The following is a 281132-nucleotide window of genomic DNA, read 5'->3' on the forward strand; positions in this document are numbered from 1 at the left end:
ACAGGAAGCATGGTTACCAACCTGGAGGGGGTGGAGTGTGAAGTGGCTCATTTGCATTTAAAGGGCCAGTGCTCAAAATGACCTTTCTGGTGTCATTACTCAGAAATAGGGTTGAAGATGGACCTGTGGAGTTGAATTAAGGAAGAATTCAGACCCAAGCAGAGCATTTACAGTTTATGTAGACCACAGGGAAATGTTTAAAAATGCATAATTCCATTTTAAAAAGACAAAATATCACTCCTTTAAAACATCTGACTCATTCTGTGCTGTTTCTATTCATTACAGTTTAGTATTTTACTTCATTCATGCGTCTTTCACTTTTAATTTTAAGTGTAATCTTTAACCTGGGTTTATTTCAGTTTAAGTGTAATGTGTTGTTCAGATTAATCCTGTTTTAGTGTGTTTTTCTAAACCATGACATTAAACGTGAACAGATTGGTGGCACAGATGTGCAACGCTTCCACCTGCTGGTAGAAAACAGACAGATAAAAATACAATGATATGAAAACTACCCTGCTAAAGAAATATACAGTACTGGGCAAAAGTTTTAGGCAGCGTTTCGTTTTGTTGTTTTTGCAGCAACTGTACATGCTTTACTGTAGTATGTACGGCAGTAAAAACAAAAGTTTCAGTGAAAAAAAAAAAAAACAGCTTCTATAAACCAAAGCGGTCGTGTTTAGTGTGACCTTCCATTTACACTTGACATGTCTTTAATCCTTTTATTCAGACAATATGAATTTTTTTGCATTCTTTTTCTGATTTTTTATTCTAGGTTTCATTCAGCACATGCCACATGTTTCGAACAGTTTTTGCTCCTTCTTGTCATGGGGTCAGGGGTCACACTAAATACTAGCTTTAACCTTTAGAACCCATTTAGTTCTGTTTTTTGTGTGTCTTTTAAGGCTGTGCACATATTTTCTGTATTTTCTTCATTTCAACACTGCAAAAACAACAAATCTAAAGGCTGCCTAAAACTTTTGCACAGTATCATATATGTATGTATTAAAAGATTCTGAAACACAAATGAAATCCTTTCAAGTAGAAAAGGGGCAGGATTAGAAAAATGAAATGTCAAGTTGGGGTAAAACTTAATGTCCTTAATGACAGTATCATTATTATATTAAATACACCGAAAATAGTTTATTAAACTAATTCTGTCGACATTTAAGTGAATTAACTTCACATAATTTGATTTTTTCCATCTCTGTCATTGTTTTTTGTAAACTTACATAAGTTTCAGTTCTTGTTATTCCTGGTGTAACGCCTTGTTTTTATTTTATTTCAGTTTAGTTTTAGTGTTTTTTTTCCACATTTGGTTTCATTAGTTTTTATTTTTAGAACATAATTCAGACTTTAATCACAAAACAGCATCAGTGACTTTGAAATCCTCCTTTTTTATAAACCTGAGAATGAACCAGTGAAGGACTCGGATCGATATTGTCTTGAATCCATAAAGTCTGAGTTCATGGTTTCATCTTTGAGCTCTGCCAAATGGCAGAAACAGAGGACACACTTTGTTCACTGCTGTGGATTTTTCTCAGATCCCTCCTGCTCTGAAGACGCCTTTTCTTCTGCAGAGAAACGCCATCGACCGAACACAACGGACCATTTGTTCAGCGTCTGAGGGTTGAGTTTAGATCCACTGAGAAACGTCTTTTATTCACTTTAACATGAACAGAAAAACAGGAAGGGGAAACGTTTAATAATCATGACATGGATATGATATTTTTAATAGTATGGACAGTTATGGACACGTAGAAATGTATTTTTGTAATTAAAACACCAAAGTTTTCAACTGTTTAATCATTTACTGTGTTGACTGTGATGTATTTTTATTGTGACATGAAACATTGAATTAAAGATCATAGTTTTTCATTTCATTCGCTGAAACTCTTTTTTGTGTTGAAACAAACCAATAACAGCTCATTTGTACACATGGAAATAGTGTTTACATATTTATATAACCTGCAATTGAATAATTTTTTTTTTAGGATTTTCCTTCAAACAGCTAAAAATAAAATTGTATTTTAATATAAAATAAGTCACATTTAATTAATTGAATTAATGTTTGCACACTTTAATTCTAGTGCAAATGATTATGCTTTATTTTATGATTTTATGGAAACTTTGCAGCTCTTACCCTGTTTTAAATGCACCAAAGCTAAAGAACTGTGTGACAGAATAAAAAAATGTATAAAATCATTTGAAAAATGACCAAAATAATGAATAAGATAAACAAGAAAATGAACAAATTAAAATTTTCAACAAGATGAAAAAATAACCAACTAGAAGCACTCGGAGAGCGCAGGCCTCCGCCAAGGCTGATCAGTGCCCGCCCCCCCCCCCCCCCCCCCCCCCCCGCCAAGGAGGTTATGTTTTTGCCAGGGTTTGTCTCTCTGTCTGTCTGTCTGTCCGTTAGTGTGCAACATAACTCAAAAAGTTATGGACAGATTTTGATTAAATTTTCTGGTCTGCCCCCCCCCGTGGGCCCCCCCACCCCCGATCACCACCAAAATTTAATCATTTCTTCCTTATCCCATTTCCAACAAACCCTGAAAATTTCATCCAAATCTGTCCATAACTTTTTGAGTTACGTTGCACACTAACGGACAGACAAACAAACAAACAGACAGACAAACAAACAGACAGACAGACAGACAAACAAATAAACCCTGGCAAAAACATAACCTCCTTGGCCGAGGTAACAAAATGAGCAAAAAATGATTAGGATAATTAACCAAATGAATAAATTAATCAACAAAATGAGCAAAAAATGTGTAAAAATCAAAATGACATCAAACACAAAATGAACATTATTAACAGCATATTTGAGACTATTTGGATGAATTGGTGTTTTTATATTTATTTAAATGTACTTTATGTTGTCACATTCAGCTTGAAATACAACAAGATCCATTTATTCAGTTTGTCCAGATCTGTATCCAGAGTATTTAAATGTGGGACCATAAAATGTATTATACCAATACTTTGTCATTACATTACATTTTGCAGAAGTAAATCTACATCATTTGCTTTGATTTCAGCCAAAGCTGGGATAAAAATGATTTTGTAAAGTGTGTGTATTTAAGGAAATATTTGATGACAAAACAGGCATATTTATTTATTTGATCATATTTTTTTCTTTGTTGTTCTTAGTCAGACTCTTTTCAGACTAAAGTCAAACCACATGTTTTCTCAGACAACGGACTCTGTTTTTAGAGTAACTATGTATCTGCAAACATAGCTCAGAAACACTCTTCTGTCCTCTCCAGACCTTGACCTTTGACCTCTGTCCTCGTGTCAGTGAAGGTCGAGCAGGTACAGAGAGAAATCCCCCCCAGTTAATTAATAAATTATCTTAGTTTTAATCAGGATTCTATATTTAACTCAGGAAGTTCTTTTTGTTGCGGTGTCTAATCTCCACCAGCAGAGGGCGCTCCCTTACTTTGTATGGCCACCCAAAGCTTTTGTGTATTTAACAGATGTCTCACTCTGTGTCCAACCTGATGCACAGATGCAGGTTGTGTTCCTGAGAGTGGGCGTTTCACTTCGCCTATACGCTGTGCGACTGTTTGTGAACACACTTGAAACAGACACACTCTATAACAGGTGATTTTATCCGTTTAATTTTTATTTTTTTATTTTTTTTTACATGTAGTTTAAAGCTAAGGCGATACTGATTTTGAACATTTTTGTCAGGTTAAACCTTCAATTTTATTTTTTAATTTCTAACACTAAATTATATTAAATGACAGTTTAGTCAGAGTAACACATCATAAATAAATTGAAAAATATGTAACCCTGAGCCGTTTTTGATCTATAAATGTATGTGTCTGTCTATTTACAGCCATTTTGTCACAATAGAAGACACAGATCATGCATAATATTAATTTGCTTTGGGTTTTGTTTTTGTTTTTTTGTTTTTTTTATCTAAAACACATCTAATACAACACATTGACAGAAAGGTAATTGGATTTCTTGTCTTTTCAATAATTAACAAATCATATAATGTACTATATAATTAAAACAATTAACAAAAATGAACCAAAACTGAACAGAATATCCCAAATTGAACAAAACATGAAAGAAAATTAACTAAAAATTAAATAAACAGAATGAACAAAAATGAATGAAAAATTAACTCAACAAAAAGGTTTTCCCATTATAATTTTTAAGATGCAACTTTTTTCACTTTTTTATTATTGAGTAAAACACAAATCTTCATCCTATTTTAGAAAGACATTGATAAATAAATGGTTACTTACTTTAATTAATGAGGATTTTTCCAGCATGAAGGAGCTGCCAGATCTTCATCAATCTTTGACAAAGCCTTGAGTTGTTCTACTTTGAGGTGCATCGTATCCTCCAACCAAGTTTAGAGGAAGGTGAGGTCTGTTTACATCTGAGCAGGATGTGCTGCTGCTGCTGTAGAAGAAAAGAGGAGGAAGGAGAAGACAAAGCCATTGCTACAAACATCACTATTTCTTTACAGCTTACAGGAGGATTTTTGGTCTGAAATGAGTGAAAGTTAAGAAATCAAGTATTTTTTCTATTGAAAGATCTACTGAAAGAACAGGACTCTGTTGATTGCACTATTTTCAGAATTTTTACAAACAAAACAATCAGTCCATTAATATACAGCAATCAGCAGATTAATCCACATCAGAAACTTTGAATCATCAGCCACAGTCTTGTACAAAACAGTATCAAATGAAAAACAAATACAACAGTAAAATGTGGCTTTTATATTAATGCCTAAGTAATAATCTAATGAAATAGATGGCTTTAATCTGGTTTAACTGTGTGCACTTCAGTATTTAAATATAGGACACTGTCTCCATAAGTGGGATGTGGGACAGTCTCTCATGAAGTGGGACACCTGGTCAGACTAAGGCTGTTCACACTGCTGGTCTTAATGCTCAATTTTGCTGAAATTATTTTTTTCTTTGTTTGTTTGGTTGGTTGTTCATGTCATAATTGAAATGCAACTGGCATCAGACTCATGTGTGAACAGTCTGCGGTCGTGAAGTGACCCACAATTGCAGAAGGTGGGATGTCATACGCTGTACACTGTGTTTACAGAGGTTAATATGGATCTCTGTTTGCATGCAGGAGTAAATCAACTTTCAATCGCATTATCTAGGTGTGTTAATCCAACTAGTAAAACTTTGATTTCAGGTGAGCTAACACATTTATTGCACTTTTAAAGTGCAGTTTTAGTTGGACTAAGGCAATAATTCATTTTTTAAGTGTCATGTAAATGACATGTCCTCTTTTTTTGTAGGAAGGCGACAATATAAAAGAGGCCTGGGTCTGACTTGAAAAAAATTATAAGTCATAAAAATTTGGATATGGGTCACATAGGCTGTGTTCAGACTGCAGGCAAATGTGGCCTAAATCGGATTTTTTTGCCCATATGTGACCTCTATCCGATCTGTTAAAGACATACAAAGCACAACACAAATCTGATCTTTTCAAATCCAACCCAGGCCACTTCCATATGTGGTCCTAAATCCAATATGTATCTGATACTTTGCAATGCGGCTTCAGTGTGAATGGCCAGATCACATTTATCCGATCTTTATGTCGTTGAAATGCAACAAACGTCACAATTCTGCATCCCAGGAGGAGGAGTGGTAGGAAAAATGTATTTCCTTCTGTAATCACAGTGCGCGCTTGCATGGCCACATATTACATCAGGACCTCTTTTGTGCATGTGGGTCACTTCAGGGTCGCATTCAGTTCATACTCAAACCTGATAGAAGTCGCATTTAAGATAAGATATACTTTACTGATCCCCCAAGGGGGAAATTCAAGTGTGAACAGCAGCACAAGACAGTACGCATCATACAATAGAAAAATAAAGAGATAAAAAAATATAAACAAATTTGTTAAAGTGACAAAAAAAATAGCAATAAAAACAGCAATTAAATGTATAATCTGAACAAGCACAAAAAATTGGATTTCACAATAAAAACATGAATTGTGCATTAAGACCTGCTGTCTGAACATAGTCATATTGGCAAAAAAAAAAAAAAAAAAAAAAAAAAAAACTGGATATGGGTCACTTTTGCCTGCAGTGTGAACGTTGCAGTAGTGTTTGGTACACATGGGCTCATTTGGTGACAGATCACACGGGCTGACGTCTGCAGAAACCCGGGCAGAGTGGGCGCTCTTGCTTTACCGCCCCTCTGTGGTGAAAATCATTCCACTACGTCAAGTCGTCCCGTCCGCTCGGTGAAGATGTCTGCGACGGGTACAGGCGGCTGTGGACCCGGACCCGGACCAGGACCCGGACCCTCCCCGGGCGCCGGGTCTGGGGCCTCTAACCCCCGAAAGTTCAGCGAGAAGATAGCGCTGCACACACAGCGGCAGGCCGAGGAGACAGCCGCCTTCCAGGAGGTTATGATGGACATCACCTCAACCAGGGTGAGTCTGAGACGGAGGCTGGAGGAGGAGAGCTGCCTGGAGGAGCGCAGGCCTTGCCCGGGCTTGTCAGGCTCCGAGATAACGTTATCTGCGGCCTCTATATGGCGCCCTACTCGGGAGTTTTATAGCTAATAACACCGTATCACAATTAAGTCTGTATTTTTTGTTTGATACGTAGTGACAACCAGACATGTTGTTGCTTCTTGCTGTCCATTTCCGATACGTCGTTAGCCGTTAGCAGCTAACTTGGCTTGTTTACTATGTTACGTCGCTGTCATCTCGCGAGAACTACCCGCTGATCTCCCTTAAAAAATTGTCAATTTAACATGTCACTGCCTTTTTCCACACAAATAGTTTTACAACAAAAGTAATCGAAGGCGCTTCCCATCCCAATATATTCTTGTGGTAAATTCGGCTTCAAATTAGAGATCAAAATCAGCTAGTGTTTACAGAAGCACACTCATTTTGAAGCTGGTCCTGTCTGTTCCAGGATCAGTTAACTGATAACTAAAATCAGCAAAATAAACAAGCTCACAGTTTATGGAAATACGTTTTTATTAAAGGTAGATAATGTTGGACAAAGCAGCAAAACGATGCACCGCAATATATAAAAGCCATGATGTATCTATCGTCCATCCTTCAAAACAATGCTAACAGTAAATCAGTAATTTTTACACGGACTTCGGCGCGAGTGTCGAATACGCCAAGTAAAGCAGGGACTGTCGTGGATTTTAACGTTTTTGATTATTTTACACGAAGTATATTCACTCAACAGGCACTATATTGTAAGATATGATTGTAAATGTTAGCTTTTTAAACGATTTCTGGGTGGCATTATACTGGCGCGATGCTAGTTGGGTGTTAGCAAAAGTCGTTAGCATGTTGTAGCTGTAGTTTTCCACCTGTAGCGTCTGCAGAAGCTGTCAGAAAGAAACACGATTAATCATGGATTTTTATCTCCATTTACTGATATAAGTCATTAATTTAGGAACGTTGACTGTAACTTAAGCGGCTGTGAGGGTGTCGTTGGTTTTATTTAGTCATTAATGTTGTTGAAATGTACAAAAATGGCGATTACAGCTGCAGAGTATATTTTTGTCAAATCTGAGTTTTTTCGCAGATGATGCTTGTGATATTTGTGCACATTATCATTATATTTTACAAAATAAGACTCGTGCCAACAGTTTTTTGTTTTCACGTGGTAGAATTAAATATTTTCAGTATTTTGTACAAAACACGCTTCAGATTTTATGTATTATTTTCAATTTTTTGCAGGCTTTTACATATTTATTTATTTATGGTGTAGAATTGCTTTGCCTCAGTGGAAATGTTTATGTTAAAGTATTGCAGCAGAGGTAAAGTTTTAATTTTGGGGGAAATTATTGCACGTAACTCATAACCAAGACATTTAAGTGGTGAAGGTATAGTCTTCACCGGTAGATTACTGTATTCACTGTAAAATACTTGCAATTAATAGTTAATAAAGATGATGTTAGTTATACTCAGATGTGCTTTAGAGTAACACTCAACATTACAACACGCCTGATTGACTGGAAAGATATCATGTCAGGGGAGATATGTTTGCAGATGTATAATCCATACTATACTGTCCTGATCATGTTGGGGAAAATAAATTTAACTGATGCCAAACACTAGTGCATATTGTTTCATGAACAACTGAATGGTGATGAAACACTACTGATGATAATACACATAATTTAAAAAGTCATTTTTTAGGTCAGAATGGCGTAACATCCAGAGTTTATTGTGCCTTCATCAAGGTTCTTGTCTCTGTGTATAGATATATTTAAGTATTTTATCTCCTCATCCATTTACTTTTTAAACATAAGCAATTCGACTTGGAAAGCTGATTGTATTTTGCTGCTTACTGTTTTCTCTGGCTGGATGAGGACTGGATGATTTGATAACAGCAACAGATGTCAGTCTATGTACTGTGTATTTGTGTTAAATTAGGTATTCAGGTATGTTGTAATTGTGTAGTCTATTCCATATCCTGAGGTTCTGGGCCAATTTCAATATTTAAAATGACTGCTTGACTGATGATAATACCATTGTTATTTTCTGTTTGTTCATTTTGTTTTTGTTGTTCAGTCTTTCTTTTGCATCAGAAATCTTCAGTACACATAAAGAAAAGTTGTTGTATAAATTCTGTCAGTTCTTCATCACCTTGTTATTGAATTAGCACAAATTAAATCATACACATTTATGAAACAACCTTTAACCTAACACAATAGGTAAATATCATCCGCAAAAATTAGTGAAATTGCACTTAATATGCTAATATGAATATCAGCTGGTAAAGCAGTGTAATTGTCTTTTTTTAGTGACCACTGTCCCCCTCAGAGACGTCAATGTTTTACTCTACATCTTGCCACTTCCTGTTTTTAAAACATCTTGATACTTCCCACTCTTTTGCTAATGTGGAGTCAGCTGTTTGGGATCAGTCCACGTCTTGAAATTTGTGTTAAAAAATCAGTTTTTCTGTCATCATAGGAGTTCAGTCCACATCTCTGTCATTCACAGTGTGACAAACCTAATTCACTCTGCCACAGTTTTTTTTTTTTTTTTTTTTTTTTTTTTTTGTTTGTTTAAACCATATTTGTACACCTTTTACTGCTGCCTTGATTGGTTAGTCTGTTACTTTGGATGTGAACTCATGTGTTAAAAAGATGAAGTTACACAGTGACATGTTTAGGAGACACAGAATCATTGTTATTGTTGGTGGGTCTGGTTGGCTTGGGCTTTAGTGCCATGTAGGAAAGAACTTTACAATATAATATATAATTTATAGTCAGACTGATATCAGAGGCTTCTCCCTTGGTTTTTCCCGTTGTTGTTTGGGCTCTAATGCTGTCCTTAAGTTTGTGCGAGACTTGGGCACATGGTTGTGGAGTGTGGAGGCCCTTCCTCAAGAAATTTTAGCACTTTTCAATAGAAAATATACATAATTAAGGATCATTTTGGACCATTTTTAATATCATATTTGTGAATAGGATAAAAAATGTATTAAGCTGAAAATGATGTTAACTATATAAAAGACATACAAGATAAAAACACATCTAAATTCTGCTAATTTAAAAAAAAAAAAATTTAAAATTGCATCAGTATACAGTGAGTCTGAAATGAGTTTTTTCAGGGTTCCTGTGGGGTCGTAAAATGTCTTAAAACTCTTGAATTTGCAAATCTGCATTTAATACCTTAAAAAAGTCTTTAAAAGGTATGACATTTGATATGGTAGATCTTAAGTTATGTTGCCACAAACTTATTTGCTGCATTGTGTTTAAATGTGTCCAATCTACAAAAATTGGCCTTCGAACAATGTTTGGTTGTACCCCAACCCTAAAAGCAGAGGTTTTGTGGACTCTAAATACTGTAGCAGTACAATAGAATTTGCCGAGTAAATGCATGTTCCCTGATTCAGCTATAGCTCGCGCGTTTATGTGTGGTGCTGATAAAATAGCTTGCATAGCTACATTTGGATTAGCATTGTACATCAAGATAGAGCTTGTTTTGAAAGTGAACAACAAGCCTTTCGTTCTTATGTTCTCCATTTTCTTCATCTACTGTTTATTTGACTGTTGTTTGTTCTCATATCCAACTAATTCTTTAAAGCCCTGTGAGGCAACCTTGTTGTGATATAGGGCTCTACCAATAAAATTGAATTGAATTGTGTTTGGCTGTGAAATGGGTATTAAATTCTTTTCTAAATTTAATTTAGAAAAGTTTCACGTTTCTTTTGAAACGTGTAGGAACTGTGTCTTATTGAATCTGATGAAAACACAAAAAATGCTGTGTTTTAGCGTAGAACGTGAGCATATTACACCATAAATATAATCATCACGATATGAAAATGTGTCATTGCCCAACTCTAGCCTCAGGATGTGATTTCATTGCAATGTCTAAGTCATGATGCATATTTAAAGAAATATCCATACCTTTGGTTTATGCCATTCTCTGAACCTGATAGCACTTGTATTCACATCAGTGGAATGTTGGAGGACATATACAGACAGATACAGTTTACATGTGAAATCGTGTCTCATACGATGATTGTGCATCTCGCAGCGCTGCTTTATACTGAGCCCTAAAGGGTTAAATTGATTGTCAGAGTCAGTAAAATATGGCTAGACCACTGTCATCTGTGATCTACAGACTGGGGCTGTGTACCTTTACTCCACCCATTCTGCTTCATCCTGTTCTGGGAATCACTGTAGAAAGACATGCTCATCTGCAACAGTGTGTGCGTGTGTGTGTGGTCCAATCAGCTAATAGCATCAGGGTGTGTGTGTGTCGGTCACAGCAGCAGCTTCACGTCAGTGATATAGCATTTCTCTCATACTGACAGGTTTTATTTTCTACGGTAAAGACACACAAATCAGACACAAGCTCACCTCCTCAGCTGAGTCACCTTAACAGTCAGATCAACATGAAAAATCTAGTTAAACATATGGTAAAACTTGAATGTTCAGTGACGTCAGCAGCATTATATTTATAGTTAGGGCTGCAGCTGACTGGTCCTTTCATTACAGCTGGGAGATATGGCAGAAAAAAAATTGAACTAAAAATGTGTAATTTATTTATTTTCTGATTTTAATCAATTGTCTTCTGGCTAAATGAACTGAAGACAAAATTTGAAGCAAAAATACTACTCTTTCAGTAAATTATAATTCGTATATGACTGAAAAAACACTTTCACAATTAATGTATGACACAAAACAGTTTCAGTTTTTGCAATTTAGGCATTTTCTGAAAACCTCACTTGATTAAAATAATTTGATACATTACCCAGTCCAATCTGTTCATTTTTCTCGAATGTATTTATTTTATTTTAATTTATCTTATTTCAAATTTTTTTCCAGTAGCTGTTTGGTCCATAAAGCATCCATGCATGAGTCGTGATTCACTGGTCACAGGGATGTTAATTAAATTCACTAACTAAAATAACGTTTTAGGAATTTAAGACACATGTTTAATGGTATTTTTTTGCATACTGTTTCAGATATTCTACTATGTAAACTTCTGTTTTGTTTCACTAGTTTTGGTTTTTCATGGTCTGTAGAATAAATGAGGCCTGTTGTGAACTGAGACATAGTGGTTTGTCCTTTTTAGAAAGTGGACTCAGAGAAAGGAAGTCTAGGAAATGATATAATGAAATTTCCGAAAATGGTGAAAAATGTCAGTGTGTGATTTCTTTTGGCACCAACTGACAGATACTCAATTTAGTGTCACAGAGTAGGAAATAAATGAGAAATACTCACACAAAGTGTATTTGCTGTTCATCACATTTAATACACATCTGACATATTTACAGAGAGTTGCAAAATTTGGCACAAATGTTTTCTGCTGCACAAAGATGAACTGAGAGAATTTTGGCACCTAAAGTTTAAGGTTGCTCTGAACTCATGTCTCTCCATTTTTATGGTTGCAATATCTCAGGGACTTTTGTTACTTTCACTTGGGCTCGATGATGGACTAATCAGTCTGGATGATAGTTGTAGTGTTTTGAGAAAAATACCACTAAATCTCTTACTATTAATTAATTACATGTCAAAGTATTTCAGGTAAATGTGAGGTGTTGGTCTTGTGGAATATTTCATAGCAACTCACCCATATTTCTCAAAAACGTTAATGTGAAATAATCTACTCTAAATACAATTTGACATGGTGTATATATTATGATAATGTGTTATTTATTTGTGCACAGATTATTGCATTAATTTCATACAGAATGACCCTTAAGGTAGTTGCAGACATCAGTTATGTGTAAATGAGGAATTAATTTTGATCCTTCATTGTTACTTTAAGCTGTTTGTTTAAGCTTGATGTTGTCTAACCTAAATCACTTATTTAGGTTGACTGATACGGGTTTTTCTAAGGCCAGTGCCGATTTTTACAAAAAAAAAAAAAAAAAAATTTCGTCAGCCGATGACCAATATCCACAGCCAATTTTTGAGGCCGAAATTTAAGGCCAAATTTAAAAAAATATATATATATTTTTTTGAAAGCACATTGACCGTAAAATACAGTTGAAACACTCAGATAATTAAGATTTGTATGCAGCAGTATAAATGAAATTATTAATACACGTACACATTATACTCTTATAACATTTATTGAACGCCAAGTATTAAAAAATTGATATTGAAAAATATCAAAATATTGGCAGGCTGATATATTGGTCTACCTCTACTTATCTGTAAAGTAACTGTTAGTTACAGTTCTCATAATGATAAGTCTAATCATCCTCAGATTGGCAGTTGATTATTGATGTATTTACACATACTTACAAATATTGGTTTTTACTTCTGCAGCTGCAACAAAATATTTTCACCCTATTTTCACCTGAACATCTTTATTAGAAAATAGCAACATGTTAATACTTTCCCACAGTTTTTTCTTTTCAACCAGCAATTTAAAAAAAACCTCTAGTTATTTCCCAGTTTTTGTGTTTGTTGGTTTAACAGGACACCACAAAACTACAAGTCTTCTCAAGTCCTGAAACTGTTGTGGTCATTTGTCACCATTGTCCATTGTTTTATCATCCAAACATTGAATCTTTTAGTTTCAAATTTTGCCGTAATAATAAAAATAGGACTAAATATAACAATTAAATTGTAGCCTTCCTGCTCCTCCTCTGTGTTGTCGTCTTGTTCAGAGCTCCCGTGTTCTTTCTGCAACTGAATAATCAGTCATTTCATGTTGTAAGTGTTGTGTTTTGGCTTGTTACAGGAGATGCAAACAGTGGTTACTGTCTCTGACTCATGAGACGTATGTTTTTTGAAGGAACATCTCACCTGTGACTTTGTTTCTTCCTCTAATTTTAAATGCTTTTAGTGATGATGTTGCCATGGTGATGGGAGTTATGTAACAAGTAGATTTAGCTGTATTTACAGGATAATTGACAGACTTTTTTGTGAAGTTTAAGTTACAGTGAAAGGCTTGGTTTAAAAAATTGATAGCCAAATGAATGATCTGATATCGATTAATAAGGTCAAAAGATACATTTTCAAGATATAGCTATACCTTATGCTGTGGTTATGCGTTATGTGTATTGCCTCCTCACTAATGAAAACTCTTACTAGCATCTGTTGGCAGTGTTAAGCAGAAGTACATTGATGTAACTGCTTCAGGATACATTTCTCATACAAATGTCAATATATTTATTAGCTAATGCATCAGGCTAGAGCAGTGTTTCTCAACCTTTTTTGAACAAAGCCCCAGTAATGGTATCATGAGCCTCCTGCTGCCCCCCTATCCTCGAAAAAAAAAATTGGGACCGGAGGGGTTCATTATTTCAAAAGTAACACAATGTCGGTTACATAGCTCTGTAGATAAAGCTCCCCCCAGTTGAGAACCACTGGGGTAGAGAGTTCCGTTCCCAAATTACAATGTATTTTCTGTGCGATCCCTCTCACTTTCATGTGGAAATGTCATTATAATAGAGATATTCCTAAGTAAACTTATATTTAGGCATAGTTAACTTCACAGTTGGAGATTGTGATTGATTTTAATTTATCATATCATATGATCTCCTTTTCTAAAGGATGTTCACATCATGTCAATAAATAATATTACTACACAGTTGTGATTCATTGTAAATGGTGCGAATATCAGCGTGTTGCAGTATTTTATAGATTGTTTTTTTTTTTTTACTTGTATATTTACCTGTGTAAGCATGATGTTTTTTCCTCAATGTATGACTTTCTTTGATTTATTAGCTTTGTTTTGACTTTGTCATTCTGATTTTAAATTTTGCCGCTTTATTTTTAGAATATCGCAAGTTTTTTTTCTAGGTGTTGTGACTTAATTCTCATAATATTTTGACATTCGATATCATGAGTTTCTTCTGGGGATATCACATTTTTTTATGTCCTCAGTTTTGCCCCAATAGCTTACTCCTATTGTATTGTATCAGCTGGAGCTGAATTTGAAGATGTTTCACTAAATCTCTGGAAAGTAAAATGGGATTATTGGACAAATCACCACGTTTTAGAATCAAATGATTGTCATTTTTCAGAATATCCTGAAACAGTTTTCAGAATAATAGCAGATTATTGTGTTGCCAGTTGTTTTTGTAGGTCTAATATTGAAAGTGAAAAGCAGCAGTCTGTCTTTAAAGAGTTAACTGTAAACCTGACCCTCAACAGCCGTCTGTCAGGCATCTTTGAAATGATTGTCCTTTGTGGACAATCATTAGTCTAGAGGAGAAACACTGACGCCATCCTGGCATCAAGGGTGGTCATTAAATGTGACTGAGTTCAATAAGTTTCTTTATTATAAGTGTTAAACGGGCTAAATTGTGCAGAGATGAAGAAGACAAAAAAAGAAGAAGCAAGGACACAAAGCAGATAAAGAACAAGGACAAGAGAGAGCAGATTAAACCAGTTCATGAAATGCGGTCACATATGTCCTCTATGTTCAAATAAAATTCAGTTACTTTGTCAGACAACAGGAATCTGGTTTAAGCAAACCTCAAAGTATGAAATCTTCTGTTTACACACAGTATTGAGTCATTAAAAACAAACAGATCTGTATGTTGTGCTGTTTGACTGGATTCTTTCTGATTGCTTTTTGCTCAAACAAGTCCAGCTTAGGTAGTGAATGTCGCTGCTGTTCTGCAGAGCCAAATTAGGGCCATCAATGCTTTTGGTCAGGATTTGGCTCCATCTCATTACTTTTATAGGCAGACTAAAGAAAGATACACAAATGTGTGCAATAGTTTCAGACCAGGTCATGTGAGGCAGCTTGTGTTATATGGATAATGGATGTAATTTTTAATATGTCATCTAGGACTGGGCCACATGTTGCAATAATTTTTTGCAGAATGTACTAACATGGTTATGCAGTCTAGCATAACTATGGCTGGGATTCAGCCTTCATGGAGAAAATATTGCATTTTTCAATTAGGGCTGCATGATTTTGGCAAAAAAAAAAAATCCTAATTTTTTTTTTCCTCTAAAAACTTGATTTTCGATTTCAATTTATGGGTAAAACTACAAAAGACAACAGAAGTCAGCCTGTCATTTTCATGAGCAGCCCACAATCCAAGGCACTACTCTGACCTCAAATCTGTGATGGTATCATGTGATGAACCCACAGAAATTTATTTTTTCTTCATTAAATCTTTATTGAATGAAGTAGAAAATAACATAAGTTTGCCAGGGGGAAGACACTATGATACAATGTCCAAATCAGAGCAAATACTTATGTTTTTTATAGCCTTTTTGTTTCCGGAATTATCATGCAGCTTTAAATAAAGTTCAACATCTTTCAAAAAATAAACAATATTTGTTTTTGTGTTACAGAACTTACCTTTGTGAATGAAAAATTTAGCAAGTAAGAGGACTAAATTAATTATTTAAAAAAATGTTTTTTTTTCTTTTTGGGGTATCTGGGCCCACAGAAGTGATACCAATGTAAGTCAGTGACAGGCATCAGTCGTGCGTGGACCACGTTAATATGAGTGATCCCCATGTAGTTCTATTTAAACTGGGGGATCTGTGCATGGAACAGACCGACCCAGGACACGCTGGAGGGATTCTATCTCTGGAGCTGGTGGATGTGTGTGGGTACAGGGCTGTCTGGGCTCCTCTGCTGAGGCTGCTGACCCCGAGACCCGGACCCGGTTCGGAAGAAGACAGTATGGTACGGATCCGGGACAACGTAAGATGAATGATCCACATGCAGTTATATTTCAGTTGCAGGATCCGTGCGTGAAGCCACGGCTTATAGTGCTATAAGTACTGCGGGCTCATTAACACATTTAAAGTCTGGTCATTACACGGACTTCTGTGACAGACTGCTGTCACTGATAGGAGGAAGAGCCTACGGTAGCCCGCAGGCGTGCAGCCCGGAGGCACGAGAAAGATGAAATCAATTTTACGATTTCTCTTTTTTAAAAATCGTCTTAATTAAAAAATCCAATTTTGATTAAAAATTGATTAATCGTGCAGCCCTATTTTCAATATAGAATGTATAATTTCACATAACTGTGGTCTGACCTGATGATGAATGAACATCACCCAAAAAGCTCATTTTACTTTTGCATTGTAAAGGTTCAGATGTCAGAGGATTTTGAGTGATCTAACCTCTGTTTTCTGGTGAGATTTTGGATTCAGTGACACTGAACAGAGAGAGATGCTGTGTAAAATGAGCAAAATGAAAGGCATTACTGTTTATATTTTATGTTTTTGTGTTTTTTGTAGTTTTTATCCTAGTTTCAGTCTTAGTTTTTTCTAAATTAGTACCCTGTGCATCTTCCTTGACAACTTCCTTGGCAAGTCAACTTCAATTGGAATTGCCAGTATTCATTGTACTATGACTTTTTCATCAAAATGTGCAGCTTTAATGCATAGCATCAGCTTCCATGTTGCCAGGACTGTTTCTTCATTATATACAGTCACAGTAAATGTCTAACAATTGATTAATTACACGTATATTGTGGAGCTACTGAAATGACTGAATTGACATTAAACACTGAAGCGTCTGAATGAAAGGGACATTTCTACTCAGTCTTTTGTCATTATATAAAAAAAAAGAAGAAATGGGACAGATTTGGCAGCAACCGTCAAGGTAATTAATGGAAACACTGTATCTGTATGCACAGGAAAATGTGACTGGTATTTAAAATTGTTTTAAGATTAAAAATTATCACACAAGCTTAAATCTCCAGAAATCAAAGGAAAAATAGAGGATAACTTATAGCTTAGGTGTAACTCAACCTCCTTTAATAAGAGGTGAGAAATATGAGATTCAGATCATGGATCATATTTCTAAGATCCTCACAAGATCTTTTGGGCAGATTGTCCAGACCCATACTGTATTATATGTTTTGTGATCTGTTGTGTGTTGCATGTTGTGTGTCCTGTGACCCATGTGTCCAATCATTCTCCTGGAGCCAACAATCCCTGAGGCAAAGCATTGGGTTCTTCTTGCATGACCTCCATGCTCGTCACTCTGATGACAGCAGAGTGAATGATTACAGGAGAACTGTTTACATGACAGTTTGGGTGCACCATGGGAATTTGCCCCAAAGATGTTAGGATGTTGTGGTCGGAGTCTGAATCATGTTGTGTTATTGGTTCAACTTCTGATTGATTGACTGACGTTATCATCTCCCAATGGATTTGTATTGTGAATCATTTCAGTGTGGAGGAAAAAGTCAACCTACACAACTGTTTGATTATCCCTGAGTGTGAAGCAAGGTGTGAAAAGCCTCACTGTATAACACTGTTTGATTTGAAATCGACTGTCACCCCATTTCCAGCATAACTCCCACTTTTTGACAGTTTTCTGCACTATAAACACATGCGTTTGGTGTCAAACTGTTGGCACTGATGAGAGGCACAAATAAAAGGTATTGTTATAGCGTAACTAAATCCCAAATACACGTTAGAAAATGAAATTCATGAAATTCCTCTAGAACATCAAAACATCGTCAAAACAACACGTCTGGTCACACACAAAAACAAACACCTACACAGATTCATGAGCTGATGTAATATTGATATGTTAACTATGAAGTACTATGATTGGAATCCTATAGAAAAATTGAATATGTTACAAGAATAAAAAAGCTAATTATAAAGTCACTCCATTTACAAAGAATAAAGCCACTATTTAAGATGGCAAACAAATGACACAACTGATATTGTTAAATTAAATAATTTCTGACAGAGAAGAAGGTTAGTTCAGAATGTGAGACTCACAACTTGTGTGTTAATTGCCCTTTTCCATGGCGGTATTTGTGGTGTTGACAGTAGGGGGCACCACTATGGGGCCATTATTGTAGCAATATTATTTGCAAATGCATGTGGAGAGTTGAGTGTCCGCATCTCAATCTGTCTGTGCGCAGTCGGATTTGCAAATGTGTAAATGAATCTGTAAATGCGTGATGAGATTTGTGTGTCCGCATTTCAATCTGTGTGCATGGAGAGTTGCATGTCCGTATCTCAATCTGTCTGTGCGCAGTCGGAGTTGCGTGTCCGCATCTCAATCTGTCTGTGCACAGTCGGATTTGCAAATGTGTAAATGAATCTGTAAATGCGTGATGAGGCCAGCATTTCTGGGTGGCCCATAGAGCAGTGGAGGGTTTCCAGTAGCTACAGGTTAGAAGTTGTGAAAATTTCGTGTAAGGTCCACTTTATAATAGAGGTATAGAAGCCTGGAATCGGACATTGAAAGTGTGATAAGTTTCACTTTCGCTTCATGCCAGTGTTAGTTAAGTTAGTTATGGACTGCACCCCCACGTATAAAATTGCTGCCTCTACCCCACGTACATACCCCCCTCAATCTCGCTCCATCATGTCAGGTAGTGATACAAAGTCAGAAATGCCCATTTCTTCCAAACTGCCCCACTTCACATCCATTTATTTTATTGAATTTCTCTGCAGAATTTATTTAGTTCTACTACTAAATGTCATTGCCTGTACAATAATGGTTCAATAAATCAATCATTAAGGAATATGACATGCTTTTTTCATGAAGTATATAAACAATATTTAGCTTTTATTCTTATAGACCTTATTGAAAGAGAAATTCGGATTCTTAGGAAAATCGCCACTTATCAATTAATCGTTAATTGATCGACAAGGTCAACCAACTAATGATCAATGAATTAATCAGTAATTTGCATTCCTAGTAGTGATGCTATAGTACTGATATTATAAGGTGGATTAAGTCATGTAGAACACCACTGAAGGCATAAGTGTGAAATACACGGGCCACCACTGATGTTTAGCAGTTAAATCTAGTATGAAAGGCTGGTAGACGCTCTAGTTGTGAGAGGAAAAAACTGTCACTTACATGTGAATGCACTTATTTGGTCTCTTTTAAAATATGTCATGTGCATATGATTGTAATGACACGGATAAAACAAACTTGTGATTCATCAAATGTGTTTCATTTTTGAATGGCATCTTTAATTATTTACCAGTCATTGATAATGAGGTGAGAATATTTACTCTTCTTCTTATTATGGATGTGGAGACAAATAGACCACAAGTTATTATGATGACACTTACACCACATTGTCATTTAATCAAATTTTTTTTGTTTGTTATAAATTGGATCTGCACAAATCAATGGAGATTGTCTCTATGATTGTCAGGAGGTCTGTTTTTCCTTAAACATATTTAATATACATTTCGAAGTTTCACATCAGAGTATACTTTTGGAGATGGCAAAATGAAAGTAAAACCAACAGAATTTCACTCATTTGAAATTTTTTTTGGCTTTTCTGAAAAAGAGGTAATATGTTTAAGGGGAAATGAAAATTCTGAAGTAGTGGGTCTGAATTACTCCTATGTCTCATCAGTGAGGAAAAAAACAATACAGCCATTTTACATGAAAACAGTGCCAGAATGCTCTGCTTACACTATTTATTAAAACCATGTGTAGGATAACTCCCAGCGCCATCTACTGACCACATGATTCAAAAAAGGCTGTCATGATGATGATAGTTTTGATCAGTTGGCTGACATCATCCCCTGTCCCTCCCCCACATAATTTTGAAATCGATGTCTGAAATTATCTTAAGTGCTATCTATCAGTGGATAAGACGACATCAAACCAAACCATCCAGACAGCAGCTGAGCCCTCTGAAAACCAAGAAAAACCTGCAGTAACTTGAAAAACATGCTACTCCTCTGTTTAAGTTACATTGTAATTTGTACATCATTTAAAAAATTCCGTTCGAAGTCATTTAATGCTATTTTCAGATTAATCATGCAATTCCATTCAGTATTGTGTTAACAGACATCTTGTCATCTCTTTGTTTCATCAGCTTCAGGCCCAGAAGCTCCGACTGGCCCGGAGTCAGGGTCCATACTACAGTGGATCACTGCCCAATGTCAACCAGATCGGCAGGAACCCTCAGGAATTCCAGGTGACTCATCACTGCTGATTTAATTTCATCTTCTCCGTTATGACTATTTTTAAACTGTGATTTCCACTCACATTGGATTCCTCTTCTTTTAGCCCTTCTCTTTACTCTGACTGTAGTGTTTTGATCCTGTGGTGTGATGACTTCATTTCCTCTGGTATTGGTTATTTTGTTGTGATTCAGCACAATGATCAGAATTTATGAGGCTGATCTTATTATAATGTAGAACAGAAGGTATTTGCTGTGTCATGTTTCAGCTCTTCACTGCTGACTCATCAGACGTGCAGAGCCAAACTCATTTTGTAATGGAAGTTTTCATCCTCCCTCCTCCTCTTCTTTGTCTCTGAGGTCAGACACAGATGAAGTTCATTTGGCTACAGAGATGTTTTTGTCTGCTCAGCCTCGAGCTTATCTGTAGAGGAATCTGGGAGGTTGAGATTTTGATGTGTATCATTTCTTTTTCTCCAGGAAAAGAGGTTGATGAAACTTGGCAACATTGTCTGGAGAGTGGGTTGGGGAGAAGGGGCTGGATGTCAGGTTTAGGGAACTGCATATAAGCAGTGGACCTAACTGTAGGTAGTCATGAGGAGTGTCTTTGGACCAAATTGCAGCAAGAATTGTCAAAGTTTAAGGAATACTGCTTAAGAATGGACATTAATCCTTTATTTGATATTAATAGACTCTAGAAATACTTTCAGAGTAGGGTTCACTATTATTTTAAATCTATGGATTCAACGTTTTGATTTGGCCTCGCTGGTCTAAAACAAGAACTGAAAGTCCAACAGTGAATCCACTGTCCTTGCATCACCTAATAACGTTCTGTTCCTTCTTCCGTGATTGCTGTTGTTCTTCTACTTCTTCTTTTTTTTGCTCCTTTTTCTATCTCTTCTATTACTTCTTCTGTTTTTTCTTCTACATCTTCCTTTGTTGTTGTTGTCTTAACTGTTGTTTTGGCTTTTTTTCTCCTTGTTTTTTTTTTTTTTTAAAAATCAGTAACGTAGCCAGATGCGTAAATGTATCTACCCAGAAACTGAAAATGTCTGTATCATCTGTACCAGGATTAACCTCCAAATAAGTTAGAAATCACCCTGATGCGAAGAAGCTGAGAAAATTTATTTTAATACAATAAGTGCCAAACATCCTAACATGTCAACTTTAAGTATGTGAAACATTTATGGTCACATAAATGTCATATAAACAGAATATGCACAAGAATTTCCGACCTACTGTATTTCAAACTGATTTAGCAGTTTGACTGCTAAATCAGTGTTTGTGAGTGAATAATGGATTAAACATCTTAATGCATCCATTAGTAAGTCTATTTCATGGTAATATATTTACAGAAGCTCCATGTAAGCATCATCTTAATTATAAGCCTCTGCTCCTCCACAATTAGGGGACCCAGGCCTTGATTAATTGCAGAAAATGAATGGAAGGCTTGTCTTACAAAGTTTCGCATCAGCTCGACTTGAAATAGCCGAGAAAATTTATTTTAAAATTAATGAAGACCAGCTAACCAGCAGACGTTCTTAAAGAGGTCAAATACTTGTGTGGCGAAAATTTCAGGGTATTTATCTTTTTGTGACTTTTAACTAAATATCTCTCCATGTACATTCAAAGTAAAATTTTTAATACATACCTAGAACATGCCATTTTAGATTCTTTTATCGTTTGAAAGTGAGTTTGGTTTTTCTAGCCCAGTTAAGCACTTTCACTTGTGTCTCCTCACACCCGGGGAAACGAATACATTTTATGTTTTTATTTATCCCAGTTTTTTTGAAAAGTAGATGGCTCATTTTTAATATCTTATTTCCAGAAAATAATTGCCTTATATTCAAGCTACAGAGTCATTTCTCTCCAGAGCAGTAGAACAATCTCAGGTTGTCTGTTCATTTGACTCAGATGGCGCCTTTGGAGAAACTTTGGCCGAGAAGGTGACAAAACCACCCAAAATGTCCTAAAAGGCAGTAAAAATATGAATGTCCTCTATTTGCAGTATGAACTGTTTTACCAGCCCTCTTGGTTAATTTCTCTCCCTGCAGCAGCTGGCAGCTGAAATTAGTGCTGAGTTCAGGGATGGGATATTAATCATGAGAGCAGCAGCTGCTTTTCTGAACTTTCCAAAAACTCAGTTTGGAGAAACCTGCCCATTTATAGATCTGGGCTAATTTGTCTACAGAAGGTTTTGTTGTTGTTGTTGGGGTTTTTTTTGTTTGTTTTTTTGAAGGACTGGGTTAAATTAATTTTTATACTTTTCCCTCTTGAAGATTTCTCTGCAAAGTGGCATGAGAAATGTTATACAAAATTAGCTTAAAAATAATGAATCTTCATTTTCTTCCTGTGTTTTTAACCTTTCAGGGCACTTTCCCCTCCACTCTGGAGTCAAATCGGTCGACTCGGCATCATGGTCTGGTGGAGCGAGTTCAGAGGGACCGGCGATTCATGTCACCAGTCCGACCGTACCGCAATCGACAAGTATCCTTTCACAGACTCAAAGCAACTGGTTCACACTGAACTCATGGATAAACAATGCATTTGGAAGGTTTTTATACACTTTATGTTAACATGGACAATAAGATGAAAATGTTGCATCAGGAAGAAAAACAATATAAAAAGAAGACAAAAACGATGCATCATTTGACTTAGATCTTCATTGTAAGAGTTATTTACTTATGAAATAAAAAATGGTAAATTCCATTTTTCGTCCTCAGAAGTGGCGATATCGGTCAGTAAAGCAGCTTTTTCCTCTTAGTGACTATTATTAGCCCATATCAGCCTTTACAAACCCAATGACCTCTACTTACCAACTTCATCCAGCTGAAAATTCTTGTTTTAGATGGTTTGAATATTTGTGCAAGTATTTAAATCTTTTATTTCAGTAAATTAACAAAATATTTGTTGTTGCATATAATTATGGATTATTGCGTGTAAAGAAAGATGAGAGAATGGATTGAGCCCATTTAAAGTCTGAAACATAACGTTCAGAGTATTTTGCCAGTGCAGCATTTGGTTGTACCTTTTTATTGAGCAAAGATTAGGAAATGTGTTGAGACTGTTTTCATCAGTGAATGAATCCCCCGTTGATGCTGTAGTGAGTCTTCGTAGCAGATTGATGGTATATGTTTATGTTTCAGAGGGCAGATAGAGACAGATACTGATGTTCAGGGTCAGTTCACTGACTTCATATCATCTGTTGACATTAGTTTGGAAATTTCAGTTTTGTGTACATTTATGTGTACACTCAAGGTGTTCTCTTCCACATTTACCATATATTAACCTCAACAGGAAGTGGATTTGCACATAATTCAGCCCCAAACCACCAGCGGATGACAGTTAAGTGTATTTTTTTCCACAGTCTGTAAATTCCTGTCATGCCCATCTAACACATCAGTCATTGCTGTGAAACGTTTTAACAGAGACAGTTGCCTTTATCTGGCGTGCAGTTTGAGCATGTCATCTTGTCATTTATTATCTGCTTGGAGCTCACAACAGCAACACAAGATGCTTTTGTTCCCTCACTCCTCTGCAGCTTTTATCTAGACTTATTTTCTGTGTCAGGCAGACCAGAGGTAGCACAACCACTGAATACAAGATTATTTCGGCCTTTAAGCAAAGAAGTACATGTGAGAGCATGTTGGAAAATGATTTGTTTTCAAATTGCTGCTGTAAAACCGTTATTATGCTTTACATTTCTCCTTTTTTTTATTTTCCCCATAATAGAGGTATTTGTAGTTATTCTACTAACTTGACGATCAGAAGGTAGGAGTTAATTTTCTGAAATCATTGAATTTAGTTCAAATTAGCTGCCAGAGCTGAATGAATCTTCAACAATCAGAACAGTCAGAAACTCCTAAACACCAAAGACATTGGTAGTAAAACATGTACCTTTGAAACATAGCAGAAAATGCTGAGCTTCAACCCACTTGAACCCCATTTAACAAAAATACACACAAAAGATGAACAGGTGTGTAAAGGCTCCTTCAGACTGTACATTTTACAGGCGTTTTGGTTTTTGCAGCCACACTGTGATGTTAAAACTTACTGAGTTAAAGGAAACAAAGCGAATCCATGTAGAAGTGTTTATCTTCTTCTTCTTCTGTTGGATTTCTGTAAATTGACTTAGAGTCTGGTTTTGACCAACTCTATATATAAAATGTCAAGAGATAACTTTCTTGTGATCTGGCGCTATATAAATAAAATTTGATTGATTGAGTGATTTAATTGGTTTTCCCCTGTAAGTCGCTTTGGAAAAAAGCGTCTGCCAAATGCGTAAACATCTGTGCTACTGTAGTTGTAAAAAATAAAGCTAAACTATTGATCATTCTATTTGAAATCGTAGCATTTATGCGATGGGTAGGAAAATGTGGACCTGATCATGTGTTGGGGGAAAGACACCAATTTAGGATGCAAATTTTGCAAAGAATGTTTAAGGATTAAGGTTTGGTTAGCTACGTAGACTTGTGTCTCAGGTTGATCAGAGCATCATTAAATACTTGAATCTTATTGGTTGACACTTGCAACCAGCTTTAGACCGCAGCCCCTAGGTACATTTGACAACCAACAAAATCCCAGAGCCTCACTTTGAAGTTCATTCTTATTGCTTTATTCTGTCAGAATGTCTTACTGAGCTTTAGATCTCATTTGCAAGACACCCAAGTACAACATACATATTTACATACATGCATACATAACAAGGATCCTTCATACAGCACAGCAATCACACACACACAGACTGTTTCTCTTGTTGTTTCCTTAACCGGTCATCTCCTCAGGTGGACAACTCCCCGTATAACCCCGCCTACCTGTCCCCGCCCCCAGACCCCAGCTGGAGAAGGTACCTTCTGTCTCTTAACACTTCCCACCTACTGTATTTCACCGTCTCTGTCTGTGGAGACGTGGCTGTCCATGGAGATGCCTGTTTGTTATTTCCAAAGCATCATGTCTGCTCCCACTGCTCTTTCTGAAGCTTTTCTGAAGCCTTATTGACACTTCATAACTAACTTCAGTATAACACAATCCTAAGAGAGTAAAAGCAAAAGATGGGGTGTGTAAGATTTAAATATTGAATATATACATAAGTGAAACTGAATTAACCTTTATTTACCAGATAATAATTTGTAGTAGTATCAAACCTTTTTTTTATTTTGGTAAATGCCTGTATCAGTAAGTACCTATTATTATGTTTTATTTTTTATAATAAATATGGATGCAAATGCCTGAAAAGCTATGATGTGATCATCTAAAATATATTAATATTTTAATATTCAAGGATACGGAGAGTTCTTTAGTCTTACATAACATTTCATGTGTTTTCCAATGCCAACCATTAATTTGCATTGATTTCCATTGACAATTAGGTATCTTATTATACAGATCGTTTGTTTGAAATAACAGTGATAGATGAGTTCAGGTTGGTATAAATGTTTTTAAGCTGACAGAAGAAAATGTTGTTTTTTGCATTTCTACCATTTTAAAAATTTAAAAGGGTCATTACTAAGTTCTGTTGTCATGATGGGTAGGAAAAAAGAGTAAAAGCTTAAAATTACACAGTTATTAGGATGATAGTAAAAACAAACCCAGTATATCTTTAGTATAATATAGTGTCGGTTACATGACACTCAGAGCTTCATAATACAAAACATGCAAGACAATAAAGTGAGAAATTTTAATCTTTAATAGAAATGTAGGCTACATTATCAGACACTAAACCGAAGCACAGACAAGAAAACCTGCATGGAATAAATGATTCCATCTGGTGCAAGAAAATCAGAATAAATGATAAAGCATGAAAACATCCACAAATGACTCAAAGGTTTATCTGACTAATTGTTCCAGCCCTAAGTGGACTCATTTTCCAGGAAAACATACCAAGGTTCACATGACCAGTTTGGTTTTGAACAGTAAAAATTGTTTGACCCTGTTCTAATGCACATTCATCTTTAAAACAATAACCTTTAAGACTCCAGCTAACAGTTGTTTTTATAACTGGATTTGGTTTTGATAAAATGTCCCTAAGTAGTGAAGAAAATGTTATTTACTTAGGTGTTCAAACAGCAATCACATCATGTATTATCAGATAAGATAAAGAAAAGCTTAAAAATGAGTTAATCTACCCTAAAATACAACCACAATAATAATTCTACCAAGAATAAAAGAGCTGATGCTAAAATATGAGTATTTTATACTGCATTGTGCTGTATTACAATGTACTAGTACTTTAGGAAAGGATAATGAGAAGATAATATTATGAGTTTTAGTGATAGGTAATAACCAAAAATAATAGCCGAAATGAATTTAAAAAAGGCCAAGGGAAAATTCAGGTAAAATCTGTAACAACTTTCAGAAATTGGAAACAGATGCAGGATTTAAAAGATTTCCTCTGCAGTTAATTTCCTAAATCATGCATCTAAAAGCCAGATATTCTCACAGACTTTTGCTTCTTGGCAGCTAAACGGAAAACAAAACCCTGCTGCTGAAGTGTCCTTGAGCCAGACGCTGATTATGTTTTATGTGGCTCATACGAGGCTTCACAAAGGTTTTCATGGTCCTCCTGAGCTTCACTAACCTGCAGTGAAACTAACATAAAGCAGAGTTTATTTTAGCCGGCGTCTCTTCAGACCTGAGCTGTTTCTCGAGGGCTCTCATTCGTTCTTACTTTGTCCTTCTGGGAATCTTTTTGGCTTCTTCTTCTGTTCCAGTTCTCCCAGCTCGTTTCATTTCCGCTTGCCTGCCTTCCTGCTCACTCACTCTCGCCTGCCTGCGTTCGTTCTGGTTTTCCTCTAACAAGACAACAACTACCTTCAGAGAGAGACTGGCCACACATCAAAACGCTGAACTCCTCCAGCTGTCACTTTGTCAGCCCGCCAGTTGAAGTCAAGTCTTTGTAAACATCAAGTTTCCCAGTAAAACAGTACAGTTCTCCAGCAGCTCCGCCTGCTCTTTGTCTATGTGTTATTTTAAAAAAGTTCAAGTTTTTGGTTCTGCTTCGTCTAGGCTCTTTCTGCCTCATTTCAAGAGGAGTTTATAGGGGGAAAAAAGCAGCCTTCATTCAGCAGAGATTTGATAAATGATCCTTTAAATTAAATGTCAGTCCATTCATTGTAAATGGAGTTTGTCTCTGTTTTTCTTCTATGATGAGGAGGCGTATGCATTTGGTTGATTTCTTTTCATGCTTGATGAGCAGTATCCTTTTTTGTTTTTTTAAAGAAAGGCTAGATTTGAAGTTTGAGGTTTTTTGATGCAGTTACTCAAAGTTTTGAAGGCATCAGTCTGACCTGTGTAAACCAAATGTTGAGAAAAGTTTAGTTGTTTAGTGCACGCAAAAATACACTTTATAAACAGATACAAATTCAGAAAATTAAATACATAAAATACCATAAACCTAGTCAAGTACTGATTTGTGCTGTAATGTCGGTGTTGGAATTTAAGATTATTTTCATCATAGATTTAGTTGCTGATTATTTTCTTGGTTAAACACCACCCAACACTTTCCTGTTACTGGTATAAAAGAACACACTACTGAAGCTAAAACTAGGAACATTTTGGCACAGACATTAAGCACCTATTATAAAATGTGCCTAAAAAGTTTAATAGAGAATAGAATGAAAATAATATGTCTGAACTGCTGTATATCATTCACCCAGCAAATGAAAAGATATTCACTTAATTGTCAGGTGTCAGTTACTCATATTCAAATGCTGTAACCTGAAATATGATAAAAGTGTTATATGTTAGAGCCATACCTATATGTGTGCTCGTGAAGTTTGTGTCTGATTTATGTTGGGAACAGGTTGCCCAACAAAAGCAGCACCTGTTCTGTCCAAATATGAGCTTGAAAGTTCAGCTGTTGGAGTAAAACCTTGGTGGTTTTCTGAAATACATAGAGGCATTGAGGTATTGAGTCTGATACCAACTCAAAGAGCTGAGTTGGGTCTTGGTGGCACTGTTTCCATAGGTCCATCCGTTTAACAGTAGTTGATCCATGGCACATGGTTTTAAATAATGAATAATTCCCCAAATGTATATATGTTTTTATGTGTTGTGAAGCTGGATGTGGCTTAACACAGTCTCGTTGCATCTCATTCTTCTTGGGCTATGAATTCAATGCCGAACTAGCGTCGTAGTGGTTTATTTAGATTTTGTGGTGGAATATTTCAGCAATGGCCTTATCATTCCTGACATTTTCAATTTTTATTTACAAAAGGAAAACAGAAATATAATTAGTTCTAAAGCCAATGCATTCCCACTTCTTCATAAGGCCTATATGTATAATGAAGTTCTTGTTAGGTTTATACTGTTGTGGCATAAAGTTAATAACATAATAACCTTTCCAATTATTTGTGTGACACTTAATTGTCATCTCACATTGCAATATCATGCTAACCCTAGTATTACACCGGTATTTGATGCATCCCCAGAGGAAACTGTAGTTTTGAATGATACCTACTCCAGTTATCTTGTAGACAATAATGATCTGTCAGCCTTTGTTCAGTATTATAAAGAATGACAGTATAATAGTGTTGTGGACTTGAGGTTTGGTGTGGCGTCTAGGTGAAGTCACGTTGATCTGGGCACAGGAATTATCCTAATCTCAAGCCTTGTCCACACTAATAAAAATATTTTATAAAAACCTTAGTGTGTAATGTATGTTGTTGTTGCCATTCGGCTTCATCGGCATCTTCTGTGTCCAATATTATTTGAAGGTCCATTTTTGTCTTCTCATGTGTATTGGAAAAAAGGTTATATGGACAGATTTTTTTTAATCAGAGGGGGAAACCATCTCTATTAGTGTGGACAGAACATAAGTCTCGTTTCTCTCTCATTATTCCAGTTATTGGTTTATTTTCAAAGAGGATTTCCTTAGGTGTCTGGTAGATTTAGGTGCTTGAGTGGTTGTTCAGGGATTGTAGTGTTTAGGGGTCCTGACTAAAAACTGTGACTTCCAATTCCACTTATGTTACAAATATGAGAGAAGTTAAGATGGTTAGTTTGGATGCTTTTCTTATCAATTTAAGCTTAATTTGGTTTTAGCTGGTGCCCAAAGTGGCTGCATGTAATAAGTCCTGTTATAGCTGAGATTTTTGGATGAGGTCTGGGTTCTATGCAGGATGCTTTACAAATGTGTCTTGGTGAACAGAGGCACTAACTGTTGAACTAAAGTGTTGTCAGTGTAACATCAGACTTCACTTAAATGAAACCTAGTGAACAAAGAAGAAAAAACAGCCAAACACCAAAGATACAACTGGACGTCCACATACTTTTGGACATACAGAGTGTGATTTCAGAGCCAGACTCCCTCTGTCCATCTTCCTCCTTCCTCTGCTTGCTTCAGAGCCCACTCTTGTTCTCCTTCTTATTTTTTTTCCTCTTTTTGATGCCCTTGCTCGGTGGAGGAAAATAACATTTTGTTCTTGTCGATCATGAAAAGGAACTGGTCCGGAAACTTCCCCGGGGATAAAAGCCAGTTGTTTCGTCTCCCCACTACAGCACTTAACAGGTGAATCCTCTTCATCATCCTCTGTTTTCTTCTTTTTTTCTTTCTTACTTTCTGCTGGTCATCCTCCAGCGCTTTTCCACTTTAAACATGGAACAAAGTCCTGCACGCAAATGAAATTATTTGGGTGAAATAAACGAGAATGTGTCAGATCAGACTTTACTTTGGATGAACAGTTTTTTTCTTCTTTTTTGGCTGCCTTTACTCCGAACCTTTTCTGCCTTTTGTTCATGTGTTTTACCTCTCCTTTCCACCTACATCTCATTACTCACTTATTCTGTTGTGTTATTTGTGCTTGTTTATTCCACCCTGTATTATTTTCCCTGTTAAGTAAATACATGTGTAAAATTCAGGACAACATGACAGGGCAGGTATCCTTTCATTTCAGGGCATTTTCCTCTACAGGATCCAACCAGAAACGGCACAAGATTTTATTTTTTTGAGCTGGAGATGAAGGCAGTTTGAAGTCAATTTCTGACCTCATACAGTGCTTGTCATATACTGGAATAATTTAGTTGTTTTATTGTGTCTTTTGTTGTTTCCTGGAGGTGCACCTGGCCTCCTTTTTCCTCGGAATCATCATTCTACTTTTTTTCTTTCCTCTAAATGTTTCTCCTCTCTCACCGCTCAGGACCAACTCCGACTCAGCCCTCCACACCAGTGTGATGAACCCACCCACAGGAGACCCCTTCACCACAGGAGGACCCACACTCATCCCCCAGAGCACCAGACGTACCGGTGAGACACAAAACTCACCACAACAACAGGCTGCTACAAGACAGATACAGAAATTAGGACACACTGTACTCAGATAATATATAAATCATTGATCAACTAAATAAAGCTTATGTTTCAGCTCTGTGATATCATCAAAATGCTCATTTCATATCTGCATAACTTTACGTATCACAATTAGGTGCTTATTTTTTGTAAATTCAACCTCTTATTTCTAATGACATTTTGAAGCAGATACTGGGCAAACAAAAGGGACTTTCCGTCATTAAAATAAAAATTAAATCTTTTTCTCCTTTTACCAAAAGGAGCGTATGACTTTCACCACAAATTTTTTTTTCAAGTTTGTAAAACCCCAGTGATAGCCTAATTATCACTAATACATTAGTCTTTCCGTGCTTGTGCACCTGAATCACTCCCTCCCTTCCTTCCCTTTCAGAAATTTTGTAGCAAAGTGCATTGTGGGAATGGGAATTTCACGCAGCAGCAGTTTCGCTGTTTGTTTGAGAGTGCTGAACCCAAATGTCGTCTTTACCTCCATTCACTGGCTATACTCATTCTTTAAAACAACCCTGGTGGACTGTATAATTTTATGTTGAAATGATCTGGCTTGTTTTCTTGCCTAATCTGTGAGAAACCGCTTTTACTTCCCACAATGCACTTTGTAATAAAATGTCCGAAAAGGCCCAAGTGATGTTTCGGTTTGTTATGTAAACAAGTGGACTGTGTTTATGATGAAGTCATCTTCAAAGTTGTTCACTGTGAGGGAAGAGATTCTGGTGCATAAGTATGGAAAAACTAATCGATTAGTGGTAATAATTAGGCCATCACTGGGGTTTTACAAATTTGAAAAAAAATTGTGATAGTCATAGATTTTAAACATTTGTGGAAATTTTCAGTTAAAGCTGCAGTTTGTTGGCATCACTCAAAAAAAAATGAAGAAACAATAATTCATTCAAGCAGAGGTCTCATTTTTAGATGTTTGCAGGATTTCCCTAGGTTTGGTTGGACAGCTTCAGTAAAAATTTTACTTATTTGACTAAAAATGGTCCTTCATCTTGACATATGTTACAATTGTGAGAAAAGTTGATAAGTTTGGATGAAGAAGAGGAAACAATAATTCTGCCCCTTCTCTCGACTCTGCTTTCAGACAGTAGAAAATCTTCCCTGTGACGTAGACTTTCACAGGTGTTTTCTTTAGAGCATGTATCTTATCTCTTCCACAGTGATGTCAAGCAGCATATCCAGTTTGTTGATATGTAGTCTTCTGATTTTAACCAAGAGTAAGGATTTCTAGAAGGAAGGTATTTATTTCCAATTTACTGTATTTTTTTTTCATCTGATTTTAGCTCCTGCAGCTCTGAGCATGTTACAAAAATAAACTATGATCGTGTCAAATATCAAGAGAAGATCTTTTTTTATGCTCTCGCTGAATGCGAACAGGTTGTGTGTTGCAACCTGTAGACAAGACAAAACAAGCAAATTAGAATCATTCTCCAAATGCACTATAAACATGTTCAAACAATCCTCATAAAACCAAAATAATAATGGCATATTCAACATGTTTTTGAATTCACAATATCCAAACAAACTATGCTGTTTATATGATACCTGTCATATTCATAGTGGGAAAAAAGTCATAGTGGAATATTAGTTTGCATGTAAACAATAGATATTTTGTGACTATCTTGACGCAGTTGTAACACAACAGCGTTACTGTACCCTGTCTCACCCAGAACTCAGAACTGGTCCCATTTTGTGTACTTGGTTTTGTCAAAAAAATCTGTGTAAATTTTTATAAAGTTGAAGGGACCTTATAAAGTCTTACAGCTCTTGTGAATGTTTGTAGTTTGTCTCTTTTGGATCTAAACCTCATCATTAGTCATTAACATTTTGCGCATCACCAGATGCTTATTTTTCACAGGTTCTCTTTTGCTTCTCTTCAGTAGATCCTTATTTTTGTAATGAATGAATGAATGAGCTGTGCAACAATAGTGTTACTCGGAAATAATATCATCAAAATTAACCCCAGTTCTAAGAGTGTATCTGCATTGATGCTACTGAGGGGAGTATAATTAGTGTAATAAAACCTCAGAATATTGCTTTGATGACAGTTTAATGGCAGACGTAAACATTGTGTAATGTCTCTTCCTTTTTACTTTTTCTGGTGTAACCTGCTCATTGTTGAAGTGATTCTCTTGCTATGACCTGCCAAAACGATAAAGATCCATACTGCTTTTCCTCAGCAACAGGATGTTCATAATAAGAAGTATAAACTCCAGATGGCATTTCCAGTTCAGTAAAACCTCTTGTTTCTGTCTACGCAGGTCAGAGTGATGGAGAAAGCAGAAGAAGTGAGTTTTACAAATCATTGATTCATTTCCACAAAATTATCAAAAAAGGTCCAAACACTCACACATCAACAGAATTTTCTTGCATTTTTATTAGTCACAAAAGTCATACATGACTTTTAGATTTTATTTTGTTGGGAAAAAGTACTTCATCAGGGATTATTCAGAATTAATTTTAAGATCACAGGATGGTTCAAGACTATAACTACAGATTGTTTTCATTCTTAATTACTGTGTAGATTTTTTCTGGATGGTGTCCAGTGTAAAAGTGAAATGATCCAGTTACGCCCCCAGACAGTCCAGAACCTAAACATGTTTAACTGACTCATTATTGAGAAGCAAACTTTGTCATTTTTACTTTAAAAAAAAAAAATCAAGTAAACTATTCATCTATTATCAGAATAGATTTCAGTTATTTTTTCCTCTGATAATAATAGTGAATTGTTGCATTCCAATGTGGGTCTGATTAAAAACTCTGCTAGATATATTTTTAGTCAAAAATTTGTATTTGCTAAGAAACAGGTTAAATGTTCATTATTGTTGATACTGAGAATACATGGCTCCAGATGAAATTTAAAAAAAAAAACATTTAGCAGGACAAGCTGTAAGTACGTGAAATTTACAGGAACATTTACATTTTTCACGACCACAAACTTAAGTTCTCCCGAACAGCTCTTTGAAATGTATTTCAAATAGGTTAACATTGATTTTCCCTCTGAAACACAGAGAACTGCTTTATAAGTTTGCTCTTTTTGTTCTTCAGTGTTTCCGTACCCAGTACCCCCGATCGAAGAAAACGTGTTAAGTGAGGGGAAACTGCTCAAACCCTGGGACACCAAGAAGGTAAAGACACTAATGCTTCCTCCAGAGAAAGAGGACAGGATGTAACAGAATCCATGTAGGATCTGGAAGAACCGATGTTTATTCTTCTCTCTTTAGTTGCCTCTGCTGTCGTCCCGACCGAAATCCTGCGAAGTCCCCGACATAAAGTAAGTTGCCCCTTCGTGAAACACACACCTCCTTCCTCCTCTGTCACACACACTGCATTATGCTGTAATGGCTTTTGTGCATCTATTTGGTGTGGCCTGTAATTTGATTAGACTGTAGCAGGGTTTTCTCTCAAAGATGTTTAGTTTTTTCTCCCTTCAGGCTGAAATAGTTTTCTCTGTTCCTTCTCATGCTTTTGTCTCCTTCATCTTCAAACAGAATCAAATGTCAAATGTTCTCATCAGCTTTTAACCCAGAAGAAAAAGACAACATGCTGCAGAAAGCTAAATATTTAGAAGAGGATAGTCATTTAATTGCAAAGTCAATAGCCTGAAGAGGACTGTGTCATTCTTGTTAGTTTGACAGCTTTTGAGCCGCAAAAGGTTTTATGTCATGTAAAGCATCCCAGTATCCACAGCATCCCATCGTTTCTATAAAGATAAATAACACACAATATGATAATGTACCCAGGGAACGTTACAACAAAAAATATCTTAATATGACAAAATTTGCAGTTTTGAAGTTCAGAAGTTGTCGATGCATTAACTGACTTCTCCAGATTCACCACAAGGCCAGAAGTCTGCAGCTTAACATGATCTGAACACAATTTAAGCCCAACAACATATTTGTAAATGGCAACAAAACACATTATACAAAGTCCTGCAGGTTAAAGTAGCCACAACGGAACACTTTCAAGCTCTAAAAATACAACAGTAACTGTAAAAAACTGCAATAATACATGATGACTTAAGTACGTTGTCTCCACACAGAAAAAATTTCATTCTGAAAATGTAAAATACTGATGATTATTAAGTCATATAAAAAGATGTTTTAGTGTGCTGTTCCGGTTTAGATAATTAATTTAAGAAGGTGTAAATGTTTGTTTCATGTAGCCAGAACCTAATAGCCTTATGACCCCACGTAAGGTCCATGATGACACAGCAAGAGGAAAACATTTTAAAAGATGCAGCATCTGTGTGACTCGTTTGGAATTAAATAGATGATGTCTGTGTATGGTCATCAAAGGTCTATCTAAAGGCCTAATACGTGTACTTTTGCGGAACTATTTACTGTGCTGGTGCACAGTTTTCTTCAATGGTCGTAGCATTTTATTTTCTTTATTCTTTCAGAGCTTAGGAAACATGCTGGAGCCCAGAAATCCTACCCACCTAAACCTATAGAAAACTTCAGAAAACCCTTTATATGTTTACAAAATAAATATGAAATGCATAGACAACGATGTACGAAAAAATGTTTTAAAAAATATGAAAGTACGAAAAGCTAATATGGAAGAAATATGAAAAAGTAAGAGAAAAAAAATGTAAAACTTAGAGGCACTCTATTAATCTCTCTTTGCCTTCTCTCCTGTCTCAGTATCTTCACGTCTCCGGAGCAGCCGTCCACCCCGGCCCACAGCGTCCCTTCAGCTCTTAACACCGGCGGCTCTCTGCCCGACCTCTCAAGCCTCCACTTCCCCTCGCCACTGCCCACACCACTGGATCAGGATGAACCCGGCTACCCAGGATCCTCCTCTCTGAGTGGGGGCAACAGCACAGGGAACCTAGCCTCCACGCTTACCCAGCTGGGTATCAATGCCGCCAACGCACCAGGAGGAAACGGCAACTTCCACCACCACTCACCTGGTGAGTACAGACTGCAACAGAGAGTGTGTTTGATAAAGACACAAGTAGGTCTGGGCAAATTGATTCACAACAGGTGAAAACAAGGTGAAAACAACATAGAAGATGTTGTTGCAACTAGATGAAAACACGCTGATTTCACACTTATTTTGTTGACTTTCTTTATTGACATATTTATTTATTTATTGAAACGCCAGCTGATCAGTCTGTGTGACTGAAGCTCGTGCCATCTGTGCAGCAGTGAATTCTCTGTCAGTGCCTTTAGAGGTTTCCTGTTGATCCAAAATCCGAAGGATCTGGGCCTGCTTTGCATTTTTACTCATGATGCTACAGAGCGTGATGTGACATTAACTGTTCAGTTGTACAGTGCACCTGAGGAAAGCATCTGCAGTCATTTCTCCCTTCACGTAACATTTTCACTTTAAATTTGACTATCCACACAGCTGGCACATTAAAACACATTTATTTATAGAGCATATTTCAAAGCAACATTTAAGCTCGAGAGATCTGCGAGTAGAAACTCGGATGCGTTTAATCCCTGCAGGAGCTCCTGAAGTGTCATCACTGCTCAGTTGTTTGAAACGTGTCTGGATAAAAGCTTTTGACTCACTGGCTAATATGAAGTTGAACAGAGGAAGTGTATGCGTGAGATGAAACGCAGGGGCATGTTCGACGGGGCGCCAGTCTAAATTTAGCCTCACAGAAAAGAGAGAGCGAGTGGGTTGAAGTGCAGTTGGAAAATGTGTCTTATCATTTGTGAGGTGACTGTACTAACCACAGACAGGAAGCTGAAGTGAGCTCAACTTGACACAGTCTGAAAATGTGATGTGTAGAGAAGGGGAAGACCAAGCTTTAAACCTCACATGTGAAAGAGTGAAATAGGTTTTGTACAGCTTGTACATCTCTTCAAACACATTTTACAACTTTAATATCAGAAAAACTAAGCCAATTTCATTCTCTAGTGTGAAATGTACTGCAAAGCTCCAAAATCCCTTTAAATCCAATGAAACTGATTTTAGATTCTGTTCAAAATAACCATTTTCAAGGATACATTGGCTTGAGTGTTCTCAATCAGTGTCTATGTATTACTTCCCTCAATAAGTGATCATGTTGCCACAAATCTCGACTTCTTGTATCCAACATTTCAAGTTAAAAGCCTCTACACAGTTGACTCAAGCAATGGTGGTAACAATCTTCAATAGAATGTATATAAAGGAAACCCTGCTATTATTTCCATAAGCCAGCGTTTCCCCCATTTTCTTAGTAGTTTAATAATTCTGTTAATGTACAAATTAGGAGCATCTTATGTCTTTTGAGTTGTATTCCTCTTAGAAAGGAGCTGGATGGAAAATAACCAGACTGCAATTAGACCTGCAGCCTCAGCAGTCTGTAAGTTACCTGTGATTTAAATTAGGGTAAACTGCTGAATCCCTCAGCGACTTCACTGAGGCCAAATAAGTAAAAGACAAACAGTGAGCAGAAATGAGCACAGACTGTGGTCTAATGAAGGTGTTTTCATATTCCGAGACGCAGCAGGAGGGAGTTTTGGACCCTGTGGTAATAAACCAGGTCAGAAAATAGACAGAAGTGCTGATTGTGGACGAGTCTGACCTACTGAGTGGATATAAAAAGCAGCAGGGATGGATAGAGCAGGGGGATGTTTTCACCTGCTGCCATCACCTGGGGACGAGCTCAGGTGAAAACAGGTCGTCTGTCTGTCTGTCTCCACGGGGCCCGGTCCCTAAACTGAAGGTTATTTTAAACGGAGACTAAAAGTCTGCAAGCAGGAACATAAAGGAGCATTAGTCCAGGTTTTATACATGTATTAATGTTTAATCACAGTCAAGGGTTAGACCTAAATATTTTACATTTATCAGCAAATACAGGCCACTTTTTACACCTGCAGACTCCAGACCAGACAGCCGCCATTAGACTGTGGAGGATGAATTCGTTCCTGGTGTTGGTCTTTCTGGGCTCAGAAACTGTGTTTCTCCTTGGGCGATGGACTTTCTTCTCAAGCTCTAATTCAATCAGTGCAATATTCTCTCTTCTTGAGCCTAATGTGATTTCAGGAACCTTAGCCTTTTAAGACTTTTCTAATTCTTGTATGATTTTAGGATGTTGGTACGTGTAGTACTGCTGAACTATTTGTTTATCAGTCCAGTGACAAAGAATCCATTCCTCTTTCCTTCCATCCTTCCATCCACCTTTTCAATAAAGTAAAGAAATTACAAAAGAAAATCACCAGACTTTGTGGAAGCATTCCTGTAGCATTCAGTTAAATTCAAAATGCATTCAGTCTGAATCAATTAACGTTCAGCCTTTTGTTTTGTGGATAGTTAGTGAAAATGAACATTGTCATTCTGTATCTCCACTCTGTCTATTTGCGTTGGTAAAGTCTGATCATAAGTGTGTTAATAAGGTGTTGAAGATATCACTTTCAGACACTGTTCTATTGAAACAGTTGCCACTTGATCAGTCTGTGACTGAGGCTCCATCTGTGCAGCAACAACCAACACTTTTTCATCTGAGTCTTTAAGTCTTTTTTTCCTCTTAATCCAAAATCAGCAAAATTAAAACATTGTGTAAAACTAATGTTTCTGTGTGTCAATACCTATTTATTTACTAGGAACATAACAATAGCATAACCGTTTAATTTAGATATCAGACTGTTTGAGAATCAAATTAAAACAGCATTTTTACAATACTGATTTGGTCTCAGGTGTTTGTCATTATGTAGGCTATGTATTCACTGATTTATTTCCAGACTGGCTGTTTTTTTTAACAGCCTATGCCATCTCTTGTTTATGCATTGATGCAAATTGTATTTACATTGTGTACTGTTTCCTTGACGGTTGCACCTTGGTAAAATAGTCTTTTGTGGGGGATATTGTAATTTCACTCACTTTGCTCGGTTATTAAGGAAAAAGCACAGATGCACATACAAGCTTCACTAGTATAAAAAATACAAAAACATATTAAAAATTGTTGTGACTTAATTTTGCATGATTTATACATTCCCTTTCTCTGCTCACTATCCCTAAATCCAAAACATCATCTGACAGCTGAGGTTGTGTTTATTTTTTCCATTTCCTCTATTGGTTCGCCGTAAATCCTCCCAAATCTGAATCTCCAACTGATTATGTAAATACACAAAATGATATTACAATTGATTTAATTTTGCAGCACTTATTTCTTTTACTTTAATGTGGTTGTATCCTGTAAAGCACTTTTGTAACCTTTTCCTGTAAAATCCTATTTAATAAAAATCTAAATTACTCATAGTAGCCAACAAATACCTACATAGTTAATAGCAGCTGCACGTAGCTCACTAAAACAGCCTACTATCTTTAAACATTGTGTGGTCATGTAAGATTTTATGTTTTGTGTGTTATTTACAGTTTGATGTTGGGATAGAAGTACAATAATTGTCTTTTGTATAACTTCAGGGTTTATTTTGTTCCAATGGCAAATGACATTAGTGTGTGCCCTCTATTTGAACATGTCTTAGTTGCTTTAAATAATTGTATTCATTTTGACTCTTTCTTTTTTGCACATCAGTCCATGTAAACTTTTCTGTACTGTTTTCTATTTGTTCTCCTCAGGTCTCCTTGCATCTCTACAGAACGCGCTCAGTAACCCCTCCCTGCAGTCATCACTAAGTAACCCCAACATCCAGTCGTCTCTCAGCAGCCACTCCTTCTCCAACTCACTGAGCTCCGCCTCCCTGCACTCGTCGCTCAGCAACCCGTCTCTGCAGTCATCGCTCAGCTCCTCCCCTTCCCTGCCATCCTCCCTCAGCAGCCAATCGCTGCACTCGTCCCTCAGTAACTCCTCCCTCCAGTCGGCCTCCAGCAGTAACCCTGGCTACAGCAGTGGAGTGGGCGGGTCTAGCTCCTGCTCTTCATCCTATTCGCCGCTGCTCAGTGGGCAGGGTCAGCCTGCACTCAGCACGTCACCGCGGAGACGGGCTCAACTCTCACCGCTCATCCTCCCCATGGGAGGGGAGACAAGGAGGCATCACTCCAAACAGTTCTCCCCCACCATCTCCCCCACACTGTCCTCCATCACACAGGTGAGATGCATGCACATACAGGTAACATGTAAACATACACATACAGGTAATGTATAGATACACATACAATATACAACACAAGCACGTGCTGTCCTATGTCATAGAAGCAATATATAAAGACTCACACATACAGATAACACACATTTATTTATGCAGACTGAAAATTCACATAAAAACACTGGATGGAAACCCACCTACACATAAACAAACACAGTTTCCTTCATCATACAGGTGTAAATTTATATATGAGGTGAGACTGATAGAGACTAAAACCTCTGTCATGAACAGGCCAAGAGAGCCACTTCAATTACTATCAACTACAATAACTGAAAAAATACAGTACAAAGTAACAACTCATATTAACAAGTTTTTCAATTAAAAATCAAGAAGGTGAAAATTTTGCAAAATATGAGGATGGAACCTGAATGGTTGAGGATTAAAAATTTGGTCTAAAATATTCACATAACTGATCTGAAATACACAGAAGGCTTGGTCACTGGAAAAAATACTCACAAATATGTAGATGAATATTTAAAATATCGAAGTGGCTATTGCCACAGTACTGTGGGACTACTTTCTCATTTGTCTATTACCACACAGCCAATCAGTGCCCTCATTATATCATGTGTAGACTGGTAACCTGTAACCTGTCACTTTGCTGCCACAGTACTGTGGAAATAAGCATTGTACATCCCATGGGCCTATCCAGTTACAGGAAGAGGCTATGGTACCAGTTACCGGAAACTGGTTTGTGTGCCTATTCTCACTTTCAGTTTCAGCATGCAGGCAAACAACATGAAACGTGGCGACTGTTTCGCCTCATACGAGGAATTTGCTTGGGTTTTTGATGAATATAAATCAGCCACTGGGACAGCATTCAGAGAGCAGAATTCAAATCCTTTGGCTCTCTGGCAATAGACAAACTGATATTTTGTGCCACAGTACTGTGGCAGTAGCCATTGCCTTAAAATATACATTGAGTTTTGTTCTACAGTTTCATCTTCTTTTTCTAGCTCTTGCATTTTTCCACATAATTACTTAAGTAAACCTTTACTGCTTCTTAAAAGCCTTTGGAAACTGACTGAATTGAATGGATGAGTTTGTATCGTTGGAATAAGCTGTCCCCAAAGCCTTAGTCCACTTCCATCTCCACCTCGTTAGAGTGGGACTTTCAGACTTTCCAGTTTGATCTGGAGCTAATGTACAGGTGTGAAACCTCCCCTGGATCACACACTGGACCAAACAGCCGGTCTGTGGACTAACCAGGAGAGGTCATCTCAGTCCAGTCAAATGTTTGTTTACCGTGTCAAAAAACATTCTGGATGTGTGAGCCGAGTACTGATGTAGGGCTGCTGTTACCAAAATCAAAAGAAGAATGCCCTAACCCTTTAAATACTTTTTTATATATATATATATATATATATATATATATATAGTTTATTATTCTGTTATTGTAATATTTTACACATGTATATCTGCATTTTCCTTTTAAGCATTCACATGCAGTTTCTAGGCAATAGACAGATGTTTGAGCCACATGTAAAATTCAACAGAAAAAACCCAAAACATTATGAAATGCACACTTATCTATAAACCAGTTAATATTAAAAACATGGAAATGCAGCATGTAGGTGACGACAGCATGACATAATAGTTGTTACAAAAATCATATTGTAAAAGCAAAACCAAACAACTGAATGTAGACCATGTTTCATACCTTTGGCTGTAAAAATGCTCTAAGACCGGTAGACATGCTTATTATAATGACTATGCACCTTCAGAGACTTCCTTACTGGTCTCAGCCTCCACAGTGGTTGATGTTCTTCTTGTACTAACACCTCCCTCTGCTTCACCTGCAGGGCGTCCCTCTGGACACCAGTAAACTCCCCCTGGACCAGAGGCTGCCCCCATATCCCCTAAGCCAGTCCCACCAGCACCAGCCTGGCTCCCATCAGCCCCTCTCCGGTCTGTCCAGCTCCCAGCAGAGCCAGCACCACCACCAACAGCTGCACCGTCTCCAGCAGCCGCAGCAACAACAACAGATGCAGTCACTGCAGCAGCTGCACCTGCAGAACCTACGGAACTCACACAACCAGCACATGCAGCAGCACTTTGGAACGGTACGAATGACATGACGGCTATGGTTACACGGACACAATTCCTTCATATTAAATCTATATATTTCCAACAATATATTTGTAACTGAGGTCTCTCCTCAGCTATAAAATTGGTTGGGTGAGGCCAGCATTTACAAAATGAATTCACTCACAGGATTGTTATGTATGGTACTCAGCCAGTTGGTGATAAAACAGATCCCATATGGGAAGTGCAATTATAACATAAATGAATCATTCACTGTGAGTCTGATGCGTTTCAGAGGCCAATGGGGCCGCAGGTGAACACAGCAAACTCACCACTGATTAAAAGTGAGGGTTCATTGGATCAGTGTGGTCAGAGTCCCTCGTCATCCTCCTCGTCTTCGTCACAGTGCCAGGTCAAACAGGAGGTGGAGCAGCAGGCGGAGCAGCAGAGGGTCAGAACCTTACCACAGCTCCAACAGATCAGCCACAACCTGGCCACCGACCTGGGCCTCTACAACGTGAGTAACCATGGCAACCACTGAAAATCCACCTCTCAAATTCCCTTAAAAACACCCCAAAACAAATACAGTGGAAACCACACTGGGTTGGTTCATTTCTCTTTTTATCTGCTAGACATTCCACTATGTTTAGCAGCTGTTCTGACTGTCGTTCTGCTGTTTGCTACTGGACTCTCTTTATAGGGCTTTTATTTTGAAATTCATTGTCAGTCGCTGAAAACCAAAACAATTTATTTATTTTTCAAGTGCTTGACATCAATTAAGCATTTAACATTGTTTTTAAACCATGTTTTCTTTTATTTTATGTACAATATTTTTCACAAAGCATGTTCTATCATTATGTACATTTTTTCTTTTTTGGTTCTTTTAGCATTCATTAATTATCTTAATGTCTTTGCCTTTTAACATTCATTAATCAAAGTTTTTCATTGTTTATAAAGCATCTTTTAACATTTGTTAGATATATTTCCATTCAGATCTTTGAGGATTTCAGTGTCTTGCCATTCATCATTAAGTTTTCATCGACATTCAAAGTATCTGTTTTTGATTAAGCAACCTTAAACATTTATTTAGTGGCTTTTACATGTATGTTAGTGTTCATTAAATGTCTTTTATCATTAGTCAATGTACACAGAGCATCTTAATTCATTCAGTATGTTTCTTTAAGTGTCTACCCTTAAGGATTTGCTAATTATCAATCATGAAATATGGACTGGGGAGGTTGACAGGTCAATCGGAAGATAATGTAGTGTTTTATTGTTTTGTTACTATTTTCATCATTCCACTTTTTTTTTTTTTTTTTTTTTTAACATTACTCACTGATTTAATTTAAATAAGATTTGTGACCAATAGAAATTCTTCACACTACTGAAAGAGTACATCTACACCACTACATTAGTGAGTCATTTATGGATTTTATGACCTTTTTCTAACCCTCAGGCTGCATATAACCATCATAATTATGTGTAGTTATCAAGCTAATGGTTGTATAATAGTGTTGGTGAGTCTCTGAGATGTTTTGTCCAGTTCTTTATTGAACACAACCCCCTCTAGTGGACTCATGGAGCTTTAAGCTGCTCTCTGTCTTTATTCCTAGTCTTTATGTCATCATACTCTACTGCAGTCCAGTATTTACACAGTGGATTTTTGAAACTGACACTTATTTGTACAAAACCCTGAACTAACCTGATGACTCTGACTCATGATAACAACAAAATGAAATGTTTTCACTCAGCTTTAAGAGACACTCATTACCAGATGTAGGTTTGGAAGGTCGTCCGTGTTTGTGTGAGGATTAGATGTCCGGTGTCATGTTCAGGGTCTGATGTAATGCTGAGGTGAAACTGCATCTGATTCTATTTATGGAGCTCATTGTGTGTGAGACGATGTGACATGTGATCAGCATGAAAACACAGACGTCAGGAGGCGTCTTTGACTCTGCATCGGAGGGGATTTACCTGAAATTAAAGCTGAGCTCAACCTTGACAGCAGGACTCGATGCTTATACTTTTTTCTTAAATAGCACCTATGCTTTACTTTTAAGAGTTTCAGTGTTTTTCCTACGTTGATGAGGTTTGGTTTTAGCATCACCTAAACTAATGTCAGATGTCAAAACTAAGATCTAATCGTTTCAGTGCAGTATGTTTTTGCATGCCTTTCCCATTGTCAGACATATAAAGCATGATCTTATCCTATTTAATCTCAGTAAAATTGGTCCAAAATTATGCTTTTTTAAATTAAAACAAACAAAAAACCCCTCCAGATTCCACAACAGTGTACTCAAGTCTTGAACAAAATACGTGAACTCAAGCAACATGATCCTCTGAAAAACCAAGTGTTTTCTGGTGAGCGCGTAGAACCTAAGGGGCCCAATATAGATATTAACATTTTTTTTAATAAAGGAACACTTGGAGATATTTACAAGCAAAATGTGTTATTTGAAAAAAGTTTTAATGGTGAACTGGGCCATGGGGCTAGGCACTTTCAATCAGGATAAAATATGTTTGAATTGTGCATTTATACATTCACATTCCAAACCACTTAATCCTCAACAGGGTCAGGGGGATGCTGGAGCCTATTCCAGCTTAAAATGTACTTCTTGAAATAAAATTGGACATTGTTTAAACACAACTCAACAAAGAGCAGCACTTCTGAGATGTGATGATATAAACTAAAGAACAGAAAACTGATCCTTTGATATTTTTCTAAGAGTGTTTGTTTTTTCATGATGTGTTTGTGATGTTTTGCAGGATGCCTTGTTCAATTCTCTTCTGGATGACCCCTACCTGAATGTCCAGCTCAAATCCAACCAGCAGGTAAAACTGAGAGTCTGCTGTGGAGCTGTTTCAATGTTTATTGCAGTTAAAGAAATGTAAACATTTAGATTGATCTGTGTCTCTTGGGTCCGTTACAGTTCACCACAGACCCCCAGAGCGACGGCCTCTCTCTGAACCACAGTGGTCTGACCTGTGGCAGCTCTGATAAGAACCAGTTCCCGTCCAACACACAGGGTCCCCTGGAGCTGCAGGACTGTGGAGACCAGCAGCTCCTTAACAATCAGAACCAGAACTACAGCGGAGGGGAAGGACGCCATAACGTCCCCAACATCATCCTCACAGGTGAGATGACAGAGCAGATACGACCACATTCATTCAGAAATATAGCTTATCATTATCTCTTCATCTACTAAACATGACTAAAGTGCCCAAAACAATGACAGTTAATTGGGTGATATTTTGCTTTTTTAAATGAAATTATGCATTTTTAAATGTTTCCCTGCGGTCTACATAAATTGTAAATGCTCTGCTTGGGTCTGAATTCTTCATTAATTAAACTCCACAGGTCCATCTTCCACCCTATTTCTGAGTAATGACACCAGAAAGGTTGTTTTGAGCACTGGCCCTTTAAATGCAAATGAGCAACTTCACACCCTACCCCCTCCAGGTTGTTGGCTGTGCTGTTCTGTCCCGTTCAACCAACAACTGAACATTTTAGGTAATCGGCTCAAAGTTTGGACATATTTTCAGTATGAACTACAACCGCTGCTGCTGACAAACAATTATGGTGTACGCAGAGAAATGTTTCTTAAATGTTTCTTAAAACAGGTTGTAGAAATCCGCTCGATTTTTGCCAAAATGAATATAGAGATAGCTTTGTAGAACCTGGAGGGTTCAAATTCAAACTTTTTGAACTATTAGGGTCCAAGTACACAAATAAATATACCAAAGACAATAAAAGTGTGTTTAGCAAAATATGAGCCCTTTAAATAAAAACTACATTTTGATGTAAGACTAATCAAACAGGGCAGAAATGTTAGGAAGGAGCAATTGGCGAAGTGATCCAGTCAGAGTTTGTCTCTTAGAAAAATGATTTAATAATGCATTAAACTGAATCTGTTATACTTGAATCTATATAAACTAGAATCTATACAAAACATTTAGACATTTAGATGACTAAATCTGTGTCTACAACTAATGAGGATTAGCCCTAACATATGATGCAGAGACAAAAAGTCTTAACAGATAAAGCAGAACGTTCCTACTTATCAGACCTACAGTAGTGGAAAAAAACATTTTCGGACTTCCTGAAAATTTTACACAATCTCAAATATTATCATGAAATATTTGCAGAAAAATCTTTTTTGTGTTTCACAAGGTGTGGCTGCATCAAACTGACAAAAACAAATGCAAATTTTTAGTAAATTTTTTTTTGTTTATTAAGAAAAAGAACAAAACTAAATTCTTGACAGTTTCAACATGTCATGCCCTGGATGTGTTTCATTATCTTGCTGAAACATCCAGTTTTGACCTCGGTGGAACAGACCACGTGCAGAAGGGAGCATGTGGGTTTGGAGAATGGAACAATACTCAGCAGAGTTCAATGACTTGAGAGTGATTCTAAATGTAGTACATTCCAAATGTATGGGCTGTTGTAAAACTTTTTTCCACCACTGTAGATGAAACAACTAAGCTGAAGAAACAAAAAAATGATTGAGATTTCTTTACCACTGTAGACAGAAAAAATATAACCCCAGTCCGATGTTGCAGAAACAGCAGAAATAAAAACAAATCACCAGAATTATTAACAGTAAACAAAATTAATTCAAAATGTACAACAAATGACAAATAAACAGCAAAACATAGTAAAATACATTTGTAAAATAAGCAATAAAATGAACAAGTATCAATTATTTGAAGATTTTGTTGTACATGTGGATGTTTCCTTTCCGTGCAGCTGGTTTAAGTGTTAAAGCCATGTCGTTTCCTGTCTCCAGGGGACTCTCCTCCCGGTCTGTCTAAAGAGATCGCCAGCGCTCTGTCCCACGTCCCCGGCTTTGAGATGGACCCGTTCTCCCTAGATGACCCGCTCCGTATGGACCCTCTGGCGTTGGACATGTTGGACGGAGACCTGATGTTGGCCGACCCGGCGGTGGAGGAGACGTTCAGATCGGACCGTCTCAAGTGACCCCCATCTCCCCCTTTGCTCCAAGAGCTCAGCGGGACTGGCGAGGAGACGACCTCTGTGACGGATGCGAAGAAGAACCTGCCCACTCACCGCTTCCCCCAATCAGACGGTCTGCAAAGAGAGAGGAAGCTCCGCCCACCAACAGGAGGCAGCAACGTCTGGCGGACAGGGAGCTTTTCTTTCGAAGGCACTTAACTCAAAATTTTAAAAAAAAGAAAAAAAATGCTCTTGCAAAGCTTGAAGTCAAGAAAAACCCAAGATGCTTTTCCTTTTAGGCATTAGCTTGTACGAGTCTTATCTGCATGTGAATGAAAAATGCAAACACACAGCGCAGGAAAACTTCGCTGATGTGATGTCAGCTACGTTTAACAAACCAGCAAACAGAGCTTTATGCACCCGGGCCTTTCCGACTGTTTCCTGTCTGCTGATTAGCTCCGCAGGGATGATCTGACCCCTTTTATCTGCCATCAGGTTAGAAATAACCACCAGTGTGAGGCCAACTCTGCTTCATCAGCCACTTTGAAAAGGAACAGAGCCATGACAGAAACGACAAGATGATTTAATGAGACTTTCTCTGACTTTCACAACCCTCCATGTGCTGCTTCTGTGCAGGTCACTTATCAAAGGTGTTGATAATATCCTCAAAATCAGGTGAAACACACTGAGCTGTGTTTGGGAGCCACTAAGTCAACTAAACCTGCCACTTGGCTTCAAAAAACCCTATGACATAAATGAAAAATCTCACAGTTCTGAGTAAAATACAAATTTGACAACAGTGGTGACATGAAAGAAATATTGAAAATGTCGCTTTTTTTCTGTATTCTCTGACCTGGCAGTTCAGAAGGGAGTCTACACCACTGAACCTAACAATGAAAGATATTTAAAAATCACAAATGAAGATGGGGATCATTTCATCTTCCCCATTTTTTTGAAATCCCCAAAACCCAACCTGTTAAAATGCACCTTTACCGACAGAAACATCACTGCCTTGATGACAGAGAAAGTGATGCATTAGAAGTTTAAGAAGTAATCAGTCCTAAAAGATGTTTTTTATAAAGAATTATGTATTTTGTGAATGAATCTGATATGTGAAGGTGCAGATGCAGATTAAAGGATCAGTTTACTCGCATAAAACACATGAAACTTGCATCAGAAACAAGTCTGACTGAGGTCAATGTACCTCACATTAGAGATGGGAATCATTACAAATCGTTCCTCTTTTTCTTCTTTGACATCTTTTTCTGACAGTTTAACTTCATTTTCATGGTCGGCCACAAAGCTACTGGTATCTTTTTCAGTGGCCGATGCCTGATATGTAATGAAAACTGTTGTAATAATTACTCAAACATGAAGCTAAGAATAAGAAAAACAAGAATCTCTCCTCTAGGAGTCATCTCAAAAAGCAGACAATCATAAAAAAAAATTGGATAAAAAGCTTTAAAATCCCAATTTTCATGATGATTTGTAAGTTAAAAAGGTTATATACTTTTTTGTATAAATTTAGCTGTCACTTTAAAACTGTTCACTTTGTTATACTGAAAATATTTGTTTCCATGGCACAAAAGGAAAAAAAAATAGGGACAACAGTGAGAATTTCTCAACCTATTAATTTGTGTTTATTTACACTGTTGTGTATCGGCATTGTCTCCATTTTGTTCAGTAGATCTGTTGACTGTACTGATGTGAAATCAAACTGTAGAGAGTAATTGATGTCAATGGAACAAATTAATGATCACTGGAAAATATTAGCTAAAATAATAGCTAAAAAATAATAATCAGCCAGTTTTTCATGGTTGGTTTTATTTTATTAATTCCTTTGAGCTTGAGGTTACAGATGCAATCATTTATTTATTGAAGTATTTATTACTTGGACTCCATTTACACAGTGATATTGATCAATTGATAATCAGCTTTTTCCTGCACTAAACTATCAGTTATATCAGTTTTTTAAAAATCCACAATCAGTTCACATCTTTTAAAAAAGTAAATGTCCAAAAAATTGTTTTAGTACATCTCCATGTTTTCTGAGAGAGAATATGCAGAGATGTCTACATTTATTATTTGTTCACTGGCCTGAAATAGATCAATGCCAGTTTATGCTGCTTCTTTTTACTGAAAATAAAACCCAAAAATGACTATTCTAACTAAAATCTTGACATGATTTTAGTTTGACCAATCAGTCAAATAATTACAGTATGTTTTTTTGCTCATTAGGTAAAGAAAACCTAAATAAAAACAAATCTTCTCATTTCATCCTGAACTAAATTTTACACTCTTGTTCAAGGTAGATAACAACTAGTAAGAGAAAATGACATATATAGTAGAGAATTTGCTGGAGAAAACATCCTATGACTCTAATCAATTCCCATCTCTGTGTCACATCCAGGGAAATTTGTTATTTGAGGCGTGTTTTGTGGAGGAAACTGAGGACAAACATCTGCACCTTTTAGCTTTTTAACTGTTAACCCTCAGGCTTCGAGTTTTATCACCCTTCAGGTCAATGTTCTAAAGGGCAATTCCACCAAAAACTGTAAAACCTTCCCTTAAAAATGACCCTCTTCTTAAACCAGCAACTTTGCACGAAAACAAATCACACAAAATCAAGATGAAAAATACCTTTGATTTCAGTTTTTGAGCATCTCCAATAGTGTGGTTTGATACTTTAGCCCTAAATGCGCCATTTGGTAGCATTGCCCTTTAACCCCAGTCACTGTGATTGACAGCCCTAAGCCCCGCCCCTTTGCTGCACCTGCGTTTTTGCCGCCGCGGAGCTTCTACGTACGTATTTTTCTGTGACGCAAGCAATGACGAATATTCCAAAAAGTTTATTTTTAAACTCAAAGTGGTTGAAAACATGTCTGTACATAATGCGTCAGATCATATGTTTTGAAGAAAAGTTGAGTATATTTAAGAGGAGGAGCGGGAAGGAAAGAAGCATCTGAACAAGCACTGAGTGTTTGTCACGTGTTTGAAACATGTTGAAAAATGAAGATACAGTCGAAATGAACCTGTGTGAATAAGTTTAAAAGGGCAGTTTGTGTTGAAATGCAGTGAGAAGATGGATGTGGGGACTATCTTCAGATGGCGTATCCATCCGCAGAGTGTTTCTGTTGTGAGTTCTGTTTGTTTTTGTCGCTCACTTTAGTCAAAAACCTTTATTTTTACTTTTCTGTATTGAAAATAATCATATTAATAACGTTAAGGTCAAACCCAAAATAACACTTGACGAATAAAAACACAAACTTCACATTAGCGTTTGGAAGTAGAATTGAAATGTTGGTACATTTTGCTGTTAATATACAAGTACAGTTTGTTTAAAGCTCTGGCAATTTAAACAAAAAGGTTTAGAAAATATGCTGCAGCTGTCTTCATCCTGGATTTGTCCCTTTTTTTAAGCAAAAATATTTTACAGGTGGCAGCTTCTGAAATGAGATAATTTGATGCTTTTACTTGTCACATTTGTTAATTTTCTATTAAATATTTTTAAGTTTTGTGAAGAAGGTTGTAGAAAAAGAAGCGCCAACTGTCAGATTTTATCTATCATTCACTATTTTAATTTGTCAGAAAATAGACTTTGTTGGTGAAGTGACTAGACAAGTTTTAGTAATGATATTGTGGTTGAAGTTGGATGTCTGGAGGTTTATTTGTAGGTCAGAGCATTGGCGCTGGCAGCCGATGGGATGTTGGGAAACAGAGGTGTTTGGAGGTGAAACGTTACTGATGTTAAAGTTTGATTCTGTCAGATGGTTTTTGGTGAATTTTGAGCAGTGATTTCAGACATTGTTTTCAGGACAGTGACTCGATGGACAGTTTTTAAGTTATAATCTTGCAAAAATTCCCTGTTACTCATCAATTCTTCACTCTTTTAGTGCTGAAATGGTATTTCTGAAACAAAAACAAGAGAAAAAAGGAGCTTTAGGTGGCTTTTGGATGTTAAATCTCCTTTTCATCATCTCTTACCATTTTCAGTAAAGTTATGAGACTCCAAATAGAAAGCAGCAGATCCCACAAAACTAACAGTATAAAGTACTACATTTCCCATAATGCACCTCCTTGTCTGATAATCAGCCATATATATGTCAGGGTAGAGACTGCGATCTGGTAGGATCGGCGATTCTACCAGTAGAGACTCCGATCGTAGTCTCTACCAGTAGAAACTCCAATCAGAGTCTCTGACCCTAACCCTAACCCTAACCCGATCGGAGTTTCTACTGGCAGGATCGGAGTTTCTTCCAGTAGAGACTCTGATTGGAGTTTCTACTGGTAGAGACTACGATCGGAGTCTCAACTGGTAGAATCGCTGATCCTACTAGATCGCAGTCTCTACCCTGATATATACATTCATGCAGCATCAGTCCTTGAATTTCACCTTTTAATAATAGACTTTATTAAACCAAAATAAATGCTTTCACTTGGTTTGTTTTAATTTCCCTCTGATGCTATTCTGACATTTCATAAACCCATTAACTAATCGACTGATTAATCAGTAATGAAAGATGATAGTTAATTGCAACTCCTGCATTCACCAGTGTTAAAAGAAATCAAATCCACAAAGTAACAAGAAATAGAATAAATCCAGAGGGGAAACTTTAGAATAAAACAAACGTTTAACATGTTGCAGACGCTGGAAAATGAAGGGGTTTTATGTAATCTCCTTTAAAGTCAAGTATAATCTTAAAAGCTGCTCAGTTTTAGAGAAGTCAAAATGTCTGATTTCATGATACGACACTGCTCAAACTAGAACTAGACAAAATTAATGAGGAAATTCCAAGAAAATTAGCTTTAAATTAAGTTTTAGTGAGACTAGCAGCACAGTTTAAAAGTGAAAAGGTCAAAAAATCGCTAAAAGGAACCACAACTTCATGCAAATAGAAAAATATGAGCAACATCCACTGGGAAATACAGTGTTTTATCTGTTCTTATCCGTTTTTTTACTTTTAAAAGCAGATCAATTCTATTTAAACAGAATTGACCTTTTTTCAAGAACTCAGTCAAAATGTGATTCTAATTTTATTTGAATATTCTTTGTTCAACTGTTCTACTTGTTCAGCTGGTTGAACTAGTAAAACATTGGAAGTAATATTCAAGAAAATTAGTTGGAAAAACAACTTTGAATGGGACTTTTTCCAGTTAAATATGAACACAGACACTTATCGAACCGTCTTATTTGAGGAAACAAACATTTTGTTGTATCTTTTAAAAATTTGGGTGTTTCTTTATGTTTCTGATACTTTATAGAACAAGCTACTTATAGATATATCGAGAAAATAATGAACGGATGAATCGATAATGAAAATAAAGCAGTGCCGTTAGAACTTTTCTGTCCTGAATTTATTCTAGTCATTAACAGCTGAAACTGTGCTTTTTACCAGCTTTGAATTAGCTGGAAAATTTAAGTTTTACTGGGAGTTTTTCCCTCAGAATCAGGTTAAATTATTTTTTATTCAGATGCAATTGAGAATTCAGAGTCAAAACATCTGATTTGATTGAACGACACACTTCAATATTTGTTGAAAATTCATGCAAAGTTCACCCGCATTGTGTGTTTTCTTTTGTTTCTGACACTGACTTCATCCTGTGTGAGTGTGTGTCTGTGTGTTTCGCATTTTGCCGTTATGCAACAAAACCCAGTTGTGAGTTAAACCTGCAGTTCCAGACTCTGCCAGTAGGGGGAGCTGTTGACCAGCAAGGCAGCGAGAGTGTGTTTGTGTGACCTAGGGATCAGTTAAAGGCCATATTTCATATTTTTTCATATTTTTTATTGTATAATAATAACTGCTCTCATATTATTAATGTTATTATTTTTTTTTAGCTCCAGAGAATAAATAAAATGAGCGTTTGTGCGTCTTTTGCTTTGTATTTGAATAATAATTAAATTGACATTGTCGTTGTGGTTGTACTCAGATGTTTATTTGTAATAACCAGGGAATGTGGCATGTGTTGTACATATTCATGTATTTTCAAAACCAGAGGTGCTTCTGAAGCGAAACAGGAGAGATTTTTAAAGAGAGTGTCGCATTATTTTCCACAAAATAAAGAAATGAAACCTGGAACACTGATTTGTTTGTGTGTGTTTATGAGCTGAAGTCATAGAAAAGGACATCCTCATTGGGCTGAAGTGTCTCTGTGTACAAATACAACAGTGCAGTTTGTTTACCTCCGCCAAGGAGGTTATGTTTTTGCCAGGGTTTGTTTGTTTGTTTGTTTGTCTGTCCGTTAGTGTGCAACATGACTCAAAAAGTTATGGACAGATTTGGATGAAATTTTCAGGGTTTGTTGGAAATGGGATAAGGAAGAAATGATTAAATTTTGGTGGTGATCGGGGGTGGGGGGGCCCACGGGGGGGGGCCACTGATCAGCCTTGGCGGAGGTCTGCGCTCTCCGAGTGCTTCTAGTTTTTACTTAAATGCACAGCGATGACTCAATATAAATCACAAAAATTACACTTAACACTGGATTTATTATTTCTTGGTTAATGGCACAATATACATTTTTAATGTTTTTGTGGTTTAGTTACATTTAGAGCAGTTAAAGTTTGAAAATAAACCTATTCATATGGTCTTTCTACTGATTTAAATTTTGACAGAATATTAGGGACAGCTGTAAAAATGTCAGTGTGATGTAAATATAACATTTAACCCATAAAGGCCCAGTGCTACTTTTGTGGCAGTTCCCAAATGAATTTTTCTACATATTTAACTATACTTTAGTGATTTATCAGCATTTATTGTAATATTATCATCAGCATTTTGCATTTTTTCGGTGTAAATCATGTATTTTCCTACCTTCAATTCACTGATCATGTTCAATAAAGCTCAGAGTAAATTCACAGGTTATTATATTAGAAACAGAGAAAACTGAAGAAAAAGGTACTTTTTCAGCAAAGATATCAATGACTGAATGCAAAAACAAGCGTCTCCATCCACTGTCATTGATCCAACTCCATGGGTTTTACTGGTGAATCAATGTTGCAGAAGATGACGGTGTTTCCATGTTCACTGTGGAGCATCTGAACGTCCAAATGGGTCATATCTGATGACCATGAAAAGATGACAAACTGCATTTCCATGTATTGATAGGATTAGTGGATTAGGTATTAAACAGTTTAGATCAGTAGATGCTTTGGTTGCCAATTGCTGTTTGGGTCTTTATGGGTTAAACAACTACTTTGATTGAACTACATTCACTATTTAACTTTTACTATTTAATAACTATCTGGTAGGTTATTTTTAATTTGTGGATTTGTCATTCTTTTGCAGTTTCACTCTGACATTTTCAGACACATTCAATCTTAATTTGGTTAAAACATGGTGCAAAAGACATTTGAAATTCCATTAAATCAATTTAACATACTTTAAAATAATCTTATATAACAGCATTACATGTAATATTCGAAGTTGTGTTAGAAACAGCAAATTGGTCAAGAGTAGGGAGTTTTTGTCTGTTTTGATGATTATTTTGTTCATTTTTTTCCATTTATTCTTTCATTTTCGTCCATTTTGTTGACCATCTTCTTTTTATTTAATTTTGCTGATTATTTTTGCTCATTTTTGTCAACATTTTGTATTATTTTCCTCATCCTTGCCTTGTGTTGAATATATAGTTCATTTTATTATTTAGATTATTTAGATTTTGTCCATGTTGCTGACTATTTCTTCATTTTGTTGTTTAGTTGGGTTTGTTAAAAGTTTCTTTATTTTAGTCTCTATTAGTTTTTTTTTTGTTTGTTTTTTCATTTTTTTAATTACTTTGTTCAATTTTGCTACTTTTTTGTTAATTGTTTCTACTTTTTTGTTCTGTTTGTCGGTTATTTTCCACATTTTGTGGATTATTTTGCTTGTTTTTGTTTGTTGTCGAGGTATAAATAGTCCTGAACATCAAGTCACAGCTTTTAATGTTGGATGTAAGTTGAGGAAGTGATTTCAGACAAATCAGAACACATGAATATGTGCTCATGGTAAATATGTGTATTTATTATCTGAGACATTATGAAGTTACTGGTATTAAGTGTAGTGGAGTCCTGTGTTGTGGTGAAGGAGCAGAGTAATAGCAAAAGTACAGTTACATTCCACCGGTTGAAAACATACAGCACCATACTCAGAGCAGGGTTTGTCTCATTTTGAAGGTGCACACCCTCCTGATGCTGCTTCAAAGTGAAAGTAAACGTCTGCTGAACATTTAACCAAATTAAACTAAACTATTGTGAACATAATTATTTTATTTTATTCAGATATTTTTGTTGTTATAAAGATTCAGTCTGTCTTCATATATGATCATCTAATTAATAATAACAGCACTAATATTTCAGCCAGGTCAGTTTGTCTGACAGCTGCAGCTGCACTAAGATGTAAACAATAACACAGGAAATGGAGAGGAAGGTGTTTTTAAAATAAAATACCTTTAAAGAAAGAGATTGGAGACATCCGTGAAGTCTGTCGTCACAATCCCAAACATTCAGTCATTGTTTTACTATTGGCTGCAGGAATAAAAATACATTTATGTATTTCATTCTGCACTGTACTAGGCATAACTGTACATGATACAAATAAACCTATCTTATATAAAGCTAGAAGCACTCGGAGAGCGCAGACCTCCGCCAAGGCTGATCAGTGGCGCCCCCCGTGGGCCCCCCCACCCCCGATCACCACCAAAATTTAATCATTTCTTACTTATCCCATTTCCAACAAACCCTGAAAATTTCATCCAAATCTGTCCATAACTTTTTGAGTTATGTTGCACACTAACGGACAGACAAACAAACAGACAAACAAACAAACAAACCCTGGCAAAAACATAACCTCCTTGGCGGAGGTAATAAAATAAAATAAAATAAAATAAAATATAGACTACACTTCTAGTAAATCAATTAATGCAAAATTCGTCTTTTATTTTGAAGGCCGTGAGAGGAAGTACCACGTGACGTTGTTGTAGTTTGACAGCGCTGCGGCTCCTCGGAGCAGCAAACATGGACGTCACATGTGAGAGAATGACCTAAACATGATCCTTCCAGCTCGTAGAGGGATAAACCAGCACAGACAACAAGGTAGGACTTAAACCGTGCCAGTCCTGTTTCGGTTTTGCACCCGAAAAACGGACCCGGTGCCGTTTTGGAGCTAACCGCCTGGTTAGCTAGCTAACAGAGGAGCTACCGAACGGCAAAAGGCAGGTCGTTTAACGGGTTTCTGTGTTTCTATTATCGGACACGCCTCCGAGAGAAGCGCTTCTTACGTTTTCTATGTGATATTTGAAGCTTAAGCATCAACACGCTTCAAACATATCGTGTTATTAGGAACTGTACTGCTGGCATAAATAATAACCTCGTTAGCTACAGTCTTGCTCATTTTACTGAGTTTCCATACTGTGCGTGTTTCTCACCGGTTGTTCGCTGCAAACGCATGTCGAAAACCGCTTTTCCTGGTGGTTTTCACTTAATAAAGTGATATCAAATCAGTTCTCGCATGATCAACACAAAGCACATAGTGTTCACAGAGGCAGGCTGCGTCCGATAATGGAACCACCCTTGTTTTTGACTCCTGGACCTCAAATCGCGTTGCGGCGACAGCGGCATCGTGTGTCACTCGACAAACTGGCGCAAGTTGTAGCACACACCCGACGTATTTTGTCGCTTTTTCAAGGGCCGGTCGTTTGAGGCTGAGTCCAGTAGGTAAACGTGCCGGAACGAGTCGCGCAAAGCTTGTCCGATAATGGAACCCATGTTATGTGAGGGTTAAATGACCAGCAGCTGGCGGCCTGTTGGTGTTGCAGTGCAGATCCGTCCATCAGCTGTGGAGGATTCCTGCAGACTCAGAGGGGTTTCAGTGGATGGTTCCTGCAGACTCAGAGGGGTTTCAGTGGATGGTTCATGCAGACTCAGAGGGGTTTCAGTGGATGGTTCATGCAGACTCAGAGGGGTTTCAGTGGATGGTTCCTGCAGACTCAGAGGGGTTTCAGTGGATGGTTCATGCAGACTCAGAGGAGTTTCAGTGGATGGTTCATGCAGACTCAGAGAGGTTTCAGTGGATGGTTCATGCAGAATCAAAGAGGTTTCAGTGGATGGTTCATGCAGACTCAGAGAGGTTTCAGTGGAGGGTTCATGCAGACTCAGAGGGGTTTCAGTGGAGGTCACAGGACCAGCTGTCTGAGGGAATACCACCAACACCATGAGGATGTACACACAGCGGGTTTGAGCAGCTCAGGGCCAGTTTACACAAAATAAACAAACATATGTAGAGGATGTCATGTCAGAAATTCTAATCCCGACTTTAATTAAGCCCAGTTGTCCTCATTGCCCACAGTTCCATCTGTGTTGCCATGGCAAATCTATAATGCAGCAATATACACATTCTATACATTCACTTAAAGCTGCAGGAGACTTTCATCTCCAATTTTTCATCAAATCTGTAAACATATATATATGTATGTATTGTGGGAAGCAGAACTCCAGTCGTTTCTACATTGTGTTTGCTGCAGCTGCTGCTGCCAGGTGGCTGTGTGAACCTCTGCTTACCACAGTGCATGTCGCGACAAAATTCCAAAGATGCCCGAGTGACCTACCGGCTCTGTTTGTAAACAAATGGATTGTTTATGGTGGAGTACACTTCGAAGTTGTTCACCGTGAGGGAAGAGAGTCAGGTGAGTAATCACAGAAAGACTTACGGATTTGTGATACTTAGGCTATGACTCGGGTTTTACAGATTTGATGAAAAATTGGTGACGAAAGTCTCCTGCAGCTTTAACTAGAACATCAGCTAACCAAATGATGGGCAAATGTCTAAAACAAGCCAACAGTCTGCTAACACTAAGCAGATCCAACAGTACGAGTATTATTTCTCTACCACAAAAACTCACTGAATGAGACAAAGAACAGCAAAAACAAACTGTTGCATCTTGAAGCGATGATTATGAATGTGGTCTTACCTTTGCTATTTTTTGAGAATATCTTGGTTTTATATGAATAGAGCTTCTGCTATCGGCTAATCCATTGTTTTGTGTTGCATTGAAATGATCAACACTGGAAACAAATGGCCCAGAGTTTAACAGGTTACCTGAATGTAAATCAAATGATCGGTGAATACCCAGATTACATATTTCACAGAAAGAGTACTTCACTGTAAATACTTACACCTTTTATTTGAATCACAATATAAAAATACTGCATTCCAAACCTTACAGAAGTAAAAGAACTGTATTCATGTTTAATGTTTTGGTTCATTCATGATGGGGTTCAATGTAATGACTGTATATAGATCTGTTAATATGAATCTGAGAGGTAATTAAGTTAATCGTATTAAATGTAGTTGAGTAAAAAGTCCTGTATTTACCTGTGAGTTGTAGTGAAGGGACAGAGTAATTTCATTTTGTAATAGCACATCCTGCTGATGTTGCTTTAAAGTGAAAGTAAACTTTGTTGAATATTTAACTGATTTATTTGACTGGTTTTTCTTAGTTGTACAGAGCTTGGCATTTTGCATCTCCAGAGTGGGATATTCGCTTGTCAATTTCCAATTTGTTTTCTAGCGTGTTAGGATAGTTGTCTTTAAACTGATCATAATTGAGAGAAGGCATTGTTGTTGTTGCTGTTGATTTCTATTTCTGTGTACACCTACGTCGCTGACTTCTTTACGCCCACAGTCTTCACTATCTGTGTTTCCATGGTCCCTAATATTCAGCTATTAATGTGAATAACAGTCAAATCAGAAGCTTCAGTTTTCAAAGTCTAGTATGATCAGGAGAAGTTTCTAATCAGGTCCAGAGTGGTGGTGTAAATGTTTGATGATCCTTTCTGTCAGAAAATAATAACACCTATACCCATCTAAACCAGGGATGTCTCACATATGGGCCATGGGCTAAAATAACCTATAAATAATGACAACTCCAAATTTCAATATTTAAAATTTTAACAATATTCTGCCTGTTACTAAATGTTTTGTGCCTTTGTAGATAAACTGACCCATAAGTTGTAATGCACATATGTAAATTATAAGTTTAAGCATAATATTGTTAAAATTGCAGTTATTTTTCTTAAGAAATTTCAGGTTGTTCATGTTATTCCCATTTTTAAAGTCTAGTTTGTGGATGTAAACATTTTCATAATGTAATGTTATTTTCTTCACTCAAAAACATTGAGAATACTTTGGAGTTGCCGTTATTTAGAAGCTATTTTTCTAGTATTTAACTGTCTGGCCCACGTGAGATCATATTGGGGTGTGGCCTCTGAACTAAAATGACTTTGACACTCCTGATGTAAACACATAAACTGATTATTTTTCTCTGGTTGGAATAAATGTGTTCTTGTTGCTTATGTTTGGGGTAACATTACATGACAAGTTTCCGGAAGGACGTAAACATGGAGAAGGAAAGACTAAGCTGTTGTGTGGATGGTATTAGAGCCTTTACTGTTGGAGACTTGAAGTTCAACAGTTGTAAAACAAAGAGTTGAACAAATCCAGAAGATTTGGTGGGGAAAAACATTTTCCTTTTATGGAGTAAGTCTGTAGCTGGGTTTCCATTACAGTTTTCAGTAAAATAAAAGCAATATTTATACAATTTTGACAAAGTACGTGTAGGTGTTTCCGTTGAAGAGTGTTTGGCTTCTGATGCCTGATTCTAGTAAAGTCCTGTCTATTCATCTCACGATATGTTATAGCGTACCTCACAACTTCACTCTGCAGGCGCACCTGATCATCCCAAGGCAAAATCCTTATTTATGGCAGTGGCCACGCAAAATGGATTTCTGGGAGAAAATTGTACAGAATTCTCCAAGGAGTTGTGGATCCAGGATTTCTGAATGACCCAGGCAACATTTAATGAACTGTTATGTTATTGAACCACTCATGGCACCAGACTTGTCATGCCTGTGACTTGTGAAAATGTGAAAAATGTGTTTCCATTACACTTTTGCGCAATACTTCTGTATTGAAATGTCTCAAAAACTGCCTCATGGTAGGGTAAAAACGTTTTTGTGATCTTTGACAGTTTTTGCGACCTTTCTTGTTTCCATTACCAGTTTTTTGTTGTGCAATTTACATTTGGCCCATTTCTGAGGGTAATGGAAACCCACCAAGGAGATCAGAATCTTCAAAACAGGTGGAACCACCAGCTCATAGCTCATGTCAGTAAATGTTTATTTCAGCAAAATATGTTTAAAACATATCTTAAGGAGTTGATCAGTAATGGCTGTGGTCAACATAATCAATATAAATGTAATAAAGACATAAATGAGCAAATACATCTTTGATTAAGCATTAAATTAGCCCTAAAAAATCAAGGCAATTCTAGGTATAATTTTTAGTTTTGTGAAACTCTTTACCCCCAAAGCCAGTTGAAGATACTAATATTATCCATCAGGCACTATTAGAGCCAAGTTCTGCTGATACCATTCAGAAAGATTCAGTAAACAAATGAATCAGTATATTGTCTTTCATCCTTTATTTAGCACCCAGAAAGGGACAATTTAAAATCTGAAATCAGAATGAAGTCAGGTTAAAGATTTTTCTGATGACCCTAAGCATTAATGTTGCGTTGTTGAATTAAAAAAAAAAAAAAAATCTACTGCCTTGTAGTTTTTTAGTTTAATATGATATTTTGTAAGATGGCAGATGCAAATGCAGCTTGTGTGTTCTGTCTGTAGAACGTGTAGATGTTGAATAAAGAGAAGCCGGCTGTGAAAGTACAGCTGTGTCATCCTACAACAGGAAGGTTGTACGTTACAGTCTGACGTCATTCGCGTAAAAAGATGAGTGAATGTTTGTTTTTACTCATCTCCAGGGTGTTACTGTGCACAAAATCTAATTTTTTTCTTGATAGTGCAACCTTTGTATTATTTCAAGTTCTGAGCATCATTTTCAACAATTTGCCTTTTTTCTGACCAATCAAGCACTGCTGCTGTGAAGAAGAAGCCAATCAGAGCTATGAAGATTTATAAATATCACTACATTGTTGCAGTTGAGAATCAAAGCAGTCACCATGGTTACTGAGGTAGAATTTCAACTTGCTGATTGTATTTTCTCTATGTTGTATTCTTTATTTGAAGCTTTGGGATTGGTTGTATGTTGGTGAAATGCACCTTGGAGTTGTACTTAACTTCTCTCCTTATTCCTATAGGCTTGTACCTTTTGACTTTTTGCAAAGGAGCAGATATTCCCACACTGTAGCGCTATGTTTCATCAATTTAACTGTAAGGAATACTCGATAAATGTGTGTTGTTGCTGTATTTCAAGTTTACCTAGCTGTTAAAACCACAGCCCCCTGATCTGTACTGCTGTGAAACCTTCAAAGTTACAAAAACAAAACAGAGCGGAGGCTGGTGTGGATGTTTTTTCAGACTCGACAGTTCAAAAGTAGTTTTCCACCGAGGACGACTGACTTTATCAACAGGCTGAAAGCTGCTCAAACTGTCAGAAGATAAACTGCTTCACTCCTCAAACGGTTCGGCTGCTGTTGTTTTTCAGTGTCAGCGAGTCATCAAAATCTTTTTTTTTTTTATCTCTTGGAAAGATGTTTTCATTTACAGTCTGTGGAAGAAACATCAGAAAATAATTTTTATTTGTTGTATTTTCCAGGATGTTGCATAGAACTAGTGCCTCTATTTTAGCCTCTAGTATGATTTCTTATTTATTTACCAGATGGGAAACAACAAAACAAACTCACTCATACAGCACATTTTAGATTAGTATTCAAAAGATATGTCTCAGTGTCGTCTTAAAACAAACAAGACCATTGTGTATGTGTCTTCCATGGCATATTTGCAATGCTCAGTCTTTTGTTTATACAGGGTAATATTACAGAAGTTAATAAGGTGTATTTGTATAAAGTTACTGTAATTTTGGAATGGCAGTTATTTGTATGACAGTCATCAGCTGAAATTTCAGTATTGTGACAGTTGTAGTGGTTGCTTGTGATAAGATCTGACTCCCGTGAAATAAAGAAACTCAACTATAGCCTAACATGACGTTTGCTCGAGCCATATTTCTCATGTGACCAGCTATATTATATTTTACCTGTGGATAATGTTTAAGAGTCCAGATGATGACAGAAGGCAGCCATTAGACAAAGTGAAACTGAGTGAAAGGTGAATTAATGAATGAGAAGTAAAAGTATAGAAACAGATGAATGAATAAGGAGGTCAGTGTTTCCCTCATCTCAGTCTGTCTGAGCTCTGCCTCTATGAATTATGGGCTGTCTGTTGGCAGAAACAGGCAGTTTATTATCCTCCGGAGGCCTTTTAGCAGTGGACAAGTTTAACACATCAAACAGCAGGATATTTCTACCAACAGCGCACCTGTCAGACACTCAGTTAAAGTAGTACAAATTGGGAAAGTAGACAAAATCCTGCAGTATTTGATTCATTGCTATAGCTCTTCTCTTTGGCTGTGAAATACTAGCTAAACTTTGCATGTGGTCCTCTGCTGTTGACCTCTGACCTCTGTGATTGCTCATGGAGGTGACTGGTTTCACTTTGGATTATTCGGATAATTTGGGACAGTAACTTTGCTGCAGGCTTCTTTCCACATGCAGACCTACTTTACTCTCCTGCTAAATATAAAACCTGCTCTGAGCTTCACAACTACAGTCATTTTAAAGGATCAGTCCACAGATTTTCTGAACTTTAGTTACTGTTAGTGAATCCTGAGGAAACACTAACCCCAGTGTATGTGTAACCTATCTTATCTTATTCATAAAGCTCTACAGTTGTGTGAAAGCCATGAAAACTCCATCACTGAGCTTTAGTGTTGAGCTGTACATGATTCGTCTGTAGGAAACAGAAGGGAGCAGGTGTTACATAACACTGAGTCTCCTGGGATAATATAACATCATATATGTTTATGTTCTGACACTGACAGGCCCCATTACATAATGTCTTTATGTGGATTATTTGAGCTGCCTGTGATCATTTCACATGTAGAGACAGCTAGATGAAACTAACATAAATCACATGTTGGTAATATGTCATCACTATTTCCAGGTTGTTTTCACCTTTGACTGGTTTTAATGATGTCATCAGGTTGTGTTAATTTCCTCTACAGTGAATTAACGCCACAATTTTTTCTTGCTTATGATATTTTCATTTTGTTGACTCTTTAATGTTGGGTTCTTGTTGCTTCTTTTAGATAGTTCTCATCATTTTTGTCTTTGGTCTTTTACAGTGTCTTCTTGTTTTCTCTTTTACATAATTTTTGTGTTGTTGCTTCTCTTACAACATTCTCATCTCGTTGCAGTTTTTATCATGTCTTTCACATCCTTTTCATCAGCCTTCAAACTGAAAAGAAATTGTGATCTGAAGTTTATTGTGATGATTATTTACATTGGCTGGACATTTTTATTGCACTAACATTTTTGGCTGTATTGGTCAGCCCTATTACATCAAAATATATAATCTCTCCTCTCCACTCTTTCTCTTCTGTTATTGAAATCATAAATGTGTCATAGCTTGATGACGAGGCTCAGTGATGACTTTTTCTCCATTAAACCCTGTTGGTCACATGATGCTCCACTTGGTCACTTTCTCCTCTTTTATTGGTTTGTGCTTTATTCATCTTCAGTACTTTCTGTGCAAACATCAGGCAGTGACACAGCTTTTTGCAGTATTAGTTTTGTCTGCTTGCAGAAACCGGAGACGGGTCCATCAGGACGAGTCACCTCTTGTAAAGAATGTGTCGCTGCAGAACAGAGTCGTTTAGGAGGAGGGTCTGTGAAAGTCTCGGTGAAAAACTTGCTCAAACCAGACATACTGTACAAGAAACACAAACCAGATCCACGGTCAGATCAGGAGACACTGTGGAAGTTATTTCTTTTAGGGCAGCAAAACACATGACAACCTGCAGTGTTCACAAGAACATGTCACCTCAGGTATCTAGTGATGGAGTTGTGATCACTGAATGTGAGTTTTGGTACATCACTTCAGACCTGTTTGTGTGTTTTATCAGCATGTTACCAACAAGGATCTTTATTGTTATTCCATAAAGCCCTAATTTTACAGCACAAAGCTGCATAAAATACTTGTAATTGCAGGCTTTGTTGAGAAAATATGGTGCCAGTCTAAAAGTGAAGAGAAGTTATTTATGTAAGAAGAAAGTAAACAGTTATTTTTCTGTATCTAGACCACTAAAAGCCAGTTTTCCACAACCTATTGTCTCAGAAAGGGTCTGTTTAGTTGTTTCCGTGCAGAAAGGGGAGCATTTTAGTTGATTCATAATGATGTACAGCTCTATAAACGCACAGTATCCAATGTCAGTTATGTGGCTTGTAAATGTTTGAGTTTCATTTTAGGGTTGATTTGTAGTGTTTTTGTGTATATGTCTAATTTCTTTTGAGACCCTGATTTGTGAGCACAATATGCTTAAATCTGAAAATATTCTGTACCACACCCAAACATTCTGTCATAACCCTATAAAGTATTTCCTGTTATTTTTCTGTAATGTCTTAAAGAGAATAGTTCTGTCATATTCAGTGCTGAGGTATAAATGTGGTTACATGATCTGTTCAATGGCTTTCAAGTTTCTAATAAAATCTAAAGCAGTTCTTTTTTCCTGTTAAAACTGTTGTCATGTTATCAGCTTCTGCTATGGGTTGACCCTTTTGTCAGACTGACATAACACAAAACCCCTCTTATAAAATTATTATAACAAAATGTTTGCTCAATCTTAAAATATACACAAGTCAATTGAAATAAAATGACAAATATTGAAACATTTGTGTTTTTGACTGAGCATGTGAACAAAATAAGCCCAAAAGACAAAAGAAGAATGTATATTATGGTGAATATTGTTACCATGGTATAAAAATATATCAAAATAGTTTTGTCATTACTGTTCACCCACCTCTGTTTTCCACTAAATCCAAATATCACCAGCCACACAGTGCACCTTTAAATTACAGGCTTTTGTGATCATATAAATGTGCAACTCTAGTTTATCTCATATGTCGTTAATACATATAGGCTACAGTTAAAATGATGCTTCATATACAGCTGTCTTTTATTGATTCTTAAATGCTCAAATATATGTACTCATAACTTATTTTATTTGACAAATATGATCACTTAAACTCAAACCACTTGTTTTTCTTTTGTCAAAACAAAGTCGAAGTCCTTAAATAGAAACGTATGACAATTTGGGCAGTGACTGTAGATGTTTCATAACAACTGGCTACTTAAATGACCGCTGGCTTTGTTTTCTGCAGAACAGACACTTAAATGCTGTACATTTTAGATTAACTCAGTCCTATTGTTTTATGTATCAAACTGCAAAATGTCCAGTTCACTGTTTGTGCTGTGAAAGAAAGTGACATATTTCATGGTGTGATGCGTTGCAACAGAAAACCCATCTCGTCGGTGGAGCAGCTGATCCTGTTTGGGGGTGGCAAGGGGGCTGTAGCGTGTCCCAGCATGCACTGGGCAGTTCAGAGTTTCCAGTTGAGCTGCTCTGCATGTCTGCGAACATACAGATAAAACACAACACAAAGAAAAACAAAGTGTTCAGTGAGTGCTTTGCGGCTGCAGACTGGATCCTCAGCATTCCTCCTGTGCTGCGTTCACTGACTCCTCTCCCCTTATGTAACATTCTCTGCTCGGACACATAAGGGTTATGACTCCCAGAGGACAACGACCCACCCTCTGGAAACATTCAACAATTTAATATCATGAATATTTGTGTGCACACAGTTATGTAACTATATCTTCAATTTGAGGAATGACAGACTTGTTTTGTTTTTAAATGAGGAAAAGAACTGTCTGATACTACATTTTTCAGTTAAAAGATTTGATATAACTCTTGGTCTCATCTGTGCTTTCTGACATCTCTGTCAAGTTATCTAAAACAGTTGTTTGCTATATAGCTGTACTGCTTCAGACAAACAGTATAGAATTTGTTGGATATTTTTTACTCAAGGATTAATCCACAATCAGAGTTGTTATTGAATTTCTGTGTTCAATATGAGTCCAAAAAACTGCACCCACTGCACTGGGGTGGCTCATACAACAGACAAATGATTTAAAAAGATATAAAACCTAAAAGAATCAAAGCTAGACATTTAAATATTCTTCAATCCTGTGTTTATGGCAATGAATGAAGCCACTGCTTTAGTATGTTAAAGTGTAGTACCGGTGACAGCCACTAGATGTTACATTAAAAAGCCTTGGCTCCCACAGAATTACACTGAAAAGTCAATGATTGTTTTCACGCAGTCATTCTGGTCTCATTTGTTTTATTTGGACCTTTTATCAAATGATTAGGTCAATACTTCTTTATGAAGCTCTATTAATCAGATCTTAGGTTGAACAGACAACTATATGTCTACCGTGCCAGGCTTTGATTGGCTGATGTGATTGACAGCTCACTTGCCTGCATAGTCAGACTTTCAGAGTTTGACAACGTGTTGACTGTTAACGATGACTTGTTCTGGTTAATAACTTACAAGTAGGGATGTAACGATTACTGGTATAACGATAAACCTTGGTAAAATTCTTGACGGTTAGTATTACCGTTTAAATTCTAATTATCATGATAACCGTGTTTGATTACTGCATTTTGAAAGAGAAAGAGAGACAAACTATCTATCTATGAAAAAGAAACTAAAACGAGGCAAGGCAAGTTTGTTTGTATAGCACATTTCAGCAACCAGGCAATTCAAGGTGCTTCACACAGGACATTGAAATACAACGACAGGGAAAAAGAAACATTTAAAACATTATAAAAGAAACATGTAAAAGGTGATTAAAAACAGCAAGTAAGAAAACAACACATAAAACCCAAAAATATAAAAACACACACATATTAAAGTAAGAGTTGCAGTGCAGAGTTTCGAAAGAGAATATAAAATTTAAAAAGTAAAAAGCCTTTTAAAACAACTCAATCTTGATATGGAAAATGGTCAAACAATGAATATAAGGTGCCATCTTTAGTGCACATTTGTTTGTTTGATGTTTACATGTTAATATTTGAATGTTTTTGCCAACAGAAAGTACATTGTGCCTTTTTTATTTGTTTTTTTTTTTTTTTTTCAAAATACAACTTGGTTAAATTATTTCAGTGTGTATAAGTGCTTTTTGAACATTTTGAGCACAATTCAACCATACCGTGATAATAATGGTAACCATGATAATTTTGGTCACAATAACCGTGATCTGAAATTTTCATATCGTTACATCCCTACTTACAAGACTACAAAACAACTTTGTTACATGATGCTGGATGAAGTTTACTGTTGTACTGAGTTGCTAAACCAGCTTTTAGCGTTAGTTCGCAGATGCCTCTTGCAGATGTTCTGATCCCTCCCCCTTCCACTGCTCGACCCCTGTTGTCCAAAAATGGTCACTTCTGGCTCCAAAAAGCCAACATGGTAACAGCATGGTAACACAAACTCCAGTTCAGAAACAATGGGTTCCATCACTTCCTTTAGACAGAAATCTTTGGAGTGGGCGTATCGGGACGTTGCATGGCGTGTGTAGCCACCTGACTGGTTGGATTGGATTCAGGTCCGTAATTGGTCTTCACAGCTGTCAGTCACCTATTTTTGTAACATAAAATACCTTATTAGAACACTATTTGAGTCAGTGAGTGCGTAGAAAAACACTTGGTTACTGATGATAGTGACTACACATTCCTATAAACAGTAATGTGACTGAAATGTGTCACCGCCTTCTGCAGATTTTTATTTTAAATTTTTTTTGATCAGGTGAACATGGATTCAACCTGTGAAAAAGGGAATTTTGAGATTAACACACAAAATGTATTGAAGTAGATTTGGTGCTTTCTAAGACTCATGGGAGATGTAGTTGTTAAATACTGTCATTATAGTTAAAGATTTGAAAGATTGAAATATTTCCGCTGTAGATACTAAATGTTTCTAGTTTGTGGTCTGATGTGATGCCAGTGTGGTTTGGCTGTCTTTTGTCATTTGTCACAGTGCTGTGACCTCTGACCTCTGACGTATTTTGCTGCGGTAACATGTGCTATTCATGAGCAGGACCTCAGTGTGTTGAGGTCTTTGTGTATCGCTCTGGGTGAGATAATTTGCAAAATGACTTGAAAAAGTTGTGTGTGTTTCTATGTGTCCAGTGTGAGTGTTAGTGTGTTCAGTGTTTGTGGGTGTGTGTTTGTGTGCGCGCGCTCAGGGTGTGCATGTGTGAGTGCTCGGTCGCCCTTAGTCATATTGGCTCGTATCCGGCTCCATCCTCATTCACCATCTGTGATAGAAAACCACTCTGTGTTCTTCAGCCACACATGAATATAAACCATCTCTTTATTTTTGCAGGATTATTTTGAGAGCCTCCCTTTAAAGTTTAAAGCTGCAACTATTGGTTATATTTATTGTTGATTAATCTAAAAAAATAAAACACATGAAAGCCCACTGTAACAGAATTCTGTTGATAATGGACCTTTAAAGGTTGATATAATAATAGTTTGAAGCAGGGGAAATCCACATTGATATTATTTCTGCACTTACACAAAGACTTAAGTTCAAATGCCAGTTTTCTTTCAGGGATCATATTGATTAATTACCTTTTTTGTGCTCCAAACTGTATCAGCCTTGAAAAATTAACTCTGCATTGAACGCTGTTTAGAGGGAAATGATGGACATTTTTGCTGAAAAATCACTGAAACCATTAAGAGCTGTAACATTTGGCTATGGTTGTCTACTGCCATGAAGCCTGTGTTTGTTTGTGTTACTGTTGTCAGTCGTTTATTCTGTTTCTAAAATGACTGGATCTATGGTTAATGGACTTGTGCTTATATAGCATCATTCTACCTTAATGATTGCAATACACTGCTTTCACACATAGTCACACAGGTTTTATGAGACAAAATATCTGCTAGAGCGATAAATAGGCTTCAGTTCAGCCCATGGTCAAATGAATGAGGTTCAGCAGAATGTGACTTAAGGACAGGTGAACTGAAAACCTCTGATTTGAGATGGTAACATTCATTTTTACAGGGGGAAAATACTATGAAAGTAATAAAACAAAGCTCAGAAGAACAACTCTGCATCATGGAATGGGAAGGCTGAGGTGGAATTGGTGAATAGACCTGCATTATCACCAGCTTTGATGTGCTTTACTACAATTGAGTCATATGATTGTGTTTAGGGCTCGACAATCATCTTGGGGTGCAGTCAGGGGGACAATGAACATGTTGGGTGAAAAGAAAACTTTAAGATAGACTTATTTTGTCATTTGGAGCTGATACATAGCTGTTTGGGAGTACGAAAACCAACTTTACTATTTCTAAATGATGTCTATAAAAAATGAGAGCAGATTGATTTTCATTGTTTTAACAGACTATATTTGACGTCTGCATTTACATTTTTTTGTCTAATACTTTACTTGCCCAAGAGAGTACTGGTTTATATCTCAACCTTAATGATTATAGGTTTTAAATATTATTTATACTTATTCACTCTAAGCATGATATTGGGATAATATTAAATCATTTGTGCTTGACAGATAATTTTGATTACCAGCCTCGAGGACTTAAGAATTTACCCTACATAACAAAAATCACTTTACCCTGTGTAACCAGACTTCCCTTGATATTGATATCCCCCAATCCTAGACCGATTAATTCTTTTGAGTTGCAGTCAACAATATACCTGACACTATGGTAATGTTAATTTTGGAATCTTCAAGTGAAAACAGCAACTTTTAATATGCTGAAAAATTTGGCAATTTTTTTATGTAGTTTTTTTACCCTATGTAACTGAGATGTTTTTACACAAAGATTTCAGTGAAAATGGCTGAAATTGACAAATGTCTTTGCATGGCCCCAAAGTACTGGGAATACCTTTTCCATCCATGTATTACACTTATAGGTCAGATAAATATAGGACGATTCATTATCATCTGAACAATTTTTTGTACCCTATGTAACCGCTTGACCATGCCCCTTTTAGTGTTTTGCATCACTAAGTTGTGGCAAAGCTCACTTCACTAAAAAGATGCTCACTTTCCAACACTTTGCGTAACTCCTAATGAATAAGAAAAGGGGGAAAATGAGCTTAAGATTTTGAGTAAATCCTAGGGGAAGAAGCAGTGTTGTCATGACTCTGGTCTGAAGCTGAAACGACTAAACCTGCTGATCTTTATTAATGCCACTGTGAAAGAAATGCGCTTCTTTCAGTTTCATTATGTGTTATTGTTTCCATTGTTGTTTAGGCGTTTGCTCCTGGAGCATCTCCAATATTTTAAACCACAAAGTGGCTGTGATGTTAAACTCCACACAGATGAATGAAGTCTAGACTTTGATGCCTTTATTCATTTAGACAGCGCTTTACTTCTAATAAATGTCTTTTTTAGTTTTCAGTTTCCTCTTCACGCTTCCCTTCAGTCTTTTCACTTTGTGTGACAGTAAAATCCCTCCAGAGGTACAAAACAAACTCAGAGGATTTCACCTGGAGGCATTTGTCTGTGGTACTTTTACATGCAAATGTAATGTTCTACATGTTCTATGCAAATATAAAAACAGGGAGGAACTTGTCCTTTTTAACGTTCTGGCTTGTTTTTTACATGTTAGCTTTAAAACAAAGGAATCATATTAAAGTCAACAAAGTAAAAAAAAAAAAAAATTAGAGGATATTTTGTTCTTTTTAAATAAGACGGGTGTAAATAATAGAAGCATGTTTTACTAAATGAAGGTCTGAGTTGAAGTGACATTGGGACAGGATTTTCTCCCTTCATCCAATAAAAAAACCACACAAAAGGCTTTTCAGTTCTGCTTTAACAGCTCAGCGTCTAGAGGCCTCATGCTGCAACAAGTTATCAATTACTTTACAACTATTAAATTCATCTGTAAGTAATTTGATAAATGATTAGAGTTGGTTGTAGAGTGATGTTTTGGAAATAAGAAATCTGAATTCTTTGATTGCATCATCTAGCCTATAATATGAATCTATAATAGTTTCTTTCCTCCTCTATAACAGTAACCTGAGGCCATGTGAACATGTAGCCGGGTATTTATAGAAACTGATATTTCCTCACATCTGTTTTCAAAAATAATGTTGTAAACACCAGATTGTTTTCAATAAGTTTGTTTTCTACAGGAACCTGCACAAATTTGCCATAGAGTGCTATCATGGCGTTAAGGTTAGGATAAACAAAGATCGCATACATGACGATGCATTTTTTTGTTTCATACTGTGACATTCAGGATGCAAAAATTCACATTTCCCCTTGAAAACACACATAAAAATGGAGTTTTCAGAAATAATCATTTTCAGTGCCCTAAACCAGAGTTTCCATGTGGATGAAAGGCAAAAACTCATGAGGAAATATCCATTTTTCCGGCTACCCAGTGTATATGCTACATGGCATGAGTATCCTTTGGTTGTGTATTAAGGATGTCTAGGAACCACTGAAAGAATTGATTATAACAACACGTTTAGTCATAGCCCTATATTCCACTAAGACTCAGTCATAAAAATGGAAATTGTCCATAATTTTTATCCTCAGACCACAGGCCAGGGGTCAAACTTGATTTTGAGGTTTAACTTTTAGTTTTAGACATTGAGGTTGGCTAGTAGTGGATTTTTTAGAAGCTCATTTGATATATTTTAGTTTTTAACAGGGAAAGAGCCCCTGATAAAAAAAAATCAAACGGCTCGAAATGTATGATTTTGACTTCATTAATAACCACATAACAAAAGAAGTGAAGATCTATGTTAAAGTAATTAATACCTGAATAAATCTGGAACTGAACTTAAAACTAATCATCAAAAATGTGTCGTTGTAGGTGCAAATTTTATATTTTGAGCTATTATTTCCAACTCAAAGTCAGTGTTTCCAGCTGCAAAAACCTGATATTAACCATCAGAGCCAGGTTCTACTGATACCAACGGTTTGTAAAATGTCTTATTGGTGCAGGTTAATCAGTCTGTCTCTTTTATGTGAGCAGATAAAGTAAAATCAATGCACTATCCTGAGGAATTGATAGTTTTCTCACTAAAATGGATTTACTCGCAGCATTTTATTTAGTAGGATTTACAAATGCAGGGTTTTCTTACCATAATAACATTTAGGTACAGCATCACCTGAGGCAATTTAATGGTAAAATCAATGTGAATATCATTAAAGCTAAATAATTAAGTTTTTCCAGATCTAGTAATTGCAGTTGGTTTCAGTTGGACTTCCTCAGCTTTTTGGGTGTTTTTTTTTGTAGTCTAGTTTTTCCAACCCCCCCCCCCCCCCAACCACATCTCTAAATCCTCCATGATCTTAAGGAAAACACCGACAGATAATGAATGCAGTTTTTACTCAAATAATGTCAACATTTCTTTGTTGAGGATCCATAAATCCTCTGACTACAGCACCTTAAACTGTCGTTCCCCATTTTTTTCATATCCAATGTACAAAAAGCAAATTGTTATTTGTATTTTTAGAATCAGATTCATGAAGAAATAATGGAATATATGGATTTTGTGAGTTTTTCTACTAATTTCAGATTTTCTATCAAAAGGAACAGATGAAACATGCTTCTTCCTCTGTTTTATAAATATTAACACCAGGCAGTTCTATTTAAGGCGTTGTCAGAAAACACAGACTAGTTTGCATAGTTTGTGTATTTGTGTATTAGTCTGCAGCCGGAGCTCATGGGAACCGAACACTTGTGTCTGAGCAGTAAACAGTAATTATCAGTCGAGTCTGAGAGGACTCGTCTGCAGCAGCTGAAAGTAGAGGAGACTCCTGAAGAGATTTAAATATCCACCGTCTAAATTTAGTCCGTCCACAGAAGCATCAGGACACGCAGCACTTTCCAAAATTATTCCCATGTGACGATGCAGCTTTTTAACCAGAGGCATAAAACGCCTAATCTGGGTGGTTCTTTCACATGTGTTATCATCACAATTTACAACAAGACAAGTTTCATGTAAAACCTGCTTTTGAAATAAGATTCTGTCCTGTCCTGTAGCCTAAATCTGTCCTCATCATGGTTATTTTTCCCCTTTTGTATGTTCAAGTCAAAAATAATAAGGCTGTAATTTGTCATAACTGTATGCATTTACACAGTTATATTTTCACATCTGTCAAAATTACACTGAACTAATGAGTTGAATTAATGTGATAAGGCACAGAACACAATTTTTATGAATTTTTTTTATCATATTAGGAGATTTCCTAGAGTATTTTAGGTACTTATCTAGGCCTACTGAATATCATAATAGAAATGAAATAAATTCTGTTACTCCTCATTTTTAAGTAAAAATTCATCAATCGTGTAGAAATTTAGCAAGATTTTTGCTTGTGGATGTTAGTTTATAAATCGCACGTTAAGTAAATATGTTAAGATAATGAATGCTGTGTGTCAAGGGAAATTATCCTGTTACTTTATTCCCTCAAATCTTCATCTTTAACATTAAAGTGGAGAAGTGTTATGTCAAAATGAACATATTGACTTCTGTAAACAATTTGAGATTCTTAATACTTTTTAAAAAATTTGTATTCATTGGTAGTGAAGCTGTTTGATGAATGAGTAGTGGAAGTGATTGAACAGTGTTTAAACTCTTATGATTAATGACATAATTTAACAGTAGTGAAATTGATCAATGATAGGGACGTACTTATTCATAGTTGTTGGAGTTCACACATCAATTTTATAGTGAAGTTAATAGATTGTTCTCCAGTGAAACTCTGATGGATCAGTTAGCAAAGCTGTTTGTTCAATCAGTAATGGAGGACTTTCGTCAAGAAATAGTGCAGGTTCTCGGTGTAGTTTACAGGACTGTGTTCAGAGTTAAAGCATGTTTTGCATATGTACTCCCTTTAACCCTATTTGCATGGGACTAGTATAAGATGGGGGGTTTAGCCTGGGCGATATATTGAACAAACACAAATAATCAAAGTTTTCCTCTCTGAAATCATGAAAAAATGCACAATTAAATGGCATGAACAGGATTATTCTTCTAGAAACATTTCTTGCAAAAATTTGCTGCATTGACTGCAAGCTGTTGGTTTGTTGTTATTTATGAACTGTGGATGTGACATATAGTTTGAGTAAAAAAAAAAAAAGACTGTTTGAGGAGTATTTCCGAATTAGGATTTGTCTTCGGTCCATAAAGCCACCAGATAATCAATGATTCATTCATTCATTATCTGACCCCGCTTTATCCTCACTAGGGTCACGGGGAGCGTATCCCAGCTACTTACAGGCGAGGGCAGGGTACACCCTGGACATTTCGCCAGTTCCTCACAGGGCTGACATATAGAGACAAACAATCACTCTCACATTCACACCTACGGGCAATTTAGATTAACCAATTAACCCATCAGTGCACGTTTTTGGATTGTGGGAGGAAGCTGGAGTACCCGGAGAGAACCCACACAGACATGGGGAGAACATCCAAACTCAACACAGAAAGGTTGTGCCCCCCCCCCGCCGGTCGACTGGTGTTGGAATTGAACCCAGGACCTTCTTGCTGTGAGGTACAAGTGCTATCCACTGCACCACTGTTTCGCCCCAGATAATCAGTGAAAGTATTAATTGTCCATAACATTGATAAAATCAAGCTTCATTTTTTTCATCCATATGGCCCAGCTTTACTGTGAACCTCTGGTCATTTGTAATAATTGCAGACATTGTCTGTGATCCTGATACTGTTCCCATCTGCCATGTCTGTAATTTGTGAAGTATAAATTACCCTGTCCTATTTCAAGTCCTGTAATAATGTTAATCACATCCAACATCTGTGATTTGGGGGGGTTGCAGCATTGTTTGTTTCTGTCATGCATTGTTTCTGTCTATTTCCTGGTTGAGGACTGTGGAGGCTGCACTGGTAATGACAATTTAATGTTTTAAAAGCATTTTGGATGGAAATTCAGGAGGTTCATGTCCCAATATTGCATGAAGGTTCACTGAAAGAACCACCTTAAATCCTTCCAAATATGATGAGATTTTATGGCTTTCAGGACAGCGCTTGTAAGGGACATTTGTCAACCGTTATCTTGCAAGTGTCAATCTCCAAACCACTTGAGGTCCCCAGTTCATACTAGTCCTGTGAAAATAGAACTTTTGTATTAACTCTTCTGTGATTTAACTTCAGCCTTAAGAACAAAAAGCGATTAATTATGATTAATCAGTCTAATTTGAGTCATTACTTTATCTTGATCGATTGCTGGTGTTAGTGCAAAGTGTAGGAGCTGGAACTTGGAGCCTGAGGAGAAAAAAGCCGGTGTTGTCTTTACAATCGGCTCATTGAGGTCATTGAGAGATGATGAACCAGAGGAAACAAAGAGGCTTTGTTGATCTTAGTGAACCGTGATGCTTCGTACCCGACACACACAGCTCTGACACACGCGCACACACACACACACACACACAGAGGTTGTTGTGCAGACATGTTAAACACTTTCACACCTTTTTCCCTCCTCATGCTCAGCTCACTCTGCTTCATTTTTCATGTTGCAGATAAACCAGAAATGAAAGCGTTGTTTTTCTTCTTCGCTACATTGCTCATTTCCTGTGGCAGGTTTTCAGTGAAATGAAAACCGCCGTGTATCCTGACGTGATGTACAAAGCAGGTGCAAAAAGACGACAAGATATTTATGTAAGAGGAGGAAGTCATGTGTGTGCAGCTCAGTGAGGCACTGATACCAGTTCTATAATCATCCCTCACGTTCGTACCAGCCATTATCTGTCCCAAAAGAATGTGGACTCCCCTGTTTGTATCTTCAGTATTTGGCTTTTTTCAGTGAAGTTCCGGTCTGAATCCTGCACCTATAATGATCTTATGTGCCTCTAATTCTGTCAAAAACTATGTAAAAGATGCAATAAGATGAAAATGAAAAAATTGCACCTAGACTATATGAAAAAGACATGACAAAAACAACATAAAAGATGTAACAAGATGAAAATAATGTAAAGAACACAAGATGAAAAAGATATAACAAAACAAGAAACAACATAAAAGATGTATGATAAGATAGACTTATTAAGACTTTATTGATCCCACCATGGGGAAATTGCAGTGTTTACAACAGCAAAATACAAAAAACTAAAAACATACATACATACATACATACATACATACATACACAGCCTATTATTTACATATTTACAGTATAGATGTGCATAATGTTGGTATAGATGTGATATGGTGGGATTTACTTTGAACCATTATATATTCTGATGGCTGTGGGAAGGAATGACTGGTGGTATCATTCCTAAAAACATGAAAATAATGTGAAAAAAAACAAAACAAAAAAAAAACACAAGATGATTAAGTTGTAACTAGCCAAAAAAAGACGACATAAAAGATGTAAAAACATGAAAATAATGTAAAAAAAAAAAAAAAAAAGATGAAAAAGATGTAACAAGACAAGAAAGAACATAAAATGTAAAAATATGAAAAAAATAACAAAAATGAAGTATAACAACAAACTACCGTAAAAGACAACAATGAAAATAATGGAAAAGATGCGATGACAAAAATGTCATAAAACATGTAGGATGAAAAAGACGTAAGACAAAAACGATGTAAAAGTTTAACAACATTAAAACATTTAAATATGTAACAAGACAAAATCATACCTGTAGTCTCAGATTTTGCAACCAGAGTTCTTATTTAAGAAAATGATATGAAGGCAGATTATTTATCATAGTAACCTGTTCCTTCTCACGTTAATTTGTATTTTTGCTTGTTTACCGTGTTCTAAAGCTCATAACCGAAGAACAAGAAATTAATCAATTACACCTCCTTTGAAACTTAATAACCTCTAGTTTCAGAAAATTTCTTAGTTTTCAATTTTTTTTTAGTATGTGACTAAAATACAAGCTGAACTACATACACTAGTCCCATTAGCTTTGATTGTTATGTGGTGATTTTTTTTTTTTTTTCTTTAATTATGTTTTGGTGCTCAGGAATACAGTAAAATAAATGTGACTCAGTTGTGGAAAATCTAAACTTTCTAACAAGGCGTAGCATTTTTACATTGACAAAAGGTTAATTGTTGAAACTTTAATGTATTTAGTACAAAATGGCGACTGGATCACAGATGATGCAGTGGGAATGGAGACAAACTATTCAGAAAAGATGCAATAATGTCAGATTCACACTAAGACAGAGATGATGTAAATATAAAAGCAACATAGGAGGTGATGTGTGGTTTTATGTTCAAAACATTTTGCAAATCATTAAAAATATTTGTTCAACATAAAACATACAAGAGTAAAATTATGTGAAACAACAAAACACAGTTATTTTGTGTTTTATTTGACAGTGTAAACAAAATAAATCCCAAAGACTAAAAGCTTTACATCACAATAACAATAATTATCACATATATAATTAGGATTGGAGTCTATGAAACCTTTCCAACAGATAAATGTAGGAAACAAATTCTACAAACTCTACAACATAAACCACAATATTTAGATGTGAGTAGTTTAAAAGTAACCTCATTTTAGCTTTTAGCAAAGAAAACATGGCTGCACTTTGAGATAACGTGAAGGACCTGAACGTTGGCGATTGAAAGTCCAGTGAGCAGATATTTGACTCGGCTTTTAGCGTTTCGTCCTCTGTGGGCGTCTTTGTTTTAATGAGGCTGCACCTGGAAAGTCTTTGACCTCGTTTCCACATTTAACTGTGTGTTGCATTCACACACACACACTTTATCTGCAGCATCACTGGTCAAATCACTTCCTCAAAACACTAACCATTCAGAGGAAGGCATTTATTTGGCCATGTTTTACTTTATTTCTATCGTAACCTGCAGACAAACAGGTGGGAGGTGCAGAAAGAAACAGGTGCAGAAAGTTAAGAACCAGAAGTGGTTTTTAGGGGAAACACAGTACAAAGCTGCTGGGGTTAGCCTAATAATAATACTGTCATTTAATCAAATTGAGAAATACTTCCTCTCAGGCTTCTCACTTCCTCTTGGTTGCAGCCCTGACTCAAAAAAAAGATCTTTTAAGGTACTTCCGCTTTGTTTTTAGGAGTTAAAAAAAAAACACAGAAGAACAAATTGAGTAGCTGAATTTAGTCCTGTAGATGAAGCCACAGTTTGAGAAACAAAATGTGAGTGAATTTTGAAGATTTCTGAGGGATTTATCGTAACCAAAGCTGCTGACAGAAGACAGGAAATGATGGGGGAGATGAGGTATGGCATACATCATCACTCTAGTCCTATATTTATGTCGGTCACCTGAACGCACCATCGTACCACTGTAACATCTACATGTAGGAAATGCTGTTTTGAATGTGAAATATTAGCTGTAATATGTTTTAAATGTATATATATCTAAGGGATCTGACTCATGAAACTCTTTTAACGTGTGGTAAATATTTGCCCTTGAATGTACCACCGAAACCACAGGATGCAGCTATGGCATGTTTACTCACAGTGAAACATAAATGCGTCTTTCTGTCAACCACTAAACATGTGATGTCCAATACAGCTAAGCGGAATGTTAAAATAGTAGAATGGTTAATTAGAATATATCCAAGTCAGAGCAGGGAAGCTGCCATCACTGCATATTGGAGAAACCAGTACAGTACTGGGTGTCTACTGGATGAACAGGATATTGGCTGATAGGTAAATTCACTGTTTATGGATCCGTAACAATGTTCGATCAAACGCTGAGCTCGAGAACAGACGTTTTGTTTTGTCTTTCAACTCATTTCTAGGTTGTTAAGTCACTGTTGTTGCATCTTTTGCATTATTTTCATCTCGTGTCTTTTGTATTGTTTTTGTCTTCTGTGTTGTTTTTTTAGATTTTCATCTATATTTTGTTTACATCTTTTTGGTCACGTCTTTTTTTGTCATTTTCAGCTTGTTTCTACTTTTACAACATTTTCATGTTGTTGTTTCTGCTTTTGCAAATAATTTAAAGCCACAGATAACCATCTGACTTCTCCATTATCTTACATACTTACAGTATCTTTCCCTCCTTATGTTTTATTGACGCTTTTCTCTTTCTGCCATGAAAAAAACCCGTGCTGATACTCAGATAACTGTGATGCCATGCGCCATCCTCTGTCATAGAAGACACGTGTCGCTGTATTTCCCTGGGTTTTCCAGTATGTATCACAGTCGTGTGTTTCCATCGTTGCACGTTGTCCACCTTAAAAAGGGAAGTAACTGTGATGAAACAGCGGTTTCAGCCAAATCTGCTGCAGCAGCAGACACTCCCCAAATGAACCTCAGTGACCGACGTATTCTCAGAATAGATGAGTGGAGTTGAGATGCTTTTACAGGGGAAACATACTGATTGACAGGGAAGAAAGTGGATTATGCATTAAGTTATGACAGAGGTTCCACCTTTGACCTTTCACACAGATTCTGCCTCTCCTGTCATTATTTTTCAATTTTTCGCATCCAGAAGTCAGTATCAATTGTCAAATGTGATTTGAATCAGAAAAACCTTAAGCTTCAGTTCCCTTAAAGCTGCTTGTGATTTTCATTACCAAAGTTGAATAAAGTTGAGATTTTGTGTCTGTATATCCTACCTGTGGTTGTACTTGGGTGTTTTAGTCATCCAAATGAATTTTTGTCAACATCTAACTTTGATCTAAGTAACTACTGTAATTTCTAAACACCTTTTATTGTACTTTTAAGACCTTTAACTTGCCCAACATAGCTCTTGGAACGTAATTCTTAATATAGTCTCATGTTACTAATTTACTGTATGACTGGTTTTCTTAGTATGTATTTTTTTTTTTTTTTTACAAAGGAGCATCTGAATGAACAAATAAGACAAAAAAGGTGATTTTTTTTAATTATTTTTTTAAAAATTTGTATAAGTATGTGGACAGAATTAAAAATGTACAAATCCTGGAAGAGATAGTTCAGATTTTTTATGCTATTTTTTTTTTTTTATATAGAAGTTTTTGGAGATTTTTTTTTTTTTTTGGTAATGAGATAAAAAAGATTTTTTTAGGAGGGTTGTAGTCTGGCTCATAGGATGTATGTGCAGAATAAGGGTCAGGATCATCATTCTCTTTCCTTCCTCCATCTGTGTGTTACCATTTCCAGAGTCATCCTCTCTCTGCTTGAAAAACTGCAACCTTCAATCTGCAAATACACACTGAAAATGATAAGGTTGGATTTACAATGGATTATAGCATGTTTATAACCATCCTGTAGATTTATACTGTTCCTTATTATATACCGCTGTTCTTTGTTGTTTATTTAAATTGTTGCTAAATTGAGTTCAGCAATTACTTAAGTAATCAAAATTACAAAACACATTAAGCCACGGGTGATACAGAGCATATTTAATGAAATTTACAGAATCTTTTCCTGATTTTAGCTTTTATTTTGAAGGACACAACTTCTTTACAATGAACTGAGATCATTTATGTCTAAACAACTCATAAACAAGACAAAATATGATAAACAGAAACTGAATTTTACAGGGCGAAGCTAAAAACAAGCTAAAAACTCATTTTAAAAACAATATTTTTGAGAGAAGGTAAGGGTGAAGAAGAAAAAGGTAATGTAAGACTGAATAAATGGTGATAGTGCTCATTATATAGTGTTATTGTTGATTTATAAACTCAGTGATGTTTATAAAATCTACATAAGCCTCTGTCCTGGTCCGAGTTATCCTCACGACACAATAGTTTCTAATTCTGAAGCAGTAGCAACAATAATTCTGCAGTGAATTAAATGTATGATGAGCATGTGAGTAAATTAACATAAAGGAAACCCAAGGGAAGGCACAAAAGGAGGATAAAGAACAAAAAGATAAGCAGTAAAAATAAACACTGACTGTCAATGTGTTCCATTGTGATTCTAAACCTGGTCGTCTGCAGCCCAGTGTTGTTCTGAATCTGAATGATGATGAAGGAGCCTGTTTTTATTCGTCCTCATCTGTCTCACACCTGTGTCCACTCGTCTTCATCTACACTGTTCAGTTTGTAGATTAAAACACTGGCGCCAATCACAGCCGTTACCTTTGTGTTTTATCACCTCGGGGAGATGCCTTGTTATCACATGAGCTGCTTTGTCACCAGGATGTCATCGATGAACAGGAAACAGGCTGCCCGTCCTCTTCCTGTTTGCCAGATGACCTTTGACCCCCGCTCTCTCTGTCCTCATTATCACCTCTGTCTCATTTTCACCTTCTGATGATGGATGAGAGCTGAGGATAAAGGAGGAAGGAAGAGAATAAAACAAACATATGAACTACAGGGGTTGGACAAAATAATGGAAACACCTTCACCTCAAGATGATAATGCCCCAATCCATACAGCTAGAATTGTTAAAGAATGGCATGAGGAACATTCTAATGAAGTTGAGCATCTCGTATGGCCGGCACAGTCCCCAGACCTCAACATTATTGAGCATTTATGGTCAGTTTTAGAGATTCAAGTAAGACGTCGATTTCCACCGCCATCGTCTCTAAAAGAGTTGGAGGGTATTCTAACTGAAGAATGGCTTAAAATTCCTTTGGAAACAATTCACAAGTTGTATGAATCAATACCTCGGAGAATTGAGGCTGTAATTGCCGCAAAAGGCGGACCTACACCATATTAAATTATATTTTGTTGATTTTTTAAGGTGTTTCCATTATTTTGTCCAACCCCTGTAGTTTATATGTAACTGTTGAATCAGCTCCAGATACTTGAATGAATGAATGAATGAGTGAATGAAATCTTTATTTCGAACATGTCAACAGTGAAATCAAAACAAAAATCAACCAACAAAATATAAGTACGGGTACAAAAATTATTGATAAGCAAACAAAAAACAAAATGAAGAAATAAATAATAATAGTTGTAGTAAATAAATAAATAAATAAATAAAACAAATGAAATTAAATTATACATGCTAGAAAAGGAGTAGGAAGAAGTAAAAACTTATGTACTCCTACTCCCAATTTCTATTCCTTATCACTATATAGCAATTATTTTGTATGAATATCAATATAATACTACTACTACTACTACTACTACGAATAACAACAACAACAGTATAACAATATCACACTTCCTTTTTCCTATATACGCTAATATGATAATACCCATTTACAACTTACCCTACCAGATATTAATACCAGATATTAATAAAAACTAAAAAAAAAACAAAAAACAAACAAAACAAACAAACAAAACAAACAAACAAAACAATAACACACATACATATGTAATATAAATACATATAATATTCTATATTGTCCTATATAGTAATAGTATATTCATATATCCATATTTAAACTAGATATTATCAGCACATATGTGGCAAAGCCCCACAATGAAAAACAACCAGATTCCTCCCCTCAAGCCCTTTCCTCTACGTATTTTATGTTTATGTTTACGCATTTGGCAGACGCTTTTTTCCAAAGCGACTTACAGGGGAAAACCAATTAAATCACTCAATCAATCAAATTTTATTTATATAGCGCCAGATCACAAAAAAGTTATCTCTTGACATTTTATATATAGAGTTGGTCAAAACCAGACTCTAAGTCAATTTCTACAGAAACCCAACAGAATCCTCCTGGAGCAAACACTTGTGACTGGTGACAGTGGCGAGGAAAAACTTCCCTTTAACAGGCAGAAACCTCGAGCAGACCCAGACTCCTGGAGGATGGCCGTCTGCCTTGACCAGTTGGGGTTAAAGAGAGAGAGTAGAGAAGGGGAAAAAGAGAGAGCGATAGAGATAGGGACTGGGGGAGAAATGATTTTGTAAAAATCATTTGTTTGTATTTGTTTTTAAACTGTTGGATGTTTGTACTTTGGCGTTAAATGTGAGATTTCAGAAATTCATTGATTTGTCTGTTCTCATTCAGTCTGTGTTTTAACTTGAAATACTGTCAGGGAGGATGCTGTATTGGTTGAGATCCAGTTGTTCTTACAATACTTCTGATAGGTTCTAAACACTTTACACTGGGAATGAACAACAAAATCTGGAGATACACTGACCCAGTAATTTGATCATCATGATTTCTCTCTTGTCAAAGTTGCTCAGATTCCTACTCTTGTCATTTTTGCTGTTTCCAACACATCTACTTCAAGGTCTTCATGTTCACTTGTTGCCTAAATAATGAAATAATCAAAATGAATACCACTTTGTCTGATCGGTGTACAGTGGGTCAACAGTTTTGTAAAATCAATTTAAGGAGTATCAATGTGGTTAAGTGAGACTCAATATAAAAACAGCCCCATATTTTCAGTTCATTGGAAAACCATGGCTGAGTAAAATAGATTATAGCGCTGTGTTATTGTCTGTATTATTAATGAGAAACAGTATGTAACAGAATGTAGTCTGTAATGTTTTTTTCAGGAAGTGATGTAGCCTTTCTCATTGTTTCTATCTGAAAACAAAATGTATTTTCTATCGATTTCAGTTCTACTTATGATGCTCTCGCTGCAGGTGGATTTGGGTTTTGTTTTGTCATGTTACAGACTGAGGTGGCTCACATAGAGGATGCTTTGGACAGTGCAGCTGTTTATATTAGCCTGATTTTTATTTATTTATTTATTTTTTGAACAATTCTTATTAAGAGGCAGTTAAGATTTACTTGTTTGAACACTGTTGGCATTAACTGATATTAAAGTACAATATTATAAAAAAAACAAACAAAAAAAACAAAAAACTGAAGATGCAACCATTAACACTGAATGTGAGTCATTGACGGGTGAATTGTAATAGAATGGCCAGTGAAGAGTCAACTTTGTGGTGGTTAATCCATGTATGGGAGTTTAGTTTCATACTCCCTGAACCGCTCTTTTCACAAACCTGATGATTCCTTGTATTATCCGGCCATTATGTTCCCTATCAAACTGATGGTTATTTAAGAAATGAGAAGCTACTCAACCCCTTCAGTCAGGGTTAGAGAACCTATTCCAGCCTAAACGTATTCATCAATGCGGTAGTTATCCAATGGATGGCTCTTAACTTTTTGCTTAGTGAAATCCAGGCTGTGTATCATGTTAGTCATGTTGTTTATTGCTGATACGAAACAGTTGGATTTCATGCCGTAACTCCAGTGGCATAGATTGCTGATGTAGGACACTTTATAATTTGCTATCCACCTGAATACTGAAAAATGTTCCAGCTTCAGCTCCTTTAACCAAACTGAATTTGTCCTACAGTCGATCTTCCACTCAAAAACGTTCTAGTAGTACGTAAACCATCCACAATCCAAGAAAGAAGCCTAGTCATACTTGGTCGTCTTTATGAAAGCATTAGCATTTTCTCGCTACCGCTTTCTTACGTACATTTTGTATTTAGTTTTAGTTTCATTTTACACAGAAGGACAGAGGAAAGGCCATTGTTATTGATGCTGTCTCTCAATAATTAAAAGGTCATCAATACACTGTAGTTTCATTTTTTGTCATTGTCAGCTTGGTGCTGTACTTTAAATCATCCAAACAGGAGGAGAATGTACATTCCTACTGATGTTTTCTTCTTTTTCATTTGTAAAGCAGTGTCTTTTTTATCACTTACTCACCCTGAGGTTTAATTCTTTGGTGTCTTCTGATGAAAGTGCACGAGCTGCAGGGATTTTCCCATAATGCAGCAGTAATCTGGAGCAGACGAATATTGAGATTAGTGGATGACGACTCTCATGCATAAAGGATGTAAATGCAAAACCTGCTGCATGCAACATAAACACTCAGTGAGATATAAAACTGTAGATTTACTATAAAACAGAAGTGGAGATGAAGGAGTAGATCGTTAAAAGCAGATGAAGACGTGTCAGATTCTCTCTGTGGATATTCGACGAAGAAAAAGCAGAGATGGAGATTTTCGAGGGCAGGAGACGTTTACAGTTACATAAGAGTGCTTTTAGCATCACACATCATCACTGCATCCTATTTTTATAGCTCAGACACACACACACACTCACTACACATTTTGTAACTAAGCCTACTGTACCTCTGTTTTCTCTGTCAAATGTCAGGGAAGAGTCAGGGACAAGACGGCAATAAAACACAGTATTTCAGATGATAATGATGTTTATGAGGATAATAAAACTGGTGTTAAACAGACAGTGAGCATAAATGAAATACATTAAATGTCAGACAATGAAGTGGTCACACACCGATTGGTCAAGAGGATTTCATGACTCATCTGTTTGACCTAAAGGCCACTTCAGTCACAAATAACAAAATGAACATAAATGAACAAAAATGTCAACAAAATGGACAGAACTTTGTAAAAACTATCAATGAAATCAAAAAGAAAATAGTGCCACATATCTTATAATATTTCATATCTGAAATAAGTTGAAAATGGTGCAGTAATTTTGTGAAAATCTACTGTGTGTAGTGGAACATTTGTACATGAATGCTGAAAGATATGAAGAATATCACAAAATTTCACAATAATTTACATCATACAAATTGTAATTATTTTGTGCTATGACCATAACTTTAATCACATTTTTTCCCTAAGTGGTGGTTGAATTTCCACGCAATTTTTACTCTGTATTATGATCATCTAAAATCAAAGCAATCTGGTCAAAACATTACATTTTATGATATAGAATCCTGATCCATGACCTGAATCACTGTTTTTCTCCATGCTTTTAATATGTTTTCCCTTAGTTTCCTGTGGTTTCAGGAGGCTTACACTGTGCATGACCACTTTATGTCATTATTATTGTTACTTGACTAAAATGTCTGCACCTTTCTGTCATTATTGGACCAATATTATTGCCGTATTTAGGCAATATTAAGGAGAAACCTGGTTACACTAATTTGCAATGATATCGACATACAGAGACATTTATAGACAAAACATGCAAAGTTATAAATGATCAGTGATATCCATCTCACATTCAGGTGAAGTGGTTGATTTTGGTGACAAAAACTGGAAGCAGGCTTTCCTACTTCAGATTAAACCCATGTGATTTGATACACAGTTTGTTCAGTTCTTCTGAAAAGCACATCCTGACTAAACTGTCATGCTTGTTACAGTCTTACTCAGAATGCAATGACAATGTTAATATGTTAGGGGTCCCAGCTTGTTTCCACTGACCTTAAGTGGACAAAAATAAGTAGTTGCAGATTGCACTTATTATTAGTACTTATTACTTATTGCACTTACTTAGTAACATTTGATGGACGTCTACTTGTTTATCTGCAGTTGTGGCTAAAGTTTTGGCTGTGACACACATTTACATTTTTTCATAAATGTGATTCATTTGCCAGTAAAAGTCTTTCACATTTCTAAAATGCTTATAAGTATTCATCATTGTACCAAGAAACATGTACGGAAAAATTCTAGAAAAAAAATAAATAAATAACAGAAGCTGCAAAGCTTGCAGAAAAATATTATGTCACTGCCAAAACCTTTGGTCATGGCTGTAGTTTCCTGAGGTTTAGGGGTGAGGCTTATGTTGATATTGTTGTCATTTGACTGAAATCTCTGCATTTTTGCATTGTTCTTGGACTGATATTATTGTGAAATTTAGATATTATCTAGCAGAAACCTGAAACTAATCGGGTACATGAGGTCCACTTAAACCCACAGTATGTTTTTACTGGATTAAATTATCTAAAATGTCTCCTCCAACTGTATCCGTTTATGTGACTTGTTCTGTTTCTCATTCTGACCTCAAAGTATTTTGGTGACTTGTTTTTAACATCACTGTGGTTTTCTTCATTGTTAGTTGAACTCATATCCAGTTGAGTTTGACCTTTTGAAATGACAGTGCTGTGTTTTCCTCTCTGCAGTGGAGGGCAGACAGACGGCATGACAGAGGAGAAATGTCCCCAGCTGGTGGACTACTTTGTAGTGGCAGGTCTCGACCCTGCGGGGCCCTGGAGGCCCCTGGACGAGGATGGGAAGACCTCCATGTCCTCGTCGTCATCCTCCTCGTCCTCCTCATCTTCGGCGGGCCGAGCGGTGGAGCCGATCACCGACCTGGCAGTGATCGCCCGGGGGCTCGGCGAGGAAGTACCGGAAGGCTTCACCTGCATCGAGAGGACTCTGGGCGGGCATTCGGCAGAGCTGAGCGCAGGACTCATCAACAACCCCCACCTGTACCTGTGCTACAGGAGGGGCCGCGACAAGCCACCCATCCTGGACCTGGGGTGAGAACGTAGTCTGAGGTGTTAGCTGTGTTGAGGTTTGATCCAGATGGATGAGCATGTAGAGGAATAGTTCATATTCATACTATACCTACGTATGAAATTAACCTTCTGAGTGTAGAAGTACAGTCAGTCACAACTATGGAAATCCAGTGTACATAAAATGATGGAGCTGTAGAACATCTTTATAAACATTATAAATGGACACTTTCTGATACATTGTTCAAATCATAATTTTTGAGAAAATCTACAGTTTTCATATCTGAGGTTATATTTAATAGATATTGAATACAGTTTTGATATAGCTATATCAGTAGTTTTTGTTTTTGGATTTTGCTGGTATCCATCAACTTAACAGAAGTTTCCACTTAAATATTATCATAAAAACTTTGAGTGGGTGCCTAATTACCCTTAATTAATGGTTATTTTATGTTAAAATTAAAGGTGAAATTAAGAGACAGTTTTATTTTTGGTTGAATTTGTGTTGACGGCATTACCTTTAATAGTAAAAATGACAACCCTGGGGGTACAAAAGCATATAAGTATGGAGTGTTTGTTTGAGAACCTGGAATTTATGTGGATGTTCATCTCGCAAAGCAGTAGGTGAAAAAGTGATTTAATGACAATTGTAAGGGCTTTAATATTATTTTACATTTTGTGATCTGTTCGGAAGGACTTTTGCAGTCATTTTACAGACATTCTACTTGCCTGATAATATAGAAGTCGACTTAACTATTTCTCACTTTATTAGAAAACAGAAAACTGTTGAACATGTAAGTTAAATGCCTACCTACCTAAATAAATAAATAAATCTTAATCACCAAACAACAAACATCAAATAAAAACTCTTTCCATTTGAGAAGCTGAATATACAGTAAACTGATGGCTACTGTTGGTATTACTTCTGCTGCTATCAGTAGTTTGTAAAACATACTATTGACATTAACCTGTTTATATATAACAGGTTTATTATACTTTATTATAGGTTATACAATAGACCACATGGGAGGATCTCATCAAATTGTCATCAATATTTTCCCTGAACAGGAGCTCCATTAAATGCATCTGACAGTTTGTCTTTGTGCTCTGAAAACAGTAAGTGAAGAAAAAAATCCATTGTTTGGTGATTAGTGCAGGTTAAAATGAAAGCACAGTGTGGCTTCTCTCATACTAAAGCAGGTCCAGTCTTTCAACGTGTTCAGTTTATGTAATCCACAGTGTGATGTAATGATCGATGTTCCGACTCATCTCATCACACATTCTCTCTATTGTTCCCGTTCTCATTAATTAGGCTGGATTACACTCTGTTAGAGGATAATGAGACAAATCCTCTTAAAGGACACATCAGATTACATCTCTTTTGTTCAGAAGTGAAGCTCAGAGGCAGCAAAATCCCATCATTATCATTCACTGCTCTTTTCAATTTTGGGATTTGGATGTCATGTTTTTATCGCTTAGAGCAGTGAATGTTACACCTCAGTTCACATTAGGTCAATTTTCATTCTTCATTTGTATGAATCACCTTTGCTGGTAAAAATAATCATAATAGGTGCATTTATTTGTGAGAAAAATGTCTGAGATATGTGCTGATTACTTCCAAAGCTCTGGAGCCAAAAATGTATTTAGTATTTGGGATATTGGTGAATAATCATGTTCTGTCACGGTATAGAGAAATGTCCTGAAGCTCTCATTGAAATCAGTAAATCAAGGCTGAATTGGATACAAATCCAGATGTTTACTTATGAAGTGACAATGGTTAAAACCTCAGACACACTGAGCTGCTCAGTAAATAAATTTAACAGTCAGTAGATTGACTTACGACGGCAGAGCTGCAGTGTGTACACTTCATATATTATAGGAGAAGAAAGTAAAAGGTTAGGTAAAATAAGTGTACAGATGAGTAAAGTGAACCAGGCAGACTTTGGGAGTTTAGATGCTTTCTCTGAATATCAAAATACAAGCACAAAGATAAGCAAAACCTGAATGTAAAATAACAATACAAGCAGTCCTCAAGCAACAATAAATCTCCAGTTAATTAAAATTTAACCAGCTTTTAGCAAATATTCTGGTTCATAGAGATCAAACAGTAATCAATCATCAGTCATTTTTTTTGTGCAGTTTCAATGTACAGAAACAGTGCACATTAATAAACATTTGATAAGAAAGAAACCACCTTACAGTGGTGGCAGACTACACATAAGGGCATAAAACACATTCAAAAACAATGTACAAACACACTTCAGATTATTGTAAGTGTAATTATGGAATCACAGCTTAAAATAAGAAAAGCTTTATGAAGTGATAAGAGCCTGTGAAACTGTATGAATTCATTCACATAATTTAAACAGCTTTGTTGGATGATGCCAAGATACAGCGACATTTATGGACAAAGGATACAAAGTTAAAACTGCTCAAGTAAAAACACTCTTTGAAATCATTGCTTTGAAATGTCCAGAGGTGTAGAGTCAATCCTAAGATTATATTGTAGTGTAATGTAGAGCTCAGAAATACTAGCAAAGAAGTTTCCTTATTAATTGCTATTGATAATTATTGCATCATGATCAGTATCAGATCAGTTTTTTTGGTGCTGATTGAAATTTGAGGAAATCAAATGATTGTTTTTGGTTTTAAATTGTTCTCTACAGCATACGCTTTTGACAAATCGAGGCAGAACATTCAAGACTATTATCAAATGTTTGTTGAACATCAAAATATAATGGAATATAATTAAGGAAAAAACAAACATTCTAAACCTTTCATGAGTGTTTTAGCTGAGAGCATGAACAAAAGCTAAATCGTTAATGACAGTGATAATTATCACTGCTGAATAATCTCTAGAATTGATGTAAATAAATAAATGCATTTTACCGACTCACTCAGTGGGTGAAACACTTAACACAGTGTTTTTCAACCTTGGGGTCGGGACCCCAAGTGGAATTCAAATGGGGTCTCCTGAAATTTCTAGTAATTGAAAAAAATTAAGAAAAACTTACTAATAAAAACTCTATGGTGAGTTGGCAGAGGCAATCACAATATATAACAGACATTACAAACTGTGGTTGTGAAACTGAAGCACTGTGGTTCTGTTTATCTGTCAAATGTTCATTGTGGTCGGTTTCAGATGCTGCAGCTCTTTCATAATTAATAGTTTGAGTTATTGTTTGTTCAGTATTGATTGTCAGCCTTGTAAATCCAAGCTGGACTGACTGTACATATCCTGACCAAAGAAAATCTAATTCTTTGTGTAGTAATCTACACCTTGGTTTTCTGCCTCCATCCATAATAATATACATTATATAGACTACATGTCCTCTAAAATTAACGTTTATTTGCAACATAATATAGCAAACTATTACATGACCAAAAACAAATGAATTTTAGCAAAAAAATGTCTCCGCTCTGGGGTCACCAGAAATTTGTGATGTTAAAATGGGGTCACGAGCCAAAAAAGGTTGGAAACCACTGACAACACCTCTGACCAACCACTGACAGAAAACTGTTAGACCAGCATGAGGGATCGGACTTCAGGGTCTCATCTGCTGGGTTTGGAGGTCTGAATGGGGGTCCTGGTGGAGTCTTGGTGGTCTGATGTGTCCTCTGTCTCTCCAGGGTTCTGTATGAAGGGAAGGAGACTCTGAAGCAGGGCTGGTATGTCATCGAGACCACCCCCTACAGCCGCTCAGCCAGCCTGAGCTCGGGGGGCGGACCCACGGCTCACAGGGTCTTCCTGACCTACAGACGGGCTCTGGACTCTCAAGGTCTCCACACGCTGGGGGTCACAGACATCGCACTGCTGCTGCCCAGTAAAGCAGAGGTGGCACCACACACCTTCTGCAGAGTGGACAAGAACCTCAACACCGGCATGGTGAGATATCCTCAGACAGGACCATTATGTTTACGTATGATTTCTTTTTTTTTTTTAGCTTTATTATATTCACACACTCAGGTTAAGCACTTCATTGTTTCACTTAATTTTACTGATATACACTATATGGACAAAAGTATTCAGACACATTGAATCCAGGTGTTTCTGTGCTATCAGGGGTCTGGACTACAAAACTATAATGACAAATGTCCTAATGTAGTTTTATATTGTGATAAATATCATAACATTGTTGAGTTTTGTTTAAATTGTTTTCTTTACTTCCAGAATGCCTCAGAGATGGTTATTACTTAATTTCTCTCAACATTGTTTTTGTTTTCTTAATCCAAGACTATGATTTTAGATGTTCTACCTCTAAATTTCCTAAATATTTTTCATGCTCTGACTGTAAATAATTATTTTCTACCACAACTAACCATTTACTTTCTTCGCATCTCACTTAGGAAAAAAAATGTCCCATTAAACTTTAAGGAAATATTGATGTTTCTAAACTGTATGGACAAAAATATCTGGGCACATCATGGCTACAGCTGGTACGATGTCCTGTTCATGCTGATTTGAGACATAAATATCAATATTTCCTTAAATAAATATCATATCATATGAAAATGTTTACCGTGTTTATCGTGTGACATAGCTCTGGTTCAAATCATTCCTGGGTGTCAGGAACATGGATATGGTGAATGGATTGCACTTGTAGCACCTTTCTACCTTTTATGGTACACAACGCTTTACTCAGTTAGTTTCACTCATTCACTCACACTAACATGAACTTATTCACACGGATCAACCTGGAGTTCAGTGTTTTTGACATTTTGACATTCTCTAGTAAAACACACCATAACTCACATTTCTACAATGTTATTTCCAGCCCACACTCACTAATTACTTTTCTTATTCACCACTTATTTTATTAGTAACATAAAGTGAAAAATAGATGAAAGAATAAAGAAACAGTGAGAGGAAAGGCTCTAATCTCTGAATCATATGTGTATGAGTATTTTTATGTGTTTAAACACGTTTTCATTATTAATGGCTGTTTTTTTGTGTGTTTTGTGTCCAGTGGGGTCCGGCTCTGTATGTCTGCTATAAAAGAGCCGTGGCCAAGGCCAATGCTCTGGTGTACGAGGCCAGTGAGTATCATCTCTGTCATACGCTGTAGCTATAATAAGAAGGAATGAAAGATTTAATGGTTTGTTTGTCTGCATCTTTAATGCCCTGTTCGCACTAATGTGAATATTTTATAAAATGGATATTTTTCTCTTTTTAGATTTCTCATCCACATATTAACATACATGTTTTAGATTACAAAAAATGAGATTTCTAACAGTGCTTCCAAAGTAAAGCATTTTTATATGTATCTATGTTGACAGGGAAAATAGAGAGAAATGATAGTATCACATCCTATTTTGCTCATGTGTATTATTCTTTTGTGTCATGAAGATGCACCTGAAACATCAAATCCATGTGTAACTAGAAGCACTCGGAGAACGCAGACCTCCGCCAAGGCTGATCAGTGGCCCCCCCCCCGTGGGCCCCCCCACGCCAAGGAGGTTATGTTTTTGCCAGGGTTTGTTTGTCTGTCTGTTTGTTTGTTTGTCTGTCTGTTAGTGTGCAGCATAACTCAAAAAGTTATGGACAGATTTTGATGAAATTTTCTGGTCTGCACCCCCCCACCCCCGATCACCACCAAAATTTAATCATTTCTTCCTTATCCCATTTCCAACAAACCCTGAAAATTTCATCAAAATTTGTCCATAACTTTTTGAGTTATGTTGCACACTAACAGACAGACAAACAAACAAACAGACAGACAAACAAACCCTGGCAAAAACATAACCTCCTTGGCGGAGGTAAAAATCAGTATTTAATCGGCAGTAAATTGTGGATGCCATTGGGAGGTGGACCAGACTAACATTACAGACAAATCCACATTATGTAAAGAATACACTTCCATAACTCCATCCAACACTTAAGGAAACCTAATTTTTAACTGAACTTGTTGCCTCATCTTCATGACAGATTAAAGCCTCTACATCTGCTATGTTCAGTATTATCCACAGTGTCCACACTAACTATGGTCATTTTTGCGTTGTCATGTAGACATAGGTATTTTGTAAAACAAAGTTTGTTGAGAGAGAACAGAGGAAGAAAAGATCTGTTGAGAAAAATATCCGTGTTACTGTGGACAGGGCATTAGACTCTGTTCTCATCACTGGAAACACAGCAATCAGGTCAAAATTGAACACTCCAATCAGATATTCCCAATATTAAGATCATACGTGCTTTTAGGTCTCATCAGTCGGTACCCAGAGGACGACCTGGAGGCGTTTCCTCTTCCGGAGTCGGTGCCAGTGTTCTGTCTGCCGATGGGTGTCACTGTGGAGAGTTGGCCTCTGAACACCAAGTATCAGCTACCCGTCTTCTCCACGTTTGTCCTCACCTCCGCCTCTGGGGACAAGGTATCATCACATGGGTTGTAGCACACATAGGTCTAATGTATGTGTTTTTGAGTGTATACTCAGATGCATTCAGTGGTGGTCTGCTCTGAGCCCTAACAATGTCAAAAAATATTCATCTCCAAACACTAACATATTGAAAATTCTGTAATGTTAATTAAATCATCACTTGTTATTTAATATATAATGTTACCATCCATTCAGTGTTTCCTTTGGAATAAAACTTCTTTTTACCTACTTGTCCATTAATTTGTGAAACTACAGTTCCTATAATTTTCTGGGTGATGAAAAGTGAGCTGAATTGAATATTATCAGCTCCTGTTTGCTCTGTAAATACAGATGTACAAACAACTGACTCTGGATAAATGTGATACTAAAATAAACCTAAAAAATACTGTAATTCACAGGCAGATACTACAGCTATAATTCAGCTTTTTTCTTTTCTGTACTTTTTTGCAGCATTTATGAACTTTACTTCAAATTTGACATGATTGGTCAGAGTGGTTCCTGTCTCCACTTCCATTGGTTATCACAATTAATTGCAAGCTGAGTTGTGTCATAAGCTAGAGATATCTGTTAAGGAAGTAAAATGAAAAATCTAGTGAATCTCAAGCAGATTCTGCAGGTTTACAAAGTGTTTTTATCTGTTATTTCTGAGCACATTTAGAGACATTTACCTGTGATTGTCTTTAGAGTTACTGATATTCTGAGGTGGTTTAATTTGCACTCAAACTAATAATCTTTGTATGCATCATCACTGCAGCCCCTTCTACTGGATTTCTTTTATTTAACACCTGGTCTTCTCCTTCTGCAGGTTTACGGAGCGGCCATCCAGTTCTATGAGTCATTTCCACGGGAGCTGCTGTCGGAGCGGCAGAGTATCCGACTGGGTTTACTCAGCGTGGTGGACCGGCGGCCGATCACCAACCGCAGCCTCCAGGTGAAGAAGAGCATCTGCGTCCTCTCCCATTGGCCTTTCTTCACCGTCTTCCAGAAGTTTCTGACATTCATCTACAGATACTCCATATCTGGACCCCACGTCCTCCCTCTCGAGAAGTTAGTGCCCAGTTTCATTTTGTCTGTCATCCATTTTCAGTGTAAAATAAGATAATTATAAAAAAGGTTATGTCTAGTTATGAGTGATTGTCAGAGAACATGGATTCTATTAAGAAAGTAAAGTGATTTTTTAATTTAATTATTGACATAAAACAGAAGAAGCATGAAAATTCACCCAAAAAATAAAATTAACTGCATTTTATTTGTCACCAGGTCACATGATATGGAGGCCATTGGAAGAAATGTAGATTTTTCTATAAAAGTATTATTGTAAAACAGAAATGCAAGAATTATGTCCAGCGCAGTAATGATTTGTGGAATGTTAATAGCACATTATAAGTGAAATAAATTTATTTTAGGCCACGTGAATGTGTCAGTAGAAGGTAATTGCAGTTTTTCTACTATTTTCAATGTCTTGTGACCCATCAACTGCATAGATATACAGATATTATCACTACACTGGCCAAATAGGACACATCTTATTTTATTGTATTTTATCAGTCAGGGTTTTTTTAGTGCCATTTATTTAAAGCTTATGGCAGTTCAACCTGCTTCACATACAATGAAATAACCAAAGAATTAAAAGAAATAAACCAAGAATAAGGCAGAACAACCCATAATTGAGCGAGATAAATGCAAAATACAAATGATGGAAAACAAATAAAACAAGATTAAAATAAAAAAGTCATCAAAAAGAATGACGTCCATAAATTATAAAGGAGAAAAGCAAATATCAATAAGAAAGAAAGTAAAAAAAATCAGTAAGGTCAGTGAATAAAATTACTCCAGTAATGTCTATAACCATAATTACACAAGTGTCAAATAAATGAGTCTTAAGTTTGTGTTGAAAGCTGTTCTGAGGTCAGTAGTTTTAACAGCTGAGAGAATTAACACTATACTGTAAAATATTCGATTGTAAAAATCTGTATTTTAAACAGATTCCATGTTAAGTGATCATTGATAATTAGACTGAATTTATTTTATTTATTTATAATTTAGAACATTTAGTGTCTCAGTACTTTGCTTTAGTTACACATGTGAAGCACCTTAATAAATGGAAAGAACTTAATCTGACGGCTAAACTACTCATATTCTATTTATTTTGTACCTGTTTCATCAATCACATAGTCACCTAAATAAACAATGTTCAAATATTAGTAACAGCCTTGTATTAGTTTACTCATTTTTCAGATTCTGACCAGTTTACTGGAATTTAACTGGTTTTAATTTTTCTTTTCCTTCTTTCCACAGACACATCTCCAGCTTCATGCACAACGTGCCATTCCCTTCTCCTCAACGACCTCGAATCCTTGTCCAGGTACAGAATGAAGTCTCAGTGGAATAGTATCTACTGTAACTGTTTACTCTGCAGACAAGCTCACACTGGACAAGTAAAGAATCTGTACGATGATTTTGTATACTTTGTTACTGTCAACAAATAGATTATGGCCCAGTAGGTAATGCACCCTAAACCTTTGTACAATGCACATATTCTGACACAAGAATGATAGAGATGTCACCAAAATGAGAAGAGACAGAAGTGAAAATGACTTTTTGTTAAATAAACTTAAAGTAAACAGGTGATTTTCCAGAGTGCAAAAGACAACAACGGAAAAACATTTGTAACACTGTGTCAGCAGACAGATGCACAGTCACAGGAAATAAATTAAAAGGAAGCAAAAGTAGAGATTTGGAATAATTCAAGAAAACATTTAAAGATTTGCTGATGATACCAAACATACAGAAAATCAGCAGAGTGATCATTTAGTAGTGATGGACCTAAACATCACATCACAGCCTTCTGTTCTTTCTTTAACAGGAGTTTCATCTTTTCATCGCAGATTGAGTGGGTAACTCTGATCCAATCAGAATCAGTCTCTGTATCAATCCAGGCCAATCAGAGTCCAGCTGTACTGATTTAACTCTGTCATTTAGAAATAATCCAGTGGTCAGATGTGATTTCAGCAGGTGGAGGACTGTTTGGGTGATAATCGAGTCAGTGATTGTTTTATAATATAATGTGTGATCATCATTTATGGGATTGTATAAGTTTTTTTACATTATCCATTTTTTATGAGCCAGCTCATAATTAGTGCATAAATGAACATTAGTGATCATTTCTACTGCCATCATCTTAAAATCCTGAGTTAGAAAACCTGCAACTAGAAAAAAGATGTTTGATTATTTTCTTTTCCGTCTTATGCATATGTTAAATACTTAATAAATGAAACCAAATAAATGCAATTACACAGCTTATGTTTTTTCCTCTCAGCAGTGAAACAAACTGAGTGTACAGGTTTATAGTAGATTTACTAGATACTACATGCTGTATATCACTCACTTTAAATCGGGTTTGTTGCTGTAAAATGTTGAAGTTGTGAATGAATAATAACTCTTTAATCAAGCTAAAAACCTCTGAAATTCAAGGGGTAAATTCCACATTATTATAGGTTTTATTCACTGTTGTTGTCAGTGCATCGTTTTCAGTTGTAATTAACTTTATAAGAAGTGAGCCAATTCTTCTCCCAGCAGATCAAACATTCCTGTAAATCTGAATGTGTTTTTGTTTCAGTTGTCTCCATATGACAACCTGCTGCTGTGTCAGCCGGTCTCCTCTCCACTCCCACTCAGGTCAGTTAATGCATGTTTTCATCTAATTATAATTTTTTTTATCAACATTGTTCATTAAGTGAGCCCCATATTTTCCCTTTCATTCCTGAAATCAAACTGACAGGTTTTGAAAATTATTATTATGCAATTTATTTTTATTTTTTGTCTGTGTGTTACAGAGAATTAGTTTCACTATTTGTTTATTAAGGTCCTTCACATATTTTTGTATTATGTCCTTTATTCGGTCTTTATCATCAATGTTTTTGCAGAAATTGCTGTGTTTACTTTACTTACCTTTTCTTTTTCTGAACTGAACATATAGTATATGTAAAATTCATTCATCTCCAGATCATATTCATTTATTCAAATTCTGGAAATTCTCTAGCTTTTCTCTTTCTAAGACGAACTAACTTGACATTCCTTTTTGCAGCTTAATGCTTCAGTTCTCAGTCATATTGGACTTGTTTGGACTACTCAAATTTATTAGATAAGATTATTATGGCTGTCTTTTTGGGATATTAATGTGTCTCTAAAGTAATTAGGATTAGGGTCTGTAAATTAAGATTAACCTCCAAATGAGAGGATTTGCTTTTCTAAATATATAGGTTTGCAAACAACTTAGATTTAATAATGGGCTTGTTTCTATCCATCACTGTTATGTGAGCATGAAGACGTGGCTTTTCATAATCATCGTGATAGTGGTTTAAATGTTTGCCTATTAAAAGTAGCATTTCATACAACATCATATGACCTGAGTTGTTGATTTGGAAGCTGGTAAATGTAAGGTTCTATCTCTTATTGCTCATCACATCCAGTCACACCATTATTTGCTTATTTGCTGAGTGCTTGTTTCCACTGGTCTTGACACCTACTGTTTATCACCGCACCATCTTTTCCACCTCTATCAAATGTGAATGCTTTTTTGGGGTTGTTTTTGTGATATTTTCAGTGTATCCAAGTGTAAATGGGTGAAAACACACCTACTTTAAAGTCTCATGAACATGTGGACACTTAATGTTTGTGTTTGTTTTACAGTGGAGCGAGTTTCCTGAAGCTGCTGCAGAACCTCGGTCCAGAAAACGCCTGCACGTTGCTGCTCGCCGTCCTCACCGAACACAAGCTGCTGCTGCACTCGCTGCGACCCGACGTCCTCACCTCTGTCAGCGAGGCCCTCGTCTCTGTAAGACACACTAACACTCACATCTAACCCTAAACCCAAACACATTAAAATCTGTGAAAACCAGACAACGCTGACTATATTTAATCACCTGTTTCCTCTTTGTCCAGATGAGTTTCCCTCTACGGTGGCTCTGTCCGTACATCCCTCTGTGTCCACTGCAGATGGCTGACGTGCTGCTGGCGCCGATGCCCTTCATCGTAGGCGTCCACTCGAGTTACTTCGACCTGTATGACCCCCCTGCTGACGTGGTGTGTGTCGACCTGGACACCAACACCATCTTCCAGTGAGTCCAGTTGATCTGTCTTGGATATAACAATGTTAGACTGTATGATAATATCATATTCACTGCAGAAGAATGAAGAATTTAGGCTTATTTTATCATTTCTGAATCCATTCATATTTCTTATTTACGATAAGATGAGATGTTAATGTTTGATTTTAAGCTGCGATAGAAGATGAGAGGCTGCTGTCGACATGTTTGATCCGTTTCATCAGATACTGAGAACACGGGAATAAAGTTCAATAAGTGCTTCAGCCTGTCAGTCTCTGTAATGATTCTCATATCTCAGGTCAGACGATAAGAAGCCGTTGTCATGGCGATCGCTACCCAGGAAGCATAGCAAGACATTGTTCAACACCCTCACCAACCTCTACAAAACCCTGGAGAAAAGTGAGTAATGAAAAACAAAAACACATACATCAGAAAAGCAACACACATCCTCTGAGACAAAGCTGCAGATTCCTCTTCCTCTTACTTGGAAACACCTCTCTATTGCATTTCATCTAAAGCAGAAAAGGAAAAAAAATAACATATAAAGGCATAAAAGCAAAATCCACACCACTTGAAAGAGAAAAATTATTGAGCAAGGAACTTCTGGGTAAAGATGCAAAATGTATAATTTAGGATGGAGAGGGACCACTTTACCGATAACCTGACCAACAGATTTAAAGAACTTCCACCAAATCCTTCCGCTTTTTGATTCTCAGCTTTTTTTACATTTAAAACAATGCTTTGGTCTTCGATATCAAAACGAATCAAAGTTAAAAGTATCTCAGATATCTTCACTGAATATCATTGTCTTCTTTCCTGCTGCAGTTTGCACTCCCGGCCAGGAGGAGGCGACATTGGAGTTCCTCCTGACTGACTATGATCAGATCTACAGGCGTCAAAAGCAGCTAGAGCTGGAAATCCAGGAGGCCTTTCTGCGCTTCATGAGCTGCCTGCTGCGAGGATACAGAGCATTTCTTCTGCCCATCACACAGGCACCATCCGATACCGCCACCGACTGCAGCTCCCTCTTCAACCTGCAGGGTGCGCTTCCACACATTACACCTTTACAAATACACTGTATAACCTGTAGGCTGCGCTGTCAAATACACTGTTCAACCTGAAGGGGGCGCAGACACACATTACACCTATGCTATGTTCACACTGCTGGGAAAAATGGCCCATATCTGACTTTTTGCCCATATGTGACCTAAACAGTAGAAATCAGACCCAGGCCACTTTCATATGTGGTCCTAAATTGGCTACATATCTGATATTTTGCAATGTCACTTCAGTTTGAATGGTCATGTTGCATTTCATCTGACTTTTACATCATTGAAATGCAATGTCACGATTGGGGGTTGGAAGAGGCAGGACCCAGCAAGATCCATAATTACTTCCATAAGCACAGTGTGCTACATGTGATGTCACATCTTCCTTGCATGTGGATCACTTCAGGGCCGTAGACTGTTCACACATGAGTCTGATGGCATTGCATTTGAATTAGAATGTGAACAACCACACAAAAAAAATTGAATTTCAGCTAAAAATCGGAATTGAGCATTAAGACCTACATCGTGAACGTAGCATAAGAGTACAATAAGTACACTGATGAACCTGCAGGGGGCACTGTCACACATTTAAATCAGTGGGTCCTCTGGTCCTGCAGGTTTCCTGAAATCTCGGGATCGGACGCAGCAGAAGTTCTACACTCAGCTGAGCAGAACGCAGATGTTCACTCAGTTCATCGAGGAGTGCTCCTTCGTCAGCGACCGCCACGCTTGCCTTGAGTTCTTTGACGAGTGTGTCCAGAAGGTGAGGGTGTTGTAATGTTTAACCTGATGAAGCTGCTGCTGATGTGAGTTTTACCATCTTTGTGTGTGTTCTCAGGTGGACGTAGAGAAGCCAGACGAGGTGAGACTCATCGATCTAGATGAGACTCACAGTGGAGAACACACTGTCTTCATTATGCCTCCAGAGGAACCACAGGAACCTGATGGATCAGAGTGTCCTGCACTTTACAGGTATGACCTCCAGCTGTGTTTACACTCCTTACAGTCATATCATCACAAGGATGTGCATCAGTTTTATTGATGCTCATTCGACCTGTAAAACTGGATTCCAATATTCTATGATGAGAAAATAAGAAGAAATTTTTCATGTATGAATACTAGCCAAAGTTCATTCTTGACACGTCAGTTTAATAAATTGTGACAGGAGGGTTTATATTTGATGACACACTGAATAAAAAAAAGACTTTTACATAAAAAATATTCATGAGGAATAAGAAGAAAACATAAATCTGCCAGTGAGATAACATGCTGGTAGTAGGAAAATGTGAGCAATAGCAGTGCTGGTATTTCTAATCACGCCCAAAATACATACTTTTATCTTATTTCATGTTCAAATGAACAAAGTTTGTGCTGATATAGATACTTATGCATTGTGATGAATAACGGTGACTAACATCCCCCATTTGTGTCTGAGCGCCCCCCTCTCAGCTTTCTTGTTCAAAATGCCCCCCAACGTTGTCCCAACACCCACTACTCTTGTGATTCCTCCTTCTCTGAATATTTTTATGGAAAAACCAGGTTTTATTTTCAACACCTTCCATGTGATGTGAGGCTCTGACTCCATGTCTATGTGCAGTTATATTACTGCATTTCGTTCTATTTTATATCAATATTTTTTGTAATTATTGATGATTAAACTGAACTGAGCTTTTCTTATAATTAGATGTTTAATTTTTCTCTTCTTTAAGTGAATGCAAATGTTCCATTTATAAGACAAGTCTTACTCTTTGACATAAGGAATGATCAACAAAAACAATTAGAAAACTGTTTTAAGTAAGTAGTGTTAAAACAGAACTCTGCCTTTTAAAGTTGCTAAAATGGGATGTTTTTTCTTCTGTTTTCAGTTATGAGACATTTCCGTCTCTGAGGACAGAGCTTTTTGATCAGCCTCAGGATCAGCTCCGGGTACCGACTAAAGGCAGCGCTCCCAGTAGCCCTGCCCCTCGACGCACTAAACAGGTACAAAACACACCTGGTCACTAATCTGTCATTTATGTATCACACATATCAGTCTCAGTCCTCATCCTGAGTGGGTTTAGACTCTGACCCAGTTTCACTGTGTGTGTTTCATTTTAATTTAATGATTATGAATATTTTACTGCTCATCTAATATTCATGGGGCTTCAGGCTCCTCCACCAGGATTAAGACTTCAGGCCTCTGGGACTCCTTTGTCTAGTCAGCTGGTGAACTTCAGAACTTACAATTAAGCTCAGGTTGTTGAAACAACAGGGTTTTTTTCAGCCAGTAACCTCACACTGATCCTTATCCATCAGTATCCACCCACAAATTTCTTTATTCTTCCTGAGAAAGTGCCCTAGTGTCAACATCAGATTCATGTGTTCATGTCAAACTGCAAAACTGTTTATACCTGTTTGTCTAAATGTATAAACTCATAAAAAAAATCCAATGACACAAAACAGACAAAGTATATGAAGAAGTAAAAGCTAATTTTCAGAAAAAAGCACAATTTTTATCTGAGTGGTATCATCTGTAATAATAATAATATGTAATCCGTGGGAACATAAATAAATGGGTTGAATGAGTGAATCCTGCTTCAGTCTTTGTCTGATCACATCTCTAATAAAATCTTTTCCTGATGTCACAGGAGATAAAGTTGGCCCAGAAGCGAGCTCAGAAGTACTCTACTGTCCCTGACATGTGGTCCAAGTGTCTGCTGGGACATTGTTACGGCCTCTGGTTCATCTACCTGCCCACCTTCGTCAAGGCTGAGACCGCCAAGGTCCGCGCTCTGCACACGGCGTATGACGTCCTCAAACACATGGAGAACCGCAAAGTGGTGCTGCCGGACGAGGTCAGATACAAACTGTCAAACCTTTTAAGTATCAATCTATCAAAGCATTAAAAACTGTCAAACTAATAAATTATCAGCCACAGAGGAGGTCAAGGTTCAAATACTGGGGCTGTAACAAACGACTGTTTTCAGTGCAGATATATCTAATTATTTTCCCTATTAATTGAGTAGTTATTTATTTCATGAAATGGTGGAAAATGCTGACCAGTCAGTGTTTCTCAAAGCCCAATAGAACATTGTTTGATCCACCAACCAGAGATGTTCAGTTTACTGTCACAGAGTAGGAAAGAAACCAGTAAATATTTACATTTATAAGCTGGAATCAGAGAGTTTTGTTGAAGTTTATTGTGAAAAATATTCATAAAATAGATAATCAAAATATTGGCAGTTAGCTCCAGTGAATTCCAATTTTCCTACATTGTAGTGAGTTTTTACAAAAAGGTGCTTTGATTAAATGTAGATGTATATGAATAGAAATATAGAGGAGAATAGAAGGAAGAGTAAAAATACATTGGTTCGTACTAAAACAGGGTGATGAAGGTGAGTGTGTGTGTGTGCGCACATGTGTGTGTATTTCAGGTGTGTTACCGTATCCTGATGCAGCTGTGTGGTCAGTACGGTCAGCCGGTCCTCGCTGTCCGAGTCCTTCTGGAAATGAAGAAGGCTGGAATCACACCCAACACTATCACATACGGATACTACAACAAGGTACAAACACATTCAGACACACATACAAACACACACACACACACGCACGCACATCGGTCATCTTAACCTTCTACACTTGGGGATACGGATACATAATAGATTCCCAGAGGAAGAAGTTCTGTTCTTCCGTTTTTGGCATTATATCCTATGTTCTGACATTTCCTCTAACAGTACTTTTACAAACATACTATCAGTAAATAATAATTTAGTAAATCTGATCATATATTTTTGTGGTCTAACGAGATTTATCATTTGTTCACTCTCCCTCCTGGTGTTTTTTGTTGTGTTTTTATTCCACTTCCATTTGCATTCATGTTGTAGCTTGTATATTTGTGTAGTGAATCATCTGGGCCACCATACTTTTGGATAAAATAAGTCCTATTGGTGATAGATTATTGATTAACTCTGAGGCGTCGTCTTTTCTCAGGCTGTACTGGAGAGTAAGTGGCCTTCTACCAATCAGGGAGGTCGACTCCGCTGGGCAAAACTGAGGAACGTCCTACTGGCAGTCGCTCAGTTCAGACAGCCAATCAGACAGCGGCAGAAGAGCGGCTCAGTGGGGTCACGAGGAGGTCAGTCTCTGAGTTTTATTCTCTGGTTGTATAATATATTACTTACGTGTTTACTTGGATTAATCAAAACCTTGTTGAGTCTCATGCAGTAAGTGGTCTAATCTTTTGTCTGAAATGTTCTCCTTGTGAAGAAGCACTGTTGGATCCTGATCAAAGGCTCCGTACCCACTCCACTCTGATTCGTCAGTCCAGTTGGAGCGGTCTGAGTGAAAGCTCCAGTCACGAATCTCTGACCGGTTCCCTGGTGAAGAGCAACAGCCTGAACAGCATGAAGACGACTGACAGTAAGAGACCCGACACCGCATCCGCCTCATCTTCATCACTGTCATCTACAGAATTTAATACTGACAACAGGGGGCGCTAAAGTCTGGGTTTTCTAAAACCCAGGAAGACTGTCATCTGTGATATGTTTAAAGTTTTTTTCAAAGCTGTCTTTCCAGCTCACAGTCTTTTCAACAGACTTGACGGTTACAAACAATCTTGGATAGCAGTCATATAGGAAGATAATATTTTCAATTGATTGACCACTCTAGTTTCTTATTTCAGAAATTAGACTGAAAACTGTATGAAAAAATCCGACTGATGTAAAAGTACAGAAGCAGCTAAATGTTTTAAAGTTCACATAATGGTTCCGGGTCTGTTGATGAAAAAAAAAAGTGTAGAAAATCGCCACATGGTACATCATTGTTCAGGGACATTAATACACACAACAATAAAACCAGAAACAGAGTTATTCTATTTGCTAAAATGCATTTGAAGTACTAAAATGTTTTTGAAATATTTCTAGAAATTCAGTGGTTAAGTATCAGAAATAGATATTAAAGTTTTGTTTGTTAAAGTTCATTATTATTCATTAAATATTACCAAACTTCATTGTCTGTTCAGGCTGACGATGATTCAGGATTTATTTTCATGAATGAAAATATTTTGAAATCATCCTCCTTTGATTTTTTCATAATTATTACCCAGTTTAGTATGTTAATTATTGTATAATGTATTTATTTTAATTGGTTCTGTGCAGCCATTTCCATGTTTTGGATTTTTGCAGTATTTTAAGCAGCTCTAAGACAACAGATCTGTCAACTGACATCATTTAAGAGCTGTGTATTTGGATGCTCAAAATGGCAAAGAATAGAGTTTGTTAAAACTAGATTAATGTCTATTCTCTATTAAACTGTTTTTTCTATGTACAGAGGTCAGACTGTGTAAGAAGACCCTCCTCCAGAGCGCTGGGACCAACGGCTGCACTGACACTGTCTCTCGCAAACCTCCTCTGGGACGCAGAGACACCTCTACCCCCCCTCTGGCGCCCCCTGGTGGTGGTGTTTTGGTTCAGCGGAGCCAGGTCTGTCTGTCCACCTTCTACAAAGAGTGTGCAGAGTCGGCGGACTCAGAGCCGGACTGCAGCTGTCAGCCTGCAGAGAGAGACGGACGGTCAGTCTCCACATCTGGACACATCTGGTTAACACTCACTTTGATGAACCTGTAGGATGAAATGTTTTCACTTAGTTTGCTTCTCATCCTCTACTGCTGCTTCTCATCCTAACTACTGCACTGCAGAACAGGAATTTCATTTTAAAAAAAAAAAAAAGTCTTTTTTAATGCTAATTTTAATAAATCTAACAAAGACATCAGTTTGGTTCAGGTGGCGAAATATTCTTAAAGAATATTTCGCTTCCTTCCAGTCTGGTCTGTTTTTGCAGTGTGTTTGTAAAGGTTTCATAACTTAAAACTGACTTTTTTGTCTCAGTTAAATGTCACTATTGGATATTTTTTGTTTGTCTTTATTCTGTCTTAATCTGTGTGATGTAACTGTTGTATATGGCCAAGTTTAAGAAATATCTGTGGGAGCAAGATCAGCCATTTTTACATTAACCTTTAACACATTATCTCAAATTCCCAAGTCTTTCATTTTCATGCAATAATAAAACTCTTTTTCGTGTGAAAACTGAAGGTGGAGTACGCAACAGAATTTGATAATTTACCACAAAATGTACAAAAAAAACTTACATTTTCAAGATCACAAGTTATTGTTTTCATTTAAGATGAGGCTAAAATATGTAGTCTAGTTTTGTACAGTTACATCATTATAGCAGAAAATCTCCACAATACACAATAAAATAAAGTTAAATTACTAATTAGTACATCATTAAATAGATGTAGTATTAGTGTGAATAGTTGTAGGAATGCTGATATTATTTTAACAGAATAAATGTACGTCTGCTTCAAACACATAGTTTGGTTTACTTCATGTAATTCACCCTCTGACCTTTGACCTTCAGACCTGCAGGACCACGTGACACCATCGGGCGAAATAAAGGTGTGGACGAGAACTACAACAACGTGTCTTCTCCCAGTCGAGGAGGTCTGGCAGGAAAACTTCAGCAGCTGCTCACTCCAACCAGACATCGGGTGTCAGTCCGACGAGCCGCCAGTGTGGATGACCGACGACCAGGTGGAGGAGGAGGAGGAGGAGGAGGGGGGATAGGACGAAGAGTGTCTGACCAGAGACAGTCCAGGAAATCTCAAGTGGCTGAAACGCTGCTGAAAGCCAAAGACAGGCTGGTCAACGCTACGTCAGAGGTGAGTCTAAAACTGTTTCTGCACTAATCAGCTTGTCTTCGCTGCTGGTTTCATGAGACTGATCTGCAGACACGGATCAGATTTCAGAACAGATCATGACAAGGCTGTTCGGGCTTTGATTTTTCATTTAATTTGCTTCAAATTTTTTCTCTCTGACTGAAACATCTCCATGCTTCATCCTAAAACAGTTTAGTTTCATTACAAGTGTTTGGTCTGGACAAAATTCAAATATCAGGAAGCTTCTACCTCTTTTATCTCAGAAACAGTGGAACTAATCAGTGGCACCAACTGACAGATAAACCCATGGCTCATAATCACTGGTGTGTTTGTGATTCAGTTTTGTGTAGAAGAGAAAACATTTATTGAAACTCAACCTGCTGAAATACAGCAGTGAGGATTGCTTTCATCAGAGACATAATCAGTGCTCAACACAGGTTATGAGTATTATTTTTTCATTTTGTGAAGACAATACTATTACCAGTTATTGTTACAGAAAATTAAAACTCTTTGCCATTGTTATGTGGACATTTTATTCGAAATTCCATTCAACTTTCTTGGTACCAAATGTGTTTTCCCAGAAAAGAGAAAGTACTTGATCTAAGTCCATAACATTTTTCCTTGTCTTTTCTAGAGTTCGTTGTCTGTAGGAAGTGACCTGGACTTGACAGACGTACCTAGTCCAGCCTATCCACTGCGCCGCTCCTGGGATGCCAATCAGGAGGGGGCGGGGCTTGAGGTAAGGCGAGTGCGCTGTGGATGTCTTTTGGTACCTGTGATCGCTCTGACCCTCCTCCTCTCTGTGTCCAGGTGCTGATGTCCAGCTGCTCTCTATGTCGCAGCTGTAACTCATTAGTTTACGATGAAGAGATCATGGCCGGATGGACGTCAGACGACTCCAATCTGAACTCGTCCTGTCCATTTTGCTCCGCCTCTTTCGTGCCCTTTCTGAACGCTGAGATCTGTGACCCCGGACCTGTCAGCAGGTGCAAACCAAGGACGTTTATGACCTCAGCCTTCCCTAACAAACTTTAATTCAATAACAGAAGTGTTCAGTATGGATATATTAGTGAATCATAGTGATGGCCAGAATACAAAACCTCCTATCTGAAAAAAATCACTTTTTTCAGGAAACAAAAAAAACGTTTAGTTTTATTATAGTATGGTCTAGGAGGTTTTTGTCAGGTGACCTTCATGTCATAAGAAAGGGCAGGATTATCTTGGAGATAGACTGAAAATGTGGAGTCATCCTTGTTCTCACCATTTAATGTGAAAACTCAAAATCTAAAAATTTGCAGATAGGTTTTGTTTTTTGGCCATCGATAGGTATATGCGAGTCATTTCACTGCTGATAGTGGCTGTGGATAGTGGTATTTATCTGTTATTTTTTCCATACATTTTTATGATCAAATTTGTGCTCATTCAAAGACAATGTGACAAAGACTTTAAAAGTGTGAAAAAAACTTTAAAAGAGTTCAATTAAGCTATTTTTATCTGCAATATGTATTACAGACTTCTTTGTTTCTCTGGTACAAAAGGAGAGAAAAATAACAACATAAATATTCTAAAAATACATAGTTTTTGCCTCTTCTCATGCATGTGCAAAGTTCTTGTGAGTTTTTGAGTATGTTTAGCTCATCAAAAATGCAGTTCTTTGGGGAAAAGAGCAGTCTTTAGAGTTTTAAGAGGATATTTGTGCTGATCAGCACTTGAGACCTAATAATTATATAATGAAACTGTGATATTTTCTGAAATATTTATGTAATAAATCTATTTGACTTCAAATTTGCTGTGGGTGTTTACATTTCTAGTATGGAGCGCAGTAACTGGAACATGGAGGATGAGGTGGAGAATGCAGTGAGGCCCCCCAGTGGTCAGGAGGCCCCACAGCGACACCAGTGTAACGGACTGAGTGAGGACTCCAGTTCAGAAACCAGCAGCTACTCAGAGACCAGCAGGACCACCACGGTAGCACACACTCATTTTCATCTTCATCTTCACTGTCTCAGTCTGCCTCTGTTGCTGACTCCACCCCCTCTTTCCCTCAGGGCTCGTCAGTGGGCGGGGCTCCTCAGGTGGCCGTGGCCTATCTTAGTCCACTGGTCCTGAGGAAGGAGCTGGAGAGTCTGCTGGAGAACGAGGGTGAGGCGGTCCTGGCTCAGCCTCAGTTTCTGGACAGTCACTCCATCATCTTTTGGAACCTGGTCTGGTACTTCCAGAGGCTCGGTCTGCCCAGTAACCTACTGCAACTGGTCCGAGCCTCAGCACTGGTCAGCCAGTTCACACAGGTAACACTTAATCTGATCCTACAACCCCAATCCTAACCAGAATAGCCTTAAAATGACTTGAATACAATTCTGACATGTTTTGATATTGATTGGATTATGAAGTTTAAGTTGCTTTTGTAAAGGTGTATTAATTCCAGTTTCTTTTAAATGTGTTTTCATGAGTTTCAATCCTTGATGATGAAGTGTAGAAAGTACAGGACATCTTATATTTTGTGGTGTTGATGGACAAGTTTCATTTAGAAAGTCCTCATATCAAAAATTAAGCGCTGTTATTGTTGACATTTGGTTAAAATCAAAATCACTTAAAAAAAAAAAAAAAAAAACAAGTAGTTGAATGTGACACATGTCTGTAGTTACATTCATTATGACCTAAAAAGCCGTATAAAAGATGAAGTGAAACTGAAATCACCCTGCTGTGTTTGTGTTTCTTTAGTCTGAAAATTCGGCTGTGAGGGTCAGGCTCCTCTGGGACACTCTGACCCCCGACACAGACCAGTGGCCCCCCCTCTACATCCTCTGGAGGATCCACAGTAAGGCCTTGTATAGACTTGAAATGATACTAAACACAAATATATGTTTTGAGCCTTAAACAGATCTTGTATTCACAATAGAAGAGTTAGACCAATGCAAAAAGTCTTCTGCATCACGTCACAAAGACTCACAATGTGGATCATGTCTGGACTCTATGGTGGTTAATCTGAGTGTGGAAACGATGTCTCATACTCCCTGAACCAGTCTTTCACAAACCTGATGATTTCTGGTACTGTCCAGTCTTTAAGCACTTTAGCAAATTGATGACTGTTACCTCCACCAAGGAGGTTATGTTTTTGTCTGTCTGTCTGTCTGTCTGTCTGTCTGTCTATCCATGTGCAAGATAACTCAAAGTTATGGACGAATTTGGATGAAAATTTCAGGAAATGTTGATACTGGCACAAGGAACAAATGATTAAATTTTGGTGGTTATCGAGGGGGAGAGAGAGACTGCGCTGTCTGAGTGCTTTTCTAGTTAGTTAAGAATTTACTCACTAAAGAGTTAAAGAACTTGTAGCAGGTGAAACATATTAATCACTGCAGTAATTATCCAGTGGAAGGATCTAAACTAGTTCCTTTGCTAAATCGAGATGGGGACTTTTTTTGGTGAGGCTGTGTATAAAAATCTGCGTTTTATAAGCGAAAATGTTAAATGGACTACTCCTTCCAATAAAAGCCTTTTGAACATTTCCACCTCGATGAAAATTCCTTATATATAGGTATTTTATGCAATTCCATGATGTAGAGTCATACTAAATGTTTGGATTTAAGAAATTTACATTAAAAAAATTAATTCTGTCCTTTCAGTCTGTCCTTCAGTCAGAGTATGACAAACCTGGCCAAACTGAATCCATTTTATCGCTCTGTTCTGAACCACCAGACCCACATAAAGTAATAATTTGGCCTCATAAAACTACTGCCTCAATCAGTTAATTTGTCACTTCAGATCTGAAATAATGTATTAAAACCGCACTGAGAAACTACACAGGCTGCAGAATTGCTCTTTTTGTCAGTGAACCTGGTAGGTTTAAGAGCATTTGAGGACTTTTCCTGTGGGTAAAGGACTGTATGATGACAAAAAATGTGAGGAGATTATTCTAAATATGGCACACAGTTAAACGGATTGAGTCTCTGAGGTGGGACTTTCTTTCCAGTCCAAAATCTCAAACCCCCTCAGGGGCTCACGTGGTTCAGAGGTGCCATTGGCTATGCTCACACTGCAGGTCTTCATGCTCAATTCAGATTTTTTGCTGAAATTCAGTTTTTTCCGTGGTTGTTCACATTCTAATTTAAATGCCATGCCATCAGACTCATGTGTGAAGAGTCTACGGTCCTGAAGTGATCTGCATGCACAGGAGAAGACGTGACATCACATCCAGTACACTGTGTTTATGGAAATAAATATGGATCTTGCTGGGTCCCGCCTCTTTCAGTGCAGAATTGTGACATCTGTCGCATTTCAATGACGTAAAAGTCGGATGAAATTTGACTTGACAATTGCAAAACATCAGACATGTATCCAATTTATGAACAAATATGAAAGTGACCTGGGTCTGATTTGAAAACATCTAATTTGTTTTGTTCAGACTGTTGTAAAAAAAAAAAAAAAAAAATCAGATATGAGTCAAAAAGTCAGATTTGGTCCACTTTTACCCCAAGTGTGTCCTGATCTCCCTGAACTACTACTTTCTCACATCCATAAATTAACATTCAGACCATCACCACATCCAGCAGCCTATGAAGGACTTGCAGACAGTATTTAGACTCATGAATGATTTTAAAAAGTGCTAAACAAAAAAAGGAGGTTCTAAAAGGAAATGTTGATGAGAGATCAGATAATTACAGATGTCTAAACTAACCAATCACCAGATGGAGGCAGTGGTTCTATGAGGTACAGTCTCAGCAGTGCAACAACTTCAGCTCCCTCAACCAGAAACTGAACATATTTAAATACAGACACAGAAAAAAATATTAGACCACTCTTGTTTTCTTCAGTTTCTTGTTCATTTTAATGCCTGGTACAACTAAAGGTCCATTTGTTGGGACAAATATAATGATAACAAAAAAAATAGCTCATAGTAGTTTAATTTCAGAGCTGATATCTATCCGTTTTCCATGTTTTCTGGATAATAATCAAAATCACTTCACTTCTTACATCAATAGCTATGTCATTGTACTGCCAAAAACAGTGCTTTTAGGCATTCCATGTTTTCATTTCTGTCTGTTTTAGTCACATGATACACACAGGAGTTAGTACTTGATTGCATAGCCATTGTTTTTAATGACTTTTGATGGTCTAATAATTTTTTCCGCGACTGTATATTAATTTAATACTTACCTGGTTCTTCCATTGTTCCACCAGGTGGCGTCCCCATGCGCAATTACAGCTGGAGGCGACACAACCACCCCTTCACCCTGTCCTTCCTGGAGGAGGTCCTGCGATGGGTCGGCATGAACGAGGTGCATAAGGCCGTCACGCTTTTCCTGGACACTCTGTCCAAACAGCCGGGTTCGCCCAGAATACAGAGGTGAGAAACAGGGTTTACATGTGACTAGGTAAAGTAAGTCAGATTATGTCCATCATCGTAGTGTTTCATTTTTATTTATTCATTCATTTATGTATTTTGAAGATTTCGACACCTTTTCTTGAATAGATTCTTTAAATGTTGCTTGACTTTTGTTTGTGTTTTGTGTTTGACAGGAGTTTGTACAGAGAGTTCCTCTTCCTCACCTTGGCAGCTATGGGAAAAGACCACGTCGGTAAGACTGACAATAGTTTGATTTTGATCTTCAAGAGAGCAAATTTTCACTTAAAATAAACAGGTCTGGTGTAATTAAATAGATAGATGACATTTTTTAATCTCATGTAATGTCATCTTAGGTGTTTAAGATGAAACTTGCTCATGTTCATGTGAATACTGATTCATTTCTGCAGTAGTTTGCTGTTACATGAAGTAAAGCAGAATCAATCTAATGTTGTTTTATATCCTACAGCTCTTATAGTTACCTCCGCCAAGGAGGTTATGTTTTTGCCGGCGCTGGTTTGTCTGTCTGTCTGTCTGTCTGCGTGCAAGATAACTCAAAAAGTTATGGACAGATTTGGATGACAATTTCAGGTTGATACTGGCACAAGGAACAAATGATTAAATTTTGGTGGTGATCGGTGGGGGGGCACTGATCTGCCTTGGCGGAGGTCTGCGCTCTCCGAGTGCTGTTCTAGTTTTAAATGTTTACAAGTTTTTATTTCTATTGAATCTTTCAGTTTGATGTTTGATATCCATTTAAATTTCATTAGTTTTACACGTGCATCAGTAGTTTTAGTTCATTTCTATAGTGGTGGAAAAAACTTTTTGGACACCAGATATATTTGTGATATATTACATTAATAATCACTCTTACGTCACTGAATTCTGCCTAGTATTGTTCCATTCTCCAAATTCACATGCTCCCTTCTGCACATGCTCAATTCCATCAAGGTCAAAGCTGGATGTTTCAGCAGATAATGAAACACATCCAGGGCATGATATGTTGAAACTGTCAAGAATTTAGTTTAGTCATTTTTTTTCTTGTTAACATAAACAAAAAAATAATAATTTGCATTTGTTTGTGTCTGACGCAGCCACACTTTTTGAAACACAAAAAAGATTTTTCTGCAAATAATATAAGATATTATTTGAGATTGTGTACAATCTTAAGGGTGTTCAAAATGTCTTTTACTGTATTTTGAGGAACTGACTATTTTTAGTTGAGTTTTATTTTGCCTTTATTATTTTTCACTGTTGACTTTTGGTTTAGTCTTTTTTTACTCATTTAACTCTGGGCTGAAGTTTCGCTGATTCTTCTGATGATACTCCTTTGTTCTGTCTTTTCACAGCTGCATTCGATAAGAAGTACAAGGCGGCGTACACTCGTCTCAGTGGCACCCTGGGTCGTGATGAGCTCCGCAAGAAGCGAGCTCAGCCTCCGAGCCCCAAAGCTGTGGACTGTAGGCGGAGCTTCCACCCGCCGCTCGAGTGCTGATCGATCCGGTTAACGGGAAGGCTTGCATCCCGAAGACGAAACCCCCGGAGTCCTGCTGCCTTCACCTGCTCGTGTTGTCCACCTCTATGCTGCCTCCTGCTGGACGCTGGAGTCCCCCGTAGCTCCGTCTGCCTCTTTGCTGTGCATCGGCCGCTCTTCGTCTACATCCAGTCCAGTGAAGCTTCTCCAAGAAAGAGGTGTCACGTACCGAGCCACGACCTATGCAGCAGGATGTAACAGAGAGCAAACGGTTCGAAGCGGTTGGTTGTGTTTGTGCATGTGAAGCTGGATCTGATGTGTCTGTGAAAACATTTTATTTGTCCCCTTTTTTAAAAAAACAGACGTTTCAGAGACGGATGTGACAGATTTTATAAGATGAAAGTCAGCTGCAAATAAAAATGTCCAAGGAACCTGACCCAACATGAAGCTCCAAACTCCCCAGAAGCAGCTGTTTGATGTGAAGCATGAACAAGGCTGTGTTTAGGTTTTAAAAAGGGAATAAAAGAGGAAATTGAAAAAACGTCAATGTTCCGGCATTCTAGTATTTTAGAGAATGCAACAAACAGGAAGCAGAGACTTTAAAATCCCTGAAACCTGATTGTTGTGGATTTCTGTGATTCCTCTGGAACATTTAACTGGAAAACCATAAGATGTCAGAAAATGGTGGAATTGTGGGATTATATTAAAGTGAGAAAACAGTGAAACAAGGATTCAAACCACTCCAAACCAGACCCAAAAAGAAGGTCTCCTGTTTAATGTGAATCTTGGAAAGGTTTCGCCGAAAAGGGAACGAAATCAGAGTTCATCTAACACCTGAGGAAATGAGAAGCTCCGTGAAGTATTTTGTTGTGAATCACTTTTCGTATTAAACAACCAGCTCGATTTAAGATGGGAACCCTTTTCACAGCGGCTCGTCTATGTTTTGGATCTGAAAAATCTGACCGCCGAACTGAAAAGACGCCGTGATAATCCTCGATGGCTGTACAGGATCTTCCAGAACGCTGAAAGATTTGGAGAAACACTGAGTTCACCTCCCTCTGATTCATCAACATGTCCGACTGCGTTTCAGACGAGAACTGAAATGGACTGAAAGGACTCGGCTGTTGTCTGATGAAAACCAGAGCCTGAAATCCTCTCCAGGTCTCTGTTTCTATTCCATCTCCTAAAGCTTCTTCCCAGATGTTTTGGATCCTCAAAAATTAAGCGGCATCCCCTCCAGCAGATGCTAAAGCTAGCCACTGAGCAGGTTCACCAAAGAGCGACTTTATTCACGTCTAAGATTAAAACTGGAAGAGTTTTTATAACGGATGGGATGGGAGGAATCTTAAATAACCCTCACAGATAAAACATAAAAGCTTTTAGTAGCCGGTGACGTCGTACCTTCTGATTCATGTGTTAACTCATTAATATGTCCATTTCAACCCAGTGGATCGTCACATTATTACATCAGCTGTTGCCCTCTGTGTAATGATGTAAACTCTGTATTATAACAAAGTGTAGATAAAGTTATTTATGACTTCTAAAACCCCGCAGAGTTGGTGTAATAACGTGATTCTGACACGAACAAGATGTGGGTTTCTACATTGACCAGCTGATACGACGCGCTCAGACGCTAAATAGCTGCATATGTCTCTGTTTACAGAAGAAAATGTGAAGGAAATACAGGAGGGATTAATAGACACTTAAACATAACATGTCAGTTTTCAGCTCAGAGTGTGGTTTGAGATGAGTTGAGGTAGAAATCCAGCTCAGTATTTCTTCTGGTCTGAAAGATCTATAATCTGTCTTCTACAGTTACAATAACAGCCGCACTCAATTATTCTGTGATGCTGTTTCCTTGTGTAATAGGTTAATTTATTTTAGGTCCAGATTTTTGGGGATAACAAGTCAGTTTATGTTAAGAATCGAACTGATCTGAATCTTGTCTCTCACAGAAGGACAATGCAGTCTCTATTTATGTTAAATCTTGACTGAAGTCTGATGCATCGATCAATGATTGTTGCTCCTTGATCTGACATTTTTAGCTTCATCTAGTTGCTAAAGTGTCATCTATGCACACTGACATGGCACTGCTGATCACCGATAAACATTACTAAATAATAACATGGAATAAATGTTTGTTTTTTCATTATCATGGGTTGATAAACTGTCATATAGAGAAAATAACAAGGCGTGTTTGTTGAAAATGATCAGATAAATTTACCTGTTATCACGAGGAAACAGACTTTTATTATTATTATCCCTTATCATAATTATTCCTTATTAATTATCTTATTGCAAAGGGATTTGGTAACAAGAAGTTTTTACTGTTTCATGATAAAGATATGTATTTTGGGTTGCAATATAATGGTATTAAAAATAAATCCATACATATTTACTTGACAAAATGTAGCAGCTGTCAGTTTATTAGTTGTGACTGACAGTTTTGCTCACCATCAAAAGATCTGATTAGAAAATTACCATTTGCGGTTTTTCTCACCACCTGGCCTCTGGAATCCCATGTTTGTAGTATTTTAATCATCAGTCAGTAATTGTCAGAATGTTCAACACTGAAAATAAGGAATAACCTGAAGTGGATTTGCAAAGACGGTTAAATCTCCATGGTCATTTTGATAGAATACTGTGTAAATAAACGGTCCTCATGTGAATAAATAAACCTAAGATCTAAGACCCAGACCAGTAGATAATCCTCGTCTCAAACCCACCGGAGCAGAGGCCGACTGGTTGTGTTTGAGGTTCCTGTGGAGCATGCCCAGTTTGTCTTGATCGGACACCTGATGTTCACCTCTCTGTCTGTTTTGTTGTTTGTCTTTTTGACTGGAACACGTTCAGTAAGTCAGCTGACCTAAACATGTTGCTTCAGGGCACTTCAGCAGCAGCTACCACCTGTTAGTGAGGGTTGGAATCTGCGAACTTCCACCATGTAGCCTCTGGTGAGATGACCTTTGACCTTTGAACTTTGTTTTGCACTAAGACTTGTTGGTTAATTTTGTCAAACAGACTATGAACATAAACACAGAAGGTAGGAAGTAGAGAATGAGTCCTACTAGTTTTCTGAGGTTAAATAGCTCGTCTGACAAATTATGAGCAAATTTTGGGAGAGAATCAGCTTTTTACTAGTTTTTTGTCTGTCAAAAGGAAATAAACCACAGTAACTCATTTTTAGGCACTTCTGGGTAAAAACAAGCCTTAAATTTTGATCTCCTTTTCATCCTGCTTTGGTCTCCACCACCTCCCAAGACATTAATGACTTAAGAACCAAGAGTTAATATTAGCTTTGTACAGGCATCAGTTGTTTGACTAAAATATTGCTTATGTTTTCCTTAAATATGGAGCTGGACTTTGCTTAAAGCATAAAACTACCACTATTGATTCACTCAAAAATAACACTTTTCTGTTTGTCTTTCCTAAGTAGTTACATCAAAATGTCATTTGGTGTCAGTAGAAATTTGAGGTAGTGTCTAAGTCTAGCTAGTAATTTTATGAACAAAGCTAGCTCCAATGTAAAATCTAGTGGGGCTAGTTAACTTAACTAGCCATATTTAAAGCTAAAACAGGTTAAAACTAAACACTGACCACCTGAAAGTAAATGGAGAACCATGCAGTCACTTTGGGAACACCTGTGTAATTAGGAATACATTGCTTATATATGATTTCAGTCTTGAGTTGGAATCAGGGCACGGTTAGCTTCACCTAGAATAAAAAATTAGCACAGTTTGCACACTTAAAATGAGTTAACAGTCCTTTGTACTTGATTAAAAAAAAACAATATACAAAATCCATACTAATCTGTAACTTTGGAGGTGCTTTTCATGCATTTTTGAACATAAGCCCAAATTAAGGAGTCATTTCCCACCACTAAGCTAACATTGCGCAAAACACACTAATGTGACCTGACAACTTACTTTCTGACAGAACTTAAGGATTTATTTTTAGAATTTGGGGCATTAGTGCATTAAAATGTCATACATTTTAACGTCTAGTAAGCAATTTTGTGTGTAAGATAGCTCTCACAAAAGCTAACATCTAGCTAGTTAGCTTAGATCCAACAGTGAGAAAATAAGAGAAAAAGATGAGGAATAATGTTTTTTTGTTTGTTTATTTTATTGCAAGGTTTTCTAGTTTATGATGCGACAAAAACAGGAAAGACAAAATGTTCTGCAAAAAACTTTTTCCATAAAACTGTAAATTGTTTTGAGAAGTGTGTTTGATCGATGTTGCACTTCTAATCCAGTGCAGTTTAAGTTATTTAAATCCTTGGATGCAGTTCTCTGCGAGTTTGCATGTTCAGTTCCCGCTGCTGGTGAAGTGCCCTTTAGCAAAATGACTCAGTGATGTTGCGTTGTGTATCGACTAATTAAACTAAATGGGAGATGTGGACATTTACTGTTGAAAAATAAAGATTTTTATTGTTTCTTTTACTTTGACTGCAACAGAACTGAAGCTTAAGCAGGTGAAAGGCCTTTTATTTCACATCACAGAAAGACACACTGTATATTTTAATGCACCGGACTGCAGTTCAGAGTTACATTTAAGGACTTTAATTTACTTTGTGTTACAGGTTGTTTTACCGGCTGAATGACCACAGTCAGCTGAGGAGAAAAGTGTATTTAAAATAGTTAGATTATTGTGTTTGCTGTTGTAATTTATATATGGTTGTGATTTCAGTTGTAAATGTTTGTTTTTTAAGAAAACACAAAAATAAAATACAGGGATGAGCCAGAATGTCTGAGTTTATGGTGTTTTTTACCTCTGCCAAGGAGGTTATGTTTTTGTCGGCGTTGGTTTGTCTATCCGTGTGCAAGATGACTCAAAAAGTTATGGACAGATTTGGATGAAAATTTCAGGAAATGTTGATACTGGCACAAGGAACAAATGATTAAATTTTGGTGGTGATTGGAGGTAGGGGGGATGGGGAGGCCACGGGGGCCCACTGATCTGCCTTGGCAGAGGTCTGCACTCTCTGACTGCTTCTAATGTTGCATAGTTTTGGGTTGTGTTTAGTCATGTAGTAGAGTTTTATAGAAATAATGATTATAAATAAAGGATGATGAAACTGAAAGGACAGACAGAAGAAACTATTTTTTGAAATACAATGTGACTGTGATATGTGTAAAAGTCAGATTCTGCTCTGTAGAATCTGTTTATATTCACAATATCCAACCCTGAGATGATTATGTAACTATAATGTGACCCCAGATTGGTGGAACTGGTGTTACAACTTTTCCAATGTTCCAACCAATGAATTTGATGTTTGATATGATTGAATGTTTGTCTCAGGGGTCAGTAAATCATCAAGACTGGAGCTATCTTTCATATTTTTCAGCATTTATTTATTTACTTTACCATATTGCTGTCAGTGGTCACAATGTGATCAGTGTAAATATCAGTATCATCACAATTTAGACCAAGGGTGTCAGAATAATTTTAGTTCAGGGGCCTTATACAGCCCAATGTGATCTCACATGGGTCAGACCAGTGAAATAATGGACCTAATAACCTACAAATAATAATCCAAATGTTTATCTTTGTTATCGTGTGAAAAAAATAAAATGACAGAATGGAAATGTAAATAACCTGAACAAGCGTGTACAACCTAAAATTTCCTATGGAAAATAAGTACAATTTCAACAGTATTATTATAAACACAACTTACAGATCACAGTGCACAAATGCACAAAATATTCAATAATGGGTATAATATTGTTAGCACCTATTTGTCATAAAACATTTCTGGTTGTTCATATTTGTTCAGGTTATTCATATTTTATCTTGAATGGATAGTTTATAAATGTAAATATTTTCATGCTGTAAACATTAATTTTTTCACATTAAACCAAGAAGACAATTTGGAGTTGTCGTCGTTAATAGGTTATTTTGCTTTTATTTTTCTAGAGATCACATTGGGTCATATTTGGCCCATGAACTAAAATGGTTTGACAGCCCTGACTCTTAATATCTTCAGTATCATTTTTCCACTTTGCAAATTCATCCTGCGGACCGGATTGGAACCTTTGGTGGGCCGGTTTTGGCCCGCGGACCGAACATTTGACAAACCTGATTTAGACCGTTTTAATGCCGGTCTTCAAAATAAAGGTCATGTATTCTGTGATAGAGTCCTCCTGTTCCACATTATTTCGCTTCTAATGCTTTTTGCAGGTTAAGTATTGTACAGTGTTTGCATTTAATTTAATACGTCATATTATTATTATTATTATTATTATTATTATTATTATTATTTGCGATGTGGCTTTTTGTGAGTGTTTTATTGTGAAAGTGCAGACCGGTTGTGCATTTACATTCCCTTACCTTCACATCCATCATGTTTTCATCGAATAAATTGGAAACATTAAAACCGCATGTGGAGACAATGTAAACCGTGCTGACCCGGGTTAACTGGAGGACCAGTAAACCGGACAGCTGGACCTGGAGGACCGGGAGGAGCCGACCCGGGTCAGGTGAGCGTTTAATCCACATATGTAAACAGACACATCGGTAAAGATTACATTTGTTTTAGCTGTAAATTCAGTGTCACCTTTTGTTCCAGAACTGAACAGAAGTCAAAGATAATGTCGGGTGTTTTTTTTTTTTTTTTGACGTTCATCCGCTTTTGTCGCTCAGTTTTGCGTCTTGCGTCATTCGTGGCGAACTCCGTTTAGAAATATATTAATTTAACGTTTTGTTTGGGTGTAAAATGTAGGGGATAATGGGAAATCAGATGGATACTTTTAGAGCAGTATTGATGTACATATATCAAACATATTTTAGATGTGATTTTATTTAAACCATAGCTTTAAATTGTATTTTATTTCCGGTAATATTTATGACAGGGCTTCCCATTGCGTTTCATTGACGAATCCAGAAAAATCATTAAACTACAGGTTGTGAGTGTATTTTTTAGATAAAAAATGTAGCCGAACTAAAGAGACAATGATAAAATTTCTGATATTTATTGAAAAATGTCCTTTACTGTCTAGAATTATTACCTTTAAGTAAAGAAAACATTAAAGTTATGGATTTTCTAACGGAGTTCGTTTTAATTCCCTTAGGACATAAATCTGCGCAGTATCCGAGCCTTACTAGTGGTTTTTCTGTGTTTTTCACTAAACTTCGTGTATCTGTTCCGTGTCAGGCTGATCTAACATTAATCCACGCAGATGTTGCAGGTGCGTTTGTTTCCAGACACATGGCGGGGGGTTCCTGCTGCTGGGCGGGGCTCCCGGTGTCGCTGTCCGGCGTCGTGGTGCTGAAACTATCCTGATACAAACTGGAGGCCTGGACAACACCATACAAACACACATTTACAGGGTTTTTAACCTGTACTGTGTGTAATAAACCTGATACAATGTGATTTTATGATATGAATGTGATTTAATTTCCTCTAAAAACGACAAAAGAGCAAAGTCATGTGTCTTTTTTTCTTTAAACTTTGTTGATGTGTTTGTTCCAGACTGAGCGACCATGTGGAGGAAGACGTTTCTGCTGCTGCTTCAGTGTGTGGAAGGTACAGATGATGATGATAATGATATCACTGACATTTTGTTGCATTTCATCAGATCCATTTTCAAAACCACAGGAAAGTTAAAGACTTGACAAGATCATTAACAAGTAGACAAATACTTGTAGTTTTTGAGTTAAGACCATTTTTAACAGTTTTTATTGAGTCTTTCAGTTTGCTTTTGATTCATTTTACTTGTGCATATGTAGATCTAATTCAAGTTTTATTGACGAATTTGATGAATATATTGGTTTTAGTTGAGTTTTTCTTTCATTTTAGTTTCAAGTTGTAGAAACTGAAAAAGATCTGGTGACAGATGTGATTTACAAAAAAACATTTTTCACCAAAGGTCAATTTGTCATTGGAGTTACATCGGATTAATTTTTATATGTAATTTAAAAAATTATTTTATTATTGAAGCTGGAAAAGCTGAGGTGTGTTGAGCTGAAATTAGATTTGAAAATAGAATTTGGTTTAAAAAAAATATCGCCTTGTATTTCATTACTAGTAGAATTAAATTTAGCATTTCTATTATTTTTTATATCTTGTAAACTGATTAAATTACTTAGAAATTTCCAGTAATGAAGTTAGACTGACAACACAGAGTTAATAAATCATTTTATTGCAGCAGGTTCACACTGTAACAGCTACTTTTACACTATTATTGACAGAAACCAGTCCTCAAAAAGCTCCACACTTTCATCTCTAAATTTAATCTAATATCTCATCCTTTTCTCTCTGTTTCTTTATTCCTTACAGTCAAATAAGTTCTATTGATTAAAACGGACAGATATTTTTTTAAGTGTCAAAGTGTCAAAGTGTCAAAAGCACCAGAGTTTTGCCTTTTAGCTCCTATACTGTTGGTTTTCATTGTGGAGAGCGCAGGTGTTACTCAGGACATAAACATGGTTGTGTTATTTCATTTAGTTTTCCCTGGAGGTATTCCAGTGAACCAGCATGCATTGCTACAGGGCCTAGAACCAATCCGTCTGTGGGATGCAGCTGTTGTCATGCTACTGTTACACCTATGTGTCTTTATGAGTCAAACCTCTGCTGTAAAAACATCTACTGGACTTTAACCCTGTTGTTGTTGCAGCTGTAGTGTCGTCTCAGTGCTGGCAGGGGGCGACCTTCTCTGAGGCCGTGGTGTCTCCGTCCGTGGACAGCAGTGGGATCCTTCGTGTTCCTGGGGTGTCGTCGCTGCCCCAGTGCGTGGCGGCGTGCTGCGACCTGCGGGGCTATGACCTGGCCTGGCTGTTCAAGGGCCGCTGTTATGTTCTGAGCTGCCAGCAGAAGGCGGACTGTCATCCCCGAGATCGACGAGGGGCTGACTCTATCCTGGTCTTCCTGCGCCGGCCAACCCCTCAGACCCTGGTCCTGCAGTCTCTGGTCAGAGGTGAACCATACGGTGGCCGCTGGAACCCCCTCTCTAGGTCCTCTGAGGCCCCTGGAGACCTGCAGGCCCTGAAAGACCTGGCTCTGTTCGATGGACCCCAGCAGGACTTCTCTGACCCCAGGATGCTGGATGTGGAATATTCAGAGGAAAACCAGGAGGGGGAGGGGCCGGAGAGGCTGACAGATCAGGAACGAGACCAGCTGAACCAATCAGATGCTGAGGAAGGTCCAGAAGGATGGACGAGTGAGATGAGCCTGACCCAGAACACCAGTCTGGAAGAGACCAGGACCAGGAGGCCGACTGAAGATCCTCCTGCTGAAGAGAAAACAGTGAGTCATGCAGTGGTGGGAAAAAGTTTTCAGACACCCTTAAAATGTGAATTTATCTGAAACATTATCATGAAGTACTGGCAGAAAGATCTTTTTTTGTGTTTATAAGATGTGGCTGCATCAGACAGACAAAAATAAATGGAGTTTTTTTTTTTTTTGTTTATTGTTAACAAGAAAAAATAACAAAACTAAATTCTTGACAATTTCAACTTCTCCTGGATGTGTTTCATTGTTTTGCTCAAACATTCAGTTTTGACGTTGATGGAACAGAGCATGTGCAGACGAGAGCATGTGGGTTTGGAGGATGAAGTTCATTGACTTAAGAGTGATTCTTAATGCAATATATCACAAAAGTATGAGGCGTCTGAAAGCGTTTTTGCACCACTGTATGTTTAAGATGTTTAGGAAACCTGTCACCCAGTGTAGTGACGATGCTCAGTGTGTGTTTGTGTTTCTGATGGTTTTCAGACAATTTATTCAACATCTTTATCCAAAAAAAACACAAGCAGTAAAGCTGTATTTTTTTTTTTTACAGATGAAAACACAGAGGAGCACCGGAGCTACATCACTCTCACCATCGTCACAGAAACCAACAGCTGACTCCACCCAACCGCACCATATAAGGACGTCACTTCCTGTCACTGCTGCACCTGGTTGGCCCGTCAGCAGCAGCACATCCTCTCAGACAGGTAAACCTGAGCTGATAGCTACACATTAGACACTTGTGGTGCATCCGAAAAGCCCAAAGAATGCCTCCTATATACTTGTCTTAACTGCTTTTCCTGGATCTCAGTGGAAAATGGAGCTTATGTAGGTCATCTGTGGTAAAACTACAATATCCTGAAAATGGAATGTAAAAAGTGCATCTTGGTTACTTTCCCTGGTGTGCTTTTACTGGGATATTTAATGCAGGAAATAAACATGGACAATGTGATAAAAATGTGAATTCATTGCCAAGGTTGGAAAGGACATCGACCTAAATAAAAGCTAAAGCTGCACTAATAGTCAGTCACACTCATATCCTGTGAAGATGGATCCTGAATCAGCATGATTATGTCGGAAAAGTAAATTTATCCTCAATAAGCATAAAGTTATAAATTATGTCTATACATTTAGTACTGTACTTGTGGATATTCTTATGTTTATTTGTTGAATTAAAAACATCTCTCTCAGTGACTGTAATGACACTAACAGAACATCTCCTTCTTTGATTTGTCTTTCACCTGTAGTTCCACCGCTGTCAGTGTCTTTTGGAAACACTGTCGTGCAGACGACTTCACCCACAATTAAACCTGAAGCTTCAGTTCGTTCTGAACCCACAGCTGGTATTGAACACACACACACACACGCGCACACACACACACACACACACACACACACACACATACACATACACATACACATACACACATCAGAAATCAGCTGACTGCATGACCGATACAACAAGAAGTCAGACCTAACACGGACGCTACAATATTTTATTCTCTGAAGACAGTGCTTTAGTATGTTTAAATGTAGTACCGCTGACGTCCACTAGATGCTGCTTCAAAAAGCCCTGGGTTCCCCCTTCTGGAACTCTTTTTTTGATTTCATTTCCAAGGCATATGGGTGCCGTATTTAGCCATCTCCCCTTACTGCTATTTTTGGTCTTATTTCATGCACAGATGACTCAGTTCCTTCAGCTAACCTACAAAAAGTTGTGGCCTTTGCATCTTTACTAGCTAGGCGTACCGTTCTCTTCAAACAGAAGGACTCATCACCTCCAACACACGATCAGTGGATCAGAGACATCATGCTTAATATGAGGTTAGAAAAAATTAGGTGCACCCTAAATAACTCTATCAATAAATTTTACAAAATATGGGAGCGTCTCTTACACTGCGTGAATATGTTGCGTGGCTTGGAACTTTAAAAACATGTTAGGTGTTTATAATGTTATTGACCTGTTTTTGTTTTTTTGTTTTTTTTGTTTATTTATTTTCTTTCCTCCTTTAACGGTACTAGAATGCACTGTCTTGACTGTCTTTATGCGTGTCTTGTTTGTATTGCCTTTTTTTTTGTCCTTGGGTTCTGTTTGTTTGTCATGTCCAGTGTCAATCTCTGTATCATGAGTACATTGCTTGAAGTTATGGATGTTATGCATTTTAAATGAAAGGTTCTGTAAATGTTGAAAAGTTCTGTAAATAAAATTAAAAAAAAAAAAAAAAGCCCTGGGTTCCACAGATATATATTGAACTTTTCTGTACATAAATATCAGTATTTGTTCTCATTTATTTATTTGGACCCTCTAACAGGTAATCCAGTCTGTCTGGAAGTTATTGCTCTAATAATACAGAACCAAAGCCCCGCCCCTTCCAGAAAACATGTATGACAGTCAGCGGTGAGAGAAGAGTTAAATTTTGTTCCTTTATATACTCCAAAATTTACCCACATGATCTTTGTCAATTTAAAAGATAATTTTACAAGTTAAGAAAGTTGCAGTTTGTTTTAGAACTGATGAAGTATCATATTGTGAAAATACACAAATAGAAAGAGTACACACCAGGAAATCATGGAGGTGACATGACTGTAACTGTCTTCAGCTTCAACATGACCAGGCTTTAGTGTTTTCCCCTCCTTTAACACTTTTCACTTCACTGTCTGAGACTGAGGTAAAATGTGCTAAAGCAGCGACTATTTTAATGCTGACGACGTGTACCACATTGAAGGAGAAATGCACATCACTGATCTAGATGTTTCTTTTCCATCTTTGCCTCAAACTGTGACTTTCTCGGCTCATAACATGATCTTTTAAATTAACGTCATATATGTAAATGGTGGACCCAGTTTCTTCTTCACTTTCAGAGTTTCTCTTTATTGCATATGTTTTTTTTTTCCTGACAAACAGTTTGACACTGGTTTGATGATCATGAGCTGACAATAAGATGATGATGATGATATTGTGATGATGAACCTGTGCTCACTTTGCGTCTTTACTGGTTAATGGAACAGACACTATGTTACATCAACGTTCACATGATATTTCACATGCATTGTGTTTTAATCTTAATTGTATTTATATTCTGGAAACTGTTTTGCTTTGTTTATCTTTTCAGCTTAAAATTTTGGGTCAAACAGGCAGCTCTATTCTCAGCCCTAAAGAATGGTGGCCTGCAGGAATCCTCTGATATTAATACTGACTTTTAATTCTCTACAGACGCAGTGAAGATTCCACTCACCTCCACAGAACAAACAACACAGGTCATGACCTCTGACCCCACCACTACCTCTGCTCCCAGCACCAAACCCCTGACCACAACCCCTGCACAGACCGGTAACAGAAACATGCATCAAAACATAAACCAGGTAAAACTTAGGAACTCTTCTTTTAACTGCTTCTGGTCTTTATTTAGTGTCAGAGGTCAGGGAATCAAACCATGGTCCGGTGGCAGTCGTGGGTTCGGACAGGAAGCTGTTTCTACCAGTCAGCAGTGTGTTGCTCGATGGCAGAGGCAGCACCGATGACCACGGCATCATCAGATATCACTGGGACATCGTCAGGTACAAGAAACAACTGACCAGTCACAAAATTTACACACTGATGTAATTATTTTTCATAGATTTATGCTTTGTTGCTTCCTGTCACTGTATAAGTTTCAAAATAAAAGCCTCACACTAGCAGGAAAACTTAACCGTTTCATGCATGAATTATGAGAACCTTAGTTGAGATTCTTTTCCAGAGTGTTTTTATTCGTCTTTAGGTGTAAAAAAAAAAAAGCAAACAATGGGATTGAAATGTTTTTATGAACCTATTTTTCATGGAGTTACAAAAATGTTCACTCAGCTGGACACCATGTGTTTAATTTTTGAGGCAAAGAAGATATATTTAAAACCCATCATCAGAAAGTGATATAGTGTGTGAAAACTATGAAATAAAAACATTTTTCATGCAGCTAATCTGATGTTTTGTCACATTTTAACATACCCAAATACTAGTTATTGCTCACTTCATGGAGATAATATGCAAAAACAAACAAACAAACATCATTTTGAGTAAGAAAACTGTTAATTACAGTCTAATAACAACTAGCAATTGATTTACACTAAAACATGTTACTGCAGATCAGGTTTATCAAGAACAGAAAAGTTACAGTAATAGTATGAATGTCAGTGTATGGGGTGATGCATAAGCGTCCACTGTGTTGGCTGATGTGCAACTAAAACAACAAAACCCATGAATATATTAGAGAACAGCTGTAGAATAGCTGTCCACTGTAGTGAATGCATGAAAGGGTTAATTTGGAAAGTTCCAACAGGAAGTGTTTAGTTTCACTGATGCATCTAATAAAATTAATGTAAAGATGTTGTCATAAACTAAATAACAGTGAAATTCCTGCTTCTTAAACAATAATTAAAAGTTTAAGGCTTTTCTTTACTATAAACCTGTATCTTATAGTCCTTTAAATAAAGATTTGTTTTTTAAATACTGATTGTCTGATTTTTACATTTCTGGACTAATTCCAAGTATAATGATATTTTATATGTGGTTTTTCTGTCCTGCCCCCCCCCCCCCCCCAGTGGTCCTCCAGGATTAATGCTGATCAATGCTGATGAAGCAGTTGCCACGGCAACAGGCCTTCGGCTGGGGCGTTACGTCTTTAGACTGACAGTGAGCGACCAGCAGGGGGCATCAGACAACGCCTCACTCACCGTCAGGGTTCAAGAAGGTCAGATAGTTCATTTAAATTCAGTTCAGCTCTGGTTTGTTTATTCTTCACTGACTTTTAACAAACACAGCATTATGGCAAAAAAACAAAACAAAACACCACATCCTTAGAGGTGGAAGAGGTTCTACAGTTAGAAAATGAGCTGACTTTGAAGGTGATAAGTTGTGTGACCTGGGATACAAGATTTTCCACTTCTGCAAAAAACTTAGTCAACAGGCCTGAAGGTCATGTTTTCTCCATCATTAATAGTGATGTTCATGCATGTTTCTCCTACATCTTCTCTTGGGCCACCAAACATTTTGGTTGGAGGAAAACTGGAAAATGTTTCAACTGTAGACTGAATGAAAGTACATTGTTCTGAAGATTTTTTCACCAACATTGAATAGAAATAACATACAGTATCTCCATATTAAAGCCTGTACAGAGTAATAAATATCATCTATATCTGCGTATCTGAACTTGTTTTCCATCTCACGCTCTTGGATTCTTCATTTCACAGTCATTCCTCCTCCTCCAGCCAGAAGTTTCCCACCGGTCGCTCACGCCAGCGGCAGCCATACCCTCATTCTGCCCAACAACTCTCTGGTCCTCCGAGGCTCCGTAACCGACGGCAACCAGACTGAGCTGCACTTCCTGTGGGTCCGAGACGGCCAGAGTCCTGCAGCTGGGGTTAGTCCTCAAAGCAGATTTTCAGTAGATTTATTCATTTATTGTTTCAGTTCTCCTTCATTATGCTGATCTATTCTGTGTTTAGTTCATTAGTGTCTTTTAGTTTTTATTGAGTCTGTCATTGTGATTTGAGTTACGTGCAGTATTTAAAAAAAAAAAAAATTAATAGATTTAACAGTTTTTGTTGAGTTTTCTTTACTCTTTCTCCTAGTTTGACTCATTTAGATGACAAAACCTCTGAATATTAAAGGTCTATATCAGGGGTGCCAAACTCATTTTAGTTCAGGCACCACATTCTGCTCAATATGATCTAAAGTTGGCCAGACCAGTAAAATAATAACATAATAACTTAAATAATAGATAAACTGGAAGAAAACTCCAAGGCACTCTCTTTAAACATTAAAATGCCTTTATTACCATGGCATGGTCATATCTAGACCTTAAAATTAATTTTTGAACATAAATAGTCTCAAATCTAAACTTTTTTTATGTTTTAGAGTGAAAAAATAAAATTACATTATGAAAATGTTTATATCTACAAACTATACTATACATACTATTTATCATTTACACATATGCATTACAACTTACAAATCACAGTCTATCCACAAAGACCAAACATTTAGTAACAGACATAATATTGTTAAAATTGCTCTTATTTCTCTTAAGACATTTCAGATTGTACATATTTGTTCAGATTAGAGGTTTGTTCACATTAATTATGAAAGGATAGTTTGTACATGTAAACACTTTCATGTAATTTGACCTTTTTACACTAAAACAAATTGAAGTTTTTATTATTTATAGGTTATTATGGTGTTATTTTACTAGTCTGATCTACTTGAAATCAGATTGATCTGTATGTGAATCCTGAACTAAAATGATTTTGTTCCCCTCAGTGTTCATATTTTCAGTGTAATTTTTTGCATTTCACAAATTTAGTCTATGGACCGGATGGGATGCTTTGGCGGGCTGGTTTCGGCCTGCAAGCCACATGTTTGGCACCCTTGATCTATATTATTGAAGATGTCTCAATTTAACATTAACACTGGAGGAAACCAAACTATTCTGTTTAGTTTAATTTTTGTTCATTGTAATATTTATTTACTTTTCTGTGAATTTTTTTCCTGCTAGTTTTAATTACCCATAATGCCCCTGTTCTGATGAAACCCGTGTGTGCAGGATGTCCTGTACAGTTCAGACACTCAGGCCTCCCTGTACTTGGCCAACCTGGTGGAAGGCACCTACCTGTTCCAGCTGAGAGTGACCGATGCCCAGGGACGCTCCAGCACCGCCACGGCCACTGTGGAGGTCCAACCAGGTGGGACTGGGACCGCAGAGAACCAGCGCCACTGTGTGTAAATCAGAGCTGTTTATGTGAGTCAAATGTGTCCCCGTTGTGTTGCTGTAGAACCGGGCGGGGGCGAGGAGGTGGAGCTGGAGATGCAGGTGTCGGTGTCTCAGGTGTCGGTGTCTCAGAGGAACACGGTGGTCCGACAGCTGGCCGCTCTGCTGCATGTCCTCAACGGGGACATCCAGGTCCGAGCCCTACAGGGACACTCGCACCTCAGGTACTGGACCCAGACTGGTTTTACTGGTTCACAGACTGCTTTAATGTTTTAACCAACTGACCTGACTGGTTTCTGCAGGTACTTCAACAGTCAAAAAAACAATAATTTAGATTTTTTTTTTTTTTGGGGGGGGGGGGGGCTGTTACTCAGGTCAAATTTACCAATCCAAGACAGTTTGCTATATCCTCCTGACACCCAGAAAGATACAAATTTTAGCTTTTTTACATTAAATAATTGTCTTGATTGGAAATGACAAAATACTAAAATTTTTACAGTTACATTTTTTTTTTTTTCAATTTATGTAATGGCCTTTGTAGTGGACAATAGTTTTTACCATAATTAATTACCTTTTACTTTTTTAGGTTTTAGCTTGTAATACCTAAATGTAAAATACACAGAAATAAAATAAAGACACAAGCAAATAAAGTAAGTGTAAGTTCAGATACTATTGTTTAAAATGTTCTTTCTAAACAGAGGTGGATGTAGAGACGACAAAACAACTGACTCTTCATTAGCATCGATCACATACTGTAGTTTAAAGGGTGAAGAACATGTTATAACTGTAGCTGTAATCACTTTCATGGCATATTCTGGCATTTGGATGTCACAGAATAAGGTGGAAAACAACAGAATCAATAATCATTAAACAGTGTAAGACACTGATACTGTTTAACGATTAATCCTGATTTAACACATAGCTTTGGTTCAGAAATGAGAATGTGCACGTCTGTTTTCTGTTGATATTTGTATGGTAACATTTTCGTCTGTAGATTGACTTGTCTTAGGATGTTTTCACACCTCAAAGTATGAACCAGGGTTTATTTTTAGTTTGTTTCACACTAATTGTAGGCGTGAACTACACTTTTCATGCCCTACCTGTGTGCTGTTTTCATCTTCTACATGTGCTGTGTCTGTTGCTGATTCAAATAACTGTCAGCGTCTCCTGTAATAGTCTAGATCAAACTAAACCAAGGTTCTCTCAGACCTGAGACCATTTCTTTTGGCTGGACAGTGTTAAAACTCAGCATTTTCCTTTTTTTTTTTTGTTTTTGCCAAATGTTTTCTACAGATGAAAAATATGACTTGATCTTCTGGATAAAGTTATGTCATTTGGACTGAATAGCTTTTCTGCAAATCCAGTTTGGTGTGACTACATATGATAAAGTGAGCATTTTTCTGTTTTGAATATCCTGTTAGATACAAGCAGGAAGTAGATTTCACTCAGTTTCTGGGTTAGAATCTATTTATTTTTCGCGACCTGGGAAGACTGGATGTTTGGTCCACACTGAGGTCCAGAAGAAGTTTCACAGCTGAAAGTTTAGTTCAGATCCAACTCGGAAGTCTGAATGTTTATGGAGCTCTGAACTGGGCCTAACACCAGTCTACGGCTCTGACTGTGGTTCTGTGGGTGGAACATGGGCTTAGATGTGGACACAGACTGAATAATCGTTGTTTGTGTGCAGTACGGTGTTGCGGTTCTCGGTACGGGGGCCCTCGGGGCCGGTCTCTGGGTCCAGGCTGGTGGCTCTGCTGAGGAACCAGCTGCTCAGAGAGAAGAGCGACTACCTGCTGTTTAGAGTCCTGAGAGTCGACACCGTCTGTGAGTTCAGTCTGGACTTTACATCACATCACACTGCGTTTCAGTGTTTTACCTCCTTTTTCTGCAGAGATGAGATTTGGTCAAAAGCAGAAAAAGCATTTAATAGAGAAACCCTTTTCTGAATGAAGCCTTAAGTCTGTTCTGTTGGTGTGTTGTTGTCGTTCGTGTCCTTCAGTGTGTCTACTTCAGTGTTCGGGCCGTGGTCAGTGTGATCCAATCACAAAGCAGTGTGCATGTGACCCCTTCTGGACGGAGAACCTGATTCGTCGTTACTTTGGTGACGGAGAGAGCAACTGTGGTGAGTATTAGTGCATCACCAGACATAAAAACCAACCTGAAACACTGCAGAGAGTGTTATTAAAGCCTCACCAGGCATTTAAAGCACTTTTAAATCAAAATGTGTTCAGCATGGCTGTTTTCAGAGCACATACAGAGTGTTTGTGCAGGTCTTGAAAGTCTTAAAAAATATGGAAAAAAGTTTCTCTCAGTTGAATTGTAGAATATGCTCAAAGGCACATAATCTTGTAAAATAAGAAATACATAAGGAAAGCATGTAAAAAACTTTATGATTTCACTAACCTGTCAGTACTGGAATGATTCTAGTGAAAGCTGTTTGTGTGATATCCATGTACTTTTGTGATTTTTCATGTTTTGAAAATATTTGTCAATTAATAGGGGTGTTGGAAAATATTGGTTCTGCACTATATTGTGATATTTCATTTTACAATACTATATCGATATTAAAAACTACTGTATCAATATTTTTTAGGTATTTATTCAAATGCAGATATGGCAGAGGTTCCTTTTTGTTTTTTGGCTTTCTTTATTGTTTATACCTTATTTATTATTATTTAACACTGTTTTATTAAATAATGGTTATTTGAAGCATCCTAAAAGCACTTTTTACTGTCTGAGAGGCAGATGTTAGTTCCTTTAGAAACTAGGAGAGTTAGAAAAAAATTGTGATATAGCATTAGATCCTGTTGTGATCAAATAAAAATGTGTTTAGTATTTGTGTATATTTCTGGTGTAATTCAATTCTTCCAGGAAATAATCATTTTTAAAAAAGAAACAAACGAAAAATTGCCTTAAATATACTATTTTCTTTTGTTCAGACAAGGAATAGTTTTTAGATGTTACCTGCTTGACAGTTTCGACTGTGACTCCAGTCTTCCTCAGAAGCGTCAAATTATTCCTTGTCTGAACAAAAGAAAATAGTATATTTACATGAACAGAAGACAAAATGAACGTCTTTAGCCTTAAAAAACTGCCTTTTTAACAGTATCATGATATATCGTGATATATGGTATCATGATCCTAGTATTATGATTTGTATCGAATCGCCAGATTCTTGCCAATGCACACCCCTATCAGTAAAATAATTTACTGCAAATTATGCATTCATTTATTCATTCATACACTTGTTAAAATGAACTTTTACACATAAGAGGTACAATCTCAACCAAAAAAGTAGGCACACAAGTATAAAAGTACATAAAGTCAAGCACCCTGTTCATAAAGTAGATGTTTTACTCCATCAATGGACCCGACCAGCAACCTGAGGAAATGTTTTACTTGAGTTTAAACACCTCAGGGAGTAGAAAAGACCTTTAACATTTTATAAACATAAACCAAAACCTCACTGCTCCATCTCCAGATACTGCTGATGAACACATGAGAAAGTAAAACCTTCATGTTCTGCAGCCTTTCAGAGACATATACACAACATAAACGTACAGGTTTGGCTCCAGATGTGTGTTTTGTCTTCTGATGGTGGTTTGGTTTGTCCCTCCTGTCAGAGTGGAGGGTCCTGTACACCATCCTCTCCAGCTTCATCCTCATGGTCTTCATCCTGTCAGTCAGCTGGACCTTCATCTGCTGCTGCAAGAGGTAAACTGATCTAAAAGCACTGATCCCAGAACAGCACTGTGTTAAAACTATTTCCATCCACCTGTTCAACTGTGTAACTGTGTGTTTGCTCAGGAAAAGACAGACCAAAGTGAGGAAGAAGACTAAGTACACCATTCTGGACAACATGGACGAACAGGAGAGAGTGGAGCTCAGACCCAAATTCAGTGAGTCACTTCACTCATGTACTTTTTACAGTTTGTGTAGTTTTCCCATTTAATCTCTAATATATAAAAGACAGAAAATTAGACAAATGTGAGAAAGAAATGTTTCCTGAAAATTCCAGTCTCAGTTTCTGCAGCTCTAATCTTTATCAGTGTATGTAAAAGTAATTGTATTAGTGAGAATCTGGAAAAGTAAAATATTCAACATTAACAACACATTAGTAAGTTCGCAAACATTTACACTGGCTGATTAAAGTGCTTGTTTCACAAACTCTCAAATATCCACATAGGCTTTAAATTTCCTTATCAGTCGAAGTCAGTGACACATACATTACACTGTCTTCCAGGTAGTTTTAGAATAGATAAAGTGCGACTACTAGTTACAAATCAGTGAACAGTCTAGGCCCAGAATATAAACACAGGAGGACTCAGATCCATGGACTAAGGTCAGATCCAGCCGAGTCCAGACTAGACATGGAGAGAAGCATCATTTGGCCGATTTACTGCAAAAACCTGAACAAACTGCCAGTAGAGGTTCGAGTTTATACCAAATGTAGACTGTTTTAAATTCAAGGTGAAAATATTTCTCAGCTATGAAAGAACTTTATAACTGTGTTCTTCTCACACTGTAAGGCTTCATTCATTCTGGTTGCCATGTCAGTCTGGAGGACTGTATATTCTTTCAGTCTTTCGACTCGATTTTTTTTTTTTTTTTAGAAATGCAAAACTAAAAAAATAAATAAACATTTTTTTTATATGTAGTGGAAGTAGATATTTTATTTTGGTCATTTTAAAAATAGCTCGCAAGTCCAAAAAGTGTGGGTACCCCTAATATAAATAAACTTGTCTAATGACGTATGTAAGACAGATAAAACATAAATCTGTTATATTAATATAATTTCAGTTGTAAATTGTGCAGGTTTTGTGATGTTTTTCTAGTGCTGTAAAATGCTGACAGACATAATAACTCGGTAAAGTATCTACATCCTGCTCTTCAACCTGGTCTTGTCCTTGCAGGCATCAAACACCGCAGCACAGAGCATAACTCCAGCCTGATGATGTCTGAGTCGGAGCTGGACAGCGACCAGGACACCATCTTCAGCCGGGACCGACCCGTCCGCAGCAGGAACCGGATCAGCAGCCAGGCCGGCCGCAACGGGAACGCCTTCGGGTGACGGGAAACGTGACCCTCTGCCGACACAGAAGGGACATTCCCTTACATGGACGGGACCTAATGCAACGTCTGCACTGGCAGCTGAGGCGGCGCCAAGATGTTTGACTCCATTACCCAGAAACCGTCTGCCATGAGGTCAGCAACATCAAACAGAGCACTTTTTAAAGCTGAACTCTTTTTGTAAGAATTGACCCAATTGGGTTTTCCTGAGGACATCAGGATGACAAACTGCAACTTCTGCATGAGACAAGAGTTTTAACAAGAACCTGGAATCAAAAGGTTAAAAACAGTCATGGTGACATCATTTCCTGTGGACATCACTGAGAAAAACTGATGTCGACTAAAAAATGGATTGAAATCGTATTTTTCATTCTCATATGTAACAGAATATCCAAAAACACAAATGACAGAAAATATTTGACCAGCGATGCTATGGTTTAGTCCAGATGAGAAAAAGTTCTGTAACTGATGCGATATCCAGAAAACAGTTTGACAACAGAAATATACTCAGATAAACATGAGTTGTAAAATCAAACAGCATTCTAAAAATGACTTTAGTTGTGCTTAAGTAAAAAAAAAAAAAAAAAACAGATAGTAAAAGATAAAAATCCTTTCATTTTCCAGATATCCTGAAAAGTATGACAAAATACAGTCATGTGAACATTTTACCACCTTGATGGTATAAATAACTGCAGATTAAGTAATATACTTTGACTGTCACTGAAAAAAATAGATTCTAATCATGAGACTGTGTGGAATCTTTATTTTTCCAATGCTTGTGTCTAACAGGATATCAAAATAACAGCAAAATATTCACTTAAACCCAAGTTGTAAAATCAAACAGGATTTAACAAATGCGTCCAGATGCCGTAACTTTCCACATCAAGTTAATATTTTTCATGTTAAGAAAACAGTTTGACAAAAACAGAAAAATGGTGAGTTTTAGTCTAAGATTATTCTACATAAGAAACATATTAAAATTTTTTTTTTAAAATTAAGTTAAAAAAAAATACCACTTTTAACACCAAATTAGATTCTAAAAATGCTGAAATTTAGTCGACCTGATGTAATTTCTCCACTGTTGTCCTTAGAAAAAGAAGATACTGATTCAAATCTTATATACATGCTCATATTATACAGAAAAAAATTAAGAGATGAGTTAAAGAAATTGGTTAAAAAAAAACAAAAACAAAAGGATTTAGTTAAAAATCTTGCAGCTGTCAGTGAGAAAAGCTGATTTTTAACCAAGAAATGGACTTGGATGTTTGTTATGCTCTGAACAGAATCCAAAAATAAAAATAAATAAACTAAAATAACGTGTTAAAATGATGTTATTACTGAAAAAAGGCAACGGTGACATAGAAATGGATTAATGTTCAACTGAATATCCAGAAAACAGAAAAAACTCATGTAATATTAAACTTCTGTTTATTTTCCATTCATTTCTAGTCAGAAATACAAAATCAGTGTTTTAGAATTCTTAGAAACTGTACAAACCCAAACTGCAGCTCTCAGTACTGAACAACAATGTTAATAATCATTATTTATCGCTGATCTTTTAATACAACACTTTCTGTAAATTATAGCTTGGCTTTAGCATCTTTTAACTAAACTGATTTTCAGGCTGATGTTTAGAGTATTTCTAATATTTTATCCAAATTAATGATATATAACAGTGAGAATAAAGATCCGCTCTGTATTACAGCAATTTAAAAGCACAACAGTGACCATAGTTTTAATGAGACAAAGAAAAGGCCACGATTTTACATCAATTAAAATTCATCGCATGGCACGTTGAGACAACAACAGCTTCTTGTGCTTTAAAATCTGACTATAATTACAAATCTGTCATAATTGTACACAGTACAAAACTATTTCTCAACTATACATTACAAAAATTAATGTTTAAAAAGGGACAGTAACACAAATTAACTTGATCTTAGAAATAAACTAAAACCAAGTGCATGCAGACGTTTCCTACAACATTAAAACATGTTTTCATTTTCAAAAGAACCAGTTAAAAAAAAAACCTGTTAATTGCACATTAACAAACAGTTGGATGGTTTTACTCACACAGGGACATTATTTTGTTTATGGGATGCAACTAAAGTAATTACTAAGCTACCTTTTTAAATGAACAGTTTTCAGGATGTTCAATACAAACACAACAACCCTAAATACATCTGTTAGAAGGTTTTGTGCATTTAATTATTGTCATTGTCATCTATTTATGAATTAGTTGTTTGGTTTATAAGATATCAGAAAATGGAGAAAAATGTCAGTTGATTTGATCCACAACTCAGATATTTGATGCCCTGTCCACATAAATGCAGATATTTTTCAAACAGGTATTTTTTGCCACAGATTAAAAAACAAAACAAAACAAAACAACAATCTGTCCACATGACCTTAATTTTATGAAATATCTTCTAAACAATGTAAATATGACAAACTAAAAATAGTTGAATAATCTATTTTTTGTGTCAGATTTCAGGTTGTGATGCATCAGACACAGAAGCTTTAACCCATGAAGACCCAGTGCTACTTTTGTAGCACTGGGTCTTCAAAGGTTAATTTTCTCTAACCTTACCTGAGTGACTTATCATCATTTCTTATATTATCCACTGTATTTAGTGTTTTTTTTTCAGTGTAAATCATGTATTTTCCTATATTTAAATCGCTGATCATGTTGATGTTCATAAAAGCTCAGGTTAAAGTTGAGGGTTATTATATCAGAAACAGAAAACTGAAGAAAAAGTGACTTTTTCCAGCAAAGATGTCATTAACTGAACTTAAAAACAAGTGAGTCCATCCACTGTCATTTATCAAACCCCATTGGTTTTTACTGATGAATCAATTTTGGATACAATAACAGTGTTTCCACATTTACCACAGAGTGTCTGAACGTCCAAATGGGTCATATTTGATGACCATGAAAAGATGACAAACTGCACTGATTATTTAAATGTATTGATAGGATTAGTGGATCAACAGGTAAGAAACAGTTTACATCAGTAGATGGTTTTGGTCGACAGTGGATGTTTGTGAATTTGTCATAACGCTGAAGCAACAACAACCAGTTCAGCTCTAAACTTGAGTTTCAGCTGTGGAAGTGTATTCTTTAAATATGAACTTGTCCATAACGCTGGTCCACTCTGTCTTCTAAAGGTATCCATACTGACTTCTTTCTACTGCAGGTCATACACTGATAATACACCTGGATTTGATGTTTCAGATGCAGAATCATTACACAAAACAAGAATAAATGTGCAAAATGTTGTGTGAAGCCATTGTTTTCTAATCTCAGTTTTCCCTGACAACATGGATACACACAAATCAGAGTTTATAAAAATCTCTTTTGTGACATAAAACATATTTAAATGTGGACAAGAGGTTCAAACCGAAAAATATCTGTTTTGTAAAATATCTGCATTAGTGTGGATGGGAAATGAGTTTACCATCACAAAAGACGAGGAAGCCTAAAAAGATTCACTTTTAAGAAGCTGGAATTGGAAATGTTTGAGTTTTTTTCTTTAAATAATTACTCAGATTGATTAAATAGATATTATAAGAGAACTTTACACCATGGTGGTAAATAGTGAAAGTCTGATGGACAGATTTCAGTTGCTGCCTCTTGTTTTTTCATGTTTGGTATTTTTTTAAGTGTTTACTGTGGAAAATACACTGATGATGGATAAGTAAAAAACTATACAGGTCTGAATGATAAAACATGATGATAAATGTCATTATTGTGATAGACATTTCTCTTTTGGGTTTATTTTGTTTTATTTTGTCAACTAAAACAGAAAACATTTTAAAGTTTTGTCATTTTACTTAATTTACCTCATGTATGCTTTAATAGTGAGCAAATATTTGATTATTGCAATAGTTTTGAATGTCCAACTTCTAGATTAGTGAAATATTCTGATCTTTAAGAGTAAAACATTCACTCAAGACCAAAAATCAGCCTTAAAACTGACTTGACATTTATCATAATTTCAGACCTACAACCTCAGTGTAAACCGTCCACACACTGTAAGGTAAGGATTAAACAGTTCAGTGACTGGGTTTCTACATATTTTACAGCATCTGCTCTGCTCTTTGTTCTCTACCGTCTGTTCTCTTGTATGTGAAAGATAAACAATAAATCTGACTTGTGTTCTGGAATGGATTAATCTGTTATTCTGACAATTTAATTAGTCTCTGACATAAAGCAGCAGTAATTTTAACTATTAGACCTTTTCTTTCACATAAACATGCAGGGTTTATTCATTATTTTAAAAGTTTTGGAGGAGACTATTTACTTCAACACTGGAAATTATTACTTTTCTACTTTTATTTGAGTAGAGGAGTAAAAGCACAGCACAGTTGCATTAATTCTGAAAATATATATTTTTCATTTAACAGCATTAAACTACCCTGTCATTTCTTGACCCTGTTGAGGGCTCAGTCATAATCAGTGTAACCCAGCTGATCTAGGTGGACGTCGCTCGGTTCTGGTTCACAGTTTCAGGCCTCCAAAGCACATGTACTTCACCTCCACATACTCGTTGATCCCGTGATTGGACCCTTCGCGGCCCAATCCGGACTGTTTGACCCCGCCAAACAGGGCCTCCGACGTAGAAATAATGCCTTCGTTGATTCCGACCATCCCCACCTCCAGCGCCTCTGCCACCCGCCAGATCTGACTCACATCCTGAGAGTAGAAATAACCTGAAACCACAGAGCAGTGTCATAGGAGTCAACAATCTGCACTAGAATGGATGTTCACAGGCAGAGCGTATGTTTTGTTACTAGATGTGTCTACTTCTATTATTGACCTTCACAATAAAAGCCCTGGATACAAACACTGTGACTGAAAACTCAATTTAACGTACAGTTTTATCATATTTAGTGGCAGACACCCACATTATGTCCCACAGTGGTTCCTTTATGTACATTTGGCATAAGTTACACTTCAGAATTTCAAAATACTATTTCACGAGTCTCCATCGCTTGTTTGGACAATTCCAAAATGATCTTTAGTGCGGTTACTGCCAACATAAACCGTATAAAAACCAGGTAATTTATGGTTTTACTTTGCTGTTTTCTGTCTAGAAACAGAGGTAAGCTAAATAAGCTATAATGTAGACCAGGGATGTCAAACTTATTTCAATTCAGGGGCCACACACAGCCCAATTTGAAATTTCTTCAATTATGCCTCCTCTCATTTACACGTGTATTACAACTCAGATCACAATGGATCTACAAAGACAAAACATTTAGTACTAGGCATAATATTGTTAAAATTGCACTTTTTCTTTAGAAATTTCAGGTTGTACATAGTTAATCAGGTTATTCACATTTTTTGTGAAAGGATAGTTTGTAAATGTAAACATTTTCAAAGTGTAAATTTTTTGCACTAAAGCAAAGAGAAACATTTGGATTTGTCACTATTTATAGGTTTTTGTACTGTTATTTTATTGGTCAAGCCCACTTGAGATCAAACTGGGTTATATGTGGCCCCTGAATTGACTGTTAATACCTTCACTTGGCAAATTCATCCTGAAAGCTAGACTGAACCATTTGGTGGGCCAGTTTTGTGTCATTGTATTAAAAAAAGCCTGTACTCACCTGCCAGCCCGACATTAGAAGCGTTTGCAATGGCCAAAGCTTCTTCTTCTGTATTAAACCTGAAAATGTTTGAAATGTTTGTTTAAATATTCTACAAACAGAAGTGGTTTACCAACAGTAGTGTGTATAAGAGGTTTTTTGGGGTTAAATCCAGACATACTAATGTTTAAAATGTGCTGATTTTGTATATTACCATTATATTTGTTACATTCTCTGAAAGAAGTGGTTTTCAGGTAGACCTCCACAGGTTTCTACCACACATTTACATTGATCAACATCTGACCACTGGCAATACTATACAACACTATTGATTAATTCATTAAAATGGCACCTTTCACTGGGTTGGACATAATAGACACAAAGTGAACATTTAGTCCTTGAAGCTGATGTGTTGGAGGCAGCAAAATAAGCAACATAAAGAACTGAGTGACTTTGACATGTTCCACAGGCCCCATTGAAATGAGATAATCAACATAATACCTCTTTGCCTATCAGTGGTCAGAATGTTATGGCCGATCAGAGAATGTCTTAAATTGTCTGTTAAATTACCTATACATGTTTCATATTTACGTGCCAGAGTAAATGAAAACACACACTGACCTGACAACAGGCAGAAGGGGACCAAAGGTTTCCTCCCTGGTGCAGAGCATGTCTGTGGTGACGTCGGCGAGCAGTGTGGGCTCCATGAACGAGCCCTCCAGACGCTTCCCGCCCCTCAACACCTTTGCTCCCAGAGACACAGCATCCGACACCTGGTTCACCACCTGCACCAGAAGTTTCAACCCAAACAGATTTCTGACTCAGACATCCAGACTGATGAGCAGCAGTCACACTTAACTCTGCAGCTTCCATGTTCTGATAAACAATTTATGACCTCAATCTATGGCCATGACATTGATGGACCTGTTTTTATTGGATAAAATTCAGGTTTGTATCTAAACACTCATGAAATAAAACAAGTTGTTTAAGACATACAGACAGTGGTACATTCAGGTCAGTACTTTCCCAACCATTAAATCCATTGTATCAGGGGCACCATAACACCCCTGCCCCCCTGCATGTCAAGTCGATTTGAATGAATTTAATACATCGGTAAGTGCATTTTCTTTTCAGGGAAAACTGAAATAATTGTCTCTGGAGCCAAGGAAGAACAATTAAAAGTTAGTGCTCAACTTCAATCAATAACAATAAAAACCAACAACAAAGCCAGAAATCTAGGTGTGGACCTGAATTTCATCAGTCACTTTAAGACTGGGGTGGCATGGTGGTTCAGTGGATAGCACTGCTGCCCCACAGTAAGAAGGTCCTGGGTGTGATTCTAACACCAAGACCTTTCTGTGTGGTGTTTGCATGTTCTCACCGTGTTTGCGTGGGTTCTCTCCGTGTACTCCGGCTGCCTCCCACCATTCAAAGACATGCACTAATTGTTCAGTTTTGAACTTAATTAGTACAAACCACTAACTGCTAATAACTAATTTAAAGCTAAAATTGCCCGTAAGTGTGAATGTGAGAGTGATTGGTTATTCGTGTCTATATGTCAGCCCTGCGATGAACTGACGACACGTCCAGAGTGAACCCCGCCTTCACCCATTAGTAGCTGGGATAGGCTCCAGCACCCCCGCAACTCTCTCAAAAATAAAGTGGTTCAGAGGATGACTGACTGACTTTAAGTGAGTTATAGTCAGCCTAATTATCACATAAAGAATATATCAAGGATTAAATGACTGATGTTTTAGGAGGATTTAGAAAATATTGTCCATGCATTAATGTTCAGTAGACTGGACTATTGTGACACTGTCCCTACAAGTCTCAATAAAAACCAACAAAAGTCAAATCTAACATCTGCAGTTACTTCAGAACACTGCCTCTACAGATCTCATTAGGACTGGATCATATAACTACAGTTCTCAGATCTTCACACTGGCTTCCTGTCTGTCAAAGAACCGATTTTGCAATACTGTTGTTGGTTTATACAGCACCGAATGGTGCCAAGGCAAAATACAATTCTGGTCTTCTGGCGTGTTATGAACCACCCAAAGCCCTTAGAACATCTGGGACAGGTCTGCTTTCTGTTCCCAGAATCAGAAATAAACATGGAGAGGCAGTGTTCTATTTCTATGCACCACATATATGGAACAAATTCCTTTCATTAAAAACAAACAATTGTTAATTTCCCATACTTCACTATTTATTTTGCATTTTACCTGCTTTTATTCTTATGTCCTATTCTATTATAGTTTGTTTTAATGTGTCTTATTCTTTTATTTTTAAATGACATTTTCTTGCACACTTTGCTGTTATGTTTTTAATGTTTTATATAAAGCACTTTAGATTGTTCTGTACATGAGATGTGACATACAAATAAACCTGCCTTGCCTTTGACATGAATTTCAGATACATTCGCCTAAAGATGACAGAATCCAGAATCCAGGTTTAGCGGTTCATGTCTGATTAATCTGTGTATTTACCTTCTCTGCTGCTCTGACGTTGATTAACGGCCCCTGTGTGGTTTCAGGGTCTGAGCCGTGACCGAGACGTAGTTCAGAGTCCATTGCTTGACCCAGTTTCTCCAGGAACAGATCGTAAATACCGCTCTGGACGAAAAACCGGTTTGCACAAACACATGTCTACAAGAAGGAGATGAATGGGAAAGATGAGTTAAATTTCATCCAAATAGCATACATCAGTTGAGTGTTCAGTCCTTCGTGGTGTCACTGGTATCTTTCTTCATTCACACTTGCATTAGAGGTCTGAACTTGTCAGCTTACTCAACATACCATGTAATTGCCAGGACTGAACAGAACAAGTCTCACCTGTCCAGAGTTCCTGAACTTGGAGGCTATAGCTCCAGCCACTGCCTTGTCCACATCAGCGCTGTCAAAGACGATGAAGGGAGCGTGGCCACCCAGCTCCATGGAAGCCCTTTTTACTGTGTCAGCAGCGAGTTTTAGTAGCACCTGAGACAACAGTCACCATTAACCATATGGACTGTTTGTCCATTTAGTTTGATAAAAACAAAGATTTGATACAATATCTGTAGACATTAAGTTCAAGTGATAATCCAGGGTATCTGCAGGTTTGAAGAAGCCAAATGTATGACTTTAAGATGTTTTTCAAGGCACCTTCAGTCAAATTTAAGACCTTCCATTCACATAAATAACCCGTCTTAACCATGATTCAATCCAGCAACATTTCTTCATAATTAATGATTCTGCTACTGACGTTAAAGCTGCTAAAGCTCATACTTGAACCCCTCCACCCATGAATGATTGTTGGAGGCTCCAATCATTTCTGTTTACATTATGATAAAATGATCGACACTAATCACATTCTTTCCAAAGATTTCCAAAGCAGATATGGCAATAATATTTGTGTCAGTGGATTTTGCCACATTTAAGGATTAATTTTCTGTTTATACAATTAAGGCGTTAATTCAGGACAATCACATTTAAGATTTTAAGGATCAGTGGACACCCTGTAATATTAGAACAATAATTGTTTAAAACACTGTGACCCACCTTTCCAGTGGCAGTGGACCCAGTAAAGGAGATCTTGGCCACTAGAGGGTCTGTGCAGAGAACGTGTCCCACTGACGGGGTCTTCTCTCTGGAAGAGGGAACCACATTAAACACACCGGCTGGGATCCCCGCCTGCTCTGCCAGCTAGAAAAACATTAAAATATCAATCAGTTCCATCATATCATTTTTTGCGAAGCATCTGCACATCCTTTAGGCCACTGGTCTGGTGTGCTGACCTCTGCCAGAGCAAGTGCAGACAGCGGCGTGTCCTCGGCTGGTTTGACCACCACGGTGCAGCCGGCGGCCAGTGCAGCTCCAACCTTCCTGGTGATCATAGCGCTGGGGAAGTTCCACTGAGAAAGAAGACAGAGCAGCATTTAACTAGAATCACATCAGAAAAACAAATACCTACTGTGGATGGTAGGGTTGGCAACGAAACAGATTTTACAGCAGTTTGCATTGTTTTCATCTTGTTGCATCTGTTACACCATTCTCATCATGATACGTATATACGGCACCTATAAGGATATGGTATCTAAGGAAAAGAAAATAACATGGATAATAATACGTTTTCCTTATCGAACAGATCATACATGTGATCAACATCATGACCTACATTACAGTGACAAGTAAGAGATTTTCAAGTTGAAATAAAGATTTAGTTGTTTCGTTAAAAAAAACGAGGATTACAAACAATGACAACTTTGCATTTAATAACACAATGTGTTGTGTCTTGTGCAAACACATATTGATCTACATCTATAAACAGAACAGTTATGGTTAGTCTCATTTATCAAATTAGTACTCTGAATTTTGCTAAGAGCAGATTTTAACTTTATAATAGTTCCCCATTTTATTTCACTGATTCTGACCAAAAGTTTCAGCTTTTTCTTGTAGAGTCTTTTAGTTTGATGCCCTTTTTCTACAGTTATATTCAATTTGACATGTGTGACATTCATGGATAGACTCATCAAGGAATCATGTTTTTTCTGTTATTCTATGTATCATTCTTGATGTGAAATCACAAACTGATGCAAAACAAAAAAAATGAATAATTCATCTCAAATGGATAAAAATGTATGTAGTTAAAATGTGAGCAAAAAGAAAAGTAAATGGTCATGGCAAATACAAATACCTTTTTCTTGCTCTACACTATTATTAAACTAGTCTTTAAAGTCCATCATCCACCTCTAATGTGGAACACTGGTTTGGGTTTAGATTTTCGGGATGCTCCTGATTGGCTGCTCACCGGTGTGATGATGGAGGCCACGCCCACCGGCTGCTTGAGTTGGAGGATCTTTCTGTCTTTAAAAGGGGAGGGGACAATGTCGCCGTACATTCGCCGAGCCTCCTCAGAGAACCACTCCAGGAATGAAGACGAATACATGACCTCTCCAATAGATTCCCGCATGGTCTTCCCCTGCGGAGGAAAACAGGGAAATAGTCCAGACAGTGCAACTTTAACAGAATATATGAATACAAACCAATCCAGCAGCAAACATTTTATTTATTTATTTTAGAAGTAAATGTGGTGAAATAACCTGATAAATGTACTCACACATTCAAATGTGATCAGTTTAGCCAGATCTTCTTTGTGCAGCATCATCAGGTCGTGCCACTTCCTTAGCAGAAGGCTTCTCTCCTGCAGATCACAGGAAGCCATGAATCCACCACCACCATCATCATCATTTTACTACTACTAGTTTCAGCTGCTCTCTTTAGGAGTCGCCAAAGTCAACTGTGCTTCCATCTGACCTTGTCCTCTTCACAACTTGGACTGATAACACCATTGCACTTTACAAAAAAGGTCAGACTATCTGCTCAGGAGACTGTGGCCCTTTGGGGTGCAGGGGGCACCCCTGAAGACCTTTTATGACCCCGTTGTGGCTTCTGCCATCTTCTACCACACAGTCTGCTGGGGGAGCAGCACCACAGTAGCTGACAGGAGGAGGCTGGACAAACTGATAAAGAAGGCCTGCTCTGTCCTAAGATGCCCTCTGGAACCTGTGGAGGAGGTGGGGGAGAGGAGGTTGACAGCCAAGCTGTCCTCCATGATGGACAAAGACTCCCACCCCCTCCAACACACTCTCAGTGCACTAAGGAGCTCCATTAGTGACAGGATGATACACCCCAAGTGTGTGAAGGAGAGGTATCGCAGCTCTTTCCTTCCTGCAGCGGTTCCACAAAAGAAACTGCTCCAAATAATTCTGTGCAATAAACAGTGCAATAAACAGTATCCCTATCCAATCTGTGGCATGATCAGCACGTGCACAGCTGTAAATAGTATATATAGGTTTTTTGATTTGTCTTTATTTTGATTTTACACTTCTTTTACTCGTGTGCTTTTGTGCTTTGCTGTTGTAAATCTGGAATTTCCCCTTGTGGGACTAACAAACGCATATCTTATCTCATCTTATCTTAGAACATCCATAAATATCCTCTTTGGTCTACCGTCATCATCACTTTATTCTCCAAAACAGGAGACACAGGGGTCAAGTTTTCTGAGTGAAGGGGGTGTAGCTACAGTGGTCTAGTGCCTCATACTGACATCCTTTCAACATATTTCTCTCCCTGATCACTGATGTACTAGACACTGTTGAAAGACATTTTGACAGCTAAGAAATAAAAAATAAGGAATGCATCTTGCAGTCACTGAAAGTCTCAAATACCAGGAAATATTCAGGTTCCAAGATACTTAGCATAGCAGCAGATGCCTTCAGTTACTGTCCAATGAAGTGTGTGAAATGGATTACAGTGACACAAGTAAGCACATAAAAATATTAAATATTAAACACAGCATAAACACTAAACCAACTAAATCATTTACTGTTTGCACCTCTTGAACTATGTGCCAAATTAACATCATCTTGGAGCTGTTCCTGAAGATATCCATTTTGGCTTTCACCCATAATGCCTAAGTGGCGCTTACTTCTGCTCCAGTATTGCTATTCCAGATGTGTAAAACACTAAATTAATAAAGACATAGACAATAATTACTCCCAGTATAAAATAAAGATAAGGTTAGACAAGGTTAGCTTTCAAACAACTCACACACATATTTGTGATTTATTGCAGGTTGATGATGCAACAGCACCTTCACATGAAACTCCATTCATACTTTCCCAGTTAAACAAAAAACTTGCTTCACACTGGCTTCAACTAGAGCTGTATGATATAGCCATAAAACTAAACCACAAGTTTTTGCATTGTTATAGATAACTTACAATATTAGTGAATGGCTGACAACATGACCTCAAGACAAAAAAATTATCTAAAAATACTCAACCTTTACTAAAACTATATGTCATGTATGACTGGAGAAACACATCTGCAGGCAATATACAGTATACCCAAAAGTTAATTAAAAAATAAATAAATAAATAAATAAAGTTAATATAAAAGAAACACACAGGTTGTTGTTAAGCAAGAAATAACCCCAGAGGAATAACTGTTATTTTGTGATTCAGGCATTTTTTATGATACTGTCAGTGTAAATTTTGCATTTCAATTCATCTCACAAGTGAGACTAGACTGTTTAGTGGGCCGGTTTTGGCCAGTATGTTTGATACACCTGCTATAAATAATGACAACTCCAAGTTATCTGCTAAGTTTAAAGTGAAAAAAGTAAATTACATAATGAACACATTTACAAACAATCCTTTCACAATAAAATGTGAATAACATGAACAAATATGAACTTGAAATGTCTTAAGGAAAGTAAGTGCAATGTTAACAATGCAATGTCTGTTACTAAATGTTTTGTGCATTTGCAGATCCAGAGTGACCTATAAGTTGTGTTCATAATAAGATAAGACATAATATTATGGAACTTGTACTTGTTTTTAAGAAATTTCAGGTTGTGCATGGTTGATCATAATGTAAATTTACTTTTTTCATACTAACACAAAAAGAAAGGTTTGGATTATTATTCATAGGGCATTTTACAGGTCTGACTCACTTGACACTCCATTGGACTGTATATGGCCCCTGAACTAAAATGAACTTGACACCCCTGACTCTAATATAACTCATTCAGTGATTTTAGCTTCATTTTCACTGAAGTTCTCGCGATTAAGGAAATAACAAACCAAGGATAACCGTGACATTTGATCAGACTATGCATTTATCTGATCAATACTGTGTAAACATAAAACATTAGACATAAAACAGTCCGTGTGTTTCATGTAAACCGTGTCTTTCTGGTCGTGTTTTTTCAGTTTGATGTTAAACCGGACCGTGTTCTGAGTGGAGTCCGGTCCACGGTGAACATGCTAACCGTTAGCATACCTTAGCCGTGGTCCCCTTCCACGACTGAAACGCCTTATACGCGGCGTCCACAGCCTGCTTGGCCTCCCCAGGACCACAGTCCGACACCCGTGCTAGCTCCTGCCCCGTGGCCGGGTCTAGGACCGGGAACACCGAGGCTGCGGAGATCCAGCGGCCGTCCACATAGCCCTGCGTCCTGAGCAGCGGAGCGGCCACGTCCAGGGTGTAGTGTCGGTGCATGACGGCGGGGAGGTCCGGGAGGAGCCGGCGGAAGAAACAGCGGGTCCTGAACGCACAGACAGCGGACACACCGGGGTACATGTTCGAGGCTGACAGTGTTTGTGTGTGTGTGTGTGTGGGGGGGGGGGGGGTTGTGAAGTCCGTGCAGAAGCCGCCAGGGGCCGCTTTTTGTCGGTTTGAACCAGTCTAAAGGAGGCGCGTTCGTCACGTGACCCAGTCCAACACGGAAGAAGAAACAACAACAAACAAAGCAGATGAAACATCAGCTTCTGCCCCTGTGCACATGTAGAAAGACACCACACATGCACACCATAAAAGAAAAAATCTTCCTTCGTATAGTCTATTTGTATATATTATGTGTATTCTTTGCTGTTGTATAATTTGAGCAGGATTAGCCTGTGTCTGTGCTGTATTATACATGATATTGGTTGAAGCAAAATAATAGTATGTTTGTATAAGCTTCTGTGGATTTTAATGCTAATTGAGAAGCACTTTGGAGCTACAGAACAGGGTAAAAGTTCAGTAATAAAGAACACCATTGAGTTTATGTTTCTTCATTAAAACTATTTGGTCATTACTGTTTTTGTCCACATAAGTCACTATAAAAAATAATTTGTATTTCATATAGCTTCAGAGCTCATAAATCTGCATTGTTACTACACTGGTTTTCTGTTAAATGTTGAATATTGTTTTTTTTCTCATGCATTATTTTCAAACTACTTACATCATGCAACTTTATCATATTTTGGCACATTTTTATTTTTGAAGACTTGTTTATTTTAATAAATGTTTGGTCAAACAGATACGACATGAGAATATTAATTTATATCCATAAAACAGAGGTGTAAGTGTAAACCACCAAATCAACAGAAAAGGTACACAATAACCAATCGTATGAATGCCAGGATAAATTACTTCACAGACAAGGTTAGATTTAGTTTATTTCTATAACTCAGACATTACTGATTTAGTGCATAATCATCTGCTGTTCTGCTCAGTGATGAAAAAATGCCCGCACATGAAACTCTATTCACATTTCCTTGATTAACAAAAAGCTGTGATAAACTCTCTTCACTTTGACTTTAATTAGAGCTGAACAATATGGCCATGGAGAAAATCTGGATTTTTTTTTGGTTTTGTTTTGTTCTGGGTTTTTTTGCATTGTTATTGACAGTTTACAATTGTAGTCAAGTGTTTTCTGGCTACATGAACTGAAAATTATTAAAATATTCTCTGTCTTTACTAAAACTATGTCATATCTGACATGGCGATTAATAAAAGAGAAATTCCCACTTGATAAAGTCTGTCTGAATATGTGTAGTTTTCATTTTATTACTTATGCTGCGTAGGATTAGCCTATTCTGTTCTATTCCATTCTATGTCACTTTTGGTTTTCACAGGAGAGATGGTAATAGTAGATTTTCATAACATATAGTTTTTAGTTATAGTTTAGTTAGTTTATTTATGGCAGTGTGCTTCTGTTCTGACTTGGTTTTACAATAAAGTTTTAAGAGTTCTTGCATCAGCAGAGATCAGTGAAACTTGTGTCGTCTTGAACAATAAATACTCAGGCTGTAACAGGTTCTCTTAAAGCTACAGTTTCATTTTCCTCTAACAAAAAAGAGGAGGATAAAGCAATACTTAGTCAATGGATAAGAACTTAGTTTATTAAATAATACACCCTAAAGGTGGCTGTAATTGATAAACAGATTGTATTTCAGTCTCAATATATAAAATGTAACAGCAATAATTATAATAATGATAATAATAGTAACAATAATATTAATACTGAGCAAAACTAATAATAAAAGACAGTGACAATGCATTAACTTATTTTGAAGTTGCTGATTTTAGTCATTTTGAATGTACACCTGATCATTCTTTTTGTTGAAATAACAGTTGATCAGTAAACAAAGGTTATTAATTATATGATGATTATGAAGGTGTTTGGCATATGTTTTGTTTTTTGTTTTTTTAACCATTTGTTTAATCTTAACAATTAGTAAAGCTATGGAGTGGAAACCAACCCACACAGAACATTATTAAGCAGATTTCTTGACAAGTGATCAAATGATCTACACATTTTTAAGTAAATCATATAGTTTTAGAAAACTAAAATCTAAATGTGCAGATACTCATATAACTTCTTCTTTTTTTTTTTTTTTTTTTTACAAATATTTAACTCTATTTTTCTTGTTAAATGAATTTACCTATATTATTAAGGCTACATAAATGACATGTAACTAACTTTTAAAAATAGATTTCAACAAATATTGTACCTTTACAAGCTTCAGCTCAATGTCACTTTGTGCTATAATGTGTGCAGTGTGTGACAGGTGTGGTTTTAACATCTATCAGATGTTGAATATCACTCCTTTAGAAGCAAACATTCCACTAAGACCGACCTTTGACCTTTTACAGAATATGGTCAAAAGTATGAAAACAATGGAAGAGTTGAACATGTTAGGCTATATATTGCAGAATGAGCTCTTGTCTACGTGCCCACATTTCTGGTTCTCGTTTTACTTTATTTTATTCCGTATGCAGAGGCTTGAGCATGACGAATCAGGACCATATTTGTGCCAAATAGCTGAGCTAAACTGAGGACTGTATTGGTATCACATGATGCAACATCAGGCTTAAACTGAAATGAAACTTAAGGAAACAAACCAACAAACATCAAGCACACTCAGGGGAACGGCGGTGTCCACATACTTCTGGACACATGCTGTCTGTGTTGTGGTCTCCCTCTGCCTGCATGTGTGCATATTTAGATAGATAGCGATTCTGTTTTCATCTCAACAGACATTTCATTGTAATATTCTGCACAGTCTGGAGCTGCTTGTCCACTGACTCCTCCTCCTGATGATGATGATGATGTGAGGAAAGTGAAACTGAAGGAAACAAACTGGCTCTGCAGATCGGCTATTTAAAGGGAGGGGAAGAACCGAGGGTAGTCTGCAGACTCAGACCGAAGATGGGTGTACATAGACTGAGAAGCCTGATGGAGAACCATCCGCGGATCTACCGGGACATCCGGTTACGGAACAGCCGCCTGGTGGTCGACGGACTGAACCTGCTCTACCACCTGTACTTCAGCTCAGGTGAGTCCACCACAACCACAGCCAGACCTGGGAGTCCACCACTAATACAGAGGTGTCAAACATACGGCCCGTGGGCCAAAACCGGCGCAGGGATGGGTCATGGGAGGAATTTGAAATGAAAAATTTACACTTGAAGATATTAACAGTTTCAGGTGTCAAACTCATTTTAGTTTAAGGGTCATATGCAGATATATTAGATCCCAGAGGGTCGGACCTGTAAAATAATTACCTATAAATAATGACAACTCCAAAATGTTCTCTTTGTTTCAGTGTAAAAATTTATTTATTTATTTATTTATTTATTTATTTATTTATTTTTCAAACTATCCTTTCACAAAAAATGTGAATAACCTGAAAAAATATGAACAACCTGTAATGTCTGAAGAGAAGTAAGGGCAATTTGGACAATCTTATACCTGTTACTAAAGGTTTTGTGTATTTGTGGATCCACTGTGATCTGTAAGTTGTACTGCACATATGTGTAAATGATGAGCCGAGGCATAATTTGGTTAAAAATGCACTTATTTTTCCTAAGAATTTTCAGGTTGTCCATCGTTGTTCAGATTATTCACATTTACAAAGGATAGTTTGTAAATATAAACATTTTCATCATGTAATTTTACTTTTTTCACTCTAAAATATAGAAAAAGGTTTGGATTTCTCATTATTTATAGGTTATTATAGTATTATTTTACTGATCATATCTAAGAGATCATATAGGGCTGAATGTGGACCCTGAACTAAAATGAGTTTGAAAGCCCTGCTCTAATACATTTACAGTCTCACATTTGAATTTATGCTTTTCATTTGAATATAAGATGATGAAACCTGATGTTATAGTAACCTCAGCTGTACAGGAAACCCAGTTGAAGCTGCCTTCTGTTTTTATCATTTAATCACATTTCGCTAAAGTTACTCACATGTTATAAATAGTTTTCATAAGGAACTGCACACTATTTTTATCCCTCGTTCACATGTTGAGACCGTGTCTCACGTTTAGATTGAGGAGATGACAGGAGTTCAAGCAGCCTAAAGTCAGTTTTGCATCCACACAAGAAGTATATATTACCCAAATCATGAGAAAATCAGCAATGTAGAGTGAATTTGTGTTCATTTTCAAGGTATAGTTGTTAATTTTGCTCATTATCTTGTTCAATTTGTTGGTTGTTTTGTTCATCTATGTTTATTTTGTTGGTTATTATGTTGATTGTTTTTTTTTTTTCAGTTTGGTTCATTGTATTATTGAGTTATTTTTTACTTGTTTGTTGAGTTTGTTATTCTTTCTATCTATCTGTCTGTCTGTCTGTCTGTCTGTCTGTCTGTCTGTCTGTCTGTCTGTAGAATCGAGCTGCAAACTGAAGCTTTAAATGTCACTTCATATTATTCAGTTCACTTTTTTGAACAATGAACATTCTACGCTGTGTAATAACTGGATCATATGTGTGACTGGATGATACGAATGACCCATATATATTATCACTTGTTGCTGTGATATAGTCATGATTAAGTATTTCATAATTAGAAAAACATTTCTCATAATTAAAACTTGAGTTCTCATATTGAGGACATTTTCTCAAAATAGTGACTTACATCCCAAAACTTGGTTCACACTTATGAGAAATTGTCTAATAATTTACAAATATTCACAAATTACCAGTGAATTTTAAAAAACCCATCTGTCAGCAGGAAGGAGTTTTAAATACTGCAATAATGTCATAACTGTCATAACTTTGTATTTCCATTATATAATAGTCACCCAGACCCGCGAGACCTGGATGATGGTGGTGCTGTTCATTTCAGGGTTTATTGGCCAAAACACATGACATAAATTTATTTTATTATTATCATGTCATGCATCGACAATAAAGGTCATCCAAACATAGTTATAAAACATCATTATCTGATGTTTTATAGGAAGAAAGGAGGATGGATTTTGTAAATAATGAGCATCTATGGTAGGTATGATGTTAATAGATAAATATTGATTGTGAACTGCTCCAGATGATGTACATGGTACAGTTGTGGTTGTGGTGTAGGGATTTGGAGTTGTCTTAACTGGGTTTCTTGCTTTGGTAATAATGGTATTCACCTTCAATACACAAAATGTCTCTGTCTTTCTGTAATGCCATACCTTGTTATTGTGCTTTTTTTGTATAGTATTGATGGTTTCTATAATTGACATTATAGTGGTGGTAGGAAGAGGTGGATTAAAGGAGTGATATTTTGCTTTTTTAAATGGAATTATGCATTTTAAAACATTTCGCTGTGGTCTACATAAAGTGTAAATGCTATGCTTGGGTCTGAAGTCGTCATTAATTCAACTCCACAGGTCCAACTTCAACCCTATTTCTGAGTAACGACACCAGAAAGGTCATTCTGAGCGCTAGCCCTTTAAATGCAAATAAGCCACTTCACACCACACCCCCTCCAGGGTTAGGGTTAGGGTTAGGGTTAGCTAATCCTAACCGAGCAGTAATTTTACATTTTTCACCTAAAAATTTTATCTCCCCAAATTTTGTTATACATAATGTTAAAGTGCTTATAAATACCTACTCAAATATGTATAATACATGCATACAAGTTACTCTGCTTACATGACAGAAACTGTTGAACACGAAATGTGTCCATGTGTTACCCCTTGATTGGACCCATGTATAGATCTTACACAGAGAATCATTTGTTCTTGTATTCAGATGAAATCCATTCAGACCTGACTCATTTAATAAAATTAATAAAATAAGAAATAATAAAATGAGTGCATGTGTGTTAATAATGTGCATTAAGTTTATTGTGTTTCTTTTATGGAACAGGTCTGGACCAGAATCATGGTGGGGATTATGCTGCGTTTGAGAACATGATTGAGAGGTTCGTCTCAGCTCTCAGAGTCTGTGGAGTCTCCCCCTATGTGGTGATGGATGGGGGGTCAGATCCTTCAGACAGGAAGCTGGAAACAGTAAATAAAAGAGTTACAAACCGGATCCAGAGAGCACATAGGGCTGCAGTGAGCGGTCAGCAGCTGGACATCCTGCCACAACTGGCCAAACTGGTGTTCAAGCAGACGCTGGCCCGGCTGGAGGTCCCACTGGCCCAGTGCTACGCAGAGGCTGACCATGAGATAGCAGCCCTGGCCGCTGAGTGGCAGTGTCCTGTCCTGTCCAATGACAGTGACTTCTACGTCTTCGAGCTGCAGGGGGGGTTCCTGCCCATCTCTCTTTTCCGGTGGGAGGAGGTGAAGCAGACGGGCTCACACCAGTACATCCCCTGTAAGAGGTACAACACCTCCAGCTTCTGCATCTTCTTCAACATCCAGCCCCAGCTGCTGCCCGCCTTCGCCGCTCTGGCAGGGAACGACTATGTGGACCTGCGGAAGACAGACTCCACCAGGAAGTGGGCTCAGGTGGCCTCTGACCTGGAGGGGCTGCTCCACTGGTTAAAGGGCTTCCAACAGCCTCAGGATGCATTTGAGGCGGCGGTGGGGATGATGGGAGATATGAACCAGAAGAAGAAAGGAGAGCTACTGCAGGGTTTGTTTGTAGGAATGGAGGACTACAAGATCCATCCCAGCTCCCTGAAGAAGTTCTTCATCCATGGGATTGCACCCCCGTTCATACCAGGCAAAGAAGTAAGAGAAGCTTTAAGTGGTTTTGTAAACATTTTCTTGCAGATTAGAGGAAAATAGGCAAAAAGGGTTTTCATCTTCACTGAAGCTTTAGTCCACATCTGACAGGGTTTTTATAGAGGCTCATTGTGTTAGCTTCATAGGTTTTTTGTTTCGTTGGGGAAAAACTGTAATAATCAGTGAGTCAAGTTTATTGATTTTTGTGTTTTTTGGTTTTTCTTGCCTTTAAGTTGATTAACAGATGATGCAGGTTTATATTTGGCTGAATCACTTTTATTCTCAAAGAGAGCCATTATTTAGACCATATTATAGGAGAGAATGAAGTATGTGTTTTCATATAACAATGATAAAAGAATACTTAAGAACAGAGATAAATTTGATCCTCCCAGGAGGTGGTTCCAATCCCGGACTGGATCCGGCTGCCTCTGATCCAGGCCAAGCTGAGCCCAAACATCCTGGACGTTCTGGTTTTGGGGAGGATGAGCCTCAGCACCACTGTGGACCACAAGGACAAGCCCAGTGCTGTGCTGGTCTCCAGGCCCATCCGTCAGGTCATGTATGCTCTGCTGCTGGGAATCCGATGCCCACGGGGGGTCGAGGAGAGGGACCGGGTTGGCCTTGAGCTCAAGGTCACCTCCGTCCAACCAGCCTTCAGAGGAGTCAAACCACAGCTGAACCTCAATTCCCTCCACAAGGTGAGGCATTTAGGGGGTGTATCCCCCTGTTACTCATATGTAAAAGTTAAACACAGACACAAAACAACAGGAGCAGCAATAGCCCATTTTCTGTGGCACTAGATAAGAATAACTAGATAGACTTTTAAAAATGTTATACTAACTCTATTCTAAAAAACAGTTTAGGAAGACACATCACACTTTAAGTCTTATCTAAGCATAAAAAAATGAAGATTTAATCTTTTTTAGTTGCAATTTTTAGTGGTCAAGATGATGTAGACAAGTTTTCTGTCTACATCAGATTTGCAGAGGAAAAATGTGGCCGTATTTCCTCAGAATTATTTTTAAAGTTTTTGTCAGTCATGGCGCTGGATGTTAGGAATACTTGCATTCAGATGCAAACAGACATTGATTAATTTTTTATTATAGATGACAAAATCTGAAACATGGTGCCTTACAGTAAAATACAATAAACTATTGTCGGAATACTTCCAAAGAACAAAATATTTTGATGATGAAATTTAATAATGGATTTGACATTTTCATTGTACTTACACCTTCCTCCTTCCCCTCACCTTCTAGGCAGAGTCCTCTCAGTGTCTCCAGGTTTTACTGGAGACCCTGGGCGTCCCTCAGGACTGTCTGGGCAGACTGCCGTCTGACCTGCGCCTCCAAGTGGCCGCCACATGCTATTGGCTGAAGAAGGCCACGCCCCCACCTGACCTGAGGGTGCTGAAGGCTCTGCTGCTGTGGTGGAGCAACGAAGACTCAACGAGACAACGAATAGGTACAAACAAACACACCTGAAGTACTGAACTCAGTCTGTGATCTACACTAGAGTCAGAAAAACATGCAACTTTTATGACAAAATAAGATCCTGCAGATAATTAAATTTAAAGAGTTTGTTTTGTTGCAGCTGCTCAGAATCAACACTATAATCATAAATTGGACATGGACGTGTCTCACTCATTGAACCAGTGGCAGGCCTGTCTGAAGGACAGCCTCCGCCTGAACCAGCTGCTGGGACGGCCTTTACCTGAACCACAGACCTCCAGGTAAGACCATACAACAAGACACGTGGAGCATCTGAGGCTCATTACTACGTTATGAGTTGTTTATCACCGGTTAGTTTCATAATCCATGAACCAAATACTTTAATGACCTCTGGAACCGAAGGTCATATATTTAGATCAGTCGATTAGGAAATATAATGATGATATTTAATACATGCAATACATATTAATAAATTATTATTTATTATTCGTATATTGTTATTAATTAATAAATTGTTAATGATTAAATATGATTAAACTCAGTACATTACTGCTACTGTGGATAACTTGGACCAGAACTGATGGGATGTGTTTCCATTATTGTATTTGATATGTATGTGAACATTTTGGATTGTAAAATGGTTTTTGTTTGTTTTTTTTTTTATTTTGCCAAAGAGTAAATGAGCATACAGGAAATGGAAACATCTTTTTTGAGCAAATTCTGATGTAGTGAACATTTAACTCACTGTTGATAAACTGTTTGCTGCATCTTCCAGATATTTCAACAAACAGTGAAAATATGTCTGGTACAACAGATTGTGATGAGGAGGACTAAATAATTTCTCTGTCTGACCCATGAAAAAAGACATGACTTTAGATGGAAAACAACATGTACTGTATCCTACAGCTCCACCTGTTGGTGACACAGTGCATCCTAGATTTTTGACTAATAATCTTGGCTGAACAGTATTAATGGAAATGCACATGATTCATATTTTCATTTTTGCAACATTTTTAAGTTTCCTTCAGATTTGCTAGACACTCTATGCAGACACAGCCATTGAGTCTGATGTTGAATTTTGTGTTGGCCTACAGGTTATACGAGGGGACCATAGTTCATCACATCATCTGGAGGATGAAGTCTGGATTAAAACTGAAAAAACTTGATCCTCCCAGTGTGAGGCGCTACCGCTCCCTGCTGGCTGCCACACGTCGGTTTTCTATTCCTGAACCAGCAACTCCCTCAGATACCCAGCAAAAGGCGACAGCATCTCCACAGCAACAGAAACAGCAACAGCCTCTGACTGACCTGACAACCAGCTTGAAGCAGCTCTTCCTCCTTTACGATGATGATGATGAGGAGGTTGAGACAGAAGCACACAGTGGCATCAGAGGAGAGCGAGACGCACTTCTAGACGACTTAGTATCGGTCAGAACTCGCTATAAAACGAAAGAGAGAAACAAACACTGTAACAGCACAGAACTGGTCCACAAACAATGCAAGGGTATCTTGTAGGGAGCATCCAGGAGGAGTCCAGGAGGAGTCCAGGAGGAGTCCAGGAGGAGTCCAGCTCCAGTCAGAAGTCTGGGCCTGGGGTCTCATAAGAGTTAACAATTACTCATTTTATGTCACTATGGAAAAATTGCAATATACAATCATGTCAAAGTTCAAGTCAAATCAAAGTTAATTTCTATAGCACTTTACAACAACATAACGAAGCCCAAAGTGCTTTACATCTAAAAGCATGATTAAATTATAACATTAAAAAAACAGGTTAATCAAGTACCATAAATATGCATAAAACAATAAGACACAACACACATTGATAAAAGAGACCACAGATTCAAACCTAGTAGTGTCTCAGTGCTAAGGGCTGTCAGGACAGTTTACAAAGTAAGGCCAAAACCTTATAGTATTATCCAAAGAAAAACCCAGTATATCCAACAAGAGCAAGTACCTGGAGACAGCAGGGAGGAGAAAGGCCTGTCCATCACATTTGTCTAGTCTGAAGGTTATTTACCTCAAAGTACTGGGATGAGTGGAAAGAGGAGAGAAAAAAACAGAGGAAAAGCATCAAACAACGTCGTGAAACACAGTAAAAACAGTTTAATGATAAACAGACCCTGAGCAGAAGAAGAGCCATTTATCAGCACCAAACACTGGAACTCAAATATAAATAGATTTAATAATAACAGAAATATAAACAGACTTTGCTGATTTTGACAGGCGCTTATAAAGGTGTTAAGCCTTGGTGACACAAACTAGAGACGGACTGATTAATCAATTAGGATGAGTTTACACAACAAATAGTATGTTTTAAGCATCAGTACTGGCAAAAGTTGGCACCAGTAGGATTCTTTACCATTAGGAGATATGTTTTCTCTGAACATAGTTATTGCGTTGAAACATAACACACACATGACAGTATCTATCAGTAGGATCAGTTTCTGAGCGATCTATGAGATGACCTAGAACTCGGAACATATTTTTATTTCATTTTGAATGAAATATTGCACAATATTTAATGGTTGTTCCTGACCTCAGCTGTGGTAGTGAAACAAGATCCACTGCACCACAATTATCTGAACAATAACCGACGACAAAAACATGAATCTATAATGGAGGAAGTTTTAAGGGTCAGTGCATTATTGTAACACATATGTTTTATAACATGTGCACAGGTATATGTTTATATTTATTTCCTCTCAGCATTGTGGAAGTATTGAATGACTTTGATGTGACTTAAGATGATGTCTGTAATCTAAGGGTTTTATCACTTTGACTAAGATGTTCAGTTTATCCTCTTTCTAAAGCTCATTTGTATCAGACATGCATAATGAGTTTTCAGTGTCAATATTTTGGGGGTTGATATCAGCTGATCAGTTACACAGTTTCATCCAGCTGTTTAATGGAGATAATTATCACCATTATACTAAATAACAGCTTCAAGCTAAAAAAATTGTCATCATATAATAATTGTGACAGACTGACCTTTAATTAATTTGTTGGAATAATTTGTCCAAACATATTTATAACATAAAAATATTTTTGTTTTCTCCACATTTTAACTTGACATAGTGTTAAATGCACAATTTGTCTTTGTCTCAGAGTCTTTATGGATTGTAAATGTATAGATATGACCCTCATTTTATTTAACTTGTTAAATTGTTTATCCTCTGTATGTTCTTTGTGTGTTTATTAATTGCTTATCATTTAACTTAAATTGTGATGCCTTATATTGTAAATTTGTATCGGTGCAAAATGTTGGGAATGGATTTTGTTTGTTCAAATGTTGCTTTTTGGGTATTTTATGATTAAGATAAGTAAATAGATTTTTGTATGACCTAAAAAAAATAAAATAAAGCTAGTTTTGAAAAAATAAAGTTTGCTTTCTGATGATTAACATGATGGTGTCAGAAAATGTCAACTATGATTTCAGTGGGTTTTTTTATTTATTTATTTATTTATTTATTTATTTTACTATCTATAGATAATTTTTTTTTTTTTCCTTTTTTTTATGGGCTCAGCTGGTTGACAGGCAGCTGTCTGTACCGATAAGGCAGCAGCAGACACCAACTGTACTCCCTAGATATAGGGAGTATAGGGAGTACAGTCTAGATAATTATTTTGAAGTGATGGGACTCAGTTGACTGTAATTTACAGTCTGTGCTTCAGTGTCAGTTTTATGAACTATTAATGCCATTTCAAGTTTTATTTCCTTCACCAGATCAACACACAGGTAAATATATAGATTAATATACAGAGTATACTCCAGCCAACACCAAATCACACCAGTCAACAGTTGTTTTATACAAGTGCCAACTATTGTAGACTGAATTAGGCACAATCAGCATCTAAAACACATGAAGTATTCATGTGTTTAATAAAGAATGAGCCTTTTCACTCACACCAAATGAAACTCACAAAAAGAGGTTGACACAGAAGGTACTTAATTAAAGATTTAAATTTGCTTGCTCTTAACAAAATTTGACTTTACAGACAAAATACTGTTGGAGTTGTTTCATTTTCTTGTACATTATTTTGTTGTGTCTGGTTGCATCATCATCATCATCATCATCATCATCATCATTATTATTATTATTATTATTATTATTATTATTATTATTATTATTATTTTATTTTGTTTTTTTAATTGACAAGCTTTAAATTCATTTTAAAAACACAGCATAACCTTCTGTATATGAGATGTGTGTTAAAGAAAAAAAATACTAGATATCTAACATTCGTGATTTAAAGTGTTTAATAAAACGTGGTTGGATACTTGATCTTGATGATGATGATTATTATGTTAATATTTATTTTTATGGTTCATATTTGTTCGTACAAAACAACACAGATTTTTCTGAATTATTTCTACTTTTGTCGAATGATTTATTTTTATGTGACTAAACTCTGAAGTTCATTATTATTCATTTTATTAACCATCACGTGGTGTAACCTTGTCCACATTTTGGACTAATATTGTGCATCTTTTAACCTTTGCTGGATAGAATATGTGCATTGTCAGATGGGTCAGTATATAATTGGGGGACTTTTTGAGTTACCTTTACAGGGTAACATAACTGACAGGTATAGTTGACATTTGTGCTGTTTTCAGGCCTAAAATCAACATAACCATAACACCACATGGCATTTTTACAGAAAGATTCTCTAAATATCATACATACAATTGAGTAAAATTGAAATTGAAAGATTTTTCATAAAGATATTGTAGTAACACTGCTGACATAAGTGTCTATAAATACACACGTGACACACCTAAATACCTAAGAGGAGGAAGAACATACCTTGATGATGATGATGATGATGATGATGATGATGATGATGATGATGTTGGTAAAGTGAAACTTAGTGAATTCTGAGGAAGCGGAAGACATGGAGGTTTGCGAACAGACCGAACATGGGTGTTCATAAAATGACAAAGTTGGTGCGGAGCCATCCGCGGATCTATCGGGATGTCCAGTTCAGGAACAGCCGCTTAGTGGTGGACGGACAGAACCTGCTGTACCTGTTGTACTTCAGCTCAGGTGAGTCCACCACAAACACTACCACAGCCTGAACCTGAACCTGTGCGTCTGCAGGGAAGGTCACATTTGACTCTAATCCCTTTACTCTCTGATAACTGAGATTATCCTGCAGTTTATCAAACTGTAGCTAGAATGTGTAGGTTTATGTTTTTAAAGTTATGTCAGCGGTGCAGAAAAATCACCTACATGATGGATTCCATTGCTCCCACTGAGGCACTGGTTCCCAACCTTTTTTGGCTCATGACCCCATTTTAACATCACAAATTTCTGGCGACCCCGGACATTCAAAATGGAATCTTTTTTTTTTTTTTTTTTTTTTTTTTTGCTAAAATTAATTTATTTTTAATCACGTAATAGTTTGCTATACTACGTTGCAAATAAAAGTTAGCTAAGTTTAGAAGACATTTAGACGATATAATGTACATCAGGGGTGTCAAACTCATTTAGTTCAGGGGCCACATTCAGCCTAATATAAAATAAAGTGGGCCGGACTAGTAAAACTATAAATAATAGGATATGAAATTATAAATAATGTCAACTCCAAAGTTTTCTCTCTGTTTTTGAATGAAAAACATAAAATTCTGGGATGAAAATGTTTACATCTACAAACATAACATGAACAAATATAAACAACCTGACAATTCTTAAGAAAATAGGTGCAATTTTAACAATATTACGCCTTAGTTTATCATTTATAGATGTGAGTTACAACTTACAGATCACAGTGGATCTACAAATACACATAACGTTTAGGAACAGGCAGAATATTGACAAAAATTCCACATACTTAAGACATTTCAGGTTGTTCATATTTGTTCAGGTAATTCCCATTTTTTGTAAAGGGCTAGTCTGTAAATATAAACATTTTTGTGTAATTTCACCTTTTTTTTGCACTAAAATAAAGGGAAAAAATTGTGATTTTTCAATATTTATAGCTTATTATGATAGTATTTTACTGGTCTGATCCACTTTAGATTGAATTGATTGATAAAAAAGTCACAGCCTGGAAAATATTTTCAGTTTTCATTTTCATTTCATTTATTAAGATCCCCATTAGCAACTGAATCATCAGTTGCCGTTCTTCCTGGGGTCTCCTCTACATTACAATTTTAGTTATTTACATTAATCTTACACCATTCATGCCCACACACACACACACACACACACACACACACACACACACACACACACACAAACAAACAAACAAACAAACAAACAAACAAACAATACATATACAACAGCCCAATGCAATAAAAGTAAACAAACAAAATAATTACTATACATTTGTACTCCACCAACCAATAGCTATCTGACACAAATCATAAGACATCTTTCAATATTATCAATACTCCTTCCATTTCATGCCTGCTGTGTAAACAAGAAAAGTTTTAATTTCTTTTGAAAACATTTTCTGTTATTTTGCAACAACAGAAACCCTGGCAATCCATTCCATGCAACCATAGCCTGATAAAAAACAGTTTGTTGTAACTGATTTGTTCTGCGTAAAGGCAGAGCACACCGTGTTTCACTGGTTTGTCTTGTACAATAATTATGTTGATCAGCAAAAAATGACAGTTTTCCGTGAATAATTTCCGGAGTTTGTGTAGCTATAATGTTACGAATAAATGATAATAAAAAATATTTCAATCTAGATTTTACAGTTAACCATGCCAAACTGTTGTGCAGTGTGGTTCTATTAGTTCTGAATGGGCAACCCAAAACAATTCGTGCCGCTTTGTTCTGTGCGACTTGCAATTTGTGTAAATTATTTTCATTAGTATTTGACCAAACAACTGAGGCATAATCCATATGAGATAATACTAATGACTGAACTAATAGCTTGGTCAACCACTGGGGAATAAATTTCTTACAGTGTCTAATTATTCCTATTCTCTGACCCATTTTTTGCAATATATTATTTATTTGGCCATTCCACGACAGTGTGCCATCCACAATTACACCCAATAAATTAGCTTCATCTACTTGTTGAATCACGTTTTCTCCTACAGTTAAGTGCAATGTTGGTGACACCTTAAGAAAATATCTTGATTCAACAATCATACATTTTGTTTTGCCTGCATTAATAAGTAATTTATTGTCTGTAATCCATTGTGTAACTAAGTCCAAATCCTTATTTTAGATGGTATTAAGTTGACCTACATTTTTTGCAGATAAATATAATGTTGTGCCATCTGCATACATTGCCATGGTTGCATGTTTAGTTACCAGTGGAAAATCATTTGTAAAAACTGAAAATAAAAGGGGTCCTAAACAACTACCCTGGGGCACCCCACAACTCATCTTTTCAACCTCTGAGTAGCTACCATTAAAGTAGACTGTGTACTCACGATTACTGAGATAGCTTTCAATCCATTTAATAGCACATGGTTTAAATCCATAACAAACTAACTTTTGTAACAGAATATTATGGTCTAGAACATCAAAGGCCACACTTAGGTCTAAGAATACTGCACCAACAAAGTTCTTATTATCAGTCTCCTGTAGCCAGTGATCAGTAATCTGAGTAAGTGCTCTAGTTGTGGAGTGACCCGTTTTGTAAGCATGCTGATATATTGTGTTTAACCCATTTACTTCAAAATGCTCTTGTACTTGATCATACACAACTTTTTCCATAACTTTGCTTACTGCTGGTAACAAACTTATTGGTCTGCTAGTTTGGCCTGAAAACTGTTCTTTATTATTTTTAATTAAAGGCATAATTTTTGCTCTTTTCCATTGTGAAGAAAACACACCAGTCATTAAACTCAAATTGATTATATGAGAAATAGGCAAGGAAATACAATCTGCCACCATCTTCAACAATTTAACCTCCAGACTGTCTATTCCACAGGGTTTGTCTTTACTTGCTTGCAGTATTTTTTCACACTGTCCTCCATTACAATGTCAAATTTGAATGTACACTCTTTTGTTGTCATTGTACTATTTGTTATCAATTGATAGGAAATATTTTTTATCTTGTCCCAACTCCATGGCTTTTCAAATTTTTTGTATTTTGTTGTTAAAAAACTTGCTCAAATAGTTGGCAATCTCTTTGGTTTAGTAAGGCAAATCCCATTAGCCTCTAAAGATATTGTATTTTGTTTTGTTTTTCTTCCCATTAATTCATTCAGTGTACTCCATACCTTTGCATTATCCATTCCAGCATCTTTAATTTAGTTTTGTTCCTTTTACAGATGCAACAACCTTTTAAATATGTGTATTTTTTGTTACAAGTTCTAAGTTAAATTCAGATCTGACTCATTCAATAAAATGAATAATCATTTTTTTTTAAATTATCATAAAATGAGTGCATGTGTGTTAATAATGTGCATTAAGTTTATTGTGTTTCTTTTATGGAACAGGTCTGGACCAAAATCATGGTGGGGATTATGCTGCATTTGAGAACCTGATTGAGAGGTTCATCTCAGCTCTCAGAGTCTGTGGAGTCTCCCCCTATGTGGTGGTGGATGGGGGGTCAGATCCTTCAGACAGGAAGCTGGAAACCGTGACTGAAAGAGCTATAAACCGGATCCAGACAGCACATAGGGCTGCAGTGAGCGGTCAGCAGCTGGGCATCCTACCACAACTGGCCAAACTGGTGTTCAAGCAAACGTTGGCCCGGCTGGAGGTCCCACTGGCCCAGTGCTACGCAGAGGCTGACCATGAGATAGCAGCCCTGGCCGCTGAGTGGCAGTGTCCTGTCCTGTCCAATGACAGTGACTTCTACGTCTTCGAGCTGCAGGGGGGGTTCCTGCCCATCTCTCTTTTCCGGTGGGAGGAAGTGAAGCAGACGGGCTCACACCAGTACATCCCCTGTAAGAGGTACAACACCTCCAGCTTCTGCATCTTCTTCAACATCCAGCCCCAGCTGCTGCCCGCCTTCGCCGCTCTGGCAGGGAACGACTATGTGGACCTGCGGAAGACAGACTCCACCAGGAAGTGGGCTCAGGTGGCCTCTGACCTGGAGGGGCTGCTCCACTGGTTAAAGGGCTTCCAACAGCCTCAGGATGCATTTGAGGCGGCGGTGGGGATGATGGGAGATATGAACCAGAAGAAGAAAGGAGAGCTACTGCAGGGTTTGTTTGTAGGAATGGAGGACTACAAGATCCATCCCAGCTCCCTGAAGAAGTTCTTCATCCATGGGATTGCACCCCCGTTCATACCAGGCAAAGAAGTAAGAGAAGCTTTAAGTGGTTTTGCTCATGACCTAAAATGTAAATTAGAAACTTGTATTATATACACTGCAAATTTGAAACAGAAATTTGAACACCCTTAGAGATAAAATCAACACTCACCTGGGAGCCACTACTGAAGTGTTAAAATCAACACTATAGTAGTTCATATTTAACTCTTTCATAGTGTAGCATTGAACACAGAGAATTACATGACAGGCGATTATGTCAATCCTGGCTCGAACAGCTTGACACAAACAAGCATGGGACAGGAAGGTTACCAATATAAAGTGATTTATTCACATAAGAGTGCTCAAACGATGTATAAACACAGGAGTAAATGTGGAAAAAATAACTAAGGAGTGAACAACAAAGGGACACAAAGACAAGGCGGCGAAGCTGCAGCAGAACCAGGGAGCATGCAGACAAGCAGAGAGAGAGAGAGAGAGAGCACACAGACACTGGGAGCCCGTCTTTAAACGCTCTAGGACCACGCCCACTCCAGGTAGTGCGGGTACCTGGGAACCACCTGACCAAGCACCTGAGAGGAGGAGAGAGAAAGAGGCGGAAACAAGAGGAGAGAAGGAGAGCCTGGAGGCATAAATAAAGTCCCACAGAGACAGACTGAGAGAGCCTGCTCTGGGGTCGTCACAGTCAGCATTACTGTGGCTGAACTTCTAGAGCTTCTTTAGATTCTCTAGAGTCTTTAAAGTTTACTTTGCTTTTAACTGCATGATTCTGTAAGACATGTTTTGATGGCACTGTGAAATCATGATGTTAAAAAACAAGTACTTAAGACTATTCATGTCCTGAGTGGGTATAGCCAAAAAAAAGCCATGATACCATGAGTGAATCTTTCCTTCCTGCACCATGTTATGTGCTAATCCACTTTTCCTAGTTGATTAAAAGATGCAGATTTTGATTTGACTCAATCTCTTCTTCTTTAAAGGAGCCATCAGTTAGAACACATATAGGTGAACTAAATGTGCAATGTTTCTTGTTGTCCTGGAGCAGGTGGTCCCAGTCCCAGACTGGACCTGGCTGCCCCTGACTCAGGCCCGGTTGAACCCAAACTTTTTGGATGTCCTGGTTTTCGGGAGGATAAGCCTCAGTACCCCGGTGGAGCAACAAGACATACCCAGTGCTCATCTGGTGTCCAGGCCCATCCGTCAGGTGGCATATGCGCTGCTCCTGGGCAGCTGGAGCCTACAGGAGGTCAAGGAGTGTGACCGGGTTGGCCTCAATCTTAGCTTCACGTCCATCCAACCGGCCTTCAGAGGAGTCACACACCAGCTGAACCTCAGCTCACTGCACAAGGTGAGGAGTTGATGTTAAACAGGGCTGTGAGAAGATGAACAGATATTGTATGGTGGCTTCCACGTGTAAATAGACACTGTGACTTGTTATTATAATAAACAGATGGATTAGATAGACTTCCTTTATTGTCACTGTATACTATACTACTATAAGTTCTATATAATAGTACTGTATAATAAACGACTATAAAGATACAACGAAATTCAGAGTCCAGATTAAAAACAGAACACATCTAATAATAAATAGTTGTCTCTTAAAAATACAGATTCTGATCAAAATTATTTTACTATTTATTATATTTTACTATCATGTTATATTTTTCTGTAACAAAAAGTAAAATAGTGGCCAAAAAGTGGCCAAAAATGAGAAAAAGGACTTAGACTGCTCAGTGATGGCTGTGTGAAGAGAAAGCTGAGGAAAAATATGAAGCTTTTGACTTTTCCAACATCACCTGCAGTCAAGACCAAAAGACTGAATTCATGCATATGAGGAATTGAACTGACTTTCCTCCATGGAGAGTGTGGGTTGTCCATTGGAGATAGAGAGTGGAGTTCAATGATGAGGAGGAGCTAAGAGGAGCCGCCCCTCCTCCTCATCCAGAGGAGTCATCTGATGTGGTTCATCTATTTCAGATCTATCCTGGCAGGTTCATGTCCAGGAGGTCTGAGTCTGGCCTGGCTTTGACATACACTCCAGAACAAACTCTGAAAAAAGGGGGAAAAAATTACAGGAATTTGCATTTTGAAATGGTGGATTGTAAATTGGAACAAGAAGATTTTAACTCATACAAGCTATTCATCAGGTGATTAAAAGTTTAAGACCAAAGCCACAAAACACCCAAAATGAAAATAAAAGTGTAAAAAAATTACTCAGAACTGAGTAGCCCCGCTATTGCTGATCACTTCAAAAATTTGTTCAGGCGTGCTCGATGCAGGAAGCTGGTGGGAATGTCGCTGTATGTGGTGGAGATGGCTTCATGAGGGCATCTATGGTCTGGAACCGACGTCTATATATATAAGTATAAACTTCCACTTCCAAACATTGTCAGTGGCATTAGATCAGAGGAACATGCAGGACGGTGCTAAAGAACCATGCTATTCACCTGAAAGAAGTCCTTCATCAGGCGGGCATTGAAATAAATTGCCTACACTCTTCTTTTTGTCTCTTGTTCCAGTTTCTTTTTGGATTTCGAAGCTCCACTGACAATCTGGACATGACCCACCTTTGCAAAATGTGAATTCATATATTTTTTCCCCCGTCTTCAGATTTATTTCAGGAGTGTATTTGTTCCACACCGACGACTCCTCTTCTCTCTCTTCTTCCTCGTCTTCATCTTCTAGGCGGAGTTTTCTCAGCGTCTCCAGGTTTTACTGGAGACCCTGGGTGTCCCTCTGGACACTCTGGAGAGACTGCCATCAGACCTGCACCTCCAGGTGGCCGCCACCTGCTATTGGCTGAAGAAGGCCACGCCTCCACCCGACCTGAGGCTGCTGAAGGCTCTGCTGCGGTGGTGGAGCAACGAAGACTCAACGAGACAACGAACAGGTACAAACAAACACACCTTTTATGTCTATGTTTTATTTTACACATAAATCCACATTTTATTTTAACTTGTTTCCAAGTTCATTTATGTATTTATTTATTTTGCACATACATAATATTAATCAAAGACATAATAAAACAGTAAAGTTGCAGGGAGAGGCAAAAAGCCGAAAATGGCCTGTTTTAAAGCCTCCACTTTATAAATACATAAACATTATAAAAGTTCTGAGTTTTGAATATATGAATTTATGAATGACTTTATGAATATATTGTGCAGATAATTTAGCTTTTTTGGCTTTTATTTGGCAAACACAGTTTATGTTTTTTGATTTTGTGTGTTTAAAATAAAAAGGTTTTTTGATCATCAGCATTAAAAAAACAAATAGATGCACCATTCATCACTGTAAAGTTTGAAATATTAAGCATTCAACCAGTTAATCATAAGAAAATTAAGCCTTTACTATTTTGTAACACGATTTATTACACCTGCTAAAAAATGTTTGTTTTTAATATTTAATCAAAAGATGAACATGTCTAAGATGTTACTTGAACAAACATGCTACATTTTGTTCATTTTATGAACTGCTTAATGTTTGGGGGATGCTGGAGCCCATCCACTGGGGTTCACCCTCTACATGTTCATCACAGGGCTGACACATACAGACCAACAACCGTTCACTCCCACATTCACAAGCTGGAGAGAACCACCATACTACCCCTTGTTTTCATCAATTTATTTGTATTTATAAAAAGAATCTCTGTAAAACCAGTTGTGGGGCTGATTCTTAATAAGAATCATTAGTTCAACAGCAGTAGAACCTGTGACTGAAGTGTGTTGTTTTGTTTTTTGCAGCTGAGAATCAACAGTGTCAGCATGAACTGGACTTGGATGTGACTCACTCCTTCAACCAGTGGCAGGCCTGTCTGAAGGACAGCCTGGAACTGAACCAGCTGCTGGGCTGGCCTTTACCTGAACCACGCATCTCCAGGTGAGACAGGAGACAAATACAAGACCAACAATCAAAACTCTGCATTTATTTAGACACAAGTTTTTACTAACATTTGAATCAGTTACAACAGTGTCCAGGCACCCCCTAAAGGCAGGTTATTTGACAGCAAAAATGAATGGATTTGAAAGAAAATTCCTGTGTGAAAAAATGGATTTCATCGTATTTTCAGAAGTTACAGGAAATGGAAATGGTTTACATCAGCAAATGCAGCTAGATTAAATCTAAATTATCTGAAATTGGGAGGAAAAACGTTAAAAAAATACACCCCTTCTTTCTTATCATGAATTAGTCACCACTAAAGTTCAGACAAAAGTTCTTTTCTCTGTATAAATATAGACACTTGTTGAAGAAAAGTAAAAGTACTCATTCTACTTCTGAACTGCAATAAAAGTACAAAACTACAGATGTACTCCTACATTTCTAGTGGCCGTTTCTGTTCACATCACCCTCTTGTTGCTCTTGTCCATATTACGATATCTTTTCTCCATCAGTTTTCTGTTTTGTTGCATTTCATCTTTTTTGTTGCTAAATCAGTCTTGATGTTGGCAAAACAAAATAACTGATAAACCCAGGGAATGCACTTGTTATGAAAACAGAGGAAGTGGAGATATTTGTGTCAAAATCTGGGGATGAAAATGAGGAAAAATAAAAGTCATTAGATCCTAGAAAACTTTGAAGTACAGTAACAATATATAGTGTATGAATAAACTAAATATACTGATGGTCTCTCCAGACATGCTTTTAAATCCCTACAACAAACATAATGTACAATGAAATCTAACAAAGAAATACTTCAATTGAACTTAGAAGCTGCACAAAAAGGTGATTTTATATTAAATGCTAATGTGCTGATTGTTGCAGCTCTGTATGTGTTCAACCAGGATGTACTGATTCATATCTTATATCTGATGTTAAATTTGCAGGGTATATGAGGGGACAGTGGCCCACCACCTGGTCCACATGATGAGGTCAGGGAACATAAACATCTTTCTGAAACACTCATGCTTCAGTGTGAAGCTGTACCAGTCCCTGCTGGATGTCACATGCCGGTTTCATACTCAGGAGGTAGAAGTGCCTTTAAACACTGAGCTGGCAGCGACAGCATGTTCATTGCATCAGGGGTCCAACCTGCTGACCAGGGTGCACATGCTTTCCCTACAGTATGAAGACGACCAAACAGAAACAGAGGAACGCAGCAGCATCAGAGCCGAAACAGAGACAATTCTGTACGACTCAGTGATGGTGAAAACTCGTCACAAAACCAAAGACCGAATCAGCCAATATAAAAAACCACAACTGGTCTGCAAACGTGAGCGCAGGGCCTGGATGTGAGGACAGTCAGCTCAGACAAGAAAAATGTGGAGTTAGTCAATAAAAATTAATCTGAATCTTGGATATTATTAGTTGAACAAAAGATAATGTCATTTTATATTGAAATGTGTTAAAATGTTAGCTTCTTTCAATATTTCAAAACTTTCCTTTAAATCTGTTTTTGTTTTTTGCTTTTTGCTTGTTTGTTTTTTTGTTTGTTTGTTTTACATAAAGCTAAACAAATTAATAAAGATACTTGTACATGAGCTTGGTAATGACATTCAAAACTGTTAGAACAAACCCTCACTCTGGCACCCCCTACTGACCAGCTATCACTGGTGAAGTTAGTCATCTTCTGTTTATCTGAAGGTCAGAGAAGTTGTTGGCTGTGTTTCAAGGTCTCTGCTAATCAGGCTTATGAACCTTACTCATCCAGTTTTATTACCATCATCATATTATAATTGACCAATTAGACCCAACATCTACCGGTTAAAAAAATCAGTCAGTGACTGGTCTATATTCACACTGAGGACTGGTTTATGCTCAGTAATTTGTGGACAGGTGTAATAGACATGTCTTGAAAACCTGCAACTTGATGTGAAATCTTCACTTACAATTTTGTTTTTATAATAGGCTCATACAGACGCTGCTGTCTCCTTAGATTGGATTCGCTTATAAAAACATGAATCTAAGATCCTTGATGACAAGGAAGTGAAAAAAAGACAAAAATTATATAAAAGACACAAGACAAACATAAAAGATGCAACAAAATAAAAATGATGTAAAACAAACGATTAAAACGACATACAGGGTGGGGAAGCAAAATTTACAATGAACATTTAGTAGTTTTTTCTCAGCAGGCACTATATCAATTGTTTTGAAACCAAACATATATTGATGTCATAATCATACCTAACACTATTGTCCATACCTTTTCAGAAACTTTTGCCCATATGAGTAATCAGGAAAGCAAACGTCAAAGAGTGTGTGATTTGCTGAATGCACTCGTCACACCAAAGGAGATTTCAAAAATAGTTGGAGTGTCCATAAAGACTGTTTATAATGAAAAGAAGAGAATGACTATGAGCAAAACTATTACGAGAAAGTCTGGAAGTGGAGGAAGCAACAAAAAACGTACCAAAGCTTTTATTAAAGCTCTCAAATCCAAAATCCTAAAGGATCCAACCAAATCCATGAGAAAAATGGCAATTGAACTTGAGGTAGACAACAAGACCGTTAGAAATGCAGTAAAATATGATTTGAAGATTTAAATTCTCATGACTTTCAATAAACTAACTGGTCATACACTGTCTTTCAATCCCTGCCTCAAAATATTGTAAATTTTGCTTCCCCACCCTGTACACTTAACCCTTAAAGACCCACAACTACTTCTGTGTAAACTCCCAAATGAATTTTTCTTTAAATCTTGCCTTTAAGTGATTTATCACCATTTATTATATTTCCTGTGCATTGTGTATTTTTAGTATAAACCAGGAATTTTCCGACAAAAGCTCAGAGTAAATTCAAATCTGATTATATCAAAACAGAGAAAAATTAAGGTAAAGGGACTTTATCAGCAAATGTATCATTAACTGTACATAAAACGAACGTCTACAATCACAGTCTTTTGTCAAACTCCATGGGTTTTAGTGGTGAATCAGTATTAAAGGAGAAGACAGTGTTTCTATGTTCACTACAGAGCCTCTGAACGACCAAATGGATCATGTCTGGTGACCATGAAAAGCTGAGAATTGTATTTTACGTCAGTTATTGACGTGTATTGATAGAATAAGTGGTTCAAAAGTTATTAAACATTTTACATCAGTAGATGTTTTTGGTCACTGGCAGTTGTTTGGGTCTTTCTGAGTTAAAGTTCTTTATTTTCAGTCCGTATTTGTATTTAGAAGTAGTGCGTTGACCTGTGGGGATCCACAGGGTTTTTAGTAGTTTTTATGCTGTTGTGTATTTGTGCATACTGCACCACATTTGTCCAGCAGTCACCGCCAAAGCGTTCTGGCCATAGCATGGGATTGTAAGGCATATTCCAAAATTACTAATACCGGTATCTCCCAAAATGTTGGCCATATCAACTTGTCGTTTTTGCTAGTCTATTCCTTGACCAAAAATACTTAAACATGCCAAACTGCAGCAGTCAGATCTTTCCAGATTTTGTGTGAATCCCCGAACAAACACACAGACACGCAGGCACACAGAGACCACTTGGCTTTTATAATAGAGATGGTTTGATAGTTAATAATCTTCACATTATATTAATATGTTCAAAGGCTGATTTGAAGGGAGTTTTTCACTTATAGTAACGAGTTAGTACTTCTACTTGTACTACAGTCTTTTTTACACCAGTATCTGTTCTTCTACTGAAGGAAACTGTGTGAACTTCTGCCTCCTTTGTCAGGAATCACTATGGATTTGCAGCTTTTGTTCAGTCTGACAGCTCCTGTTCTCTCCTCGTGTCAGACTAATGAGCAGTTCTAACCAGGTCCACAGATCACCGATGAGCTGATAAAATCATTTCCGATAAGGGTCCATTAGAGCTCGGCTTCCAGTTGAAGGTCTCTGTGCGGCAGGGTCAGCAGATCTGTATCAGAGAACTGGGGTTACATATTAAACCAGGGTGGGACTCCAGGTGACACAGAGTGGCCCAAGCCCAGGTGAAGTCCTGCTGAACTGCACTCAGTCTCTGTCAGAATCAACATGAGGCTGGAGCTACTCCTGGTCACTGCTGCAGCGCTCTGTGCTGCCGGAAAGCCCATGAGCAAGGCAGCGGAGGGGAATAAGCTGCTGCTTATCTCCTTCGATGGCTTCAGATGGGACTACGACCAGGATGTGGACACGCCGAACCTGGACCAGCTGGTTCTGGACGGGGTCAAGGCCAAGTACATCACACCTCCAATGCTGACCATGACGTCTCCGTCACACTTCACCACCATCACAGGTAAAACACACTGTAGAGTTCTAATACCGAGTAGGAGTTTTTTTACTTCACATTACACATGAAAAAGAGTTTAGAGAAAGAGTTGATTGAAATTTTATACTGAAACTGTTGTTTCAACAGTCACACCTTCTCGAGTCATGAATTTGACAAAAGCACACATCTCTAAAAGTATGTCATATAGTTCAGTCAAAAACCTATGATTTATTCTGCATGGATGCAAACACAACTCTCACAAATGTCATGTACAAATCAGATATTTCTTTAAGACCAGGGATGTCAAACAGTTTTAGTTCAGGGATCACACACATCCCAAATTTGATCAAGTTTGACCAAGTGGATCGGACAAAGAAAATTATAGAATAGCCAATAAATAATGAGAACTCCAAATTTTTCTCTTTGTTTTATGATAAAATAGTCAAATTAAATTACAAAAATGTTTACATGTGCAAATTATCCTTTCACAAAACAAATTTGGATAACATAAACAAAAGGAATTTTAGAGTTTGGAGTTGCCATTATTTACTGATTATTATGTTATTTTACTGGTCTGACCCACTTGAGACCACATTGGTCTGTATGTGGCCGCTGAACTAAAATGAGTTGGACATCCTTGACCGTTAACGTGTTCACTGTAATATTTGCACTTTACAAATTCATCTCATGGGCTGGATTGGACCCTCTGGCGGGTCAGTTTTGGTCTACAACACTGCTTTAAGCATTACCACATGTTCAAGACACCCTTTTTACAATCAGGATATTTTAGGAGTTCTAAAACAAATGTATGAGTATGTTATGTAAATTATGAGTGAGAGGTCAAACATTGTTATACGTTGAAGAGGTTGCAAAAAAAAGAAAAAATTTTCAATGTTATAAGCAATTGAGTTGGTTTCCTTCAATAAACTGTAAAACCCGCTTTTCTAAAATAGTAAAGTTGTATTTCTTGTAAAAGAAATAATTAGTAGTATTAGAAATAGTACAAAATTAGAAAATATATAATAAACATGTTGTATAAAATAATGAACAGAACAATTCATTACATTTTTTCCATCATTCGACATACCTATGTATCACAATCTTTCATAATTTCATATATCAGTGCTATGATCATCTTTATTCAGAGGGAATTATAAAATATACATACAACTGGATTAATGTACACATTTTATAGTACATATTTTAGTGTATATACCATGAAAATGGTTTGAAAAATGTTTTTTAAAAAGTTGTCATTTATTTGCAATAAGCCATTGACTTAGGAGTATATCTTTTATTTAGTGGTAACCATGTACTGTTAGACATAAACATTCCTCAAAAGTGCATGGTTATTTTTATTTCTTGTATTAGTACATCTGTTGTACCTAATAAATAGTTTTTCTAATTATTACTCCTTAAGCGTTAAGGCAGCCCAGACACAAAAAGGAAGAAGGAAAAGAAATACAAACATAAAAAAAAACAAATGATGTAATAAAATACTTTATTACTAGGCCTCTTAATGTCTGCTTTGTCTTGTGTAACTGTGCAGTGGGTTTGTGTAATTCAGTTGTAAAAATCATTTGTTTTTATGGCCAGTTCATGAAACTAATGCAAAAGGGCAACAGGTGCAGGGTGTTGAGTACTCAGTATTATCATAATAGATTTATAACATGTCCATTTCTGTAACGGACAGACCCCCATTATTACAGATTACACTGGGCTTTAACCCTCTGGTGTCCGGGTGCGCCTTTTAGGCACACTTTGCACTTTGTGTTAAAAAACTTCATATTATTTTTCACAATTTAAATAAGGTTAGAATTCAAAAGTTGTTCATTTTTGCATGATCTTTAAAATTCTGGCCACCAACTAAAATTTGCACATTGTAAACAAAAGAAAATTATGTGACTAGCATCTGTCTCCCAAGTGTGCCTAAAACGCACTATTTCTTCCATTTGATATGTTTGATTAGGGCTGACCATGATTTACAAAAATGAAATCAAATTAGAGCAGAAAAATAAATCAATGTATAATATTTAATTGTTTGATTTTATAGGTGTGCATTTTTCGTACACTTGGTGACAGATGCTAGTATTTTTTAACATTTGACCTAGCGCCAAAAATGATAATGCAAATTAACCAATGTTGCTGTTAATCATTGACATATGCCAGGCTGCAAAAATCAAATAATATATGAGCCACCTTTTTTGTAGTATATTGAAAAAAAAAAAATATTTTTTTGTGTTTTTTTGCATGAAAAAAAAAAAGGTTTGTTTACAATACAAACACGGCATTTAAAGGGTTAAAAAATGTGACAATTATTTAGTATTTGGTGTTTTTATTTATGGCTCAAGTTGATGAAATAGAAAAAAGTGTAAAAGAATTAAAAACATACTGTATGAAATTTTTTTGACATATTCCACAAGTGTGCCAAAACGGCACACTTGGTGCTTAGTAAGGGCCTTGCTGGATGGGATACTGGAGGGTTAAACTATCTCAGTATGTACATGAACACAAAGCTAAATAAACACACTTTACCACCTAATCCACATGGAATAGGATAAATTTTAGACTAATGAACCATCGTACAATGAAAAACCAATACAAACAACAACTTGGATGATCAACATTTGTGAATACGAGACATGAATAGGAACTAAAAAGTCACACAGACGTAAACTGACAAATGAACATCACACATACTTGCAAACAAAGCTGCATAAAAATGAAAAAATATCAGACCTGTGAACCTGAAGTGTAAAATCTGGGCTCATATTCATGAAGATCCTGGTAAAATCCTGTTGAAGATACAAGTATTTGGAAATGTGTTAAACCTTAAAAGTCTTAAACTATGTAAAATGATTGTGTTTGAACATTGTCACTAAATGTTAAGAAGTCTTATTTTGAAAGGTCATCTGTTCTGTCTTACTTCCTGTGCGCAGGCCGGTGGGTGGAGGATCACGAAGTCGTCCACAACATGATGTTTAACACCACGACCAACCAGAAAGTGGGTCATAAAGAAACACTGAAACGGTCCGAATGGTGGGACAATGGGGTCCTGCCGTTGTGGATCACAGCTCAGAACCAGGTGAGTCAAGAATCAGACCTAGGCGAGTCAAGAATCAGAACCAGGTGAGTCAAGAATCAGACCTAGGTGAGTCAAGAATCAGAAACCAGGTGAGTCAAGAATCAGACCTAGGTGAGTCAAGGATCAGAACCAGGTGAGTCAAGAATCAGACCTAGGTGAGTCAAGAATCAGAACCAGGTGAGTCAAGAATCAGAACAGGTGAGTCAAGAACCAGACCTAGGTGAGTCAAGGATTGGACCTAGGTGGTCAAGAATCAGAACCAGGTGAGTCAAGAATCAGACCTAGGTGAGTCAAGGATCAGAACCAGGTGAGTCAAGAATCAGACCTAGGTGAGTCAAGAACCCGACCAAAGTGAGTCAAGGATCAGAACCAGGTGAGTCAAGAATCAAACCTAGGTGAGTCAAGGATCAGAAACCTAGTGAGTCATGGATCAGAACCAGACGAGTCATGGATCCGAATTAGATGAGTGAGGTTGGAACTGGGTGGGTAATGGATCAAAACAAGGAAAGTCCAGTCTGATCAGAACCAGGTAAGAACATTGATCAGAACCAGATGAGTCATGATCAGAACCAGATGAGCCCAGTCCGATCAGAACTAGGTCAGTCAAGGACCAGAACCATGTGAGTCCAATCTAATCAGAATCAAGTGAGTTTCCAAACAAATTAATGATGAACGTGATTTTTTTTTTTTTTACACCCCTTGAACATTTCTCCAAATCTGCTCTATTTCTTCTTAAATACTTAAAGGTTGAATATGTTATATTAGTGACATCTAGTGGTGAAACTGCAGATTACAGCCACTGAGTCTCCACTTCACCCTCCATCACAGTGGCCACAAATAAAGCCGAACGTCACTGTTAGAATCAGTGTTTGCTTTGTCTATTCTGCTCTTTTTTAAACTCAGATATTGACTTTGGTTCACATCTAAATATTAAGAGACCTGATATAAAATGTGTAAAAGAAGAAAAAAAGAAAATATTTTCATGTGATTATGCATTAATGAAAATAAAATTCAGAATATTAGTTTACATTTGTGCCCCTCGATTCTCCTCAACCCCTTCAAATCTTACACTAGACTTGTAAATATGTGTGTGTAATGTTTCTCTTCATTTTTTTTTGTTTGTTTCAGGGTTTGAAGACCGCTTCATTTTATTTCCCTGGAGGCGGAGCCAGCTACAGTGGTCAGCCGGTCAACAGAGCGCTGGTGGAGGAGCGAGGTCACCCGGACGACAATGAGACCGAGTGGCGTCAGAACATCGACACAGTGCTGGGCTGGTTCTCTGAGGAGGACTTCGATCTGGTGACGCTGTACTACGGTGAACCGGACAACGTGGGCCACGCTAAGGGCCCGGACCACCCAGACCGGAAGAAGATCATCAGACAGATCGACCGCACCATCGGGTACCTGAGGGAGGCCATCGGCAGATATCACCTGACCGACAAACTGAACGTCATCATCACCTCGGACCACGGGATGACGACTGTGAAGAAGAGGCCGCAGGTGGACGAGATCATCCTCAACAAGTACCTGAACCTACTGAAGCTGGCCAGCTTCGAGATCCTGGACTACGGCGGGTTTGGGATCCTGACGCCCAGGCCGGGGAAGGATCAGGAGGTTTTTGACGCACTGTCCAAAGTACCGAACATGACAGTCTACAAGAAACACGAGATCCCTGAGAGCTTCCATCTGGCCAAGAGCACCAGACTGCCTCCCATGGTGCTCGTCGCAGATTTGGGATTCAAACCTGAATTCTGTTAGTATCTATTTCTACAGAGTTTTACTGATCAATAAAAACAATAAGAAGGAATGAAAAGGTCCTCAAATGGACTTGACAGAAGAAATTCTTGGTAATTCTAGACTGGGGTGTCAAACTTATTTAGTTCAGGGGCCACATGCAAAAACAAACAATGTGATCTGAAAAAAAAAAATAAAAATGACATAACCTATAAATAATGTCAACTCCAAACTTTTCTCTGTGTTTTAGTGTGAAAAAGTACAATTACATGATGAAAATGTTCACATCTTCAAACTGTCCTTTAAAAAAAATATGAATAGCAGGAACAACCTGAAAAATCTAAGAAAATAAGTGCAATTTTAACAATATTATGTCAGCTTCTCATTTACTCGTGTATTACAACTGACAGATCACAGTGGATCTACAGACACAAAACATTTAGGAACAGGCAGAGCATTGTTAAAATTCTACATATTTTTCTTAAGGAATATCAGGTTGTTGATGGTTGTTTAGATTATGCACATTATTTATGAAAGGATAATTTGTAAATGTAGTTATTTTCATTTTCATTTTTTCAAAGTAAAACAAAAAAAGGAGAAAATTTTGGAGTTATCATTTATTGGGTATTGTCACATTAGGCTGTATGTGGCCCCTGAACTACAATGAGTTTGACACCCTTGAATGTTAATATCCTCAGTGTAATTTTCTGCATTTCACAAACTCATCCTGTGGGCCAGACTGGATCCTTTGACTGGCCATATGTTTAACACCCCAGTTCTAGAGAGTTTTACTGAATAATAAAGACAGAATCAAAAAGTCTCCGAGTGGACTTGAACAGAGGAAATGCACCGTTATTCTAGACCGATATCAGGATCTGAAAACCTAAAAATCATGATCAAACTGATCTCAATAGTAGAAACCTCTTCAATTTGACTGAAATAATCCTGTTAGATTCCAGCTGATCTGTTAACCATGGATACTCAATAACATGATATGAGAACATTGTAACAGAATAGATGACCACTGATATGAACAAAGGGCTTGACTTTATATGATTCATCTGTGTTTTTGTTTTCTACCAGAGGTTCATAGTCTACGTTAACAAAGGAGATCACGGTTATCAACACGGATGGATGGATATGAAAACCATCTTCAGGGCCTTCGGACCCGACTTCAAGAAGAACTACCTGTCGGAGCCGTTGACAGCATCCACATCTACCCTCTGATGTGTGAACTGCTGCAGATCCACCCGAACCACACAACGGGTCACTGGCAGTGACCGAGGCCATGTTAACACGCAGTGGTGAGTTAGGCTTCATTCACTGATAAGGTAATGGATTTAAAATAATCACTTTCTGTAGGACACCAGGACACATTTGTAACCTGAGGGAAAAAGTCCATGTCCACTGTGATGGGAGCTACAAATGCTAACTTTCTTTCTAATCAAATATTAGTGTAGACAGCTTCATATGTACTACTTGTCTTACTGCAGGATTTCACTAGAGCAGGGTCGTCCAAACATGCGGCCCGGGGCCAAAACCGGCCCGCCAAAAGTTTCCAGTCCGGCCCGTGGGATAAATGATTTGCAAAATTACAATTCAGATATTAACAATCAAGGATGTCAACTCGTTTTAGTTCAGTTTCACACACTGGACAATGTGATCTCAACTAAAATAATAGCCTAATAACCTATATGACTCCAAATTTTCTTAGTTTTCTTGTGAAAAACATAATATTACATTACCCTATAAAAATGACAACTCCATGTTTTTCTCTTTTAGTGTAAAAACTACATTAAAGTATGAAAATATTAACATTTACAAACTATCCTTTAACAATAAAATGTGAAAACCTGAAATTTTGTGAAGTAAATTTTAACATTATACTTCCTGTTATTAAATTGATTTGTGCTTTTGTAGATCCAATCCATAATATGCATGTCTAAGTGGTAAGTTGAGGTGTAATATTGTTAAAATTGCACTTATTTTTCTCAAGAAAGCTCATTTTTTTCAGGTTATTCACATCATTTTTGTTTGGATAGTTTGTAAATGTACATATTTTCATAATTTAATTTTGATCGTACTAAAACACAGAGAAAAATTTGGAGTCATCATTATTTACAAGTTACTATGCTGTTGTTTTACTGGTCCGGCCCACTGGAGATCAATTTGGGCTTAATGTGGCCCCTGTGCTAAAATGAGTTTGACACCCCTGCACTAGAGGGAGCCGTTACCACCTAGAGCACAGATGGGAAGAGATGGAGTAGATCAGTGTTTTTCAACCTTGGGGTCTGGACCCCATGTGGGGTCACCTGAAATTCAAATGGAGTCACCTGAAATTTCTAGTCATTGATAAAAATAATAATAAAAAATATATGTTGAGTTGAGAGAGACAATCACAATACATAAAAGACATGACAAACCGAAGCTGAAACTGAAGCACTGTGGTACTGTTTATCTTTCAAATGTTCATTGTGGTCAGTTTCAGATGCTGCAGCTCTTTCATAATTCATAGTTTGAGTTCTTGTTTGTTCAGTATTAATGTCAGCCTTGTAAATCCAAGCTGGACTGACTGTACATATCCTGACCAAGGAAAATCAAATTCTCACTTTGTGCAGTAATCTACACCTGGCTTTTCTGCCTCCGTCCATAATAATATACATTATATGGACTAAATGTTGTCTAAAATAAAGGTTTATTTGCCACATAGTATAGCAAACTATTACATGATCAAAAACTAATTAAGTTTTAGCAAAAAAACAAAATGTCTGTTTTGAATGTCTGGGGTGGCCAGAAATTTGTGATGTTAAAATGGGGTCACAAGCATAAAAAGGTTGGGAACCACTGTTGTAGATGAAATACAAATACATTATTACCCCGCCCCCCAAAGGGGAGGCAAGGGGTATTGTTTTGGTTTGGTTTGTTTGTTAACACTATAGCAGCAAAACTATTGGTTGAATTCATACCAAATTGGGTTTATAGATTGGTCAGTGACCAGAATACATGTGATTTCATTTTGGAAAAAGTAGGTCAAAGTTCAAATGTTTTATGAATTTTTAAAATCTTTTTTCTTCTCCTGCAATGAACAGTAGCACACCATCAAGAAATGTCAAGACAAGATGAGGATTCTTTTTTTTTTTAACGCCGATAAAGTGAAAGATTGCCATTTTCTTGAATCTCAGACTTCATACAGATATATTTTCTTAAATATGTTGTGTGTGTTTACAGGTGGATCAACAGCTCACCTGTCCGTCGCTCTGCTGCTGTCGATGCTGCTCTTCAAGTTCACTCTCCTGTAAAAAATCCAGACCAGCTGAGTAGATCCAGCTCTTGTCCAGGGTTTTTTCACACCCTCATCTCTGGTTTCATCACTGTGTTGTCACGTTATTACATGGTGACTTGTTATTGGTATTATTTATACATATGAATAACTTGCAATTATATATTATCCTTTTCTAAACACTACCATATTTAAATTTTTAAAAAAGCACATTTTATTTAACCAGTAGTGATTTTCCAGTTGAAGAATTTGGTGTTGAAAATAAATTAGATTTGACTGTTAATGTCATATGATAAAGTTTGTGTGAACTGAGTGGATTTTTTTTTTCTTTTTTTCCCTTTTTATCTTTTCAATCAATCTCCCCCAAGGGTTGAACAAGTTTATAGGAGCCATATGTACAAATACAAAAACAATACCTATTTACCTATTATCAATAAAATGTCAAGAATAAACAATTCTGAAGTTCTGTCAAAGACGTCAACGCATTGGATTGTTGAGATATGGACTGAATTTATTTCCAGCGAAAAACTGGTGGATTTATGTGACCACTAGAGGGAGTAGTGAGTCACTCTGCAGGTGTCCCAGGGTGAGGAAGACTAATACCACGGACCTTTGACCAAAGCAACAGAAAGTGACTAGATGGGATGAGAACCATAAAGAAACAACATTTAGAGTAAAAGAAAAATGACAGTGCACCACCAGAACACAGCACTAATGAAAACAATGGAGTTTCATGATGGAATAACAGTGTTTCTTCTACACAGGGGAGTTGATTATGAGCTTATGAAAGTATAAAGTTATTATGGGATGTTATTATCTTTGCTAAGTTGCCGTTTGTTGATCCATGGTTCAGACTAAACTGTGACAGTTCTGACCTGGTTTAAATGATTCCAAATGGAGGTGATTTGTGGTTTTACTGTGGCTGTTTTGTGTCTAAAAACAGAGCTAAGCTAACAGAGCTATAATGTAAAGTATCAGCTGATGCAGCATGTGAAGATTATAAGACTGTTATTTTCAACAACGATAAGTTTTATATTTTATTCAGTGAGTGATACAGTCCGGATATATAGTGTTGATTCGTTGGTGGTTTTGGTCCTAAGAGTGTTCTAGTATGAGACGTCCCACTACTGTTGAGTTTGGAATATCAATAACCCCTTTAGGATTCTTAAAACCTTCATGAAGATTACAGCTCTTCTACTGGTCTACGACTCTCATTTCAGCCTCATTTTAGTTTCTATTTTGTCTGATGTGTGTAATAATTTTCTCATAAAATTCACAAGGTGACACACATACACGCACACACAAAACGACAAAATGCAGGAGTTTTAGATCTTGTGATTTCTCTAAGTTTTTTCTTGTATGTACACAGTGAGATGAAGTTTTCTTTTCACCAGAATGACCACATGCTGGCGTCACCACAGCGACCATAAACAGACCATTTAATACGTTTATTAAAGTGTCAGATCAGACTCAGTGGGATCGTCACCAAACTGATTTTATTTGGAAACTCTTTTTGCAGCAGCTGTGAATTCATTCAGCTGCTTCAGGCAACGAGGTGCAGTACGACACACACTCACACACACATACACGCATGCGTGCACTAACACACACGCACACACACACACACACTGACAGTCACACATAAAACTTAATATACAAATCAGCATGATAGATTAAATAAACCTGTGTCTTGTTGGAGGTGAAGAGTTGCCTCTGCTTCATCAAAGCAGATCATGATTTGAAATTGTTCATGTTAAAAAGGTCCAAAAGGCACAAACAGTGACAACAGAAGAAGAGTCACCTTACCAATCACGGCGCAGCAGTGGCCAACTGCCTGAATACAGACCAACCAGAGAAACCTGAAGAGGACATTTCTGAGTCGCGGCCATGTTTACTCCTGGCAACAGAGTCTCTGTGTTTCACCATAAAACGATGAGAAAATTAAAACCTACAGTGCAGCGGCCAGGTGAGGCACGGTCCTCCTGTGACCTTTAACCTCAGCTCAGAGATGACGGGGAGGAGAGAGAGAAGCTCCGCCCACCTTGTCCTTTACATGGCTCCCTCTGGTGGTGGTGGTGAAGTGTCATAACGATGTCTCAGCATCCACGACTCGACGGCCATCTCATTCTCTATATTAATCTGGATACTGGGCAACTTCTCCTGACTGAAGACAACATATCATCAGCTTTATTCATTTTTCTGATAACTTTTCACTTTATTACCTACATTTTAACCCAAACATCTGGATTTTCTATTTCTTACCATTTCAAAACAGACTTGTTGCTTTATTTTCCTTAGTGCATCTATCAGTGTGTATCACAAAAAAAACAACAAAAAAAACAAGACGTAATGAGATGGAAACAAAAAATTTAAGATGGGAACGATGTAAAAAAACTTAAAACTACAAAAAAGTTTAAAAAGACAAAAGTTGACAAGAGAAAATTACACTAAAAAATGGCCTGAGAAGCAATGAGTAGGATGCTGCTGAATTGTGGTGGTTTATTATATTTTATGTCATTTATTTGTCCATATTATTCTATTCATTTGACCTGTAAGATGTAGGAGAAAATGTAGAGCTTTTCTCATGAACCATCATGAACAAGCAACTCTAAAGAGCAAGGAAACAATGTCATGTTTTTCTCTCATCTTTTGTACTTACTGTCCTGGAGAGCACAGCAAATTATTTCAATTCATCTGTTTTAATTTGAGTAGGCTGTTGATTACCATGTTGATTAAACTATATTTACAAAAAGTTACATTTACATCAACAAATTTGGGTATAATAGTAATGATTTGACCATGTGTTTACCTGCTGCTGCGTTTTAGAGACTTGCTGCTGTCGGAGTTGACAGATTTCCAAATACCACTTTTGGCCATTTCATCTGAGATGTTCACCTCTGACGGGTCCACACTGCAAAAACAACACAACATAGTACAACACAACACCTTGGTTACAGCTGCTGCAATCTGTCCTCACATCAGTGTGTTCTCGAATTTCTGACTCACCGTCCCTTGAGGTTTTTAATAGGGATCTTCAAGACATTTCCTCTGTTGTATGGAGGTTCATCATCTGCATCCTCGAGCATTCGCTGAGCATGCTGGGAAAAAAGAACACACGATTTCAGCAACAAGACTAAAGCAGAGTCTAGAGTGTTGAAATGTTCATCCATTTTTAATCAGTCATAAGTAGTGTTAGTCTAAGATCAGTTTGGACAAGTTTTTAATGGTTGTTTTCAATCCCTAAAATGGGGGAAAGTCTTGATCATTGAAGAGATAAGATAAGACAACTTTCTAGTCTTTGCACAGGCATACCAAGTACACGGTACAATGAAATTGGAGTACTGTTCACCATGATGCAAAAAAAGAAGGCACGAAACAATAAAAACAGAGCATATATACACAGGTTATAAAATCTATGTGTGCAAAAATACGCATATATATATATATATATATATATATATATATATATATATATATATATATACAGTCTACTCTCGTTAAACCGCCCGCCGTTATACCGCCATTTCCGCTTATCGCCATCCGCCAGCCCAGTTCCATGCACAAACAACATTTATACCATTGATTTCCCGACCGTTATACCGCCAGCGGCGCGGCACCTCCGAGGTGCGCCGCCGTGGCACCTCCGAGGTGCAGCTCCCAGTGTTGTCTTTTCCGTGGAAACCGAGTCGAAATGGCTCTTTGAGTGTTAAAGGTTGCCGATCCCTGTCTTACAACATAACAGAATCAAGATTTATTTAGAAACGCAATTAGAACGGGTTAACGGAGGCAGCATAGATATCATATAGTAAAGACATGCACATTATGGACGCAACCCGTTGTAACGCCATTTTCGCTATACCGCCAATTTGGCCGTGAACGGAAGTTGGCGGTATAACGAGAGTAGACTGTGTATATATATATATATATATATATATATATATATAACAACATATTAAAAATTAAATACAGTGTATAAAAGTATTAAAAAGTTAAAAGTATTGCTGATGGCCCATAGTCAAAAGAAAAGCAGCTAGTCATGTCCAAATACAGAAGCACAACCAAAACCAAAGTGATTTTATTCCGTTTCAATTCATCTCATGTTGCTTTATTCACTGTATGACTACAAAGTTGCTCAATGACAACTTTTCACTGTTAATTTTTAACTTTTGTTAACATTTCGTTTCATTGTGGTTTGTCAGCATTTGCGTCTCACCTCCTTTTCCTTTTTCTTCTTGTCGTCGTCCTTCTTCTTCTTGCTCTCGGGGATCAGGTCGTCCAACCAGCTCAGCTCTCTCTTGGTGAAGAAGAAGTCCAGAAGCTTCCGAATGAAGACCAGTGCCAGAACCTGAAGAAAACGGCAAGGATTAGGTTAACACTATAACACTGTGCTACACGCCAGCTGTGTCTTCATGTCTCACCATCATGGGGAAGACGACGGCAGCAGCTGAGACTTTAATGACCCAGAGGACGATGAGGCAGGACAGCTGCACCGCCGTGAAGACGTGGACTTTCCACAGAGGGACGTAGCGCAGGTAGATCAGGTCTGGCTGGTGTTTGGCCGGCATACCGAACAGTTTGATCCGGTCAAACAGCTGCAGGATCAGATTAGAGTAAACACATCAGAAACAAGCTCAAGGACATGTGGACAGACAGATGGATAGATGGACACTGACCTGAATGCCTTTGAGGGAGGACACACCCATATAGAGGAAAACTCCGTAAAGAACAGGCATCGGGATGAACTGAAGAACAAATACAAACATGAAAACAACAGATTATATAGAGAATACACACACTGCAGTGACAGTTTGGACCTGAAGAAGAGACAGAAGTGTAATGTTGTCAGTTCATGCGTAAATGACTAAATAAAGCATCTTTTCACAACTTATAGGGTTGTATTTTATTTTTGCCACAAGGCGGAGTAAAGAGTTTAGACTGTTGAAACCAATGCTGAAAAAACATTACATAATCGATAAACTGTATGACTGAGTACATGAGGAGATATAGAAGCACATTTGTGTCGATACAAAACACAAAACACACATATGAATAAGAGAAAGACTAGAACTCAGTGAAAACTCAAAAGTAAAACTTTGCAAACACAAACTACTGGACTTTTGTATTTTTGATAACCTGTCCTTTTGTTTGGTATTCCCTCTGCTTTGGTTTTGGGGACATTGTCTTCTCTACACACTTAGTTCAACACAGTTTTTACACTTTATATAGACAGATCAATAGAAGATTTCAGGAAAAAAAAACAGCAGAACTTGTCTCCTCTAGAGTCTGATGGCTTCTCACCTGGAATTACTGATTTTGAAAGAAAATTGTAAAAAAAAAATATATATATATACAAAACTTGAACCTAAAAATTGTTTTACCTTTAGTTTGATGTTAACTTCTAGATTCATTAATTATTTACTTCATGTTTGATAGTAACCAATCCACATGTATACATTTTTCAGTATTTCCTACTTTATCTTAGTGTTCAGTTTGGGAGATCACCATTTTCTAATACCACCAAAAATCATTATTTATATCATGAGTTGATATCAGATGTATTTTTTCTAGTCCAAGCAATAATGTTCTTTAAAAATCTTTGACGAAGTCTAGTAAAGTTTTCTGGTGGGTGATAAATGCACAGGATGTTGTAGTAAAAGTATCTGTGTCCAAGAAAACTCTCACTCACATGAGGTTTGTGTCAAAAACAAAAAGTAAACAGTTCTAATTAGATGTAAAAATAGTAGATGGTATCTACGTTTCCATGAAAGGTCAAAACATAGAAACATGAAAATGGAAGCACTTTCATACCTGATATGTTTTTGCATTTCATTAGAATATCTGGGAAAATGCCATGAGTGAGTTAAATGTTTGGTCCATCAGAATTCATTTGGAAAATAGTGTTTCTCTTCCCTTTTGCATAGTTAGTAGATTTTTTTCCTAAATAGGAAAAATAAGTCTCAAGCAAGCGAAAAAAAAAACAAAACAAAACTTTTTTTCCAAATGTTGTCATTTCCATCTATATTGAAATGTCAAAAGTCACATTGAATATGAATAAAAGTGGAGGGATGTTTTATATCATTCAGTTGTAGAGTATGTGATTAACTGTTACAAGCTAAAATTTAGTCGAGATGATCTAAAGATAAAGGCTTTAAAAAGAATTAAAAGCACAGTTTTGTCATCTTCTGTAGAAAAGAGCTGACCCTCTCAGATCGACACAACTCTCAGACATTCAGGTGACATGTTTAATTCACCTTTAGGGCAGAGGTCATGAACACGGAGAGGCCCATCAGGATGAAGATCATGAACCCTGTGACTCTCTGCTCACGGATTCCCAGGAACTTGGGCTGCTCTCCGGGTGCCGCACACCCTGACTCCACCTTCAGGCTGTTGACATGGGAGATGGAAAGCACTGTGGCCGCCACGAACCACGGCAGCCCCATGATGGAACAGATACCCAACATGACAGCCACCACCAGCAGATCCAGGTGATAGCCACAGCTCTTCTGCAATGGAAAACACACAGAGAAGGAGGAGTTTATCATCTGGTGCTCCATGTGTTCAGCACCTCCTCTGGTGGTTCTTACCTTCAGCTTGTTTTCCTTCCGGTTGACGATGACAGCGGTGATCTGCTGGTCCATGAAGATCAGGATGGTGCAGAGCAGAGCAGGGACAGCAGCAGCCAACAGAGTCCACCAGGGGTTTGTTCCCAGAGGGGAGATGAGCCAACCCAGAGTGTTGGATGTAGGCTGAGATGACAGAGACACAACATTTGCTTACACAGGTATCTATATTAAACCTACAGCCTGAAAAAAAACAATCTGTTTAGTCAGTGGCAGAATGAAGAGCATCATGTTATTTTTTCCTTCTTCTTCACCATCCCAAACAGAACATTTAAAAGTAATTGATTTAGGTTTTTATCACTAGAAAACACCATTCCTCTGGAATTAATAAAGTATTCTGAATGTGACTCTGAAAAGAAACATTCAGAGAACTGCACTGGGCATCGCAGAGATGCATTCATTTCATAATAACACAAGTACACTTTATAATGGATTAAACCTTCAGTAACTTACATATGAAAGCATGAGGGTTAGAAGTAAAAGTAGGTCCTTCATGAATGTTATATCTGTTGACTTCTACAAAAATGTAATGCATTTTTTGGTGGATTTTGAAATAAAAAAATAATGATTATGTCATTTTCACTTTAGTTCTGAAAACATTGCCTGAAACAGACACAATGGTCAAGCCTTTGATTTAGCTTCTATTTGCCATTATTCTTACTAGTACAAATAACAATAATATGAATGAGATCAAAAGTTCATTCTCCTTCTGTTTTGTTTTTAAGAGGGTGGCATCAAAAATATATTATGTTTCATTATATATCATAATATATGGCAGAATTAGCATCCCCTTTTACAATGAATTAATAATGAATTAGCTCCTGCTAAGCATTTCATAATCTTGTACATATCCATGTACTCAAAATCAATGGACTGCAGGACACTGTTACGTAACCAAAATTCAAACAAAAAACCCATATACTGAGTGGCCACATTGTGTCAAAGACCTACAACGTTCTCAGTTATGCTCAGGCTCAGTTATGGTTCCATGTAATGTGATCATACATCCTATACTGTACTGCTGCAGGACACTTTAGTAAATAATAAACCACTAATTTTGTTGATTCTTTGTGCCATCATTTCTCATAAAAGGGATAATCGTCTCCATCAGATGTCATATACACTCAGATCCCAAACAAAATCTCACAAGCTACTCATCACCTGACCTTAGCTTATTTTGTTTGAGTTTTCCCACTGACAGAAGAGTTGAGTAATTTATTATGTCTACTGCAAAAGTACTGATTTTTCAAGTTCAGAAGACATCACTTCCACACATAAATGTGGAATTATCATCATTATTATTATTTTAATAAAATAATTTCCATGCTATGGAAATTTGCATTTGCTATGGACACAAAATAATAAAAGACATGCTGATCAATATATCCATCTGCTTTATGTGAAACTTACAGAATGTCAAATATAGTTTTTGTTCTTTTAATAATGTCCTACAGTTCTGGGTTTAAGAAAGTGAAGAACTGAAAACATCAAGGTGCTTAACTTTTATTACCTCCGCCAAGGAGGTTATGTTTTTGCCAGGGTTTGTTTGTTTGTTTGTCTGTTTGTTTGTTTGTCTGTCCGTTAGTGTGCAACATAACTCAAAAAGTTATGGACAGATTTGGATGAAATTTTCAGGGTTTGTTGGAAATGGGATAAGGAAGAAATGATTAAATTTTGGTGGTGATCGGGGTGGGGGGGCCCACGGGGGGGGCCACTGATCAGCCTTGGCGGAGGTCTGTGCTCTTCGAGTGCTTCTAGTTATTCATTCGAATCAAATTTTTTTATCTATTAACATCAGTTATCATAAAAATCATGAATTTAGTTCTGCTTTGGACATTGCTTTATTCCCCTTTACGAATTACAAAATACAGGCAGAAAAACACAAAAAAAATACCTAATTCTGACAGTTATGTAAACAAGTGAGAAGCACCATTTCTAATGCTCTTGTAACCAATTTATAAAACATGACTAAAAAAAGAACACTATTACTGTCCTTGAAGTCCACTGTACTTAGATCCTACAGCATACAAGAGTAGCAGGATTAATGTAGAGCAACACTTTTCACTTTCACCATATTAATCCAGTTTCAATCAATCCAGTTTTATTTATATAACACCAAAGCTCTTGGAGACAGTGGCAAGGAAAAACTTCCAAGACATATTCTGTCTCTTTACTTTTTGATCGAAAAGACGTAAACTGCCATAGTCCTGAGCTGAATTATTTTTTCTGACTTTTTAATTTCTTTTTCTGTTTTAGTTATTATTTCAGTCATATCTGCCCTGTGTGGTTTTTGTTTCTAAAGCGAAACAGCGATGCGCTTTTCATTTCTGTATCAGGTTTTTAGAACAAAAATGTTCACTTTTTCATAAGATATATGTGTTAAATATTAGTTTGTAATTAATAATATTTGTACAACAGTTAACTGTCATTAAAGCGTTTGTGAAGGTGGATTTACCTTGAAGCGGTCAGGTACATTGAGTTTAGGTGATGGAATTCCAACTAGATAATCCACCAACACCATGATCATAATGGTGAGGAAGATGGCAAAGTCACTGATGGTGGATCGAACCTACAGAAACAGAATGAACAACTGAAAGGTTTCTCCTCAAGACAGATGGACAGACGGAGAGACAGACGGTACGTACCTTAGTGGGGAAGTATCTCTTGGTCTTGAACTGCTTGAGGAAGGAGGAGAGGAAGAAGGTGGTGAAGAAGAGGATGACGGACCAGAAGAGGACATCTGGGACGTAGGGGCCGCTGTGACTGCAGGCTGATCCGACAAACTGACCGCGAAGACTCACACAGTCCTAGGAGAAGAAGAAAGGTGAGCGAGGTGTCCAACACATTACCATCAGATAAATAGGATATGTCAGACCTGCACGGTGAGCTGATCCCACTCTATGGAGTCTAGCGTCAGGTTTTTGCTTCTCCATAGTTTAAGGGTCTCGGGTGTGGCGTTAACAGGAGCAGAACAGTGACACTGCAGAACAACAGGTCAAACAGATAAGAGCATGAAATAGGAATCTAAGGACACCCCTTAGTCTACTCTGACATTCATACAACATTTTAACCCACAAATATGCCTCCTTCAGGACTAATTACCACTGAAGAGAGGATCCTGTTCAATCTCAAACTTTATTTAAGCAGGAATACAGAATGTGACTGTGGATGAAAAGGAAAGTTCAGAAAATGTAGTGATATCATTTGTTGAGGCTACAAACCTATGGACCCCAGGATGAATAATTGTTACTGCAATAATAACTAATGGGGATTCTAAGTGAATAAAGAAATAAATACTTCTACTTTGTAGTTAGATAGGTCTCAAGATGGAGATGGCCACTGTCCTGGTCTTATGATTAAAGACAATCTAAGAAAGAATTATACATTACATTATTACATCTCAGAGTGTGAAGCTGAAACAACCTCTATCTACTAAATGACCAACTGCAATTCAGCAAGAAATAATGCACTCCCAATGTTGACTGTAGTCACTGAGTACGACTAGTGTCATGCTTTCCTCATGCTCTATATAGACATTTTCTTCTTTTAAATTTGAGGTTTTCTCTGAGAATTTATGACTTTGTCAGAGAATATCTTCCTTTTCTTTATTCTCATGATTCTGATAAAATGTTTAACTTTTTACCTGCCTCTACTGGTTTGTAAATTGGCTTTAATACAACATATTTATAGATTATTAAATATTTTACACCACTACTTGATGACCCCATGTAAACAGACCTACCACATGTTTTGGTCCTAACCCTTTGGGAAAGACAGATTTAGAGAATTCAACCAGGTCTCATTATGGTCGAAATTGAGATAAAAGCCATTTCACTCATGTCATAAAAACTATTGCAATGACTGGACGTTAAGGCTTTCAATCCTCTATCCTCCTGGTGCACGTTGGGGGGGTGGTTTGACATGTTACTGTGTGTGTCTTACGTGTAGTAGGTCAGGTTGTCCGGTGGTGTGCATGTTGATGGGGTAGACCTCTCCCAGGGAACCAGCTTCTCTAGAGCCTCATAAATGAGATGATGCAGATGAGGGCGGCGAAGGCCTCCTCTGTGAAGCGGGTGATGTAGCAGACTAGCGAGCTAGCATCGGTGGCAACCAGAACCAGACAGAAGAAGGCGGTCCACAGGCCGATGCTGGTCCTCAAGGACAGGTAGGAGAGATGGTAGTCACTGAGTACGATAAGAGGAGGAAGATGCAAATACCCATGTTATTTTCTGTTAGTGTTTTGTTTGGTTGTTGTTACTTTCCCTTTTGTGCTAAAGAAAAGTTTTAAAGTCTTTAAGGCCTTCATCACACTTTCTCTGAATATGAACCGATTCAATCCCATATTTTAATGAATCAACCATGAACAAAACAAATAAACATCTGCAATCAGTCAAACACTGATTCACTTGCTGAAAATGATGTTTCTTCTCCTGTTGACAGATTAAAGCATAAATGATAGTTTAATAAGAAAGGGCAGTATAAGTACATCATTTTGGCTCTGGAAAATTAAGCATTTATTGCTTTTTTTCTAGACAAGATTATCCACTGTGAGATGCATATCTGATATAAAAAAAAAGCAGTAAGGGCTAAACCAAGCAAAATCCATGACCAGGCAGATATAATCTGAGTGTAAAGGTCATGTTGGCATTGCAAAATATCAACACAGCCAAAAAATGTTTCTCCTGAGTATTTCCCTCCAGATATATAGGTTACCTGCTGATAAGGGACCCTGCAGTGATCCATCAGAGAACAGTAACTGATCAATACACCAATGAGTAACTAAACTCTACAGATATGAAAACGCTTCTTTAAATTATGCCTTAGAATCCAACCAAGAAAAAAACAGCCCAACATTGCCCTAATACATTCAGTATAATACTGCTGTATTCAACATGTTGTTCTATATCATTTGAAGTGCTGTTGTCTGATCTCGTCACTGCAGATGTGTGTCTGAATATTTCAGTCACACTAGACTGCTTTTGATTTTAAACAGTAAAGAAAGTGTTGAGACTGTATAAAAAAGTGCAGACTGCAAATGGGAGAGGACCAAAATTAGGTTTTGTATTGAATACAATCATTTCTACTAAATAGATTACAGGAAATTCAAATGGAAGACATGGCATACACTGTTTGAGGAAATAAAATAAGTTTTACAACAACAGTCTCTGGTCAACCTGTTTGAATGTCCATTGAGATTAATTTCCCTCTATGCTGTTGCACACATTACGCTTGACAATGATCACAGTAGTAGCCTGATCAATAAAAACCAAAGAGATTAAGGAAAATGTTTTTGCTCTCCACAAATGTGAGAGCATATCAGTCAAAGTTGTAATACTGTGCAACTAATGTGAATAAATGATACATAATATCATAAAAAATAAGTAGCTCTATTTTGTGAAATTAGTTCTCAGAGAAGGAAAGGTTGGAGAACCAGTGTATCTGTTTTCATGCTTCTGTCTGACAGTGCATTCAATGTGCAGTAGTGATAAGTCTGACTCCTTAACCTCTGGCAAACAGGGCAAAAAAAAGAACCAGCTGAGGTCAATGACCACACAGTGGGTATAAGAAGCAGCAGCGCTCTCTGGTCCTCGTCCTGAATCTCTGATAGACACCATGTCTCTGCGGGTCCTTGTCCTCCTGCTGCTGGCCCTGCTCGGCCCAGTTCAGTTTGGCTCAGCTGTCAGCATGGATGAGTTCAAGAATATTCAGGCCAGTGTGGCGGAGCTGAAGGCAGAAAGGATTGGTAGGTCTGTGCATCACACCCAGTCCAGCTAAGAGATTTTATTTCATCAACATAAACAGCAAGTATCCTATGAAATCTATTCAGGAGTCGCCAAATTATCTTAGACTAAAACAGCACATAGTAATATTATAGACTGAAGAGATGAGAAGAGAATAGGATTTGAATTACTTTCAATTCATGGACGTTTTTAAATGCTTCTTATATAAAGGGGTCATTTTCTGCTAGTTGAGTTTGTAAGGAGTTGTAGCGTTTTTTGTGCTATGAGGAAAGCATAGATGTTTTATAATTTTATTCCAACCTTTATCAAGTTCTGTAAATCAAGTATGAGAGCTAGTGATACAGGATTATGTGGCACAGAAACCTTTTAGATTGTCAATCAGCACTGATGGTGATGCAGTTTTATTATCTATAAAGTTAACCTGTATGAATACAAATGCATGTGACTGTTTGTAAATAAGATGACTGTTACTCTATTTTCAGCTTTTTTTTTCCCAACTCTTGTTAGTAGTAATCCTTAATTAAAACAAAACATATATTTGGTAAACAATTCAAAAACAAGTATTTAACTTTTCGTCTTGTCTTTTAATATGCACAGCTATGACTCTGCGTCTGCAGGACACCGAGAGGGAACTGAAGAGAATCAAAGGTGAGAAAACTCAAATGAAAATGCCAAACCCAAAGAAACCAAGAAAAAGTATTCACTGGTTTTAGAGGTTATGTGACAGATGAATTGAAGAATAATTTGTTCTTTGCTCATATTTATATTTTTGAGTTTTATGCATACATGTACATTATGCTCTAATGTGCTTTAAAAGCCAAAACATAAATTAGTTGTCAGTCTTTTAATAGCAACAGTTTGTCTTTTCTCCAGAGGTTCCAAAGGTGGCATTGCTGCTTCCCTTGGCGGTACGGCATGCAGAAGACAACATCAGGAAACAAAGGACTCATCTATAGAGATGTCTTGACAAATGTTGGACAGGCCTACAACCCTGAGACCGGTAAGTGACAAAATAAAGCAGTAGTGGTGAAAACAACAACCCTTGTCTTACTGCATCTTTCAGAGATTATCTAAAACCATGAATAATTACTTGATTTCTTCAACCTTTAGGACGGAAGATCAGCCTTTAAAAGTCAAAAGAAATAATAATAATTCACCATTTATCGTAATAAGTATAGATATATATTATAGGTATATGCTTCCAGTGTTTCATTATTTTGTGTCTTTTCTCCTCCAGGTGAATTCACAGCACCTATTCGCGGCGTCTACTACATCCGCTTCACAGTGAATGCCCCCACAGACTTCACCATGAGCGGTGTTCTCTACAAAAACGATGCAGAGATCCAGCTGATCGTCCATGAGGCACCGTCTGGCGGTGGCAGTGACACGGGATCCAACGGTGCCCCACTGATGCTGGAGCAGGGCGACAAGCTGAAGATGGTGCTGTGGCACAACACTCAGATCTGGGACAACTCCAACCACCACAGCACCTTCAGCGGCTACCTGCTGTTCCCCATGTGAGAGCAACATACAGTTTATAAACACAGACCACTCTGATTGGCTGGCCATTGACTTTCAACTGCTATTTATCTGAAGTTATACTGCAACTGTTAAACAAAATGTTTCATACAATATAAAACAAAGGAATGAACTCCATCCATTATGCATCTGTTGTAATGGAAGCTAACCTCCAGTAAATACAGCTTTGAAATTATTAGTTTTTATTTTAATTCAATCTGTTTCATTTCAGTTTAGTTTAACTAGATGCAGTTTTAGTTTCATTATTACTTTGAAGGTTGCTAGTTTCAGTTGAGTTTTCTTTTATTTTAGTGTTATTATAAAGAGTTTTCCATGTATTACTCAGAACACCTTGATCTACAAAAGCTGAAGGGTTAGATGAAGGAATGCATCACTTCAAATATGGTTTATATGGTTTAGAAAAGAAATTTTTATTTATTAAAAAGGGGAGAAACGGGGCAATTCTTACCTGCAATGCTACTTGGTTTTAGCTCGCTTTGAAGAAATGTTTTCAGTTTTACTATTTTCTGTTGAATATAATAGTCAGGGTTCGCACACCTTTTTCAAGCACTTTTGAGAGTCATTTTCAAATTTCTCCAGCACAGCACCTTATCGCTGAGGTAAAATACTATCTACAGGAATACTACTCATGATTAATTTTTTTTACTTTTATCACAATGATGAACATTGTATTCTGCTATAAACATCTAAAATTATGTTTTATAAAAGCAAAAAGTTTTAGAAATTAAAGGAAAACACAGAGTTTTATCCCAAAAAAAAAACAAAACAGGAAGGCACTTGGCGTTCTTCAGACACACTCGCACAGAGAACAAACATTAGATAAAAATGTACCTGAAGTCGACCTGAGAGCACCCGCTAATTTTCTTTTTTGACACAAAACTTATTTTTCAAAATGTATCACCTCTGTGTTAGTAAGCTTAGCATCTAACCTGGCAGAGTTAATATTAAATGAATAAATAAATCACATCAGAATTATAATTGCAAGCACTTTCAAGCACTTAAACTAAAATTCAAGCACTTTTCAGACCTTGAAAACACAACACTGAAATTAAAGGATTTTCGAGGATTTCAAGCACCGTACGAACTCTGTTCCTATCAATGCAGATGATCTGGAGATTTAACAACTGATGTGAAGAATCAGAAAAAAGACGAGGGTAATTATTGATAATAACCCTAGCTAGGCAATCATTGTATCGTAGTAAAAGTTTGGAGTACTGCTTTTTTCTCCAATTTTACTGACATAAGTGTGCAAAAATTAACAGAAGAGGCCAAAGACAGAACCTTGAGGAATGACATTTCAGACAACCTGTAGACTCTGGAGTATCTTTAACTCCTACAATATTTCTGATTTAGAAATTAAGATACCAATAATACAAGGGAACTATATCTCACCCTCCCAAGACTTTTTTTTTAAGTCTCTTTTTGATATATGTCATTTGTTGGCTTTGCAAATCACAGATAAATCACAGTCCACAAACAAAGGTGTTGTTTTTTTCCATTTAAGGGATGATCAGCCTCCTGCAAATGTGGACATTGAGCTAGAGATGAAAGCTCTTAAGGCTTCAGTGAAACAGCTCCAGACTGAAAACTTGGGTAAGAATCACCATTTAGTATTATTTCTATTTACTGATTATTATAAATTTAAACATATCAGATTTGTAATCTACTTGCTAATGTGCTCAGCTTGTGACAAACAATGTTCCTTGACAGCCATTAAAAATTGCTATAATAACAATAACTCCTCAAACTTCTATACATTAATGGAAAATTATGTGAAACTGCCCACATACTCTGGAAAATGTAGACATTCAGGACTGGTTTTGGTAAATTTTGGTCCTGAGAGGAGACATGAAACTAACGGTCTTGATGGTCTGCTTGACCATCATACTTTTGTTACTCATTACATATTTGCTTTGCCACTGCTTTCATTCTTCTAATTTAATTACACAAAAAAAACACATTACTGGTTGTTTGAAGACAGTTTGTTTGTTTTTAGAGATTAGCCAGAGACTCAATGACACGGAGAAGGAGCTGAAAGAAATTACAGGTTTGTGACTATATTTAAATACTCCCAGCTCATTTCATCCAGGAAAATGCCACCCACTCAGCACTTCAGAAATATTACTGCAATAACCACTGTAAAAAATTATGAACACATACTGTATATTGCCATATTTCTATAACTGTGGTAAATCCTGCTCAATGACAGCAGCCCTATTAAAATTAAAATCTAAACTGAAAAGTGGTTAAATTATGTGCATATTTAAGTATTTTTCATATGTATTGTATTCATTCAGATCTAACTTGCTTTAAAAGCTATACTTTTCCTGTGTCAGTATTCATAAGTGGTGACAGTTTACTCTTGTAAACTTTTGTTCAGCGGTACCAAAGGTTGCCTTTGCTGCTTCCCTTGGCGGTAATGGCATGCAGAAGACAACATCAGGAAACAAGGACCTGATCTACAGAGATGTCTTGACCAACATTGGACAGGCCTACAACGCAGAGACTGGTAAGTGACATATACAACATATAAAAAATACACAAACTTTGCTGATAATGTACTGTAACTGTATAATGACTTAAGATTCATGAAGTTTAATCATTCATTATGTATATTCTTAGGGTGGGGTAGTAATTTTTTGGATTTAAACATTTCTTAACTTGTAACTGACATTGTAGTCATGTAATGCCTGAAACTAACCAATTGTACGCTTTTATTTTTCTGAAAATTCTCAACAGCAAAACAGTTGCTGGAATAAGTAAACCAAGAAAGTAGACCACATATATATTGAAATGAAATGTTTAAAAGTGTGAACTCTCACACTGACTCTAAATGCATTTAGCCAAGGTGTAGGTGAACTATTTCAACTCTAAGTCTTTTTCGATTCAGTTTTTAGCCCTACCTTAAGTACTTAGACTTTAATAGTTTATTATGTTTTTAAACATAAATCCAAGATCTTCAAAGCTGTCCGGCCAATTAAAGGCATGTAAATTATTTTTTCTGCAGATTTATGAACAAGTAACAATTTTAATCCATTGTAGTCTGTTGATATGAGTTACATAAAACATCAATCATGCACTGTTAAGTTTACTGAAAGTATATACTGTATATGACTGGAGAAAGCTCAGAATACAGTAAGCAAACACATTTTTGCTGTGTATGAAAGTTGTCAGCTTCAAGCATCAGACTTTCAGAAAGCAAAAAAACAGGTACACTGCCCAGTAATAGGACATATGATTTTACAAAGATGAGTGGGAAACTGCCAATCCCACATCCTACGAGTCACTTCATTTTTCATAGTTTCATGTCTTTTCTCTTCCAGGTGAATTCACAGCACCTGTTCGTGGTGTCTACTACATTCGCTTTTCAGTGAATGCCCCCACAGACTTCACCATGAGTGGTGTTCTCTACAAAAACGATGCAGAGATCCAGCTGATCGTCCATGAGTCACCGTCTGGCAGTGGCAGCGACACAGGTTCCAACGGTGCCCCACTGATGCTGGAGAAGGGCGACAAGCTGAAGATGGTGCTGTGGCACAACACTCAGATTTGGGACAACTCCAACCACCACAGCACCTTCAGCGGCTACCTACTGTTCCCCATGTGAGGAGGCACGATTTCACCAAAAAACATGTGAACCAGCACTGTCAAATAAAACTGGTTTAAAGCCATTCTGAACAGTTTTTTTGTGTTAACTTCCAGTAAGTTACGCATATTTTTAAGGTTTGACATTTGGTGTCATGGATTTAACAGTGGTTCAAAATACTGTACCGTAGAAGATTTACAACAGCTCTGACTTGAAACACAACAATAAAGTTTTTCTTTCTTTTTTTATTTTACTTCCATTTCCTTCTACTTTGTATATGGACCAAACTACATTCAGCAACTTTTTAGGAGAGATGAAAACATTCATCTCTACAGCATATTGTTGGTTTGATCTTTAAAAACTGACTAGTTCCACAGTTTTACAGTATAATATTTCTTTCTTACAACAAATTTGTTAACAAAGCTCAAAAATAACCCTAAAATAATACCAAACAGGCTTGAAAAAAAGCCAAAAACATTTTCCTTGACTGGAATTAAAGTAAAAAAGCAGCCTTACAAAAAAAAAAGACATGCTATATTTTAATCTTCACTGATGGTGTTTTTAATGTATTTTCCTGGAAAAATCTGTGTTTTGTAATTCTTTTAAAAAGCATAAGTGTGACACAATGTAGTCAGAAGTAGAACAGGGTTAAAAAAAAAAAAAAAAAAGGATTTTATATTCATTCTTACAAAACATTTTTTCATCACCAAAAGCTTTTTAAACCCCAGACAAAAAATGAAAACAAAAAAAAAAAATATTTAAAAGCTCAATCCTTCTCAAGCCAGTCACGCAGTTGGCCTAAAACCCCATAATTCATAGTAATCCTTGACCTCTTTGGCGGAGTCAGTTCATTAGTTGTGTCTTAAAATGATCAGCTTCAGGCTCTTATTTAACTCACATCCAGCTCATTATCAGAGAATCAGAGCCTAATGTTTGCTGCTGTAACCTGCTCAGATTAAGTCTAACCGTATTATCTTTAATACTCCACATCATCGGTTTAGTTAGGCTTATAACATATGATATAATGATGTGTGTATGTGGCACATCATGTCAGTGCTAGCAAAAATATATGTGAAAGATAATCGCATGGAAAGAGGTATATTTACAGCAACTGAAGTACTGTCAACCATGAAACATACATATCAGTTTATACATGTGTTGCATCACACATGGAGTGGTTCTGGTATTTTCTGAGGTTTAGCACTCATTTGTAGAAATAACACACCATCTGATGAGGGTTTTGAGAATCTTTTTTTATGAGTTAATAACAAAGCTCTAAGGACAAACAGGCCTGTATATTGTTAAGAATTTAAAGCCAAAAGAGCAAGATCTGGAATTTTGTAGTGTACAAATGAAACACACTTGACACAAATGCAAAGTGGTCGATTCCACTGGACTTTGACACTGGATTTTAAACCGTAGACAGTTCATGTAAGGTTGAACAATGACAAACAGAACCAAATCTAGTCCATAGAACCACAACCAATGTGAACAGGAGCTCTGTATTTGGATGATTTGTTGAATGTTTGCTCCAAAAACAATGAAAATTCATCTATTTCTACACTGCCCTGAGTGTTTTCTTTTCTATTTTCACACCTGAACACAACAAGGTGCAAAGCAGACTCACCTGCAGAAGTTGAAGAGGATCTTCTCAAAAACCAGAACTGGAACGGTGCTGCCCAGAATGGTGAGAGGCTGACCGGCAAACAAGGAATAGGCCACTCCTGTCAGCGACGCCCCCGAACAGAGACTCAATGGCACTCTATAAGAGACACACAGAGACTTTTAGCTGATCCATACAAAGACTTCATTACTATACTTCAGTAGAGTTTTCAGGTATCTGTGCTTTACTTGAATATTTATTTTTCTGATATCTTTTGACTTTTAAACTCCACATTCTAACAAAAATATCTGTACTCTTTACTTCTTACAGTTTTAAACCGGGCTTTAGTTTAATGCATTTGAAGTGGATTATCCATTATTATTATTTTTTGCATCACTGTATGTCTTCAAAAAATCAAGACTGATTTTAACCTGCATGGGTGAAACAATAACAACAAGTGAAAAAGTAAGAGGAGGGTACCAATACCCCCGCCTGGTCACACAATGATTTGCCCCTCCTGCTCACTGATACCCCACCTACTCAGGGATTAATTCTGAGTCCTAAATTGGAATCTTTTAAAAAAAACTTTTTAAAAATTTGTTTAAAAAAAAAAAAAAAAAAAAAAAAAAAGACAAAAATTGACAGTGAGCCACATGTACAGAAGATGTGTAAAATTTCCATAGTGCCCGACAAATTTTCTGAGTTGAAATTCTTCAAACTTTGCACAAAAAAATCAAACACTTAAATTCTATAATGCAGCCATATTCTTAAAATAAAAAAAGTATTTCTTCAAATGCATTTTAATTTACATTATGGTAACTAATCACTTCCATAAAATTCAGCCACCAACTGTGCATTACACCTTTACTAATTGTGAAGACACGTGTGTCAAATTTTCAAAAGAATCGGGTGAACAGTCTGCAATAAACGGGTTGGATAGAAATCTCAGATGGACAGACAAGAGGACAAATGGAATTCCTGGTATATCTATAAGCCCCCATCCTCTGGGGGCGGGTGGGGTTTAATAGCACTAACAGAATCAACACAGACTATGTTGAACCAAGACAAAACCTAACTTTTCTAACAGGATAAAACTTTTTTCATTTAATAATATATACTAGGGGTGTGCAAAAATTCTATTCATATAAAAATTGTGATTCTCATTTACTATGATTCAGAATTGATTTAAAATGTCCCAAAATTGTATTTAGAAAATAAACAAATCCAGCGGCCAGTCTGCCTCCATTTTGTACGCAGGACGTCCTGACGTCATCACGATGCCAGTTTCTGGAATATACACGTGCGGTAAGCACCAAACAAAGAGGAAACTAATGGAGGAGGTAAGAGAAATTCAACTAGCCCCATCATCATTGAAGGCAAAAATTTGGACACATTTTGGTTTTTACCGATTGACCAGGAATACCGAGCTTGACAATGTGTAAGGTTTGCAATATGCAGATTAAGCACTTCGAGAACACTACAGATTCGCGGGCTCGTATCAGCAGGCATCACCCAGAGCTTAATGACGCGGTGCTGAGTCAGCCACCAGCGGCAAACCAATGCACACTGGTGGGCCTCACCAAACTCCCTGCAAACTCCAAGCAGGCAAAAAAAATAACCAGATCTATCGCCTGCTTCATCAGCAAACACTTATGGCCTTAGAGTGCGGTGGAGAACGAGGGCTTCATCCACATGTTGCAGACAGCGGAGCCACGGTTTTGCCATACCATCCCAAAAGTTTTTTTTTCCATCATTTTTTTTTTTAATCCAAAATCATTTTGAATTGAAAATCATTCTGAATTGAATCATAGCCCAAAATTTGGAATCAAATCGAATCGCGAGATAGTAAAAGATTTCCATCCCTAATATGTACTGTATACACCATATTTAATATGAGCCTAGTTACAAACTGAATAAAAGATACTAAATGAGATAAAAAAATCTAAAAAGGTGAAAATTAAATCAAATGTTTAACAAGATATAATATGCAAATTATGTAAAAGATGCAACTGGATGTAAATTATCTAAAAGAAGCAAACAAACAAAAAATTGAATAAGAATATAGACTTATTAAGACAAAACAACAGCAAAAAAAAAAAAAAAAAAAAAAACACAAGAAAAAAGTACAGGATGAAAAAAACATAAAAGACAAAGTCAGTGCAGAAGCAAGTATCTTACTATGTTTCCTTTGGTGGCTTCTCCCAGGAGGCCTCCGAAGGTGATAACAGGGACATGCAAGCACAGTAGAGGAAAAGGACGGACGCCAAACATTGCAGACTGAAGGCATCTCGAATGTCGCTCCACAAGAAAGGAGCTTTCCTCCTCACGTTCATCACCAAACCTCCAAAGATCCTGACAGACCATGTATTTGTTAACGATAACTGACAATAAAACACAGCTTTACATTTAAACAGATGATTCCGGACTCACCTCCCCGTTCTCTGCAGCTCAGGTCGGTGTGATGCTCCGTCTCCTTAAAGATGTCTGATGGTGGGCGGAGCCATTGGGGACAGATGCATCTTCCTCTTCTCCTGCAGAACAGAACCAGACAGTTTATTTTAGCAGAAGAAATCATTGATGTCCAACAGAATACAAGCTGACTGAGGCTGAGGACTGAGGATTACCTGAGATGGGACGCTCTTTGGTGGTTCAATGCGGATGCTGGGATCCATTCACCTGGAGGAAGCACAGTCACCTGATCCAGGAACTCATCGATCCCAGACACCAGGTCGTTCCTGTCCTTTGCTTTGTAGGCAAACGTCGTGAAAAAACCTAACACAGACAGAGACACATGAAGGCATCCTGGTTTTAGATTAAAGATCCATGTCTGTGTTTGATTGACAGCAGGGTCCAATCTCACCTCGTCTGTCATCAGAGTGGCGATGGAGCGTCCAATCTCATGGTACTGTGGACCTTTTCCAAATGGACCAAGCAGCAGGAAGAGAAACCTGGATGGACAGGAAGACAGTCAGAAATGTTTCTCAGACATCGATCAGTCCATCACAGGTGTAGTATAAAACACCCTGCATTTTGTATTAGAAACGACAGAGGAGAAAGCTAAGACTGTTTTTCTTTGAGACTTAAGCGTGTTCATGGGTCATAATTCTCAAAGCTGACAGTTAAAAAGATTGACATACACAGAAATTTTAATTTACACTACAATAAAAAATCATAATTGAGGCATGACAGACATCAGTTACCTAAATACACCTATACATCTTGATTTTAGAAAGACCAGGATTAGACTTGGGAGCATTTTTCTGCATAGTTGCGATATACTGCATTTAAATGTGCGCAGAATTATTATATTATAAATATAATTGGCTCCTTTTTGCTCTGTAAACATGGAGGTAGCAAGACAAAAACATACTAAAAAATTTAATAAGATGACAATGACATAGAAGATGTAAGATGAAACCAAGAGCAAGTAAGACTGGATCATGGAAAAAAGGCATAACAATGACTTGCAGACTGGAGTGACTGAACAATAGATTCTCAAGTAGATTCTGCAGCTGTAAAGGCAATTCTTCAAGCAGATTTGGGTTTAAGAGTCTGAATCTCAGCCTCCTGCAGTCACCTGTGTTGTGTTTGTGTGGTTACCTGGTGGGCACGGGGACCTCTGTGAGACCGGTCAGCAGCACAGCGGGGGACAGGCGAATGAAGGCGATGATAGGATGCTCCAGGAAGTCGACTTCTCCCACCAGGACGTTAGAGGCCTCGGCTCCTGGAGGAATCTTCTTCATGAAGTTCATGTCCACCTGAAACACATACACACAAGGTTCAACTACATCCAGTATCTGATGTGACCATCATACCTGTCAAATTTCACACAATAAAACTCAGGTCATTCTTATTTAGTTCACAAGAAGTACTCGAAAAACAACAGAATAATAGACATTGGCAACAGATTTTATAACAGAAAGGAAAAATAACCCAAAATTTTTAGATCAACTTGCACAAATATATTTCTTTTTAGTTGATTGATTTATACACAACGACTGATGAATTTTTAAAGTCTGATATAATAATGATACTTTTGAGAATGGAAACGGTTATCTCTTCATTATTACATTAAAGTAGCAAACACTGACCAAAACACATAAATTAAAAAAAGGTCTATGACAATAAATCCTAAGTAATTAATCATGAAATCTGGTCAAACTGTCCATTTCATGAGCTATTCTTCCTCAAAGTCACTAATTCTAGTTGTGAAGCTTCATATTATCAATATTTTCAGCCACTATTAACATCAAGTTCTGCTGACAATGATAGTTAACATAAATGTAATGCAAACATCCTATGGTAAATTTCCACTTACTTACTAATCATGCATTTCAGCAACTAATTCTAGGATAGAACAAATATCCAACTGAATCATGTGTCATGAGAATTCATGAGACACTGCTACCCAACAGAACAAGAACTGTACTGGTGCCTACAAAGGGTTTTTAGGCTTTCTTTGGGTGGTTTACAAGAATCTGTTTTCCTTCAACAAATCCTCCTGTCTGTCTAAACCGTTGATGGGAAGAAAATTAAATGAGGAAATCTGATTAAAGTAACTTTATTTTTCTAAGTTGTTTAATAAAGTAACAATAAACAGCACTAGATCAAGCTGTTTTAATGACAACTGCCATTTTCTTCAATCGTGTATACATCAACTCTGAAACTTGTCTCTCAAAAACCCTCCATTTAACATGACCCTGACCACTTTTTAAGGTCTAACACACTCTGTTGCCTGCAGGGGACACAGCAGAGCTTCAATCAGTTATTTAAGGACTATAGTGGTGTTGTCATCACTGCTCAGCTCAAATGAACAGCAGCAGGTAAAGTCTGGGTGTAAGTTTCTCTGACGTGATTTAGTGATTTATTTACAAAGCTGATCTACAGGGTCACCAAAGGCATCATGTATGTTTATAAGTGTGTGAACTACCGAGAACTCAAAAAATTTTGAGGATTAAACAATTGTAAGACCTTCCTCATTTTATTTAGAGATTGTAATTTACACCAAAACCTCCTTTAACCACTACAGACAATAGAAACCGGCCCAGCCTAATGGCAAACAATTTGTCACAGTAAATGGGACAAATGAGGTTTTTTGTTGGGGTCTATATAGTGAGTGTTTGTGGCAGAAGGATGGTGTATGTGGTCAATTCCAAAAGTCTTTTTATGGGATGTGTTGTGAGCATGAAGAACAAAACCAGACATCACTTTTTTATTAAACTTTCACACTGAGAAACAATCAGTTCATACTGGTTAGACTGAGAAAAATTCACAACAAATAAATAATAATTAACAAACAATACCAATGTGGGGAATTTATAAAGACAACAGATCCACCTGAACATCTGCCATCAATGTTTACACCCACTGAATCAACACACGTGCTGTTCGATTTGGACACAAACACTACATTACACAAACACTGACAGCGGCACCACGAGTCACAGCACAGGCCACCAGTCGGTCGACTTCGGCGGGTTTTTTCTGTCAGATGCTTGGTGCAAACAACACAGATGCAGTCCTGCCTGAGAAACAGACCAATCATCCACCAGAACAACAACAACCAGACAGCGTTCCGATTGGCCTGATGCAGCTGGTTTTAATGCACCACACATTATGTTCACTTACAGCTCTACTAAAATACTTCCTCTTCTTTGATTATAAAACTAAGGTGCAGCCAAAGCCACTTCCAGAACCGAAACCGAAACAGAAATAAAGTCTGCCTCAGAGTCTGAATTATTGCAACAATACATAATCATTTAATAAATAATATGATTAAAAACTGTCAGTTCAGATCCATCTCAATTCAGGGACATCACTGCATCAACACTGTCAGGAAAAGTCCAAAATCTGCCCAATCATCTTAAAGAATAACAGCAAACAAGAGACGTAGCTGCCATCATAACAAAGGTGTGACTCACTACAGCTGAATATCAGAGTCAGCCATGGAGTTTGTGAATAAGAGTTTTGATAAGCTGGTGAAATCAAAGCAAAAGATAAGTGATGCACCATTTGTGGTCAGCAAAACAGCAGCAAAACTCAACTATCACATATGACCAACAGGAGCCACTATAAGACGATTCTTCTGATCTCGATACAGCTGGATACATTTGTTTAAATTTTTTTGTCTCTAAATATTTCAGTGAGTGGCTCTGGAGTCAGATAAAGTCTTTTGTGAAGAGTACACATTAATCTGACAACATCCTGGTGTTAAACATCTTAGGCTGAATTTGTTATCTAAAAATAAGTTAAAAAATAAACAGGGTAGGATGATAAAAGTTGCTGAAAAGATTATATTTCCACAGCAAACACCATTGGATTTCTTATCAGAGTGGTGTGTTTAATGAAGCTTGGTGCATTGTTAGTGACAAGCTAAGTGAAAAGCTCCTTCATCCTGCACAAGACTAGTAGTAGTAGTAGTAGTAGTATTAGTATTAGTAGTAATAGTAGTGACAGTGATTATATGTGTGTATTTATAGTTTGGTCATATGACAAAAAATAATGAGTAATGATTCACTTTCTATTAAAAAACCATTAAAGACAGGAAGTGGGAGGAGTCTGACCTTGCTGAAGTCCACGGTGCTGTTCTCTCGGCTGCCTCCCCCTCCGCCACCATTGATGCGACTCTCACTGTTTTTGCTGTTGTCAAGGTTTCCAGGAGCGGACTGCGGCGACGCCAGCAGACCTGATCACACAGATATAGACAATCAGTTCACGTAGTACAGATGTGCTGAGACATGTTACAGAAACATCACAGGTCCCACACCATCATGGTTTTATGGAAGAATAGGTGCCTAATCCAACATTTCCACAGGTTTGAACAAGCTCTGTTTGAGACTGTTAATGCAATTTGAGACCTGTAAAGTTAACTTCATAATCCAAAGAATTTCAAATTAAGGCATATAATCTTGAATAAATCTTTAACACTTCTTACAGAACTGCAGACTGTTATTCAGACATGTTAAACTGGAATCAAATCAATATAAAAAAACAAACAAAAAGGAGAAGCTTTAAGCCTGAACAACCTGCTGCTGCTGCTTTTTTGTTGTTTGCAGATAAACAAATACAATGACCAGTATTATGAGTAAAGGTATCTGATGTTTTTACAAAATTAGAGACAGGGGTGATGACGGGGTATAATATCTCTGTCTTATGACAGATTACAAACTGGGCTGGGATCAGCATGTGGATGCCACTTTTAAGAAGTATAATCCCTCCGTGTACTTTTCAAACATTAATAAAAAAATAACTGACTACAATACAGCAAATAAACAATTCAAAGCAAACCTAAACTGAAAATGCATGTCAGGAAAATGATCTTAGTTTTCATTTTTCTCCCAATGCTGATGGATCATCATAAACAAGAATGAAATGTCTGTGCAATAAACACTGTTGTAAAAATGTAATTGATGTCTGTCATTCTTTCATCCAACCCTTTTCAGCTCCATGAACCAAGGCTTTAACTCATAAAACCTGAAAAACAAACCAGCAAATAAACAAATAAACTAGTCAATTCATCTCAATAAAACTAAAGTACTGCAACTTCTGCAACCAGCACAATTAAACTGAAATCAAAACCAAACTGGAAACACTCCTAAACATCATCATGGATTAGAACACCACTGTTCAGAAGACTGATATTTTCTAAGTCTAAGAAAATCCACTGCAAACCTTTCATTAAGATGTACTGAAAAAAGAAGGATCATGTTTTAATGCAACACTTTGTTTTCTATTCTGTTTGGTTGTTTTTTTACAGGTTATTATTTTACCTGCTCTGCACCAAATAGCTAACAAGTAGGAAAAACACTTTAATCAGCTGCATCAGGTTATTAATGATCTGTGGGGGTGAATGGTGTCAATGGACATACATGTGTCACATCAGCATCATTATTGTTAATGAGTTATTGTGGCTCAGGATCCTCGGCTCATCAACTAACCACTGACAAACAGAAATATTCAAGTCTTAAAGCATAGAGGAGAAAATTAGGAAAAATATCAGACTTTGTCATATAATGAGCCTAAATCACACCTTAAAATGAAAACCTGTTAAGGCCAGAACTTCAATCTGCGGATGATTTTAATCTTCTTCAGTCTACATGAACTCAAGACAAAACAACAGTTGAAGACTAGCAAGACAAAACAACAGTTGAAGACTAGTTCCCTCACTATAACTATGCACCTTACATGTGCATATCAGCAAACCAAAACTACAAAGAAACAGCAGGACTTGCAAAAGGTGCCATTGTGTATTATTTGTTCAAAAATAAAAAAATGTTTCAGATTTTTGCATACTGACATTTGGCAGCAGTAAAAACACAGCCGATGACAGTTTTTTACAGTTGGAAATGTAATCATTTTTTGGAAAGTGGCCCAAAAGGTGTAAAAATAATGTGAATATTGTTTAAAGATTTATGCTTTTGTACAGATTCTATTAATTTTTGTACATCGGAGCTGTCAAAAGTGAACAGACAGGTTCCAATTTCAATAAAATGGGCTGAGTCAAATTTGAACTGGACCACAAATTGAAGGTAGGAACAGTAAAAGTCTCACATATTTCAGACCCATCTCCGTACTTCGTTAGCTCTGTGCCAGTGCTGTAGATAGGTCTGGCACCATTCCCTATCATTCTAGAAAAAGCGTTTCAGGGTTACTAGCTCTTGGGTGGTGCTGACCACAGGATGCTGCAACAGTGCATTTGCAGAACAGTGTCAGGAGATAAGTTGTTTTGGTGGAAAATGTGCATGAGTAAGTGTATGGTCCCAGTAAAATGACAAAAACTGCTTTAAAAAAGGCATGTGAAGCCTGCCATTTTCATGGTGTAGTTGCAGCTTGGAAGTAGTTGTTCTTTCATAAAGTGAGCTGGACCTCCAAAGCGATAATACAGTGTTAGAAAGACAGAGACTGACAACCTTACACTGAACGGCAGAAATATTCACACTTATTCTAACATAGAACATCTAAAGAGCCACACAATGTAAAGGGTTAAATGAAACAAAAATTCACTATGGAAATCACTCAAAGTGAATATATTACAACAAAACAAAGAGGTACAATTTGGAGTTTTATCTTGATGATGAAAGGAAACCCTGTTCTCCAGTTTTCAAAAAGAAAAAAAAAAGCTAGATAAACTTTGAGTTAGTTCAAGAAATTATTCAGACCTAATGGAAAATGAATTTGATTAAAATTAAATGCAAACAATTGAACTGAATATTAACACAATCATCTGCCATGCCTTTTAGTTGGGGCTGATACAAATAAAAATCTAATCCAAAAGTTTTGAATGCTGCACTTGAAAAATCAAGTGCAGCATTTTGTTTTTGTTTAGAATATGAAGTATATTTTTCTGCTTTTATTTTGCATGTGAATCTGTGTTTTTGTTTCTTAAAGTAGCTGAATTAAAATCAGTGTCAGCTTTTCTTTTATTTATAGCCACTGTGAAATCAATTTATAAATACATCTTTTATGTTTATGTTTATGTTTACGCATTTGGCAGACGCTTTTTTCCAAAGCGACTTACAGGGGAAAACCAATTAAATCACTCAATCAATCAAATTTTATTTATATAGCGCCAGATCACAAAAAAGTTATCTCTTGACATTTTATATATAGAGTTGGTCAAAACCAGACTCTAAGTCAATTTACAGAAACCCAACAGAATCCTCCAGGAGCAAACACTTGTGACTGGTGACAGTGGCGAGGAAAAACTTCCCTTTAACAGGCAGAAACCTCGAGCAGACCCAGACTCCTGGAGGATGGCCGTCTGCCTTGACCAGTTGGGGTTAAAGAGAGAGAGTAGAGAAGGGGAAAAAGAGAGAGCGATAGAGATAGAGACTGGGGGAGAGGGGGAGAAGGGGGGAGTAGGGGGAGACACATGAAGGCGGTTGAGGATAAGTGAGTGGTGATGATGAAGGCAGGGAAGAGGCCGGACCACCGCAGCAGGTCCAGAGATAATCGTGAAAGAATCTGTGGTTATCCTGGGAAAAACCTTATTAGAATATTTAAAATGGAATGTTTGAAAGTGCTAGGATAGGAGGTGCTCTCGGAAGAGCTGGGTCTTCAGGAGCTTCTTGAAGATAGGCAGGGATGACTCTGTTCTTTTAATTTTAATCTTTTAATTGACCAATAAGCAGTTGTAATGGCTTTTTTTTTAACCTATCCAAATCTTCTTGGTAAATGAAAGCAGCCAAATCACCTATTTTGATTCATTCATTTTACATTTCCTAATTTTGTATGGAGTTAAAGTGACATCAGTAAAACCTTAACTGTAAGTGTTTGGTCCTCAAATAATGTATAAATAGTATACATTTCCAGCTGAATTTACATTAAATCTTTTCTTAACTGGAGTCATTCAGCTTTGACACTGAGCTGTAACAGTGTGCAGTACTTTTCCACGGCTCCAGATCTGAATCTCAGTCGGATGGAGTTACTGTTGGTACATAGAGTTTGGATATCCACACTGCACTGCTGAAACCAGAGCTGATGGGACGCCATAATGTCACGGTTAAATGAGTGTGTGTGCGTGTGTAACACGTGGTGCTGAGGGAGTTTTTTTTTAAGTTTACGTGTCATGTGGTTTTAATCAGCAGTTTCAGCCTCTGACAGAAGATATTTCATCAGCTGTTAGATCACAGAGCTGCAGGTCTAAAGCCAAAATCTTGTAAAATAGTGTCAATGCTTTAATTATTTTCCTTTAGTTGTTTGTGTTGTCTTTCTTCTGTTGTTTCTTCTTCCCCTATTTCTCACAAGGTAATGTACATGAGTCAAATTTACTCTTCTTAAATGAGCATCCTGGTGATTTATCATATCTATCTTTAGTTTAGTTTATTATATCTATCTTTATCTATCATATCTGTCTTTAGTTTCAGTCATATTTGATCTTTCCAAATATTCATCAGTATTCTCTAAAGCTTCCTTGTTCAAATGTTGATATAAATGATGTGCAGACATAATTTACGTGAAAACTAGTCCACATGTTCCTAACTGTACAAACATTTCTTATGCTGCAGGGTTTCATTAATATCAGGCTGTAGCCACATTTGTCCCAATGGAGTTATATAATGGTATAAATGTTTTTACACCTAGCACTAACATAAAAGTATCTGTGTAATTCAGACTCACAGCACAGGAGCTGAGAGGCAAATCACAGACTTACAGTAATCGACTGTCTGAAGTACTCATTTTATGTCATTATTTGACATGTTAAACTCTGCAGGTTAACACAACTGAAATTGAACATAAAACCGAACACTTGAGTGTAGAAAGACAGAGAATCACTATATACAGACATAAATCTACATGTTATCATAGCACTATTAGTGCTAACAGCTCATAATGCAACCCTCTTTAGAAAATACCATTACACAGTTATATCTGTAAAATGAATCACAAATGAGTGGGAAAATTTGGACAGAATTTAAATTAATGACATTATTTGATCCCTCTAAAAAGGAGATTTGAAGAACTAAGACTGACCACCATTTAGGAAGACTGAAGTCAATACTGAGAAAGAACACGCTGATGTATTGAATACAGTGTTGGGTTGTACTGAATTGTATATTAATTCCTTACATTATTTAGGAAATACTGAAAAAATAAAGGTAGACATGCAGGATGTTAAATTTGATTTGATCATTATTGACTGGAAAAATTACTCCCAGAACTCTTTTTTTTTTAAATGTCAATACACCTCTGGTTTGTTGTATGTAAAGTGATATATAAATAAACCTGGGATTTTACAGCAAAAAACACTATACAGCTACTGTATTAACGTACATCACAGAGCATGAATATTTGCCTTTTAGCTGATCCTGTTTGTCTTCCATTCTGAATACCTCCACCTCCTCTTCCCCCTCCTTCTGCTGCTCCAGGTCTGGGTCCTCCACAGGGGGGTGAACCACCACCTGAGGGATTCCCTCAGGAGCAGAGGTGCGGCGTATGGGGGCAGGAGTGGTGGAAATTTTGGGGACTGCACAGGGCTCGGAGAAGTAACGGAAGTAACAGGACAAAGAGGGCGTGGTCAAAGGAGTGGAGGTGGGGCTTGGGAGGAGGTGTCCTGACGGGTCACAGATGAATGGGGTAGTGGCGCTGAGAGAGGCAACGGAAGTGCGATGAAGTAGGGAAGCACGGGACGCAGAGATACCCTCTCCTGATCAGGAAGAAGTAAACCGAAAGAGAGCAAAAGAAGGAGGAGGAGAAAACAAAAAGTTGAGACGAAAACTGTGAAAGAAGGAAGAGAAAAGAAAGAGGAGAAGAAAACAAAGGAGGTAAAAACGATAGGGGAAGGGGAGAAAATGAAGGTGTAAAGGGAGAAGAAGAAAGCAAAAAAGAGAAGAAAAATACAGAGAATAAAGCAAAAAAGGAGAGGAAAATGAAGTAGAAAGAGGCAAAAGTGAAGAATGAGAAATCAAAGGAAGTGGAAGAGAACAATGAAAAAGGAGGACAAAGACAAGAAAAAGGAAGAAAGGAGAAACCAGAACAGACAGTAGTAGAAGAAAAAGAATAAAGAGATAAAAAGATGAGTAAAGGAAAACAGAGAAAATAGGAGGACAAGACAATATAGGAAGATATGGAGAATAAAGCAAAAGACAAGGAGAAAGAAGGAGGAAGAAAATATCAAGAAAGAGTAGAGGGAAAGGAGGTGGAAAAGAAACAGATTGAGAGTGATGAAAGCAGAGGAAATGTGGGAGAAGGATGGATGTCGCTCATGCTGGTTGGAAAGCATTCAGCCTCAAACGTCCATATGTGAGGAGTAAAAGACTCAGAAGCGCCAGTAAACACGAAGCATGCAGCAGCTCATAGCAACATGTGCTGGAGACTATCTGACCATCTGATGTCTAATGCAGGGGTGTCAAACTCATTTTAGTTCAGGAGCCACATACAGCCCAATGTGACCTCAAACGGGCTGAACCAGTCAAATAATAACATGATAATCTATAAACGATGAACACTCCAGATTTTTCTCTATGTTTTAGAGTGGAAAAAAAGCTACATAATGAAAATGTTTACATTTACAAACTATCCTTTAAAAAACTGCGAATAACATGACCAACCACAAACAACCTGAAATTATAAAACTGAAAGTCCAATATTACACTTCAGCTTCTCATTTACACATGTGCATTACAACTTACAGTTCACAGTGGATCTACAAAAGGCACAAAACATTTATTAACATTTATTACTGATTGTTGAAGTTACCCACATTTGTGTGAGAGGATAGTTTGTAAATGTAAACATTTTCATTTAAATTTTTTTACACTAAAACAAAGACAACATTTGGAGTTGTCATTATTTAAAGGCTATTATGCTATTATTTTACTCCAGTCCTCTTGAGATCAAATTGAGCTGTATGTGATTCCTAAACTAAAATGATTTTGACACCCCTGATTTTTTAATATCTGTAGTATAATTTTGCATTTCAGACATTTATCCCACGGGCCATATGTTTCACTACCCTGGTCCACCCCAGGCACATGTTGTTTCCATTAACCAACTAGACTCCTCAGCCTGATGTGTCTACCTTAACACTCTGTACATTTTATACATTTTATTTAATATTATATTTACATTTTTATAGTTCGTTGTGTATAGAAATGCCATGGGGATGAAAAATAAACCTAATGTCGGACATTGTAATTGAGAGGCTGCAGATGCAAGGATAGTTGAATGATACCAGGCCTCATCAAGTGGGAAATGGCAACATTTTTGTGGGATTACATTACCGTTTTCAGTTCCCTACAGGCTTCCGTACAAAGGTACAGTTCTCATGCTTCATCTTTATTCAGATGTTATGTTTGTGTTGCAGGTTTTAACTTGACTCAGCTCTATAAGAGTTAAAACATCCCTATAGTCACTCCATTTTTCAGACAGATCCGGATATTAAAACGCTGACTCGTCACATGTTATTAGCTGACTTATTAGTGTCTGACTGAGCCAGTCACATGAGGTTAGTGCTAACCAAGCAGGTGCACACACATCAAATGAAAAAAATTTAGTCTGTACACAAGGTCCATCCAAGTCACTGCGTTTGGATTAGTGCAATAATCACACCAACAAAGGCTCTAACTAAAATCACCTGTGGCTGTTTGTTGGTTTGAGTGTCAACTGAATAAGAAAATGTGATAAAATTGTCAGTTCCAAAACGTTCATCAAAGGTTCATTACTGCCCTCCACCAAATTTCATGAAAACCAGGGCACTACTTCTTGTGTAACCCTGCAAAAATGCAAACAAACCAACAAATACAAACATTACAGAACTGGGTGTATGAACTTTATCTGGGGCAGTTCTAGTTTCCTAAGACAGCAGCACCAGATGCAACAACATCAAGTGCTTTATTTAGCCAGTAGACAAAAAATATTTACAAAAATCAGTTTGGTAATTTCATCACAATGGAGCCAACAAAAACTTGTTTCAACATAGAACAAAAACCATCAGCGTCCATCACACTGAGAAAAAAAAAAAAAAATCACAAATCTGAAGCTTTACCACGCCAACATGATGCCATGCACTAATCAGAGACCTGTGTTCTTGTCATTCTGTTACCTCAACCAATCAGGGTAGATCAACTCTGAATTCTACCCAACAACAGATGGCTGAAAATACTGAAAACAGAACTTAAAAATAAAACATAAGGACTGATTTTAAAATTACACAAAAGAAGTAAAAGTGGGAAGTGTTATTACATCGGTGTATTATGTTTTCATTAGAGATTTCTGTGAGAACTTGTGACAAAATTCTCTTAATGTTTAAATGGGATGAAAGGACAAATCTGTTCACACATGTGGTTATTACATTAGAAAACATCTCCAAAACCAGTAAGAACCAAGTTAGACCTTTAGACCAACAGATTCACAACTGAAAACTGATGTATTATTTACTTGTTTTAAATTTCATTAAAGGTAAATGTTTGGAAGTGTTATGGTTAGAATGACAGGAGCGCCGTGGCCTCACCATTACGTTCCAGCAGATGAGGGTCAGATTGCCTCTTGCCTATGTCTGCAAAGGATCGGACCAGAGGGATGCGGTTACTCAGCTTCTTCTCATTCTGATGGTGGTGACGTCTCATCATGGCCTCCCTCACTTTCTCCTGAAGCCCATCCTCCAACTGACCTGAGGCCAGCATGCTGTCAATCACCATGTCTGAAAACAGGAAATCATCATCAACAAATGCAATGAAGAAACTACATGTTTGGAGATTGAAAGGATGAATATTAAAGTGTACAATTCTGCTTATAGGTCCAACTCTTAATCAAGTCTTTAGAAAAACACGCCTCAACAAAGGCCATGATAGACTCAGGGGTAAACAAATCTGATTCCAGCTCCAATTTGGAAGTAGTTATTCTGACCTGCAATCTCCTCAATGGTATTGGCCCTCATGTCGAGCAGTACAGTGCCGTTCAGGATGCAGGATCGCAGCTCGAACAGACTGTGTAAAGATAGTGTAGCCACGTAGGGTTTACTCCAACGCTCACCGCCGTCCTCCACATCCTCCTCGAACTTCAGCCATCTGAATACAACAAACATACCAACACAGTTAACACTAGTACACAAACATGCAAACCACTCCTAGATGAGACTTTATAAAGAAAAGTAATGTAATATTTATGACAAAATGAATGATTTTTATCAATATCATCTGTTAAAAGAAAACAAGAGAAAATGGTTGGCCACTAGTACTTATTTTTATTTACTTTTATTCTTTGTAGTCCTTTTTTCTCATAGAATGAGGAACACTAAATGTTCTGGACTGATGGCAGTTTTGAAACACATGTTTATCACATAGATTATAAAAAGTGAATAAATAGTTATCTTGGATAAAGGCTGAAGGATTGGCAAAGAAAGCAAAGTGAAGTATGTGGGTGATGATGGTTTAAACAGAAGGAAAGCCAATCTACAGCATTATACTGAATAAAATAAATAAAACCAGAGGTAAAAACTAAACACTCATCGATATGTCATTCAAGTGTCAGCGTCACAGAGCGGTTGTGTCTCACCTGGCCGTCTCCTTCCACTCCTGAATGTCTCCATCTTTGAATGCGAGTTCGTCCAACTCAGTGAACAGGTCGTGTGGTATGTGCTCCTCATCATCATCCTCTGTGCCGAGGATGAACTGGACTCTCTGAGATGGTGTGTCTGCAGAGACAAGATGACAAACCTTAATTACGTCATCTTCATCGCCTAATGTTACCTGTTTGTGCTGAGATTCTGTAGTTGTGTCTGAACTCACCATAGGTTGGTGATTCTCGTCCGTCGTCCCGATCTGAGCGGTCCCGCCGTTTCCGGTGATGTCTGTGTCCTCTGTGTCGATGCCGCCGCCGACTCTGTCGACCCAGGGGGACATGGACTCCAACGTACACCGCTCTGTGACCTAAACAGAGAAACAATCAGTAAACATTCAGACTGAGAAACACTGAACTGAGGCTGTGAATCTGATGAGACTTTCCTATACGTTACAGGTGCAAGTTCCTATATGTTACTATAATACAAGTTACAGGCTGTGTAAAGGTGAAATAACAAAGGTGAATCAGAGGCCAAAAGAGTTTAAGGTAGAAAACACAACTGGGGGGGGGTGTCCATTATGTAATAGAGGCATGCCAGGAGTGTGTCAAGTGTCATTAATAAAAACAGAACAGACGCCAATTTTTCTCATGCAAAAGCAAACATAACGTGCTGTGAACTAATACCCCTCGAGCAGAATGGAAAGACAGAGGGACAGACGACAAAACAATTACAATATCCCTTCGGCCAGTCAGCCGAGGAGTAAAAACAGACAGAGAAAAGCCCTGTTTTTAGTACCATTAACATAATATTGCCTATATCTTACATAAATTAAACCTTTTACTGTAGTTCCAAAGCTGAATGAAAATCCCGTGCACTGAACATTTCAACTGCTTTTATGCTGAAATAACATCATATTGCAGCTCCACATACTGTGTTTTTAGTGTGGAAGCTTTTGAGGGGGGAGCACGGAAATGATCCTCTACATTATCATTATATCAGCCTTTACAAATGCACTACCGGTCGGCCGCTTCTTGAAACCCAGACAGGATTGTTCCTACTTGCGTTAAATTAGAGCAAAAAGAAATCGGTTGCAATCGGCCAGTGAGTCCAGTCCTGGATCACATATAAAACATGATCTCATGTTGAGAGGGATTTGTCCAGATTGTCTGATTGACTAGATACCAGAGGCAGCTTAAAACAAAGGAACTATATTGTGGATGACACTTGCATTAACTAAGTGATTTGTTGTAATTTAATGACTGTTTTAAAATCATGCCACATCTAAAATGAGGAATATCAATTAGTGCCATTGCATATATTTTTTGTCTTATAGTACTGGCCAAAACAAAATACTTTGAATAATGTTTATAGGTTTTCAAAATGCAAAAGCTGAACTGAACTGCTGAACATGAAGAACTAAATTGATTTGAGGAATCTGAAGTGCTTTTATGATTAGTGTCTTAAAAAGCATTAAGGATAACAAGTGTAGAAACTGAAGTACAGAAAATCAGCACCAATGTGGGTAAAGTAGTCAAATAACCAGAGATTTATTCAAGCTATGAACTGACTGATGTATCCATGTGTAAATACAGGCTAATTCCTCTTTGCTACTTTCTGTTTGACTGTAAACATAAGAGTGTGTGTGCAGACAGATGACTCACTCTCCAGTTCTTCCTTCTCAAAATTAGTGTAGAGGGTTGAGCTGGTCTTCCCCCGGTCCAACACCGCCTCCTCATCACTCCCCTACACGACACACATACAGAACAGGTGAGTTAATCAACAGGATGATGGAGTTTCATTTGTCTAATATTTATTCATTTATGGCCCAAGACAGGGCATTTCTAAAAATCCTCTGTTTTCTGATGAAAAATACACTGAAGTCACCTCACACATACCTTAATAACTCAGAATTGAGTTGACAAGACCAATATTAGGGATCAGCCACCATCAGTGTCAACAGGTGCAGATTAATCTGTCAATCTGTAGTGGTACCTTAAAATCATAATCACACCCATCACAAAATAGATGTATCCAGCATGAGTGTATAATGATGGACCTGCCCGACTCATCACATCTGCCTGTTCACATCAGAATGTGATCAGGATGCACAGTAAAGTGTGGACATCAGGGCTGTCAGTAACAAAACAGCAGGAGATGAAACTAAATAAATATCAGAGGGTTAAGATAGTCTGAGACCCAAAGATGAAGTATAGACCTGTGTCTACAAGGACTGTCATGGACAGAATGCATTCACTAATCCTAATTTTAACCCTAAAACAAAGTCTGAATCCTTTGAGGAACATTTATGACTGCAACCAGTTGTGAAAACTGACTTTTCAAAGACATGAATACTATATAAAAATCACAAAGACCAAAACAACAATGCACATAGTAAGCTGAAAAAGAATTTTAGGTAAAGAAATTTGGTTTTGTTATTCCCTCCAGTGTTAATGGTTTATGTTCAACAGGAATAATGTCTTTGCGCAATATGGACATCTAATACATTTTTTTTTTTTCTTCCTTTTTTTTTAATCCAGCCTTTTTCAGCTTCTATCCATAAAGGCTTTAACTCATGAAACCTGAAAACCCTAAATTAACATAAAAAACAGAGAAACACTCAACAAAATTAGTCAATTAATCTAAATAAAACTCAGAAAATTCAGCTTAGAAGCAGCACTCAAGCCAGTTAGGAGACTACCTAGTCTGGCTCACTGGATATGAATATTTTCCTCATACAGGGCAGGATTGTCATCGTCTTTCCTTCCTCTCTCTGTACTTCAGTGCCTTGAAAATTCACCTTATAGTAAATAATCACAACTTCCAAGCTGCAACTACATCATAAAAATGGCCTGTTTTGACAGAAGCACACTTTTTATGTCGTGTTTTCTTTTGTTGGGATTTGGTTATTTTAATACCACAATGTGTTTCATCACGGCCACATATTCCACCAAAACAACTTCTCTCCTGATACTATTATCCAAATGCACTATTGCAGCATTCTGTGCTCAGGATTCAGAAACTTTTTCATATCATCATACACACATACTACTAGAACCCATTTACTCCAACTCAAACAGCAGCCAAGGACCTGAAAACCAAGGGGAAACCCTGTAATGCCATTATAAAGCAGCTGGATCTAAACTGACACCAAAAACCAAACTGAAATACTGAATGAACGTTAACTGTCAGAAGTCTGATGAAGACCAGACATGTCTTCACACATATACACGGGGACACACAGACAGGAAGCAGCGGTTGGTTATTATTCCTCAGTGACACTCGGTTTACAGCCACTGTCTGTTTGTACAGCAACATGCTGACACACAGCTCAGCTTAAAGAAACACACACATTCAATCCTGTATTAACTCTGACTTCACACGTTAATGGACATCACGGTCATTCCAGGTCAACTCACATAAAACATTAACCTTTACTCTTTATCTCCTGGATTTAGATGAACTCACTGAAAACAATGAAACTCTACTCCAGACCACGACCTTCAGTTTGTCTCAGAGGTATTTTTTTATTAAAATGCTAAAGCAATTAAGATCAACATATTCTCATGAGAATAGTTCTTACAAAAAATTCAATCGTTTTTGCCCCTCATATGGGAATATAAGCTTTTTCTTTTGCATCTGTTATTTTCTTGTTAAAAGGGCACAATTAGCATTACTGTAAAAAGTAGTACTTAACTGGCATGAAATGCCCATTAATGAATGACATATTCTGTGAGTTGGTGTGGACCCATCAAATCTTGACAACATTTGTCAATAAAATGTATTAAAAAGAATAAAAATGCAGGTAAAGTTGTTTGTTTATTGTAAAACACAAAGAAAATGTGGCATAAAAGCATTCATTCAGCAGTTGAGGAGCTGGAAACCTTTTAACTTCAGCAATTTCTGAATCAAAAATTGTCCAATAACTTCAGTCAAAAATCAAAATATTAACAGTCAATATAACTGATTCATTGATAAATGGTTGCAGTGGAATAATTTTAAAAAAGAAGTTGTGTCATTGGTGCCAGACGGAGTTGATCTTTAATCATCCCGACAGGATGCAGCGGTCGTTGCATTCTGATGATGCCACATGAAAGTTTATATGACTGGGGAGTGACGGGATGCCAAGCGCCAGGTCCATTCTCCACAGATAAATATAGAGTTCACACAGTGCAGAGGATTCCTGCACAACATTCGTCATACAGACTCAAGGATTTCACTTTATATCTGAATGAGAACACCATGTCACTCCTGATAACCCTAACCTAACCCTAACTTCATTCATATACTTTGCTGACCCCTGAAAAGAGCACTAGTCAAAGGTCAAACGGTGGACAACAGTGTGGAAATAGTCATGAAGTATCACTATTCTTAGTTTGATCCAACGCTTGTGAAGGTTCTAACACTCCAACCTTTAGGAGACATGATAACACTCAAGTGATTAGGTTACATTACAAAGTGTCCAGGTGTCCCTGTCAACTGTAGCAGACCAGATGGCATGCAAAACCCCTAAAGAGAGTCCTGGTTTAGATCTAGGACCTCCACCCATGTGCTGGTACCACATAGACCTCCAAAGGAAGGGATGACATTATAACTTATCACCATTTCATTGTAACATTTCAGATGTTGCAGCATATGCTTTGTCAGTGAAACTGTTAACTTCATTCCTAGGTGACAGTAGTGATGCACCTCTACAGAGTTATCACAGTTATGAAGGGGCAATTCTCTACTACAAGGTTGTTTTTTGCTGAATTCAAACATGGCAAGTTTGAGATACTAATATGTGTTTGTGTTACTAAATATAAAACTTTGAGGAAATGAAAGTCTACTTTAAATGATTCATCATCACTTCAACTGTAGTTCCTCATTTTAAATCCCAATTCTGTTTCAACAAATTCTTTATTCCAATAAAGACTAACACCAGACTGTGGCCCACCACGATCTCTTAATGGACAGAACATATTGTAGCATGTAAAGCTTCATGCCATAAGGCAGCGTTTTTAACCTGGTAACAACAACAACAACAGCAGAGTAAAAACACCTCCATTTAACAACAGAAGCTATGCTTTACATCATGGAATGTGTTACCACATCATTAGTATACATTCTTTTGTCCACACCAAGTCCAAAGCCCGGGGTTTTCAGATGGCTTATGTGTCATCTGGATTCTAGTAGTTTGCACAAGATTCATCTAGCTATATGTAGGTATTGTGTTTTTTCATTGTTGTTGAGCAGAAATGGCATCTAAAAAGCATTTTTACTTAATGGTTTAGATACTGCAGTTACGCCTCATAATCATGTGGAAATCCACAAGGAAATCCCTGTGTGACATTTTTATACAGTCTTTTTGCACTTGTGTTTGCTGCTAACAGAGACAGAGATGCTAAACTGATTTTCATTGTTCCTGTAACAGTGACAGTAAAGATCTATTCTAAGCATTCAAATGATTTTAAACAAGATATTTTAAAACCAATTTAGCACATTCTTTTCAGGGATATTCAGGGGAAGCAGCTTCTCTTATTTGTCCAAAATCAAACGCTTTACATAACCACGAGTATGAGTACAGTTGAGAAAATGTGCACAAATGATGGCTGAAAAGACTCAGAATCAAGTGTCCGCATTAGGGGTGTAACAGTACAGAAAAATCCTGTTTGGTATGTTTTTGGTACAGGGGTCTTCAGTTTGATAAATTTTCAATACAATTTCGGTACAGTGAAGGAGACCAGTTTCATTAAAAAAAAAAAAAAAAAAACTTTAAATAATACTGATCTTCACATAACAATGCTGGCACACCACTCCAGTTTTGTCGACTTGTCTCTCTCCATTGACATATGGAATCTGAAACGCTCCCAAATTGGAAACCTTAGAGAAGACGGAGGGTCTTCCAACTCTGGCTTTGTACCTGTGATGGTGCTCTGAGGTGCCATGCTGGTTCACGTTCAGCATATGTATGGTGCATGTTCCGCTTAGATGTCCATCTAGGATATCAAATATTGCACATGGGTTTTGCTTGCAGCCACCGTACTCATACTGTGTGCATTCTACTTCAAGGTTTGTGTGGAGACTTAAGGTGAGTGTTAGCGTTCTTCACATAGGCTACAAGTATTCGTTTGGTACACCTCCATATTGTATTGAAGGCCCCAAACCAAAACAGTTAGATACAAACAAGTGCACCATTACACCCTTAGTCATCACGTCTGGTTGTTGCAGATTTTCCAGATTCAGAACTTCAACTTGCTAACAGGGATTTGGTCCCACCAAGAAGGTGCTGATGAGGCCTGACTCCCAGTCTGCATTCAATTCTTCCCTAAGACGTTAAAACGTTGGTATGGGTCAGAGGTCATGGCTCTGTCCACGCCACACTGGGAAAACATTTCTTTATGATTTGCTGAGCACAGAGAGGATTCACTTTTACTTGCGACTTCAAATACTGTTTTGGAGGTCACATGGCGATAGAAAGTATTAAAAATCTCAAAAAGTCTGGCCATCAGAACTGAGGATGGAGGATAGACAAATAGAATAAAGTGAAGGTAATGTTTTATTTTCATTGCCAACAATGCAAGTTAGAATAAAACAACAGTTGAGGGTATTTCACGCATTCTTGAAATTTTCAACTTTTTCAAGTGCTAACTGTTCATCAAAATAATATTGTTGATTGTTCTGCCTCTACATTTGTGAAATTCTTTATTTCTTAGGTATTTGTCATGCTCGGTAATTACAGATTAAAACCAGTCTTTCAAGTGTTTTCCTCTCATTTTATTTTCATCTTCAGCTTTCATTTAATTTTTGTCCTGTGGCTTTTTTTTTTTTTTTTTTTTAAATCGCATTCCATCTTTTACAAATGTGGTTACTAACCCTAACCACAAATATGCATCTAGTCTCTTTAACTTTCACTCATGACCAGAAGTCAGCCTTTGAACATCATTAAATAGTGACCACAGTAATAACTGATATGCACTGATATGAAATGTTTATAGTGAAAACATTTTTAGACCCACTGATCAGCTGTACTAAAGAGCCCATGAGTTGGTTGTGTAAGTGTCAAGTCTTTATGGAGAGGAATGAATGAACATGTTGAAACAAGAGAATATTTTTACCAGACTGCTGAATTACACTGGATGCATACTGTTGATATTAAATTCTGCTGAAACTTTGGAAAATTAGGCTAAGCAGAATACAACAACCAAACACACAAGCAGTGGATCAACAGGGAGGTTTGTGGCATGCATTAGCTTTGCCAGTTTTGCTACACACAAATATTTCTGTAGACCAAGATATTGTGCAATATTTGATAGTATGTGTTGAAGCAGGGCGTTACATTCCGTCTGTACACATGCAAGAGAGCTGAGCAGATTTCCTGTTAAACTGCCTGATTTCCTGAAACAACGTTTCATTCTGATAAAGTCAAACATGTCAACCACGAGATCTTCCTCTAAAGCAGTCTGACTGAGGAAACGTCACTGATTATCAGAAACTGCCATACAAGACTGAAAAATGTTAGAAAAACTGAAGCATGTGGATCATGAATAAACCATTTTGAAATTGCATGTACTCTTATTTTGCTGTTTTCTAAATAAAAACTATTTACCATGTTGGATATAGAAGTATATTTTACTCTTATTTTGATGCATTCAACCGCACAGCATCGGCACTCTGTCATACTTCGTCTGCATGTGAAGTGAAACCACATGTGGTTTTAACTGCACACTTTACAGACTGTCAAACATGTCTCTAAATGAGTTTTCAGAGATAAAAACTGTTCATACATACCACTGACAAAGCTCTGGCAACCCTCTGACTGGCGATATCACCCCAAAAGCCTCCCATGGTGGCCGTTTACTCGACAAACCCTCAGGAGAAACAAAACCCCTTTTTCAAGAAGTTCCACTGTCTGTTGAAAAGTTGTTTTTAACAACAGTTAAAGATAAATCCAGTCAAAGTGGCGGTTCACACAGCAGTGTGTGGATCTGTCCACCCTTGGTAAGTAAATACAGACACTGTGCTGCCAGCACAGCCTTAGATATGATTCATGTATTTATAGCAGAGTGTGTTGCTCTGCTGAGCCTGGAAGTCAGCAAACAGCAAGAAAAAAAAGGAGGAGGAGCATGTGCAGGATGATCCTCCACAATTCTGACAGAAAAGGGAAACAGGTCAAAGACAAATCAACAGAGACTGGTTCTACCCTGTTAGTTATTCCACTTTGACTGACAGGATTTCACAAATACTGCAGTGACAGGTCACATCTTACATACTACTGCATGCAAAGCAGAGAAAAGGCCCAAACAAAAACTGACAAGACCATAAACAAGGCTTCAAGTTAAAACCCAAAACAAATGCAAAGATACAATAGACTAATCCAAAGTTAAAAGCACAGGTCAAGACTAGAACAACACAAGCTCCAAGTCAAGATTATCAGAACATAAAGCCTGCAGACGGAGTACGCAACCAGGTCTGAGGTCAAACCCAAGTCACAAGATAATTAACACTGACACTCCTGAGTCCAGACTTGACTAAAACAGAGCCAAGTCTTAAAGGTTCAGTGTGTGATATTTAGTGACTTCTAGTGGTGAAGTTGCAACTCAAACCAACCAACATCCTCTGCTTGTTCCAGTCAATGTTTGTTTTGTATACCTTTTTTTTTTTTAAATAGTAAGAGGGATGTTAAATCTGGCCCACACTCCAGACATGGTAGGTAACAGATGATTACTGGTATAAAACAGAGGAAGAAGAAGTCCATTCTGAGTTACATGATGGTTCTACTCCCTCTGTGGACATAAACAACTCATTCTAAGGGAACAAAATGAATTCCATTATCATCATCTTCTTTATAAGCTTCAAAAGGAGAAGAACTATTTTATTTACAGAGCCCCATACTTTGACAGACAAAGCAAAGACAATAAAGTAAAAGTATGATGTTACAATAAAAACTGCACAACTATAATGCAAAACAAAGGGAAGACAAAAGATTAAAAATAAAACCAAAAGACAAACTTTGTCACTTTGTCCTCATTGGTTCTAAAATACATGTGACATCATCATCCACCTTAAACTACCTAAAACTCTACAGACCAGTGCCAAATCACAGTAAAACCCTAATGTTAGTGTTGTTTTCAGAGACAAGAATACATCCATTAATAAAAAATACAACTATGATGTAAATCATATGTTAAGTCCCCCATAGTAGAGATGATTGATAAAACTATAATGAAACTGATTGTGATATCATTTCTATATTACACCATGATACTTTGCCCTGGCGATCAGTTCAGATGAGTTGACACATACTTTTATTTTAAATTAATACTATAAAAATCAGAGTGTGTTGGTGGCTAAAAAGAAATATAAAAATATGGACTGATGGAAATAAATAGTGTGACACTGCCAAAGCTATCTGACATGGTGAATGTACATCATAAGGATTTCCATCAAAATATTAGCGTGTGGGACTTTTTTTAGTCAGGTTATGTACATTATAATAATTATTGGTATCAACTGAACATTTGTATCATAATCTTTTTGACCATCTCGCTCACACAGTCACCAGACCAACCGGAATTAATTATCATGGAAGATTCTCAAGTGACATATTCAAGAGCATTCACCTCTTCCAACATCAAAATTCCAAAAAATTTTGAATATTAAATTCCAGAATATATTTAGCATGAATGATGTTTGTCCCCCAGTCAAGACTGTACAAAAACTGACACTGTTCATGTATAAGAACTAGCACTTTATATTCATGTTATGACTGTGTGCAGTTTGAGTTCTACATCTGTAAACAGTAAATAGTTTCCGTTTTGTAACAATGCTATGTAAATGCTCTCCCTCCCTGTGTGTGCCTCACAGGAGTTTCCACTCAGCTCAGGAATCCTAATGAGAAACAAGCCACTACATGAGCACACAGCGCACATCCATATAAACACATGATGGGAGGCTTTACATTTCCTCTTCTGTTACAGCTCACAGACGACCACAAGCAGCAGCAAAAGCAGCAGCAGCCCACAAGCCACAAACAAATCACTGCGTACAGACACACAACACCAGACAGGATTAGAAAACAAGGAGGATTCCATTTGCAGGTGAAAAACCCGTGCACTCATGTTATTTCAGGTATAGGAAGTGACTGTGGGTGCACCGGAAGGGGAAATAGACATTTAAATGATTCAGTATTTGTGCTTCTATAGAACTATGATAGATAAATCAACACTCTAATCTGTTAATAAATCAACAGGAATAAATGTGTAAACAGCACCAAGTGATGGAGGAGGAATACGTGCACATTTTAAATCTGTGCTCTGTTATTGAAGAACAAGTCACAAAAAAAGTCTGTGTTCAGATAAATAAAAGTTCTTCATGATCGGTCCGTGTGATAGGCCTATATACTGTATGCAACGACAGAAAAAGGTCTTTTGTTTTATAATCAGCTCAACACTTTTTATGTGTCATATGTCAGATTACACTCTTAACAACAATGTTTTTAGTATTCGGATGACACATCTTTCATATCCACAGACATATGAGTAACAAGCTTTTATTTGTTGAAGATACAATTCACAGTGTGCTGTAGAAACAGGCCTTTCAATATGGTCATAATTTATTAAGGTTGGATAATTTGGTCATCTTGCAAAAGTTACTGAAACCAAGAAACAAAATTGTACCGATTACTGAACATTTTGAAATAGAGTGAAATAATAATGATAATAATGATCCCCCCCCCCCCAACTTAATCATATAAACATAAAGCTGTATGAGACAGAAATTAAGAGAAAAAAAAAAGAATGTGAAAATCTACCTCCTCCTTCTGCAGGTCCAAACCAAAGTACTAAATATAAAGATAGATGATATGATGCCGTTTCATGTCATGTTGGAAAAGTGGAGCCAAAATATCCCGGTTTGATCCACAGTGAAAGCCTTGCCATCTCTTCACCACCAACTGTGTTGCTGTAGAACAGGATTCCAATAAAATGCAAGTCTTCAGGTATGATACTGTCAAAATATGACACAAAATTTGAGGACAGCTGTAATTTGATTCTACATGAATAAAGAAATAGTAAAAACCCTTATTTAACAATTGTTAACAGCTGGCTAATCAGCCATCTGATTTTTACTGGTTAGAAATGATATAAATCCACAGCAATAAAGTCATGTATATGTGAATCTGATCAGCAATTCATAATTACAGTTGTCAATCACATATTTAACTCTTCTACCTGTCTGAAAACACCTGTGATTAGACATCTACTCCAGACATTTTCTATCGGTTGCCGCTTTTCCAGATCTTTGTACACAAATAAGGTAATAACAACAGTCCAAAAGTAAATATATTTTATTGGAAATATATACAAACAAGACTCAAATCCTTCACATGTGCCAGTTTTCCATAAACTTAGGGGGAAAAAAATTACAATATTAAAATTACATAATAATCACTGCACAGTTAGCATAAAACTCATGAGATTAAGGACCCCTAACAACAGCCCGCCAACCCAACTACAACTCCCAAGCCCCTCGACAACTTGGGAAAAACGCTGTCCTTGTACACTGAATTTCTGTAAAATCAGTGACTAAATATAATAAATACAGAAAATGGGCTGTAATGCAATATGTAGAATATGAGACTTTGTTCGTATCACACAGCTCCACATTATTAGCATTATTTTCATTTTTTAAACATGTAGCTGGAGATAAGAATGAATGTTATTGGCCAAAGCTGGTTCATCTCCAGTTCTCTATGCTCCTACTGATAATGAGCCCTGTTCTTGTCAAATTAGATTATACACTTTTCTTTAAATCTGAAATACTCAAGGCTGCTGATTTAAGCATCGGTTAATTCACCCTGAAGCCACACAGTTTTCAGGGTCCTTTGCATAAATAACCTCAACTTCTTTTTTCCCTCCCCTGTAACAAACTCCCAGATCTGGCCTCTATCATTTGCGTGTTTCTGTTTCTCAGGTAGCGGATTGTGGACACCAGTCACCATGGAAACCACCTGGACGCAGGTTGTTTTACTAGAGGACAGCGTCTTAAAGCAAGTCGTCTTTGTGTTCCTGACGTCATGACAACCGCAGCAGGAGAACCTCGATTTATATAGCGACGGTGATGGATCATGGGATACATCAAACCGGCTGCAGGCAAACGAACACCACATGACACACACCACCTCTCCAACACACAAACACAGTGTTCTGAATCACTGCCAACAACTGAATGTTTTTAATCCCAAAGCTGCCGAAGCACAAAATTAAACGACGTTGGTCTCATGAATGGCCGTCTCCTAAAATAGACAATAAATATTTAGCCAATAAGAGCCTGGGGGGGCAGGGCTCGAGGTGGATGCAACAACAGATAAAGTCTGTAGTTGACAGTATGAGACTTGAACATACATTGCCTGAAGCTATTGTTATATTTAATTTGCTTTGAGTGTTGTCTGGTGTCATTATGACTCTGTGGCTCCTCCTGCTGGTGTGGATGTCTGATTTCCAAACATCCCTCTGAGCGTTAACTTTTTCAGTCTTTCAGTCAGTTTGTTTTGGGTGCTTGACTCCAGCAGCTTATCTGTTCTGCACAAATCTGTGTCTTTTATTTTTTCAGTCTCTAATCCTGAAGTGGTTATCTAAGATAAATATGATGGCTGTATAACAGTGAGGCTGAAAACAACAAGGTGGAGCCCATCAAGTTTAGGTTGGTCTTGGGCCAAGAAATCACTGTGGTCTGCCAGTTTATTTATTGTCCAAATGTCACGAATCATCCTTCAACACTCTCCATGATGAAAAAAGTTTAGAAATTATTGACGGTGCAAAATGATGGTCTGCACGTAGTTTTAATAAAGTTAAGTAGGAGTATTTCACTGAAAAATCTATATGTTTATAACTTTTTCTGTGTTAAACTTGCTGCCGAGCCAAGGCTAGTAACAACTTCTCATGAATTTGCATTTATACATTTGGAAACATAGTTTAGAAGTGCACTATCACCACCTAGAGGACTGGAGGTACTACACTCATTCAGTCTCATTTCTGTCATTGGGAGCATCTGCTGAGTGCAAGTGTGTCATCTAAAATTTGATATACTGATTCGATTTAGCTTTTTATTTTCTTATTGGCCCAACATGACTGTATTTATCCACAAAGGACCTGCATTCTATCTATTTTTTTAATATTACTGTCTTATTACCTCCGCCAGGAGGTATTGTGATCGCTTTGCTTTGTGTGTTTGCATGCGTGTTTGTTTGTTTGTTAGCAAGATAGCTCAAAAAGTTATGGACGGATTTTCATGAAATTTTCACGAAATGTTGATACTGGCACAGGGAAGAAATTATTAAATTTTGGTGGTGATAGGTGGTGGGGGGGGGCATGGGGGCCCACTGATCTGCCTTGGCGGGGGTCTGCGCTCTCCGAGTGCTTTTCTTGTTTTACTCTGTTAGGGACATTTATCAGAGGTGTATTTATGCATTCCTCCAATCACAGAAACCACACCAGAAATGACCATATTTAAGTAGATGTTTCTAATTCGTAAAACGGAAGAAAACATCGGCCTCAAGAACCCAAATCTGCCTCAAAATATATCAAGATATGGACCCACAGAAAAGTCCACGTTTTATTGAGCCAACGTACAAATGAGGATAAATAAGATTATATATCAAAAACAGCACAAACAAACTTAGAAAAGATAAAAGATCAAAAAAAGATTGGATCAATACCCAAGCAAGTAGTGTTTTAGCATATCCTCATCCACAGACCAATAAATTCCAGTGGTACCAGGAGTTGCAGTCCACTGACGAAGCTTCTACGGAAATTTACGGCCTCTTGGATACTTTTTAACATATAAGGAAAATGCAAAATGTCAGCCACATTAGGTCACTTAATGTTTTCTATTGGTGGCGCAAATGTAAATAGAAAAAAAAAAGGTCTGGAGGTCTGGAGTTCTTCTGTTCCCCTGTGGGCCGTTCCTCTCAGTTCCCACAACTGTTCGGTCGGAACATGCCTATTTTTACAAAATTAAGACACTGCCTCCTCATATTTCTCCAATTGATGAGCTGAAGTTACAGATTTCACTTTGAAGGAACAGTCTGATGCTTCTTCTTGAGGAAGACAGCAGCTGAGGCTCATGGGTATTGTAGCATGTATAGAAGAGACAGCAGTGCCTCCAAAAGTTAGAGAACTCCATGGATGTCCTAAGTAAAAATGCAGCCCTTCTATATGACATACAGTGTGATGACCCACCAGAGAGCGTGCAGCCACTGGAGGACAGCTCTGCTGACGTCAACACATATCAGCTGGGAATTAACAACAACAACCTGAGCACAAGACACCTGAAAGAGTATGAGCAGACAACACAAACTAAGAAGCACATTCCTTTTATTCAAGATGAACATGATGTATCCTGATCTGGACTGTGGATGAACATACTCTGGAGCAGCACCACACTCAAATTATTCATTAGTTATCGGTAGTTTATAAGGTATTACTTTCTCCTCTAAGAAACCGGGTTTAAACTTACCAGACAAAACAAAACATTACAAGACATTGCCTCAGTTCCGATGTCCCTCAGTTCTATCACTTTGTTTTACATTTTACAAACTAAATTGTGGTAGATACAGAAGCAGGATGCACTTTTTTTCTCACAGGGAGGAAAAAACAGACAAACTGAACTAATGACTGGATTTATTGGATTATTTTACACTGAAATTGATTAAAAACTGTTGCAAAGTGCTTCTTCAGTGCCCAAACTCATGTCTTTAAGGATTTATAAACGGCTAAGAGATTTTGCTGATTCTCATGAAACAAAAGACAGGACAAAAAACTACTACTCAATTAACTGATTAAAAAACAATCTGTGGTTATACTGATATTTGGTTGATTACTTCAGAAAAATCACAAACGCCTGTTTCTAAAATGTGATTTTTTTTTTTTTTTCAATTTTCTGTCCATTTTTTGGTCATCACAGTCAATGACATAATTAGGTTTTTTATATTTAATATTAACTGTCAAAAATCTGATGTCAGATCAAGTCACAAAGCCAACAACAAAAAATTACCCCCCCCCCAGACTGAGTTGCTAATGTCTTTGTTTCATGAGTCAGTGAAATCACTTTTATTTGGTCAAAACAAATTTTTACGTTCAGTCCTTACAGAAAGTAAAACTAGTTTTAGTCAAGCAGAATGAAAAATTGGATTGTTTTACATTGTTTAAAAAAAAAAAAAAAAAAAAATTTAAAAGCACAAACACGTCTTTAAGGGTTTGTTTTGATCAAATACAGTCTCAAAAAAGATGATTCACCGATTCTTATGTGGCAAAAACAAAAGGTGCAGCTCAGCTCAAGTGGTAACATTTACGTCACCTGTATGGTTTTATTAGCAGTGTGTTCATACCTCAAATAATGCTGCACATCCAGTTACTAATTATTGATCCAGTTTGTTCAGTTCTGGACTCAATGACCTGCTCCATTTCTGATTTTGTGCTTTCTAACTGAATACAGTCACTGGCTCTGAATTTTACTTTAACCTTGCTTATTAATCCATTAACAACATGTTTATTAAAGCAAAAGACTACTCATCAAAACTGATTCTATGTCACACAGAGCTGTGACAAACAGTTCTCTTCATTATGGATTATTTTCTGGAGGCATGGTTTCCTGACTCAAGGTAAACAGTGAAAAAGTGAAAAATTACTGGAGCCATTAACCTATTACTAGAGATGCTGCTGATTATTACTTTTTCAGTTCAGATGTTGAAGCTGTTTTGTTGCAACTAAAACCAAGACTGCAGTTCATTTACAGATTACTATAAAATTCCCAAGTACAAAGTGTCAGTTCTCAGGATATAGCCTTATAATTAACAATTATTTTCTTTGTTGATTAATCAGCCAATTGTTCTTAATCTCACAATAATTATATTTACAACAGGTTACTATCATATTAAATTCAATTTATAGCTTAGATTACGTACATACAGATTAATACATTGAACTAAGATATGCAGATATAACTAAACGTTTAGGATGAGTCTGTTCTTGGAAATCAGACATTTGAGAAAGTTTGCCACTTCACCAATAGGTGCATTTTCATAAACACATATCGGGTGCATTTTGAAATTTCGCCTTGGAAAATGTTAATGGAAATTTCTCAATCAGGTTTTCGCAAAAAAAAGTCCAAGCACTCTCCTGGTTTTTGCCATTTTTCCCCAAAGAGGAAATGCATATGAGGACATGGAAACACTTTTCTGATTAAATTCCGACATAGCAACCAGCTGACTGATCACCTGTTTGCTGCGTTTCTCTAATATAAAAACATATCTGGAACAATGAATAAATTATTCCTCTTTCATTTGTGGGAAAAAAGACATTGTGCCCATTTTAGCAGAATGGTCTGTTTCTGTACTACTGTTTCTTGCTACTCTTTTATAATAGAAATGTGTAATATAGCCCACAGCGCCACCTGCTGGCAAAAACAATGCCATCTATATTGTTTGCTTCAAACCACTTAAGCTCCAAACCACTTAATGAAAATTGACCTAATTTGCAATTTCAATTTTGTGACTTTTCAAAAGTTTGCTTCAAATTCACCAGATGTTTTATGGCAAAACAGCTACAGATCAATTATGAGAACTGTTAAGATCATTGCTGTTTGAACTGATTGCTTGTTTGTTTGTTGCAGCTCCAGTCTAATCAATAACCTTCCTTTGCACCAGATGCTCCTCCTAACCTTTTCTTCCCATCAGGCCCAGCTGCTCCAGCCTCATTTTAACTCGTACTGCTCATTAACGCTGTATTATTGTTGCTCTTCCGCTTCCATCTGCACTGAACAATAACCTGCTCCGTCTGTCTGCTGTCACCGCTCACACATACGCCTTTGTTCAAAGGCTGCACTGCGATCCACACACAGTGAAAAGTTTCACCTCACACTGTGGAGCGTCTGCATACAGGAAGTAACATCAAACACTAATGCCCATTACAAAGCACTGAAATAACACTAACAAAAAAGAAGCTAGAGGGCAGAATCAGATGGCCTGATTGATGATCCCTAAAAGGACATTTTACAAACTGTCAGTATGTGTAGAATTCAGTAGTGGCCCAATGGATAATATCAGCTGGTGCTGCTGACAGTGAAGGAAAGTTACAGTGATATAGAAAGATATGAAAAAAAGTGCTGTCGCATCTGCTGTGGCCTGTGGAACTTATTGTTGGAAAAAATAAAGTGACTAATGGTGAGAGGCAAAACAAGAATTTTTTTCATCTTCTCCAAATTATACCAATATCCATTTCACAGATAATTTCACATGTCAAAAAAGTCCTTGTCGTTTTTGTCACCTGTAGGGAACATCCTGAGAACACAAAGTTATCATGTAAATGTCAAGAAGACAGTTTGGTGTGTTTGACAAGGCAGGAGCACTCAGTTTTCCACTCACATATTCCCAAGTTCAGGAAGTAGGATACTGAAATTGAAGTTGATAATTAAGTGTCATAAAGATAATTACATATATGATTATATATAATTAGTATATATTTTGGCCATGCTGAGGTGGGGGATGCTGAGGTTGGAACTACCTGGCAGGAGGTCTAGAGGGAGACCCAAGACCAGATTTATGGATGTAGTGAAAGAGAACAAGAAAGTACTTAGTGTGAGAGAAGAGGAGGCAGAGCACAGAGTTAAATGGAGGGAAGATGATTCACTGTGGCAACCCCTACAGGGAACAGCCGAAAACCAAAAAGAACAAGAGGAAGAAAAGGAACCAAAAAAAAAGTATTTTGGCCATCATGATGGATGAGCCAAAGCCAACGCTAGCTTAGAGAACTTCAACTTCAAACATTTTTGTCAATTTATGGTCTTCTTAGTGTAATTTATAGCCAAAATTACAGTAGAGACATTTATTAAGAAATGTGTTTTATTCAACTAAACCAAAAGTGTAACTCATCAGGCACTAAACTGTCAATCACACCTGCCAGTCAAAGCCCATCACATGAGATTATTAAGATTTCTATTTGCTATAAAAAATATATTAATGGTCAAGTGGTTTACAGATGGAGAACACTTGCACCAGAATGACTCCTGACAGAAGTTCATGCAAGTGTATGGGGGCCAGGGTTTTTTAAAGCCTGCATCTAGCGGCCACCAAAGGTATTACACCTTGACATATTTATTACCTGTCTAGCTGCAGTTGTTACCTCTTGTTTTAGACAATGTGTCATTGATCAAACAAAAAATCATGTCACAAACATTTTTAATCACAATTTGAAAGGCAATATGTCTCTATTACAGTACAGTAGTCTGTACTGTAGAGACCAGAGACACTAGAAATAGCTGATATCTCTATTTTCAGTTAAAAACACACCATCACTTGCGTTGGGGATGTGTAAAAGTTTTCAAACTAACTTGCTATGAAGCCAAGCACCAGACTGAAACAGTATACTGCATATTGCCACTAGACTTCCCACTTCCACTCTGCAGAAGAGAATAAATGAGACTACCAAAGCCTGTGACTAAACGTGCTTCGACTCCACTTAAAGTGATGGCAATAATGTACCTCTAAGCTGTTTGACAATAGCCAGTAAACACACTAATGAGGAGAAGCATAAGTGACACAAGACCCTTTTCACTGCTGTCAAGACAGGGCTGGCTAGGCATGACAAAAGTAGCAACTTAATCATTTATGCCATAACTTTTCTCCTGTAGTGTTTACATGCTGTGCTGTCTATATTTTTTGGCTCATTACTTTCATTAGCTTTAAGTCTCCCAAAGCTACATACACCTCAGTTAACAAATAGAGTGTTAATATAAAAGAATATATATTATGGTGATCATGTTGCTTATTACTGATGTAAAACTGTGATTACCATAAGGTTGCCTGAGACCATGCCCCTCAACCCCCTTTCCAAGGTCAAACTTTGTCATCGAGGTTATCAGAAGTTTGGAAACAGGAGTAGGATGGACAGAAATGACCTAAATCTCTTACAGTCACCCCAAAACAATGAAACTGTTGACATGCGATGATCCATAACACTCTCTGAAACTGATTTGGAGTCTTGTGACACATGACACCTTCCATCCATCTTAATTACAATGCAAATTAAAGACAAACACCAACGATCAGCAAAAGGTTCAGACTTTTAAACAGCCAGTTTCTGATATTTCAGAGATGAAATGATCTGTAACATTTACTGACAAATCACTCTCTGTAAGCTGTTTAAACCGTGGTCTCCATGGTAACAGCAGCATCCAGGTTAAGGTGAGGACCCTCTTACGACCCTCTCTATCTAACTCCATTACAGCATTAGCAGTAGTCATAGGAATACATAAACTTGCCTCAATGCCACTTTGGATGACAGTTCATTTATATTTTTTTTCTGCTGATGTTTCATGGCGACATTACTCACTCACTCACTCACACACACACACACACACACACACACATACATTTACACGTGCTCTGCCAACACGTCTGCTTTTTTCTACTCTAGGACTTAACGCCTTGCTCAGTGACACTCCTGTTACACACAGGAGAAAATTAAGTGGTTTCAGCAAAGGTTGTTCTGCTTACAATCCACAAATTTCTGAGTTCAATATTAATACCAAATTCCATCGAGAAATTCTTTAATTTTATATATTTGTGTTTACCGGCAAAAATCTGAATGTACATACAGACTATAACACAACTAGTCTGTGTTATTAGGCTACTATTTAACATACGGCGTCATAAAAAAGCTCATTTACGGCAGGATTTAACAAATAATTTGGTTTAATTGGGTAAAGTACGCGCTTCAACCACTCTGAATACAGCGCAATCAGCAGTGGAGAGGAAAGTGGAAGGAGTAGGAAATGACAGCGGAGGTAGGTTACAGGAAAAAAAATGGATTTTTGTGAAAAAAATTTTGCAGCTGGTTGGATGTAAGTCACGCCGATTGTAATAACATAGTCTACAGATTCAAACTGGTGTTTTAATGCTAACCACATAACACTAGTATATTAACCAGAGACCCGTGAAACAAAGAATTAGGGATTCTCTTAAAGCAGTTCGGTGCTGTCGAGAGAAACACGTATGGTTACTTCACTTCCTGGCAGAAGAAGCGTGGTCCCTTAAAAACAAAAGCAGCCACGCTGCCAGCCAGGTTAAGCTGTTCTTCGTTTACTGACAGACACTTAAAACAAACCTTGCTTTTTGACACTACAGACACCATCTTGAGAAAAGCCTCCAGTTTCTTCCCGGTGTCAGTTTTTCAGACAAACCGCGGCTCGTGGAGGTGACGTTAGCCGTTGGGGGAAGCTAACACTTGGAAAGAAAAAGTGGTAATTACAGATGTGAGGAGCGGTCTCATCTGTTCAGTGTTATCCCTCCATTTCGAGATAACCCCCAGTAAACTTCTCCTCTTTTTTTCTTCTCAACCATGGTGACAAATTCATCCAAGCTCACCTCCTTCTTCTCTACTTCTTTATCGCCACTTCTTTACAACTGCCCGGAATATATTCACTCCGGCGCTAAAGCCTGCCTCTCTTTGACTGACATGTACATGCTCCGATCATATGGCAAGACCGGCTTTTATTTCGCCAATCATCGACCATGAAAACAAGTAGGCGGGGCTTAACCGGTAACAAAGCAGAGAAGCCTTTTTTCATTCACTTCAGTAGGTTTTAATTACGGACGATAGAAATGAAACAACGGAATTAATCATATATTGAACTAAAACTCACTTATGACAGCGAAATAAAAGATATACTTTTACAACATGACTGAACCTATATTTAACTAAGACTCATGTATACCAACGGAATTAATGCGATATTTATTGTTTTTGTTTTTTTTTATTTAGGCCATTCTAAGTAGGGTATTATCTTTTATTAGGGACACATCAAAGATAAAAGAAAAAAATCTTAATATTAGGAAGGTAAAGATATAATTATATGACAAAAAGCAAATTCATGGAAAGTTTTATTTCCTTACAGTCAGTTACCTTTTCCTCAGTTGTCTGATATGAAGCTGCTAACCTTTCATTTTAAGCTTATAATAAAGGAGGTCTGGATAAAAAAAAATGTTGTGAGAGAATTTGGTGCAGATCCATAAAATAACCATAAAAAAAAAAAAAAAAAACAATTCTAGAATTGATTTGATCAGTGACTTTAGATCACAGGTGTCAAACATGCGGCCTGGGGGCCAAAACCGGCCTGCCAAAGGTTCCAATCCGGCCCACGGGATGAATTTGCAAAGTCCAAGTTAGGGCATCGAACTCAAAAATAATATCATAATCACCTATAAATAATGACAACACCATTTCTTTCTCTTTGATTTCGTTCAAAAAACATTAATTATGAAAATATTTACATTAAGAAACTATCATTTAACAATAAAATGGTTAATAACCTGAACAAATATGACAACCTGAAATGTCCTAAAGAAAATTAAGTGTAATTTAACAATATTCTGTCCTGTTACTAAATGTTTTGTGCCTTTGTAGATCCTCATATGTAATGCACATGTATAAATGATAAGTCGAGGCATAATACTGATTAAACTGTACTTATATTTTTAACAAATTTCATTTTTTCAGGTTATCACATCCTTTTTGTTTGGATAGTTTGTAAATGTAAATAGTGGCATAATTCAATGTTATTTTTTTGCACTAAAACAATTTGGAAGTTGTCATTATTTATTGGTTATTATGCTATTATTTTCTGGTCTGGCCCATTCAGATAAAATTGGACTGAATGTGGCCCCCCAGAAGAAAATGAGTTTGACACTCCTGCTTTAGATCAATAAAACCGATATATGATTCAGACATCTATTAGATCTTATCAATCTACTTTACAGACCGAACATTAGTGGTACAACTTTACTTCATGAAATGATGATGAAAAAGTTTCACCTGGTATATTAAACAGATTTAAAAAACTCTATAACATTATTTAATACATATTTAAGAAAGTTAGTGAAATACATTCTCAAAAAATACATTTGCTTTAGAGAGATTACTGAATATGCCATAACACAAATGCCTTACTATGTCGCTTATAATCAACAGGTGGACTATATGGTGTATAATTAATTACTGCATGCCCAAAATGTTGATACATAGATTTAGCTTGAAATGTCAAATGCCTGAACTTGGAATATTTCGAGGAATGATCACATAAAGGCATAAAAATGACTCAAAACAAATATAACATAAATAGAAGGTTAAAAAAAAAAAAAAAGAAAGAAAATTTTAGGTTTTTTTTAATCAACTTGTCAAAAGAAAAGAGTGAAAATGAGGATAACAGAATGTTCCAGACATCTTTATTTGAACGAGTGTCATTAATTCCTAAACCTTTCAACTTAATTTTATTTGTTATGTTCATCTGAGGCATGTAAAAGTGTAGGTAAAAGTAAGGCAGTACGGCCAGCATCCATATAAACAAGCTCTACATTGATTTTTGGGGTATTTTTATATATTTGTTATGTTACTGATCATGTGATATGGACCTAAAAATAATTTTATGTCTCTTCAAAAAAAGATATTGTGTAATGAAGGTTGGTTTCATATACCAATATCATTTTACAAATGATGCATTCATTCATTATCTGAACCACTTTATCCTCACTAGGGTCATGGGGGTCACTTGGAGCCTATTCCAGCTACTTATGGGCGAAGGCGGGGTACACCCTGGACATGCCGCCAGTTCATCGCAGGGCTGAACATATAGAGACAAACAATCACTCTCACATTCACTCCTATGGGCAATTTAGATTAACCAATTAACCTATCGGTGCATGTCTTTGGATGGTGGGAGGAAGCCGGAGTACCCGGAGAAAACCCATGCAGATGCAGACACGGGGAGGACATGCAAACTCCACACAGAAAGGTCCCACCCACATTGACTGGTGTTGGAATCGAACCCAGGACCTTCTTGCTGTGAGGCTCGAGTGCTAACCACTGCACCACCATGTGATGATGCCTTTGTTGCTAATTTACTGTGCTTTTATTATGTTTTTACTGAGCAGTATTGACTATCTTATCTTATCTTATCTTATCTTATCTTATCTTATCTCACCAATTGCCATTGTGTCAAAACAATATTGAATTTAAATACATTTTGTTGCAACATCAGACCAACAGAAATCTGTCAACAATCACTGATAATGGTGACAAATAATATTACCAACAAAAACACACTCTCATCAGCTGACCTACATATGAAACAAATAATTGTAATGATAAAGTCAGTCAGTCATTCATCTTTTGAACCACTTGAGAAGAGGGTAGTAAGGGTGCTGGAGCCTATCCCAGCTACCTACGGACAAAGGTACACTTCTGGATATGTCACCAGTCATCACCAGGGCTGAAATATAGAGACAAACAACCAATCACTCCCACATTCCCACCTATGGGCAATTTAGCTCTAACCATTAGTACATGTCTTTAGATGGTGGGAGGAGTACTTGGAGAGGACCAACACAAACTCCATATAGAAAGGGCCCTGGTGTTGGAATCGAACTCAGGACCTTCTTGATGTGAGGCGACAGTCCCCTGCACCACTGTGCTACCTGTAATGATAATGTACTGGACACAAATACATGAATGACTGACTTTTCCGTGTTGTTAATACTTTTGGTTGTTTTTGTCTTGTGTCTTTGATGTTGTCTTGTCTTGTTGTGTCTTGGGTTGCTTATCTTGTAAACTATTGATGTATTTTTGTCATTGCGTGTGTTTTCTGTTATTGTGTCTTTATCTTGTTGTGTCGTCTATGCCATTTTAATTCGGTCTCCTCTGCATTTCACATTTATTAATTCTTCCAGATGACACACTATTCCTGTTATAATTCAGTAAATTAATTCATACATTGTTTCATTGTTGTGTATTTTAATCTAATATCTGACACTTAAAATTACTTGCTGACACGACAACTACATTTCCTATTTAACAAAAAGGGTAGATGTAATTAATAATTGTCTTTTTTTCTTTTGTGTCTGTGTTGCTGAGGGTACTCTGGGGAATGAACTAAACTAGAAAAGAGGAGGAGGGTGCAGCTTCAGACAAACTCCCAATAAACAGCACAGATTGGTCTTTTAAATGAGGAAAAATGACAAAGTTGTGGAAGTGTTTCCCAGTCTTTGAAGCATGCTATAATGCACCACAGTCCTCTGGAAAAATCAGCTCTTTTACAATTAAAGTTCAGCTGATGATGAAAAACTAAACTGAAATGTTTAAAGTGTGATGGAGGATCAACATTTCTCAGTCATGGGTCTTTTGAACAGCTTATCTGTGATTAGCAGTTCCATGTTTGTGTGGCGTTTCCCTCCCGCGGCCATAATCCTGACAGATTATTTCATTACAGTCAAGTCATTGTTGTTTGACAAAGCAGCGCAGGGGACTCTGGGAGCTTTATTCAAACTGTTTCTGCAGGAAATAACACCCAAAGTGCTTCACAAAGTGTTTGACACGCAGCCTTTAATAAAAGACAAAATGTGCAAAATGTACTTCGTGTTTTTACAGCCTGGAAATGCGTAAATCCTTTTCTTTTTTTTTTCCTGTGATTATAATTACATTATATGGAAGATCATTACTGCCACAAGTTCTGTTTATAAAAAATATGTTCTTAAGTCTCATTAATAGGTTCTTCGTTAATACATTAGCTCATTATTATTGTTATGAGGCACATTCAATGCATGAAATTATAAAAACATAACATACCCTTTGGGAAACTATATCATTTCTTTAAACCTTGCTCTGTCTTCCAATTACAGATGCTGGGAATAACTGTCTGTTATTTCTGTTATTTCTGTTGAGCTTCTTTCTCTGGTTTTCATTAAAGCAGTAGATTAAAGCTGCCTACAGGAGTCGCAGCTTTTAATTAACATTTCAGATGACCTTTGACCTTTTGCATCTTAGATTACAATACACAGTTATCTACTGAAATGTCATGTCTGAAGATTGAGCACAAATATGTTCACAAGCTGCTAAAAAAGTTGAGAAAAAACATTTATTAAATGTTATTTTTATCATGTACAGGAGAATTATCATATAAATAGAATAATAAACTCACAGATAAAAAGTTATTTTATCAGCTCTTGATTATAGACAGATTTTTATTCAACAATAACCAAAAGTACTGTGAAATAGTTCATAGGTCATTTATTTCACATGTCAAACACAGGAATTAAAATATTTATTCATTTTAGCATGTTCACAAAAATTATTTTATAAGCAAACAGTAAACTATTGTGATTATAAAAAGTGTAATCATTTGTAAACCATTGTATAAAACAATTTGCTTCCCTTTATTTAAGTATTCATCTTCCTGATCGCTCAGATTTTTTTTTTCGATGGGACATATTCAGTTTTTGTCACTTTGCAATAACGGATGTTTTGTAAAAGAGAATTGCCGAACTCCTCACTGACATTATGATTATCATCTTTCTTTTATCTTTTCATGATGCGAATCCTGATCCTGGTGTCTATGTCACCTGATGATTTTATGTCCAGTTGTTTCTCTGATTCTAGCTCTGCTTTGGTCTCCACCACCTTCTGAGAAGAAAATCTTTACATGATTAATGTTCAGCTTTGTTTATTTCATGTCACTTCTTAGGACATTTACTCTGATACTGTTATGTAAACGTTTTAGATATTGTATGACAAAAAACATGTGGATCAAATATTGGATTAAATCCTACATAAAATGAACTGTATATAAAAGTATTTGATATTGAACATAAATAATCATAAATAATCACATTTGCAGAATAACCAGTAATAAAGATGACTGCAGCATAAAACATAATTGCAGTCAATAAAAAACAAAACATAAACATAAGCAAAACATAATTTGCAAACAAACTTTAAAATGTGCAAAAATAATTATTTTCCAAAACACTTAAACATGAAATCAAAATAAAGTAATTTGTAAAGAGAAATAATTCTAAATACTTTGGCATTATTCAGGTTTTTTTTTTTTTTTTTTTTTATCGCACTCTGGAAACTCTGTTGTTGATATGTAATTACTGAACTTACATTAAGCCACACTTCTAGAAAAAATTACATTAAACACTGCCAAACATAAAGCTATGTTAAATAATAGCAAACTTCATACAAAGTGTAAGAGATAATTTAGCAAGGTAGCATTACTAAAGAACTAGCGATTTTAGTCATGCTAACTGGCCTTTTCTTGTGATTAAAAAACTTTAGCCTAAACATAATGTTAAAATTAGCTTATGTAGCTAAGGTATACCACTTAGTTACTGTAATTTAACTTAATGCTAACATTAACTAATGTAGCTAAATTAAGTCAGCTTTTGCAGTTAAGTAATGGTAAATTTAATGCTAACAATGGCTGTTGTAACTTAGACTAGTTATTGTAATTAAGTAATGGTATAACCTTACTTCTAACATTGGTGAACATTATGGTAGTATTGAAACTAAATCATTGTAAACATCATGAAACATTCACATAGCAGTGTCTACCACTGACCCTATTATCCATCTTATCAGCCACATCTACAATTCACCTGTCTGGAGAAAAAAAGGTTTTATTAATTGAACAAAAATTCTGAAAGCCTGATCTTGGTAGTCCTTCTAGGTTCAACTGCACTGCTTTCAGTCTTTTGAAAAAGTTTTGTCTCTCTTCCAATCTACTAACTACTGGGGGAAACTGGACTTAAACCTGCAGGGGGGAGTGGTCTGTTTAGGTTTAATCCACATGCTAATGAATTTAAATGTTAGGGTCGTAGAGAGCTTGTGGCTCCTGGGGGTCAGGGGGTATTGTGTGTGAGTTCCAGGGTTGTTGAAAAGGGGGTGGGTCGCTGTCCAAATCTTTCAAGGGGGTTTGCTTGCTTTCAGGTGAGTCCAGGTGTGGAAGGTGGTTGGTTGAAAACTGTTTGGGAATGATGTTTAAAATGGTGTTACAGGTTTTTGGTAAGTAGTGTGTCAGACCACCACCTCTGTTCAGGGAAGGATTTTCCACTTTCACAGAAGTCATTTTTGTAAAAGTGGAAAAAGCGTGGAAAAAGCAAACACCTCCTGAAGGATTTGGACAGGGACCCATCCCCGTATCAACAACCATGGAACACACACACAATACCCACTAACAACCCTGACCTTCAGACTGACCCCATCTTAACACCCTAACACTGAAGTTCATTAACATTTATTAACACTTACACAGACCATCTCCCCCCGCAGGTTTAAGTCCAGTTTCCCCCACCAGTAATTAGAACTGAAGAAGTCTCTTGGATGAGAGATGAAACGTTTTCAAAAGAGCAAAACCAGTCCAGTTGAACCTAGAAGAACTACCCAGAAGATGACCTGGTCAAATGAGAGCCTACGCAGACATCCCACCTGTGAATCACAACCTGACACAACAGGCTTAAAAGGTCCACAACACTTACATATTAGATGGTTGAACGAGATCAGAATGCCCTCCTGGTCAAATCGCTTACACTGTCTGGTCAGTGAAAAAGTCCCTGTCTCCGTTTATCTAAATTTCCATTGGATAATTACCTCTGTGATTAATACGTTTCAACTAGAATCAAGTCATCTAACCCTAACTGATGCTTTGAGTAGCTTTTTATTTTGCTTTGGAGCATAAAGATTGGACTGTGTTTCAATGGAAGAAGGTCATATGGTCTGTTGGGTCCAGATTGAGCCTGTTACAGAGTGATGGGTGCAGCAGGGTGAGAGGAGATGCAGATGAGGTGATTACCCATCATGCCTAGTGCCTACAGTAGAAGCCTGGGGGCAGTGTTATGATCTGGGGTTGCTTCGGTCGGTCAGGTCTATGTTCACAGAAATCATGTGTTCATCAAGTGAGGGAAATACATTTTGTGACATTGTAGAGGCTCATTGAAACAATACCACAGCAAATCAAAACTAAAGGTGGTACAAGAAGATATTTCAGTGTGGGACTTCTTCATTTGGGAGTCATATCCAGGAGTTTTGCAGTCAGCCCCATGTGGTTATCAGTGGTATTACACTCCAAAGTACTTAAACTCAGTCTTCAGCTTCCAGCTCTTCCTTCTCCAGTTCCCCTCAGCCTCCAGAGTAAACCTCACAGTGTCCTTTGCAGCGCCCTCTGCTGGAATGGTTCATCATTAACATGGCTCTCCTGCAGCTGATGCAGGTCAGACCGGCAGCTGGAGCTCACATGGATGCTGGGAGGGGCCACAGGGACGGTGGGCGGTGCTTATCGTCAGCAGTTTCCTCAGGTGAGAGATGACCAGGTGCCTCATACTGCCTGAGGGTTTAGAGCGAGCCAGAGCAATGGATTCTGGGAGAGCGGTTCTGTGAGATCAGACAGATCAAGTTATCAAGTGATGGCACAGTTGTAGAAATGAATTATTAGAAAGTAAATCATGAGACAGATAATAAAAGATAAATAATAACCTTAACTAAAATCACCAAGTCTTTTTTTTTTTTTTTTTTTTTTTTTTTTTTTTTTTAGTTGACAGGATATACACTCTGGTCCACAGTACATAACAGTACCATTTGCTGTAAAAGAGTGATTGTAGACTATTGAAAATAGAAATACCTGTATAATATTCTCATTTTATTTCAGAGTGAGTGAAATTACAGAGGCGTTGCTTATTTTTTATTGCTGTTATCTTCATATCAATTTAATTTGAGCTAATTATTCTATTAGCTTGAGATAACAAAACTAGTTTTCTCATGATGGATGGGGAAAGTTGTTATCGAGAAAATAGAAAACAAGCTTTGTTCTCTTGAGATAATGGTTATTAATCAACTCAATCTCATAAGACAAGAAAATGTTTCTGTTATTACTTATGTTTCTCATGGGAACAGACCTATGTAGATGACATCTTTACAACTGCAACATCTGATTTAAACCAAAAATGATTAACATGAACAGTATCAGTCAACACATCTCTTCCTCAATAACTGTTTAATGGACAAAAAAATGAACCGGACAGTTTTCATGATACTGAGATAAATAAACTAATTATCTTTAGAAAAAAATATCTCATGATCTCTGGATGATGGCATTAAAAATGGATTGCAAGCAAAGTTTTTGTCATCTTCTGTATGACATAAATTGAGCAGACAGACACATGCAGCTGTACAATGAATTACCTGGTGAGTCTGCCGTGTTTATTGTGCAGGTAAAGACCCTGCATATGTGGGTCCTTCAGGTAGGGTCCCTTCAGATGTGGTCCGAGGGGTCTTCTTGGGCAGCCCGGGACCCTCAGGTTCCTGGACAGAGCTGACAGGGAGTCTCTATAGACCAGACCGTGACGGGATGAGACGACGGGACAGTGATGACATGTAACCAACTGGAAGAAAAACCCACAGATTACAAAAACACTTCTAACATGACTTCTCTCCAGTGCTAGTGGGACTATCCACATCAGGGATGCCATAAGGGGGAGAAAAGTGATGACAATACAGGGACTCGAGAAAATAGATCATTAGCCAATTTTTTTAACAAAATTTATTATAGCAGTGTAGGATTTTCATCACAATTTTTCTTCAAATTTATGAAATCCGAATGATAGCCTAATTATCACTAATCCATTAGTCTTTCTGTGCTTATGCACCTGAACCGCTTCTCTCACAGTGAACTACTTTGAAGATGACTCCATCATAAACACGTCACTCGGCCTTTTCAGAAATTTTGTCGTGAAGTGTATTGTGGGAATGGTGACCAAGTGAAAACGGTTTCTCACAGATTCAGCAAGAAAACGAGCCAGATCACTACAACGGAAAATTATACAAGCCACCAGGGTTGTTTTAAAGAATGAGTACAGTCAGTGATGGAGGTAAAGGCCACATTTGGTTTCAGCACTCACAAAGAGGCAGCAAAATTGCTGCGGCGTGGAATTCCCATTCCCACAATGCACTTTGTGACAAAATTTCCAAAAAGGCCCGAGTGACGTTTCGGTTTGTTATGTAAACAAGTGGACTGTGTTTATGATGGAATCATCTTCAAAGGTTTTTTTTCAGCACTTTTATTCTCAAACGTTTGTGCAAAAAATTGGGGAAAGCATCTAAAACATCCAAAATGCTCAACAGTGGGTCTTGTACTCAGTTAAAAGCAGAAAATGCAGAAAGTAATGCAACAAGTATATGCGAAAAATCAAGGTTGGATCAAATATGACCCTTTGGAGTTGAAACATGTTGGCATATCCATGATTTTTTTTAAAATTTTTTTTATCATTAATGTGACATGGACTTTTTTCTGACATTCTGCGTTTTTACCCGTTGTCACACTGACCACAGGGTATTGTCATAAATTGTTCGTCCATCTGTCCGTCTGTCCATCAGTTCATCCATCCGTCCAAAAACTTTGGCATGCACTCATAAGTCAGGCCACTGGGTGGCAGTAGTTTGCCTGATAAGTCAGGCTGAGGGTTTTCAAGCGCGTGCCGTTGTGATACTTTTTTGTGATACCCACAATTAGTCATTTAAACAGTCTTTGAGCCATTCTTAGTCCAAAGCTTAAAAACCCAACTTGCTGAAGTGCACTGAAGACCAACTACAAGCAGTACATGTAGGAGAAGTCATTTTAGTCATTTTAGATGCCCTACAATTGAATTTTACAGGAATGTCCAGCATTAACACAGGTTGAATGGTAAAAAAAAAAAAAAAAAAAAATAAATAAATTAAAACTTAGAAGCAGAAAAATGTTTCAAATGAGGCATAAAAATGAGCAGCACAGAAACACAGTTAAACAGTCAAACTAAAGACACTGAACTTATCACCTTGTTTCTAACTCAGTCATTCCTTTACACCCCAGAGAAAGTAATACTAATTTGTTTGTGGAGGTTTGTGGACATTGCAGCGCCCCTCAGAGGTTATATTATTATGCATTACACCAGTAAAGAGAAGTCCATGAACTGAAGGTCTCATGAATGAACAATGCAATTAATTCTTAAAGAAGCAGTTAGATCATTTTTTGTCCTTATTGTTACCAAATCCAATCAATTCTCACTCATTTTCCTCGTCTTTCTTTCTCCTTTCACTGTTCCCAGTGTATGGTGAGACTTTCCTCAAACCCACTCTGTTATAAACCTCTGCCTCTGTCATCAGTGTTTCACATGAGTCCATTTTCAAGTCATTAATTGCTCGCTATTAGACTTTGTGCCTGTTTTGTTGTGAAGTAGAGTTTCCCAAAGTAATAAGATGTGACCTAGTTTGACAAGGCTTACTTGTGTGTTCTAATGGTTTTCAGCCAAGACGGATCCGATAAATCAGGTTGCACATACACAGGCAATCATTTTTGTTGATAAATCCACTGCTGCTGTTTGCCCATAAAGAGGATTTATTGATAATAAAGCTCAGAAAACCACTGGACTAATTCTTTAACTGATCTCAACCTCCATTTGAAATCCCACTGAGACTTTCAGGCTCTTTTTTTATTACAGACAGGACAGAAAAACACAACTCAAACCAGATGAGGATACCTGGCAGCTCAAATAAACCAGGACACATTTACAAAACAAACACTGACACCAAAAAGTTCTCACAGCAGCTCTGAATCCAGCTCAGATCAGTCAGTGATGTGAAATGAGACCAAATAAATAAATAAATAAATACCATGCAGAAGTGTCCTTCTTTGAGGACATTGGATGGAAATGCAGGACAGGGGGCTCCCATGAGCCATTGCTGCTGACCTACTTTTGCTTTAATTAGACCTCAAACCCATTAAAACCTGCTGCACACGGATGGTTCACATCAAACTTTCAGAAATACGGCTGATGTTTTATATTAAAGCCCAGCAGAGAGAAAGTACTGTCGTACCATCTGTAACTGACTGAAATGATAAATAAATTATATGTCTGTTTTTTGCAATATTCAAGTGAAGACATTAAAATACTCTTATTCTGACTGTCACAGTTAAAGGTTAATTCTCAGCTATTTTCAGTTATATTTTTACAGTTTTGCATGTTTATCACCACACTTTAGTACCTGTGTTTTACTGTTATTTACTGTTTAATATTTAGATTTGTAACTTTAATTAAATGTGCTTAGTATGATTAACATTGTAAAACAGTAAACATGATATACAATGTTGTCCGATCAGAGCTTTTGATCTCAACAGATGGTTAAATAAAGGTTAATTACAAAAACTATCATTAATTTTGTAAAAATTTTCCCCCATGATAAGACTCTGATGTGACAACTGATCACCTTGTCATTATTTTACAATAAAGCATAATTTTGTAGCTATTTTACTTCATTTCCTGTCCATTTTAATGATTGATTGACATCAGAAGCTGATTCTAATCCTGTATTATCCAGACCCAAAGCGCTGCAATCATTTTCTTTTCATAACAGATGGATTTTCTGTCAATTTTAAGTCTAATCTTCATTTAATATTCAAAGAGTATCGAACAAAGCAATGACACAACTAACATTAAATGAAAATGACAATATGAGAGGTTAAATTATGTGTCGTACTCACAGAGACGAATGTTGCCATGATGCTGCTGTTGATGGAGTGTGTGTCTGAACGTCGACTGTCGGAGTAACAGAGTGTGTGTGTGTGTGTGTGTGTGTGTGTGTGTGTAGTGATGTCACCGTGAGGAGGCAGGGCTTCAGATAAACAATGATGTCATTATCTGAGGCTTCCTGCAAAATGTAATCAAGAGACAGATTAAGGATTAAGGGGGAGTATGCATTTATAGACACAAACACGTGAGCCTCCAGCTGAAGTGGAATCTAATTCTGTCTTTAATCCCTGCACAAGAAGACAAAAGAGGAAAACGAGAAAAACTGAGGAGCTTTACAGTTTACAAAAGTGAAGATTTAACAGGTTTCACTGATCCTTCCTTCCTATAAATCAAATCTAAAAGTTTATTTAAATGGAATTTTACCTGAGTATCAATTTTACTTTTAATCAATATTCTTCTCAAGTATCTAGTTCACTTTTAATGAATTTATATTCTTGAAATAAATGGAATAATGAGGCAAAGACAACATTAAATATATAAAAAGAAAAACTTAGGACACTAAAAGATGAGATGGTACAAAACAAGTAAAAACAAGGTACAAAAGAGTGAAAACAAAAGACAGAAGAAGGTAATGAAAGAAACAAGATGAAAGTGGTTGTAGAATGAAGAAAAGTTGTACTGGGATGAAAACAACACTGATGATGTAACAAGATAAGAAGGGTGTACGAAGAAAACAACGTAAAAAGACAAAACTGAAAAAGATAATAACATGAAAGAAACAAAATGAAACAAGATGCAAATAGCAAAAAATATAAAAGTCATAACAAGATGAAAACATAAAAATAACACGGAAAGTACGTAAAGAAGAAAAACATAAAGTTTAAAACAACATTAATGATGTAGAAGACAAGATGAAAACAGCTTGGAATGACAAAAAACAATAGAGAGGATGCAATAATACAAAATGACACAAAAGAACAAAGAAGAAAAAGATGCAACAAGACGGAAGAGACAAGAAGGAAACCTAAAAGATGGAACAGGATGAAAACAACATTAATGATGTAACAAGTCAAGAAGGATGTAAGAGGAAAACAACATAAAGAAGAAAACATCAAAGCTATAAAGAAAGTTTAACAAAAAAGGATGGAAATAAAATAGAAAACAACAGAAAAAGGACACAAAAATGACACAAAAGGACAAAGAAGAAAAAAATAAACATTTTAACAGGATGAAAAGGAGGAAAACAACATAGGAAGAGGAAAAGATAAAAGCTTCAATGAGACAACAACATAATAAATAGAAGCAAGATGAGAAAAAAAAAAGAAAAAAGAAAAAAAAACTGCATGGAGGGCATAGCAAGACGAAATAAGAAATAAGAAAAAGAAGCAACAAGATATAAAAAAGAAAAGTTGTAACAGGACAAAAACAATGTAAAAGAAGGAAAAAGAAGGAACAAGAAGAAAACTGAGCAGACAAAATTAAATTAAAAACAAAAACAGACTGAACATAGAGAAAAGGTATCATAATGTTTTTAGTTCTGTCGCTGATACTGGAAACTGATTTGTACTTTTGCATAGTTAATTACTTTCACCCTATTGGTTTTCACTTGAACTGAAGGTTAAATGTGTTCTTTTTCTTATTGTAGGCCTTCAATTATATAGAGAGAAGAGGTAATACTTTAAAATCTGCTCTATAACCAAATGTAAGTCAGTGTGTCGATTTTAGAACAGTAGTAATACCTGTAATAATACGTTACACATGTTCTGTTTTTCTACTGGAGAAAACTTAGGAGTTCTATCACCTTTATGTTTTATTTTTCCTGGTGTTACATAACTGTTTATATGCTTATATCTTGAGAGTCCAGGAAGTTGTGTATAACCTGATTGTGTATCCTTTTGATGTTATACAACCATTATTACACAAGTAGACCAGGTGAACCAAATCCAACTCAGTTAATGTGATAATGACAGTGAATCTAAGTTAATGGAGCCAAATTATGTAACCGCAGTCAAATGAACCTTTCTGCAGGGATTTTTGTCTTTTATCAGAGGAGAAAATCTGCAGTTGGAGTAAAAGATTATACTTTTGACAACATATGTATGTTTTATTTCACTTTATTCCACTTATTGTTCATCTAAATCCCTGTCTGCAGTTCTACCAGAAGGAAAAAGCACTACAAAAATAGAAAGAAAACTAAATAATAATAAATGAAAACATACATCTAAAAAACTCAAAGAAATTAAAAAAAAAAAAAAAAAAAAAAAAGTGTAAAAAAAATCTGGGTTTTTGTAGGTGTGATTGTAACTTTTTGAGCTATTAATGTCCCATAAAGTCTGTGTATTTCAGGTTAATTATAATACTATCAGTGCAAAGTGATGCTGTAACGAAAGATTTTCATGTGCTATTATTAATTTATATGGTCTATCTCTAGCAAAAGTTGGTAAAAATACCTATAAAGTAAAGTTAAATAATTTAAATTAAAAAATAAATGAATAAATAAAAAATACATTTCAGTGTTTCTGAGACTGCGTGGTAAGTCACAGGGATTTTATAGGTTAAAAAAAAAACAGTGTTTTGCACAGCAAGTAAAATATTATCATTACAAACCATAGCAAAATTGAAACAAATGTACCCAGTAATGAGTTAAATGCAGTTTTGTTGAGCAATTCTTACAATTTTTAGAGTGAAAACACTGTGTGCCATTAGAAAAAGTCCCTCGGTAATATCTCACTGGAAATAAACATAAAATATCAATAAAGTAATGCAACAATAGTGCAAATGTAAGTGTTTCAATAAGTTTTCAGCACATATGGTAGTGTGTGTGTGTGTGTATATACATATATACACATACATACATACATACATACATACATGTATATATATATATATATATATATATATATATATATATATATATATATATATATATATATGAAATACCTTTTTTCACTTCTGAAGGCAAACACTTCTGTTTTTCTATATTCTTCTCCTTATTTTTTATTTTTGATATCTGCTCTTTTAACTGTTTGCACCAACAGAACCAAGACAAATTCCTTGTAATGTAAAAATTACTTGGCAATAAATCTGATTCTGATAACGCTGTATTCTTCTCAATGTATTTGGTTGACAAATGTCTCATACTACTATAAACAGTCCTAAAGGTGTGTGTTTTTAATAGTAAAGAATGAAATGTCCTCATGAGCCTGGGTTTTAACATAGTGGAAACACATGGACAGACAGTGTCCTATTTTCCTGGAAAGAGTCAGACGGACAGTTAGATAACGCGATTCACGCTTACACAAGAAATGAATGAACTGGATGATTTATTTAGTCAAGGGGGAAAATGTCTGTGATTATTTTTGAGTGACATGCTGACATTTTCCACAATTCAGACTTGGTTTTAGATTTAGTCTGATCATGTTCACACTGCAGGTCTTAATGCTCAATCCAGATTTTTTACTCAAATCCACTATTTTTGTGTGGTTGTTTACATTATATTTTAAATACGACTGCCATCAGACTCATGTGTGAACAGTTTACAGTCCTGAAGTGACCAACATATGTAGAAGAAGACATGAAGACGTGACATCACACAGGTGACAGGTTTACAGAGGTGAATGTGGATCTTGAGGGGTTCCACACATATGAAAGGCTATGTTCACACTACAGGCAAAAATGGCCCAAATCTGACTCTTTGCCCAACTGTGACCCATATCTGACAGTCTGAGTGCATAGATCACACCCAGGCCACTTTCATATATGGTTATAAATTAAATACATATCTGATGGTTTGCAATGCGACTTCAGTTTGAATGGTCATGTCACATTTCATCCTACTTTTACATCCCTGAAATGCAACAAACGTCACAATACTGCGCTGGAGGAGGCAGGACCCAGCAAGATTCAAATATGCTGAGTGTGATAAAATTAGATTTGTGCTGTTCAGACATAAAAAGTCTGATATGGGTCACATATGGTCAAAAAGTCAGATTAGGGCGAGTTTTACCTGCAGTGTGAATGTAGCCTTAGGTAACTGCAGTTGTGATGGTCAAAGGCTACAGTTAAGAGCTGGTGAATTAACTTGTAAATAAGAGGTTTCACAGACACAAACACAATGTTCATGTCATTATAAGTTTTGAGTCTTAACATTTAAGACTCAATCAAGTCTGTGGTTAACTCTCTGACATCATTTAGGGCTGTTTTGACCCTTCTTGCACATTTCAATCTTAGGCTATGTTTAGATGGTAACGATCTGAACCGAAAATGCGAAAGTGTGTGGAATCTCCTATTTATCAATGTAGTATGCACGCCAGGTGGCATTACCACCACCAAGACCAAACGCCTGCGTAGAACCTTTCTACTTCTCTTCCTGTTCTCCCCTATAACGAAATACAATCACATTCTCTTGCATGTAAATTAGAGTGGCTAGGGCAACTTGAAGGTCTGTCGCAGGGAAATAATTCATCATTTTGTTTTCCTATACTGTTGCGTGCCTGTTATGTAAACTCTACACGATGAGAAAACACAGATGCTAACACGAAAGTGAAGCATTTTTAAAATTTCCACTCTGGAGGGTGGTTTTAATATTTTGCGTTTTCAACCCCCAAAAACACCATTGCTGTCTAAACGTAAAGCACATCTGATAAAATATTTTGTCATTTTCATCCCAGTGTTGCCATGTAAACTGGACCTTAATGGTCCAAATTTTTTAAGCTGTTGTAATGCTAATAGAATGAAAATTTCCAAACTCTCTCCTTACACCCTTTAGATCACAGTGTACCACATTTTACAGACACTGTACATCTAATAATCTCATGTTCAGCTGGTCATGTGACTGCTCCAACAGTAAAACCTCACACATGACATTTTTATCAGCACATTTATTTAAACATCAAATAAACATAAAACACAGCAGCATCCTGGTTCAGTCTCTTTTTCTACTGTTTCTTCTTGATCACATGAGCACAGTCATATTTCCCTCGGACCACAGTGAGTTTGACACCAGGCAGGTCCTGGGTCCGGCCCCCCTGGACTAGGACTACATTGTGCTCCTGCAGGTTGTGTCCTTCTCCGGGGATGAACACCACTGCCTCCTTCCCATTGGACAAACGCACCCGAGCACACTTCCTGTTGGCTGAGTTGGGTTTCTTTGGTTTGCGGATCATAGTCTTCAGGATGATGGCTTTCATCTGCGGCCGACCAAACGTGGCCCCGAGTGTCTTCGGAGGAGGTTTGGGTTTCCCCTGGCGGTGCATCTGGTTCAGGGTGGCCATGGTCCTGGAGAGGAGGGGTGCCGTCCATGCTGAGGCATTCTGGGACACTGCAGAGTAAGAAGATGACACTTGAATTCAGCTGTCATTCATACAACAGACAGCTTTACACAACATCATAGAAGTGACCCTTGAGTAAGCCCCGCCCTAAACTGACTACTGTCCAATCCTATGTTAATAGTAGTAGTAGTAGTAGTAGTAGTAGTATGTTCATGTCCACAACACCAACGTAAGGTCACAGGTCACAGGTCACAAAGAGCAATTCAATGCCAAAGGTGTTCAAAGGTGGAGGGTCTTGCATGGAGGGGCCAAACACTGAGGAGGAGGATTTCTGTAAAATGTTTCATTGTTTAACTTTAGTTCACTTTCCTACTTACCATGTAACAGGGAGGTCAACAGCGGTCTCAGGTTCAGTAAAGAGGCCATTTCTATGAAAAAGAAAAGCACAGGATGAAGTTTGACAACATTTGTGAACAAAGCAGGTAACATTATTTAACAGAAATGTTTTATGACAAAAAATTTACAGTATCAACCATTAAACCTCAGTTATATGATTACAGCCAACAACAAAACAAACAGTCCGCTAGGAAAAATGTACTTTTATTAAACTCAACTTAAATTGGTGTTAATGTAGAAAAATCAAACGTGTATTCAAAACAAAAAATTAAGAAGGTAATACGTTAATCAGTGGTGATCAATGTTAAATATTGAGAATTCATTTGGAAGTCACTCCAAAAATGGTGCTAAGTTTTTAAATGTCATGTATTAAGGGCAACATTAAAGGCAACTTGTGTTGGTCTTTATTAGAAGTTAAGTGTACTTGTTTAGAATTTTTTTGATAGTTTCTTACTGATTAAAAAAAAAAAATATATATAATATAATATTTTGCATGCCAAGTCTGGTCCAGTCCTGTCAGCCTGATCGCTGGAGTTGGGAGCTGTATAACACTGGTCTACATGTAAATATATAATATAACAGAAGTAGTGAAATTTTACCAAGTTGGGTCACTAATAAAGAAAAATGTATTAAAAATGCTGGTTTGCTGTAGTTTACCAGATACAGGCTTGGGTCAAAATGTGAAATTGAGAGTTAATGATGGAATGTATTTACTCCGAAGGAATGTTTGTCTCAGATCTACTTGAAAACAGTGTCTGCGCATTCACTTTACAGGTTCTTTCTTTTGGAAGACTTATAAATCTATTACATAAATGTACATAAACCAATAAATATATGCATAAGACTTTATTTTATAATTTGAAACATCAGCCAACCAGCACTATTGTCTTTTATTTTGTGATTCATCTTATGTCTTACCGTATGTAAGATTTAGTACATTTAGTCTCTGAGTCACATCATTTTTATTAAAATCGTAGATCAGGACTGCTGTTAGATGGTGTATACACACACACACACACACACATATATATATATATATATATATATATATATATGTATACACACACATATATATGATAAAATATACAATATAAATTAGCCCACTGTTAAACTTTTCGTACACTTTATTTTTTTAATCTTGTTCGTAGGTGTTTCTAACACTCTTGAAAAACCCGTTTCTATTTACCTTTTCCAGTCTGACTGTTGTGTGGGAACACGCGTATGGGACATTAAACCCAGAGGTTAGGTGACGTTTGGACACATTTCTTACCTGTTCTTCGGTCAAACACTGGGTCCAGTTAACCCTCTATGAAGCCGGACAGATGAAGCGGAATTTTATTTCCTTTATATGTGGGATTTATCGCATTTTTGCACTAAACCATCCAAGGACTAAAGAGCATGAAACCAACTGAAGTAGGAAGTACATTTCAGGTCAAAGGTTGTGCGTCGTCCTGGAGGATTATTGGTGAAAATAGTGCACTACCGCCACCTGCTGGTAGGGAGTAGAATTACATAGCGTTACATACAGTAGAGTACAACAGTGAGCTGTAATTTATCTGTTCAAAATCCAATCTACACATAAAGTACTTGACATTTCACATCATGATATATATTATTTTTTACAAAACAAACACATTTCAATTTTGATTCTTGTCATAAATTCCCCAAAAAGTTTGGACAAGAAAACATTCATCCCTTTATAATGTTTATTTTGTTTTTCAGCACATAAAAGACATGAAGTCAAGACATCAAGTGTAATTTTGCATCATTCTTCTTGTAAATAATTCTTAAATTGTGCAACAAACCTATATATATATATATATATATATATATATATATATATATATATATATATATATATATATATATATATATATATATATATATATATAACATTTCAGAGCTACTGCCAATTCTAATCATAAATCTGACAAAAGAATGAATGAATGAATGAATGGTTTATTTTTGGTATGTACAGTATTCACCACACACAGCATATCAACCACAATAAATACAACAACCAAAAAAAGGAATAGGCCAGAAGCAGAAGCCTATTTTTTGCCTATCCTTCTCACCTGACACACCGCTTACATTAAATTAAATGCAAACATCATCGAGCATTGTCATTATAACAAAATAATCAATAACAAGAAAAACACATCTATCATCTGAGAATTAAAACTACAGGTAAAATCTTGTAAAACACACAATATAGCTGTTTAAATGTTGTGAAAATGCACTTAACACTAATGGGAGCAGGTTAATTCTAGGTTTGTATTTCTATTGATCTGTTTATTTTATTCTGTTGAGTAAAATTAAATAAAATGTGCAGGTGTTGGCACATTCAGTATTTCAATAGTTCACGTCAGGGGTTTATGCAAGAAAAACTAAATTTTTCCAAAGCAAAAATGCTTGATGAATATTGTACTTCTTTGTTACAGTGATGAGGATTAAACAGAGTAATAGATGTTGATTTGAAGTGTTTGTCCTGAGGGTGGCGTCAGAGTAGAATCAACAAGCTGATCAGAAGCGAATGACAAGGGGTGTGGCCAGTGTGTCTGAGGGCGGGGCTGTAGTAATTGTGGGTGGAGTCATAGTGAGTAAATGAGCCCAGTGATGCGTGATGAGCTGCAGAGAAAAGAGGAGACTGCTGCTGGTTATTCAACATTCTGCTTCTCTGACAGTTTATGTGACTGTTTCAGGCTGAGCTGAACTTTTTAATATTTTTTTAAAGTCACCTGTGAGTTGTCATGATGTTGGACGCAGAAACACCGCAAGACATTTTTACCAACAACTCAGAGACGAACACGACCAGAGCTCAGGACTGGACTGATGTGAGTCAAAACCTGCAGAATTTACGGCATTTTCAGTTGCGCAGTTGATGTTTCTGTTACACACACACACACACACACACATATATATATATATATATATATATATATATATATATAAAAACAGTTTGTGTATGTTTTTCATTTTCTGACATTCTATAAAGAGGAATTTTTTAAAAAACAAATATGTCACCAGTGGGAAGCTAAGATCTGTGTGGAGTCATGATTATGCTGTGCATGATATTTAACATGTGCTGCAATCTGTAAAATAGTAAGAACATGTGCTGTCTGGATATATGTGATAAACAGAATGAAAGCAGAGATTTCAGCTCAGTTCCTTATGAGAGGAATCAGATATAAAACCAGATTGAGAAGTGAAACACGTGAACTAAAAACTATTACTTTTTATAGAATGGAATTTTTGTAGAAAATTACACCCATATTTAATGTTTTTATTGATAAATAAGTGAATATATGCAGTCAACTATTACTTTTTATAGAATGGAATTTTTGTAGAAAATTACACCCATTTTTAATGTTTTTTATTGATAAATAAGTTAATATATGCAGTCAACTGTGATCACACATTGAAATGATTTTTTTTTTTAAAGTCCTTCTTTGAATTGACAGCATGTGATAGCCTATCCATATTGCAGTTTTTCCTGTTTTCTCAGGCACTGTCTTAAATAAAATTACCAAAATAATCCACAAACTGAACAGAAAAATGAACAAAATAATCAACTTAATTGAAGAAAAATTAAAAAAGTTACAAAAATAGCAAAAATGAACAAAGTAATCAGTTTAATGATAAAAAAATGATCTAAAATAATGAATAGAATGAACAGTACTGATCAAAATAATCAACAGAATGAACAAAAATGAACTTAAATGCAGCTTTTAGTTATGAATTGACTGTGTGCAAATTGTTTTCTGTAAACTGATGCGTCAGTTAGTGTCATGAGTTTATCAGTGCAGTAATCGCTGAAGTTTTCCACTAATAACCATACAGCCAAGACCTGTATCTGTTTCTGTCAGAGTGATTTTCTGAACTCACTCTGGGGGTTTCATGTCGCGCCTACATCACTTCACTATTTTTACACTTTCATTCTCCACATCTGCAAACAGCCTTATTGTATTAACTGAGAGTCTATTGTCTGTTCATTAGTCCCACCTTTACTCAGCTGGACAGAATCCGTCTGATATCTCCTCCTGCTGACAGCCGTTTGTTTCACTTCACATCTAGGCTACTTCTACTTTTGGAGCTGAAACTCAAAACAAGAGATAATTGTTCATATTTTAATAGCATGTAAATGCCACTTGGTTTAATATATAATAATATAATACTCAACTCTAAACTCATTAGTCTCATGTAAATTTATACTCAGTTAAACGTGTTCTCATGCAAACCTCTGTGGAGCTGCATTACTTCAACATGCTTTAACAAATGTATTTACAATTACATATTAAAAAAACTGTATTAATGCTGTCAAGCAAATGCTAAATTAAGTGCAGATTGATATTTGAAAATAGCACAAACAAGAGCTCTGATGCAAATTGGTAACATTAGGGATAATTGGCTTAATAGCATAAGTAATTAAACAGATTTTTCAACCTCAGGTATGTAGATAATTCTATTTTTGCAGCTATTGATCATTCAATAGCTGATCATCATTCAAACTCAGTAGAATGTCATTAAATAAATAACACCTTTACTGAAACAGGGTACTGAACCTGATCCATGACCATCAGGGATCATAGAAACCAGGTAACATGTACAGTATATTCACAAAGAGTGTTGAGCAGCACCTCATTATAGAAACAGTGGAATACTGAGATAAATGTGTGACAATAATCTACAAGGGCTTAGAGTAGAAACCAGACTTCAAATTCATTCTTTTCTTTTAAAACTACCATTTACCACACATGTAGCTGAATTTTTCTTCTTTCTGACAATGTGGCAACAAAACCCAGTGACTTACAGAATGAACCTGAAAATGACATCAGCTTCATCCCATTGAACCCAATAATAAATCACAGCAGATGTTTCTTCAAATCCAATAAAGAGTCTCTCTTGAACAGTGCACTGACGACTGTATTAGGTTTACTTAAGTTTAGCTCCTTCTCAAACCTGACTGGTGCCTCATTTAGGAAAGAAGTTGAAATGTCTGTGCTGTGCTGGTAATTGACTTTTTTGGACCTGGAAATGACATGAGCTTCACTGTCAGAAGTGGCAGGAATCACCAAAGCAACCAAATACAGAAACCTGCCACTTCTTATCTGCTGAGCTAACCTTTGGTTGTATTAACTGTCAGACGTTTTGTGACACAAGGGGTGCTATTGTGTACAACAGCAAGAAACAGGTACATTCAGAATGCCTGCTTAAATGTTCTAGTTGAATGTTTTGATAACATTTGGGGTTTCTGGGTAGTGAACCATTGCGCTGGGTCAGAGGTGTCCACACTGGTCCGCCAAAGGGGACAGTCCGGGCCGTGGGATGAATTTGTCAATGTCAAGGGTGTCAAACTCATTTTAGTTCAGAAGCCACATACAGACCCATTTGATCTCAAGTGGGCTGGACTAGTAAAAACACACTGTTACCCATAAAATTGGAATTATTTTGTTTTCAAACACATTCCTCTTTTTATTTATATTTATACACATCAATAATCACCTTTGACCAGATGTGAGGATTACATTCAGAGTCCCACTTACACTTTTATCTATCAAGAATAAATCACACTGTCACAATCATTTCATGACAATAGGTAAAAATATTTTATTCCAACTTTATGGACAGCATTGTAATAACATAATAACCTATAAATAATGACAACTACAAATATTCATGGTTAAATATGGAAACATAAAATTACATTATGAAAATATTTACATTTAGAAATTATCCTTTCACAATAAAATAACCTGAACAACCATGTAAAATTCTGAAATGTTTCAAGAAAAATAAGTGCCATTTTAATTATATTATGGCTGTTACTAAATATTGTGTGTCTTCTATGATATATTTGTAAATGATAAGCAGAGACATGATATTGTTATAATTGCTCTTACTGTTGTAGTTGTACATGGTTTTTCAGGTTATTCATATTTTATTGTTAAAAGATAGTTTGTAAACGTAAACATTTTCATACTATAATTAAACTTTTTTCCCTTAAACAAAGAGAAAAATTTGGAGTCCTCAACCTTCAGCTCCTGGAATACGACCTGTTTTTGCGTCCATTGAGCTGTGGATAGATCCAACACAGTGGAGACAGTTTTTGGGTTTTACCAGCATTTCTCAGTTTCTTGTCAGCTTTTCTATTTCCACTCTTTCTCTTTCAACAGTGATCTTATTTCCACTCTGCTCTGTTTACAGGTATATGAAGCTGTGAGGTGGATTCAACTCATCATGGCTCTTCTCAGGTCAGTAAACACATCATATACTTCACTGTCCTACAAGCCTTTGTTGTCAGGCGTTTTTTTTTTCTTTTTTTTTTTTTTTTTTTACCTTAAATGTCCTTGTTGTACTTGGCTGTGTCGGCCTCTGATTCTGGGTCATGTTCTCTGCAGGCGAATGGAAGGGAGTGGGTCAGAGGTCACAGCATTCACACAATAGATGAAGTCAGTGTGAAATCATCTGATTAGAGTTTGTTTTTTAGTCCTACTTTGGTGCAGAGTGTTGTAGTAAACACCTGAAGCATGCTCCATGATTTTATGGTGTCATTTATTTTCAATTGAAATTATCAGTTTAATTTTTGATTTCACTTTGAGTTATTTTATTTAGATGAACTAACTAGTTTTAGATGACCATTTCTTTAGTTTTAGTTTGATTTTTATTTATTTATTTATTTTTTTCAGGAAAACTTTAAGTTACAGAAGCTGAAAAGGGTCAAATAAAAGTGTGCATGGCCAAACCACTGACTACCAACATGCAACTAGGCTGTTACTGTTCAATCTTCTTGTTAGATTATTGTTTTTTGGAGGAAGTTTTATAGAAAGCACAGGGGAAATATTCACTGATTTTACCTTGAATTCTCCCCAGTTTGTTTTCCTCGTTCTGTATTGTTTTTATTACCCCGCCTCCCAAAGGGAAGGCAAGGGGTATTGTTTTTGGTTTGGCTTCTTTGCTTCTTTGTTTGTTAACACTTTAGCAGCAAAACTATTGGTTCAATTCATACCAAACTGGGTTTATAGATTGCCAGTGACCCAGAATAGATGTGATTACATTTTGGGAACAGTAGGTCAAACTTCAAATATTGTATGATTTTTAAAAATCTTCCCATTTACTTATAATGGACAAAATATGTGTGAGGGGTGGGGTCTGTTGAGCTTGACACCACTTGTTTAGTTTTGATTTTATTGAAAAGTATCATGACTATCTACTTTTAGTTTGAATTACATATATTAACTTAAGCATATAAGCAAAGATCTCCAACAATTAATTTGTTAATAATAATTACAATGAAACATAACAGCTAAAACTAACTTTAATTCACTCAGCCTCTGATTATTTCATTCCATCCTCATTTTCTCTGTAATCCGTTTTTTATGTTTGCCTATGAGAATGAACAGAGATCAATTAAATCCATGCGTGATGGATGTTTGTTGTGTGTTTTACAGTGTTTTGGGTTCAGGGTCTATTATCGTCTGTGTGATGCTACAGAGACTGAGCCGAACGCCAGAGGTCAGACACATACTGTGTTTTTATACAATAAATACAGTTTATTATTTTTATTCTTTGCTGCATGTATATGTTATCTAAATCCCTCCTGTGCTGTTGTTTTCCAGCTGCAGCCTCTGTTTCTCCTCAGTGTGTCTGACCTATTGCTTGCTCTCTGTTGGTTAATCGGGGCTGCTCTATATTCTGAACGCTGCAACATCCTCAACACTCTATGCTACCACCTGCACATCATCGAAGAGGTAAGAAAACACTGGCAAAACACATGAGAAGCATGTCATTTGAATATGTGGAACAGGTTAAAAAAAGAGTGTGGAAAAGGCAAAATAGATCAAATAGGTAAGAAAAATAAACAGTAACAACAACAAAAATGCACTGTGGAGAAGAGAAGGCAATAGTCCACATATTTTTTTTTTTTACTCCAGGAGTAGTAGATACTCAAGTTGTCTTGTTACATCATTTACATTGCTATTTCTGCCATATGTGATATGCAATAACATGTTAACTATAGGACTGTATTTTTGTGAACATCCAGTGACGCAACATAAAAGTAATGGTACTTCAGATTCATTAAAAACAACCTAAAATCCTGTTTTGAAAATTCATAGAGCAGAAAGGACTGACATTTTTGTTATAATGTAGACAGTAAATTTAAAAAGTAAAAGTAATCAGGAAAATAAATACAGAAATAACATTCAGATTCCTGAAAATGTTATTAAAGTACATTTATGAAACACTTAAATAGGTTTAAATAATTCTGCAAGTTCATACTTCTTAAGAGGTAAACAAAATCTAAAAGATAAGATAAGATAAGTTAAGATAAGATAAGATAAAACAGCTCTATCTTGTCTTTGAGAAGTCCAATGTACTGTCAGGGTCCCCAAAGGTACAATCTAGGGTCCTCTTTCATTTAGTATTTATATTAATGACCTGACATCTGCTCATTCAGAAATTAATATCTAGATGTCTTAACCTTCTGACCCATGGATTTGTGTTTCCTTAAAAAAAGTGAAAATTTTCCGATTAGAATTGAATGTGTGGTGACATTTCGTTCTGTTCAAAACAAACTTCCACATTTCCCTAAACAGGTAAAAATGAGGAACCTAAAACACTCCTAAACCTGGATTTATATACAATGGAAAATCAGCACTTCCTCCTCAAACATCCAACTGAAATTGAAAGCATCGGTGCATTTTACCACACACACGCACACACACACACGCATGCGCACACACACACACACAAACACGTACATACAAAACAAAATTCCATTCAACAATTAGCAGCAAAATTGGTTGAACCTGATTTTAAAAACACTTCCTCTCACTTTATGTTGAACATCTCTGCAAAAAAACCCCACAGTGTTTATAATGGTTCAGATCTGTAACAGCCATACTGTGGTAAAGATGAAAATGTGAGTTAGGGTCCTCCCACCATCTCAGGGTGTGGAGGATGGATGTTTCATGTCATTTAAAGTAGCAATTCACAATTTATAATGGTATTAGTGTAAACATATATTCTAACCCACACCATGATCATTTCCTAAACCTAACCACCCTATCCAAATACATTTCAGTCTAGTTGCTGCCAGGTCCCATATGCTGTAGTGGTTTGGATTACTAGGTTTGATTCCCTGTATGAGAACACGTATCCTTATATCAAACAAAAACATGAGGTTAAAATTAGATGTCTAAATACACATGCAAATTAGCAATGATTTCATGTGATTGCCTTTCCAAATATAGCAAAAAAGAAAAAGGAAAAAATTGCTTAGCAAGGTATGTTTTGAAAATCAGAAGCCTACAGATAATGATACTTGTCACTAAATAACAATACAATATTTTGCGCATACTAATATTTTTCATTACATTTAGAATAAATGCACTTTGAAGCTGCTGTGTGGTGACATATAATTTTACCCAAATAACGATTTTAATTGCAAATATCACAGCTCAGTGAAACAAAACAACCCTTGTCACAGATAGATATGCCTTGTTCATAGGTCACAATGTTATTGATTAAACTCTTACTGTAGCACGAGTTATTGCTGTGTTGGTTTGAAACCTGAGTAGGTCCCATATGGTCTAGCGGTTAGGATTCCTGGTTTTCACCCAGGCGGCCCGGGTTCAACTCCCGGTATGGGAAAAGCTATTTAGGTCATTTTAAGTGGAGAAAGATGTTAACAGTAACACAAAGCTGTTCATAAAGTAATTAACCCTAAACATAACACACATACATGAATCTAAATAAGTCAATCTGCTTAAAGGTGAATCCAGTTGTATCTCACCACTCGAGGGCAGGAAAAAGGTAGAACAATTTGATATTAATTTTGTAAATCATTGTTTTCTCTGCTCTGAAATGATGGTTTCAGTCTGTCTTTAATTCACCTTTGGACTAATTTATAAAACACTCCAAGTCATCACTCACACATCAGTCAATGTAAAGCGCTTTAATCACCTAAAGATGTTTCACTATCTTCTCCCAAGTACTGTTCTGAGGGTCCCATATGGTCTAGCGGTTAGGATTCCTGGTTTTCACCCAGGCGGCCCGGGTTCGACTCCCGGTATGGGAAAAACTCTATTTAGGTGATTTACAATGAGTGATCAGATTGAATTCATAAGATACATGTATATGTCTTGGGGTTAATAACTAACTTCTTTAAAGGTTTGTTTTATTCTTTTGATCTTCATCCACTTAAGGAAACCTAAAGAGGTTTTCCTATATTGGGAGTCGAACCTGGGCCACCTGGGTGAAAACCAGGAATCCTAACTGCTAGACCATATGGGACCTGTAAGAAACAGTTTACTGGAAGATCGTCAGTATCTTTTGTTTCCTGATGAAAGTGTTCAGTTCTATCAGGTATCAATGACCCAACAGAGAGGGTCGCTAAACACTGAAATTCATGAATTCTTATCCCTATATATTTGTTACATGTCACTTACAGACATAGACTGTGTTGTTGAATCTCTTACCTGTCTGCTAAAGAGCTTGCATTGTTGATTCTCTTCATTTAAATCGCTTAAATTATTTTCTCCCACACTAGGAACTGCTAGACCTCTGTCAAGGGTTTAAGTAAAAGGTGGTCAAACATATTTTGGTTCTTGAGGAGAGGTTTCTTCAGTTCTAACAGGTATCAGGGAGAGTTGTTGCCCACTGAAAGTCATGTGACTGTTGGGAGTGTCTGGAGGAAGCAGTCAAACCATCCTGTAACACAACAGTAAACATAGGACACACATGGGACACATTCGTAAGGGTTTATCATCAACCTCACAGAATGGGTGGTTACTCAGAGAATGTCAGGAGATGTTTCCTTCATGCAGAACTGGGTGTTGATTTGACAGCAAGTCTGATAACCAGGGATGTTGGGATTGTGTTGTCCAGTATTTGAAACCTCCTCCTCCTGAGGATTTGTTGAGTTCAACATGGGTGTCACTCTTCTCTGCCCATACTGTGCCGTAGATGATTGTTGTTTGGCAGAGCTTGATCTAAAGCTGTATGCAAACTCATCACTAATGAGCTTGTGTCATTATTTAAATTATATAAAGAATATGTTCCCATATGAACCCAGGCCACCTGGGTGAATACCAGAATCCTAACCACTAGACCATATGGGACCTGTGGAGTGTTGAAACAGTCATCATCAATGCCACAGAGAGGGCTCATCAATAAACAATCAAGGTGTGAAGCTTTGGGGGGATGTCAGGACTGTATTATCTGCTCCTACAGACCTCCATTTCCTCTTGTGTTGAGAGTCTGTCCTGTTCAACATGAATGCCTTCTTCCATCCTTCTATCAGTCCATCTTCTTTGTCCAGACTGTGTTGTTCGGTATCTGTCACCTTTTAGGGTGAAAACCAGGAATCCTAACTGCTAGACCATATGAGACGCTGAGAAGTGGGTCTCACATTTTAAAAGAAATGGGATTTATTCTTTCCCCAAGGAATTGGTGGATTTCCTGTGTGTCTCTTTAAGAGCTTCATCTGAATTCATGAAGTGCCTTGAGGAAATCGTATAGTATGATTGGTGCTTTAAATAAAAACCTGAATAGAGGTGGGTTAACCTGGACTCAGAAAACAGATTTAAGAGGCACTTTAGTGTCTTTGCATGAACCTAAACCAGGGGTGTCAAACTCAGATCCTCGAGGGCTGGTATCCTGCATTTTTTAGATGTTTCCTTCTTCTAACACACCTGATTCAAATGATAAGCCTATCATCAAGCTCTGCAGAAGCCTGATAATGACCGTCAGGTGTGCTGGAAGAGGGAAACATCTGAAAAATGCAGGATACTGGCCCTCAAGAATCTGAGTTTGACACCCCTGACCTAAACCTTTACATTCCCATACCTGGAGTTGAACCCAGGTCACCTGGGTGAAAACCAGGAATCCTAACTGCTAAGCCATATAACCAGAGAACTCAACTCAATGCGTACTCTGTTGAAAAAACTGTAATTCCATATGGAGCCAATATGGAATCAGAAAACTATAAAATCACAATGAATAAGTACTCCTACTTTTACACCAGTATCTGTGCTTCTATGTAGGAAACTATGTGTAGATTTTACCACCTCTGCTCTGGTCACCCACAGCCTAAAGGTAGAGCATCACCCACTTAGAAATCAGCACTGCCCTTGTTTGACAGTAAACAGGCTGGTTACATCCATCCTGTCCCGGTATTTTTGGGATGTCTGGTCCAGAACCGATCCTGATCTGGGTCAGTCTGGGATGAAATAGAGCATCCGAACCAGGACAGACCCCTGCCTGGACAGACAGATGGACAGAACACACATTCCTGACCTACATTTATTGTTTGGTGGCATCGACCCAGTGTCATCTGCCGTTTCATCTTCATCTGCTCAACAAGTGTAAACATGACACGATGGGTTCACAGGATGTTTATTTACTCCATTCATCACGAGTTGCTTTTCACTATTGAAGTGACACAGAGTTTAGTTTTACACTTAAAGTGTCAAACTATTTTAATAAAGTATTATTCATAGGTGTTGTCCAAAAAGGCTTTTACTGGTAACAGTCAAATCAAAACTATTCCAATATGGGTTAAAAAGGAGCAAAAGTAAAACGTCCTGAAACCCAAACAACAGAGCTTGATTTCCATTCACTCACATAATAACGTACCATATGCTTAAAATAGAATGGAAATTAAATTTGATCAAAAGTATATTTTGAATTTTTGTTGAAGAGGGAGACGCAGACCCCAGTCTTTCCATTTATGCTTTTTGCACAATTTTCAGAAAGGAAAAACTTGATTAATCATATTAGTTCAATATATTACCATTCTTTGAACTGTATGATGTTTGGTTTATGTTTAGAATAAGAGTGGGATGTTTATAATCCCTTACAGAAACCAACAAGTGCTTCTGGTTTTCTGGTAGTTCAGTTCAGGTTATTGTTTTTTTGTCAGGTTACTGTACTTCTAGAGTTTATTTTTCTGACACTGTACCTTTTTTCCCTTTCTCCCATTTTAACACACATCTGTACTTTTTGCTCTTTATATTTTCAAAAGAAGCCTTAGTTTTAATGCATTGGAGGAAGACTATTATTTATTTTTTATTTTATTTTGCATCACTGTGCATCTTCATAACAATAAGAATGATTTCACTGATGGAACAATTTAATTCAGAGAACTTTACTTATCCATTAGAACCTTCATTTGTGTGACAAAACATCAGTGCAATCCCAAGCACACACAACATTTACACACAATCATACATTCGTCTGCAAGAGAAATGCTTTAAAATGTCATTAGAAAGAAGAAAATTGGCTAAAAAATAGAGGAGTTGACCGCTTGATGTACAGAGCTTAGCAGATAACGAATAAGAGTTACAGTAAAGTAAAAGTTATAACAAGAGGAGCCAGGTAATAGATGGAAAACTGATAGTGACAACCACTAGAAATTTAGATATACCTTTTACTTTTTTCCTTCTTTAAGAACATTTTCAGAGTTCGTACTTTTGTACTTTTCCTGCAGTAAAAAGTTGAACCATCTGAATATTTGGTGAGCAAATATCTTGAGTAAAGAATGCATTGACTTTTGCCTCCTTGGTTTCAACCTCATCATCAAAAGTGAAAGACCTATTTATTTACGTCTCAGTTTTTATGTCTCAACACATGTAATGCACATGTGTAAATAAGATCACAGTGGATCTACAAATGCACAAATAATTTAGCACTTACTTCTCTTAAGACATTTCAGGTTGTCTGTATTCGTTCAGGTTAAAGGAGAGCTTTTAAAATGTAAACATTTTCCTGTAATTTTACTTTTTTACACTAAAACAAAGAGAAAACTTTGGAAGAGTCATTATTTATAGTTCATTATGATAGTATTTCACTGGTCCGACCCGCTTGAGAATGAATTGGTCTGTATGTGTGAATGTGAGAGTGATTGTTTGTCTCTATATGTCAGCCCTGCGATGAACTGGTGACATTTCCAGGGTGTACCCCACCTTTGCCCATAAGTAGCTGGGATGGGCTCCAGTGACCCCCATGACCCTAGTGAGGATAAAGTGGGTTCAGATAATGAATGAATGTTCTGTATGTAGCCCCTGAACTTAAATGATGTTGACACCCTTAACTGTTAACATCCTCAGTGTAATTTTTGCATTCCACAAATTGATCCCACAGGCCTGATTGGATCCTTTGGCAGGCTAGTTTTGACCTGCGGGCCATAAGTTTGACATCCTTATTGTAAGATGTTGTTTTGGTTCAGTTAAAGCTAGCGTTCTGAAACATGTGGTCCTCCTGGCCAAACGATACATAGGAGGCAAATGATTCTTTCCAAAAATGTAGTCACACTTCCTGGGCTTCATATGAACCTAAGTTTGAAGACCTAGCTCTTTCTACAGTGAAATGGCAGGCAGTAGAATGGAGGCTATCCCCTCCTCTTCCCCTATTCAAATCAATACAAACAGATTGTGGTTTTCCTGATAAGTTGACTGTTTTTCCACTGCTGTAACTCTAACATTTCTCTCAGTACAAGGAAGAAAAACACATCTGTGTGTTCTTGAGGTCTTCGTGCCCGTCATGATCATTTTAGTTTTCACCTATCTTTGACGGTTTTTCCGTAATGAGCAGATGTTTGGGACCTATTCCACAGCTCTTTCTGCCTTTCTCTCTGCAGTCTGAGCACACTCCAAGCACACTCCCCCTAACAGCCTGAACGTCACTGTGGCAACGACAGGTCATTAAGGGTCATTGGAGTCACATTCCATTGGTACAGGGGTAGAGGTAGAATTTAAGAAGGGGGGGCAGCTGTAAATACTGACTGAATGAAATGATACTAAATTAGACTGATGCTGCCACCTAGTGGTCACCTATGGTAACTCTGTCATTTTTTATCCGATCTCCACCAAACTTGACCTGGTTGATGCTAGTTCAGCCTTAAATGAAATGATACTAAATTAGACTGATGCTTCCACATAGTGGTCACACATGGTAACTCTGTCATTTTTGGTCCGATCTCCACCAGACTTGACCTGGTGTATGTTAGTACTTCCCGGAATGAAATAATACTGAATCTGGCTGAGCACTGCCACCTAGTGGTCCTGCACGGTAACTCGGTCATTTTTTGTCCGATCAGCACCAAACTTGACCTGGTTGATGTTGTTCCTGCCTCGAACAAAATGACACAGTGATATTGAATCCGATTCATAGCGCCCTCTAGCGGTCCCGGAAATTTGCCTCGGCTGTGCGCCGCTTGTGCCTGGACGTGGACGCGACCTTGCGATCGCGAGCGGGACCTGTTGTCGTGAACGACCTCGGAATGGAACCGACGGCGTGCCGCCCCCCCCCGCCCCCCCCCGACCCCCGAGCCCCTCTCACGATTTCCGCGTGTGGAAATTGTCTAGTTGTAAGATGTTGTTTTGGTTCAGTTAAAGCTAGCGTTCTGAAACATGTGGTCCAGTTAATATGTCGAAGCTTAGTGATGTGTTTTTGATCATTTTCAGAGCACTACAAATAAATTAGGGTATGGATAAACAAACAATAAAAGGATGAAGGAGTGAAAATCCATCACCAGTCTCTAATTCTATTAATTATTCTATGTTTAGACCTGTGATTATCACATAAGACTGATGGATCTACATTGACATTTTAACATGTTCTTCCTCTGTTTGGATGTGCTGCAGATCTTGTACATGGCCTCATTCTTCTACACTCTGAACTACGTGTGGAACCTGTTCACGTGCATCAGAGAGAAATACATCACCTGTATGACCGGATATCCAGGACGGGTACGCATTCGCAAACTAACAAACATCTGGCTGAAGTACATCTACTACAGCAAAATAAACCTTTATGTTCAACAAAATGATAAACAGCTCCTTCAAATTAAATCATTGAGCTATCGTACAGTTCTAATATTCACAGAGAAATGAGTTTTTGGTTGATAGTGCATTATGTAAAAACAGAAAAAAAAAATTAATTAAAGCCTATATGCAATATTATACCTAATTACTAATCAATCAATCAGAGAAGAGAAATGACTTCCAATGCTTTTTTCTTGTGTTTTTCTTCAGTTTTCTAACAGAGTGAGTACTGCAGGAAAAATCACTGCACTGCTGTCGTGGTGAGTGTTGAGGGAAGATGTTGAAACTTTTTTGTCTTTGTAAATTTCATTTAGTTTATTTTGGCTGATGTTTTCTTTCAGTCTATTCCCTGTTCTGCTGATGACTCCGGTGTTTGCTGTAGCTGACATCAGCCGCTGTCAGGCCAACTTCAGTGAACCCTACAGGTGAGGAAACCGAAGACAGTCAGGATTGAGTCAGTTGGACAACATAAACACATCTTTTTACTAAATGTATTGGATATTAAAAGTACAAAGTGAACTGAACCTCATTTTGTATTGATATGGTGTGAGGAATATTAAACCATTCTTACTAGACTGAAAATGTTACATGAAAATATTGTCTTAATCCTTGTACATCTGTCTAATACCCTTTGGAGACCCTGTGGAGACCAAATATGCACAAAAAATCTCATCATATATCAACATTTTTTCTGCATTCATCTCTTAAAGAATTTCAGCTCTGCTCAAAACGACCAAATGTTCAATAACTTTCAAGATTTTTACCCTTTAAATATTTGAATATGTGATGCCCCTGTTGCTGTGTCGTTGATATGTCAACAACATTTATTTCGTTTCGTTAGTATTTTTAGGTGAAATTTTAAAAATGTGGTCAATGAGTAATTTTTTTGCCATGAGTCCTGCACCAAACAAAAGCTACCCATGCAAGGAAATGAGCGTTATTGCATATTTTTGACATGTCCAAGACTAATATAAAATAATGCAAGTATTATTAGATGGAAAATATCTTATTAATATTTTTAATAAAGCAGGTGACATCGCATATTCAGGCTGGAATTTAAGGCTTAAAATCCTGAATATTATTGAACATTTGTTAGTTTTAAGCAGAGCTGACGTGGTTTATGATATTTATACAGAAAAACAATGGTGATTTTAAAGTAGTTTTTTGTGTGTACATTTTTGGTTTGAGGGTTCCTAGACAGTGAAAAAACAGTCTTTAGTCTGTAATAGATCTGTAAGAGTAAATGACATTAGATTCAGTAAATTTGTCAAAAAAGAAACATTCTTACAGAAATTCATGCCATAAGGTCATCATTGTAAGTGAGAACTGGTTCTCAATTGCCCTACTTGGTTAAATAAAGGTTAAATAAATAAAAAATAAAAGCTCTAACACAGTGGTAATGATCAGCAAAGTAAAAAAAAAAGACGAAACTGTACAAAAGTGGCCTGAGGGTCAAAGCTTATTTGTCCTTTTTGTCCCTTGTGGTGCCCTGTACTGACAGGTGTCTGCTCATGCACACCGGAGCTGTGTTTTCAGTCTCACACCACCATCGGCAAGTTGGACCCTGCAGCGCCATTCGCACCTACTGCATCTCCATCTTCCTCACGTCCTTCCTCCTCACCCTCATTGGCATCATGGTGAGTCACATGATGCAACTAGGAGTGACATGACACATAGCATCACCTGATACAAGTCTTACCATTCTCAGCTGTATGAACTTTAACCCCACCAGGTGCTAATGGGAAAAGCCCGTCGAATCTACCGTCGGGTTGTGAGCTGTAACGGTTACCTGGGCAACCAGCAGCGGGCATCCTTCCGTGTGATGGACTGGAGGATGATTTTGTACCCAGTGATCTTCATCTTCTGCTGGGGCCCAGGTGAGTGTCCCTATCTGCATCACATTGCCATGGTAACATAAGACAGATTCTGATTCGACACCAAGGTAACAGATGAGACATACACTGATGTGTCACCATGGCAACAGAAGAGACAGACGCTGATGTGTCACCACGGCAACATAAGACAGACTCTGATGTGACACCATGGTAACAGATGAGACTGACTGTGATGTGACACCATGGTAACAGATGAGACTGACTGTGATGTGACACCATGGTAACATAAGACAGACTCTGATGTGACACCATGGTAACAGATGAGACTGGCTGTGATGTGTCACCATGGTAACATAAGACAGACGCTGATGTGACACCATGGTAACAGATGAGACTGACTGTGATGTGACACCATGGTAACAGATGAGACTGACTGTGATGTATCACCATGGTAACAGATGAGACTGACTGTGATGTGTCACCATAGTAACACATGAAACACACTCACCATAGACCACAGAGTCAGATGCGACAGACTGACTGCCTGTATCTGGTTTCTTGTTTTTCAGCTGTGGTTCTGGCCGTTCTGTTGTTGGTGGCGCCCTCTGGAAGTCATGGTAAAATCGGAGTCACCCTCTACATACTACAGGTACGTCTGCACTACACCTCTAGGTTAAAGGTCATCTAAGGTCATCTGTGATTTGAAAAAGTTGTGTGATTTTTGTCACTATTTCTTGAGTCTGTGAACGGTCTTAATATTTAGTGCAAACAGGTTTAATTAAAAAATACAGATATGTTCTGAAAGGGTTTAAAGAATTTACCTGGATTTTTCTGTGGCCCACATGCATTAAAAATGTTTGTTAAATATTTGATGTATGAATGCAATTGATTTGTAACTGTTTTTAATGAAAATTAATATAAATAATAATAAAGACTATATTTTAGCGTGTTATATCAGCATTTAGTTACATGTTTTAAGATTTTAGGAACTGGAGTTTTAAGTCAAAAAAGTGAACAGGCCTTTACTTTTCCTCTCCTCCACCTCTCTGATCTGAAGCATCTACTGATCTAAAATGTTTAAGAACTTTTGAATCATTAATCCTTTCAACACAGTGAAATAGTTTGGGTGAAATGCAGTTTCTCAGCTTTTCAACAGCTTCAGATGTCTTTTTCAGATGTAGCCATAGTCTCTGTAGAGAACGTGGAAACACCATTGTCTTCTGAAACATTGGTTCATTCATTTTGGCAAATGACAATGGTTGTAAAATCCCTGTTTTTATGTAGAATTTATTATATATTTTTCTGAAAAAGTCATGTTTCTTTCAGTTTTGTCTTTTGATATAATAACCTGTGAATTTACTGATTTTCACTGGAAAAATGCAAAAGATAATATAACAAATGGTGATAAATCACTTGGTATTAGTTTAATGTAATGAGTGAACATACAAGATAAAGACTCATTAATGACAAGTTTTGTTTTGTTTTTTCTGCTTTTTCGACACTTTCATGGTGACTCTGGTGCAGAACTCATCTCCACTGAAAAAAGTGACATTTTTTTTAAATCACACTTTGTTTTTCATTAGTGTTTCCTTCTTTTTCCTGAAGAAACACATAGCCCAGTTGGAAGATGATGCTCAGTGATGTGTGTTTTTACTGGTTTATTAGACCAATAAAATAATTCAGGTTGTGACAGGATGTGTTGACAGTAGATAAAGAAATGGAACATGTAAAGACAAGGTGTCACTTTCTAATTCTTAGTGGTTTAATGCCTCTTTTTCTTTCCTCCTCAGGCCTTAACGTCAGCGTCTCAGGGTTTCCTGAATTGTTTGGTGTACGGATGGACACGAGGTAGTCTCCGTGGTGTCAGTCGGACCGTTTTATGTCGAGACACGGACACGCAAACACCTCTGCTGAGGTCGCAGAAGACCAGAGGCTACCAAAGTACACGCACCACTGGCTGAACAAAAACAGGAAAAAATAAAAACACCTGAGAAAGCGAAAGTGAGGAGGGAAAGTCAGAGGGGAAACACCATGGAGGCCAATCCTGAAGCGCTGAGGTGACTGAAAAGGGAAGAAGAAGAAGAGGGGGGAGTTTACACCAAGAGGAAGAACAATAACAAAACAGGATGTGAAAAGACAAAACCTCACAGGTGGTTTGACTTGAATTTATAGAGAACATCACATGACCTTTGAAAGAGATGCTCCTAAAAGAATGGATTGTATTTTCATCATGTTTGGTCCAAAAAGAATGTTTCAACCAGCACTGATGTCACCTGTTCAGTCTGTGGGCCAATCAGAAGGCCGTAAATAATGTTTTATATGCATTAGATGCTCATCACGAAACAGGTCTGCTTCTGCTTTCTAAAGCTCCTTTTATTTTTATATTAACTTAACATGAGACCTGCAGCTTCAAACAATTCCACTGGAAGAATAAAAGGATCATAACTGAAATAAATGCAAGTTTTCTTTTTTCCCCCACTCAATAAAGATGCTTTTTCAAGAACCGGCTTAGCAGCATTTTATTTTTCAAATATTCAGAAAATGTAAGTTATTCATAGTGAAACTCTTGTGTCAGTGCTCTGCAATTTTGAGCTGTAAATGTCACAACAAACAAGCAAAAGGTGCAAACAAAGAATCAAAATCTAAAGTTAATGTGGGCAAGAGGTACTGAACCTCATTCAAAGGATTCAAAGGAGTTTATTTGTCATTCCATCACAAAGAAAGAACGAAACTGGTTACTGAGGACCCGTATTAGCCATATCAATAGAATAAATAACTAATAAATAAATGAATACATTAAAATCAACTAAAACTAAGGCAAATTTTTAAAAATAAGTAAAATATACGTCTAAAATTAAACTTTAAAATACCTACATAAGGGTGACATGTTGGTGCAGTGGATAGCACTCATGCCTCACAGCAAGAAGGTCCTGGGTTTGATTCCAACACCGGTCGATGGGGGGTGGGACCTTTCTGTGTGGAGTTTGCATGTTCTCCCCTTGTCTGCATGGGTTCTCTCTGGGTACTCCGGCTTCCTCCCACAATCCAAAGACATGCACTGATAGGTTAATTGGTTAATCTAAATTGCCCATAGGTGTGAATGTGAGAGTGATTGTTTGTCTCTGTATGTCAGCCCTGTGAGGAACTGGCGAAATGTCCAGGGTGTACCCCGCCTTCACCCGTAAGTAGCTGGGATAGGCTCCAAGTGACCCCCGTGACCCTACTGTTTTTCAGTCTGGTGGTCCTGCTCTGGATGCTCTGCAGCCTCCTTCCTGAGGGAAGAGGGACAAAAAGTGTATTTGCGAGGTGGGTGGGATCTTACATGATGCAGTTGGCCCTCTTTCTGCATCTGGAGATATAAATGTCCGTGGTGGTTATATCATGTTATATTAATATGATATAATACAATAATATTAAGACTTTTAAGCCATTTTAATTTAAAATAAAATCAAAAATAACATACTGAAAATAATCAACATTAACTTCATTCCAGTGTACAAATCAGTTTGCAGTGTCAGCAGCAGAACTCAAAACATTGTGATGCCTTTTTCTCAAGATCCAGTTTCCATTTACTGTCTGTTTCATCTGATTAATATCTTTTCAACATCTACGTCTTTTATGGTATTTTTGTCTTGTTGCATTTGTCATGTGTGATATTCATCGATTGTTGCACCATGGTGTAGAAAAATAGTATAAAGTACAAATATCTTTGTTGTCAGAAAAACAAATACTCAGAGAACACAGATAATGAAAAAAATTTATGATAAATAAGAAGTTTTTGTTCTTTCCCATTTCTGCCTTTAAAAAACCAAGTCATCAGAAAGAAATAGAATAAAAACAAAAACCTGAAAATACAGTAAATTGAACACCTCAGTATCTTGTGGGTGAAATGCATAAATGTGCAAACACAGCAGCTGGAAAAGGGTGTCTAGTGTAACAGATACTGTAGTACCATGTGTTACTGTTTTTCTAGTGTACATCATGTTTTGTTCTGTTCCTACTGCATAGAACCGTCTGATCTTGTGCCAGTTACTCTGATCCTCCACTCTGACCTCTGCTGTGTTTCTGAAATCCGACCGTGCGTGAACAACCCGAGGCCCCGTTCATTCATTCATTACTTCATTCATTCATCTGGACAGAGTTGTCCTGACGCAGATCCTGCTTTCAGCCTTTGTCTGATGTGGCGTTTCGCCAGAATCTGCAAACAATAACTTCCTCTTCAATCTGACGTCACATGGATGGGGAAACACTGAAGGTTCAGGGTTTCACCTTTAACTCACTGAGAACATCAACACATTTTCAATGAGATCAGACAAATCCTGAAAAATGCACTTGAGGTTTATTTTACATTTATTTGTAGCAAGATTTGCATGTTATACAGTTAACTATATTTCATCACTTTCCTGTTTTTAACCCTTTCATGCATGAATTGTGAGAACCTTAGTCAAGATTTTTTTCTTCAGTGTTTTTGTTCCTCCTTAGGCATGAAAAAAACAATGCGAATGAGTTTTTTTTTTTTCTATGGAGTTACAAAAATGTCCATGCATTTAATTTTTGAAGTAAAGAAACATGTGTTTAAAACCCAATATCAGAAAGTGATATGAAAACAGTGAAATAAAAACATTTTTAATGCTGCTAATCTGATGTCTTCTCACATTTTAACATATTCTAATACTAGTAATTACACACTTCATGGAGATAATATGCAAAAAAAACCTTCTTGTCTAACAAATATAAATTGATTTACACTTAAACATGTTACTGCAGATCAGGTTTATCAAGAACAGCAAAGTTACAGTAATGGTCTGAATATCAGTGTATGGGATGGTGCGTAAGTGTTTACTGTGTTGGCTGATGTGGAACTAAAACAACAAAACCCATTAATATACAAGAGAACAGCTGGGGAATAACTGTCCACTGCAGTGACCTGTGCATGAAAGGGTTAATATGAAGATGAGATAGAAAATAAATAAATGAACAACTTTTTACAAACTCGCACAGATAATAATCAGCAAATCACATTAATTCAAATGTTTCTTATATACAGTATTTGTGCAAAGAAAAATAAATTTTAACTTTTAAATGATTCCACCTGCTGCACAAACAGTACAAAAGTAGTACTGAATTGACAATTCAGTAAAACTGATTGAAAATTAATTAAATAGTTGAATAAGATATTTGATGGTGCACTGTGTATAGAACCAAGGAGGTGTCTGGTTGCATAAATAAATAAAGAGAAAAAGGACATGAAACACCACAATTGAGTCACTTTTCAATGCAATAAGAAAAAAATCATAAACAATTGAACTATTGTGAGAAGCAGATCCTTCTTCTAATGAAATGAAACTCTTTGCTGTTTCTGAATACTTTCATACATCCATCATGACAACAATGATTCTATTGATATGAGCCAAATTCATGTTTAATGTAAGATGCATTTACTGTCACATATAAAGACCATGCAAAAAAGAATCAGTATTGTGAATTTATTCATTTATAGATTTTATGAATAAACTGGTGTTGTTTCTTAGTTGGTTTAGGTATGATGAGCTGCTTCTAGAATGGGTTTTTTTCTGTGTTATGATAATAGCAGGAGCAGTGTGGAAAATGTAAATTAAAAATTAAAGCTGTGACATATATTTCATTTGCAAATATACATCCATTCCTTAACAATGGACATTAACAATGAACTTAACGTTCCTTTTTTTACAGACTCCCACTGTCAAAACACAATGGACAGATACAGTATTTTAACTACAATAAAAGTAGAAATACTCTGTTACATGTAAAAGTTCTGAATTAAAAATGTTACTTCAGCAAAAGTATGAGTATGTAAATTTAAAAAATATATATAATTTATTAATACTGAGGAGATTACAAGTTTATTACTCCATCAAGTAATATTGTGTCAAATAAATGTAAAGGAATAAAATGTTCCTCTAAATGTGATTCAGTTGATAAATCCATAAATTGTCCCAGTTTAGGGAGAAAAACAAAGGTAACTATCTTCAATACTTTCTCTGAAATTTTCCACATCCACACTAAACCTGAATCGTACTCAGAACATCACACATCACATCCTCAAAAAAGAAAGATAACACAACAGAGGCGTCTTTCATATCATGTGATTACTGATAATTATTATATTTCATTGTGCTTTTACCTTAGCATTTTACCTTTTTATTATGTCTTTATTGCATTTATTTTACTGAGCAGCGCTTTGGAAACCTTTGTGTTTGTTTAAATTTGTGCTTTATAAATAAAAATGGATTGGATTGGAATGGAATGGATTGATAAAACATCATTTTATGTTCTGGAAAAAGAGAGAAGTTCCTGCTTTGAAGCTCTGGCTGAATCAGCTGATATTCTTAGTGGACTCTTTGTCTCTGAACGCAATTAATGTAAAGGTCAGAATGCACATATTAGACATCATCTGAAAGGGAACATGTTATAGAGTCTATGTTTCACATGAAGCTGAAACTTGAACTTAAATCAAATACGACTCTGAGTCTTCATCGTGTCATTGTGACCTGGTGGATGTCGAAGGTCAATGTCCTGAGTCCAGTTTCTGCTCAGTGACACATGAGCTGAATTGTGTAATCTTTGCGTTTTGTGTTAAATTGAAACGTGCGTCCGTGTGATGACATAATATGTGAGATCACGACCGATTACACACCTTCAAACGCAGTCTGTTCTTGTGCATAAACAACTGACCTGAATCTGGACACGAATGAGCTGAACACCGAGTTAAACAAGAGACCTAAAAGTGTTTTAACTGCAGATAAGCTTTACATTCATGTGCTTTCCAGTATTATTTGCACTTTATTCTAAATATGAAGCCACACTGATGATACTCTCATGTTATTTTACATTTTATCTTCTTCTATTGTCTTTCTATTAAAATATTGTAGTTTTATATATCAATTTTTGGTTCATATTGCTTAAAATTCAAAACAAATAGGTTTAAAAATAAACTTATGATGCATATTAATCAATCAAATGTAAATGAAACCAGTATAAATAATAATATAATATTCAAAAATGCTTATTTCCACAGGCACATTTTGCATTCACTAAGAAAAAAGATGTCAAAATGCTGAGGAAAAAACATTGATTATACAATCTTTTCTTGTAATGTTTCATAAAACCCAATTTGTTTCATAAAACCCAGAATGAATTAAATTTAAAGCCAGTTTTAGACATTACCATTATTTAGAGGATAAAAGATTATGTGAATGCGTTCATCATTTGTGTTTTCATTTAAAGAAACTTTGAATATATTAGTACCCAATATAATATAGTAATAAAATGCATACAAATACAAATGTTTTATCTGCAGAATGTGGGTGACGGGGTCATTGTAATGATTTAATGCATCACATGTCATATTTACCTAATGCTACGCATAACTTTCCAAACTCCATTCCACTCTGTTTCAGTTCTGGTTACAGGTTGTTGTTGTTTTTTTTTTTGTCAAACCTCAATTTAACATCCCCAAATATGTGGTTCCTTGATATTTTTAACCACACGATTTTGAGGCTTTGGGAACTTATGTTAAAACTTTACAAAATAATTTCAGGAAAAGTTCAGTGTTTCATTTACATAGAGTGGATTTACTCTGATTATTTGTATGTGTTTTTCTGTTGTGCAAGGAAAAAATGAGAAATGATATGTCCAATAATGACATTTATTTTAACAACAGAAAGAGTAAAAAAAAAAAAAAAAAAAAAATTCTTCAGATGAATTTGGGATAGTTTAAGATTTGATAAAAACAGGAAATGTGTTAAAATAAAGAAATTACATGAGGAAATTCACAAAAACATTTAGCTTTTTCATTTGACTTTTCCTTTTAATCAGATTCTGATCATTGATAAATCAGTTCAAGATTCTAATAACATAAGTGGAAATCAGTAATTGTACAATTATACAATTATTATTGCTGTTGATTTAGTGTAATGTAACAGTAGCTAGTAGTATTTGTAGGACTAGTATAATTTAGTATATAAGTATAGCAGGGATGAATTAAATGACTGACAGTGGTACTGTGTTGTTTCCTTTAAAAAACCTCTGGCACCTCCTGCTGGAATCAAAGAAAATAAATGATAGTACATAAAATTGAGTAGAGTTGGATTTAATTTTATTTTGGGGGCATAATTAGTTTTGTTTTGATAAACCGATGTGTTTTAGTTGCATTTTACTTTAGTTTAGATCTTAGTTTGACTTTCATTATTTTCATTTATTTGTTTGTTGCCACATTAAAGAGAAAATCAAAAAATTGTGTGGATGTGTCAAACAAACTCAAAGAGGTTTATAAGATTATTTCTATCAAATAAGCATCAGCAACAAGACAATAACCAAAGAAGGTAAATTAATGAGTGACAAATCAATTAAAAAAAAAAAAAAAAGTGATTTTCAGGTTGGATGAGTTAAAGTCTTAATTTATAGAAGCTGCAATGAAAAAAAAAGTGACTCCAAATGTGATTTACAAAAACACTGTTTATTAAAGACATTTTGTTCTTGTTCATGAATCACTAACACTGAAAGGAAAAATAAAACCAAGCTGATTTTCCTGATAATCTGTTTTGTAATCTGTCTTCATTTTTCATTGTTCATTGGACTTTTCATATCTTGCTTTTATTGCAGTTAAAATAGTTCTTTCACCTTTTCCGTTACCTAAAATAACCTTTATGGCTGAACACTGTGTGTTTAATGGTTGTAGCTGTAGAAATGAGTCCCTTCTGCAGCTGTGTCCACCTTTTATCAGTGGTGATGTATTAAATTTTATGACTTATACATAAAAATAAACACAGGAGCATAATTCTTTAGGTCATAACACAAACAAACATGTCACATTAAAGGACAAAAACAGGAGCTCTTTCAGCCTTTCTTTTTTTTCCTTTTTTTTCTTATTCACTTTTTATTGTTTTTCTTTCTTTTCACCCATTAAACATTTTACATTGATACATCAGGATATAGTTATAAGAAAATATATCAATAAAAAATACGAAAATCAAATGCAAAAAACAAATGAACAAGAAGAAACAGCAACCAAAAAAACCCCACAAAAACAACAAAAAAGACAAATAAACAAAAAGAATTACAAAAACCATAGAGTACTGTCAGTTTTGTTATACAGGATATATTGTTACATTATGACTCTTTCCAGGTGACAAAACACCAAGGCCAGGACGATAAAACATTTACTATAATACACTGTAGTATCAGAATACCAATCCCTTAAGTCAGGGGTGTCAAACTCACTTTAGTTCAGGGGCCACATTAAGTCAACGTTGATCTGCAGTGAAATAATAACATAATAATATATAAATAATGCCAACTCTAAACTTTCCTCTATGTTTTAGAGCAAAAAAAGTAAAATTATGCAATGAAAAGGTTTACATTTACCAACTATCCTTTAAAACAATGTG

General features: G+C 37.0%; 10 protein-coding genes and 2 non-coding genes across 24 annotated transcripts; 9 read left to right on the top strand and 3 right to left on the bottom strand.

Annotated features, from left to right (window-relative positions):
- The first annotated feature begins 6205 nt into the window (after positions 1-6205).
- Positions 6206-48438, top strand: LOC115435421 (CREB-regulated transcription coactivator 2). 4 transcript variants are annotated; one of them, XM_030157824.1, is made up of 16 exons: positions 6206-6429; positions 20234-20335; positions 22691-22807; positions 25105-25166; positions 29760-29828; positions 30457-30563; positions 32885-32911; positions 33672-33751; positions 33848-33897; positions 35270-35538; positions 39141-39610; positions 41470-41730; positions 41988-42209; positions 44459-44524; positions 44623-44827; positions 46483-48438. In XM_030157824.1, exons 1-16 carry the CDS (start codon positions 6244-6246, stop codon positions 46671-46673), a joined length of 2484 nt encoding a protein of 827 aa, XP_030013684.1. In that variant the 5' UTR covers positions 6206-6243; the 3' UTR covers positions 46674-48438. The 4 variants fall into 4 exon arrangements, with proteins under 4 accessions (XP_030013684.1, XP_030013687.1, XP_030013688.1 ...); XM_030157828.1 differs by having other exon boundaries at positions 6244-6429; positions 42099-42209; XM_030157827.1 differs by lacking the exon at positions 29760-29828 and having other exon boundaries at positions 6207-6429.
- A 7171-nt stretch (positions 48439-55609) lies between these two features.
- Positions 55610-117408, top strand: dennd4b (DENN/MADD domain containing 4B). Of its 3 annotated transcripts, none has more exons than XM_030157799.1 (29): positions 55610-55716; positions 86286-86645; positions 90252-90507; positions 91589-91658; positions 92818-92987; positions 93799-94040; positions 95292-95358; positions 96613-96671; positions 97686-97830; positions 97938-98113; positions 98400-98500; positions 98927-99142; positions 99768-99913; positions 99989-100122; positions 101016-101130; positions 101778-101984; positions 102564-102692; positions 103120-103264; positions 103396-103548; positions 104458-104698; positions 105547-105847; positions 106479-106583; positions 106655-106830; positions 107656-107812; positions 107893-108132; positions 108566-108662; positions 111026-111191; positions 111365-111423; positions 112538-117408. In XM_030157799.1, exons 2-29 carry the CDS (start codon positions 86305-86307, stop codon positions 112681-112683), a joined length of 4560 nt encoding a protein of 1519 aa, XP_030013659.1. In that variant the 5' UTR covers positions 55610-55716; positions 86286-86304; the 3' UTR covers positions 112684-117408. The 3 variants fall into 3 exon arrangements, with proteins under 3 accessions (XP_030013659.1, XP_030013658.1, XP_030013660.1); XM_030157798.1 differs by lacking the exon at positions 55610-55716 and adding an exon at positions 77610-77754; XM_030157800.1 differs by lacking the exon at positions 55610-55716 and adding an exon at positions 77610-77754 and having other exon boundaries at positions 105622-105847.
- Positions 117409-118988: 1580 nt separating this feature from the next.
- On the top strand, positions 118989-136071 carry kiaa0319 (KIAA0319 ortholog). 6 transcript variants are annotated; one of them, XM_030157832.1, is made up of 17 exons: positions 118989-119141; positions 119816-120045; positions 120134-120187; positions 121278-121906; positions 122442-122595; positions 123136-123231; positions 125103-125219; positions 125299-125446; positions 126464-126612; positions 127112-127281; positions 128464-128602; positions 128693-128852; positions 130316-130452; positions 130628-130750; positions 132252-132342; positions 132436-132527; positions 133542-136071. In XM_030157832.1, the coding sequence occupies exons 3-17, from the start codon at positions 120145-120147 to the stop codon at positions 133697-133699; spliced, it is 2406 nt and encodes an 801-aa protein (XP_030013692.1). In that variant the 5' UTR covers positions 118989-119141; positions 119816-120045; positions 120134-120144; the 3' UTR covers positions 133700-136071. The 6 variants fall into 6 exon arrangements, with proteins under 6 accessions (XP_030013692.1, XP_030013690.1, XP_030013689.1 ...); XM_030157830.1 differs by having other exon boundaries at positions 119841-120187; XM_030157829.1 differs by lacking the exon at positions 119816-120045.
- A 1059-nt stretch (positions 136072-137130) lies between these two features.
- Positions 137131-147484, bottom strand: aldh5a1 (aldehyde dehydrogenase 5 family, member A1 (succinate-semialdehyde dehydrogenase)). Its single transcript, XM_030157845.1, has 10 exons — positions 147117-147484; positions 144388-144471; positions 144079-144249; positions 143066-143182; positions 142830-142973; positions 142125-142268; positions 141780-141938; positions 139912-140075; positions 139312-139370; positions 137131-138411 (listed from the first exon to the last, which is right to left on the bottom strand). The coding sequence occupies exons 1-10, from the start codon at positions 147414-147416 to the stop codon at positions 138200-138202; spliced, it is 1554 nt and encodes a 517-aa protein (XP_030013705.1). The 5' UTR covers positions 147417-147484; the 3' UTR covers positions 137131-138199.
- Positions 147485-150281: 2797 nt separating this feature from the next.
- On the top strand, positions 150282-158864 carry LOC115435425 (protein asteroid homolog 1-like). The gene is made up of 6 exons (XM_030157837.1): positions 150282-150439; positions 153250-154061; positions 154448-154753; positions 155315-155519; positions 155649-155787; positions 156601-158864. Exons 1-6 carry the CDS (start codon positions 150313-150315, stop codon positions 157019-157021), a joined length of 2010 nt encoding a protein of 669 aa, XP_030013697.1. The 5' UTR covers positions 150282-150312; the 3' UTR covers positions 157022-158864.
- A 1511-nt stretch (positions 158865-160375) lies between these two features.
- Positions 160376-172444, top strand: LOC115435426 (protein asteroid homolog 1-like). 3 transcript variants are annotated; one of them, XM_030157840.1, is made up of 6 exons: positions 160376-160554; positions 163917-164728; positions 165738-166043; positions 167384-167588; positions 168439-168574; positions 172320-172444. In XM_030157840.1, exons 1-6 carry the CDS (start codon positions 160428-160430, stop codon positions 172384-172386), a joined length of 1653 nt encoding a protein of 550 aa, XP_030013700.1. In that variant the 5' UTR covers positions 160376-160427; the 3' UTR covers positions 172387-172444. The 3 variants fall into 3 exon arrangements, with proteins under 3 accessions (XP_030013700.1, XP_030013698.1, XP_030013699.1); XM_030157838.1 differs by lacking the exon at positions 172320-172444 and adding an exon at positions 169519-170172 and having other exon boundaries at positions 160378-160554; XM_030157839.1 differs by lacking the exon at positions 172320-172444 and adding an exon at positions 169519-170172 and having other exon boundaries at positions 160378-160554; positions 165741-166043.
- Positions 172445-172586: 142 nt separating this feature from the next.
- LOC115435436 (ectonucleotide pyrophosphatase/phosphodiesterase family member 7) lies at positions 172587-181703 on the top strand. Its single transcript, XM_075353516.1, is given in 8 exon segments — positions 172587-172859; positions 175772-175917; positions 177046-177657; positions 177659-177670; positions 178735-178849; positions 178852-178896; positions 178899-178955; positions 180880-181703. Coding segments are annotated over 8 exon segments (1299 nt in total). The 5' UTR covers positions 172587-172618; the 3' UTR covers positions 180951-181703.
- Positions 181704-182408: 705 nt separating this feature from the next.
- Positions 182409-224068, bottom strand: slc4a7 (solute carrier family 4 member 7). Its single transcript, XM_030157880.1, is given in 32 exon segments — positions 182409-183052; positions 183055-183095; positions 183741-183842; positions 183938-184029; positions 185145-185276; positions 185350-185523; positions 185605-185673; positions 187183-187434; positions 187516-187677; positions 190007-190120; positions 190197-190358; positions 190427-190531; positions 191044-191052; positions 191494-191555; positions 191558-191581; positions 191584-191735; positions 200045-200157; positions 200159-200179; positions 202199-202251; positions 202254-202372; positions 202451-202551; positions 202645-202688; positions 202691-202789; positions 202880-202968; positions 203621-203778; positions 206584-206705; positions 214971-215159; positions 215366-215526; positions 216014-216152; positions 216247-216387; positions 217682-217763; positions 223788-224068. Coding segments are annotated over 32 exon segments (3378 nt in total). The 5' UTR covers positions 223845-224068; the 3' UTR covers positions 182409-183014.
- A 29171-nt stretch (positions 224069-253239) lies between these two features.
- On the bottom strand, positions 253240-255484 carry mrps12 (mitochondrial ribosomal protein S12). Its single transcript, XM_030157879.1, has 3 exons — positions 255316-255484; positions 254027-254077; positions 253240-253699 (listed from the first exon to the last, which is right to left on the bottom strand). Exons 2-3 carry the CDS (start codon positions 254073-254075, stop codon positions 253317-253319), a joined length of 432 nt encoding a protein of 143 aa, XP_030013739.1. The 5' UTR covers positions 254076-254077; positions 255316-255484; the 3' UTR covers positions 253240-253316.
- Positions 255485-256678: 1194 nt separating this feature from the next.
- tmem116 (transmembrane protein 116) lies at positions 256679-274207 on the top strand. The gene is made up of 11 exons (XM_030157856.1): positions 256679-256879; positions 260250-260296; positions 261494-261557; positions 261662-261793; positions 269690-269794; positions 270080-270129; positions 270211-270294; positions 271371-271506; positions 271602-271746; positions 272274-272353; positions 273495-274207. The coding sequence occupies exons 1-11, from the start codon at positions 256796-256798 to the stop codon at positions 273663-273665; spliced, it is 1098 nt and encodes a 365-aa protein (XP_030013716.1). The 5' UTR covers positions 256679-256795; the 3' UTR covers positions 273666-274207.
- trnae-uuc (transfer RNA glutamic acid (anticodon UUC)) lies at positions 263625-263696 on the top strand. Its single transcript has one exon. It is a non-coding gene; the product is annotated as a tRNA-Glu (tRNA).
- Positions 264052-264123, top strand: trnae-uuc (transfer RNA glutamic acid (anticodon UUC)). Its single transcript has one exon. It is a non-coding gene; the product is annotated as a tRNA-Glu (tRNA).
- Positions 274208-281132: the final 6925 nt, after the last annotated feature.

The sequence above is a fragment of the Sphaeramia orbicularis genome, chromosome 16 (genome assembly GCF_902148855.1).
Source record: "Sphaeramia orbicularis chromosome 16, fSphaOr1.1, whole genome shotgun sequence".
NCBI lineage: Eukaryota > Metazoa > Chordata > Actinopteri > Kurtiformes > Apogonidae > Sphaeramia > Sphaeramia orbicularis.

Excerpts from the sequence above, each read along its gene's own strand:
- LOC115435421 (XM_030157824.1), top strand. The coding sequence starts at position 6,244 with ATGTCTGCGACGGGTACAGGCGGCTGTGGACCCGGACCCGGACCAGGA. Across the intron at positions 20,336-22,690 it reads GGAACCCTCAGGAATTCCAG|GGCACTTTCCCCTCCACTCT; the intron begins GTGACTCATCAC and ends TTAACCTTTCAG. Across the intron at positions 33,752-33,847 it reads AACCCTGGGACACCAAGAAG|TTGCCTCTGCTGTCGTCCCG; the intron begins GTAAAGACACTA and ends TTCTCTCTTTAG.
- dennd4b (XM_030157798.1), top strand. Across the intron at positions 90,508-91,588 it reads AGAACCTCAACACCGGCATG|TGGGGTCCGGCTCTGTATGT; the intron begins GTGAGATATCCT and ends TTTTGTGTCCAG. Across the intron at positions 98,114-98,399 it reads GACACCAACACCATCTTCCA|GTCAGACGATAAGAAGCCGT; the intron begins GTGAGTCCAGTT and ends CTCATATCTCAG.
- kiaa0319 (XM_030157832.1), top strand. The coding sequence starts at position 120,145 with ATGTGGAGGAAGACGTTTCTGCTGCTGCTTCAGTGTGTGGAAG. Across the intron at positions 128,603-128,692 it reads CACTGTGGAGGTCCAACCAG|AACCGGGCGGGGGCGAGGAG; the intron begins GTGGGACTGGGA and ends GTGTTGCTGTAG. Across the intron at positions 130,751-132,251 it reads TGACGGAGAGAGCAACTGTG|AGTGGAGGGTCCTGTACACC; the intron begins GTGAGTATTAGT and ends CCCTCCTGTCAG.
- aldh5a1 (XM_030157845.1), bottom strand. The coding sequence starts at position 147,416 with ATGTACCCCGGTGTGTCCGCTGTCTGTGCGTTCAGGACCCGCTGTTTC. Across the intron at positions 144,250-144,387 it reads AACTGATCACATTTGAATGT|GGGAAGACCATGCGGGAATC; the intron begins GTGAGTACATTT and ends TTTCCTCCGCAG. Across the intron at positions 142,269-142,829 it reads GGTCCACTGCCACTGGAAAG|GTGCTACTAAAACTCGCTGC; the intron begins GTGGGTCACAGT and ends CTGTTGTCTCAG.
- LOC115435425 (XM_030157837.1), top strand. The coding sequence starts at position 150,313 with ATGGGTGTACATAGACTGAGAAGCCTGATGGAGAACCATCCGCGGATC. Across the intron at positions 154,062-154,447 it reads CGTTCATACCAGGCAAAGAA|GAGGTGGTTCCAATCCCGGA; the intron begins GTAAGAGAAGCT and ends TGATCCTCCCAG. Across the intron at positions 155,520-155,648 it reads CTCAACGAGACAACGAATAG|CTGCTCAGAATCAACACTAT; the intron begins GTACAAACAAAC and ends GTTTTGTTGCAG.
- LOC115435426 (XM_030157838.1), top strand. The coding sequence starts at position 160,428 with ATGGGTGTTCATAAAATGACAAAGTTGGTGCGGAGCCATCCGCGGATC. Across the intron at positions 164,729-165,737 it reads CGTTCATACCAGGCAAAGAA|CAGGTGGTCCCAGTCCCAGA; the intron begins GTAAGAGAAGCT and ends GTTGTCCTGGAG. Across the intron at positions 167,589-168,438 it reads CTCAACGAGACAACGAACAG|CTGAGAATCAACAGTGTCAG; the intron begins GTACAAACAAAC and ends TGTTTTTTGCAG.
- mrps12 (XM_030157879.1), bottom strand. The coding sequence starts at position 254,075 with ATGGCCTCTTTACTGAACCTGAGACCGCTGTTGACCTCCCTGTTACAT. Across the intron at positions 253,700-254,026 it reads GTTGACCTCCCTGTTACATG|TGTCCCAGAATGCCTCAGCA; the intron begins GTAAGTAGGAAA and ends CTTACTCTGCAG.
- tmem116 (XM_030157856.1), top strand. The coding sequence starts at position 256,796 with ATGATGTTGGACGCAGAAACACCGCAAGACATTTTTACCAACAACTCA. Across the intron at positions 261,794-269,689 it reads ACCTGCACATCATCGAAGAG|ATCTTGTACATGGCCTCATT; the intron begins GTAAGAAAACAC and ends GATGTGCTGCAG. Across the intron at positions 271,507-271,601 it reads TCACCCTCATTGGCATCATG|GTGCTAATGGGAAAAGCCCG; the intron begins GTGAGTCACATG and ends TAACCCCACCAG.